Source organism: Sciurus vulgaris (genome assembly GCF_902686455.1).
Source record: "Sciurus vulgaris genome assembly, chromosome: 9".
Taxonomy (NCBI): Eukaryota; Metazoa; Chordata; class Mammalia; order Rodentia; family Sciuridae; genus Sciurus; species Sciurus vulgaris.
In genome coordinates this window covers 30,264,802-30,545,831 of record NC_136469.1, presented here as the reverse complement: position 1 = coordinate 30,545,831, position 281,030 = coordinate 30,264,802, and the positions used below count along the sequence as shown (strand labels likewise).

Genomic DNA, 281,030 nt, shown 5'->3' with positions numbered 1-281,030 from the left:
CCAGCCTGCGGAACTATTGGAAGGTGCGGGAACCTTTAGAAAATGAGACTTCGTAGAAAAACTTAAAGCATTGACAGTCTTGGGGGAATTTTGGAACCCCAGCCCCCTCCTGTCTCTCTCATTCCCAGATGCCCTGAAGTGAACAATCCCCACCCACACCTGCCACACCTGTGCCACCACAGACCCAGAGCAACAGGCCAACCAACCATGAACTGAACCTGTGAAACTGTGAACCAAAATTAACCTTTTCCCTTAGACATTGTTTATCTCGGTTATTTGCTATAGTAACAGAAAACGAACTCTTGTTCCTTTTCTTTGGCCTGACCTAGCACAGGTGCTCAGTGTGGAAGGCAACAGTGTTCCTAAGAAACCTGTTATGCGGAAATTCACCAGCATCCTTGATCCTGAGATAAAAGCTAATACCTTCACAGAATTTACACGTTACCACATAAACTCATTGTGTTAGCCAGATTTTCATAACTAGGATAAAACACCTGAGAAAAACAACTTAGAGGACTGATTTATGTTGGCTCACAATTTCAGAGGTTTCAGTTCATGGTTGGCTTTCTCCATTAACTTGGACCTGAGGCAGGACAGAATATTATGGTGGAAGGGCTTAATGAAGGAAAGTTGCTCACCTCATATCAGCCAGGAAGCAGAGAAAGAAAGAGAGAATGGGACCGGGGATAAAGAATACCCTGCTAGGCACGTCCCTGGTAATCTTGTTCCTCGTTCTTCCAGTGAGGCCCCACTGTATACAGTTTCCACCACCTCCCGATAATGACATCAAATATGAATTCCTCAGTATATTAATCCACTGATGAGGCCAAAGCCCTCATAATCCAATTATATCCTCAAATTTCGCCTCTGGACATTGGGGATCAGGCCTTCAACACATGAGTTTTTAGGGGACACTTCCTATCCAAATCATACACTCACTTAATCCTCTCAGTTGTCCTGTTAGTATTTCTATCTCTCTTTCACAATCAAATTGAGGCCCAGGGAGGCTGTGCCCCTGACCCAAAGTCAATAGTCAATAGGTGAAAGGATAGAGGCATAACCCCCCACCCCCAAGTTGGGCTTGCAAATCCCATGTATCACCACTCTGCAAACTGCCTCCCAGGTGGGCAACAAAGGAACAAACACCTGAGCTAGTGGCCAGAGTCCTGTCCTCTGCTTCCCAATGTCCACCATCCTTTGGAATTGTCCCGCTTGAGACTGAAGCTCACCATCTTTACATACTGAACCAGGCAGGGCCACACAAGTCTACCTTTAATATCTCACAGGACAGTCACAACCGGCTGAAGTTGTGAAAGCAAGCCTGAACAAAAACTCAGGGAGAAACGAGAGGCTGCAGCAAGCTCTAGCTCTGAGGAAGTGCCTTGCCACCTTGTTCCTGGGCTGTCACCATATGGAAGCATTGTATTCCCTCCACCAGAGGAAAGGGGCACAAAAATTGCCTTACCTCCACATTGAAGACTGGGGAGGCCATGAGAAGAAGACTTTGCCTGTGCTGTGCTCCACTCTGGCTCCTGCCAAGGACCAACCTCTTCCCTCACATAATGCTGGGAAAACTCACAGGGAGGTGGCCTTACCCCAGGCTCACAACAGAAGCCCCACATGATAATACCACACAAAGGACCTGGCGTCACCCCAAGATCTACAGAAAGAGGAGAGGATGCTCCTTATATCCTCTCTGCAATGGAGGGGGCAGTCTGTGGTCCTGAGAAATATTGTTTCGTCCCCACATAACTTGTCAAAATTGACTTGGCTTTTTATTTTATTTTATTATTATTATTATTTTTTAATGTGCCAGTGATGGAATCCAAGTCCTTGTCGTCACTGGACAAGCCCTCGACCCCTGATCTACACCACAGGCCCCACTTAAGCGCCTTCCTCTCTCCATTGGGCACTTGCTCACTGCTGTATTCAGAACGACATTCCCTGAAAGAGGGGGAAAGGAAGCACAAGGAACTGAATTTGCAAAGGAGTTCAAAGGAACGTCGGCTCCTGTTTCCTGGGTTCGCTGTGAGGTGAATGGCCTCAGTGGACTCTAGGTGTTTTTCAATGAGCCCAAAACACTTAGAAAGGGAAACTGACAATGACACCGGCAGGGAAAGCGAACACCTGGCTTCCAGGAAGCGGCTGTGAGCCCACTTGCTTTATTTTATCAGGTCCAAGCTGTGGAAAACATTAGGGTTGTTGGAGGCCCTAACTTCCAGTTTCCGCCTGTCCCAAGGACAGTTAACCCAACGTTAGAGTGTGTCAGAAAATGATTTCCAACGCAGTGACCCATTGGTGCTGGCGAAAGGCTGCACACCGTGCCGAAGAGAAAACATGATTTTTGCTCTTGGGAAAACCTGCAGCGTGCTTGCTTTCTTTCTTTCTTTCTTTCTTTCTTTCTTTCTTTCTTTCTTTCTTTCTTTCTTTCTTTCTTTCTTTCTTCCTTCCTTCCTTCCTTCCTTCCTTCCTTCCTTCCTTCCTTCCTTCCTTCCTTCCTTCCTTTCTTTCTCTCTCTCTCTCTCTCTTTCTTTCATGGGGAGGAGGGGCGGGTACCAGGGATTGAACTCAGGGTCACTTGGCCACTGAGCCACATCCCCAGCCCTATTTTATATTTTATTTAGAGACAGGGTCTCACTGAGTTCCTTAGCACCTCACTTTTGCTGAGGCTGGCTTTGAACTTGTGATCCTCCTGCCTCAGCTTCCTGAGTCACTGGGATTATAGGTGTGTGCCACCACACCGGGCGCAGTATGGTGTCTTAACCACCACCTGATGAGCAACGAGGGCAAAATTTTTTTTTTTTTTTTTTGGGGGGTGGGTTCTCCCTGAGTGGAAACCTACTTCTGGGTGTGAAGTAACCACAAGTCATGGGTTATGTGTCCAATATAAACTACTCTTCTTACCAATTCTGTTTAAAATGGCAACTTACTACTGTGACTATGATAGTATGCTAGGGTCAAGCTCTTCAAAAGGCAAATGAGAGATTCCCAAATGTTATTACATAGACATATTTAAACATTAAAAGTTCAATTTACCTACAGTTCATAGATTAGGCTGTTATGAAGGTAATTTAGTCGAGATATGGCATCTTCCTGCAGATTCAAGAACAATGTGCAGAAGATGAAGGCTCATTGAAACTCATATTCTGCATAATTAAAATGCACTAATAAATAATTTTAAAAATGAAGGCTACTGATTTTTTGAGTTAAGGGTCAGGAAAGAAATTTAGTGATTCAATTTGTCTCATAGACGAGGGGACAAAAAAGGTTTATTGAAAAGTTGGGGAAAAACTCATCAAGTTCCAGGAAGGGACACTTTTTAGCCCTGTGGCTAATTCACAGCTGACCTTAAGCAACCCGGGCTGTACACAGAGCCTCAGCTTATTGCTGGTGGTTGACCCTAATTGCCTGCCACAGGGAATTTTCATCATTTTTCTGTCTCCTTAATCCCTGTCAGGCTCATGTAGAGTTGGAGAGATCTCATATTTTTTGCAATATTTAGAAAAATCTTGCTTTCTGCTTTCTGATCATCAAGTGAGCTGCTTCCCTCAGCTACACTCTTCCACCATGATGATCAGCCTCATCTCAAGCCCTGAGGAATGGAGCCGGCTATCTAGAGACTGAGACCTCTGAAACCGGAACTGAGCTGTTGAGAGAATAACTAACTTGCTCAAGACTACATGAACGGAAAAGGTTGGAGATAGGATTTGAACTCACGACTGATTCCCAGCTTCTAGAAGAAAGAGGGACCCAGTTCTCAGAGAGGGGATTATCACCTAGGAATTCATGACCAGATTCTGAAGTCTGGAGGACCAGCATCAGCTGCAGAAGCTGCCACCACGGCTGAGATATGACAGGGTCCTGCTGCTTTCATACCATTTCCAAAAATATTGAGGTTCGTTTGGCATATTGTCCTGTCAGTGAGATTGCCAGATTTAGAAAAAAAAAAAAAAATTACCCAGGTCAATCCGAACCTTAGACAAATAGTAGTTTTTCAGTATCACACACAGAACAGATATCCAAGGTTGCAGGAGGTGGGGGAATTTTTGCTCTCTACATTTTCTGATTTGTAATCTGAAGAATGTTAAGATGTATAGAATGATTATAGGTGTTCTGCCAAAAAAAAAGAAGTTCTGTGGATGAATCAGTTTGAGACTCCAATTAAACAAAACCACGTGGTTTCGTGTGTGTGTGCATGTGTGAATATGTGCTTAAACTGCAGGATATTCAGAGTCTTGTTCTGTCACGATCTTGTCAATATCCAAGGGCAGACCCTTTGGGAAGATAGCAATTCAGTGCTTTCCAAAATGATGAGACCCTGAAGCTATCAAGGAACCCAGTCTGGGAAGCGGTATATATGGATCTGTTTTCCTCATGAATGTTTTTTACAAAACAATTACTTGATCACAATTTTCTGCAACCTCAGCCTGTTGGTACCTATACTATTACCAATGTTTTTAATAAAAGTAAGGAATTCATTTAAAAAAATGCTCAGGCTGGCTGGTTGCATTGAACATGGTGATCACACTCCAGCCAGTGATGGCGGGGGCGGTATTTAGTATTCACAGCGTCAGTTCTTACTTGCTTACCTGCTCTCTCTTGCTGTTTACATTTTTTTGAAGTATTCTTTGTTGTTGATGGATCTTTATTTATATGTGGTGCTGAGGATCCAACCCAGTGCCTCACACATTAAGCAAGTGCTCTACCACTGAGCAACAACACCAGCCCTACATTTGTTTTTTTGCTAATTAAATTTCTCTTAACCTTCCATCTGTCTTCATTTTGGACTTTCTACTAAGCTGAGAACCAGGAGGCCTGGATTTGAAGCTTAATTCTGTCATCATGGAGCAGTGTGAACTTGGGGTTGTCATTTAAACCCTTTGGCACTTCATTTTCTCCTTTGCAATATAGATTTCATGAACCAAGGAATTTTTAATTCGAAGAGATCAGAGATGCTTTTTAGTACAGCCAAAACATTTTCTGGCTGTCTCTCTCTTTTCTGAAGATGAAAAAATTGAAGATCAGAGAACTGAAAAGAATTGCCCCAAACCTTCTCTTCCAAGGTTGATAATACAAATGGAGTTATAAGCAAAGGATATTATAACAACTTATGTAATACTCTGAATTCAGAGTTGCCTTTGGCAAAATATTCAGGTAGACAAAGCCTGTTTTCTTACCTTGCTTTCAGCTTTCCACTCATCTCTAAATACCATTCAAATTTGCAGCCATTGTTTGCCAGAAGGGATTGGAAATGCAATCATAGCATGTCGAACGTGGCTTTTGACAATATACTTAAGGACAGCTGTATTTGTATCCCTCAGGAAATACACCACAAGAAGTTGTGTTTGCTAAGCAACTTTCAGCAGTCTGAATGTTGCATGCTGGTAGCTTCTCAGCCTTAGCCTTTTACTGCCACAGTACAATCTTAAACATTAAAAAAGATTAGTGCATAATACAATGGCGCCTGGAGAAAAATGAGCAAGATGTTAGCAGTTTAGAAGATAGTCTCTGGATATGATAATCATTCTCTGTTCTTCCTAAAAGCTCAATGATTTTTCAGAACCTTAATTCAAAACAATATGAATTTAGAAAGTACATTTCAATGAACTGTGATTAGTTTTCAAGTACTTTCACTTCAATTTCAGCTCCTAAATGTCAATCTAAATTCTTAAAGGAGACCTATAGAAACACACCTTGGTTCAGGCCTGAAAAAGAAACTCCTTTTTTTTTTTTTTGGCAGGGGGTAGATGGGGAGTACCCGGGATTGAACTCAGGGGCACTCGACCACTGAGCCACATCCCAGTCCTATTTTGTATTTTATTTAGAGACAGGGTCTCACCGAGTTGCTTAACGCCTTGCTTTTGCTGAGATTGGCTTTGAACTCCTGATCCTCCTGCCTCAGGCTCCCAAGGCACTGGGATTACAGGAATGCACCACCAAGCCTAGTGAAAAAGAAACACTTAATGCCAGGGAATCACATTAGACTTTGGATCAATAGCATTAGAATTACTGGGAAATGTCTTTGATATAAACATTTTCCAGGCCTTAGCACTAGATAATTGGAGTCAATTGAAGTGGAATGGGCCTAGGCATCTGTGTTATTTTGGAGTTCCAAATGTTTGTCCATATCTACTGGTGGGGTGTATTGACCATTGAGGGGTATTTAATTATTTCAGGCCTATAATGGAGAGTTGACAGAAAATTATTTGTGAAAGTCAAAATCCTGGCAGAGAAGACAGCATATTCAGATTGGGCAATTTGAAGAAATTAATAAACAGAAAAGTTACAAATTCATGGGTAGGGTATAGGGAAACCTACAGGGGATAGTGTAGTATCCCAAGCTAGCAATAGTAGGGACCCACCACTATGGAGACCTAGAGGGTCCAAGAAAAGGAGAGGTCATTGGAAGGAATGGGGGTAGCTATATGGAAAAATCCACCAGAGACTTAGGACCTTGGAAAAGGAGATAGTCATTATACATCAATACATCATTCACAGCAGCCAAGAGGCAGAACAATACAAATGTCCATCATTTGGATTAATGAAATGTAGTATACAATAGAGTATCATTCAGCCTTAAAATGGATGAAATTCTGATACATGCTATAACATGAACAAACCCTGAAAATACTAGGCTAAGTGAAATTCCACAGACACGGAAGAACTAGCGTATGCTTCTCCTTTTGTGAGGTACACAGAATAGGCAAATTCAGGGACAGGGAAAGTAGAATTAGGTTACTAGGAGACAGAGAGGGGTATTGAGGCATGATGGTTTAATGAGTACAGACTTCTGTCCGGGATGGTAAAAGGTTTTGGAAATTGACAGGAATGATGGTTGATGACATCGTGAATATACTAATCACTGAATTAAGCACCCGGAAGTGGTTAAGATGGTAGATGGTATGTATGTTTTATCACCCCCTCCACACACAAATGCAGATAAAGGGGACAAAGGAAGTAGCCAACCTATCGTATATTCTTTAGGGAGTAATCTGAGGGATTACAACCCAGTTTCTTCATCCTCACCCCTATTTCTCAACCAGAGTCTCAAATTGATTGGACCCAATTAGAAAGCAAGGGATTCTTTGTATGCAATTCAGGAGGCCAGCCATCCAGGACACAAAGCAGGGTGGTGGTATTAGTCAGCAACCTCCAGAGGAGCAGAACAAATAGAAGATAGATAGACAGACAGACAGATAGATAATACTATATATAAAAACAAAGATATAGCTCTCTTGATATTTACGTAAAAGAGGATTTATTAGATCTGGCTCACACAGAAGCGGAATAGTCCCACAATGGCCATCTGCAGGATAGAGAGCTGAGAAGCCAGGAGCTACTCAACCCAAGTAACTGGAAGCTTCAGATCAAGAGAGACCAATGATACCAGCCCACACCCGATGCTGAAACCCCGGAAACTCCCTGGAGAATTGCTGGTGCAAATCTACATTTCAAAGGCTGAAGAATCTGGAGTCTGATGTCTGAGGGTAATGGTGCCAACAAAAAACGCACCTGCTTAAGAAGAGACAAGCGTGTCCACCTGCCAACTTCCCGCTCCCACCTTTCTGGCTCCATCTGGGCCTCCAGTCTATTGGACAGTGCTGCCTACATTCAGGGCAGGTCCTCCCCACTCAGTTGACTGATGCACATGCCAATGGTCTCACAGACTCACAGACTCACCTGGAAGTGTGCTTTACCAATTTTTGAGGCATCTCAATATCTAGCTATGTTTCTAACCAAGATTAACCATCATGGTGGAGAAGATAGCAAAAGATTTGAAGGGATGGCGTGGGTCTTGTGTCCTATCATCTCCTCTCTAGAGGAAACCCTGAACCTACGATCTTATTGTCAAACAGTGCTGGCATATAGCTGGGTGGGGTGGCTTGGGAGGCTGAGGTAGGAGGATTGCAGATTGCAAGACAGCCTCAGCAACTGAGTGAGGCCCTAAGCAATTCAGTAAGACCCTATCTCTAAATAAAATACACAATAGGGCTGGAGATGTGGCTGAGTTAAGTGCCCTTGGCTTCAATTCCTGGTACAAAAGAAAAAAGAATAAAAAGTGCTGGTATAAGAAAAGCTGGTGGCAGGTGTTTTTTCCTTACCAAGAAACAGCAGTACACAACCAGTAACCACTGCAGTATATTTTCCAGTTAATCCAGAAAGTATTTTTTTTTTTTTTTTGTTAAGTGCATGATGTTCATTTATTTACATCTTTTCATCTAAAACCTCGCTTCCAGGAATCTGCCTTAAGGATAAGAACCAGAGAAGTAGACTAAAAATGCATACTAGGATGTTCATTGAAACAAAATTTCTATTCACAAAAAAACAACTAAATGTCCAGTATGTGTAATATGATATTGAGAAAGCAGAGTATGAACTGAATATATGGTAGAATGTCATCTGTGCAAAAGAAGGGCAAAAAGTACACTAAATTAATAGAGCTGTTATCTTTGAATGATTTTTTTCCAAGATTTCCTACTTTTCAAAATTTCTTTCTTGAACATGATTTACTTAGATAATCAAGAAAAACCAACAAATGCTTTTCAAAACTTCATGTTCACCTCCCATGATAAATATTCCCAACATAGAGACCTGCAGAGTCTGCTCTGCCATTCTGTATAAAGGCATTGATTTACCTGCTGGCTGCCTATTAATTTGAAGGGAAGCAGGGAGGAGAAGGGCAGGCACCTCCCCTGAAGTAGACAGCGTGTGTGGCTGAGGGTGCAGCTTCCTTTGATGGAATATTGCTAAACGACGAAATTCTATCTCCCACAAGAAATTATTTCTGCTGGCTGTGCAAACGTCAGGCTGGAGCCTGCCCTGGGAGAGGCGGCTGCATTACTAAGTATTTGTAAAATCAGCAGAGCCTATGCATGAACGGTCACAGTGGCTGATTTTACAAGCTACTCACGACGGGCGTCTGCACATAGAGAACCGTAGCTCAGAGCGCATTTAACCTATTGTGATTCCTCCTCATTTCATGTTTTGCCATTTTGAAAGGGTGTCGTTTTACCCAAGGGAGAATGCTCTTTGTGTAAAATGGCTTCATAGACATATAAAAGTACAATATGGTAGCCCAACTTTGGTACAATCTTGCTTATCTTTTCTACCTTGTTTTTAACCACTTCTCATTCTGTACTTCTCACACTCTGGAACAATGGCCTGTCCCCTCAGCAATGCCAGGTGTGTGGGGAAATGTGTTTCCAGAAGGAACTGAGTTCTGGTTTGGAAGCTCTTCACCCCCACCCCACCACAGACATTTAGTCCAGTTTTCCCCAAGGTTTCAGGAGTCCTCTCCAGAAAAGGGACTCCATTCATGGGTCAAAGGCCCTGCTGGGTCTGCTTGGTGCTGGACCTCTATAAGACTGCCTATTAGTGACAATGGCCAGGTCAGTATTTGGTGGCCCAGAGGCACCTGTCTCCTGCTGGCTTGACATTAGTCACTTCACACAGTTCGCAGATAGGAAGAGATTTTAACCCACAACAGACTGTAAATCCTTCAAATAATTCTTGGTGAAATCCCAAACTTTATTCCATTTCCTGAAGAATCCTTTGCTGTTCATTTCATCCTTCAGATTATCTTCTGGAGTGGTAATGTTTTAACTAGAGAAATTAATTTTGGCATCGGAAAAGTCAACATATCATTACAAAAAGATATGAGAGTGCTTTAAGTTTTTTTTTAATTATAACATAAAGGAATGAACCATTGAGAATAGGCATTCTCAGTCAATTAGGGTATGTACAGCAAAAAACCCTGGAAGTCTTTTCGAGATACTGCTTGGGCCACATCCCTAAAGATTCTAACCTTGCAGGTCTTGGGTGGGGACTGGACATCTGTGTATTGAGAATGCCTCACTGCAGAGTAATTGCATTAGAAAAATTATCAGAAGAAATGAGGCAGTTCTGATAGCATTTTTTCTTTTTTTTAAATTTATTTTTATTGTAAACAAATGGGATACATGTTGTTTCTGTTTGTACGTGGAGTAACAGCATACCATTTGCATATTCATACATTTACATAGGGTAATGATGTTTGATTCATTCTGTTATTTTTTCCTTCCCCCCACCCCTCCCACCCCTCTTTTCCCTCTATACAGTCCCTCTTTCCTCCATTCTTGCCCCCCTCCCACCCCCTATTATGTGTCATTATCTGCTTATCAGTGAGATCATTCATCCTTTGGATTTTTGAAATTGGCTTATCTCACTTAGCATGATATTCTCCAATTTCATATATTTGCCTGCAAATGCCATAATTTTATTATTCTTTATAGCTGAGTAATATTCCATTGTGTGTGTGTGTGTGTGTGTGTGTGTGTGTGTGTGTGTGTGTATCTCACAGTTTCTTTATCCAGTCATCAATTGAAGGGCATCTAGATTGGTTCCACAGTCTGGCTATTGTGAACTGAGCAGCTAAGAAAATTGATGTGGCTGTATTTCTGTAGTATGCTGATTTTAAGTCCTTTGGGTATAGGCCGAGGAGTGGGATAGCTGGGTCAAATGGTGGGTACATTCCAAGTTTTCTAAGGAATCTCCACATTGCTTTCCAGAGTAGCTGCACTAATTTTCAGCCCCACCAGCAATGTATGAGTGCAATTCTGATAGCATTTTTTCTTTTATACTTGGTCACTGCTACAGTTTGGATCCTAAATCTCCCCCAAAGCCCATGTGTTAAAGGCTTGGTCCCTCACCTCTGCTATTTGCTTGGTGCTATTAGGAGGCCACAGAACTTTTAAGAGGTGGGGCCTACTGTGAGGAGGTTAGGTCACTGGGGACATGCTCTCAAACAGTATATTTGGGCCTCTGGTACTAATGAGGTAAAAGAGGTCTCTTCCACTACCTAGTCCCTACAATGAGGTGATGCCACCAGTCTGAGAACTGTGGACTGAAATCTCTGGAACCAGGAGCCAAAATGAATCTTTCCTCTTTTTAAATTGATTATCTCAGGTATTTCATCACAGTGACAGAAAGATGACTAAAACAGTTGCATTTAAATAATAGTTCTGTTCCAGACTACAGACATTATGATTTGAATGAGGGCTGGGAATGTAGTTCAGTGGTAGAATGCTCACCTAGGAAGCATGGATGAGGCGCTGGGTTCAGTTCCCAGCACTGAAGACAAGGAAAAAAAAAAAATATTTGGATGAGATCCAAAAAGATAGCCACCTTCACATAAAGCAGAATTTTCCTCCTCTGTTAAGTGTCTTTCATATATAAGCAGCACATTTTCCCCATGATTTTCCAAGTTGTGACTGAGAGCTTTCTGATCTCCAGCCAGAGTGAGAGAGAATTCACATTTCTTAATGACTGGCATGGCATTATTTCTAGAGAGAAATTAAATGTGAGCCTGAATAACTTGGCCAAGTGCACAAAAGACAAAGGCAGACATATCTGAAGATGCCCAGAGTGGCCGAAGCGTGGTTGTATTTGACTCTAAATATAATGCATCTATTCAGAGGAAGGGGAACACTTTTTTTAAATCAGTATTGAGCTGAAACTTACTTCTTTGATTTTTCTTCAGTCTGACATAGAAGTATCACACCATCAAAGTTATCAAAATGCCATCGGACAAGGCCAGAGAGGTTGGCAAGACTGCCTCTGTTTTTTATGCAAGTGATCAAAGTTAAGAAAAAGAATTGTTAAACCACCATGTCAGGTAGTAAAAGTTCACACCAAGAAAAGTGTTACAATTGAAGACTCATTTCTATATTAACTTAAAAATACAGAGCAGTAATTGTATGTTACTATTACTTCATGTCCACTTATTCCATCATCTGTTTTGAGCCCTTAGAAAAGGTCTTAATAGTGCCCGCTGCGAAGGAGGGGACACAGATTCATTTTCAAGCGGCGATGCTTTCAAAAACAATGACGCTTTGTGAGCGCTCTCCAAATACAAAGTGATCCATACAGAAGATGTCAGGGATTTATACTCCCTGTAAAAAAGAGATATTACCAACTTGAATGAGCCCTTCAACCTTTCTCAGGTGGTTTGGATTTTTGATCCGCTATCTCATCAGGGTGGGTTAGAAGGACAGGTTTCCAAATAATATCCCGGATTGAAATAATAGTAATAGCTGATAAGACATTCCCTTGAAGATGAGGCTCAGTGAGATCAATTCGTGCACAGAGCACCCTGCAGCTCAGATTCTGAGCCCCCCCCCCCCCCCCCCCCCCCCCCCCGGCGCCGCCGCAAAGCCCACCGCTGTCACCTGGACATGTGTAGAAGAACTCTTTGCAGCATCTGCCCCAGATCTTCCCAGAGGAAGGATTGCTGCGTGGCAGAATGATCACATCATTCACACTTGAACTCAATGCGATGAGCACATTTGTTTGTCCTCATTAAGCTCAGTGTTGCAGGCGCTAACTGACGTGCGGAGGCAGCGTGCTGGGGCAAGGCCAGGAGCCAGGAGCTGGTAGAGTGCCTGGCTCTGTTCAGTCCTCCCCCAGAGAGGTGCACAGTCTTGGGAACCCAGCTGCTTCTCTGAGATCCTGGGTAACTGCATTACAAGAGGCATTAAGGTAGAGGTTTCCCAGCTGTGATTTCTAAAAGCCCTCCAGGACTCCAGGAAAAGCCCCAGGCCACCTCAGGAGAAAGTCCAAATAGGGACCAAGACTTACAGTCTCTTGTTACCATTTCAAACAAGGCTTCTCTGATCCGATACTTTATATATACCCAATTCTAAGTAAGACTGATTTTAAAGGTGTAAAAACCACAAGACTAGCTAACCTTCACATTTTTTTACTTAGAAAAGGGCGAAGGGAAGTGGCTGATCATTTTTCTACCTCAGGGTCAAGCACAGTAGTGGTTCCAGGCATGGACTTGCCCTGAGCTATGTGACTTGGGGCCAGTTTCTTAACTTGGTGCCTCAGTTTCCTCATCTGTAACATGAGAGTAGTAACCATACTGATACCAAAGGTTGTCATGAGAATTAGGCAAATTAAAAGATAAGAAACGCTTAAAACAGCATCTGCACATCAACAAGGGTTCCTTATCACTATTGACCCAAGTTAGCAGTGAGCTTTGGACTGAGCATCATCAATAAAACCACCGAAGTAGACACAGAAGAGCTCCCTGGTTCTGTATAAAGGTGCTTGGGAGCATAATTGGATTTGCTGAAAGTGCCTTTTTCGACATGTGAGTTTCTGATTCACATTTGGGAAGAAAAGCAGAACAGAAGGTGATAAATTCCTTTATGGGAGAGCTTGGCAGGAAAGGCAGATGTAACTGTAAAGTTAATTGGTGACTGGGAGGTGGAACTCCAGGGCAAAGGAGGCTGACGACATGAGCACGTTCCCTTCTCCCTCCCTGGTTCACGGTGATTAATTCATTAGGGATTCTGAAAGACCATTCTTGGGTGGTTGCTGGTCCTGTCTTTGCCCAGACAGGGATGATGTCAGCATGTAGTTTATGGAGTTCTGCAGGCCTCTGGAGGATTCCAGGAGCGTATAGAGCTGTCTCCAGGCTGCTTGCCAGCCCTTTCAAAGCTGAATCCCACTAGAATCTTGTGTATTCCAACTTTCTTGTCTCTGTCATGACTTTTTGTTGTTCTCTGTATAAGTACCAGGGTGTAAGACGCAACCCCCAAAATTCCTTAAGCAAGGGTCATTTTTCTAGCCCTCCTGGTCTGCATCTCTGAGAATTCTGCTCCATTTCTCACACTTTTCTTGCAAGGGCTATGGAAAGAGATAACACACAGGGAATATGCTGAGTTTAAGATGCAGGACTTACGCTTGTAAGAGATACCATTTTTTGTGTATCACTAAGAATGAAACAGATACCTGCTAATTAAACTGGAACACAAGCTTTTTTTTTTCTTTATAATCAGTTTTAAAATGCTCCTTCAGATTCAGACATAGATTTTTTTAAATTGCACATCACCCTTATGTATACATAAAAAGGAAAAAAAAAATCTAAGGGCAGGGTATTCCTAAAACTTTTAAATACGTGGAGTCTGTGTCTTCTTAGTCACTTTTAAACCCAATCTGCTTTTTTAAATATATTTTTTAGATGTTGATAGAGCTTTATTTTATTCATTTGTTTATATGCAGTGCTGAGAATCAAACCCAGTGCCTCACACATGCTAGGCAAGCGCTCTACCACTGAGCCGCAACCCTAGCCTCCCAATCTGTCTTTTAACCCAAACAATATCTGTGTCTCTTCATATGATGCCATCCTTGGTGTCCTCAGCCAGAGGACAATTCAGTCAGAGAAGAAGAAAAGGAAGCACATGCTCTGGATGGAAAAGATCCCACTCAGCATGCAGCCTTCTTACCCACTGTCCCCAGCTCCTCCTTTCCCTCCCTATAAAAGCCTAAAAAGCAAGGCTGACTTCCTGAAGATGAAGCTTTGAGAACAATAGCCCCTTCATCTTCTCAGGTTGCTGGCTCTTGAGTAACACTGATCTCCCTCCTCCAACACGTCTCTCCAAGTATTGGCTTGTAAGTGGTGAGTTGCCAGACTTGGGTCTGGAAACAGATACACTGTCAGAAAACATCGTAAGTGACCTGGGAACTCACATAGACAACCAGGCCCACATCTCAGTGAAATAGCTCTGACAGGTTTGGCCTTGTGCCAACAATGGCAGCTTCTTTGTGACTGCCAGTAGGCCAGCAGCAACTGTAAGATGCGCCCCAATTGGAGGACCTTCTAAGCATCTGAAAAATGTTCAATGGCTTGCATTTCTAATCCTAGTGACTTGGGAGACTGAGGCAGACCAGCCTGGGCAAATTAGTGAGACCCTGACTCAAGATAAAAAATAAAAAGGGCACGATGTGGCTCAGTGGTAGTGTCTCTGGGTTCAATCTCCAGTACTATATACACACAAAAAATGCTCACCTTTGAAATTGGTAATCAAGGTTTATACTTGTTACTTTAAGAATTCCCAGAAACTGTTTTAAGAGTTATTGAAAAACTCTCACTCATTCTATGAATGAGAAGGTACACAGTTAATTTTGGCCTTTTCCAATAACTTGATCATTCTTCCAAGTAGCGCATGCAGGAAAATCAAGAGTCCAGAGGCAAGAGTCAGCCTGCAAAGGGGACAGCTGTTTCCATGATGCGTTTTATATTCTCCCCAAGCTTCTTTCTCCTAAATAAGAGTTATTTATTTGTGTGATGGTTGTTATTCCCTTTAAAATACAAATCCCCTTAAAAAGGTCACTCGATGTTCCTCCTTCTTGATTGATGACTTCTCCCTTTGAGAGTGGATTTTACCAGAGATTTATTTAAAGGAGCCAACCTTTTAAACAGAAAAATCTCAGTCTGTTTCAACAGCATAAAACTTAGATTACAAAAGACCATATATTATGTGATTCCATTTCTATGAAATGTTCAGAATAGTCGAATTTGTAAAGACAGAAAGTAGATTAGTGGTTGCCAGGGGCTGTCAGGGGAGCCGGGTATGTGGAAATGCAGACAACTATTAATGGGCCCAAGGTTTCTCTTGAAGAGACAAAGCTATTCTAAAAATTAGATTGTGGTGATGGTTGCGCAACCCTGTGAATATACTGAAAACACAATTGTACACTTTTAATGGTGACTTGTACATTATGTGAATTACATCTCAACAAAGGCACTTTAAAAATATTTAGAATGTGTCATGTGTGTATTAAATAACCTAAACAGAAATTCTTTAACACTTATCCCAGTGATATTTGTTTAATCAAAACCTAGCGAGAATTATTTTGTTCAAGCGACTCAACAGATTCAACAAGCAAAATGCTAGGGGTTGTGACCGATTTGATCCCTCCCTTGAGGAACCTACCATCAAGGAGGAGCAGGGAAGAGAGACTCAGGACAGAGGAAACGTTCTGAGAGGCTCTGATGATGCTTCTTGGTGAACTTAGGATTCGTCTCAGTCTTGAAGGCATCAGACCTCATAGGTATGGGGAGGTGGGAGCAGGGACAGAAGTAGATAACTTTCAAGCTGACAATGGCTTTCATGGAAAGAGATCCCAGTTCAAGTGAGTTTATGGGTCTGGCCTCAGAGAGCTGCTTCAGGCAGAGTTTAAGAGTTGGTGAGTCACACAGTGGGAGCGGGAGGAAGCCAGCCAGGGAAGGCCGTGAGAATGAGAGATGATTGTCAGCAGAAGCAGACTACGAAGGGAGGGGAAAGGACCAGGACCCTTGAGCAGGGTTACTCAGCTGGTTGCTAGTACTTATCATGAATTCAAATCTAGTTCCCTCAACTCTGGGCTCAGCTCTCACTCCCCTGGAATGAAGATGCAAGTTCTCCCATGTCGCCCAAGCTGGCTGCCAGTGGTCTCGCGCCACCACAGCCTGGCTCCTAAGAATAAAAACAGCTAGAAAAAACGAGAGACAAAAGTAAAGAGACAGAGAAGGGGAACTCCCCACTAGTCCTTTCCTTGGTTTTCACCTTAGAATCAGATATTCTCATGTTTCATTACCATCAATTCCCGTCTGTGCAAAGGAAAAGCCATCAAGGAAGGAACCCGACCTTTCATCCCTGTTCTCAAGGGGCGCTGCTTACCAGGCTCCGCCCACCCGGAATCTTGATTGCAATTGGCCGTTGAGTCGATGAAGGACAGCTTCCTTTCTTTAACAAAGCCTCTAGGGTTTTTTGAAATCCTCGTGTTGTTTTTTTTTTTTTTTAATACAGGAGATCCAACCCAGGAACGCTTAACCACCGAGTCACATCCCTAGCCCCTTTTTATATTTTATTTAGAGACAGGAGTTGCTGAGGCTGGCTTTGAAGTCACTATCCTCCTGCCTCAGCCTCCAGAGTCGCTGGGATTACAGGCGTCAGACAATCTTCAACAATATAGTAAACCAAATAGTTAACCTAATCAAAATGCATATGTCTATGCCTGTAAAATAAATGAGGAGTTCTGGTATTAACCTTTGACTCCCCTCACTGAGGATTTAATGTGATTCTTAACTGGATTTCACCGAGATTGCAGTGCCTGTATTGACCTCTCAGGATTTTCTTTGCTTGCCCTTGATGATTCCATTAAGAATCCTCCACTATGCCTCGTGCTGTTCTGCACCGTGCTTGCTGTCATCAAAATGGTTATTTCCCTGCATGAAGGCTTTTCATTAATTTTCTTTCTCCATCTGCAGTTGCCCAAAGTGCTCTCTTGAAGATCAGAACCTTCATCAACTGTGTTTCTGCCATGGGTCAGATGCTATGAGTGGGTTCAGAAGGCAAGCGGGTCCTCTGTCCATGCCCAGGCTGCCAGGGCCTGTAGCCGCCACCTGTAACCCAGGAAATTCTCTCTCTATTGGTTCTCTGCTCTGTGCTGAGCTATCCAGGCAAGCTCTCAGGGCAAGAGGATGTTTATAATGTCTGGTTTTAGTACTCCTATAAAACAAACAAAAACAAAACACCTCCTATCCTTCCCAAACATCATGGTTGATGTAATCACTTCGGTTTTACTAGTCAACCTTCTTTTTATGTTTGCAGTGTTGGGAATTGAATCCAGGGTCTCCAGCATGCTAGATAAACCCTCTACTTTTTTGGGGGGGGGGGTGGGGTGGGGGCAGGTACAGGGTTTAACTACTGAACTACATCCCCAGGCCTTTTAAAATATTTGACTTAGAGACAGGGTCTTGATGACTTGCTTAAAGCTTTGCCGATGGGGTTGGCTTTGAACTCGAGATCCTCCTGCTTCAGCTTCCCAAGCCTCTGGGATTACAGGTGTGCACCACCATGTCCTCCTATTCAACCCTTTCATATGGAGAACCTATTCAATTTTAAATCTTAGTTTGGGTATGTATGCTCTCATGGGCCAGTAACATTGCATTTACCAAGTCCAAGAGGTTGGGAGGACCTGCTTCTCTCTCAGTCCAGCTCTCCTTTGCCCTGATTCTGTATTTGAGCTGTTTCCTTCCTTGACCAAGTTGACACATGCTAACTAAATGCTGTAGGCAAAAACATATGTATACATTATGTATGGATTATAATTCAAACAATAAATATTACTGTCTATCTCTGCCATCATGGTCAATTTGCACACTTATTTTTTTTTTTACAGAAAATATAGGAAGGCTGGGGAGATAGCTCAGTTGGTAGAGTGCTTGCCTTGTAAGCACAAGGCCCTAGGTTCGATCCCCAGCAAAAAAAAAAAAAAAAAAAAAGGAATATTCTGAAATTAACCTTCCAGTTCTATAATGTTGCTTGCTGAACGCTCTTTTTCTTTCAAAACATTTGAAACATTTAATAACTAATTTGCACTATGTGATTTTAAAACTGACTACCAAAATGACAAAATGGAAAGATGGAAGGAATTCAGACCATATATTCAGACCATATTTTCCGCGGACAGTTTCACCCAGGGCCTCCCACTTGCTGGGCAAGTGCTCTGCCGCTGAACTACGCCCCCAGCCCTCAAGCTAGATATTTTTTTTAAATGTGTTTCTCATGAACCAGGAATGATCCCAAACTCTTAAGAGAATCCCAGATGTTTGAACATCTTATCTAAACCAGTTTCATGATGATGAAACCCTTTTGTCACTTATTTGATCACATGAAGTGACTTCTTTATTGCTACTGCTAATTGACCAAGAGCAGCCTTGCCCAACACCATTATTGACATTTTCTCTTCTCATAAACAGCAGCGGAGGAGCACTCTGAATTCTTAAGGATGTTCTTGCTCTAATGACTCTTCTCTGACAATCCCCACCAGCACCTGCACTTCTGAAGAGGGGTTTGGTAAGGAGGGTGAATAGGTGGGTACATGAGCTTCAGGGGGAGGTCTGGAGAAGCATTTAAAACCACGAGAATAGATGAAGTGCCCTAGGTAGAGGACGTTGTGAAAGAAGAGAGGAGAGCGCTGGAAAACTCCATCACTTAAGAACCGTGTTGTGCAGGAGAGGCCAGCAAAGAAGCCCGAGGAGGTGCTGCTGAAGAAGCAGGAAGGAAACTAGGGGGAGCTGGCAGGCAAGTCCCCGGGAGGTGAAGATGCTCACACCTTTTCAGAGCAGAAGCTTGAATGGAGTTGTAGAAGTCAAAGCCAAATAGAAGCTTGGTTTTAAATGTTCTTTGGCAGGCATGGTGGCACATGCCTATAATCCCAGTGGCTTGGGAGGCTGAGGCAGGAAGATCAGAAGTTCAAAGTCAGCCTCAGCAGCAAGGCCCTAAGCAACTCAATGAGACCCTCTTTCAAAAAAAAAAAAAATTTTTTTTTTTTTTTAAAGAGCTTGGGATTTGGCTCAGGGGTCAAGTGCCCCTGGGTTCAATCAATCCTCAGTACCAAAAAAAAAAAAAAAAAAAAAAAAAAAAAAAAGTTCTGTTTAGTCCAACTGTGTATAAAAGTTAGTTTACAAGTAAAATCCCCCTGATTGCCAAGCATGGTGGCATATGCCTTTAATCCCAGCAACTCATGAGGCCAGCCTGAGCAATTCAGTACTACCCCGTCTCGAAATAAAATATGAAGGAGGTTGCAGCTATAGCTTGGTGGTAAAGTGCTTGAATAAGGCCCTGGGTTCAACCCCAGCACCACAAAATAAATAAATAAATGAATCCCACTGACAGCACAAGTCTCAAAATCCCAAAGTTAAGCAAAATGTCTAATATTCTGTAAGATTCTTCATTCCTGGAAGAAAGATAATAAAAGAATTCATGCAGAACTTGTAACATAAAGGATTTGGCAGCACATATAGTAAATTTCAGTAAACAGATCAAAGAACGGGTTTTTGTACTAGTGGGTGGATTTATTTACCATTAAATATTTCTGCACAAAATGTATGTACACTATAAGTGCATCTATATTTGAACTGTGTGTGTGGGAGGAAGCAATCAAAATGAAGGAGTATTTTTAGAGTTATATTTGCATGTTTTTAAAAAGAAAATCATGATTATATTGTGGCACTATTATTTTTTTTTAAATGAATTGTTATGGTTTGGATCTTAAATGTCTCAAAGACCATGCTTGATTGCCAGTCTGTGGCACTATTGGGAGGTAGTAGAACCTTTAGAGGTGGGGACTGATTGAAGGAAATTAAGTCACTGGGGGGAATATTGGGACCCCCGCACCTTCTTTCTCGTCTCTTTGCTACCTAGCTGCTTTGAGGTAGGATACTTTGTTCCACCTAGGTTCCTTGTCCTGTTGTTCTACCTCACTCCAGGCCTGAAAACAACAGAGCCAACCAACCATGAACTAAAACCTCTGAAACCATGAGCCAAAGTCCATCTTTCCTCCTTATAAGTTGTCAGATATTTTGTCCCAGTAATAGAAACCTAACACATGAATGAAAGGAAAAATTTATTTCATGTGACATGGAAAGAAAGGAACTCCAGTTTTTGTAGTTTCTGCTCAACAGGTGTACATTGAGAAATCCCCAGAGCAGATGGGCCATAAATGTCCTCAGGTCACATGATGAATCAGCATGGGAAGAACAATAATGGGTCCCTCACTATCTTGCATAATTTTTTCGGGGGTGGGTAGTCCTGGGGGTCCCAGGGGTGCCTAACCACTGAACCACATTTCCAGGCCTTTTTAATTTTTTTTTTTTTTTTTTTTTTTTTTTTGAGACGGGTCTTGCTAAATTACTTTGAGCCTCCCTAACTTACTGAGACTGGCCTTGAATTTGCAATCCTCCTGCCTCAGCCTCCCAAATTGCTGGAATTACCAGCTTTCATCACCACATCTGGCTCTTGTGTAATTCTTTTTGCACTGTTTCAAAATAAGCAATCCTAGTAACTCCAAAATCTATTCCTTACCTCATTTCCTAACTGCTTCCTCACGAAAATGTCAGAGTTGGCCATCAGAGGACTATCACATTTTCTACATAATTTTTCTGTTTGAATTTTACAGGTAAACTTGATTCTGTGGGTCTCTGGGCAGCTGTCCAAGCCCCACCTGAACTAGCTGAGGAAAGACATTAAGGGGCAGTGACCTTAATGTTATCAGCTAAATCTCTGATATTTAATTACAGACAATTCCTTATTTATGATAGTTTGATGTAATGATTTTCAGCTTTAGAATGGTGTGAAAGTGATGTACCCATTCAGAGGAAACCATATTTGAAATTTTGAATTTTGTTCTTTTTGATACTTTCTGCAGGTGCTGGGCAGAAGCAGGAAGCTAAAGCTATGTGATCAGCAGGGGAAACACCCATGTTCCGCAGCGTGCTCTGTTGCTAAACTGCAATGTTTGGTAGGTTAGGCAGGTTAGGTTATTAAATGCAGTTTTTACATAAGGCTTTTCCAAATTAATGATAGGTTTACAGGGACACGACCTCATTGCCAGTTGAAGGGCATCTGTATTGACCCCCCACCACCACCCCTACCCCTCCCATCCCCCAATCCCACCAGCCCAGAGAGAGAATGTGACTTGTTCCTGAGGTCAGAGGTGGGCCTGGAGGAAGGAAGAGAGGGGTGAAGAGAAAGTGGACAGGCCACAATGGAGAGTCACTGGCCTCTTGGTGTTGGCAAGAGTGGTCTTAGCCTGGTGCTCATGGAGGGCTCTCTTAAGATCAGTTCTTAATAAGCATTTATTGAATGTTTGGGGTGATCGCTGTGTTTGTTGCTGGGCAGAGTCTTAAAGGAGCTCAATACAATAATCAACTGTGAAAGAAAGAGCAATATCCTACCAGGGATTGAACCCAGGGGTGCTTAACCACTGAGCCACATCCCCAGACACCACCCCACCCACCCCAATGCCATATATATATATATATATATATATATATATATATATATATATTTTTTTTTTTTTTTTTTTTTTTTTTTTTAGTACTGGGAATTCAACTCTTAACCACTGTGCCACGTTCCCAGCCCTTTTTTGTATTTTATTTAGAAACAGGGTCTCAATGAGTTGGTTAGGGCCTCACTAATTCGCTGAGGATGGCTTTGAACTTGTAATCCTCCTGCCTCATCCTCCCTAGCTGCTGGGATTAGACGTCTGTCACCATGCCCAGCCCTATTTTGATTTCTAATTTGAACTATAGGGTCTGTGCTGCTCTGCTATATGTCCAGTTATATGTCCTTTAGAAATGCAAATCACTCTGAGAAAAAGTAATAAACATTGCCATAGCTCTTGTAGAATTTAGAAAACTCAGACCATGCTTCTCTGAGCCCCATCTAACACCTTTGGCACTCTGTACCCACTCAATTAGAGGAAACTGACAAGAGGAGAGGCCCAGGGCTTTCAGATTCAAACGAGTCTCAAGATCCCTTTCAGTGCTCCAAGATAAAAACTATTCTTAGAATTGCAGATGAGCAAAATCTGCCTCTTTCAAACCTAAAAAACTGTTTAGGACAAAAATCTTTCTTTTTGGCTATATTCAAATTATTATTTCTTATCCTTTCTCATTATTATTTGTTTTATTTCAGAACCAGCTACTTCTTACAGTGACAGTCACTTATGTTTGAAAGAATATAATCTAAGATCAACCAGGAGGGATGTTATTTGAAAGGATGGTCATTTGCTTGCATTAAAACAAGACATATTTTCAAATGTCATGTTCAAAATGGGTGTAGACATCTTTAAGGAACTAGTCCATTATGACATTCTGCATTCCCTTTCAGAATAAGTTGATTTTAAAACTCATTCTCCTTTTCCACGCCATTTCTCAATGCTGCCTTTGCACAAAAGATTCTCAGAATGATGGCAAGAAGAAACACATTTTGAATTTAGACAAGATCTTCAAGAAAGAGTAGTGTAAAGTAAAGGTGGCATAGTCTAGGGAGAGCTAGATCAAGTCTTTCCAATCCTCATTTTCTTCTTCCATGAAATGGAAGATAGTAAGAGTTCCCACCTCCTGGAGTTATTATGAGGTGTGCAATTGATGGCAGATATTATTATGAGAGTGCTACACTTGAAGCTTAGATAGTGATGTGTTTGGGGGGTTTGAACCCCAGTTGGGACCCTAGAGATAATCCAAATCTTAGGGTCCTGAGATTCAGTGACAAATTCACCATTCAGTGTTCTAGCTTCCAAGGCATGAAACAAGTTCAAAGTTGGTGGGGAAAAAATAAATCTTTCAGAAGTCTTTTTAAAGAGAACATTCACTTAGTCATTCAGCAAATATTTATTGAAACCTAGTGTGTACCAAGTATTGTCCTACGTGCTGGGAAGTGAGTTAAACAGTGTCAACTCTTGAACTTAGAACGAGTGGAAGGAGATCATGATGAATCAAATAGCCACAGATACTACAACCTAGAATAAAAGCTATAAAGAAGCTATAAGAAAAGCTGACTTTTTCTTAATCTTAGAGAATAAAACAGATGTCAAAAAATCTTATACTTGGGAAATGAGATTTTGTCATTTCTCAGTCTCAACCTATTTTGTAATTGGTAGTTCCAACGTTAGTACTTGGACTCACTTGTGTGGAGTTCTTTAAAGTAAAACTGTACCAAATACACGCTGAATTTTCAAATTGGATTAAAACTTGGAATTGTTAGAATAGCAAACCTATAAGGATCTGAGGCTACAGTGTCACATCATGGCATGCTCTCATCTCCAGGGGCTGGAATCCCTGCACAGGAAGTCTGGGGTGCAGCTGGGCCTGGAGGTCTAAGGACAACAAGTCAAAGGACAAAGGCAGCCGAGGAGTCCTGAGCCAGGAAAGTCTGGGTCAGAGTCATGACACAAGAAGGACTAGAGGACTAGGTCATGGTCTCCAGAAGGCAAATCTCCAAGGGGGCCACTTTTACAAGTTGTGGTTTGTAGTCAAAGAATGTATCCAGAAGGCTTTGTCCTGTATGCTCACCACAAAGCAGTAATTTTCAAACTGTAGGTCAGAATTTGCAACTTTTTAAAACACCAGTGTTGGTCATAATATAAATATTTTGGAAAATATTTATAGAATTTATAATTCAAGATGGGGTTTTTAAGAGCTTTTATAAAAGTGGTGCATGAAGTTAGTTGCTTAGACAACTGTGTCAAAATCAAAGAAAAGGTCTAGAGCTGTGGCTCAGTGGTAGAGCGCTTGCCTGGCACGTGTGAGGCCCTGGATTCAATTCTCAGCACCACATATAAATAAATGAATAAAATAAAGGTCCATCAACATATGAAAAATATATATTTTTTAAAAATCAAAGGAAAGGTCAGGCACGGTGGTGCACGCCTATAATCCCAGTGACTGGGGAGGCTGAGACAGGAGGATTGCAAGTTCAAAGTCAGCCTCTGCAATTTAGTGAGGCCCTAAGCAACTCAAGTGAGACCCTATCTCGTAATAAAATCCAAAATAAAGCTGGGGATGTGGCCCAGTGGTTGAGTGCCCCTGAGTTTAATCCCTAGTACCAAAAAAAAAACAAAAAACAAAAAAAAAAAAAATCAAAGGAAATACTGCAAACTCAGCTTTAATTCTTGCGTGATTATGAAATCTAAGAATTATCCAAGTATTTTTGCTTTTCTTTCTTTCCATTTCTTCTATTTAACCTTCATCTGTTTTATTTAATTTTGGTTTCTCTATTGAAGTTAATGTGAGCAAAGTTTGGAAGAAAGGCTTAAAATATTATAAACATTTTAGATTTAGAGCTGAAACATTCCTTAGGGATTATCAGTCTAATGTTTTCTTTCTTTTTCTTTTTTTCAGGCTGTGGATTGAACCTAGGACTTTGTGCCTGTTAGGCAAGTCCTCTTTCACTGAGCTGCAGCTGTAGCCTTAGTCTGATATTTCCCAAATGTTGTTTATTAAAACAATAACATCACTATTTTGTTATAAGCTTGTCTTTTACCTGATTTTTAAAAAGTTGATTGTTTTTTTAAAAACAACTAAATGCCCAATTTGCTTCTAAGCAGTAATATTCTGCGATATTCAGAAACATCACAGGTTTTAATGGACTTAGTAAAACATAACTGAAAACAACTGCCCATGTGCCACTGAAAGTAATTTCGTGTACTACCAGTGGCATGGGTGACACACTTGGATAAACACTAATCACATGCATTTTTTTTCCTTTTGTATTTGGATTAAACCCAGGGGCACTCAACCACTGAGCCACATCCCCAGCACCCACTTTTTTTAGAGACAGGACCTCGCTGAGTTGCTTTGAACTTGCAGTCCTCCTGCCTCAGTCTCTGGAGCCGCTGGGATTACAGGTTTGCCCCACCTCTCCCAAATTACCCTCAGTTTGCTGATGAAGACACTGAAACCCAGTGGAAGTCATTTGCCGTGTCTCTGTATGATTGAAACTCCAGTAAAGGACTTGATGTATTAAAGAGTTTTGTAATTAAAAGCCATCTATGTTGGCTGGGGATATACTCAGTGGTAGAATGTGTGCTTAGCATGCACAGGCCCTTCGTTCAACCCTAACAGCCAAAAAATAGTAACAAGAGCTAGAGCAAGAGATAAGAGATAGAGAGAGGGGGCGGCGAAGGGGGAGAGAAGTGAAAAGAAAAAAATCTAGGTAATTAATTATACCAACTTTTCATTTTCGGGCTTCCAAGTTTCCTGTGTAGTCCCCAAGATCCAAGAGAGTAGGCCAAATAAGAATTGGCCTTGGTGAAAGAGAAAACACTACATGTATGTAGTCCTTCCAAAAATATATTGAGGTTGGTCTAAGCACAAAGAACTAGCTTTGGCAATTTTTTTCTCTCATAAAGCAACCTGAATAACCACGTGTGCTCACCCAAAAGTTGAGAGACATTTACCTTGTTGGTTATGCTGTTTTCGGAGCGTGTTCATACTGACCTGATTAAGGTCAGCAACACTGGCCTCTTCCTGACCCTGCAGGCCTTGTGCATTGAAACCCGAGTGTTAGTTCCTGTTTGCACCATTGTACCTTGTTAGAGAAGGTATTTCTATTCTCTGGGGACTGAACAATAAGCTACTGTATGTTTGGTCTCTAGAGTTCATTTCTTCATGTTTTCATTAGCTTTATTCATAAGATTCTATTAGAGTCAATTGTTAAATAGCTGGAAACATCCCCAACAAAGGACAAAAAGGTTCTTCAATAAAACAAGAACGGCCCATCCCCTGCCCAGGCTTGAAGGACCATAAATTAGTGTAATAAATTGCAGAATATAAGCAAGTAACTTTTCTTCTTACTCTCCTAGGGACCTGGGGTTTGTTAAGTCTGTCTGAAACTAGGTCAGCAACATAGTTAAAACAACAACAACAACAACAACAAAAAACCTACTAAATATGAGTCAAAGTTTACTGTTTTGAAACTCTATAACCCATCTAAATCATCGTTCAATGTGTTCATTTTGATGGATTCAGATTACCTTGCATAACCTGGAATAATTTTTGTTAAAAGTGTTAATAATAAATGACTCATTTGAGATGTTCCTGTTGAAAAAAGTCCTCTTTCCACTTGTGGAGTTCATGATTAGAATATTCTTCAGTTTGTCATTTGACACAATTTCATTGTGGGACCCCATTTCCTTCATGCTTTGAAAATCCTAGAATCCCTTTCTCTGTTTTTCAAAGAAAACATTCAAATATAAATCTGTTTTAATTCATTATTAGTAAAAGCTCATTAGCCCCAAAGTGCCAAATTTTAGAATACATCTGGTCATGTAATTTGCAGCCAAGAACACAAAAGCACATACATCACTTAACATCTATTAAGAATTAAGTACTCGGCAGGGGGTAGTCACTAACAAAGACTAAAGCCCATACAGTTCTCCAACCACATGGGAAATCTGGCCATATACATTGGAGCAAGCACCAATCTTTTTGAATTGTACAATTTTAAATAAAGCAACACAGAGGAAATTATAATAGGTTGAAGAAAGGGGGCATTTTGGGGTAATTATGATGTATTGAAAACACATGCTAGATACTTTCCTCGATACTGACAAATGGGATCAAACCATATTCTCTCAGAGTTCTGCATTGTTTCTCTCTTTTTTTTATATATATATTTTTTTTAGTTGTCGATGGATCTTTTTTTTTAATATGTGGTGCTGAGGATGGAACCCAGGGCCTCACACATGCTAGGCAAGTGCTCTACCACTGAGCCACAGCCCAGCCCTAGCATTGTGTCTTAATCCTACTAACAGTCTGAAAACACATAGGTAAGGAGGAGGTAGAGAAGGGAATGTTGTAAAAGATATTTGTTTTACAGCACCATGTGGGGGCCGTTATCTTGTTTTGAATTAAGCGCTCCCTGAAAGACAGCTGCTTATTGATTCTTCTTCTCTTTTCTTTCTTTTCTTTTTTTTTTTTTTTTTGTTCCAGGGATTGAACCCAGGAGTGCTTAACCACTAAGCTACATCCCCAGTCTGATTTATTTTTTACTTCTTTTATTTTTTAGGATTGAACTCACGCGAACTCAACCACTCAACCATACCCCCAGCCCTTTTTTGTATTTTATTTAGAGACAGGGTCTCACTGGGTTGTTTAGGGCCTCACTAAATTGCTGAGGCTGACCTTGAACTCACAATCCTCCTGCATGTGCCACTGCACCTGGCTGCTCATTGATTTTTACACACCTGCCCTCTCCCTGCCCTCTGTAATGTTTGCCCATTCTCCCAAAATGGCTACAGTAGCTTTTGCTATTCTTTAAATTCTTTAAAAAAAATGGCCGACCATCTCTCTAAGGTATTGGAAGAGCATTCCCAGAACAGTTGCAAGTTCCTCTATTACACATCAATGCCCTGCTCACTCGATAAACGTCAGGACAATTTCCCAACTACTTATTTGCTTTTAGCATTTCCCCTGCAAACTCAGAGAGCAACTGCCATTTCCTCTGTACCCTTAACATTAGACTGGAGTGTGCAAAACAATGAATGATAGAAGGAAAGGACTTCTTTCCTTCTTTTTGTCAAAGAACGGTTTTAGGAACCGTGGGACCCTCTAGGCAACCTTGTCCCTGCCTGCCCTGCAGCCCTGCAGAATTCAGTCTTGCTGTGGATGAGGACACACCTACCAGGCTATGCCAGCCCTCGTCGCTTGCATTTAAAAACCAGACGGAAGGATGAGACCTCTGACTTACAACCAAGAGTCATGTTCTGACAGTGCCTTTGTGAATTACACAATTTTAAATAAAGCAACATGGGGACACTGCAATGGAGGGAAGAAAAGGGTGGTTTTTTGGCAATGCAATGTATTGAAAACACATGCCAAATATTTTCCTCAATGCTTGGAATCAAATACTTCTCTCAATGCCTGGGATGAACGCTCTGCTTATCCTTCTGGTCTCTTGGGCTGGACTGTTTTTCATCTGTTCTTGGGCCCCTCTTGGACCCCATGCTTACTTTTGCCTAGTCAGGACCTTGAGTTTTCAGTAGCTGCTCTGCCCGCTCAGAGGCCACACTTTGCCATTTCTTCTAAGTCAGTGGATATGTCCAAGTTTTCTATTGGCTAATACCTTCCTCTCCCTCCTCCACTGCTGGTCTCTTTCATGTGCTACTAACCTGAGTTAGCCTGGGACATTGGGTCCTGATTCTCTCTGCCCTCCCCTCCACTCTCTGCAATCTTGCACTGACTCCTGCTCAGTTCCCAAATCCATGAATTAAGGAATTCAAAGGTAGATTCAAAGTCTGGATCAGAATGAGAAAAGAAGAGTCTAATTCTGTGGAAAATGTATTTAGGTTATCGATATCCTTGAAAGAAATCATTTACTTAGAGGAATTGATAGTTCATGCTAATGGGTATTTCTTTGTATTGTATTAGGGAAAGGAAGTATTTAGAACCTTTAATCTAAGGGGAGAAATCAGAAAGGGTGGCGGAGGCCAGAAAACACATTTAGAAGGTTTGGAAAATGAGATCAACAAGAAAGATGAGGCTGTAGGGTATTTATTTGTGAGAAGAAATTAATTTGCAGTGCATAACCTCCGTTAAGAAAGGGATACCACGATTTGAGCACTGGATTGGGTTGCTCTTTCATTTCCTGTGTTCTGTAAATATTACGAAGGTACAAAAAATATTAAAGAGCGCATCTTGCTTCTAGCACTTCCTGAGGATAGAAGAGGTGATGACGTAAAAAAGCATATTATGGAGATAAGGAAGAGCTCCTTGCGAGTTGCCAGACCGGTATTTCCCAACACCCTCTGTCCTCCGTGTCCTCAGCACGGCCCAGCTCACCGTGTCTAAGGAATAAACCACCAAACCGGTCCGACTCTGGGGCCCAAGCTCTACCTTGAAGAACAGACTCCAAAAACAAAAGGAAAAAAGTCCCTTCTACACACTCGTCCACAGCAGCGGTACTCAGATTGTGACAACGTGTTTTAGGGTCAGGCGGTCCCAGGACCCGCCCCCTCCTCCAAGCTCCTCCCCTTCCTCGTCCCCGGGGCGGGGCCGGGCGGCCACGTCGGTGCAGGACAGGCCAGCTCCCCATCCTCACCCGCAACCAGGAATGAATGCATCCAACAAAAACTGGGGTGTGGAAACTGTGGGGAAGCCCCATTTCCCTACAGGGAGAGGAGAATGAAGCAGATTCACCAAAAGAAGCATAAAAAATGGACGGGCTGGGGCTGGGGCTGGGGCTGGGGCTGGGGCTGGGGCTGGGCTCAGCAGTGGAGCACTCGCCTGGCACGGGTGAGGCACTGAGTTTGATCCTCAGCACCACGTACAAGCAAATAAATAAAATAAATGTACTGTGTCCATCTACAACTAAAATACATATTTTAAAAAATGAACAGGTTGCCAGTTTTCTGGTTCTTTCTAGACTCTCGCCTGCTTTTCTACCCTTTGACTGCATGGCATACCCCCCATCTTTAGAATCAATCACACTTTTCAACTTAAAGCAACTTGAAATACTTTTCATTGCTTACAACTGAGTCTTAACTAAGAGGCAAAATTGGAAGCAACTCAAATATCCCCAATAATAAAATGATTAAGTAAATTATTGCATGTCAGCATGATTTCATTATTTTTTTATTTTTTATTTTTTATGTACCAGGGGCGAACCCAGAAGCACTTAACAACAGCTACATCCCCAGCACTCTTCCCCACCTTTCTTTCTTTCCTTTTCTTTTTCTTTCTTTCTTTCTTTCTTTCTTCCTTTCTTTCTTTCTTTCTTTCTTTCTTTCTTTCTTTCTTTCTTTCTTTCTTTCTTTCTTTCTTTCTTTCTTTCTTTCTTTCTTTCTTTCTTTCTTAATATGGAAGCAGGGTCTAACTAAGTTGCTTAGAGCCTAGCTAAGTTGCTGAGGCTGACTTTGAACGCGAGACCCTCCTGCCTCAGCCTCCCGAGTAGCTAGGATTACGGGCATATGCCACTGTTCCTGGCATGATTAAATATCTTAAAGGCCAAGTTTCAAATTGTTTACATGAAAAAATATATACCATCAAGCTATATGAACATATTGTTTGCATACTGCTAAATTGTAGATATAGTCAACAAGGACTGTAAGGGTATACAAGGTAAATAGTTACTGAGTATATGAAAATTTTCAAAACATTATTTATACTTTTTTTTTTTGGTGCTAGAGATCAAACCCAGGACAAAACATGTTCCATGTCACTGAACCACATCCCTTACTCCCCAAGATTATCTTTAAAATGAAATTTAGACCACCGGGGTTTTGAAGTGGGTATTTAATATACCACTTTAAATCTTTCCCAGAATGTTCTTTATTCTGATAAAGATATTCCCTACCAGACCTTCCTCAAAATATAGATGTCATCCTTGAATCCTTTTCTTCCACTCTCCATATGTAATCCAACAGCAAGTTCAAATCAGTCAGTTTCACTCAGATCTTTGTTAATAACTGAGTCCAGATGCCATTTTCTCTCACCTAGACTGCCATATGTCTCTGAACCAGTTTCTCCAGTTTCTCTCAGCTTTCTTTTACTCCGTTCTCTGCATAACAGCAAGAATGGTTTTAAAATAATGCCCAGAATTGTGACTTCTCCCTACAATTTTCCAATACAAGAAATCTGAGCTTTTTGGAGATTAAAGTGATTATAGTTCTGAGGTAAGAATTGTAAAAGATTAGACTGGAACATCTTGTCATATCAGATAACAGTGAAGGAGTTCAATACTACTGAGGTTATCTCAAAAGGACTCTGGAGGCAACTCAAAGAGATTCCTATTGGCCCAAAAAAGAATCATTTAAGTGTTATTTAAAAATTGCATGAGATCGAAACAGATCAAAATGTTTAAATCCATGCATTAATAATGATGTCCTTTAAAATAAAAAGTTTTGAATGGTAGTATTAATGCCAAAGAATCATATATTTTTTAAACCTTATTAGTGATAGTAGCGAGATTTAGGATACAATATCAATATCCAAAGTTTGGTCAGTTTGACTTTCTCATACACCAGCAATCAAATAGAAATTTAAAATGCAATGCCATCAATATTAGCACCAAGAAATGAAAACAAACAAAAACCCTGGGGCATATATTTGATAAAATATATTCAAGATCTATAAGAAGAAAATGACAAAACTCTGATGAAAGAAATCAAAGCTATAAGCTAGACCTGGTGTCCTGGGTCTGCAGTTCCAGCTACTCAGGAGGCTGAGGCCAGAAGACCCCTTAAATTGACAAGTTTGTAAACTAACCTGGACAAGAGAGTAAGATTCCTTCTCAAAACAGAAGATGGAGAATGAAAGAAGAAATCAAAGATATAAACAAGTGGATAGATATTCCATACTCATGGATAGAAAGACTCACTGTCAAGATTGTCAATTTTTCCTAAATTGATCTGTAAATTCAATGCAATTCTAATCAAAATCCCACCTAGTTATTTTATGGATATCACAAACTGATCATAAAGTTTACATGTAAAGGATCCTAAGAAGTTCACTTCTTGTTCTGAAAATTGGTAAGTAAAGGGAAAAAGTGAAGCATCAATAGAAGTAAACCAAATCAGATGAAAACTTTTCAATGGTTTCAAATTATACTTTGGGGTGAGTGCTGTAGATTGAACCTAGGGACACAGTTCTCTGAGTTACACTCCCAGGTTTTTAAAAATTTTAAATTTTGAGACAGGGTCTGGCTGAAGGGCAAGGCTGCCCTCGAATTTGCAATCCTCCCACCTCAGCCTCCATGGCTGGGATTATAGGCATGTTCCAGAACCCCTGGTTTAAATTACACTTTAAATAAGAGCCAGACACCTTTTCAGGACCTGTAAGGCCATACTCCATCTGACATCTTGCAACCATAGTCGTCTTATTTCATGCCATTTTAACCCCCTGCTTATGATGTCCCAGCTATATAAGTTGTCAAATAGTCTGTGCCTTTTCTTGTTCTAGGCTGGCCCTCTTCACACTTCAGATCTCCACTTAACTTTTCAAAGGGATCTTCTCTGACCATTTTAGCAGGAAATCCTATTTGTTTCTTTCTGAAACTTACCAAAAACGTATTTATTTTGTTTACTTGTTTTTGCTGATTTCTCCCAGTATACTCTAATTTCCAAGAGGAAAAAATGCTTTGCTTATGCGGAGGATCTGGTACTCACAGGCACTCAGTAACTGTGGAAAAAGTGAATGACGTCATCCCTCAAGTGGAGACTAGAAGGTTAAAAAAGAGGCGAAATTCAAATCAGCAAGGGTGTTTGTGAGACCTCTGAAAGGGCAGATGTACTAAGCTCTGTGTATATGACAGTGTCAGGAGAGAACCGGAAAGGAAGAGAAAGGTGATTTCCAGGAAGAAGGTCACTGTGGAACTGAAGAAACAGCTGTGATTACCTTAGGCTTTAGGAAATTTTCATGGAGCATCTTGGTCCATTCCTGCTGCTATAACAAAATACCACAAGCTGGATAACTTATATATACAGAAATGTCATCCCCATAGTTCTGGAGGCTGAGGAGTCTAAGATCAAGGTGCAGCAGATTCAGTGTCTGGTGAGGGCTGCTTTCTGCTTCCAAGATGTTGCCTCATTGCTGCTTCATCAGCGGGGAATGAACACTGTGTTTATTAAAGCACTAATTCCATCCAGAAGGATGCGACCCTCATGGTCAAATTGCCTCCTGAAGGTCTCACCTGTCAATCCTGTTGCATTGGTAATCAACTTTCAATATGAATTTTGGGAGGGACACAAACATCCAAATCATAGTATGGAATGTCAAGTTTAAAAAAATTGTAAATACCGCTTAATAATGAAATTTGTAGTTTCTGGACCATAGGCCTTTTTACTATCAGGAGACAGTAAATAAATCACCAACACTTTTCATCATGTGCTTGGTTATGGCATCAGGCCAGATAATTCTAACATTTATTATTGTGTCTGATCTTCGATGTGTCTTGATGTGGGCTTATGTTTATGTACAGAAGCTCACCTTGGTTATATTTTGTGCTTTGGAAGGTTTAACAAATGACCGAATGCATGTTGCCTTCTTCATGATAGGACATTCTAAATGGTCTGTCACATTTACTATTCCGTTTCTCCCCCTTTCTTTCTTTTGTTCCTCATTCTCCATCTCTTTTTGGGTTTTTTGAGGGTGGCAGTTGTAGTTTCTGAAAATTAAGACCAGGCTAACTGAAATCCTTCATAAAGATGCTAGAAAGCTCACTGGATTCCCAAGAGCGTATGACTTCCCCCCCCCCCCCCCCCCCCCGTCTATGTCTTAATTAATCAAAGAGTATAAACATATTGTAGAAAATCTGGAAAAACCAAGAAAAGATATAGGAAATTATGTATAATGAATCCTCATCTCCCCAGCTTTATAAACCTATGTTTTTCTCAGATGCTCGAGATTTCCTATTTGTAATCTCAGTGTACACACAAGTTTTTAGCCCAAGTTTTTCCTTCATGCTAATACAGACAGCAGATAAGAAACAGCAGGTAAAATAATTTATGATAGACATAAATACTGGTAAGTATAAAAGAGTAGTGTAGAGTGAATAATCAGGGAAGGTCTCCCAGGGGGCTCATTTGAGATGAGATCTGCTTGACAAGAAAGAGGCAGCCCTGGTGAAGGTCTGGGCTACAGCATTTGTCACACATCAGACAAGTACAAGGACCCAGGATGGAAATGACTTTGTTTGAGAAACAGAAAAGTAGCCAGATAAGCAGGGCCTGGCAGGGGTGGGAAAGAGAGTGGGAATACTGTGTGACCTCATGGGACACAGTTAGATTTCCTTGTGATCTGAGGGCAATGTGAAGCTACTGCCTGACCTAGATTTTTAAGAGTACTCTGGGGGATGGGGTTGGGGTTCAGTGGTAGAGCCCACGTGAGTTACTGGGTTCATTCCCCAGCACCAGATTAAGTAAATAAATAAATAAATAAATAAATAAAAGTATTGTGTTCATCTGCAACTAAAAATATTTTTAAAGAAAGGGTGCTCAGTCACCAAAGGTACAGAAATAATTTCTGCATGTGTATAGACACAAATACTAAGGAGTGAATCCCCACTGAAATCTATTTAAATATTCTTTACCGTGTGTTAGGAATGCTCTTGTAATTACAAGAAGTGTGTGGGGCTTCTAGTAGGACCATACCTAAAAATTCTGGGAAAGGTCTGTGGGTCAGACATAGGAAATGCATCCTTCCTTTGACCCATTAACATCCACAGGTGATATTACAGTGACACAAGTCCAACCTGGGCCACTTGCTCACCTGCTGCTAGAGATGAGTGTGGGCCTTCATGACCTAAAGTCCCATAGGAGTCACACAAAATTGGAAAGAAATTCTTCAAAGGGAAACGATATTGTTATTAAGACAAGATGGTAAGTATGCTGTGCAGAGGAGGAAAACCACCTAAAACAACAGAGGGAATGTAGAACTTTATATTTAGCTGAGTGTGGTGGCGCACACCTGTATTCCCAGCTACTTGGGAGGCTTAGGTAGGAGGATTGCAAGTTCAAGGTCTGCCTGGGCAATTTAGCAAGATGATGTCTCAAAATAAAATAAAAAGGCCTTGGGATATAGCTCAGTGGTAGAGGGCCCCTGGGTTCAAGCCCCAGTACTACTAACAAAGCAAAGCAGAACAACAACAGGATATGAATGTGTATGTGTGTGTGTTTTATACTGCCTTCCTTTTTGGGGTTTGATTTGGCTTAGGATTTTGGTGGGGGTTATATTCTATCACATGTATGTTTCTATGATTCAAAGTTTTTATGTTTATTTGTTTTGGGGTTTTTTTTGTTGTTGTTGTTCCAAATGACCACTTGCTGAGTTCTATGCTTTACTGAACCAACTCTTAGTTATTATATAACTTGATTCTTTTCCATCTTTTATACTCATAAATTATTTTCTATGACTTCCCTACCGCAAATGGCTTTTTCCATATTTTTTATTCTTTTCATCCCCAGAAAAGTGACCCCTTGATAAAAGGGTATAAGGTATGTTTTTCTTCTTTATGTATTTTTATTGCTTTCTACAAGACTGTTTACATATAAAATGCCCTCCAAAACGCATAAGTTTATCAATTTCTCTGTACTCCGTATGTTATCATCAAAACTTCTACATTTTGCCAAACTTAGTAAGTAAAAATGTATCTTTGTAGGGGCTGGGGAGAAAGCTCAGTTGGTAGAGTGCTTGCCTTGCAAGCAGAAGGCCCTGGGTTCGATCTCCAGCACCAAAAAAAGAGAATGTATCTTTGCTTTATTACGTTTTTATTTTTATTTTTTTGGTACTGGGGATTGAACTCAGGGAACTTGACCACTGAACCACATCCCTAGCCCTATTTTTTGTATTTTATTTAGAGACAGAGTCTTCCTGAGTTGCTTAGCACCTTGCTTTTTTTTGACGTTGGCTTTAAACTCACGATCGTCCTGTCCCAGTTTCTGGAGCTGCTGGGATTACAGGTGTGTGCCACCACACCTGGCTCTTTGCTTTATTTTTTGCTTTTTAAAACCACAACTGAAGGAAACAATTCTTATTTAAAACTAATTGTAGTAGCTCTGGTATGCATGTGTGTGTGCCCTTTGCTCATACATCTCTGAGGTCTTACTATGTTTTTCTATTTGAACTTTGAAGAGTTATTAGTCCCTTCTCTTAAGTGACTATTTCCTAGTTTACTCTTTGCTTTTTTAATTTTCAAAATTACATCATTCCTATGTTGTTATAACCTTACAAATACATAATTTTCCCAGAAAATATTTAATGCTATTTTCTTTTAGCTTATCTAAATCTGAGTTTTTTTCTTTTCTTCTTCCTCCCCCGCACCTTTTTCCTCCTCCTCCTTCTTCTTCATGTTCTAATTTTATAATTTACACTGTGATGATATGAATTGTTTTTTTGGTTTTTTTCCCAGTTGCTGGCTCTTCATTCCATTGTACTTTATGGAATGACGTTTCCTTCCAAATTGATTTGTGATGTGATTTTACAGTGTTGGGGACGGAACCCAGCACTTCATGAATGGTAAGCATCTGTCCGACTCTATACCCCAGCTCCTGGGCTATGACTTCCCACAGGTTTTGTATACATACTAGAATCCAGTCATAGGCTATTATGTTTTGCTGAGAAGTTTGACAACTTGATTCACATAGCAGTGTCACAACGTTTTAATTAGTATTGCTTTAGAATAAGTTTTAGTGTCTGATAGAGCTAGCTCCCTACCTTATTTTTCTTTGGAATGTCTATGTTTATTTTCATTTGCTCCTCCTTCCAGAGGAAGATTGGGATAACTTCCAGGTTTTAAAAAATCCTTTTGAACTGTTGACTGGAACTGCATACACTTCATGGGAGGAAACTTCTGGAAAATATTCAAGTGCTAGGATCAGAGGTTCTTGCCATCAAGTAGATCAGCTTCTGGTATCATGTTTTCCTCTTTCCAGTTCACCGTTTATCTTTTTGAAATTCATTTGCATGAGGAAGAAACTTGCTGTTCATAGAGCTAATATTTAGAATCTGTATTTTAGGAGACATTCTGTTGTGGCTCATCTCAGAAATGAAGGTAGAACTTAATATATTTTTAACATTTTCTTTGTAGCAAAATATGATTGTATACATTACAAAATAAGTGACTTTTTTGGTGGGGGGGGGTTGAAATTCCTACACTTTTGGTCGTTCACTTTTAGCCTCAGTATTTGTATCTATGTTTTATCACTTGGGGAAAAAATGACCTAGCCAAAACTTCAGAATGGGAATTTCTTTTGTTTATGAGATGTTTATGAAATTTATTTGAAAATGTGAGGGCCACATGCCACCTAGTTGTCAGCTAACTATCTGATTCACTTAACCATGTATTTATTATTATGGAAAGTAGGATCTGAAATTTTTACTTCCTAATCTTCAGTTTTCGACTGCAAGTCCCAAGTTCTAAGAACAGAGTTCCCTGGAGTTGTGCAATGTGTAACCAGCATGTCCATGTGCTGCAGGGGCAATGACAGACTGCTGAAATTGAAGACAGATCTATATATTTCCAGTCTTCCAAGGTCACAGTGAAGGTTGAATTATACCTTGAAAATATTAGGCACTTTCCTGGATACCTCCTGGTCAATGTGTACTTTTACTGGGATGTAAGGAATAATAATGATAACTTTACACTACTTCTACTTACATTTATCTCATTTAATCTTCCCTATACCTGTCTGCTGTGAAGGACAGATGTTATTACAACTTTTATATTGTATTAGAGATAAAGTAAATGACACACTGTGTAACTTTACTGACAGGTAAGTGGTAGAACTGTGCCTTTGGACCCCACAATTCTCCTGCCTCATCCTCATTGAACTCCCTGAATGTCCCTAGTCTGTGGTAGACCAACTCTTTTTTTTTTTTTTTTTTTTTTGTACCAAGACTTGAATTTAGGAACACTTAACCCCTGAGACAAATCCCCAGAATGTTTTTTATATTTTATTTAGAGATGGGGTCTTACTGAGTTGCTTACGTCCTCACTAAGTTGCTGAGACTGGCTTTGAACTCTCGATCCTCCTGCCTCAGCCTCCCAAGTTGCTGGGATTCCAGGTGTGCACCACCAAGTTTGGCTAGACCCAACTCTTTAAGAAACGTTGCCCAATGCTTGGAATCTTGTGAAGTGTGTTTGTATATGTGTGTATTTATCAATTTCCAGTAGGCCATAGCTCCCAATTCCTAAATTCAAGTTTTGACTCTTGTATGAGCTGGGATTTGGGGAAAATCATTTTACTTTTGTTTTGTCATCTTTCTTTACCACTCACACATCGCAATTGATGAAGAGATAAAAACAGCTTAAAATATACACCCAGCCCAGATTTGAGGACTAAAGGAAGTCACAAAAGGTCAGCCAGAGGAGTAGGTATGGAAGCAGGAAAGGGCAGAACTACCACTCCACCTTTTGGGTGATGAAAAAGATGTCCTGATTGTAAAAATCTGCGTTGGCTTTGTTTTACTTTAAGCACCACATAACTTTCCTACCATGTCTGCATTTCAACTATCTATAACTTAGAGATCCTTAGAAGAGTACAGTGTGTGCATTTGCATGTGTGTGTGCTTGCCTTGTGTGTGTGTGTGTGTGTGTGTGTGTGATTTGAAGGGGTCCCAGAGTTCTGTCCTCTTTTACAACTCCCGGAGATGATAGTGTGTCTCGTATGACGAAATCAGACATGCATGGGCTTTCTGAAGGCTTCAAGAGTTGCTAATTCCCGTAACCATTTATATTCAACCTGGACTATTTCACCTTCATTTTTATTGAGATGCTTTCCCAGTTTTTACATAGTTAGCTAAAACTAGACCTTTATTGTTGTCTCAATCAATGTTATTTAAATTCCTACTTAATTGTCACACTCTCTAAATTGTTTCTTTTTTCTTCTTTGGCAGGTAAATATTTTCTCTCCTGAAAAATCTTGTGCTCAAGAGAGAAAATAGCTCTTGCTTGAAGTTCTTAGAATGAGGAGCAGGTTCTTTTCTTTTTATACCATACATTGCCTCCCGCTCCTTTAGTTAGCACTCAATAGCTTTTATTTATTTATTTACTTTGGGGTGCGGTGCTGGGGATTGAATCCCACTCGCTAAGCAGGCACTGGACCCCTGAGCTATATCCTCAATCCAAAAATAAAATGGATTCTAAAAAACATATTTTCTTGAATCACATTCATTTTTTCATTCATTGAACACATTCATTTATTCACCTGGCTTACAATAGCTCCTATTATATTATCCCGGAATGGAAGGCAGAGGCATAATAAAGCTCCACAGACTTTTTTTTTTTAATTAATGGATTTTACTTTTTAGAGCAGTTTAGGTTTACAGAAAAATGAGCAGAAAGTACAGAGAGTTCCCATATATATGCCCCTTCCCTTGCCAGCTTCCCTTATTATAACATCATGCATTAGTGGGACACATGTGTTACGCTGATGAAACAATACTGATATTTTATTACTAATGAGAGATCATAATTACATTAGGGTTCAATCTTAGGGTTGTATGTTCCATGGATTTTGATAATATTTTATGACATATATCTACTACTACAATGTGGTATGGAATAGTTTCACTACCTTAAAAACTCTGCAGGCACCCTCCCTCTCCTGCCAAATGCATGGCAACTATTGATCTTTTACTGTCTGTAGTTTTGTCTTTTCCAGAAGGTCATATAGTTAGAATCCTATATACTCTTTTCAAATTGGCTTCTTTCACTTAATGATATGATACTTTCTCCATGTATTTTTGTGGCTATAGACTTAAAAATTCATCAACAATATGTATTAAAACACCTACTATGTAATAGATATAGTGATAGGTGCTGGGTAGATGATACAAACAAGATTGGTATTTTTGATCTAAGCTTCAATATTCAGTATCCAGCAACAATGAATTTCTCAAGGCAATAAGCACTGTAACTGTTGAAGTTCCTTTCTTTCCCTGAGGAAATCACCTTACAAAATCAACCATGAGGAGGCCAATAGCATCCACCACTGATTTGTCACTTTCTAGACTAACCAGTTCTCTCTTCTTAGTGTGACAGGAATGAGCTCTCCTGGTGTACAATGCACATCCTGTTCTAATTCTTGACTGCAGACTTGAAGAAGCAAGAGAAAGGCAACCAGGTTATGGATGTAGATTAGTGGTAGATTGCATGCTTACCATGCCCAAGTTCTGGTTCTGTCCTCAGCTTGCTCGCGCGCGTGCGCAGACACACACACACACACACACACACACACACACACACACACACACACACACAAAGAAAAAGAAAGAAAGAAAGAAAGAAAGAGGAAGGCAAGTGACCCAAACGTGGTCTCTGTTATACTTCAAAAAAAATTTTTTTTGAGCCAAGAGCATATCTGGATCTTGCTTCCTAATAAATAACTAACACACCAATTCATTTTTACCTATCATCAGCAATAAACGTCTAAAATTGTAGTTAAATTTTCAGAAGGCAATTTATGAATCATCAATACTGTTGACACAAATAAACATATAAGGCTCGTTCAGGTCACTGGACGACTTTTCCCCTAAGAGAGTCAGGACATACATGCACCTGATTTCACAGGAGTAACACAAGAAATACAGTTGTAGGCTCTAAAGACGCTTATTCCATCTAAAATATTTCATGTTTTTAAGCTTTTTTTTCTTGTCCATTATTGTTCACTCTTAAGATAGAGCTACAGAGATGGCTCTCCATTATAGTTAATGGCAAATTTTAAGTTTCCAGTGAATGTGGGGCATAATTTACCCGAATATAAAGAGCAAGAATTAAAGCTTTTATACGGGGACTACTTAAGCCATCTGAACTCTGATTGTGTTTATCTTCTGATAAGACAATAATGTTAAAAATAGAATACAATTTAATTTAATTATACAAACAAAGCAGTGCATAAATCTAGAGTTAGAAACAATACTACTAGAACATGTAAATGTAAGTTACTCCGGGTTTCATTGTTTTTCCCCTTAAATCACTGAGGCTTTCTGTACTATACATGCATTTACGGTCATAAGAACAAAACTGGCTTAGAAAATAGACTACATCGGATGATATCATGATGCCTGAAGAAATGAATTGAATAAATTAAATCTCTGATTAATACACGAACACAATGGAAATACTGAGATCCCTACTCATTGCTGAATACTTTCATAGATTTTATTTTAAAGTCTTAGGCCTACAAAAGAGGACTGTCAAAATGGTTATTAAATCACAAAGAATGTGAACGCCCACAAACAGACAATTCTTTTCATCCAAGCTGCAAGAAAGAAATCTATAACTGAAAGATAAGAAAATGTGGAAAAAGGGCTATATATATTTAATTTTGTATCAAGAATGTGCATCTGTTTATGACAAAAAAATTCTACACCAAGGATAAAAAGAGGAATGATGATTTCAGTTATTCAGGATGATCATTATTGGTATAAAAAAGCTCATTTTAACCTGAGAAATATTTAAGATAATAGCCCCCTGCTTTGTGGTCTGTCTTCGCATGTAGGATGCAGCTGAAATTCTTTGTCTTGAAGACAATTCTTATTCTTTTTAAATACAAACCGGTTAAATACTTTTTTTCTCCATAAGTCTTCTATCCTTAGATGTCTCATTAATCGCTACTGCTGTTTTCATTGCACCTTTTAATGAGGGAAATAATATATGGAAAGAGCAGAACATTGTGGTCAAATGAAAGTGTGCCTGTGACTTGCCTAGTTGAGGTGCTGCAGGGGACACAGGATGAGTGAGTTCTTGCATTCAGGCAGTTTCAAAAAGAGCCAGTGCTACTTGGAGCCATATTGGAACTTAAGGCTCAAGAAAAAAGAAGGTTAAAATAAAAAGAGAGAAAAGAAAAGAAAATCCTGCCTTTATTTAAAACTTTGATATTTTGTTCATGAATGTGTTTTCATTAATTTTGATTTTAAAAAATTTATTTAAAATACTATATTATATAAAATCAGAAAATGGAGTTATTCAAAAGGTATCGAATATGGTACATTCTGCAAGATACATTTTTAGAAGGTGGGGGAATGTTCTAGATGTAAAGCAACTACAGACATAACAACATTCAATGAGTGAAACTTAGTTGGATACTGATTTGAAAATATTTGATTTGGCACTCACTCCCCAACCCCTTTTTGTTTTGGTGACAGGGTCTCACTATGTTGCCCATGCTGCCCTGAACTCCTGGGCTTACGCGATCCTCCTGCCTCTACCCCCAGAGTAGCTCAGATTACAGGTACGTGTTACTGTCACCACACAAAGATACCCCCTTAAAGTTTGCATCTTCCCCTGGTCCCAGCCGTGGTAATAACAGGAATAGTATGAACCTCAGGTCAAACTTCTGTGGGGTAAAAGGAGGGAGACCATGGTCTTACTGGGGGAGAGTGATGAATGAAGTTTCCAGTAGAAGCCTTAAAGAGTAAATGGGATCTCCATCTGAGACAGGTGAAGGGAGAAGGATGCCCATGTGCAAAGGAGGCATCTCAACACCTCAAGCAGAAAGCACAACTCTGACAAGGGCATTGGCAGTGCAGGATTGAGGACTCAGAAATGGGATGTGCACAGGTGGTCATGGGAGGAAACACTGAGAAGAGAGATGTAGACCCCTTTGTGATCTCCCTTTATGGTTAATTCAGGAGGCAAGGGGGAACCCCTGAAAAACCTTTTAATTTTTCTTTTTGGTTTTAAATTAATGCTTTCTTAAGTTCTTTTCAAAATTTTCATAGAAAGTAGTTTAAAACTTAAAAGGCTTGGTGAAAAGACTAGAGAGGCTGAGGCAGGAGGATTGAGTTTGAGGCCAGTATTGGTAACTTAGTGACACTGTGTCTCAAAACGAAAAATAAAAGGAACCAGGGATGTAGTTCAGTGTCTTAGCACCCCTAGGTTTAATCCCTAGTACCAAAAGAAAAAAGAATAAAACTTAAAAGTTATTGTTTTTAGTTTTTAAGATATATGCTTCTATATGTTGATGAGATATATGCAGATGAGAATGGAGGAGAATATTTTAACATATTTTGAAGCACTTAGGGGTAAAGTGTCATGTTTTCTGTAATTTATATTTAAATAGTATAGGTAAAATTCAAATAATTAAATAAAGCAATCCAGAAACACTTTAACAATGGTTGAATCTATATGGAAGGTATATGGGTATTTATAAAAGTCATGTTCAACTTGTTTATATGTTTGAACTTTTTTACAATGTAAAAAGGAAGGAAACAAGAACAGGAAATTAAAAATTGGGACTGTCATGGAAAATCTGGGTTATAATCAATCATCAAGTCTTTTTCCTACTTGCTTTTACCTTCTCATTGATATTTTCTTTATAGACAAACTTATTACTTTACATCTGATTTAGAACAAGCATAAATCTTAAGTGTAAAAATCTGGATCTTCACCTCATATCATATACAAAAATTAATTTAAATTTGATCATAGGCCTATGTGTGAGAGCCAAAGTATAATTTTTTTTTGGGGGGGGTACTGGGGATCAAACCCAGTGACTTGCATCTGCTAAGCAACTGCTTTATCATGGAGCTACATCTCCAGCTCTGAAAGTATAAAATTTTTCAGGGAGAATGTCTTAGAAACTGCTTTTGGCAAAGGTTTCTCAAACACACACACACACACACACACACACACACACACACACACACACAAGCATGAACTATAACAAGAAAGTCAGTAAATTGAACTTCATAAAATTAAAATGCAAATTAAAACCACAATGAGATACCACTATGCATCTGACAGAATGGATGCTCTTAAAAAGGCATCCACAACAAGTATTGGCCAAGAAGCAAAGCAAGTGGAACTCTCTTGTACTGCTAGTGAGACTGTAAAATCATACTTTGAAAAACAGTTGAACTAGTTTCTTAGAAAATTATACTTACCAGATAAACCAGCCATTCAATCTTTAGGTATTTACCCAAGAGAAACTGAAGTAAATGTCCAAACAAAAACTTATCCGCAAATGTTCACAGTAGCTTTATTTGTAATAGTCCCAAACTGGAAACAACCCAAATATCTGTCAACAGATGAATAGATACATACAGTGTGGTATGTCCACACAATAGAACTCAGCAATGAAAAAAAGAACAAATTATTGACGCAGGAGGGGAAAAGAACCTTCAAAATAATTATACTATGAGAAAGAAGCCAGACATAGGTTTGTCTGATTTTTTTTCCTTATAGAAGTGTTTAACTTATACCTCTATGCTTTGGAGGTTAGGTCTAAGAGTTGATTTACTTTTGGCAAGAAAATAAATTCTTCATAAGTCATGCTTTGTACTTCATATCACATCACATAAGGAAGTCAATAGACTGTTCACTGTGTGATGCTAAATTTGATCATTTGGTTTAGGTAGTAATTGCCAGATCGCTCCTCTTTGAACATATCTACTTGTTTCTTTTACAATTACCAAGTAATCTGTGGGCTATACATCAGCTACAAGTGAATATCTGGTTCACCATCCTCTTCATGGTTTTAGCGAGCATCCGTTGATAATTCTTTTCTAAATTTATTATTTTGTGAGTTTTTTTAAACAACTTTTTTGGGGGGTGGTTTACTGGAGATTGAACCCAGGGGTGCCTAACCACTAAGCCCTTTTTGTATTTTATTTAGAGGTAGAGTCTGAGTTGCTTAGGGCCTCACTGAGTTGCTGAGGCTGGCTTTGAACTTGCTATCCTCCTGTCTCAGCCTCCTGAGCTGCTGGGGATTACAGGAGTTCACCATTGCGCCTGACAAAAGCATTCATTTTTTAATTCTGAATTTTTTTTCTCAATGAATTAGCTCTTTTCTTCTTAGTTAACTGAGGCCAAACAGTTTTCTTTTCTTTTTTCTCTGAAAAGGTTTTGAATGGGACACATTTGATTTCCTTGACAAATTCACGTTCATCCTTCATGGCCCTACTCAATGAACCGCTCTTCTCAAACCCTAGTTTCCTTCTATTTCCTAACTACAGAGTTGTTTTGAACCATATTGCAAACATCCTGGGTTTTTTTTTTTTTTTTATTATTCACACATTCATCCAAACACATTTATTGTCTCCATACCATGTTTTAGGCATGGTTCAAGGCATGGGGATATGGTGGTAAATAAATCAGATGAAGTCACTGGCCTACATGCTAGTCGTTTGTGGGGGGCTACTATAAGTAAATTAATGTAAATATAATAGCATTTCAAGTAGAAATATACTGTGAAGAAAAAGAAAGCAGCTGAGGAGAAAATGGTAACTAAGGGCATGTGCTGTTTTAGAAAGGGAGCCAGGAACATTGTACAACTGACAGCCGTCAGTACCCTGCACACACCCCCAGGCACTCTGGGATGTACAAACTAGCCTTACTGGGAGCACTGTCTGTCTGTGGCCTCAGGGCTTCTTTCCAGCTATTCATGGAACATCCCCCAGCAAGGTTAAATAGAAGTTGAAAGACAGCTATCCCAGCTTCCCTGCCTTCTTGGTTGGGACAACGTTAATGTGTGTTTTGTAAGTCTCTCAGAGGTTCCCTGTGAGATGGAGCTCCCTTTGTGTTCAGTGGTAAGCAGGTAGTGAAATATGTCTATTGGGTCCTTCCCTTTGTTGTCACACTTCTCTACACTTCTATCAGTTCTTCCTGGTATCACTTTCATAATGTGCAAATATACCACTTGTGCTCAAAATCTTAATTTTATAGGAACACAGTCTAAGTCAATAGATCCAAAGAAGGAGACTCTCAGAATGAGATTCTAGAATTGGATCATCTGCTGATCAGCAAAGACCAATGGCTACAAAATTCCGTTACTGTTGGTAAATGGGGCAGTACCTCTCTGGCATATTGGAACATCACTACTACTAAGAATCTCACCTGTGGTAAATCAGAATAGTATTCAGGTAGAAAAAAGTACATTGGCCAAGAGTAGCTCCTGAACTGAAAGCTATGGGAAACAATGGCCATTAAGAGACTCATGGAGCTGGTTTGTTATTGTTAACTGCTAGAGAAGCCATGAAGAAAGAAAATAACAGGCTCAGGGCAGGAAGCCATTAACACAGAGCCTGGGTCAATGGCCAGAAATCTCCCATGACATCATTAAAAAGGAGTTTCATCTCCTTTACAGAGTAGACTCAGCTGAAAAATAAGACCCCAAATATGATGGTAAGTACAACAGAACTAAAGAGCAGCTTGAATTCACAGCCCAACAGGTTTCTTTTGCTGCAGTCAGTGACCTGGTTAGGAAGGAGAGCAGCCCCGAGACCTCTGACAGGAATATTTGGGTGGATGGGCTTGAAAACGTTAAATCCTCATAATACTCTGAGTCAGAACATTCTAGAATCTTCCCCCTTGTCAGGGGAACAAGATTCCTATTGCTTAGAGATTGCAAAGGCCTCACCTAGGGCAGATGCCTTGCAAGATGATGCTTGTCTGTGTTTCCCTGTCTATCTCCACTGCTTCTAGACCAATAATTACAAGTCTTATTATGAGCCAAGCAGGGAAATACTGTTACATGAAGAAAGGAATTATTCACCCAAAGCACTGCAGAACCTGGCAAGTATGTACCAACAGGAACTAGGAAATGTGCCTGGAGGCAGATCTTAAAGGTGCTGGATCAGGGAGGGCAGAATATAAGGTTCAATAGGGGACAGTATATTTATACAAGTGTAGTACTTAGTAACTCAGGACTTAATATCCTGGTAGAATGCTAGAACTATCTTATGCATGACAGGAACAGTTCCTTGAAATCTGAAAATAAGGAGATGGAGATGCTGGAACTTCTTAGAAGAGAGATGAAGAAGGGGTCAAAAAATACAAAGAGGTTAGATGAAGGAATACATTTACTAGCGGATGAGAGAACCCATCCGCTAACTATGTTCCCTTGGAGGGCACAGAGGACATTCCCTTCATTAAAGATATAAGATGTGCTAGGACATTCTGAGAAGTGCAGAATCACTTGTCCTCTAGATTCAGATGAGTGGTGAGAGATGCCCAGAGTCAATGGGAATAACAGGATTCTAGAGGCCAGGTTGGTGTCACTAGACCACCAGAGGGGGCAATTATGGGTACAGGCTTCAGCCTGAATAAATCTTAGGGACCTCATATTCAGAAGGGAAAAGGTGAGTCCCAGAGTCACGAATCATTTAGGTTTGTAAAACATGCAAAATGTAATTGTTATTCTCCAGGCACATAAATTACAGTTTTTTGAATGCACTTAACATTGGAAAAATAATTTCCTTTTTTTTTTTTTGCAGTGCTGAGTATCGAACCCAGGGCCTTGTACTTACAAGGCAAGCACTCTGCTGACGGAGCTATCTCCCCAGCCCCTGAAAAAATAATTTAAAGAAATAGAACCTACCTATGATTCCTCACTGGTTGTGACTCGGTAGAGTAGTGGAAGGAACATGGGTATTGGGCTTGGCATCAGGCACATCCAATTCAAGTCACTTATTGGCTGTAGTAAGTTTAGGGATAGTACTGAGTCTCTGAAGTTTCTCACTAGTAAAATGGCTTTGGTAATATCTATCCAGCAGGGTAGAGTATAGAGTAAATGATAATTTACCTGAGTCTTCTAGTCAGTGCCAGCTACATATCAAGTATTTATGAAATAATAGTTGCTATTCTATAACTTCGTCCATGTTTCTCCTTTTTTTCCTTTTAGAAAATTTCCATCTTCCTCATTAGACTTTTTATTAAGTTACTTCCTGCAGGCAAAGTATTATGTGGGTAGACTGTGCCTTAATTAAAAAATTTTTTTTTAAAGTGAGATTTCAAAATGCCATTATCTCGTTTGACCCTCAATGTCAATCCTTACTTCTTGGCACAGGTTGGAACATGGAAGGAGACCAGTCTTAGTAAATGAATGAATATAATAGCTAAGCGTTATGGGCTTAACTTTGTTCCCCTAAAATTTTTGAGTTGAAGTTCTAACTCCCAATAGCTCAGAATCTTAGAAGAGGTGATAAAATTAAAAGTAGGCTGTTAGGGTGGAGCCCTAATCCGAAAAGACTTTGTAAGAAGAGGAAGTGGCACCAGGGATACACACATGCAAAGGAAAACAGAGATGGCGGCCAAGGACAGAGACCTCAGGAGAAACCAACCTGCTAGCACCTTGATCTTGAAGTTCTAGTCTCCAGAACTGTGAGAAAATAAATTTCTGTATTGAAGCCACCCAGCCTGTGGTATTTGTCATGGCAATCCTAGAAAACTAATACAGTAGGGCAAGTATAATTATTACCAGGTTTTCAATGTGGGAAACAGTCTTAGGGGTAAGACTTATGCAGTTATACTAATAGGTAACAGGTAGAATTGGCACTTGAATCTAGGTGCCAAATTCTGGTTCTTTTCACTACCGTCTGCTTCTTTTTAAGTTGTGCTACCTTAAGATATATCAGTCTGTACAAACTTAATTTTTACATTAGATTCTTATCTTCATCAAGATAATAAAAGGGCTTGTAAAGAAAATTGAGAGCCACCTGCCCTTTCCCCCATCTAATATGGCTTCCTTAGAGACAACCACTTTCAATTCTCATGGTTCTTTCCCCTTTGTATTTGCATCTCAATGACATGCCTGGACACATAATTTTTTATATCAGGACATTATCTATTAATTTCCTACTCTTAAAAGATGAGTGTCTAATAGTTGTTGTAAGACATGTACTCTTTTTTTTGTTTTAATATCCTTGTATCACACACTATCAATGATACTTTTTTCTTCCATATTGTTTTAGTTTTCTTCTTTTACCTTTCTTATTAGGGTCTCCTCAAGTATCATGTGACCCTTGGCTGTTCATTTGCATTTAAGAGAAGCCTGTTCTCTGCCTTACCCTGCATATTCGGTGGCAGCTGGTGACTTGGATTTCTGGAGTTCTCTGGAGTTCTACAGCAGGAATTGGCTTGTTATTGCTGCTTGTTGAACAGAAGTGTAGGTCATGGCTTCTTTTTCTCTAAGTCAGTTATTTTTTTATCCATCTTCTTTTGTCTTCTAGAATTTCCTGACCCGTCTGCTCTGCTCTCTTTGCCTCTCCTGTTCTCTTTGTAATCTCTGTACCTTTTAAATTCCTCCACTGTTATCTTAGGGGTTTTTGGGAGGAAGTAGAAATGAACACAGGTTTCTAATCAGGAGTCTACAATTCTAATTTTGACTTCTCTTGAATTTTTGTTATTAGTCCAAAAATAATCGTTACTATCAGCTCATGCAAATGAATAAAAATATCCCCAGGTAACTATTTTTCCAATTACTTCTGTCAACGTCTCTTTTACTCTGGAAACCTCGTCTTGTACTATTAGCATTAGAGCCATATAATAGTTCACACTCAAGTATCACTTATGTAACTCTTTTTTGTGCTTAGAGAAAGATGAGAAGGATGTTCATGGCATCAGTTTGGTGACAATCCTGTTAAACACGAACATACCAAATCAAGGATGTTCCACTGGGGAAGGACAGGTGTGGAGAGTCAGATCCTGGGCAGGATGAGGGGAATTTCTATATGGACGATGGCTTGGTGAGTAGTGACCGAGCTGGATCAGGGAGAGGAGAGGATCTGTGTAGAGGAGCAGCCTGCCATTGTGTGCCAGGCCCCAAGCAAGGTGAAGAGGGCATCCATACTGTGGGTTTCCTGGGGTGGTACCTCAGAGCCCAGGATGGGCAAAAGGGATATGAACAGGTGGGAATGGCCTGGTGCAAGGGCAGAGAACACACAGGCCTGAGGAGGGCAGTGGGAGCAAAGCAAGTTTGGTCACATACTAAGGGATTGATCAAATAAATAAATAAATAAATAAATAAATAAATAAATAAATAAATGTATTACAGACAATGGGAACCAGGAGTCATAAATATGGAAAGAGAAAAAACTAATAAACCCTGTAGCGTTGGATTGCAGTTAGAAGTTATCAGTGTGACCTCATGGATTGCAATGTGTCAGTATCCGTATGACGTCAATATCAGAACTGATTGATTTAATTGTGTGTGCGTGTGTTCCCTAGCTCTGCTGAGAACCTATGAGCTGTGAACTCAAAATACAACCAGCAGATATATTCATATCATGGCTTCTGAATACTATTTTCCACTTAAAGGAACCAGGGTTTTTTGACCAGGTGTCAGATTTAGCAAAAACAAAACAAAACAAAAAACAAAAAACAAACAAACAAAAAAACCCACACAAAAAAAACAGCAAGTAGGAAATTATTGCATGAAAATTTATCTATATTAAACATTTATTCATGATTCATTTGTAATTCAATTTAAATTACTATCCTGTTTTATTTGGCAACTGTTCCTTGGAGAAATGACTGATTCTAACACTAGGGCAAGTATAAGATGAGCCTGAAACAATTGCTATGGGAAAGAAAGTAAATATTCAAAGGATATTGGGACAAAATGGTACAGAAGCCACTTTAAAGGGGCTTGCTCTAGCCAAATAGGGGCCGACTTAAGCATCAAATCAAATAATAACAGTAACATTATAACCCATTGAACAAAATAAGAAACCATGCAGATAAAAATAAGAAAATGAAAGTTTTGTGAGACATATTTATCTACATCTGAAGTATCTCTTCGCTAAGTACTTACTAATTCCAAAATGAACAAACAAACAAAGTCACTGCATTTTGGAGTTACTTCATTATGGGGAAGCCTGACAGACACCATTTTAATGGAGGGGCTCTAGTGAGCACCATCAGTAACAGGAGTCAGCTGATGTGACACAATGTCACTTTGGTGATATTCCTGCCGAATACAAAGACAATGAAACTGAGGGATGCTCCACAAAATAACTAGTTATAATCCTCCAAAGCCAAGGACTAGGGATAAGTTTCAGATAGAAGGATGTTAAAGATTTGTGACAATTAAAAGTAACAGTCTGAAGTAGATCCTTTATTTTTGCTGTAACTGATATTATTGAATCAATTGATGAAATGTGATAGGGTTTCAGGATTAGATTGTATTAATTATCAATGTTAATCTCTTGATTTTGATGGTTGTATTGTGAAACGTAGGGGAATATTCTACTCATACCCCCTTAGGTTCTTGGTGATGATGGGGGTGATACTAGCTTGGCAACCTACTCTCAAGTGGTTCATATAAAGTTATTTGTATCAGATTTGGGACTTGGTTGTAAGTTTCAGATTATTTAAAAATGGATGGGGCTGGGATTGTGGCTCAGTGGTAGAGCGCTTGCCTAGCACATGTGAGGCACTGGGTTCGATTCTCAGCACCACATAAAAATAAATAAACAAATAAAGGTTAAAAAAGAAAGAATGCTTTAAAAAATGGATAAAAATAATTCTTGCTTTTGGTTTTAAAAGGAAAGGAATATTCAATTATTCTTATACATAGGTCTAAAAAAAAGCTTACAATGTCACTAATGAAATGTGTTTTGTGATGATGATAATATAAGAGACTAAAAGCCAACCATCTGGAGAGCACATATTCATTTATTAAAAATTGCTTCTGAAATTAAATAAAGTCTAAATTTCCATGCTCGCGCGCGCGAGAAACAGAGAGAGAGAGAGAGAGAGAGAGAGAGAGAGAGAGAGAGAGAGAGAGAGAGAGAATCCTATATATTTCTGTTATGTATGTGCAAAGTATTGGAAGAAAACTGTTATTTAGAACAAAAACCAATAGTAGCTATTCCTGGGGTTTAAACAATGACATTTCATTTCTAGGGAAGATGGGTCTTTTGATTAAAGAAAACATATGTCAGAAACTGGTAATTTTCTATTCCACATCTATTCTTCCTGTTTTCCTCATTAACAGAAATTTGACTCACTTTGGGCAATAATGCCCAAATAAAATATTTCTCAGTCTCTCTTAGAGCTGGGCCTGGCCTCAACACACCACTGTATCCATGAGACCTCACCTCAACAGAAATATTCTGAAAGTGTTGGGAAAGAATTAATGTGGTCATGACTCCAGGAGATCAGCAGTATTTGTGACTTGTTAGAAAAAAGGCTTGATAATAAAAGTTAACATGACACAGATGGCAGTAAGGATGGCAAAGGAAGAGCAATTGCCTGGGTACCTGATGACATCAACTTTGGACTCCCTCCCAGCTGGCTTTTTATTAGAGTGACCAGTTGGATTTTCTGTTATTTGCAATTCTATACGTTATTAAAAAGTCTGATGGGCTCATTTTGCAAAATGTGGGAGGCCCAGGAGAGTTGAATTGTTTGCTTAATAAAGTGAAAGGAATCCTGTGTTTAAGATGACTGATCTGGAGCGAAGAGGATGTGGGGTTTAGAGTAGCAAATGCAGGGTGCTCAGGAGACATAATGAAAGACATAATCAATCAGTGAGAAATTCCAAGGTTGTACGATTTAGGAGAATTGTATAATATAACTTTATAATTTGCTCATGTTGCTAATTGAAGTCAGCAACAAAGGAATCTGAATTCCTTTTATCATGTGATTCACTATCTTAACATCTTTTGCTTTTAGCATTGTAGGTAGGGGAGAAATCACAAACTGATTATTTCATGGGAGGACTAGATATTAAGCCTGAAAGTGACATACATTACTTCTGCCCATGTTCTATTGGCCAGACTTAGAACTAATAGCAAGGTTCCAGCATAACAGCAAGGGATGCTGGGAAATGTAGTCTACCTTAGTGGCCTGAAAGTGCGTTAAGAATGAATGCGGGGTGTCTTCTACCTATTTTGAATTGTTTTTTAAAGATTAAATAAAATAACATTGATAAATGTCATGTTCTTTCCTTCCTTTGAAATCAGCTAAATACAGAAATGGTGTAATGGTAAACTAATGGTGGCAGGTGTTGGTGGTGGGTTACAGTGGCAAATGGCTTCTTTAAAAGGACTTGGGTAAAGGAAATAGTGTGCAGATTCATGTAGAGCTAAACAGAGGCTCTGGTGGCCCAAAAGGTAAGTAGAGAGTAAGACAACTATGAACTTAGGCAGTGCTCTTGAAAGAATTTCTTTCCAATCAGGACAAATTCAAAAGAGTGGAAAGAGGTAATAAGGGTTTTGGCTGGAAGAAAGAGCAAGATCTTGGCAGGCCGGGGGTGGGGCAGTGGAATGTTGGGCAGAGAAGGAAGGAAAGTAGTGTTTAAAAAAACAAAAACAAAAACAAAAAATAGGTTCCCTCTCGAAAATAGGGGAATGCTCAGTATATTTCTGTCTCATCTCAACTACTAAAGTACATTTAAGTTACGTCAAAGATGAGTTAAAAAAAAACTGCTTGGGAGGCTGAGGCAGGAGGATCACAAGTTCAAAGAGCCTCAGTTAAAAAAAAAAAAAAAAAAAAAAAGGGCTAGGGATGTCTCTTAGTGGTGAAGCTCCACTGGGTTCAATCCCTGGTACCATAAACAAAACAAAACAAAACAAAGAGTTAAAAAACTACTGAAGTAGGTAATCTTTCCCTAAAAGTACAAAATTCTTAATAGACATGAAATACATTTAAAAAATATGTGATAATCACTTCTAAAAAGTATTGGAGAGTTCAGTTTTAGTTTCTCCAAAAGTATCTAATTTAAATATAATTGAAGAATGCTACGTGAACCTTAGTTGGATCCAGGTTTGGGATGGGTGCAAATCATTAAAAATATTTTGGTACAGGGAAATTTAAATATGAACTGAATTTAGATAGAGTTTTGTTGCTTTTCTTAGGAATGAGTAAAGGTTAGGGTTAGATACAGATATATCCTTTTTCTTAGTACTTCCTGCTGAAGTACCTGGAGAATTGAAGTATCATGATATCTGTAACTTAGTTTCAAACAGTCCAGAAAAGTGTAGAAAACAAATACAGCAAACTGTTAACAATAACTGAATCTAAATGGAATGTGCATAAACATACATTGCACTGCCCTTGCAATATTTTTGTTATTTTAAAAAATTGCCCCAATAAAAATTTGAAAAATAATAAATAGGATTAAGAGTCTCTAGTACATTATTTGTGTATCAAGAGAATAAAAGCAGTAACCATTTATCTAAATAACACATTATCAGACAATGTAAATCAAATGATTTCACATGGTGGTGGCTGGGGTCAACTATGGGGCCAAGCACATATTAAGTGTTAGACTGTGAGCTCAGAGATGCAAGGGACACGGTCTGTGTTTTCCTTTCACTACAATATATCCAGCCAAGTGCTCTAGGAAGTAACTGAAACATGTCATTTTGTTGATTGAAGGGTGAGATGAATGTAAATATTCTATGCTTATGATGTTCTAACTCCTTTACGTTTTGTATATCTCATTGTCTTTTGGAAGTTAGAACAAAAATATTTGTATAACTGGTAACTGACAACTCTTTATTGTTAATTCAGTGACAATTTTGAATTTCAAGTCAAACATTTTAAAGCCTTAAGTTACATCTAAGCCTACTTTAAAATTTTCATAAAGTGCTCGGCATGCCTGTAATCTCAACCACTCAGGAGGCTGAGGCAGGAGGATGGCAGATATGAGACCAACCTTAGCAACTTGGCGAGACCCTGTCTCAAAAATAAAAAGTGTTGGGGATATAGTTTAGATGTAGAGCCCTTTTGGTTTCAACCACCCCTACCACAAAACAAAACAAAAACAACCACCCCAAATGAACAAAAACCAAACCAAACCAAACAACAAAAAAAGTTATTTTAAGCCTGTTTTAGTCAATGTTTATTTCAAAAACAGCCAGATTTTATTATGTAAATTACTTCATGATTATTTGTGACAAAAATCAAGTGGCTTGTATCCTGAAGGAGACTTCTTCCAAGCTTTAGGATTAAATGATTGACAATTACAAGTGGCTCAAAGTTATTATTTTTATTTTCTCTCAAAATCAGTAGTCATCTATCATTGATTTTCAGAATTAATTTTTTTTTTGGTGGGGGGGGGCACCACAGGGGCAGTCCCATCACGCTGTAGCTTTCTAGATTGATTTGCTCTTTTATCTCAAAATGTCACTAAATGCTGACATCTGGCTGGCCATGGTGATATACTTCTATAGTTCCAGCTATTTGGGAGACTGAGGCAAGAGAACTGCTTCAGCCTAGGAGTTTGAGGTCAGTCTAGGCAACATAACACGACTCCATTCCTTAAAAAAAAAAAGAAAGAAAGAAGGAAAATCCGAATATCCTCTAACATTTTTGATAGCTTCATGAAATTATTAGTCTGATCACTACATTCAAGGGCTTTTTCTGAAACATTTGACAATACCTACTGTGCTCTTTTGTGAAACCCTTCACAGGTATCGGGAAGTATAGTGCTACTTTGAAGAGATAATGGGGCTAGTGACAATGGCTAGAAGGAAGGAGAGGGTAGAGAATCCCTAATTTTTCAAAATAAGTTTTCTTCCATCTAATCCCTTTTTAGCACTATTATTCATATTACTCTTAAATGGTTTATTTCTTTTTATGTCAATCTTAAGCTGATCCTAAAGCTGTTAGGCTTAAAACCAAGTAACCTTAGTCAATCGAGAATAAGAGGAGTGCCGTGCGGACCATGCGATGCTCTACAGACCCCGGGAAATCCTTTACCTATTCCTCCAGCAGGCTGAGGCAGTGTGACAGAATGGTAAGTGTGCTGTACTTGAAGACTTAGGGTGGAGTCCAGGCTTCCTATTTACTTGCTTTCCTGACTCTGGGTAAGACACATAACTTCTCTGGTTCTCAGCTTCTCTAGTTTTAGAACACTGGCTCTAAACAAAGAACTGAGAGATAAGAAAATGATAACCAAATATAGTAGGTTGTGAAACATTGCCAGACAGTGACATGAATGGTATACATGTGATATTAATGAGTGAAATTTTTTTAAAAAATCCATGTATTGTAGCAGGAACTTTAGGAGGAAAGAAAAAGCCATTGTGACTTTTATGAAATCAATGAACCCAGGAAATGAAAAAAGTCTGTGGTGGGGAAACAATTTCTTACTTGGTTGACTGTGAGAAAAATACAAAGCAACAAAGACAACAAAGTTCAGTTACACAGCTTCAAGAGAATAAAAATTGCTTTTATATATTCAAGGGCAACTAAAATACAACAAAAATGAAAATTACCCTGAGGGATTCCAGTAATAGTTTAATAGTTGGAAGACAGCATTATTCTGGAAGATAAAGAAAAAAAAAAAAAAAAAAAGTAGGTCCTAAAGACCTACTTTTAAGAAGTTTATAATCACACTCATAAAAGATAATGTAAACTATATTATTCTTATTTTGGAAATAACTTGTCCCAAACTCATTTTGTGGCATTACTTTACTTGAATTTTATTATTTCATTGTGGACTGCCAAAAGAAAATGGAAATTTGGGCATCTTAGAGACTGGGCATTAAAAAGTAATTATACATTTCATAAAAGAGGAATCCAAATGGCTAGTGATATATGAAAAGGTCCTCAACACCATCAGTAATTGGGGAAATTCAAGTTAAAACCACAATGTGATACTATTCCACACCCACCAGGCTGACAAAACTGAAAAGGCCTGACAATACCAAGTGTTAATGAGGTGTGAAGCAATGGAACTCTTACATGGCTAGACTTAGTGTATCACTTTGGAAGACAATGTGCCATTATTCATTCAAGTTTATGATACACACTCCCAAATATAGGTTATACAGAAACTGATACAGATGTGACAAAATACATAAATATATGAGCAATGTTCACCACAGCATTTCTAACAGCCTTAAATTGAACAACTCAGATGTCCATCAACAATAGAATGTCTAAACAAACTGTCACATATTGCTACAATGTAACAGTGACATGTAGCAACTAAAATGACCAAGTTACAACTGTATGAACAACATATGGATTAGAACAATGTTGAACAAATGTAGCAAGTGTAACAGATTACATACTACATTGTTCTATTTACATAAAGTTCCAAAGAAAGGACAAAAGTAAACCATATATTGCTTAGGGATGTATGCCTGTGATAAAACAATAAAGAAAAGCAAAGAAAATGATTATCACAAAAGTTAGAATAATGGTTATCTCTAGGAGGGAGGAAGAGTTGTGTTCAGAAGGTTATGGGGTGCTGGGGTGCTGGCAATATTTCATTTTTGACCCAATCGATTGCTTACATGGTGCCTTCTCTTAATTGCCTTATGCATTTAAAGTATATTTCACAATAAAATGCTGAAAGTAATTCATATATTTTCCAGAAAGAAAAAGAAATTTCTAGATGATTTAGCTCATGCAGTCTTTGACAATAGAAACCACTCATATGGGATAATAAAACACTGATTAGTTTCTCATAAGAGTTCACTTTCAAGAGTAGGAGGTATGAACCCTATACAAATATCCTTTTGTTATATTTTAACATAGTATGCAGATCTTTATCATAAATTGATGAACCAGGGAAAGAACTTAAAAAAAGATATCTTTTTTCTCCTCTGGCTTAACAGGCAATATAAGGAAATAAAGAGATGCAGAGCAAGTTGGAAATGGATGAACTTCCTCCTCTCCGGTGGCCAGTTCCAGCTGTTTCCTTCTCTTTTCAGGCTGGGGGATGAGGTGGGTGGTTCTTGCCCAGTAAGGTTAGCACAGTTGCTGCTTTATAACCAGATGGCTCAGGGGGCTCCTGACTGCCATTCTGTCCCTCAGTACTAAGGTTTGAAGGTAGAACTACTGACTGGGCAAATAGACAAGGCCTTTGAAAAACCCATGTGGTGCACACTTTTCTGGAAGTGTTGTCTATTGGGTTGTAAAGCTCTGATGTTTATACGCTTTTCATTCAAAGCTCACAAAGCTTAAACCATGAGGTGTTCAGTTTCACAAAATTCCCTTGTATCTGTGTATTTTACTCCTTTAATTTCTATCATTCCACTGCTATAAGAGAGGAAGAGGAGCAAAAGCAAGAGATATTTATTTTGCAACCCAATGAGGTCATCATATATTTATCTGATTCCCTGTGAGTCTTATTTGGAAAGACATAGCAGGTGACTGGGTCATGTAAAGATAGTCAAATGCAGGGTAATTAAGGCTGGATATTTAACCTGACTCTTGGGCAGTAGGGTCAGGTGCAACTTTTGAGTCTTTCCTCACATTTGTGGCAACCTCCTCCTCCCCACCTTTGTGCCCAGAATCTTAATGAAAATGAGCCCTCCTCCCCGGATTGGACTGGGTGGGAGGGGGAGTGAGGGGTGGGGAGTGGGATGGGGGTAGAGGAGGGTAGGAATGGGAAAGACAGTAGGATGAACTGGATATACCTTTGTTATGTTCATATATGAATAAATGAACAGTGAAAATCCACATCATGTACAAGAATGGTAAGTTATACTCCATGTATGTATGATAGGTCAAAATATATCCTACTGTCATGTATAACTAATAAGAACAAATTTTTAAAAATGAGCCCTCCTTCCCATGTTTTCCAGCAGAATTTTAATAAAAATGAGCGCTTGGGCTCTGCATGCTGGTGAGCTGCTGTAATCCCAGTGGCTAGGAAGGCTAAGGCAGGAGAACTGCAAGTTCAGTTAGCCTCAGCAATTAAGGGAGACCCTAAGCAACTTAGCAAGGCCCTGTCTCAAAAAAAAAAAAAAAAAAAAAAAAAAAAAATATATATATATATATATATAAAGGGCTGGGTATGTGGCTCAGTGGTTAAGAGCCCCTGGATTCAATCCCTAATACCAAAAACAAAACAAAACAAAACAACAAAACCAAGTCCTTCGATTTATCCTTTTAGAAGCTTCCTGGATTCACTGTTTGCATATGATGGTGGCAGTAGTGGCAGAAACTCTGGGCACCCTAAATTTATAGTACACTTGCTCTTGCCCCGGCCAGTTAGAAAGACTTGTAACATACATCACCGCTGCTTCTAGAGAAGGTAGGGTGTGCCAGGGTTCAGCAGAGCAGTGGAATATGTTTCCTTTCATTATTACTGATGCTTTAATTTCCTTCTCAATCTACTCAGCAGGACAGGTTCAAGAGAGTTCTGAGAATTCTGGTTCTTTTATCTTAAATTTTCTTTTCCTTGGGAACTACACTTTAAATTTCCCGAGTTTTGAATTGACTTTACTGCCCAGCATAATATCTGTAGGATAAGTTGCATTATAGTAGTAATATCTGTATCACAAGGAAATTGCCTTTGACTCCGACCTGAAACGCAGGGCAAAATTTCTTAATGACGGTAAGGGACACTGATCAACAACCAAACCAGCTTTCCAAAAGTTCCTAACCGGAAGCAAGAATGATTCTTGAAATAGAGGCACTACTAAATTCTCCCCTTGAAAAAAGTACAAAATCCCTCAACAATCCGCAGAACCTTTCAATCCTCCCTTCACCCGCCCCGACAATTCGCCTCCTTTTCCACTGAAGACTCTGGTTGTGACACTGTACTCAAGCCGCACCCCACGCCCGTTTCCTTTTGTGGCTGGAGTAGCGAGGGGGGCGGGAGGGAAGGCGAGGAAAGGACGTATTACAGTTCTCATCTTTACAATGCACTGCAGTTTACAAACCGCTTGCACTTGCATCGTTTCCTCTGAGCTCTACGAGTGCCACTCGAGAGAGGCATTCATTCATTCATTCATTAAACATTTGCTCGGTCCGACCACTCGTTATCCGGTGCTAGGTCTCACCCCACGCTACGGGAAGGGTGGGGCGCTCGCTCCCTCGAGCAGGTGCAAGGATCCGGCTGCAGGACAACTTCTCGACCAGTTCGGTTTTTCCAGGGACCGTCTGGGCCAAATGCCTCACCTTCGGGTGCTGCGCGCCGGAGTCTGGTCGCGCGGCCTGGGCCTCCTCTTTGCTCCCAAAGGAGCAGTCCCCACCTGCCCTGGAGGAAACCGCTACAGAGCAGGCTCTCCCCGCCGCCCTCGGGTCAGGGGAAAGATCAGGCAGCAGCTTAGGCTCCACTGGGCTCCTCCCCTTCCTCTCCTCAGTTCTGACGCGGTCGTAGAGGCGGTGGCGGCCGCGGCGGCGGCAGCAGCGAGTCCCGCGGCCCGGGGCGCACCCACCCGCTCGCGGATCCTCGACTTCCTCTTCCCTCGAAGCGTCATCAGAGCGCGCCAGAGTCGCCCAGGGCTGGGTGGTAGGAGGTGGGGGGGAAAAAAAAAGGCCAGCGGTGGAAGCCTCAGAGCGGAAAGAAAAGGGCGGGGGAAGGAGAGCGGTTGCTAGGTGACTTGCGTCATCAGCAGGCGCCGCTCTCCTCCCGCCCCTCTCTCTGGAGTGAGGCGAGAGCCCCGCACAGAGCGAGCGAGACAGCGAGCTGAGCTCCGGGCGCTACCGCCACCGCCGCCGAGAGAGTGAGAGCGAGGGAGCATCCAAGAGACCCAGCCCCCGTGCACTGGCCACCGCCGAGACCTCCGCCCCAACCTGGGCCAGCGGGAGCCGCGGCCGCCCTTCTCTCCCCCCCTCACCTACCCGGCCGGCAGCGGCGGCTGCACACGCCGGAGCGGGAGCCAGAGCCAGAGCCGGAGCCGGAGCCGGAGCCGGAGCCGGCGGCTAGGGGGCAGGGAGGCGGCCACCGCGGGCCGGGACTGACTGAGTAGCTGCTCCGCGGTGAGAGGACGCTGAGGAGGGGCTGGAATTTCTGCCTCGTCCCGGGGCGTGGGGCGAAGGACCCCCAAGGTGTAGGGAGGGGGGTCCCAGCCGCAGCGACACATGCGGGAGCCGGGAGCGGGGGCGGCGCCGAGCGGAGCCGGCCGGGTCCCCTGCTTCGCCGCCGCCTCGGCCACCCTCCCGGGGCCGTAGCATCTCGCCCGGGAGTGTATGAGCCGGGGCCCCAAGCTCGGCAGCCACCCCCCGCCCGGGGGGGCGGGGACCCCAATGTGAAGCGGCGGCTGGGGTGGCGGGGAGAGCAGGACCCGCGCCGCGGTCCCTTCCTTACCGTCCCCCCTCCCCTCAGCCCCCTCGGGGGGTCTTCTCCCTTGGCCAGTCGCCGGCCCCCCGGCTCCTCGGCAGGACTCCGGGAGTTCTTAGAGCCCCCTCCCCCGCCCCAGCCCCGAGGGCGGCGGGGCCGGGGGGGACCCGGGGGGCCGGCCGCAGCCTCCGCCCAGAGGAAACTTTACAAAAACAAAATCGTGACTGTCCCGGGACAAGTGGCCCTGGACGGGCAGAAGCCACAGCCTGAAGAGACCCAGGAAGAGGAAAAGAGGAGGTGAGCGGGGCCGCCGCCTCCTCTTCCCCGGCAGCGCGGAAGAGACCCGGGTGGCCGCCTGGTTGAGCGACACTAGCACCACTTCTTCCTCAGTTGCGCGACGGAGCCTTCCGCAGCTGCTGCCTCAGTCCGAAGGAGGAAGGGAACCAACCCACTTTCTCAGCGCCGGCTCCTCTCTAAAGCGTGAGTGGCCCGGGGAGAGGGAAATGAGGGCTAGAAAGCGGGAGCATGCTGGCAAGCGCTTGGTTCTGGAGTTTCGCTGATGTTTTCCAGGAGTGCTGGGAGTGTATAGATGACAAGGTTTAAGGACTTTTATTTCTCGGCAGGGAGAGGATAAATGTCGTTCAGTGTTTGGTAACCTTTTAACTTGCAGGAGTTGTGCAAGTATACAGGTTGCTCTTAGAGGAGTTCTTATCTCCAGAGTGGATACTTGCACCTTTCTGGCCAGTAATTGGCAAAAGGAAATTGAGGAAGCCCGAGCCTTATGTGCACACAAAGGACATCTCTGTAATATACCTTTTCCTGGTAGACTGGCTGTGATACAGCAGCGCTGCATTTTTTGTTTCTGGGGAATGCTTATGAATTTCCCAGTGGGAACCACTTATTGAATGGACCCCTGAAAGTAAAATTTCTTGCCTTTCCTTTAGCCTTCACGAAAGGAAGACTGATTATCATTTTAGTACCTTTTGGTACAGGAGGTTGTTTCCTTCTCATTTCCTGAGTCCAATTCCTGTGTGCAAGGACACTGTAACAAATTTCTCTTGCTAAGAAAATTCAGAGTTCTTATGAATCACACCTTACTTGGGGGAGAGCACCTACTGCATTAACTATTTCATAGCAGTTGTATTTTCCCCTTTGCCCAAATGCTAAAAAAAAAAAAAGAAAGAACGAACTTGGGAGAATGACTTTATCCTTACTTCTCTATCAATTTAGGAGAAACTTTTGATACTTGATTCTTTCCAGAATGTCTTTTTCTTTCTATTATTTTAAAACTGAAGTATGTAGAACCTGTGAGTTGTATTTTGGTTATCTTCTCAGAGTGTCAAATAAGAGATGCATAAAATAATTAACATTTCATATGTTTATGTGGACCTTAAAAGTTAAACCTGGAGTGGAATTTTATTTTGTATGGCACAGGCAATACTAAACTAAGACTAAGAATTCTGGTCCATCTGCTCAACTAACTGTGGACTTGCTCTCTGGAGCCACTGCTTGAGGTGCTTTGTAGGAATGAATGAATGTAAATCTGGGGTTACCTATCCTAATTTCTCCATTTGGGATCGTGATTAAATTGATTTAAAACTTTCTCAAACTTAATATTTCAATCCTATATTTTTTTCTCTTTTGAAGTAATGAGTTCTGCAAGGTTATTAGCTTCTTTATTATGTGATTATTCATTTACTTATCTCAAAGCTGTCTCCTATAAAATTCCAAGACACATTCAGAGTTTGTGTTTTTAGAAATGCTAGAAGACTGGGTTTTTTATCTTTTCCTGGTTTTAAAGATTTTGATTATTCCTTTTACTATCATCTTTCTCAACTCTGTTTCAGGATAATTTCTTCCATTTCTTTGACCACTTTGTCCTCCTTTGGAACTTCATCAGTTTTGTTTTTCTTAAGATGCCTTGTTCTTCTTATGCTTTTTGTAAGGAACCTTAAATTCTTTTATGTTAAATGGGAACTGACATGAAAATATTGAATGGTGGGTGTAAGGTTAGATTTAGAATCAAACAAATATTTTCGGATCTGTTACCTTATTTTGTGACCTTGAGAAAGTTCTGTATTCAGTTTTCCATAATGATGATGAAGAGAAATGTAGTCTTGTATAGGATGATTTTTGGGAAGGAGGGGAAAATGAGCCCCAAACTGCTTACTAATGGTAGCACCTACTTTTATTGCTTTGACTTTAGATTGGTTAAAAATTATAAGCTTTTATTGTATATCTGGATAAAATTGACGAAGTATTAGGGTGTTCCTGACTTTGAGGTGCTTTTACTTATGAGTGACAGAGGCAATCAAATACAAATTACACAAACTGAAGGAATATGGGAATGGACAATATTAATTAAGACCACTATATGCCAGATACCATGTATAGTACTTTATATCCGCGAATGAATTTGTAGTTTTCATGAAGGAAATGTTGGTTTTGGACTACACAAAACTAATTGGCGTGTCTGAATCAAATCTGGGAGGGTCTCTTTCAGGAAGAAATGTGCATGTGGAGACAAGATAAGACTTTTGGAATTGGAATGTATAAGGGACAGATCTAGGTATTAAGGACGTGAGCTTGGTGGCAGTACCTACAGAGGGAGGTTGTTGAATAGGGTTAAGATGAATTTGTTTGTGTAAGTGCATGGTTACAATGCAAAGAAGCAATTGAGGACAGTGTTCCTGAGAGAGTAGTTTCAGATGGTTGGGGAGAGATTACATTTTAGGCCAAAGGTAGTGTGCCTGGATTAGGATTTTGTTTTGCTAGGAAACCAACGTTTTTATATCGTGGTTATGAAAGTGCTATGCAGAAGGAGTGAAAAAGATGTAACCAGTGTTTCAGTATGGTGTTAGTGATTTGTCATAAGAAAGAATTTGGAAACAGGGCAGTAGACTTTGTTTTGGATGTTACATTTTGGGTTAAGAGTTGGATACTAAGATAATTTCAAGACAGCAAAATAGTTTACCAGATGATATGCCAACAATATGGAGTTTGGAGTCATTTTCAAAGCATTTAGGTTTCTGAGAGTGCTAATGGAAAGTGAAGAACTGAAAAATGGGTGTTTTTGTTTGTGGGGTTGTGGGAGGATCTGTGTTAGAATAAGCAAAGACATAGTAAGAACTGAGAATGGCTGTTCCTGAAAGAGACGTTTTTAAAAGTAGTTGAAAAGAGGAGCAGTCTTTAAATACATGGTTACCAGTTTAGTCCAAAGTATATGATTCTGTATTTTTGAAACAGGTACAAGTTTTTAGTAGATTTTGTAGGTCCCTTGAGATTATGTTCAGAAGAATACATAGGATATCATGGTTAAGGAACTTATAAAAGAAAGGACAGATTTGTTTATTCAAATTCGTGTTTTGAAAGTTTGCCCTGCATTATTATTATTAAGTTTGGTCTTACTACCATGAAATGGGGCTAAAAATAGCTGACATAGACCGCTGCTTCCCTTGCTTGCAGTTGGTGTGTGTCTTTGTGTCCCATACAATGGAGGGGATATCCCTGTGTTGGCACAGCAAGTGCTGAAAAAAATTTTTTTAGCCTTTTTATAAAAAACAAACAACTTGGCACTTAAAAATAATTAGACTTCTTTGTGGCTAACATTTGGTGTTGACTTTACCAAAGATTAAGCTCATGAGTAGAAATATATATGCAAACTTTCTTGTGTTCCTTAGTTTTGAATTCAGCACCTTCCAAGAGCTTCTTGGGCTTCTTAAGAGTATCTGTTGGCAGAAACCTCTTGAGAAGAGGTATTTATTTGTACAGGGAGATATGGTGAAAATGATTCTAGGATAAGAGTGTAGGGGTTGAAATATATGCAATATCCTCCTCTCTCTATTCTCCACTTTCCACAGCATTACAGATGCAGATGAAACAGATGAGGTGGATTTTATCTATCTATCTATCTATCTATCTATCTATCTATCTATCTGTCTATCTATCTATCTATCTATCTATCTATCTATTTATCTATCTTTCTCTCTCTCTCTTCCTCTTCCTCCCTCCCTCCCTCCCTTTCATGTGGTGTTCTGGTGGTGGGGGTAGAGGTAGGGGTGAATTCAGGATCTTGCACATTCTAGGCAAGTGCTCTGCCACTGAACCACCACCCTAGACCTTTTTAAAATTTTGTTTGGAGACAGGGTCTTTTTAAGTTGCTCAGGCACTCAGTTTTCAAACCTGAGATCATCCTTCTTTAGCCTCCCCAGTAACTGGGTTTACAGGTGTGGGCCACTACACCCTGTAAAAGACAGCCTTTCATGATTAACATAATTTACTAATAAATACAGGGTGCTTTTATTAATAAAGATGAGACTCTGATAATAGAGTGATAGTTTCCATATACTTTGCTTGTTAATTTTGAGATTAATATGAGATGATTTAGAGACCTTGAAGGGTCTGGTCTTAGCACCAGATGACCCCAAAGTCTATGTGTAGGAGAGCATCGGCCTGTGTCATTGTAGTTTTAAAGATGGTTCTTGGAGAAGTCGTGTAGAAGAAGGGTTGGCGAACTTTTTCTTTGCAAAGGGCCAGTTATATTTTAAGTTTTATGGGTCATTCATTCTCTGTCACAATTTTCAGCTCTGCTCTTGGAGTGAGGAAGCAGCCATAGACAATATGGAAGTCAATGTGTGATTTTGCTCCGATGAAATCTTGTACATAAAAACAAGAAGTAAATTGGATTTGGCCTGTAAGGTTGTACTTTACAGACCCTGGTATACATGACTTCCAAATTTACCAATGTAAGGTATGAGCTTTACACTGCAGAGCTGGGACTGGGCTATTTTAGGGGATCTCTATTTTCTAGATGAGATATCCTCCTGGATGTCTTATTCTGCATAGTGTCTTACTGTTCAAAGTATGTTTGTCTTCCTAATGATGAAAACTATGGATTAAGGGGCACGCGTGATGCCATCTATAAAGGAATGCAGCTAAAAAGTAGGGTCCTTCTGCATTTTATTCAAAGATGCCATAATTGGCCTGTTATGATATACGGGTTTTGTATCATGGCCAAAGGTATCTGTGAAGAAGCTTATGGGCATGCTTTTGAAAGGTTCTGAAAATAAATTGTAAAGCATTTACTTTGAATATAAAATTAAAAGCATTTATGGTTGGGTTGAATCAGATAAAATATTAGTCAAATTATAAGAACATTAAGGTTTAAAACTTCTATCTCTTAAAGTCTTAATCTCTTGAATGAGTAATTCACTGTGTGAAATTATTGGCTCCAGTTATTTTTGCTTTGTTAATTTCAAGTAGTATTATGTCTTAACAAGTCACTTAAATCATTTAAATGTGTACTTTAAACAGCTTTGCTTATATTCTTAAGGATGAATGTATTTTAAATATATTATGTAGAAAGGACAATTCACTTTAATTTTTACATTATAGCTAATATAAAAACATTTGTTTCATATGTCAACAAATACCTGTATTGGATGATGGCATATTTTCTCTGGCTTCATAAATCTTATCTTAGGAGTCCTCTTTTTATTGCAGGGAAGGAGACTACTATTGCAATAGAGATTTCTTTTTAGTTAGTTTAAAAATCTGTTTTTACTTTACAGTAGTGTAGTCATCCCTTTGTATCTGTGGGGAATTGATTCCAGGACCCCTGTGGATACCAAAATCTGAGGATACCTAAATCCCTTATAAAGAATTGGTGTTTGTGTATAACTATAAACATCCTTCTGTATACTTTTTATTTTATTTTATTTTTTGGTACCAGGGATGGAAGCCAGGGATGCTTAACCACTGAGCCACATCCTCAGCCCTTTTCATTTTTTATTTTGAGACAGGGTCTCATTAAGTTACTTAGGCCCTTGCTAAGATGCTGAGACTGCTTTGAATTCGTGATCCTCCTGCTTCAATCTCCTGAGCCACCTTCTTCTGTATACTTTAAATCATCTTTGGATTACTCATAGTACTCAATACAAATGCTATGTAAATCATTGTTTTACTGTATTGTGCAGGGAATAAGAAGAAAAAAGATCTGGACACCTTCAGTACATATGCACTTTTTTCCCCCAGATATTTTTCATTTGCGTGTAGTCATATCAGCAGATGTGGAACTCACAGATAGGGAGGGCCACTGTATTTCTATAGGCATACTTAGAACTTCAATTTCTCTTCTTTCCTTTAAAAATATATATTTTCTGACAATTTTAGTATACCTTTTGTGTAGTCACTGTAAAGTTGGCTTCCTATTCTTTTGGTGAAAATTATTATCTTGTTCTTCTAAAAATCTTTTAAATTTTTGTCTTTTCAAGTGATTTTATCATTTTCTCAAGCCTATGGTTGGTCAGCAACTTAAAAAACACAAGGTGTTCATCTGTTATCTGCAAATATTCCAAATTGAAATACTCTATTCGGTGATACTTTCAGTATACCAGGGGAAAATGGATGGTGTATTATCCACCCCCACCTCCCACAGCAGAATTGTTATTATTAATAGATGAGTAAAGTTGCTTTCAAATAATGAACTCTTGATATTAAATTCTTCTATTTTGAGTCCTTTTTTTCCCCATAAAGTAAAAACTAATCTTATACCTTAATGTACTTTTAGGTTTTATTACTTTCTGATGATACCCATTGATACCTTCATACCTTTCACATAATGTTTAAATGGAGTGTTATTTCCTAAATGTATATGATATACAATTGGATATATATTTTCTAGTAATTACATTTTTACACACAAATATATTAAAATTTCATCCTGTTACACCTTCAGATTTGTGAAATATTTGAGGGAACATCTGCAGTTTCCACTGGGTATTTCACTTGAATCTTTGAATTGCAACGTAATGTAAAACAAATTTTTCTAGAATGTTTCTTTAAAAGTTTTGAGCAACATATGATTTCTCTATAATAGTAAGTTAATACAAGAATGTATGAAAATCCATGGAGGTAGTTGAAAAAGAAAAATAAACAAAAATGCACAGGAGACCTTATTGTTTGAATATCTTATCTTTTGTTCTTTCCCCATCAGACCTGAGGGACAGCTAGTGGATCAGTCAGATATTGTGCAGTTTCTGTTGCTATGCTGTGTCGCCTCTGCCCTTTCCAACTGAAATACAGCTACTGGAAATCTGGGTGGCTCTTGAAAGGAGGTAGCACTTTTTCCCTCTGTATTGTGTGTGTGTATGTTTCTGTATCTAGTGTATTTTGCTAGATGCTTTCCTCTGTATGACTGGAATTTAGGAAATATGAAAAGAGTGCAAAATATTTGTAATGTTGCTAGACTTTTCTCTGAGAAGATCGCCATAGAATATGATACTTACTATATTTTCTTCTGGCTCTTTCATTTCAGTGTCTTGAATGAATTCATTAACATATAATGACAGTATCATACATGAAGTCTCAAGGCAAATTATGGGCTTACTTTTGAAAGAATGCATGTAGTTTATCAGTCTTTTAAGCTGGCGTGTTTTTATGGCCATACCTTTGTATCATGTATTAGTCAGCTTAGCATCACTGTGACCAAAATACCAGACAAGGACAAATTAGAGGAAGAAAAGTTTATTTTGGCTCATGGTTTCGGTGGTCTGCCGACTCCATTACTTTGGGCTGGAGGTGAGGCAGAGCACCATACGTGGAAGAACATGGCAGAGGAAAATGCTCACCTCACGGCCACCAGGAAAAGAGAGTGGGGGGAAGTAACTGCAGGGAGGATGCACCCTTCTGGAGCACACCCCCTGTGACCTATGTCCTTCAGCCATGCCCTGCATGTCTACAGTTACCACCCAGTTAGCCCATGCAAACTGGGATGGACTCGTTAGGTTATAGCTCTCATAATCCAATGACTGTACCTCTGAGCATTCCTGTGTTAACACAGGAACTTTCAGGCAACACCTCGTATCCAAACTTTAACACATGGCATCCTGTAGGAGTTGCTTCACCAAAAATAGTACTCATAACTACCCAGTGGTTGAAAAACACGTGTACCTGGAGTCACCAACAGGTTGCTAATTCATGTCTCGTTTACCTTTATAAAATACATTCATGTTTTCAAGGCAAAAGACAAGCTACTGACCCTATAATTAACATTTTTGTTAAAAGTCTTAAAAACTAGAGTATTGACAGAACTGTTGTTGTCTTCATAGAAAGGAGACACCGATTTGAACAAAACTGAACTTTGAATTCATTTCCAAAGACCTCAGTTATGCAGGGACCAGGAAGGAGTCATTTTTAATAATTAGAGATTATTTTTGATAGTGACTGCGGTTTAAATTGCCCATTTGGAAATATCAGAATATAATTCAGCTTTCAGCTCTTCTAATTGTCCATCTCTTTAACCTTTGAAAATAAAAAACTTAAAAAAACATAAAATCAAATAGAATTTTTAGCTGTGTCATTTGTTTTTCAAATTAGGATTGACAATTTTTATTTAGGTGATCATTGTTTAACTATTTAATTTTCGTTTTCTTTTTCCATAAAATGATTAGTTTTTTTTTTAAATATCCCTGTTTTTGCTTAGTTTTTTTTTTTTTTTTTCCCTTAAAACCTGGTACAATGTTTTATATTCCAAGACAAAGAATAAATGCTTCTTGATTGTTTCTGTATTTGGACAGTATTTCTGTTTTGAGAACAGTTCGGCTATACCTTCATAGTTTGTTTTATTTAATAGAACTATAGATTTTAAAAATAAGTATTTTAAAATCCATAGGCAAGAAAAAAATGATTGAAATAATTTGTTAGAATTGAAATTGAAATATATTTGTTAGAATATATTTGTTAGAATTGATTATCTTTGTTAACTTTTTTTAAAAGGAGATTAACTTCTTTTAAAGCAAGTTGGTGGAAATGCAGAAACTAGGTTGGTTTATCGGCTAGTGAATCTCTGATTAGGTGGTTAATTTAATGAATATTCTAGTTTTTAAAAAATTTTAATATTTTATATATATTTTATTTGTCACAATTATAGGTAGGTGTCTAAGAATCTTTCCATTTCAGAAATTAAAAAAAAAGGATTTTATAATTATGAATAGATTACTTAATAGAAAAAGAGAAGAGCCATATGCTTGACTTCCTTTTGTTTATTTATTATGTATGTAATATCAGAAAGTTATATAGCTAAATATTTGGGTCATTGGTTTTCTTTTGCTTGTTTGGTGGTCTCTTAACTATACTGTGAATTTGCTGATAAAATAAGTGGGGGGATTTTTTTTTTTTTTGTACCACGGATTGAACTCAAGGGACTCTTGATCACTGAGCCACATCCCCAGCCCTATTTTGTATTTTATTTAGAGACATGGTCTCACTGAGTTGCTTAGCACCTCACTTTTGCTGAGACTGGCTTTGAAGTCAAAATCCTCCTGGCTTAGCCTCCTGAGCTGCTGGGATTACAGGTGTGCACCACTGCACCCAGCCTTTGGGGGAATCTTTTTTATCCTGTATTACCAAGGTAGAGTCCCCCCCCCCCCCCCCATTAGAGAAATATAAAATTTTACTATATAGAAATTTTGAGTAGGAAATATAAAATTTCAAATTTGTTATAAAGGTCATCCAGTAGGAGGGGAGAGATGGAATGGTACAGGGGAAGGGAGAGACTGTCAGAGCAAAGAAGGGAAGGATGAAGAAGCTGATAACCAGGGAGAATGGCTCCTGAAGTTTTGAGGTCAGTCTTAGTCAGAGGTCACACCCTGTTATTTCTTTAGGTTGTGGACATGGGGTGTTACCACTTGTTATCTACTACCCTTTGAAATGTTGATTATACGATTGATTCTTGTTCATAACTTTTCAACATCTGGATTCTTTAAAACATTGAACTTTGTATGGGATAATCACTGTATCCTAGGGTGGGAAAATTTCCTCTGTTCTTGATGGGAGAAGGGATGAACAAGGGGTTTTTGATTTATAGTGGAGTTTCTCTTTTGTTTTGTTGGCCTTATTTCCCTAGCTTTGCCTTAGAGGGATGTTTCTAATTCTGTTATGGGACATGGTAGCTGAAAGGCAAGCTTTAGAGTTGATAGACCCAGGTTCCACCTCTGCTGCTTTGTGACCTTGGACAAGTTATTTATTTGTGTGTGTTTCCTATAAAACTGGGAGGATAATAATAGTACCTACCTCCCTCAAAGGGTAATTAAGAGGATTGAGTGAGATAATGCAGGTAAGCCTTTAGCACAATAACTGGCTTAGCGCTTAGTAAATAGTAGCTGCTGCAATGATAATAAAGAAATATTGTAGTAGTAAGTTACTGTTATTTCTGCAAGGTTGCTGATTTTCTTTTTTTTAAGCTGAAGGCATTTTGTGATCTTTGCTCCTGAATGTGTCTGTATTTTGAATACTGCCCTAATTCAGCTGAAGATATTTACTGAACAGTTACTATGCTAGGCATTGATCTGAGTGAACAGAACATAAAAATACCTGCTTGTCTTAAACTTAACACTCTGGTTGACAGAGACAATACAAAAACAAGTCAAAACAGATGTTCTATCACTTAGCTGATGAAATTTGGTTGTTGGACTTTGTATGTTGAAGCTGCTTTTAATCAACTATACTAGTCTACACTTTAAATCTTTTTATCTTTGTTTCTGTTGCTATGTTTTAGTGTGTTTGGTGGCAGGAGTCTTATAGTCTCCACCACTTCCTTGACTTTTTACATTGATTAGCTCAATACTTTCCTTTAGTCCACAAAACTTATGTTCCATTGTACCCAGAAAGGATACTTCTCCCAAGCTTCTCACCTTTGACTCATCCTTTTTTTTTTTTTTTTTTTTTTTTTTAAGTATATATCTAAAGAGGGGATATTCTAAAAACTTTTCAAGGTGTATTCCCTGACTAATCTAGCTGTATACTTTTCCCATTTTGTGTTTCCTTCCCTCTGAGTATTAACAACAGATATTTATCTTTCTTAATCTCCTTAAAATACATTTAACTTAAATTAGGAACCTTTTTAGATTGGGAATCACTTTGCTATTCTGAGGCTGAGTTTCCTCATTTGAAGAGAAAAAAAAAAAAAAAAAACCTGTCTCCCAGGGATGTTGTGAGATTTCAAAGAGATAATGCATGAAAAGGTTCTGTAGCCAGACCCTTAACAGATAGTAGTTCCCTTTTCTTTGAGCCACTTTAGTGCCACGCAGTCAGTGCTTAAAGAATGCTTGTTAATTTATCCTGAGTTGAGTTTGGGAGATTTTAAATTTCACTTCCACTCTATGAATAGTTTTAGTTTTTACTTTGAGATAAGATTTGAATATTACTTTTGAAATATCACATGTTAAATGCTAAGATATTAGAATTGGCGTAACAATGCTTAGGAGCAGGAACTCAAGCCACCATTATGTGGATTAAAATACAGATTACCATAATTTACTGGTTCTGTGACCTTTAGCAAGCATTTTTTCTGTCTCAGTTTATCTTTAAGATGGGGGAAATAATATCTACTGTGTTAGGATTAAATGAAATGAAAAATGAGAAGCACAGAACAGTGCCTGGTACATAATAATCTATAACTATCCCCAGGTGACTATTGCAGGGCGGAGGAGAAAGGGAGGGATACTACTGGTAGTGAGTAGAGATCAGGTATAAACAATGAATAGAACAATACCCCAAACAAAGAATTATCTCATCCAAAATTTCAGTAGTGCCAAGATTGTGAAACCCTGTTGTTTGCAGTTAACTCTGTTTCTCATTTGGATATCTTCTTATTGTATAAGGTACTTCATCAGTTAGATTCTGTATGAATGCTGATTATTTTCTTTAAAAAATTTTTTTAGTTGTAGGTGAACATAATACCTTTAATTAATTAATTAATTAATTTTTATGTGCTGTTGAGGCTCGAACTTAGTTCCTCAAATGTGCTAGGCAAGTACTGTACCACTGAACCACAACCCTAGCTCATGAATGCTAAATTATTGATAATGATAAGTCATAGACATGGATAGGCCATATAACTTTTTTTTGGTGGGGGCGGGTACTGGGGATTGAACTCAGGGGCATGCAACCCCAGCCCTATTTTGTATTTTATTTAGAGACACACTGAGTTGCTTAGTGCCTCTCTTTAGCTGAGGCTGGCTTTGAACTCTCCATCCTCCTGCCTCAGACTCCAGGGCTGCTGAGATTATAGGCGTGTGCCAGTATGCCTGGCTGGATAGGCCATATTTTACATTGATTCTTAAAGACACCTGTATAGGAAAATGAATAGATGTCATTTTTTTTAATAGCTTATACTGCAGTTTCTTTAAAAGTAATTTTCAAAGACCTTAACCTTTTATAGAAACTGGGAAAGGGTTCCACATGGATTTTACTAATCAAATTCCTTTGTGTGTGTGTTTGTGTATGTGTACGTATGTGATACTGGGGATTGAACTCAGGGCTTATGCATGATAGGCAATCAGTCTACTATTGAGCTATATCTCCATTCCTAATTTAATTTTTTAATTGGCAAACTATTCTTGTAAAAAGTATATCAAGAATAGAGGACTGTGAGATGTGAATGTTAGGGTGTGTATTTGTAGAGTTAAAGGTACACTGAAAGGAAAAGCAGAGAGGAAGGTTAATGGGATCATGTATTGGGGGAACTTTGGATCATTTCTGATCTCTTTCTCTTCCCATGTGTTTTATTACCTACCAAGTCGAGGACTTTTTTTTTACTTAGGAACTTGTTTTTCTGTCTACTATTTTCTTTTTTTTCTCACTGCTAAATTGAACTTTGTTATTCCCTGTCCATTTCAGGAGTCTCTTAATTGATTTCCTTGCTTCTCTCCTTTCTCTGCATTTCCAGAAGTATTGACTCTTTGCTGGTAGCCTTTCTAGATCCAGTGTACTAGTCAAACCTCCTTCCACTATTCCTGTTTTCTAGGAGAGAGTTGAGCCCTAATGCCCTAAGCTATAATTGGACTTAACTAAAATTTCTCCTCTACATGGTATTATGTGGGTAATCGGGGAATCAGTCATTCATATGATTTTCTGTCTTTGGTGGTTCACATGATTTCCTTCATTTGTATCCAAACACTGTTTTCTCCTTGCAGATATAGCACATATAGATTTTATATTAATGTGTATATATGTCTGTATATACTGTCATCCTTCAATATCTGTGGGAGATTAGTTCCACTGGATACCAAAGTCTGTAGATGCTCAAGTCCTTCATATAAAATGGAGCAGTATTTGCATATAACTCATATATACTCTTCTGAATACTTTCAGATATCTCTAGATTACTTATAGCTAATATAATGTAAATGTTATATAAATAATGGTTATACAATATTGTTCAGGAGTGATAAGAAGAAAAAGTTTGTACATGTTCAGAGAAGCACCTTTTTTTTTTTTTTGCTGGTACTGGGAATTGAACCTAGGGGTGTACTTCACCACTGGGCCATCCGCATCCATTTTTTAAATTTTATTTTGAGAGAAGGTCTTGCTAAGTTCCCAGGGTGACCTTGCACTTGTGATCCTTCTGCCTCAGCCTTGAGTTACTGGGATTACAAGCTTGTGCCAAAACCCTTGACCTTTTTTAGAATATTTTTGTTCTGTACTTGGTTGAAACTGAGGATTAGAACCTGTAGATGTGGAACCCACTGATTTGGAGGGCCAAGTATATTGTTCACATATATTTGTCTGTTCACCTTACTCTTTCTTCTGCCTAGAATTTCCTTTTTCTTTCCTCTGGGAAGCATTTAACTCTTAATACCCTACTTAAATATCATCTCCTCAAGGTAGTGTATTTTGGTGATTAAGTGCTATTTTTCCTGTAGTTACTCAGCAGTATCTCTGATTTTTATTATGCCTAACATCATTATTGGTATATTTCTCTTTTACTGGTCTAGTTCTTTGAGGGAAAGGTCATGTCTTATTCATCCTTTTAGCAAATACCTCTTTCCCAAAATGGCTAACATTCCCACCTCATAGCAGGCACACGGTATGTGAACTAATAAATGGAAGAAAACAAAACAGAAGCTTTTATAATAAACTCTATAGCAGGGGACATTATCTCGTCATCTTTGTTTCTAGGTGCTTACAATAGTGTCCATAGGTGTTCCCCAAATATTTACTGAATGACTTGGAAGTAAATTTCAGTAGTTGATAGTTCTCATGTAAACTCTTTTCCTAGATTTCTAGAAAATATATTCTAGGAGTAACAGCCTAGATATTTTGGTACATCTGTTGTTTTAAGTTGACCTGCTTTTTCTTGTTTTAGTAGTGAGATTTGTGATCCAATAAATATGTCCTGAAAGATGATTTTGGCTGATTTTTTTTTCACGGGCACATGCTGGTATTTTCTTGGAAAGATGAATGTGTAGTATCATTCTTACATCATTAGGAGCTGTGTTAGTCAGCTTTTCATTGCTGTGATCAAAATACCTTACAAGAACAACTTAGAAGAGGAAAAGTTTATTTTAGTCTCACTGTTTTCAGAGGTTTAGTCCTTAGTCGACTGGCTCCATTGCTCTGGGCCAGAGATGGGGCAGCACATCGTGATGGAAGGGTGTGCCACTCAGTTCATGGCAACCAGGAAGCAGAGCGCAGGGAGCCAGGGACAAACTATAATCCCCGAGGCATGCCCCCAGTGGTCCAGTATCCAGCAGGTCCCACCTGCCTACAGTTACAACCCAGTAATCTATTCAAATCGTTAATCCAAAAAATGGATTAATTCACTAATTAGGTTACCACTCTCATGATCTAATCACTTCATCCTTTGTATTAACCCAGGAGCTTTTGGGGAACAGCTCATATCCAGACTATTACAGGAGCTATCCTTAAGTAAAAATGTTTGCTGACTTGGTGTTCATTATGTAAAAAAAAAAGAAAGAAAAAAAATCTTTTTTTCTTCTTTCCCATATTTTGTATAGAACTGTTCCCTACTCAGTTGGTTTCCTTGTAGATGTCTTGCATTTAGTAAATGGTTTTGACATCAGTGCGCTATTATTTTTACATGTTCATGAGGAGATTGAGTGATTGGAACTAAGGAGCGAATGTAGGGGTGCTCTACCCTAAGCTATGTCCACAGCCCGCCTCATTTTTTGAGAGAGGTTTTCACTAAATTGTGGAGGTTGGCCTTGAATTTGTAAACCTCTTGCCTTAGCCTTCTGAGTAGCTGGGATTACAGGTGTGTGTCATCACCCCTGGCTCATGAAGAGATTTAAAATAATTTTCATCATTTTGTATCTTAAAAAGATCTAAGTGCTGGGTATGGTGGCACATGTCTGTAATCCCAGCAGTGTGGGAGGCTGAAGTAGGAGGATCTGGAGTTCAAAGCCAGTCTGAGCAAAAGCAAGACCTTGTCTCTAAATAAAATACAAAATTGGGCTGGGGATGTGGCTCAGTGACTGAGTGCCCCTGAGTTCAATCCCCAATACTCCAAAAAAAAAAAAAAAAAAAAAAAAAAAAATTAAAAAATAAAAAAAGATCTAAGCCTGGTTATTAGCTTTGAAAAAAAAATGTTTTGTTCTGTAAAAGTTGTTTCTTTCTTCCTGGTTGTATTTTAAATACTATATTCATAAACTATTGTGGTATACTTTTGATTTTTTCTCATAGGCTCTTTAGACACCCCCTGACATTATCTACCACTGGTAACTTTTCTTACAAGTGAATGTTAATGATGCACAGTTTTAGAAACAAATTGTATCAACATTTGAGTTCTTAATATGTGGAAGACACTGTTCTATGTCCTGTGTATGTATTAATTTATTCACTCCTCACAATAGTTCTGTGAGGTGTTAAATATCCCTGTGTTATAGTTGAAGGTTTGGCAAAAAGAAGTTAAACACGTTCAAGGCTCCACCTTTAGTTCATAGTGCAACTGGGATTATATCCTGGCAGTCTGTCTCTAGAGCCTTAATCACTGTTCCATACTATCTTTGTCAGTTTATTTTTTATACATTATTTGTAGAACCATGCCAGGCACATGATAGGAACTATAGAAGTGCTGACTATTTTCAGCAACATTTAATTATGTATTCTATAAGATTGGCAGAGCATGTAATATTATTTTTTATTTATTAATTTATTCTTGCTATTAATTAGGCTCTACACTTTATTTATATTTCTACTTTTAAAAAGATAGCTGAGTTCACTGATGAGATTGTCCAGTATCATGTAGTTCTCCTAGCTTTCAAAATTAGCTTTCTCACTTCCCATCCAACTTTATTTCCATTCCCTTAGAAATGTAGATAAGAACTAAAGCAGGTAGCCTGTCTTTCCCTTCCCTTCCCTTCCCTCCCCTCCCCTCCCCTCCCCTCCCCTCCCCTCCCCTCCCCTCCCCTCCCCTCCCCTCCCCTCCCCTCTTTGTCTGTCATTGGTTTAGAAAGGCAGAAACAAACATACTAAGTTCATACTATTGTTTGTATATCCAATTGGTGGAAGAAATACGATCTTAAAAGTTATAAAGTCCTCAGGCTGGGACATAGCTCAGTTGGTAGAGTGCTTGCCTCACATGCACAAGGTCCTGGGTTCAATCCCCGCCCGCCCCCCGCCCCCCCCCAAGTTATAAAGTCTATTTTTATAATCTGTAAAGTTTTGAGAGTAGCATTACTTTACTGTGCTGACTTGGGAAGTTGAATTAATCATTTATAATAATGTGAAGTATCGGAAATTGTTTTAATGATAAATATTAGTAGTGTTTAAAAGAAATAATGTAAACCGCGTTTGCTCAACTCTAAGAAGTCAGCTGTATTAGTTTTCCTTTGTTGCATAGAAAATGACAGCAGATTTAGCTTGTTTATCTTGCAGTTTCTTTTAGATTCTGGGCATGGTTTAGCTGGGTCCTTCTTCAGAGTCTCACCAGACTGAACTTGAGGTGTCAGCTGGGGCTGTTGTCTCTTCTGATGATCTGGGTTCTCTTCAAGGCTCACTGGCCATTGGCAGAATCTGGTTCCTTCTGGTTGTAGTACTTGTGTCCTTGTTTTGTTTGTAGCTGTCAGACAGTGACCATTCTGAGCTCCCATTTTTGCCATGTGGCCCTCAGTGGTGTAGAAATCAGTAAGTTAAGGTGATACAAACTATCATGACCAAATTTGTTTGTGCATGGGAATGGCGACTGGTTTGTGATGTCACAGGGCAGACGGCTGGTGACAAGCACTATTGCCTGCTTATTTTCAGCTAACTTTTTTGAGATATAATTTATATACAATAAACTTCATCTGTTTAAAATGTATGATTTGATGAGTTTTGACAGTTGCTTGTACCTGTGAAACTGCTTCTGCAGTTGAGATATTTTATCACCCTCAAAGGACTCCCTATGCCTCTTCCCAGTTCGTTCCTCCCTGAGTCCCTGGCAATCACTCATCTTCTTTTTTTGTAACTATAAATTAGCTTGCATTTTTCTGGTATTTAAGCCATGAGGAAAAAAGAAAAGATGGAGACAGGCTATTCTTTATTTTTGTGTTTTCCTCAGATCTCTTGTTCTTGGAGAAAGTTTTTTAGGCTTTCTTTCAGTGTGTGGGTAAATACTTCTTAAGGCTTTTTGAACACAATTCTGGGGTGTTCTTGACTCATGTATGCTTGTGTACCTACCTCACCCATTTTTCTCCTTACTGTCAAGGACTATAAACAGGTAATTTTCAATAAGAAATTCTAAACTCATCAAAATACTTTCAAAGTGTTAACTGTTTGAGACTGAAAATCACCACAGCCCCTGACAAATCGCAGAATGTACTCATCTTAGTTTTTCTTGTTATGAACTCATATTGCAGTGTAAATTTTGGGAAACACACGAAAGATGTCCCTCTTAGACACTTCTTATTGTTGTTAATGCTAGTTTTGTGCTGCTTAGTGTGTACAGTGTTTTCCAGGGCATGAAATACTGTGGGAAATCTTCCTGGAACATAAGAAGAAGGGAACAAAGGTCTCAAGTAAAGTTCTAAAAAGCCCTTTTTACTACCATCCAAAACAACATTGTCCAGTAGAAATGGAATGCAGGCCATATAGCTAAATTTAAATTTCCTAGTAGCCATGTTAAAATAAAAAAGAAACAGGTGACTTTGCTTTTAATATATTTTATTTAATAAGATATATCCAAATATCATTTCAGTGTGAAATCAGTATGTAAAATATGAAAACTTATTGAGATATTTAAAAATTTTATTTTAATACCAAATCCTTGAAATTTTGTTTATTTTATACTTACAGAACATCGCAATTTGAATATAGTCATATTGCAAATACTCAGTTACCAACAGCTACCATATTGGACAGTGCAGATATAGATTATGAACTATCTTTTGTTTTGTTAAAGACAAAAGCATGTTAATTCCACAGGAAAATTGACTGACTAATGTTTGACTCTTAGTTTAGGGTGTGTCTCAGGATGTGTCTATGGTTGAGATACAAAGTTTATTTTTTTGGTACTGGGGATTAAACTCAGAGGCGCTTAACCAGTGAGCCACATCCCCAGACCTTTTTATATTTTATTTAGAGACAGGGTCTCCTAAGTTGCTCAGGGCTTTGCGAAGTTGCTGAGGCAGGCTTTGAACTAGGATACTCCTGCCTCAGCCTACTGAGCTGCTGGGATTACAGGCATGTGCCACCATGCCTGATAAGGTTTTTGATTTTATAAAGGTGAATACATTTTTATTATACAAGTAATGTCATTGTTGAAGAGTTGGGAAAGTTTGTGAAAGAGACTACAAATTGTCCTTGCTTCCTCAATTCCAAGTAACCAATGGTAGACATTGGTGAATTTTCTCTTTGTAAATGTTTCATTAAATCAAAGACAAAACATTCCTTTTTTTGTCTTAATTCCTTCCTCTTCATATTCAGACATTTATTAAGTGTTGTTAGCAGTCTTTTACCTCTTTGCTTATTGAATTTATGTGTTCTTTTTTCCCAGGCTGTATCATCCAACAAGACTCTGTGAATGAGGTTCCCTGGATCACAGCAATTTGAGTGGTGTTTCCTAGCAATAGAAAACATGATGATATTTTTTTACTCATTATTAAACCAGTGTAGTTGCTTGCTAATAACTTTTTTCTCTCTATAATCTTTTATATATCCCTTAACTATTTTTGTTATTGAAATCTACCTCACATAACTGAAAATTTATCCTTCCAAAGTGTACAATTTTATGGTTTTAGTGTATGCACAAAGTTGTGCAGTTATCACCACTAATTCCAGAACATTTCATTACCCCAGAAAGAAACCCATTGCTCATCAGTAGGTCACTCCCCCCTTCCCCACCCCCACCAGCTTCTGGAATCAATAAGCTACTTGGTATCTATATAGACTTTCCTATTCTGGAGATTTCATATAAATGGAATCATAGAATATATGGTCTTTTGTGTTTGGTTCCTTTCACATACTATGTTTTTAAGGTTCTTTAATGTTACAGCAGATATTAATATGTATTAGTTTGTTTCTTTTACTATAAAGAAATACCTATGTCAGAGTACTTTTTAAGGAAAAGAGAATTATTTAGTTCATAGTTCTGAAAGCTCGAGGGCATGGCTCTGGCATCAGCGTGGCTGTGGTGAAGACTTTAAGATGGATGGCATCACAGCGGCAGGAACACATGTGAGGATCTTCCAACCCCTGCCTTTTAAAGGTTCCATACCACTTCTCAATCCTGCCATCCTGCTATCTTTTTTTGGGGGGGTGGGTACCAGGGATTGAACAGGGGCACTCAACCAGTGAACCACTTCCCCAACTCTATTTTGTGTTTTATTTAGAGACAGGGTCTCACTGAGTTGCTTAGTGCCTCACTTTTGCTGAGTCTGGTTTTGAACTCGTAATCCTCCTGCCTCAACCTCCTGAGCCACTGGGATTATAGGCATGCATCACCATGCCTGGCACTATCCTTCCATCTTGGTGCTCAGCTTCCCAGCTTGTGAAACCTTGGATGACAAACTCAAACCATATCCAAACCATAGCACAGCACTTCATTCTTTTTCAGGGCCGAGTAGTATTCCTTTGTATGGAGATATACCAAATTTTCTTTATATATTCATCACTTGATGGACTTTTAGGTTGTTTCCTCCACTTTTTGGCTATTATGAACAATTCCCAGCTTTTGAAATCACCTTAATTCTCTAAGAACATTACTTTTTTCATATCATCTTCCATTTTTATCAAAACTTTCAGTGGTTCCCTATTATCAATATAACATAATAGTTTATATTTGAAGTTTGAAAATGTAGCCTCCAGTTACTTTGCTATCCACTCTTTTATTTTTTAAATATTTTTTAGTTGTCAATGGACCTTTAGTTTATGTGATTTTGAGAATCAAACCCAGTACTTCACTCATTCTAGGCAAGTGCTTTGCCACTGAGCTACACTCCAGTCCACTCCTACCCACTCTTATTTTCCACTGTATTGTTCTATATTGTTTATAAAGTGTGTGCTACATAGAAATTATGGAGTATGTGGACAATATTGATAAATTTGTCAATTAATTTCATATGATCTAAAATTTTTAAAGTGAAGTTTTACATTGATAAACCAAGGACCTTATAGTCTGAAGAATTTGAGAAAGGCAGGTGTGAGAACAGAGTAAAAGAGAAACATAGTAAAATAAAATTTTTTCTGCATTTGTTTAAAATGTCAGAGAAATATGATTTTCATCTAATGAAAAATACAAATAAAAAATAAAAAGCTAAATTATTTGAATCTGTCTTTGGTACACAGGCACTCATTTAAATAATTCATTTTCTAGTAGTTTGCTTTTATTGAAGTTTCAGTTTTTTTCCTTTTTTTCTTTTTTACATGTCTGAGATAGTAAAAATGAAATATCGACATATGTACTTCCAAAATATTTCCAGAATGTCTTACACGCAAACACACACACACACACACACACACACACACACACACACACACACACACAGTATAGCACCACTTAATGTTGGTGGACCCCCATCCCTCTTAAGTGACATGTGCCATTATAGTGATATTTTATTACATATTACAGAAAAGAGAACATAGTATACTTTTTAGTTTCCTATTTCACTGTATGTCTTAGAGATCTTTTAATATTAGCACATGTTAAGACTTTCTCTTTTTTTCCACATAAATACATTATTTATTCCATGGTGATGGATATGCCATTGTTTTTGAAACTAGGCCACTATTTTTTTGATACTGATTATTGAACCCAGGGTGCTTAACAACCGAGCCCCCCCCCCCCCCCCGCCTTTTTTAAAAATATTCTGTTTAGAGACAGGGTCTCACTAAGTAGCTGAAGCTGCCTCCTGAGCCGCTGAGATTACGAGCTAGTCCCCTATTGATGGGCATTTTAGGTTGTTTCCAGTCCTGCTCTAATATAGTATTGCAGTGAACATATTTGCACATACATGATTTCATATGTATGCCACTATTTCTGCAGGATAATTTCCCAAAAGTGAAATTGGTAGGTCAAAAGACCAGATTTACTGGGTACAGTGGTGCACACCGGTAGTCTCAGCTACTTCAGTGGCTGAGGCAAGAGGATTCCTGAGTCTAAAAGTTTGAGACTTGCTGAGGCTGGCTTTGAACTTGCAACCTCCTTCCTCAGTCTCCCAAGCCCCTGGGATTACAGGTTTGTGTTACCACACCCAGCCGAGGAGTGTTTTTCTTAAAGACTGTATTTAGTAAAGTCTGCTTTATCTTCATTTTCCCTCCTGATAATGTTAAGCAACACTGTTCTGAGAACTCAGTTTAAATCACAGCTCAGTTGCCTAAACTGGGGTGCAACTTACAAGTCTTGGAGCCACCTGAGGAGGAGGTTCTGCGGTTCTGGGCCTCCTGTGCTGTTTTATAGCAGTAACAAATGGATCATTGTTGACCTCTGTCACATTCTTCACTGTCCTGTAGGGTGGAATTGGTGTTTTAAATGGGACAACCCACTGAGTGGTGGTCCTAGCTTTGCTAGTCTCCCTCTTCCATCGTGGTGACGTTGTGTGACAGTTGTATATAATTTACTGATTTAAAAATAATTCCAGCCTTCATCAAGGGAGTAGTGCTGCTTCCAATTGTGAACTACTATCATACAAATTTTGGCAGGAATTATATAAGATTATTTGTGATTTTTGTTGACTTTCCTTATCCCTTCCTTCTTTTAGCAGGAAGCAATAATCGTTTTAAGTCTACTTAACCTCAGTATCTACTCTAAAACATGTGATTTTGGTTATTATCACCACAATGTCTGGTTCAATAGTAGTTTTTTTCACAGATAACTAATTATTTAATATCATATAAAAATAAGACTATTCTAATGCACCAGCCTTGTTTTATTTAATTGGTAGTTTTACTTTTTTTCCAGACTCATAAAAATAGCAAAAGTAGTATGAAGAGTAAATTCCCATATACCCATCACCAGGTTCCCCAAATGTTAGCATCTTATACAATGACAGTAGAGTTACCAAAACCAGGAAATTGATATGGATGTAATACAGTTAACTCCAGGCTTTTTTCAGATTTCTCCAGCTGTCTCACTAATGTCCTTTTCTCTGGGGCAAGGTAACATCACTCATATCTTGCATTTTAGTGTGTCTCCTTAGTTTCCTTTAATCTGAAACAATTTCACAGCTTTCCTTTGTGTTTCATGACTATTACACTTTTGAAGACTATTGGTCAATAATTTTGTAACATATCCCTCTTTAGGTTTGCATGGGTTTCCACGTGAGTCAATTAATGGTCAATATTTTTGGCTAAGAATACTTCAGAAATGATATTGTGAATCTCATTAGGAAGTACATGACACTTATCTGTCCAGTTCTTCGTGTTATTAACCTTGTTCCTTTGGTTATTAGGTTTGTCTACTGTAGTTGCTTTCTAGCTCTGTAATTAGTAAGCATCCTGTGGGAAGGCTCTTTGTGACAAAGTTAATTATCTTATTCTCATATTTTTACCTCCTAATTTTAAATTTCATTGATAATTCTTACCTGTAATGAATACTGTTGTGTTTTTTTGCTTGGTGATTTTCTGTTTTGATTATTTTTTTTCTGCATGTATTGGTTGGCGTTCTCCTGTAAGGAAGAATTTTCTATTAGTAGGTACACATTTAATTTTTTATGGGTATCAAAATAAACTCACAATTTTTAAATATTTACATCAGATGGATTTGGATTCATATTCTATGAATTTTATCCGTTAATTTTTGTTTTGGTGCCCTATCCTCAGTTTGACTTTTGGAAGCCTCTTGACGGAGGCTCTTGGTCATTTTGCCATGTCTCCATTATTTCTTGAGTGCTCTCTTTCTAGCAACCCAAGACGTTTCAAACTCCTCTTGTACTTTCTCTGCCCTGGCTTTGAAATCAGCCATTTTACCAAGGAATACTGGTTTATTTTATTGGAGATTGAAGGTGTGTCATGTTCCCCACTCCATCCCCCCAGTATTTGTATCTAAGCATCTCTTAAAAATATTTCTGTAGCTGGCAGTGGTAGCCTATACCTGTCATCCCAGCAAGTATGGAGGCTGAGGCAGGAAGATTACAAATTCAAGAGCAACTTGGTGAGACCCTGTTTAAAACTGAAAAGAGCTGGGGATGTAGAACTGAAAAGAAAAGGAAAAAGGGTTTGTCTTAAAACCTCTTTAGATGATCTGGACAGATCCTGTGGAACAGAAATTGGTTTGTAGCCAGTAATTCTTGTTGTGGTGGGCTGTTTATTTCCCAGCATGTTCATTTTGCACCAGTTAATCCTGGAGGAGTTTTTCACAAGTTACATTGGTGTCCTATATGTTGATATTTTTGATATTGATATTTTTCTTTGGTTTTGTTATATATTTGATAATTTAAAAAGCTTTTCTAAAAGCTTCCTTCTAACATTACATGTATTAAAATGTTTATATTCTTCAGTTATTTAGTGTAGTGTTCTTTATTTTTTTCTTAAGAAAAATCTTAATTTTGTCTTAGATGCTCTCAGTTCACTCACATGTGGGAGGTGGGTTGTCCATCTATCCAGAATACATTTTTGTGTAGACTATACACTATCTACAAAAGATTTTAATCCTGTTCTGCCTATTTAGTTTCTAAAGCATGCATTTGCTCTTAATATGCCTTACATTCTAATATCCCAAGTGTAACATACCTTAGATCTCTGTCTCAAACTGCAGCTTCCAGTTTGCAGTTTCTAACAGGTTGAAAAAGAGAAAAATCGTGGAGCATTGTTTCTAACCCAATCGGTTCCTAGTTTGTCTTCACAAAGTTGATTTATACAGTCCATTAATTTATCTTGATTTTTATCTGCAAAATATCTTTATCTGTGGTTCTCAAAAGTATGATCCTGTACCACTAAGTAGCATTAAACTTATAATTTTTTTTAACATGGCTCTTTTAAAGCTAAAAAAAAGTACAAATTTTTCAAATTTTGAATCTAGTGATTTTTGTTATTGTTAGGTTTTCCGTATGAGAGGCAGTTGTTAACAACTGACTTAAATGAAGTTTCTTTCACTTTTTGTAAAGTATATTTTTGTAGTATTTCTCATAATTTTTAAACAAAATTTCTGTAATTCAATTTTTTTTTTTTGCCATCTCTATGGAAATTTCCCCTTCCATTCTTCCCTCCTTCTCTTCCTAAAATCCTAGCCATTTTATAGCTGACCAGAGTTATAAGCCCAGATCTGCAAAAAAATCATCTAAAGATGTTTGTTGGGCATCGAATATTTAATTCTAACATCAGATAACTAATTTTGTTGCTTTTCTTTTCTTTTGATTATAGAGTATAAGCTTATAAAATTATATTTGTTGAAGATATTGCTTAATATTGTCCACTTTATTATTACAGAATTTTTTCACACAAGAAACAGCTGTTAATTTGCTGTGTCACAGCTAATTGTAATTGTCATTCATTGTAAAATTTGAGACATCCCTCTTCCAGTCTCTCTGCTTTATTGTTCTGGAGGTCATTTTAGTTTCTGCATCTCTACTTGGATGGGTATAATGCCCTCTTTAATTTTAAAGATGTGTCTATTCTTCCTTTTTTTTTTTTGTCCGTTCATTTTAAAAGTACAAAAAATCCTCAAAAGAAGTTTAAAAATATTTCAGTTTAGTTACCAATTGTGATTTCCGTAGGCATCACTGCAACTTGTATTATTTGTAACAAAAAAATTTTCTAGTAAATGCATTGCACTGTTACATTGAGAGTTGAAAAAAATTCATTCCAACTGAGTTGGTTAATGGTTACTGACAAGATCAGTCTTATTTTTATGTGTGATACTAGAAATTACAATAGTCTGACATCTGCAATAAAATGTGTACTGCAGTGGTTACAGTTAAAATATAGTACTATCAAAACTTTTTTAAATAGACATTTTACACACTTAAGCTTTTAAATTTAGATGTGATAATTAAACAAAAAGTTCAGTTCCTCAAAACCCAGGAATAATCTCATTTAATGGCTCTTGGTTCTTTCATGAATAAGCAATAATGTTTTACCTAGATCTATAGACGTCTCATCAGGTTTATAACGAATCTTTAGATTAGAAAATTCAATTTCATTTGACATGGACTGTGGAAAGATTATTAATAGAACTCAAATGTTTAAAATTCTGAGTTAGATAAGAATAGTTTTTTGTTGTCTGCCTCAATTCTTCTGTGGTTTTAAAGCTAGAAATGTGTATATCTCAACTAGTTATAACACCAACCTTTTTTCTTTTACTACTTTGCTGTTACTATTTGAGCAAGCTAGGCAGTAACTTCTACATGTTTCTAATTCCCACAGAAATATGCAAATGCTATTTCTAGACTTTACTACCTTCTCAGTTATGACCTGTGAATATACGGAGATAGATGTCTAACAACTTGTTTTAAAAATCAGAAGAATTAAGTTAAGTTCTCCTGGATTCAATCATCAGTACCTCCCCCCCCAAAAAAAAAATTCAGAAGAATAAGTTCATCAATAAAGAAGAAGATAAATTTCTTTTGAGAGAATATGTCACTAGTTTGTTTCTAAAGTGCATTTTGTGGAAGTAGTAGCTAGACAAAGTTCCTTGAAAGGGTTGAAAAAACACTTTATACTTTAATACGGATCTGTTGAAGATTCACAGTGCACAAATGCACATTAATATGTTACAGGTTCTGAGACATCTTGCATTAAAGAAACTTGGGAAAGCTTGTTCTGCATTTCACAAACTTCTTGGACAATGAATTGTTTTTGTTCAAACTTGGCTATCATGAGAAATGCTGCCCTCTAGAGGCATAAATTCAATTGTTCTTAAATTTGAGTACCAAAATGCTGTCTGTGTAGAAGTTGTGAGGATTAATATTAAGTACATGGTAACAAAATAACCAAATAGGAAAATATTAATTCTCTAATTTTAAGAAATTTTGGGAAGACAGCAGTATATAAATACCCACACTTAAAATTAGACTTGTTGTGTTTGTGGCTACTGATGCTCTTTTGAATAGATTTTATAGAAATTGTATGGAAAATTATGGACATGTAATATTGCATCTCTGAACTCCATTAGTGCTTCTTGCTGGCAGAGAAACAAACAAAAAAAGACAATTTCAGTGGAAGTATCTCCTGCCCACAGACAGCAGCAATTCTACTGCTTTTCATAAGTACTGGCTCTGCCCTAAAAGTATCTTATACTACTTTGTCAAATTAAGGGTCTTCTGGACCCCTTGGTAGAGAATACTGGAGAAGGAAAAGGGAAGGTGGTTACATGGTCACAGGGATTGATCACTGTTCTTTGAAGATGTGTTAACAATCTTGCTTAATACAGTTACTATTCAAGGAAAACTCAGTTTCTTTTATACCCCTTTCCTCAGTCTTCACTGGCTCCAGACCTATAATTGGAGCTGTATTATATCATGCTATACCAATGGATAGTCAAACTGGGAAGAAAAAGATTATATATAATTAAAAAAAGATTTTTGCTGTTGTATCAGGAAAATGTGTAGAGGTTGTTTCTGGCAATGAGTGGGGGGAGGGGAAGAGAGAGATAAAGTGAGAGAGAAGTATGCTTTTGCATTTGCAACTTTATTTATTTTTTCCTTTTTGGGGTGCTGGGGTGGAACCTAGGGCCACATACAATGCTAGGCTAACACTCTATTGCTGAGCTACGTTTCCAGAATGCTTTTGTGTTTGGGTGAATGTACTAATATGGTATGATTACCAAAGAGTGAATTTTGTGTTCTAGCTCAAGTAGCCAGGAATGGTTCCAGATGTTTGCTTCTTTTATCTCACTATTGGCTTATACTAAATGAGATTGAATACCTAAAACCTCATGGTGTAATTTAAAGGAAAAAGTCCAAAGATCAAGGGAAGTAGGATAGATGGAGTGTATTTATCTTTGTGACTGTTAATCCACCTTCCTTTTTCCTGCTCCAGTATTTTTATACCAAGGAATCCAAAAGACACTTCATTTGCCAAGGTAGTGAGAAATACTTTGAGGGAAGAGCCAGCACTTATGAAAATCAGTAGGCTTGTTGCTGTATGTGATTAGGAGGAGATTCTTGCATTGAAATTGTCTTGTTTTATTTGATTCAGGAAGGGATGGAGGGATTCTAGGGTGACTGTAACTACTATATGCAAAATGGGCATCATTTCCATAAGGTAGCATGATAGCCATGATGATCAGAGGTGCACTAACCTGAGTCTTTCATTTAACTGTGGTTAAATGATTTTGGGATCCCTACATCTAAAATAGTTGAGAACCCCATTTTATTTTTATATAAATAAAAAAAAGTTTGGGTCTCCCAAGTGAAGACTTGCCTTAAACTACAGTAAGAATGAGTTTGCAATCTTTTGTACCATTCTTAGATCTGAGTCACAGTTGTAGAATCTGTTAAATTCTTTATGTACCCCCTCTGCCCCTCCATTTTTCATTCCTGTCCCTCTTTGCAGTTCAGTAATAGGTTATAGAAAGAAAGAAAAAAAAAAAAAAAAAAAAAAACAGGAAGGGGAACATCACTTGACGATGTTGATAAGAAGCTGTGTGCAATAACTGATGAGACTGATTCTCATTTTCCTATGAAGAACGCACATGTGGTTTTGTTTGTACAAATCTTGGTTATAATGTGTCATGCTTGAGAATCTTATTTGGAGCTTGAAGTTCAAGACTCGGTCTGTATTTATGTCTGCTCATTTCAAATAGCCTGTCAGTTTGTGGAATCTGTATGTTAGGGTTTCAGTAGAAGTCAGGACTCAGTTTCCTGCATTACTTGGACCTAGGACCAGGCATGTGTTCTAGATTAGATGCATCTGTGTGAAACATAAATTCAGAAGAGAGAAATAAAAAGTAACAGCTCTTGCCTGAAATTGCTTCCAAGTGTGGATGTGGGGTGTTGAGGCATTGAACTTTTTAGAGGTTAGCAGTGGCAGAGCCAGTGAGACTTAATTGTCCTTGGCTCAGCCCTCAATTGATCTCAAAAGTGGGATCAATTCAGTGTAGTGAGTGAGGTATTTTTCCTTATTGCCTACACCCAAGCTGATTCTTTAGCTTTTTTTTTTTTTTTTTTTTTGGTTCTGTGCATTGAACCCAGGGGCGCTTAATCACTGAGCCACATCCCCAGCCCTTTTTTGTATTTTATTTAGAAACAGGATCTCTCTGAGTTGCTAAGTGCCTTGCCAAGTTGCTGAGGTTGGCTTTGAACTCGTAATCCTCCTGCCTTAGCCTCCTGAGTCTCTGGAATTTCAGGTGTGCGCCACTGCACCTGGATGATTCTTTAGCTTTTTGAGGAGAGTTTTTGAATCATCTAATATATTTAATAAAATATTCATTAATCGAAACCACCTGAAATGGGTTCTGTTGTTTGCAGCTTAGAACCCTGATCAATTTACAAATTTTGCAGATTTTTTCATTCAAAAGTATTTTATTTTTCTAATATGGTCTAAAATTTATTTAGTACTTAGTACTCAAGTTTTTTCCTTCTTAGAAGTCTACATTTCTTTGTCACCATTTTTTCCTTAGCTAGAACTCCATTTTGTCTTTCTTTTGAATTGCTTTCCTGTTCTTCATTGATCAGTTTGAGCTCCACTCTGTTGTGAAACCTTTCTTATACCATCTCTGCAGCCTGATGGATTCCAGCAGTACTTGTTTAGGTATTAAGTGCTAGTGTTTTTTTTCTCTCTGTGGGCATCTTAGCTCTCATACTAAATGATAAGCTCCTGGTGAACTGGTACCATCCCTCTGTCCTTTACATTGTCCTGCAGCATGTTTTGCACCTATTCACGTTCAAGGTTCAGTTGAGATTCACAATGATGCCAGGCTGAATCAGCTGAGATAATCAACTAGTTAGACTTGCTTTAGCTTGGTGTTACTGAAAAAATTAGTGGGCCATAAGACCCAATTTCCTCCTTCTTCAAGGAGTTTGAGACTTGCCTCTCAGTTTTCATCAGTAGGTAGTTATATTTTCTGAATTACTATCTTCATTATGTTTTTGTTTTTTTTTCCCTTTGACAAAACCTTATTTCTCTCCTACGTTTTTAGTTCCTTCCATTGTACCCTGTGGAATTGCTGATCATCTTCAGCAAGATTACTGTTTTTAGTGTCTTTTAGATTTTTATATAATAATGAAATGATTAAAAAAGAAAAAGAGCACATTCATGTAACAGGCACCTTTGTACTCAACCACAAGGTCAAGCAGATGTGTTTGCCTCGTTTGCTTTTTGCTTTTCTTTTAAAGTTTTCCTTGCCTTACACTTTCCTTCCTCCTTCAGAGGTAGGTCATCCCTCTGTTATTTTATAAGACATTTATTTAAAACATGACCTGAAAAGTTTTTATTTTATATTGTTTTCTAGATGTATTTATTTTGACACTGTAGGTTTAGTTCATCCCTTATAACTGCTGTCTACTTTTCCATGTTGAGTGAAGATCAGCTTCATGATGATAGATAATTAGGTTTTATCTTTTGACAAATAATATTGAAATGCTTGTCCATAAGTACTTAGGCAGTGTGTAATTTGAACTAGGGTAGACATCTGAAGATAGAATTGGTGGATCACAGGGTCTATGTGCTACTTTATCTTTTTCAGGTATTGCTAAGTCTGATCTAACATGGAGGATACTACTTGGTTCCCACCAGCATGTTTACCTGCATCTTTATCAATATTCAATTTTATGTGGCTGTTAATTTTTGCCTGTTTGGAAGATGAGAAATGAAATTTCATTGACTTTGTTTTTGTTACTTTGGGTTCTAGTAAAGTTGAACATCTTTACATGGTTTTTGGTCATTCTGGTTTACTATTCTGAGAATCTTTTCTTTGTGTTCTCTACTGTTTTTCTTTCTTTCTTTTTTTTTTTTTTTTCCCTGTTGGATTTTGACTTGTGTTGATGTGTAGCAGTTCTTATAGTCTGGATATTAATGATTTTGGAAATAGGCATTGCAAATATTTTTTTAAATCTGTGTGTTGCTCCTTAAGAGATTTAGATTTAATGTTTATTTGTAGAATATTTTGTACCATAGTCTTAATTTGTCTACTTTGATGTAATTACCATGTTATGTTAATTATAGCAGTTTTAATATATTTTGGTAGCTAATAAGGTGAATCCTCTCTCGTAATGAACTTTTAGGTCAGCTTGTCAAATTTCACTTCTTTCCCCAAAGAAAATTTAGCAAAAACAAATCCATGTCCTATTGGTATTGTGATTGGAATCTTACTGAATTTAGTGGGGATAAATATCATCTTCATACTCAATAATTATCATCTATTTTTCTATTTAGGTATGTCTTTCATTATAATTGTATACTTCAAAGTCTTTTTTATATTTACTTTTGTTTCTATTACAAATAGTGAATTTTTATGAAAATGGGATTTGTAACCGGTGATTACAAACCAATTATGAGAACAAATTGCTGTTTGTGTATTGATTTCATATCCAGCAACCTTGCTGAACTCTGAATTCTAATGATAGATTCTTTTCGATGTCCTATGTAGATAATCATGTAATCAGTAAATAATGTTTGTTTTTGTTGCTCCCCAAGCCTGTGCCTTTTTATTTTCCTCATGTCATTGACTTGTCTGGGACTCCTTTACTAAAATCAGTGTTTTCCTGGATCTTGGCTATATGCACATGTTAGTGTGAGAAGGAGGAAAGGTGATCTGAATTTTAAGGGCTAAAATTCTCATATCCAGTCCCTGCATGAGCTAAAGGCTAAATATGAAGGTTCTTACTAGCAACCCATTGTAGGGTAGAAACATTACCAATTTGCAATTTTACTGTTTTTTGTTTTTGTTTTTTTTCCCCTGTGTTACTGCTACTGATACTTAAAGGTTTCTCTTTCACAGTAGCTGAAAGATTCATTTAAAAGAATGATTTTGACATCTTTTCTGAATGAAGCTTCTGTGGGAATGCTTTTTAGGTCCTCTCATCTGGTATATTGTTGATATACTGGAAGTGTGGTCATTTATATGTTTTTTAAAATTGAAATCTTATTACATGAAGGAGACCCTTCATATCCTGAACCCTTCTTGCCCTGAGTTGATGTCTTAGAATTTTCTATAACTTAGTGGTGTAAGAAAGCAACCATGTGTGTCTTAAAACTTCATTTTTTAAAAAATCAGCAGTAGTAGTATCATCATATCCTATCTTGTAGATTATTATAAGAATTAAATAAGTTACTACATATAAAATATTCAGAACAGTGTTAGTTATTCGTCTCCACCTCTTGTTAGCTGTTTTCTACTGGCTTTCTGATAGATTTTGCTTTATTCTTGGAAGACAGCAGCATGTTGGTCATAATATCCTTGTACATTCCAGATCCTACAATAATTCTCAATAATGTCAGCATTTATAGGGATGACGCGCCGACATCCCTAGTCTTATTTCCTTGATCTCTCCAAATCCAGATTTTCTCCTTCAGTCTATCCTGTTAACTCTCACGGGAGTTTAGAGTGTTAATAACTGTTCTACCTAGTAAGTCATTAATACAAATACCTTGTATCCTTCAAGTTTGCTTATTCCCATTGTACTTTCAGTATTTAGGCCTCTTCCAATCATCAGCTTTCTCTATATTTTTTAATCTCTTGTTTACTGAGAGTTTTGTCTACTTCTTATCCATATAGCAATCTCTCATTTGTATATATTTGTCCCACTTGACTGTCAAAAAAAATTCCTTTTCTGAATTAACTCAATTATCTGATTCCTTTACTCCTATAATACCTGAATGCTGCAAAGTCACCCAAAACAAGGGAGATATATGTATGTATATTTATAAATTCATGGTCATCACCTACAATTGGATGCTAATATTACTTGGAAGTCAGTTGTATTACTTGTCAGCTGATTCCCTCATTTTCTCTGTGACTGTTTGAATCATTCACTTTGTTTGGACCTCCAGCATGCCCTTTTCTGTGTGCAGAAGACTTTTCCTATTTCTTCCCCGTGAAAATGGTGATAACCAGTGGTACTCCTTAGTTGCCCACTACCTGTCGTACTTTTTCCTACATCTTGTTAAAAATAGAGGTCGTATTGCTTTCTATTAAAGTCTCTTTCCCCCTCCCCCTTGGGTGTGTTATACTGTTGATTGCTCCTTTTTTTTTTTTTTTTTTTGTTTGTTCAGCATTTATACTCATCAGTATTTAAGCATTCTCCATTCCCACTATTAAAAAAAACAAAACAATAAGCCTTTCATGGTATTACTTTTTGTACTCTTTACTAGCCAGATGGTTGGAAACATTATTCATTTCCTTTTTTTACCTTTGACTTACCTCTTCAATTATTTAATTCTATCAGAATATTATTATTTTGCTAATGATACCAGTGACTTCTGTGTCAGTAACATTAAGTGGATATTTTTAGACTTGTTCTTATTTTTGCCTCTCTTATTAGTGTGCTAGGGCTACCATAAAATACCACAGACTGGGTGGCTAAAAAACCAAACATTTATTTTCTTGTAATTCTGGAGTCTGGAAGTCCAAGATCAGGGTATTGGTACATGTAGTTTCTTTTGAGGCCTCTCCTTGGTTTGCAGGAGGTGGTGACTGCCTTCTTTTTGTCTTCTCGCCTGGTCTTTCTGAGTGGGCCCCTATGTGTCTAGATATCCTTTTATAAGGACACAGATCAGACTGGATAATGACCTAGGTGATGAATTTATTCACCTCTTTAAAGGCCCCGTTTTCAGATACAGTCATGTTCTGAGGTACTGGGGATTAGGGCTTCAACATGTGCATTTAGGGGGTGCACAGTTAGACACATAAAAACCTCTTAGCAGATTTTAGCATTGTTGAAAACCCTTACTTCGCACTTTTGGTTTTTATTCTGCCTCTCTGATCTATTATTCTTCAGTCTTTTTTTTTTTTTTTAAAACCAGTTTCTCTTGTGCTTAGTCATTAAAAATAGAAATTTCTTGAGTCATGTTCTTAGTCTTCTTGCTTTTGTTCTTTGTTTTCTCTCCCGAGGCATTCTCACCACTTTGATTTCCAGTTCTGAAGGAATTACATATATTATGACTCCACTTGGCTATCCCAGAGGTAACTCAACCAAAATTAATCCAAATTCCCATCCATGGGATTTGACCCTTAGTCCCATTCTCAGCCTTATCTCATGCTGTCCTTTTTACCCTTTGCTGTAGTTACCCTGGCCTCTTAGTCCAAATGTAATGTGTTTTTTGCTCTAGAGCATTTGTTTTTGTTATTTCCTGGGTGGTGATACTCCTTACCCTTCATTTAAAATACTACCCAATTTTTAATACATGCCAAAGATATAAACATTAGTCATACAAATTGAAAGTATAAGATAATCACTAAAAACAGCCAGAAAGGCTAAAATTAAAAGGGCGGGCAACAACAAATTTTCCACGCAGATACCTAGAACTCTCATAAATTGCTGGTGTGAGTATGAGTATAAAATGGTAAATTGCTGGTGTGAGTATAAAATGGTTAAAGCCTCTCTGGAAAACCTCTGGCATTTTCTTAAGCATATATCTACCTTTGGATCCAGACTTTCTATTCCTAGGTGTTTTCCCAGGAGAAATGTAAACATGTTCACAAAAAGCTTTTTAAAAGAATGTTTATAGTACGTTTATTCATAATAGCTAACAACTGGAAGCAACCCAAATGTCTAGTAGTAGGCTAATGGATAAAAATTTTTTGGTGTCACACTGTGGAATGCTACTTAGTAATAAAAAGGAGCTACTGATGTACACAAAATGACAGATGAATTTCACAGACAGACTCAGCAAAAGAAGCAGAACACAGTGCTGTATGACTCCATTTATATTAAGCTCTAGAACAGACAAAGCTAGTCTATGATTAAAAAAATAAAAATAGCGAGCAGTTATTGCCTTTTTGGTTGTGGAGAATGCTAATGTTCAACTGGAAAGGGGCATAAAGGAGTTTCCTGAAATGATGGAAATGTTCAGTATCTGACAGGTGTGGGTTACATGGGTTTCTCTATTTAAGTTGTACAGTTAAGAGGTGTGTATTTTAGGGTATACAGGTTTTATCTTAAAATTATAAGAATAATTGAATCGGGTAGCAGGAAATGGGTGAAATAGATTAAACAAAAATTGCAAAATGGTCAGTGGTTGCTGAAGTTGTGCTATGGGTACCTAGGCATTTATTCTGTTTGTGTTTGAAATTTTCCACATGAAAAGATTTTTTAAATCAGCAAAGTTGTTAAGGCACATAAATAGCACCTATGTTCTTATCATCAGCTTAATAAAAAACCCTTCCTTGTGTAATTCTCTTTTCTCATGGACCATACTCCTTTTTCCCTATTCACCACAATCCTGAATCTCTCTTCACTTTAAATCTCTGAGTCCAGAGGTAACTTCCATGACTTTCTTGACTCCAAATACTCACTAGGTTTAAGTGCCGTTGGTATGACCTTTCTTAGTCTTCATCACAATCATGACTTGCTTGTTTAGCCACTTAATATCAATTGCTTTGATAGACTGAGTTTTCAGAGGGCAGAGTATGACTAGTCTTGCTGTCTTGATGCCTGTACTAATGCATTTATTGAATGATTGTGTTGGTGTAGTTTTCCCAATTAAAGATAATAAAAAATGAAGAGTGATTCTATTATTGTTGACTTTTATTTTTGTGTATGTTAAAAAGGTTTTGGATTTCTGATTTTATTGGTATCAGATACAAAAAAGGAGCATTAATACTGTTCATTAGGTCTGGGAAATGTGTCTGAAAGACCTGTCAATTTGTTCCCAGTGCTCTTGAGCTTTCTTATGTTGCTTCATTTTTAGAAGTCATTTGATTAAAGGACCCTTTTCGTACTTACAAAGATTATTTGAAAAAGAAAAAAATTCTTTTTCTCATGTATTTTCTTGTCTTTCTCCTTTGCCTATAAGTTTTGGTGTTTATCAGGAAAATTATCTTTAAGGGCTTGTTTTTCAAGTTTTTTGTACTAATGGACAAAAAAAAAGTTGAAAATTTAAAACTAATATTTGGAACCATTATTTTATGTATTAATTGACTTCTCTGAATAATACTTGCTTAGAAAATGATAAACTTAAATTAGTGGTACATAATAGATGTATAGTTATACTGAGATATGAAATGTTAATCACATTTGAAAATCTAGCATTCATTTTTTTTTTTTTTTATAGTACTGGGGTTTGAACCCAGGGTTCCTCTCATATTAGGCAAATACACTGAGTTACATCCCTTGCCTGCATGTGCTTTTGAGGTACTTGAATTCCCAACAGCTGTATGTATTCTGAAGTTTTTGAAAATAGGAGTTTTTTTTTAAGTTAGTTACTTTCAGGCATGCTTTTTCTGAGAAACAGGCCTGAGCACCATATACCTCTTCTTATAACTTTTTAACGACTGCCCATTATCTAGAATGAAGTCCTGATTTAGAGCAACACAAACAAGGCCCTTCATGAACTGACAGACATTTCCTAATAATTTTGTATGTATGATATGTTGTTAGATTAGTTAACAATCTCTGAACTTACCATGTGTGGTGTTTGATCCATCTGTCTGTATATATACCATTCAGTTCACCTAACCCTTTATTTAGCTTCAAGAGTCTCTTCATGGAAGGTTTTAAAATCCTGTCCTCAACTAATTATATCCTTCAGACTATTTTATTTTGTCGTTAACAGTGCAATAAACTGCATCACAGCAATTTTTCTAGATGTCCATTTTACTTCTTAAATTGAGTTGCTTGAGGGCAGGGGTAGTATATTAAGGTTTGCAGTATCTTCATGCCTTGTTCACTGTAGTTGATTGATTAGTGCTGATTGTATAAATGAACATTCATGCTTCTCATTTTGAGAATATGAACTAAAGGGTTGTTTCTTCAGTTACTTAATAGAAAATGGCACAGATTTCTACACAGATTGACTCATATAAAAACAGAAAAGAATAATTAAAATAAAAGTAACTTTATGAACATTTTTCTGTAGTTGGAATATGTTATTAAATTAGAATAGAAGGTTAAATTTTTGAATGATAATGTTTTAGTTGTTAAAGTAAATTGCAAGCAGGACAACTTTTAAGTTCATATTGCAAAAACGGGAAAATTGCAAAGTTAGAGTCTATGAGGTCTCTGATGTTTCATAGGCTAACAAAAGGTTGCTTTATCAGCAGCGTTAATGAACGAATTGCTTTATTGGCTGAGGCATACTGGTAGCTTTGTCAATCCAAAGAGCTAAGAGTTCTTACTTCGATTCATGATTATGTTAGAGTAGTGAAGTGAAAGCAGTTGACCTTCTCTTAAACAGAAAATAGAAAGTTTTCACAAATGGATTAAAGCATCGTATGGGATGCAGTGAAGAACTAAATTACTACCAAATCGCTTAAAAATTTATGAATTTCATATCTTTTTGTGTATCAGTTTTTCACATAGTAGGTTTTTCCTCCTTGCGAATCTATTAATTGGTATTTAAAATAATAACCTTATTAGGACAGTTTTGTAAAGTAAGGTCAATGTGATTGATAAAACTGAAATATTAGGATTGGCAAGCTTTCAGTTCTCCAAATGGTGTAGATATTAAGAGAAGTAGGAGATATAGAAATTATTAAACTACAGAAGGTGTAATTTTCCAAATAATTTTCTATTTAAGTAAATGAAATGCATTTTGCTTATTAGAATCATTTTGGAAGTGCTGATTTGTGTCTGTTAATTTACATCAGAGATTAAAGTAGAGGGAATCACTGGGGACCTGCATCTAAATTGAAATTCTTCAAAATGATAATTTTTAAATACCAGGAATTATAGAGCTAAGAGCTATATACTAAGAATTATATACCAACAATATGTTTACAATTTTAAACAAATTTTAGTCGTAGATGGACACAATGCCTTTATTTTATTCATTAATTATTACATGGTGCTGAGGATCAAACCCAGTGCCTCATATGTGCTTAGGCAAGCGCTCTACCATTGATCTACAACCCCAGCCTATGTTTGTAATTTTTAAGTGATGAAAGTATTAAACATAATAAAATACAAGGAAGATTTATATGATGTTCGTTTATTTGTGTAGCCCAGATTATCAGATATTAACTTTGTGCTGTCATTCTTTCATGACACTTTTAAATAAATTAAAAAGTGTGAGATTAATATTAATCTCATTCTTTTGCCTGTCTTCTCGAAGGTAATTACTATGCTGAGGGTATTCTAACTTTTTTATACTTTAATGCACACATTTCTATAGAAAGATAGATAGTATTGATTTGACTTTAAAATGTAAATAAATAGTATTTTGTTTACATACTTCTGTAATTTGATCTTCTCACTCCATTTCAAGATTTGATATTGATATTTGTATGTGCTTAAGGTTTGTTTACTTTAACTTCTGTATCATTTGTTTCATTATTTAAGTTTGAATACTTAGTTAAGGTGGTGTTACCTGATTTTTCTTTTGTAGAGGTGTCGTTTTTCTCACTGTAATGAATTATTAATCAGTGTAGAAGTGCCTTGAGATTAAACAAATACTGTTTCTTAACAACCTTTCACCCAGTTATTTTAATATTCATTGTTGATTTTTGCCTGAATCATTGATTACATTGATGCTTGCAAAATGTTGCTTTTCTAGGTTCTGTTACTCTTTCCACATTTATTAGCTAGCATTCTTCTGTAAAGGAGAGTTTCTATTATGCCTTCTTCATTACCACTGTGGGCTCTTGGATTTTTCTTTTATTTAGTGGGTCAGGCTCCATTTTTCTTATTTATTTTTTGGATGCTCAAATTGCTAATATTTACCCAGTGGGAGCTCATTCAGTCTGATTTCTATGTCTCCTTGACATGTTCCATCAATTTTAGAGTACTTATTTGCTTTCTGGTAAACACAATGTTCTCTCCTGGCCTGATGCTTTTCCTACCACAGACCTGGTATATTGGCTCTTTCATCCATCGAAGATCCCTCTTCTCCTTAGTGAGGAACAGCATTCGCAAGCAACATCATGGGCATGGATGAGTCCTGTATTACTGTGTATCCTGGCTAATTAGTAGTTCTTTCCATTGGACAGAGCAAGGAAATATACTTTAAAAAGCTGATAATATTTATAATTCTAATCTGGCATCACAGGGTTCTTCTATTGTTTTCCTGCTTAATATTTATATCTCTTTTCCCATAGTGAGGATTCTGGTTACCAGTAACATCATAAGTTTGTTCATTTCCTCTGATATAGTAATTGAATGACTACACCAACACCGCTGCCAACGATAAGTACAATAAGTAAAAAAAGTTTGTTTATGGAACTCTGACTACATATCTTTGCTAAGCATTTTATGCTCCTAAGTTGCTTCAATTATAATTTTTATGTTACCAGTTTGATAAATAGGTATTTTCATTTGTGTTCAGTTTTAGTGCCCCCATTGATGTGCTTAAAATTTTTTGAGTGTAGTAAAACAGTGACACAGTTAAAAGTCAAAACTCTATAATTGGGCAAACTGAAGGGTGTATGTGTTCATTTATTCACTGTCCTTTCTTCTTTTCAGGGTGCTGGGGATTGAACCCAGGGCTTCCGACATGCTAGGCAAGGGTTTGTATCACTGAGCTTCATCCCCAGCTCCTTCCTGGGTTTTCCCTTTATAAAAATAATCATATTTTGTATGTGCATGCATTTATGTTTGTACATATTATTCAGTTATACTTTTGTACAGACTGGAACATAACTACATGCACATATTCTTTTGCACCTTTTATAATATATCTTGGTATATTTATACTAGTGCATAGTAGTATTCTGCATTCTATTTTTAGCCCTATAAGGAAGTGTTACAGTTCATCAGACCAGTGTTTAAAATATTTTTTTGGATAGGTAAGTAGCTTCTGATAATTTTTATGTTACGAAAAAATGTCAAATAAAATTGTGTACATATTTTCTCACATCATTAGAGCTATGTCTTTAGAGCAAAGTACTAGAAGTGGAATTGTGTTCAAGGTTAAATGAACTTATAGTTTCACAGATAAGTATGTATTGCTGATTTCCCTTCTATAGGAATTGCATTATTTTGCATTCCTACTTGGAATTAAGTGAATGCCTATTTCTCCACAGACTTTCCAACAAGGTGTGTGGTCAGTCTTTTGTATTTTTGCCAATGCAAGAGATAAATTCCCAGTGAAATTTTAAATTTGCATTTCTTTCTGAATGAACCTGAGCATCAACTTATTCAGCTCTAGAAAAACATTTCTTAGCATTTTTATTTGAATTATGTTGTTCATCTCTAAATGTCTATTACAGATACTCACTTCCTTTTGGAGTACTACTTTACAATGTTTTCTGGATTGTATGTGTGTGGATTTTCATTAGCTGAAGTGTTTTGACTTAGAATTTCTGTGTTCTTACAATAGCTCGTTTTTATTCGAGTGACTTGTGATTTCTGATCATTACCTGGCTCAGTATTATAGTTGTATATAGATAGGGGCAAGGGATTTGCTTGGTTCAGAGTTTCTTGTTCAGGAACTGTTCCTTTTGTTGGTAAAGTGAAGTGTAAGTTCCTTAATATTCAGGGCTTTTGGCGGGGGTTGGGGGGGGAGCAGAAAAGTGTGAAAGGGACAGGGAATTTTTGAAATTTTTTTTTTTTTGGCAGAACACTTAATTTCTACCTTTTGCTGCTTCCTCTTCTTCCTCCTTCTCCTTTTTTTTGGGGGGGGGGTACTGGGAATTGAACTCAAGGACACTTGACCACTGAGCTACATTCCCAGCCCTATTTTGTATTTTATTTAGAGATAGGGTCTCACTGAGTCACTTAGCTACATGCTTTTGTTGAGGCTGTCTTTGGACTCGCCATCCTCCTGCCTCAGCCTCCTGAGCTGCTGGGATTATAGGCATGTGTCATTGACCTGGCCCACCTCCTTTTTTTAAGAGGAGAAAGTTTATTTGGGGGCCCATGGTTTCAGAGGCCTCAGTTTACAGACTGCTGGCTCCATTTCTTGGGGCTCAAGATAAGGCAGAACAAGCATCATGGTTGAAGAGTGTGGTGGAGGGAAGCAGCTCATGTGATGATCAGGAAGTAGAAAGAGAGACTTCACTCCCAGATACTAAATATATATCCCAAAGGCACACACAATGATCTACCTCCTCCAGTCACACCCTACCACCTTCATTTACCATTCAGTGAATCCTGTCAGGGGATTGATTCACTGAATGGGTTAAGGTTCTCATGACCCAATCATTTTCTCCTCTAAACCTTTTTGCATTGTCTCCCTCATGAACTTTTGGGGGCCACCTCACTTCCAAACCATAACATTCTACCCCTGGCCCCCAAAAGCTCATGACTGTCTCACAATGCAAAATATATTTTGTCCATTTCCAAGAGTTCCTATAGTCTCAACATTCTAAGACTGCCTCAAAGTTCAAGTCCAGTGTCTCTTGTGAGGCTCAGGGCAAGCTCGTATTGTGAGCTTCTGTAAAAATCAGAAGCGAATGTTTACAGTGTAAACATTTCCATTCAGAAAAATAGGGGCATAGAAAGAAGGGATGGCACCAAAGCAAGACTGAAATCTAGCTGGGCAAACAAGTCCTGTAGCTCTGTGTTCGGCATTTGGGGCACATGGCATCGTGATGTTCTCTCCAAAGGTCTTGTGTGGCTCTGCTGCTGTGGCTTTGTTGGTGGTAGCCCAAGTCACCTTTCTGTTGGCTTGTCTGTCTCTGCTCAATTCCTGCAGCTTTCCTAGGATGATGTCCCATGTTGCTGGCATTTCTAAATCTCGGGGCGGGGGTGGGGAGGCGGTCACCACTGATGCTTTGGCTTCCTCCTCATATTTCCACAATTTGCCCACTCAGCAGGTGCCCACTCTTACCATGCTGCACTTTGCCTGGCCTACCAGACCTTCCTTTGAAATCTTGGTGGAAGCCTCCATGACCCTCTAACTCCTGCATTCCTGCAGCCCAGCGCCACAGTTGATGTCAAGGTCCGCCACCATCTTGAGCAGTAGCCAAGCCACCAGGAACCTTGACTGCAGCAGCCTCTGAGTGCCTGGGTGTCTGAGCATGTTGAAAAATGTTCTAGGCCCCCTTGTGCAAGAAGAGTGCCTCACTAGTCTCAAGAGAATTTTTACTTTTGAGTCAGAGATGGATAGGATCTTGCCAATTCTTTAGATGCCCTCAGGCCATCTTTCTTATAGTCTCTGGGCAAAGTCTTTAGCTTTTCTTCAGTGGCAGTAATGTCTTTAACAGTTGCATCCCATTTTACTCCTGCCTTTCAAGACCAAGTTTATCAAATCTTTCTGCTCTGCTTTCTGCTCCTGATTATCACAGTATATGTGACTAAAAGTCGCCAGCAATATCTATGCCACTGCCTGAATGCTGAGCAGTTTAGAAGTTTCTTTTGCCAGATTAAGAAGTCTGTCACTTTTAAAATCTGCTTCACAGAAGGTGAAGACATGGGCAAAATGCAGACAACTTCTCAGCCAGAACATAACATGAATGGCCTTTAGTGCAGTTGGCAATAGTGTCCTCCTTTTCCTCTAAACCCTTGTGAGCCCTGTTTTCACTATCCACAGTCCTTTTGGCATTCTGGTCTTCTGAGCTCCTACCAGAATCAGCCATTAAGCTCTACTTACTACAATCAAAAGCATTTTCAGTTTGCACTGCTAAACATCTCAAAATTCCTCCTCCAAATTCCAAAAAGCTCCAAGAGCTTTTGAGCCACATGGTCACAGAAATGACCTCACTTCTCAGTATCAATTTCTATTTTAGTCAGCTTTTTGGCTGCTGTGACTGAAAGACCTGGCAAGAATAATTTTAAGGAGGAAGAATTTATTTGAGGGCTCAGAGTTCAGGGATCTCAGACGATAGCCAGCCAGCTCCATTTTTCAAAGTGAGGCAGAACATCATGGTGGAAGAGTGTGGCAGAGGGAAGCAGCTCACGGGATGTTCAGGAAGCAGAGAGCTTTGGCTTATTTCTTTTGCTTGCTTCTGAGTTTCTAAGGAATGCCTCATCCAAATTATCCCACTGTTTATCGGAAGTATTGCTTTATGAGGACTGCTATCTTTAATTCTGCACACTTAAGGTTCTCTTTTTGTGTTCTTCAGTGGTCAGTAATGTTATCTGTTGTCTTAAACACCTGTTCTGGGTATTTTCCTACTGAGTGTCAGACTTTCACTTTCTGGGGATTATTTTCTTTGCATTTCTTTTTAGGCTTCATTTTCCTTTTCTTTCCTGTGTAGTCTCTGTTTGATTTTTTTTTTAATACTTGATCTACGGAATTTTATTTCCTTCTCCAACTTGTGTCTAACTCGGAATCTGTATCTGTAGTGACCTGTTGGTTACACTATAGTTTATAGATGGTTTTATTTGCTGTCTTTGTTGAGGCTACCTTTTTTTGGTGAGGCGGGTGTGTAGAAAGATTCAAATTTACATGGGGCTACTATTGTCCAATAGGAATCCAGAATGCAGTCATTTGATTTTTAACTTTGTTTTACCCTTTTTAACAGAGACATTTAAGGTTTTGATGACAGTTACTACTTTTTTCTTATGTTTTTTGTCTGTTGTTTAGAATAAAATTTTCTTTATGTTTTATGAGGTTATATTGTCATGTTTAGAGTAATAAAATATACCTCGAAAATCTTAATCTGGAATGGAATGATACATAAATGGTTCCTTTTTCATATATGAAAAAGGATCATGTTTAGTTGAGTGTCATAAAATAGATCTTTTTCAGACCTATAGTGTGATTTAATAAATGGATTAAACAGTAAACCTCTTTTGATGGTTCTCAGTGATAATGAGTGGTGCAAGGCATCTAAATTGAGGTTGTGTTTTTAATGTAGCATTGCTTATAGAGAAAGGGTCTTCATTTCTAGCTTTGCTCTGAAATTGTGTTTGATGGGCTAGTTGTGGCAGGGAATTCCCAGTGTAACATAATATATTCCAGTCTAAATCCCATTCCACTCTAAGGAAAAGAACAGAAGAATCAGAGCATGATATACTTGAAGTGCATATATACAAATTTCTCATTTACACCTGGGTACTTGGGTTAAGTAAGTTCAGTTGTTTGCTATGATGTTATGCTTTTTAAAAATAACTGTATTTTAGAAAGAGGCATTTTCCATGAGAAAGTAGTTGATAGAGGAATTATAGGAGTAGAGATTTAGAACTCTTAAGACTACAGAACTGTCCAGTCAAGATTTGTTTTCTGTGTCATATTCTCAAATATTTACATTTGGTCAACTTTCCAGTTGTATCATAGGATTATCTAATGGGAAAGTTTGGAATCTGCTGTGTATTTCTCTTAAAGACAATCTTACCATGGTAAGGTTATATTGATATGTGTTTTTTCTTCTTTAGGCATAAAGTTTGTTAGAATCAGATCCGGCACCTCAGGAAGTATGTATATCTAGATTTTCCTCATTTGTAAAGTTATTCTTAAAGGTAAAATAGAAGAAAGAGATCTTGGTAAACAAAACTTATAAAATGAACATTAAAAATGAATGAAACAAGTTAAAAAGATCACTTATTTCAGTTATGAAGGAAGGCACTGTAATTGTTTAGCAGTTATCATAAATGTCCACTCGTTATCATATTTAATATCTCAAAGATCAAACACTATTTTCAATTCCCAATATAAGAGCTGATATTTTGACAGATTCTGTTAAAAATATTAGAACTTTGGTCTTCATGTTGGCTATTTTAGTTGTGTGCTCTTTGTTGCAGGTTTGATGGAGGTATGGGTGGAAAGGTGCCATGTGGTGGTGTAGAGAGTTATATTTATAACTTTTACCTTTTTTTTTTTTAATGTGGTTGTGGTTTGTTTTGATATAGGCACTAAACTGGAATGTTGTGAGAAGTATTGTCCCAAGGTATTTTGGCTTTTCATATGCCTCTGTGGATACCTTCTCCATTTCTCAGTGTCTAGGATACCTTCCCAGAAGTTAATCCAGAGTCTGCTTATCAGGGGCAAGACTTAATTTATATGTCAGCTTGTAGTACCTAAAACACCTTCCTTGTCTTGAGGGATATAATCAGCACAACTTTGTCTTTCTTTCTCTGCATCTTTAGAATTTTGATTTTTTAAATTGTTCCTATTATGCTTAATTTAACCAGAATCCATGTTTTATTTTTTCCATTTGTTTAGTTAGGCTTTCTTCTTTTCTTTACGTTAATCTGGTATCATGAGGAAGTTTGCATCTGAGCATTTTGTATTTAAAAAAATTGACCTTTGTGAGTAGATTTATTTCATGTGTATCTTTATTTTTTATTTTGTATATTCTATATTTATTATAAGAAAAAATCCTCTACAGAGCTGTAGTAATGCAAAATCAAGTCCAGAAAGAGTTCAGATAATTAAACAGTGAAAAGGAAATTGAACACACACACTCATGTATACACACACAACAAGAGTTTCTTTTTGACATATCTAAAAAGAGAAACAGATTCTAATCCATTAAATTGGAACAAACTTCTGAGAGAAGAAACATGATAAAGAGCTTCTACAAATTAACAAAAATTAGAAAATGGGTTATGAATAAAGACAACTCAAAGAATACATATGAATCCTTTTATTATATGTAGGTATGCACAAAGAAGTATGAATATGTTAATTGTAGCATTATTTTGCAGAAAAAGTTCAAAGCAGTATGACTGCCCAACAGTAGGAAATGGCTTAGTAAATTGTACATCCGTACTTCAGAATATGAATACACTGATTAAAAAGAATAAGGTTTTTGTGTTGTGTTTGTTTTGTGTTGGCAAAATCTCCATATAATATTATTAATGAAAATGTAGGGTGGTCTGTAAAGTGTGGTCTCATTCACTCAACAGTGTAGCTCTATTGTTAATGGTATTCTTGAAACCATTTCATGTATTGTATAAGATAAGGAATTTCACTTAATTTTTTACTATTACTAATAATCAAAAGTTTTTTGTAAGAGAATAAAGACAAATATAGAATAAAAGAAACCAAGAAAAATCTTTTAATTATCAAATTAGTTGGAATCATGAGTATCTATATCCATCTATCTTTCCTAGTTTTATCTACCAGAAGTGTTTAAAAGTGTGAACAATCTCAGTAGTAACAATTATACTCAGTATCCATATTTTGATCTTTAAGTACTCTTCTCCAATGAAAGGATCCAAGATTTATGGAAAAATAGATAATTTAGTTCTTGGGGCCACACAGGAAGCAAGAAAACAAAGAGGTGCTCAAAAATACATGGGTTACAGTATAAGAACCAACCCAAAAGAATTCCCACTGGTCAAATCTGGAATAACCTGAGCATCTGTAAGGAATGAATACAATTGATAAACGAATTGAAAAAACAGTTCATGATTCCAGAATGACAAAAAGAAAAACAAAAGGAAAGCCCTTCTCTGTAGAATTGAGTAGTGTAAAACTAAGAGAGTATTATAAACTCCAAAGAAAGAGCCAGAAACATCAATGGATGCCAAAACCTTTGGGTGAAAAACCACTTGGAACAAGACATATATACACACTAATTATCATCCCACTAATCTTTTGCTATTACAAAGGGGAAAAATGCCTTTATAATAGAGTCTATAAGGTTGCTACTTGGAACAAGTCATTAGATCTTACAGTGGTAAAACCTGATACCATATTCTTCTTGTGATGTAATGTAGAATGAAGTGACCTTTGCAGTGTTCTTTCCCAGTATGTTTATCCTGAATTCATTTAGACTCTCAAACTTATCTCGTTTCTGGGAAATACAGGGAATTGTCAAATCATACTCTGGGAAACAATGAGACAAGTCTAGGATGTGTAAGAATACTGACTAGAGTCCTCAGTGTATCAATGTCTTAATAAAAACAAATGTTTGTGTAGGACTATTCTAGGATGGGAGAGACCAAAGAGATGTAAAATCCAAATGTGAGGCATACATTTTGATTTGCTCTTGGTTTTATCTGATTTGCAAGGCTAAAAGAAAAAGATATCTTAGAGGATAGTTGAGAAAACTTGAATACATTACATTTAAAATACAACTTAACAATTGATACCAGGTTATCTTTCTTTTCCTTCCTTCCTTCCTTAGTTTCTTTTGATTGTCTTACCAAACTGTTTATTACATTTATTAATAGGCTGTTTTAAAAGATATGTTTCACTACTTATGTAGCCTGTGATAAAATCAGCGTATATAAAACATATTTGTTATTTACATCTCTAAGCAGCAAGTCTCAGTTCATGAAAGATTATGTGTAACTGTCTTCTAAAGTAGCTTGCTTAAAAGGACTTCCACCACCACCAGTACCACATTGTAGTGTATTTAATAGGTATATAATCAGATTTACTACTTCTTTATTATTTATTAGATTACTGCTTTTAAGCCTTATTTTAGACCTTTAATTTGAGAATAGGAATCATCAGGTTAACTTCATTAATGTAAGGTTGTTATCTTAGGGAGCATTCTATTCCTTTAATTTTTTTTCCAACTTAAAGTACGTGTTCAGCAGCAACAACAACAGAAACAAACCCAATTGTCATGTCTTCAAAGATAAAATGATAACAAACATTTAATGATAAACACATAATGATGCTCAGTAACGCTAGTCATTAGAGAAGTAGAAATCAAAACCACAATGAGATACCACTTGGCTATTGTAAAATACGTGGAAAGTAACAAATGTTGGTGAGTATGTAGAGAAAATTGGAACTTTCATGCCTGACTGATGGGAATGTAGAAAAAGTATAACTGCTATGGAAAATAGTTCGCCATTTTAATGACCACATCATTTTAGATGTGTTCCTAAAATAATTGAAAGCAGAAATCAAACCAGTGTTCATAGCAGCATTACTCACAATGATCAAAAGGTGAGAATAACCCAAATGTCTGTAAACAAATGAAAATATAAATAAATGTGGTATATATCAACAGTGGGATATTATTCAGCCATACAAAGAAATGGAATTGTGTATCCTACACAGATGAATTTTGAAAACATTATGTTAAGTGAAATAAGCTACATATAAAAGAACAAATGTAGGTGTATAGTACTTATATTTTGAGTATTCATACTCTAGGTGTTTATGTGAGGTACCTAGAGTAGGCAAATTCATAAAGCCAGAGAATAGAGTTTACCAGGGGTGGGGAAGGGAATGGGAAGTTATTGCTTAATGGTATGAAGTTTCTTTTTAGAATGTTGAAAAAGTTCTGGAAATGGATGTGGTGATGGTTGTGCAACATTGTGCTTTTATTCAATGCCACTGTATCGTACACCTAAAAATGGTTAAAATGATACATTCTATGCTATATATTTTAGCAAAGTGCTTTTTCAAAGTACTGTTTTTTTAATGTTATTGTGAAAAATCTTTCCAATGTACTAGAAAAAATTTTCTTCACTGATTCCTTGCTTTCTCTTTGAATTTGTATTAAATCTTATGTGCCAGGTGGTGCATTCCTGTAATCCCAGTGGCTTGGGAGACTGAGGCAGGAGGATCGCAAGTTCAAAGCCAACTTTGGCAACTTAGAGAGGCCTTAAGGACTGAGGCCCTGTCTCAAAATTAAAAGAAAGAGAAAAAAAAAAAAAAAGGTCTGGGGATGTGGCTCAGTGGTTAAGTACCCCTGGGTTCAATCTCTGATGACCCTCACAACCCTCCAAAACCAAAAAAACCCAAGTCTTGTTCATTTGGAAATGTTACAACTACATAAATGAAAATAATATTAGGAATGATTTTTATGTGAATATTTTGGTGTAATAGAGGAGAAATCTTATGTAGTCATTCTTTCTATTTCATGTTAAGTTACACGAAGTTAGATATTTGAATTTGTAGATTTAATAAGAAAAACTTTGTCCTTTTGCTGCTATAGAAACAAATCAAATTTGAAAAGTTTCCTTGTTTCTTGAGTTGTAGCCATAGTAAAAGAAGAGATCAACAAGACAAGTTATATAACACTGTAGGTGCTTATTGACCTGATCAAATTTAAGAACACCCTAACTAAGTAAAATTACAAGCAAAACTGGGCAATGCTGTGATGATATTTCAAATATTCAGATTATAGATATGTAGTGGTTGAGTGTCAGGGGGGTTTATTTTATTTTCTTATTTTAATTTTTTCTAGTTTCATATCTCTCAAGCACTTTAATTGTATCTTTTTAGATCATAACTGCAGTTGCATTGAGGCATTTTCATTTAGTTTTATAAGGGTTACAGTGCATATGATATTTCAAATATGTATTCAGAGAGGATAAAGGGGAATAGCAAACATCACTGGTGACAGAGATGATAAGTTTGGTGACTGCTAATATTCTTCCAAATAGCCTTTTTTTTTTTATCTATCTTTTTTCAATATTGATTGTATACCTTTTATTTGGAATTTAGAGTTCCATTGTTAAGAACTATGAAGAGACTGAGATTTTGCACTTTTTTTGCAAGCTTAATAAATTTCTCAGCCACAGTTACATGGATGCTGGCAGAAGACATGGGCCTCCTGAGTTGAAAATGAAGGATAATTTATTATTTCTAGCAAGTAATAATAGTGACTAAAAAGTACATATTAGCTATTTGGGGGCCAGGTTCCTGTGCCCCAGTTCCCATATAGCACTGTGAGTAGAGCCATAGGACACATTGTACATTGTGTAACAGGAGAGGAATCCTCAGCTGGAGAACCTGAATGGATTATAAAAGAGGTAAGAATGCTGTTCTTTGCCTTGGAGAGAGGCTGTCTGTTCTTCCAAGGTTGTTTACTAGGAAAATATACTAAGAAAGATAGTGCAGAGCACAAGGCAGTGAAGTTTCTTATTCCAAAGAGGTACAGAAACTTTGGAGTCCATAGAGAATTGTCTCCTAATGATATTTTCTACTCATTTCTACATTGTCTTGTCTTCTGGCAGAATTCCCCATGAGTATGCCCTTCTCATTTGTCTCTTACAGAAGATAGTGAAGTATCCAAATTGTTTGCCACCTTTTAAAATCAGGTTTTTGCTTTTTTATTGTTGAGAGTTCTTACTTGATTTTGGATAAAGTATCTTGTCAGATGTGGATTGCAAATATAGTTTTTTCAGTCTGTGACCTGTCTTTTCACCTTCATAAGTCTCTTACAAAGCTAAAGTTTCTAATTTTAATGAAGCTGTCAATTTTTTTCTCTTAAGAATTGTTTTACAAGCTTCGATTTACTGCATGTTATAGATTTTTTTCCTTTGTTTTCTTATAGATATTTTATTTTTGTTTTACATTTAGATCTGTGATCTACCTTACATTACTGTTTATGTAAGTTACGAGGTAGAGTTCAAATTCATTATTTTTGCTTATGGATATCCAGTTGTTTTAACAATGTTTCTTGAAAAGACTATCATCCCTCATTGAATTATCTTCGCACTTTGTCAAAAATCCATTTCTCCTGTTTGTAAGTATCTATTCCTGGATTATAATTCTGCTTATTGAACTACTGTCTGTCGTTTTACTTAATATAGCTCCATAGTCATTACTGAAATTAGTCTTAATCTCCCTAATATTTTTTCTTTTCATGAATTGTTTTGGATATTCTAGTTCCTTTGCTTTTCCATGTAAATTTTAAAATCAGCTTGTAGATAATTAAAAAATAGTTGGTAGTTGTTCCTTTGTATCCACAGGCCCTCATCCATGTATATAACCAATTGCATATCAAAAATATTTTTGAAGAAAAGTTAATCTGTACTGAATTATATACAAAATTTTTTCATATCATTATTCCCTAAACAATAACAGTATAATAATACATTGTATTGGGCATTAAAAGTAATGGAAAGCTATTGGTGCCACAAATACTGTACCACTTACATGGAAGAGTTGAGTATCTGTGAATTTTGATATCCATTGGGGTTGCACTTGGAACCAAACCCCTCTAATCCTTGTTTACAGAGAGTTGACTGTATTCTGCAGAGTTTTTCATTGTGTTTTATTCTACATATAAATCAGAAGAGAACTGATATTGTAACAATAGAGAGCCTTTGTGAATCTATTTCTCCATTTTTGGGGTCTTTGATTACTTTCCTTAGTTTAATAGTTTTCAGCTTACAGATCCTACACATATTTTATAGATTTATACATAAGTATTTCTTTTTGATCTGTTGTAAATGCTACTGCATTTAAATTTTTCTCCACATTTTTTGAGGGCATTATAGTTGTACATATTGATGGGATTTGTTGTTACATATTTGTGCATGCACACATAAAAATTTTTGATGTGCTAACTCATTGCTAGTATATAAAAATAAGATGAATTTTGTTTATTGATATTCTATCTCATAACCTATCAAAAATATATATTAGTTCTAGGAATTTTTTTCTTTTGGATTTTCTTTGTAGGTAATTGTGACTTGGAATAAAGACATTTTTTAATTTCTTCATTTCCAATTTGTATGCCTTTCATTCATTTTCTTTTCTAATTGCACTTGTGAGGGTTTTCTGATATAATACTGACTAGTGGTGAGAAGAAAACATGCTTGTTTTGTTCCTGATCTTTGATTAGTCTTTTTATTATTAAAAATGTTAACTATAGGTTTATTTAGATGCCTTTTATCAGATTAATAAAGTTACCTCTTATTCCTACTTTGCCAAGTGTTTTTAACCAGGAATGGATGTTAGATTTTGTCTAATGCCTCTTCTGCAGCTTGAAATGTGGTTTTTCTTATTTAGATTGTTAATACAGTCTATTACATTGTTTGATTTTCAAATATTGAACCAGCTGTGTATTCCTGTGATAAACCATACTTGGTTATGAGCTATTTATTATTAGTTTTCTATATTGTTGAATTATATTTGCTTATATTTTGTTGAGGGTTTTTGAGTATGTTCATGAGGGATATTGTCAGTTGTTTACTTATAATATCATTGTCTCTGCTATTTTGAGTTAAGAACTATTCTCTTTTTTATTTTGGGGAAGAAAATGTTTAATTGATATTTTTTCCTGAATGTTTTGTAGCATTTGCTGTGAAACCTTCAGAGCATATTTCCTTTTTGAAATGTTCTTTTTTTTTTTTTTTTTTGTTATATAAATTAACCCATTTATTATAGGTCAGGGATGTCTCAAACTCCTACTGGTCTTTCAATTCCTTCAGCCTTCTGATTGCAGACTTGACTGTAACAGCAGAAGTGGTATTGTAGGTCCAGGCACCACCAGCCACTGTTTTCATGCAGGAACCACAGTGCCAGATTCCCACAGCTCGTCTCTTCATCTTGGTTTTGCCACAGAAGGAGCAAGTGTACTTGGCGTGTTGGCTGATTTCAATTTTCTTCACCATTTTCCGGAGGGAGGCACCGTAGCGGGTCCCATATTTACCCACGATTCCGACCTTCTTGGTGCGTTTAGCCATGTCGCTGCGAAGCAGGCCGGAGCGGGGAGAGCTGAAATGTTCTTAATTACAAATTTGTTTTCATATATGTATATATGTGTATATATATATGTATAAAATAGGATAATTTATATATACACATATATATGACAATTCAGATTATATGTCTTTTCTTGAGTGAGTGTTAGCAGTTTGTATCTTTCAGGATGAAATGAGTCACTTCATCTATTTGTAGTCATAAAGTATTCCTTAATTAATGTTTCTAAGGTCTTCATCGATATTCCTGCTTTCAGTCCTTATGTTGGCAATTTGTCTTATTTTACTCTTTTGTTTTATGAGTTGGTGGTTAGTCTGACTAGAAGGTTTTCTGTCAATTTTATTGAACTTCCCAAGAACTAGCTTTTTTGTATTTATTCTTTTTTATTTTTTTGCTTTTAGTTCCATTTTAATCCCTTGATTTTTACCTCTTTGTTATTGCCTTCCTGCTGTTTGTTTTGAGTTTGTGTTAATCTTATCTAGTTTCTTAAAGTGGGCACTTATTGCTTTGATGCTGTTTTTCTTTTCGTTTTCTAACATAAGCATTTAATACTACTAATTTCCCTCTAAGCACTGCTGAGACTGCATCAGAAATATTTTGGTATGTTGTAATTGTTTTTCAGTTAGTTCAAAATATTTTTTAATTTCCCTTGACACGTTTTTGATTTATGGGTTGTTTAGATGTGTTGTTGAATTCCTATATTTTTTATTTTTCAGCTTTCTGTTACTCATTTTTAGCTTATTTCCATTGTAAGCAGATAATATAGTTTGTATTTCATTTCTTTTAAATGAGTTAAGACTTATTTAGGTGAGTGTTTTATGTATACTTGAAGAGAATTTCCATTCTGTGGTTGGAATAATTTGATTTTGAATGGAAAGAGAAAATGTTTTAGTCTTCTTATAAGACTAGACCTTAAATCCTCATCGCTTTGTAGCTACTGGGGTAATTTCTAAGGATACTGGGATTTAGAATGCAGTCAACCATTGCTTAATGACGGGATGTATTCTGAGACATGCAGTAGTAGATGGTTTCATTGTTGTGCAAATGTGATAGTGTGTACTTATACAAACCTAGATGTTAGAGGTCAATCATTTGATTTGGCCTTTTGGAACAAACACAAAACACACAAGGAGCTACTGAGAGGGCAGCACAGGAAGCTTCATTTACCAACATTACCACAAACCTGATTAACATGTTGGGCTATACCACTAAGGCTGCTACAGTGTCATTAGGCAGCAGGAATTTCTTACCTCCAATAATCTTAAGGGACCACCTTTATACATGTGATTTGTTCTTGACTAAAACATTGTAGTGCAGTGTATAGTTGTCTTTTACTAACTTATATTGTTTCAAATAAATTTCTGTAGGCTCCCCAGCCCCCTGCCATGTTTGTTAAATAGTAGTGATAGATTTGATTTTGTAGAACTCTTCTGTTCTTTAGAATAGTATGCATTAAAATTTGTAGTACAGGATTTAAGAGTGAATATGTTTACTCTTTTCTCAGTTATTTTAATAGTCTTGTTTTTTTGTCAAGTTAATTTGAATATTCTAACCTTGGAGATTATGTGAGGTATTAGGACTCCATAAAGATTTGATTTGTTACAGAATCTGTTAATTGCAGATATCAAGGTGGGTAGCAGTTTATGTTTCTAGATAAAGCTTATTTTTAGAATTCGTCTAGTAGTTTTATTGCAATAAAGCAAGTGATTGGGGTTTTCAGTGACTTAAGGAATATGAATGTGGCAGAAGATGTAAGTCACAGACTTCATAAGAAGTACTTTTGAAAATTTGTAATTGATAAGAACTGTGAGGAATTTAGATATAGTTTTAAGGTTTGTGAAAATGTCAAAGAAAACAGTGAGGGCATAACTCCATAAATATAATTATGTAGAAATGCAGATAAAGTATATTGAACTTTTTTTTTTCGGTACTGTTCAGACAATTGGAACAAATCAGATATTTTAAAAATGTACCATGAGTTTTACTTTTTAATTTGCTGGTAGTGTCTATGAGAATGTCATCAGAAAGTTGAGGAATTCCTTTCAAATCGAGGTACTGTGTAAGCATTCCTTTGCGGTTCTGTAGCAATCAAGCCAGATGCTTGAGGATAATACTGGAGCTGTGCCTTCTTTGTTAAAGAGATAGAAATGCTGCATGTGATTTTTTTTAAGTGAAAATTTACATCTTTTACAAAAATTTGTTATGGCATAAGTTTTTAAAAGACATTTGAAGAATATAAGATAGTAAAATTCAATTCTTAAAGTAAACCATTGGTTTTTTGTTCCGTGTTGATTTGTGAAATATTGTTAATTAGACTACTTCAAATGGGTGATGAGTAATTTGAGGAACAGTTTTTAATTATTGTCCCAGGTAATTCAAGATCCGAAGTCCATGTAACTGTATTAGGCCCCTCTTGTGGAATACATTCCAAGTGTCCCTCAGTGGATACTTGAAAGCTCAGGTAGTACTGAACTCTCTCTATATTGTTTTTTTTCCCCTATAAAGTTAAGAATTTTACCTTTTTACACAAAGAAGCATTTTGTGACTTTTCTGTAGTATATCTGAATTGTCAGAAAGAACTACTATTCTTGCATTTTGCTTCCATTATTAAGTAAAATTAAGTGTTATTTGGACACAAAGCACTGGGATACCCGTTCTTTGATGGTCTATCTGATAACTGACATGGCTAGTTAGTGATCAGTGGACAGGAGTGTACACAGGATAGATACTCTGAAGAAAGGGATGATTCATATCTCAGGAAGAATGGAGTTTGAGATTTCATCACACCCCTCAGTGACTTGCAATTTAAAAATTACAAATTGTTCATTTCTGGAGTTTTCCATTAAATATTTTTAGTGGTTGACCTTGGATAACTGGAACGCTGAAAAGTGAAACAGAGGGTAAGGGTGGGAGAGACTACGGTACTTAGAATCTTGACTAGTTGGACTCTCTGCCTTTTTATATTCTTTACCATTGTAACTTCAAAAAACTTAAAATTGAAAACAACAGAAAAAAGCAGTCTCTTAAGAAAATAAATTATGAGCAACATTTAAAGATGCTAGATTTTAAATATTTTTATTATTTTAATTTTAAGTAATTTAACATAAAAATTGTACGTGTTTATGAGGTACCATGTAATATTTTGACACACACATATATATATATTGTGTAATGTTCAAATTAGGTAAGCATATCTGCCTCCTCATTTACCATTTCTTTGTAGGTAAAAGCATTCAAAAGTCTTCTCTTTTAGCTTTTTTTAAAAAAGTAACAGTACATTTTATTTTTAACTTTACCCTTCTATGCAATAGCATATCAGAACTTATTTTTACTAACTATAACTTAATACCTGTTAAAGATTCTAGTTTTTAAATAGTATTTATGTGATTATAATTCACAAACAGTCTTCATTAGATTAATTGCCTAATGAACACGGTGCAGTCATTGAAATTACTGTGGTTCTTTTGTTTTCAGGGAAGATTGTTTTGCTTACATCCTTTTAGTCTTCTCTGGTATCTTCATTATAACTAGAATCATAAAATTAGGTAATTTCTGATAATAAACCCATATCTGATTCTGTGGGCTATTTAGATTTGGGATGGGACCTGTTGTCTTGACTTCATTTGGTTACTATTGGCTTCAAAGTGGACTTTTGACCATGAATCACAATCCTAGTCCTTCTATTATTTGTCTTTTTTTTCTCTTGTAAAGAAATGCATCCTCTGGGGGAAGTTTCCTTCATATTCATTACGTTGGCTCTTCTCTTTTAGGAAGATAAGACAAACTTCTCAGAAAGAAGGAATTTCCCTTTTTTGTTCTAGGGATTCTCTTATATTAACACTTGTTCAATGATTGTCCATGTTGGTCATTTTATCTTATTTGTGGTGAAAATAAATCTTTTATAAACTCGAGAACCTTAAAGATGCATGTTTTGTGCTTGAATGGGGTGTGGAGTTAGACTGATTAAAAAAAAATTAGTTTGGTGACAGTTTTTCTTTTGTCCCCTGTGTCTCAAGACTAACTGGATTGCTGACCATCTTTATGCAGAAACTTTTACAATTTCTGGCTGTTGCATGTTAGGATAGGAGCTCCCTACCAGGCCAGATTCGTATAGATAATAGAACCGAAGACTCAGGAAAGTTCTTGTAAAGTTTTGATGAGTTCTACTAAATGAAGTTTGACCTTATTAAGGGGTACTTATCTGAGTGGAAACCTAAATTTCCCAATCTCTGGGAATTATTCAGGGAAATGACCTTTCAGGGCCTTAGGCCATCCTCTTCTTCCTGAATTTTGTTGTAGACTCCACAGAAACAGCAAAAAATATCCAACAGCTCAAGACACACAGTTTGTTGTGAGTAATAAGTCACGTATCCTTATTCAGATCTAATAAAAGATTAATCAAATTATCTAATTTAGGCAGAAGAAGTTGGTTAGATTAAAAAGAAACAGTGATTAGGTAAGTATAATGAAAAGGTAGATAAAAATAAATGGAACTTTTTATATTTTTAATAAAGGTACCATTGTAAATATCAACAAGAAATTTTATGTATGTAAGAAGACTTATTTGCAAGGCTTTTTTTTTTTTTAATAGAGAGTGTAGAACATTTTCCTTGAAAAGGTATGGTTTAAAAAATCTAGGCTTTTCTTCATTTTTTTTTTTTTTGATTAGTCAAAGAACTTTATTAACCTTTGTTTCAAGCATTATTACCAGGCTTTTTCAGCTTAATTAGCTGCACAGAATAATTTGGGTATAAATGAAATCTGAAAAGAGCTGCAATGTCCAAGGGGCTTGGGCTTAAAAATATTAGAGAACTGTATTTTATAGGATTCATAAACAAAACAGTTTTAAAAAGCATTTGTAGTATAAAATAGCAGCTCCCAGGAACTTCTTCAAGTTTTATCTTCTTCCAAAGTCGATTCAATCAGTTTGCCTCATTCTTAGAAGTCTCCTTAAAATCCTACACAAGATCTGAAGCAACCACCTGCCTCCCCACCCCTACCCCAAATCATCTCCCTACCCCTTGGCAGCAAGTGGTGCTTTTCCATTCATAAATTGGACAGTGCTTCAGCTGGTCTCCTTAAACCAGTCAGACTGTCTGCACCAAGCTGGTTTAAGATGCTGGGTAGCATTTCTGACAGCTGCTTATCTTAGCATGGCCTGTATGTAGTATGAAGGTGCTTGCTGCCAGAGATGCCTGAAATTGAAGGTTGTTAAAGTGGATGCCTGTTCCTTGGTTTGTAAACATATTCATCTCTTTTATAACAGAGGTGATACTGTTTACCCCTAACTTCTTTTAGGAGAACTGAAGTTGTTTTTTAATCCTCTGCTGTAGCTGTTCTATGAACCACCTTCCTTCTGCAGGCAGTTCCTTTCCAACCAACGTGTATGTGTGCCAGCATTTTGGCGAGTTCTTTAATCTTGTCAGAGCCAAAATGGGGACCACGTGGTGTACCAGGGTTGATACTCAGGGATGTGTTAGGCACTCACCTAAGATTATGCTCACATGTAGGGACTTAAGATGGGACTTAAGATGGCAGGTAAAGGGAGACCAGAAGCAACCAAAAATTCTAAGATTTTCTGAACAATAGATCTAGTAAGTTTGCTTTAAAGTTTTTATGAGTGCCTGGCTTGTCTGTTTGCTTCTGAAAACAGTGTACAAGCTAGCTATTAATGATTTAAAAATACTTGTGCAAAATTACATATTTGTAAATTTATCTTGAGTTTGTTTAGGACAAGCATTAGCAAAATATATACAGTTTTCTGTACTGTTACAGGTTGAACATCTCCAGTTGGAAAATCTGAAATCTGAAATGTTAGAATATTTGGATTTTGGATTTTGGGGTTAGGGATGTTCACGTGGTAAAGTCTATGTAGATATTCCACAATTTGAAAACCTTGAAATCTGAAATGCTTTTGGTCCCAAGCATTTCAGACAGTGGGCAACTCAACCAGTGATAGAGAATCATAAGGAATCCTTTGCTGGTAAAATTTAAATTTACATTGAAACTGGTTTTAAACTTATTAGTACAAAATGATCAGCCATATTTAAATTATCTTTGTGTACTCAATAGAAATAAATTGGAATACTGTTAAGAAATTTCAGATTTTCAAATTAATGAGTTACATATTATTAGTATGATGGCCTAAAGTTATTGAGAAGTAATTTTTGATCTGTTTTTTTTAATTTTAAAAACATTGAAGTATTATTTACGTATAGAAAAGCATAGGTGAACTTTTCTATGTTGATGTACTTTTACAAAGTGAACACACTTTTTTAACCCCAACCCAGATCAAGATATCAACTCCTCAGAAGTCTCCCTGTGTCCTGTCCCAGTCAATAATTCCTTCACAAGAAAGGTAATTAATTACTTTTCTGACTTCATAAACAGAAGTAAATTTGGTTTGTTTTTGAATTATGTATGAATAGATCAGACAGTATGTGGGTTTTTAAAGTTTATTTTTACACTGGCTTCTTTGACATTGAGTTTTTGACATGTATCGTGTTTTGTTGCATTTTCATTGTAGTTCAGGATTTCATTGTATGAATACACTGCGGTTTTTTTCTCCATCCTAATGCTGATGGATGTTTGGATTATATACGGTTTTGGGTTCTTGCAGATAAGGCTGATGTGATAATTCTTGAACATATCTTTTTGTGAACATGTCTAACTGGGAGTGGTATTGCTTAGTCTTTGGAAATGTATATTTTCAGCTTTAGTGGATACTTCCAAACAGTTTTCTCTGTTTGATCTATTTTATATTTCTGCTTTAGTTTATGAGAATGCAGGTTGCTGCATATTGTTCCTACAGTTGTTATTCTGAGGTTTTTAGATTAAAAAAAATCGTGGGTGATAGTACATATCATTGTGAGATTATAATCTGTATTTTCCTAATGATCACTGATATTTAGCACTTTTTCTCTTCTGTTTTTGAAGTGCTGTTTGATCTTTAGGGATCTTAATAATGTTTGTGTTTTTGTTCTTTTCTTTATCTTGGTAGAAAGGATTGAACCCAGGACCTTGTGCTAATTAAGCACCTCACCTTTAAGCTACATCCCCAGCCCTTGGGTCTTTTTCTTGTTGATTTGAAATTGTTCTAATGCATTTTGGATGAGTTCTTTGTTGGACATGTATATTGCTGATATTTTATCTACTCTGTAGCTTATACATATATAAATATATATATGTATTTTTTTTTAGTTGTCAATTGACCTTTATTTTATTTATTTATATGTGGTGCTGAGAATTGAACTCAGTGCTTCACACATGCTAGGCAAGTGTTCTACCACTGAGCTACAACCCCAGCCCCTGAAGCTTGTTATTTTTATTTTTTTAAAAAAGACACTTCTTAATTGTAATGAAATCCAGTTTGTTTTTCTGTGTTAAGAAATCCTTGCCCAACTCAGAGTTGTAACAGTGTTTTCTTGTCATCATTTAACAGCTTTAAAATGTTATGTTTAGCTCTCTAATATACCTTTTTCTTTCCCCTTTGTCCATTGTCTGTGGATGGATATTAATTTGATAGATTTTGTTTTTAGCAGAAGTAGTCATAGGAAATCTATCAGGCTTACTCATAAGAAAACATTTTTATATGTGGGATTGCAGTTTCTAGTATGGCAACATTTTCTATTAGTTAAGATAGATGATTTTTATTCCAGTGATTCTTTCAAAGGAGATTTTAAACAGATTTTTTTCCTGACTCTGAAAGAGGCAGTTTTATTTCATAACATTATGTTCTGCCTTATTTGCTATGTTTTGTTTTTGAGGAGACATAATGGTGGTTTAAAAACATTGGGATGTGGAGTCAAATGCAACTGCTGTATTTAAGCAGATGACATAGTCTATGAGGCATGAAGTGTTTAGAAAAAAGTATGCTCAGTTCAGAGTAAAGTGTTTGGCAAACACTAAGGACTCCGTGGATATTTTGTAGTACCTTTATTCTTGAATTTTTGAGCTTGAAACTTGATAGAAAGGATTTATATTCAAAGTTTATTATGAAATTATTTACAGCTAACTTTTATAATAGTAAAATTCACTTGCCGGTTTACGTGTTTCTTTTTATTACGGATAAAATACTTTATTATTGGATTTTAAAATTCTTCCTCATGTTAATTTTTTAATAAAAACAATGAGTTTGTAAAATATTTTATCATTTCATTGGTTCTGCTTTATAAGCCTTATAGTTACATTGTGTAGGTGTTACTTAAAAGATTGTAGTTAGGTACCAGAATAATGTGACAGTGTATATTCATTGTCAGAAAGAATTGAACTTATGACTGCCATTCACAGAAGTTGTTAGTATACTGTTGCCTTGCTCTATTAATTATTCATGTCTTATTTGTGATAGAGCTCATTCTTTCTGTGTTCTACAAATGCTGCCAATGTCTTGATAATTTATTAGCTCTTCCATATATTACATATAAAATTTAAATTATTTTTAAGATTATGAAAAATTTTTGTATAAAAATTTTATTATATCCTAAAGATTCAGCATATGCTTTGGGTTTTAAAGTGCTATACATAAAGAAATAACCCTTAAATGGAATTCTTGGGTAGATTTTAGAGTAGGTATAACTCTAAAGTTGAAAAATTATTTCTCATTTATTTATTTTTTTTTATTTAGGGAATTTCTACCATCAGCAAGATTTTTAAAAGACTGTCTAAGTAGTTGGTAAGTATTGAACTCAGTGTTAAATACTTTGAATTTTAGTTACATTTGTGCATGCAATAATAGGACATTTATAATAACCAATGTTAAATTATAATTATAAATTATATTTCTTTTAATTTTTAACTGGGTTCTAGAATTTTTTTCTCTTTATACTTTATGAATAAAATGGGATTTTCCCTACTTGAGATTTTGTAGTATTTCTCTATTAGTTGCCAAAACTTGTGTGGATTTCTTCTTTTGCCATCCATTGATTTCTCCATATATTAGGTCCTGTATACTGCAGCATTCCAACCATTACTTGTGGTCAGGTCTTATGTTGTTTCCTATCCAGATTATCCTAATTTCTTTGTTCCAGGATTAAAATATGAAAAATTTTGTGGTGCCTATAATAAAGAATCTCATAAATTTAGGATTTTATTAGATGAAGCTTTTACTTTTTAATTTTTTCGTAAAGATTGGTTAGTCTCAGAATGTTTTATTTTAACTAAAAATGTTTTAGATTTATGTGCTTTGATTATATAGACATAACCATTGTTAATCTTGATAGATTTTTAAGTGATTAAATATATTTCAAAGATAGAGGAAAGTGCTGAGAATTGGATAATCTGTGTCATAATACAGTTTGTGTTTTTTTTTTTTTTTTTTTAATACAGTCAAAAGATTTTTAGAGATAAATAGGTTTATTTAACTGAAGGAGATTTCATGTGTACATGAAGAAATATTTAATAAGTGAGATTTCTTTTATTATACCTTTTAATGTGTTTGAAATAATACATATTTGACCAAATGCTGTTTCTAAAACCATAGTAATCATTGTGGATGCTTAACTATTCAACAATTATACTATTATGTTTACTATGTATTTATAAGATAGGTGTAACATTTTTAAGAACAAATGATGTTGTTAAAAGTGTTAAGCAGATTTCTACTACTTTAAATGTAGTAACTGATTTCTGGGCATATATTAAGTATAAAAGTAACTTACGGTCAATTTTTCCTGTTGATGCACATATTTGAGTGAGAGGGAACCAATTTCTTTTGAATTATACATACTTATGACTCACATTTCATCTTTGCAACTTTATTTTGAATGCCTTTTTTGAGATACAGTTCACATGCTAGAAAATTCTTTCTTGAGTTTACAGTTCAGTGATAGTTTCATATATTCAGACTTGTACAGTCTACTATATAAGGTTAGGATGTTTTCCTCACTCTTGTTATGCCCTTATACCTCACACCTCCCAGCTCTAGGTAACACTCAGTAGACTTTCTGTTTTTATGAACACTTTAGCACCATAAAATATTTATCCTTGTGTCTGACTCCTTTCACTTAGCAAAATATTTTCAGGTTGTAGCATGTGTCAGTATTTTATTCACTTTTATGACTGAATAATATTCCATTATATATACACCACATTTTGTTTATCCATTCATCAGTTGATATATTGGCTATTAGGAATGCTTCTATGAATATTATTGTGTAAGTTTTTGTATGGATATATTTTTATTTGTGAACATATATTAAGGGAGGCTTTATTTAAAAAAATGCAGCAGCTACAATGTGAAAAAAACAAAGCAAAATCAGTTGTTGCATACTGTAAAGGAGATGTCATTTGTAGGTTGAATCCAGATATACTTATAGAACTGTACAAAACCAATCCAAATAGCCCTTTGATACATATAAATGGGTTGGATTTTTCCAAGTAATGTAGTGTTTTTATTGTGTGTGTGTATGTAACTCTTTGAGGATCTGTCAAAATGACTGTTTTATTTTATACTCCTACCAAGTATGTGTGAAGGTTCTAGTTCCTCCACATCCTCAAAGGCAACTATATTTTAGTCATCCTGGTTGGTGGAAAGTAGTATCTCTGAGTTTCAGTTTTCATTTCTATGATTGATGATAGGTATCATTTCATATACTTTTGAACTATTAGTTTGTCTTCTTGGGAGAAATATATGTTCAAATCTTTTGCCCAGTTAAAACTGGGTTGTCTTTTTAATGTTGAATTATAAATGTTCTTTATATGTTCTAGGTTCTAAACCCTTACCGGATATATGATTTGCAAATATTATTGTATGGATTATCTCTTTACTTTCTTGATGGTGTCATGAAGTCCAGAAGTTTTAAAAAGTTTGATTAAGTTCAGTTTATCTGTTTTTTTTTCTTTCATTGCTTGTACATTTGGTGTCATATTACAGATTTATTTTAAATAAATATTCATTGATAGTCTAGGACTATGACAAGAGTTTAATTATCACAGGGCTATAAAAAAGCATTGGCATTTCCTGTGTTTGACAACCAAAGCCCAAAGGAAGCAATTATTCTTGCATTTGTGCTTCAGTTCCTCAACTAATTATTTTCAACAAAATCTTATGTTTGATTCCATGTGTTACAGTGAAAATATTATTTTTGTGTGATTTGTTTATGAATATTAGTGTTGTGAATTCATGTTTAGTTTTTTGGATTGGAGAAAGGAAGGGCCTTCTTTAATAATTTATCACATCAATTATAGCATATTTGATTTCATACCTTAATAAATCATTGCCTTTTAAATTAAGATTCTTTTTATTTTTTCTGTGACCAGAGAATAGGATTTTAGTTTTATTGATTTTAATTTTGTGCAGATTATGTATAGGAAAAAGTATTTCAAATTTTTGTAATTCCAGATATGGAATAAGTAAAAATTTCCTCTGAATTATTAAGTACATATGTTCTTATTTTTTGGTGCTGGTGATTGAACCTAGCGTTACTTAACCACTGAGTCACATCCCCTTTTTATTTTTTTATTTTAAGATAGGGTTTTGCTAAGGTGCTCAAGGCCTTGTTAAGTTGCTGAGGCTGGCATTGAAACATGGGATCCTCCTGCCTCAGCCTTGGAGATGTTTGGATTGGTGTGCACCATTGTGCCCAGCTTAAGTACATATCTTTAAAATTTTTATAAGACCAGTTTAATTTCTTATTCTGATTATCATGTGACTTCTGCTCTTGAATGAGAAATGAACCACATGAAATTTGTGTTTGCTTCTTTTTTGACTAAGTACATTTCTTACCTTGCATGTGGATTGGGTGGCAAAAAACTGGTTTGAGGTACCAGAAGACAGAACATGGGACTGACCAAACTAAAGTTTAACTAAACTTTAGGAGAGAAACCCTGAAAGCAAGATAATGTCAGAAGAAGTGAGCCATACATTCGAGTATAAATTCTACCCAGTTATGTGGGATGAGGTAGCACCCAAGGTTTTAGGCCATTAAAAAAAAAAAAGGCAGAAAGTAGAATGCAGAAGAACTAAGCAAAATCAGTTGTTGCACTCTACAAGGGAAGCATAGTTTGCCATATGAAATCAAAACCAAAACCCAATGGCCCTTTGAAAGAATTTAACAAAATTTGGAGTTGCTGTTATTTACAATGTCTTTTCTACCAAAAGTTACTAGACATTAAAAAGAAAGTAGAAATTTGACCCACTTTCAGATAAGGAGAAATTTATTGGTAGAAACTAAACCTGGCTAGATGTTGGATTTAGTAGGCAAAGAGTTTAAAGTAACACTAAGTGTAATCATAAGAAGTCCTGTGTTCAAAGGATTAAAGAAAAGTAGTTTTAATGAAAAACAGGGAATCTCACCAGATACTATAAAGAAGAAGCAAAAGAGAACTTTCAGGGTGAGAAAATTAGTATCTTTCTGAATATTTCTATTCGTGTCCTTTCTACATTTACATATACAAACTGTTCTAGGTTAAATAGGATGTAAGTTTTAGATTAGACATCCTGACTCTTCACTGATAAATACTAAACGTGTATTTATGACATAGTATTTTTTTCACATGTGACCATAATACCATTTTTACACCTATGAAAATTAGCCTTAATTTGACAAAATCTAATATAAAGGTCCATTTTCAATTTTTCCTATTTATTTCCAAAAGTCTTTTATAATCCAAACCTCCAAACTCTGCCCTTTCTGCCCAATCCAAGACCCCATCAGGATTACTAATTGCATTTGATTATCAGGGTTTTCTAATCCCACTTAATTTGAAACATTCCCTCGCCTTTATTTTGTATTTTTTGAAGAGTCAGGCAGTAGCTTTGTAGAAAATCCTACATTGGTGCTTTTTAAAAAAATTTCCTTGTGATCAATTCAGATTAAATATTTTTTGAACAAGATTACATTGCAGGTGATAATGTTTTGTTTTCATTGTATCACATTAGGATTCAGATACTACCAATTTGGCTCATTATTTTTTATTATTTATTTTATTGGCTTATTTTTGATGTTAAGTTTGATCATTTGTTTTAGATAATGATAGATTTCTTTGTAGTAAAGATTCTTTGTGTAACCTGAGGGTGACACTTTGATACTATGTGAATATAATTTTCCTGCCAAATTTTCACCTAACATCTTTAGCATCTATTGACAGTTCTTGCCGAAATCATTTATTACACTGAGCATTAATGTTTATTTAAAAACACTAATTGAAAAAATGCTCATGTGGTACTTCAAATTTTAAAGTGTTATATAGACATTACCAGTATATTAACTTGTGCTGTTATTTATTTATTTATTTTTTTTGAGAACTTTTCCTCCTTTTTCTTGTAAATGTATTGTCAGTGCTCTCCAGAAAAGAGTACCTGGAAGACACCTATAGTTGGACAATTTGGATTTATTGCTGTTTGCACCAAAGGTGAATACATTCAGTGGGAAATGGTAGGGTGTCTCAGTAAGATGATGTTCAAAAGGACTTAAAGAATTTTAGTTTTGGTCAGTGATTTTGGTGATGGTCCAAGGTAGCAGGGTTTGAGTACTGTCAGAAAGTAGGAATAATTTTATGATTTCATATCTCAATAAATCTTATATAAAGGAGAGCTGAGTACAGTGAGACTAAAGCATCAATTATTAAAGAAGCAGCAGTTAAACTCGCTGATTGTTTTGTATTGTGACTTGCCATTTGAAGATTGGCTACTTACTAGTTTAATTCACAGTTATATATAGGACATTCTTATTTTTGCTTTGGGGGTTTTTGACTTTTCCGAGCCCATTTGTTACAGAAATTAACAATCTTATTCTTATGTAATTAAAGCCTAATAATGAAATAGAATAAGTTCAGGATAGTATAACAATATAAATTTTTTTTTGATATAACTATGTCAACAATTAAGCATATACTTTGCTTTTAAAAAGTAGGAAATCATCACCATAGCCTTTTTTTTGATACCTTAAGGTTTAAGGTTTTAAAATTATGAATTTTAATTATTATACAGTGAAGCCATTGAGAAGAGTTTACAGTTTAAACATCTCTGACTTTTTAGAAACACACGTTAGTGTCCTCAGCTATTTTCTCCCTAAATCCCTCCATCCCCCATACCTATTAAAACTTTATTATTCTTCATTTTACAGATGGAAGAAGGTATCTCCCTCCCCCACCATACCTTTTATAGTCCATGAGCAGCCAGTAGAGGTTGTTAAAGCATTGCTTTCTGTAGTTTGTAGTACAACGAAAATTGATGCATTTTTATAATAGCGATTATGTTTTTCCAAACTGTGCTTTCTACCATGCTCCATCCCCTCTGGTTTATAATTATGAATATTAGGGTAGTTGGCCTGCATTATGACTCCTCATTGATCACCAATGTGAATGAATTAACTACTGTCTATAAAAGGAGACTGGGGGATGGATTACTGAGTTTTCTTTTAGTGTGTTTTGACTATCATCGCTAATTTGAATATAGTACTGTAATATAGTAGTCCCTGCTTACCAGTGGGGATACATTTTAAGACTCATTCCTTACCCACCTGCCATGGATGCCTGAAATTTTAGGTAGTACTGATCTCTATATATGTTTTTCTATACATAGGTGTTAGTTTTCCATTGCTATGACAATTAATACCTGAGATAAATCATTTTAAAAAGAGAAAAAGGTTTATTTTTTGCTTACAGTTTGAGAGGTTTCAGTCCATGGTCACTTGGCTCCATTGTTTTTGGACCGTGGTGAGGCAGAACGTCATGGTGGGGAACCATTTCCCCTTTGGTGGCCAGGAAGCAAAAAGAGGGAAGAGGCTAGTGTCCCATTTACTCCTCCGTGAACACCCTCGACGACTTCACTTTCTTCCATTAGGTTCCAGCTTCTTAAGTTTCCACCACCTCCCAGTAGTGCCACAGGCTGAGAACCACACCTCCAACATGGGCCTTTGGGGTACACTCCAGATCCACTCTATAGCAACGAACATACCTATAATAAAATTTAATTTACAAATTAAGTACAGTAAGATATTGGCAATAACTTACTATAGATTGTAGCAACCTCAGCATATACTTTACTTGTTCCTTATAAATTTGAGAGCTTTCACCTTTTCAATTGAAGGAGGCACTTTTTTGCTTCTCTTTGGCATATCTGATTTGCCATCATTAATACTCTTGCATTTTGTTTCCCTTATTAAGTAAAATAAGGGTAACTTGGCCACAAGCTCTGGGATACTGATACCTTGACCACTGATCTGTGACCAAGGTGATTATAAGTCACCTTGTCAGTTAGTATATATAGTGTGGATGTGCTGAACAAATGAATGATTCACTTCCTGGATGGAAGAGGGCAGGACAGAGATTTCATCATGATAGAACATCATTCCATGTAAAATTTATGCATTGTTTATTTCTGGAATTTTCCATCTAGTATTTTCATAATGTGGTTGACCCAGGGATAACTGAAGCCTTGGAAAGCAAAACTGAAGATACGGAGGAAATATTGTACTTTTAATTGCCCCAAAGAGGTGCATAATTACACATTATTTTTCTAAGGCAGGAACTAGTGTGAAATGGACTCTTTTTACTGAACTACCCTGATTGGAAAAGTGGAAGTTTTAATGGTTTCAAAAATTTGATGGTATTCATGTCATCCTTACTGTTTGATTATGTTTGTTCTAGCAGTAATGATCGATTGAATGCTGATTTAGGTATTACAGTCATACTGTAGTTTTAATCGGAACTAGCTATACTGTTTTTGACTAGCAACTTATGTAAAACCACTCTCCTAGTCAGGGCTTCTCACCCCCTCATTTGGGGCCATTTCACTACTTTGGAGTGAACGTACAGAGAGGAAGTCATTGGACCATAATTTTCACTAGTTGATATCAATTGGGCAGTATTGTAATTGTAGCTATTTAGTTGTGTTAGGGTTGTATTTGTTTATTTATTTTTGGTACTGGGGATTGAACTCAGGGGCACTCAACCACTGGAGCCACATTCCCAGCCCTATTTTATATTTTATTTAGAGACAGGGTCTTACTGCTTTACTTAATGCCTCAGTTTTATTGAGTCTGGCTTTGAACTTGTGGTTCTCCTGCCTCAGCCTCCCTAGCCACTGGGATTACAGGTTGTTTTGGTTTTGTTTTCAGATATTCCACAAAGGGGGAAGATTGAATTGCTTATCTGGCATAGTAAACTGAGTACAGCTGGGTTGGTTCATCCTTAACAAGCTCCACTTCCTCCTCCCTACTCTATTTTTTTTTTTTTTTTTTTGGCCTAGCTTCTTGTCATATCCATACTTCAGGTATTCTTCCCAGTTATAAATAAGTTCACTCTGTGTCTCCCCACATTCCTGGTATTGAGGACTGAACTCAGGACCTTGAGCATGCTAGGCAAATGTTCTATCAGTGAGCTATATTCCCCCAACACTTAGAAGTTCACTCTTAATAGAGCTGTTTTAGAATGGAATTCCCTGTGTGTCACACTATTTGATTCTCTGAAAGTAGAGATGGGATTGTGGTAGCAATGCAGCATGGTATGATTATGTTCTCATTTTTATTTAAGTAAATGGTTGTATATGACATGACTTGCCTAATATAATATTGCTTACTGAGAAGAGTCTGTCTCACCTGGAGTTTAGATGTGTTTACTTCTTAATAGTGTCTCTGCTATATGCTGGATCATGGACAGCTGAGCCATTCTTTTTAGTCACCTAAGTGATTACATATCTTCTACCTCTTGAGAGTTCAGAATGTCAAAATTTGGCAAGTGAAATTTTTAATTAGATTGTCTTTTAGAGGGTGAAAATAGATATGCCAGTAAAGTTTATTTTTGACCCCCTTGTCAACTTGCTTAGAAATAAGAATATTTAAAATATCAAATTGTAAGTTTCCTGAACTTTTGGTCTCTTTTTTTTATAGGCATGGAGAGGATAGGGGTGGAGGAAAAAATCCACTAGAACGGAGTACTATTTAATTTCTTTATCTTTTATCTGGGAATCCTAGAATCTACAGTATTGTTGTCTAACAGTTTTTATCTTTTAAGTGTATTTTAGATTTTTTACTTCATTTATCTCCAGATTGTTTATTAGGAGTCTCCAGAATAATAGGTTTCAGATTTTAATTTTTCTGCCTCATATTCATCTTCTAAGTTTTTAATTTAAAAATGTTGAGATGTAATTAACACATAATTTGATGACTTACATATGTGCTCATGAAACCATCATTAAATTCAAAGTAATAAATGTGTAAATCACCCCTGAAAACCTTTTTGTAACTTTGTAATGTTGCCTCTTCCCCCTTCCCAGGCAACCTTAACTTGCTTTCTGTCACTGTAAATTTTTTTTTCTAGAAAGTTATGTAAGTAGAATCAGATAATGTGTCTCTTTCTTTGTCTGCCTTATTTCCTCCAGCTTAATAAATCTGAGGTTCATCAATATTTTTTGCATGAACTATTAATACTTTATTTCTTTTTGTTGAGGATTAGTATTCTTTTTTTTTTTTTAAAGATATATCACTTTTATTTTAACCTGTTTTCATTTACCTGTTGCTACATGGGGTTGTTTACAGTTTTTGGCTATTGTGGATAAAGAGGCTGCAAATATTAGCATGTATGTGGACATGTGTTTTCATTTCTCCTAAGTGGAATGATAGAGTAATATAGTAGGTGTATGTTTGCCTTTATAAGAAACCAACAAACTTTTCCAAAGTGGTTGTGTTACTTTACATTCCTGCTAGCAGTGTGTGAGCATTCCAGTCACTCAGCATCCTCAGAACATTTGTTATGATCAGTCATTTAATTTCACATGTTTTAGTGGTTGGGTAATGGCATCCTATTGTGGCATTATTCTCATTTTCCTAATAAATAAAGATGTTGTACATCTCTACCTATGTGTATTTGCTATTCCTGTGTCTTCTTTTGTTGAAGCATTTTCTCAAGTATTTTTCTTAAAATTGTTTTGGGTTGTCACTGAGGTGTGAGCGTACTTTATATATTCTAGATATAAGCCCTTTAGATAACTGTTTGCAAGCTTTTCCAAGTTTGTGGCTTGCCTTTTCATTTTTTTCAACCAGTGTCTTTTGAAGTTTGGAAGTCTTTTAGAGTTTTCATGAAGTCCAGTTTATACTCTTTCTTTTATATTTTGTGCTTTTAGTATTATATTTTGGTAGACTGAATAGTGTCCCCTGAAAGATGTCCACATCCTAATTTCTAAAAGCTGTGTATTTTACCTTACATGGGTGAAGGAGCTCTGCATACATGATTAAATTAAGGACTTGGGATGGGGTGGTTATCCTGCATTATCCAAGCAAGCCTGGTGTAATCAGAGTCTTCATAAGTAAGTAAAAAGGTGAAGGCAGAGAAGAGATGGAAGACTGATGCAGAGGTTGGAATGATGTGCTTTTGAAGGGGAAGTAAGGGACCAAGAAATAAGGAATTCAGATCGCTTTCTGAGTCCTAGACAAGGCAAAAAAACAGATGAACTTTGAGCCTCTGGAAAGAATACTGGTCTGCCGACACCTTGATTTTTGTCTCAGTGAAACTGTTTTTTTTTTTTTTTTTTGCGGTGCTGGGGATGGGTTTTGAGGAACATGAAAGAGAAAGCCTAGATTGTTGGTAGAAAAACAGATGTTAAAGATTTTGCTGGTGAGCCCTCAGAAGAGAGAGGGGCACAGTAGGGAAAAACCATATCATTTTAGAGAATATTGAAATCATCAAAAAACACTGTTGGAAGAAACAAGGGTGTTAAAGACTCTGATGATGAGGACCCAGAAGAAAGTAAGAAGCATGGTCAAGAAATTTTGTATTTTCTTAGAGAATACCCAAATTCTTATTAATAGAATGTTTGTGGGAGTGTGAATGTTAAAGTTGTGGCCACTGTTGAGGGCCACACCTGGCCTGCATATATTTATTCTTAAAATTCTTAAAATTCTTTATCACTAAAGGCTTTTTGCAGCTTTCTTTTATATAAATTAATATGTAAGAAAGTAATTTGCCTTAAAATTCTGGATTTCCTTTTTCATTTAAAAATTTTGATTTTATAACTAAAATGGTTATTTGCAAAAACATATACATTGGTTTCATTTAGATATGCATATTATTGAAGAAAATTATTTTGGAAGTAGAGGTGCACTGTTAGAATAATTTTAAATGGTGACTTTTTAATGGGTGATATTAGTGGATGCAACTTTTTTCTTCTGGATTCTGGATTTTGTTTGCTTGGTTTTGGGAAGAAGATATGTAAAAGTAATGATAACTATTTTGAATCATCATTAAGTTGAAATTCAGTGTTGAAATTTAAAGTAAAATTTAATGCTATTTAGTGTGGACTTCCTAAATATTATAGTTCCCTCTTCTGTCTTTTCTGAGCTACTGCACCACATTAGTTTTTTCAGATTTTTTTCAGCAAGTGTTTCAAAATTACTAGTAGACTTAAATTCTTGTTTGTTTCTCTGGAATTAGAATTCCTGTATCTGTTAATTATAATATTTCTGATGAGGTTAGAATTTGGAAAATTGATTATCAAAAGTTATTTGTAGGAAATATGGGAGATTGGACTACAAGATAAGTGACAGAGTGAACAACCACACAGACAGTTGCACAATGTCAGATACCTAACATGATTTACCAACGTCAGTGGCATAGGGGGATTAAGGACCAACTGATTGCTTTTAAGGAAGATTTAAGATACATAGTAACCTTATGCAAAGAGGGCTTCTTTGGATTCTTTTTAGATCAAGTTAAGTAGAAAAGACATTTTTGAGACATTGTGGAAAAGAATATTGACTTACTAGTTAAGATCGTGAAAGTACAGTTAATTTGATGAGTGTATATAGTGATTTTGTGAGTATGAAAGGCACTGGCCAAGTTAATGATCCATAATGATGTATAAGGAATTTAGTTTAAAATACCTTAAAAAAGAATAAAAGATAAAGCAGTATTGGTACTGTCTTGAGTAAGTATTGATCATAGGTGATAGGTATTTATATAAACAAGGGTTCATTGTACTCTTCTATTTGCATGTATTTGAAATTTTTCATTTAAAAATTTTAAATTTCCATTTACTGACACACGTTTTTGCTGGCATTACTCTCTTAATATTTACAAAATGTTCTTAAAATTAAAAAAAATTACATTTCTGTTAGGGAAACGAGACTTCCTAGTCATTTCATCCTTCCTCCTATATTTTTTCTCCTTGGCAGTAGGCACCATCTATTTTAGTAAATATTTGTTTCATTTGTTATGTATTTTCTCCCATGGAATATAAGTTCAGTGAACCTAAGAGAGTTTTTTTGGTCTCTCTTGCATGTTGCTGTATCTTCATTACTCACCCCTGCTTAGCACATGGGAGATACTTAAATATTTGAATAATGAATGAATGAATGAATGAATGGGAATTATAAGTCTAGAACATTGAGGACTCGGGGTTTGGCTCAAGAAGACCAAGAAGAGCCTCTTTGGAAATTAAATTTTATGGGACTTAAAAGGGGAAAATGTAGGCTAATACATAATAATTCAGAGGACAAGATAACATCTGTCCTATTTTTTTTAAACTATACAGTCTTAATATATCAAGCACCCAACATATTCTTAGCAACAGCAATTACTATAGTAATTATTATAGTGCACTTTCCCTAATTGTATTTCATATATATAATTTTTCTTTGTTTTGTTTTTGGAGATAGGATCTTCCTATATTTTCCTGGCTGACCTCCAACTTCTAGGCTCTAGTGATTCTCTGACTTTAGTCCTTCTGAGACTTTAGGTGTACACCACCACACCTGGTGCTTGCGTATATTCTTAAATGTGTGTATGTACTGTGTGCTTTCTCCTTAGTGTATTTATCACTGAAGACAACCTTTTTTTGGAGATGTATTCACTTAAAGTTTATTTCTTCTCTGGAAAAAAATTACTTAAGACTAATGGTTATATTGGCAAGAAGAGTTCACAAACTTATAATTTCTTTTAATATAAAACATCACCTCACATTTTCCTTTTTCCTTACAATGGATTTTCATTCTTCAGTGGGTAAGTAAGTGAGCTTTTTTTTTTTTTTTAAATATTACTCTATGGAAATCAGAATTTTTGGTTATCTACTACTTTAAAAAAAAAAGATGTTAGCAGTTTTGTGAAACACATCTGACAATAATTGGGCTCATGTATTTAAAATGACAGTGAAAATTCAGAAACATTTTATATTTGATATCCTAAAATGAGTATGTCATTTTTATAACTGAAACTGTAAGCCTTGATTTAAGAAAAAATGTGTGCAAACATTTCTAGTGTATCTCAATTTGTTTTGGTCTCAGGACACATTTAAATTCTTTCAAAACTTCTGAAGACCCCAAGGAGCTTTTTAAAATCATGGGTCATATCTCTTATTATTTACCCTATTTGTAAAATAAAACTAAAATGTTTAAAATGTATTCATTTATTAGATTCATTGAAAAATAACAGCTAATTTCATGTTAATACAATTAACATGTCTTTTGGGGGAAAATAGCCACCTTTTCCTGAAACAAACAAAAAAATTAATGAAAAGAATGGCATTCTTTTTCATTTCTGCAAATGAATTTAAAGTTTAGCTTAGTGAAAGACATTTGGATTCTCATTTACTTCTGTGTTCAAAGAGGTAGAATATTACTTGTCAGGTAGTCTGAGTAAAACTTCACTGTATGTATACTTCTAAAATAGTAAAAAACTAAGAGATATCTCAGTATTATAAAAATAGTTTTGATCTCATAGATTCCATATAAGAGTCTCAAGAACCCTCAGGTTTCATATTTTTGAGAACTGTTGGAGTCTTTTCTCACTGGGGAGACAATAATGTGTCACTGTATGTGACAGTATATGGTTATTTTTAAATGAAAGAATAATTGTTTTCTAAAAATACAATAGTATCAGCCAGATAAGGTTTTACAAGTTTTTGACATTTAGAATTACTTGCAGTTAAGGGAGGAAGTAACTTTAAAATGCCATTGTTTATTGAAGAAATAGCATGATACTTAATTATCATTAATGAACAAATATTAATGCCTCTCCTTTTATACATATCTATGGCTAAATTTAAATATTAACTACTTTTTTGGTAAACAATATCATGCTGCTTTTTGGATAACTTTTAAAGGTTTATGTTTGTTGGTTTGCTTTCTGTCTATATAGAGAATCAATAGTACATTAAATTAGCTGACATGGAAGGAAAATGATAAATAATGAAAATAGCTGTTATTGCTTACAATCTAATTTGGTTAGAAGTAATCTAAGAGCCAAGGAATATTGGTGGGGGTGGTAAGGAAGATGAAGCATTGCAAGTCAAGGTATTTCAGAAGCATTCTGTACTTCTGGATATTTTATTTTATCTCATGGTTTTGTTCAGAAACAGTAGTGATGCTGAGGAACTAGTAAAATAACTTATTTTCATTAAGAGGAGTATGCATTAACCAATGTTTAATTGATACTTGTCTGTTAATACTAGACAATGATTTATTTATGGACTTTTGTTAATTATAAAATTCATAAAAATCTCACGCTATTATAGGCATGTTGTACATTCATTGGAAATACAAATTGTGTCAGATTTTAATATCTGGTACCTTATTTTACATTAGCATGATGTGTTAATTTTTTCATTACCTCTTTCAACTTCCCCATCTCACACATTTGCTAAAGGAGTGCATCAGCAGCAATAGGACCTTTTCCCCTAATGTGTCTGACATGTATCTGAGATTATGTAGAGCAGAGCTATGGCTAGATTTTAGAAGTTCTTTTGTTAAATCATATAAGAAACTTAAACTGATAGTATTTCATGTTTTCCATATAATGTGCTCTTTCGATGAATAGCTTGTGTAGCAACAGCACAGGAAAGGCAGACTTCTTGGCAATACCAGCTCAATTGCATCTGCAGATGAGGATTTAAAATTCTGTGCAGCAGACAGTACCTCTAGCAGGCGAGTAAAAGGTTACTGCATTATTTTGCTTGTTTGTTTCCATAGCCTTTATCTACAAAAGGTCTTTTTTTTTTTTTTATCAGTATGAAGTACATGCCTATTTTTAGATATTTTGGAAGAATTTATTTAAGTATAATATGAATATCAAAAGCGCAGTGCAAGGTGAAGGCAGAGGCAATACTGGCTCTTCTTGCTTTAAAACAGGGGAGAAACTGAGTATGAGACACACACAAATGAGGAAGCTTTCAATGCCACAAAGAATATGAAGTTTTAAAATATACATTTTAATTGGAGATGTTTTATTACATTTTCTTCACCATCTTCCCCCAAAAAGGTGTTGTTAATAAGAATTGGCAAGTCACTGGTCTGTAACTGTTCATTAAGTTATGATTATTTGAAATGGTGAAGTATTTGTAGTAATGTCATATTCTTGTTGTGGATTATAATTACATGGTGTAAATTATATTGGGAAAGGTAGAATGCTTAAATATAAAAGATATTAGAAAATGACTAGCATTCTTAATACTGTGTCTTATGTTTTTGAATGGTTTGTGGTATTAAAAAAAATCTAATGAAATGCAAATAACCAAATGGGAGAAGATTCAGTATCAAAACGGATTCTCGATGGCTTTTTTTTTTAACTTATTTTCAATACCTATCTAAATAACCACATGTCTTTCTTCTTATTAAAACTTTTAACATTTATAGGGACTTTCTTGGATTATCTTGCTGGGTTTTTTTTTTATTATTATCTGCACTGATATTTTTGCTATAGAATTTTATTGCTCATTACTTCTCAAGTCTAAGCACAGTATTCAGAAGGAGTTTTTTTACCCTGCATCTTACTCAACCACCTTCCTGTTCTCTCCCACCTACCCTCAAAGATTAGCTACTTTGTGTTAGCTACTACCTGAATTTTGTTTGCTAAGAAGATATTTAGGCCTATGTTTCTGTTTCTTACTCAATTTTATATTGAATAATAAGATTGAAAACAATTCTGTAAATTAATCTATAGTATAAAAATAAAATCAGTTGATTTTTCTTACTGTGAATATTTGGCAGGCTTCTTGAATTGTAGTCATAAAAGGTCAGCAGTTCTGATTGGTAAGTTAAAGAATCCGTCCAGTAATTTACTCCCTGTTGTTTCTCAAAGCAATGCTGCAGCAGTTCTTTTCCAGATATTGAGCGGTTCTTGTGTGGGGACAGCAAGGGGTGGGGCTCATTCCTGTTGGTTGTTGAAATAGTATGCATTTACAGAGGGAACAGGTTGGATAGGCTGAGCCGAAGGAGTAGGCAAACAGATCTAAACTGATGGAAGACAGAGTGGTTAGTATAATTTTAGGATGTCTTATCTTGAGTTTGTTCCTTTGTTAAGTACTTGGGCTTTAATATAAAACAGTTTGAAATATTAAAGCACCTTACCTTCTTTCTGAAGAGTAGCCAGGAGACTTCTGTTTCTAATATCCAGTTTTTCTTGGCGATGAGTTTGTGGCTGGTATTATCTGTGGGGAAGCTGTTGTTTTATTCTTTTTTAGCAGTGTTTCTTTCAGCCGGAGAGCTGCAGAATGAGGCAGTTAGCCAATTTTGACTATATACGGGACATTACCAGTTCTGATTTTTTAAGTAAAATTCTCATCTAATGAGCAAGTCAATGTGTGGCTGTGGCTGCAGCATTATTTCTTCTTTAATGAAGAGGTTGAGCCGTTCGACCTGCTGCTCCGATCTGTTCTCTTGTAGCCATACATCAGACCAGTTGCAGAGATTATCCATCGAATGTCCCAGACAACCAAAGGTAACTACATAGATTTATTTCAAATAAAAATATACAATTAAAATGGCTGCATTATAACTAAGGCCAAATGATTAAAAAGAAAAGACCAATTAAAGATGTTCTTAGCAGTTTTCTTGACCTTGCAGTAGCTATCCAATATCATTTTGTCATCATCAGATTGTGTAGCAATGGAAATGCACTGCAGTAATTGATTTTGTAATAGGATCAGGTGATTTACTAGCTGCACTGACAACCACTTGCTTGCTTGCTCTGAGCTGTGGAGCACTCTAATGGATGTTGTGATTGCAGCCTAGAGTTGATGTGAGACTGCTGGCCACTTAAAGCAGCAGCAGCATTTATTTTTAAAATCAGAAAAGTTAAGTTTTTGTCTCTCATTTTTTTGTTTTTTTGCTTTGCTTTAAGTTTTGGGTAACTAATAATTTCATAATTAATTTGAGTGCCCTCATGAAATTTTAGAAATTATATTTCACTCATCAATTCATAAAAAGTTCATTGGTATGATTAGCCTTGAATAGAATAAAACTTAGTCTCTCCGTTCCCTATTTCTAGCTTAGCATCAACATATGTATCAACATACTCTGGTATTGATTATGAGAGCACGTGTCTAAAATATAAGAATTTATATTAACTATCCTGGGTTAAGTGAAGTAGAATATCCTTGCCATTTATAAATTTCATCAGTTTCAAACTCTAAGTATAATTACGGTAAATGCCTGATCTAGCGAGTTGTGCCAGAAATTATTTTGTATCCTTTTTTTTTGGTCTTTTGCTCTCAGTGATTTCATGGATACAACAACATTAAGAAATCTGAGCTAAAAGATACTGATGAATAACTAGTAGCTATTTAAAGTAATGTTTAAGGATATAGAAAATTAAAAACTATATAGGATAATGTAATATCAAAATTATAAATTTTACAGTGATTATATTTTAATTTTTTGTTTTTATCTTCTGTGCTTTTAAAACAACTTATTGATCACAAATGTAGAAGTATAGTACTAATTGTGTCTGTAGAATAAAATTGCTGTGGTAGAAAGAAGTAAGACTCAGGTGCTAAGACCTTGCCTACAGTAAGCTGTATTAGGGAAGCAAATATCATCTCTTCCCCTTCCTCCTTCCTGCATAACACCTCTGTTTCTTTGACTAGTATATATTAAAAATGTTTTGTACAGAACCAGATGCATACAAATACAGACTTCTCTGTCATTTCCTATTTATGTTCTTGCCATAGACACTTTTTCCTAACCATAGGCAAAAACACAATAATTAAAGTTAATTATTTGCCATAATAGAACCAAGCATAGCATTGCCATTATATTAGAATCAAACCACCATGTGAAAAGGAGGGTGTCTTTCCTTTTATGATATAATCAAATACTTGGCCTTAATATTTCTTGAAAGATTCGTTTCATACTTTTTCCTGAATTCAGATACTTAAAAAGTTAATTGCAAAAGATGGTAATTTAAAACTAGATTTGTTATCATTTACTATTTAGTAGGCAACTTTTTGTCCCCCTCCACAATACCCTAAAAACAAAACTTCTGTGACCACTGATAACAGGAACATAAGAATGTTAGTATCATTTGAGATTTGATCAAGGGTACATTTCCTTTATGTGAAAGTGATAGACTATTCACAAATTACTCACTGATATGAGTTTTGCTGGAGTGGAGTGGCTGGATCTACCTGAAGGTTTTTTTTTTTTTTTTTTTTTTTTTTTTTTTTTTTTTTTTGCCATGGATTGAGCTAATAGGAAGAGAGACAGAAAATACCAGTGTATGTTGATTACTTTTTTAAAAAAGAATGATTATAAAAGATGATGCTATGATCACTCTCTAATTAGACAGTATTTTGTGTAAGGTAACTGAGTAGTATGCTTTGTGAGTTCTGCCCCAGTGGAGCTGCCTTTTCTGAAGAGCCATGAATTAAGCATTTAAAGCCTGGATTTAATCAGGCTGTGCCACTAAATTGCTTAATGATCTTATCAAATTACGAATGAACATTTTAAGGTCTCTTAAACAAACTCTTAAAATGACCATTAGGAAGAAATCAGTTTACCCTTACCAGTGTGAGGTAGTTAAAATAATTGACGTGGAAGGTATAGAAGTTGAAATTAAGTGGAAAGCTGAAATTTCTTAAAGAATCAGGTTATAGGTGATGTTGATGTCTCCTTCTTATCTTTCATATCTTTTTGGGGGTGGCAAGGATGCATATTTTATCTTTTTCTTTTCTCCTGTGCTGGGGATTGAACCCAGGGCCTTGAACATTTAGACAAGTGCTGTACCCTTGAGGCCTTGAGGCATACCCCAAGTCATGTTTTACCTTTTTGATATTAAGTAGTCTCTAAATAGAATAGTTATCCTAGAAATTGTCTTAATGATTAAAAGAACAGACCAGGGATTAAGTTCTGGCATTGGTGCTTATTCATATGACAGTGTTCTAAAGACAATTTTATTAAAGAGTTCATTCAGTACCTAGCATGTTTTTAAGTAATCATTTTTCTAAAAAAAAAAATAGGCCATTATTATCAAAGCTCTGTCTGTGTGTGTATTAGACAAGCTATGTGTAATTCCCTTTTTTGCTGAGCCAGAGTTTTGTGGGTTGGTTGAATTAGGTGCTTCCTAATTCAGTGATGATCTTGTAATAATAATTATAGCATCTTTATTGACCCCTTACTTTGAACCAGGTGCTCTGCTAAGCGTTTCTGTGTTAATTATCTCTTTCATGAAAAGGTATCCTTAATTATTATTTATAAATATAAGAACATTGAGACTCAGAGAAGGTTTTGCTAGGGAATAGCAGAACCAGTGTTAAAACTTTCGCTTTAAAAGACTTTTTGTTCCCAAAATTGTGGGTAGGATGCTGTACATGGATGTGCTTTTTCAAGTGTTTGCACTTTCAGTTAAACTGTGACTGAGGAAATGAAGCAAAATGCTGGTCTGAAGACATATCGTTAGCTAATTTTTGTATTTTGAATAAGAGATATGTTTACTTCTTACTCAGCAGTAATTTATCTGTTAATAGTTACTCATGTAAATGAAGCATGCTTTTTTTCTGGAGTAGTTTTTCTCAAAGTATAGTTCATGAATCACTTGCATCTGTATCACTCAGGATGATGGTTAAATGTACAAATTTACTTCAGGATCCATGGACAGAATCACTGGAATGGTATCCCAGGTTCTTCATTTTAATTAAGCTTCCCCATGGCTCTTATGTATACCCGTTTGAGAATAACTGGTATTGATAATTCGTTCTTGGCTTATTTATATACATGTTGTCTGTCAGCTTTTCTTTCCTTAAGAATTGGTTTACAAACAAAGGATAATTTTTAATAATTCTTCATATTGTTAAAAATAAGTAGTCACATGAATGAATGAGCAATCTCATATACTAATGATTAAATGTCAGTTGGTTCTTCTGAGGTAGTGATTTTAGGAATATGTGTATGTAGTATTAAAAGTGTCCATAAACCTTGAGTCAGTAACCCTACCTTTAGGGATGTATCCTAAGGAAATAATCAGAGATTCACAGAAAGATTGAGACCCAGTGATGGTCACACCAGTATCAATTATAATGGTGAAAACTGGAAACAATTTAATTTCAAACCTCAGAGAAACAGTGAAGTTATTTATTGTATTCATTTGTTTGGACTACTATCCAGCCTTAAATCACCATATTGGGAAGATTATTACAACATAAGAAAATGCTCATGATGTTTGTAAAAATTTCTTCAAAAGAAGAATGTAAAGTTGTGGTAATACTATATGCTTTCAGTACATACAGAGTTAGGTTAAACCATATGAAATTGTCATTTTTGTAGGTGAGGAGTGGTTGAACATCAGCATTTTTATTATAAAAATATGGCACCAGTTTTAAAAGATTGTATTAACATTGTAGAGGAAGAGACTGAAAGGCTATAGAGCAAATTTATGAAGTGATATGTCTGTATGGTGAGAGTATAGATAACTTAAAATTCTTCCTGTCTTTATTTTCATATTTTCTAAGTCTTAGATTTGACCTTGGTAATAGGGCAAAATAAGTATAAGTATTGGCTTTTAATTTCAGTTCATCATTGGTTAACCCTAGCTTTGGGGCCTGTAGTGAGGTAGTATATCATGGCAGTGGAGCACATGGGTGGAGCAGAGCTCTCTCCTCATGGCAGGCAATGAGAGGAGGGGCCAAGGTCCCAATAGCTCCTTGAGTGCACTTTCCAATGACCTAACTTCCTTTCTCTAGGCCCTCCCTACTGAAGATTCCACAGCTCCCAACAGCACAACAGGCTGGCATCCAAGCCCAGCTACTTGGGAGGCGAAGGCAGAAGGATCGTAAAATCAAGGCTAGTCTGGAAAACTTAGCAAGAACTTATGAAACTTAAAAGGTCTGGGGATGTAGCTTGGTGGTAAAACGTTTACTCTGGGTTCAAACCCCAGTCTCACCAAAAGGGGCGGGGGGGGGGGGGCGGGGAGAAAGGCCTTGAAATGAGGTATTTGGTAAAAACCTAAACCCACTTCTTATTATGATCTGAGGGAAATCTCATAATAGTTTCAATGTCTCCTCAACTCTAAAGTGAAGTTAATAATCTAATCAATGTTTTAGGTGAAGTTTAAAACAGATAATAAATATAAAGCACCAAATACCTGGTATATGTTAGATTTGTCCAGACCATGGTAGATATTACTCTTAAACCATATTTTTAAAATTAAAATACTAAAACCTACTAAGGTGGGGGGAAATACCTTCCTTTCAGATAACCTTGGTAATTTTTAAACTAACTGTGACATATAAATTACTAATTTAAGTCTTCTCGATGTTATGAATTAAATTACAACTGAGATTTAAAACAACACAGTATAAAAGGGAGTTTTTTTGGCTTAAAGTGACTGTCCAACTGATTCTTGCATATACTTGGTAGTCGTTAAGAACCCATTGATTAAAAGAAAAACCAAAAGAATACAAAACAAAACCTTTTATTTAGTGTTTTTCTTTTCTTTTACCGTGTGTTTTCCATTGCAGATTTAAATCTGGTCAAAATTTGGTGTAGGTAAAGGTATTGTTATGGTTTGGGTGTTAAATGCTCCCTCAGTGACCCAAATGCTAAAGGCTGCTTGACAGCCTGTGGTGCTGTTGGAAGGTGATGGACCCTTCAGTAGGTGGGGCCTAGAGAAAGGAAGTTAAGTTATTGGAAAATGCACTCAAGAGTGATTAAGTAGCCAAGTTTCTAGAAAAGGTCTAGGGGTAGACAAAATCAGAATAACCCATCGTATTAGTTTTGGAAATGGTAGTAATTGATTTTTTTTCTCTAACAGGAGAGAAGGAAGGAGGGATAAAGAAACAAGCTTTGAGATTGACATGTCTGAAATTGTGAAGTACATACTTCTGAAAGCTTTAGTTATCTTAATAAAATATTCATTTAGTAGTATTCTTACATCTTATTCTATGTAAGACTGTAGTTTTGATACTTATTTTCTGTTTCATCAGTGTAAATTGTTCTTGATCAGTGTTTATATTCTTTTTACTTCAATATGATGGATATATTTGCCACTTCTGTGTTTAAATTTTTACATAGAACAGACAAGTTTTATTGTGAAAGTTTTGGGGAACAAATCATATAAATTTGTATGAAGAAAAACAGTTTCAGAGCTGTTTCTGACCTTTCAGTAATTCCCCAAGCCAGAATTTGATTCAGAATGTTAGAGTAATGAACATGAATTGCCAAAGAGGATTGAAAGTGATATGAATGGTTAAGGTCCAAATGACGTTCTGAATAAAGCAGATAGGATGTAATTTGGGGCAGGGAAATGGGTATGGAATGCTTAGATTACATCTGTATACTAAATTGGTATACTTGTTTTGTTTCAGGATATTTTCTTCCCTTTTCTGTGAACACCATCTATGTTGTTCCTCCCATTTTTAAAGTGGTTAAACTTGTTCTGATATTTCTAAAGTGGTGTTTTGATATTTCAGGATGCATCTGTTTAGAGCATTATAAAAAGTGCTTTAAAATACCTTAATGTAGGGACTGGGTTTGTGGCTCTGTAGTAGAGCATTTGCCTAGCATGCTTGAGGCCCTGGGTTTGATCCTCAGCACCACATAAAAATAAAATAAAGGTACTGTGTCCATCTACAACTAAAACAACAACAAAAATGCCTTAATGTAGAACAAAATTTCAGGTACAGAGTTTAATAATTTAATTTTTAATAACTTACAACCATAATTAAATTTTGATTAGGGCTTCACATTCTCCGTTTTAGAATCATCTTAGATACATGTTGCAAACAGAGATTTAGAGTTACTTTAGGTAGAAGGGATTGAAGGGAGGGGAGGAGATATGGGAATAGGAAGGACAGTAGAATGAATCAGACATTATTACCCTGTATACATATATAACTATAGGACCGGTGGGATTCTACATCATGTAAACCAGAAGAATGAGAAATTGTACTCCATTATATATGATATATCAAAGTGCATTCTACTGTCATGTATTACTAATTAGAACAAATTTAAAAAAATTTTTTAAATTTAAAAATAAATACTGAAGCCAGTTTTTATTGTTCAATTTAGTTAAGAAATGTATTCTCTGTGACCAGGGTAAGTATGTGTTACTTTTCTTAATAATTTGAGATTTTCATAAAGAAAATGACTATGCTATAAATTAAAAAGATTGCTCTTACAGGAAAAACCTGACCTGCTGTGGTGTCACATGCCTGTAATGCCAGCAGTTTGGGAGGGTAAGGCATGAGATTTCAAGCTTGAGACCAGCCTGGGCAATTTAGCAAGATCCTCTCTGAAATTAAAATAAAAAGGGCCAGGTGTGGTGGCGTGTGCCTATAATCCCAGTGGCTCAGGAAGCTGAATTAGGAAGCTTGCAAGTTCAAAGCCAGCCTCAGCAAATTAGCAAGGCCCTAAGCAACTCAGGGAGACCCTGTCTGTAAATCTAAAAATACAAAAAAGGCCTGGGGATGTGGTTCAGTGGTTAAGCACCCCTGAGTTCAATCCCTGGTACCAAAAAAAAAAAAAAAAAAAAAAAAGATAAAGAAAAAGGCTGAGGGGTTTGGCTCAGTGGTAGAGTGCCTGGGTTCAATTAGTATTGCTAAATAAATAGTTTTTAAAAAAAAAAAAAAAAAAAAGGAAAGACCTGTTTTTATTCTAATGGTTGTTATCCTCTTTGTGGCATTATTATAACATTAAACATTAAAGAAACAGATTCAATATTATTTTTAAAAATACATAGTATGTACCAGAATTTAAACTTAATTTGGTGTAACTGATCACATACAATATTACAATATCTATTTTTACATGTTATTGTATAGTTTTGTTCTTAACTCCAGCCCCTTTTATTAGTGTTTCTTAAGACAAAAATAGATAATAATTTAGATTGACTGGAAATAATTTTTAAGTGTGTAGCAGCAATAAAGCTTAATCTCTTAATGTGGATTTGATTTACCTCATTACACGGCAATTACTAATGAAGTAAAACTTGATCTGAAAAAAGCAGGTGATGACTCTGGACTTCTTTGAATACTGTAATGCAGACCACTCAGTTACAAAGCAATGTATATGCCTCTGAAAAACCCCCAGATTCTGAAAAATCAGTCCCTAAAAATAGGGACAAACCACTCAAGCCTGTGCAACCTTGTACTCTGTGTTCTAATAAACTCAGTAAGCATTCTAATAGAAATATTAATACATTTAAACCTTTGCAACCAACATCAGTTAGTTCTAAGTCCTGGAATTTATATTTTCTTCTTTGACATTCATTTCTACTTAGGATCAGTTTGTCAGAATTCATAAATGGATTCAGAATGTAGTCTTTCATTCCACCACCCCTTTAAAAAATAAATATGAGGAAAACATTTTCACAGCTTCTTTATCTCTACCTGCAGCCTCATCAGGTGGTTTAATAATGTTGAAAGCCTAGTGGTTTGAAGCTATTAACCAGTCCCCAGTTGTCCCTTCTGTAGAATTTCAGCTTATTTCTTAAGATCATCATATATTGATAAGTCTCTGAGTGAGAAAGCTTGTCTGATGGCTTTAAAACATCCCTGTGCTAGGAAAAATTGTGGGTCAGAGTGACTTTTACATTATACTGACCTCATCTCTAGTGATGCACAAATGAACTAATTCACTCTAAAGAAATATGTCTTGCAGGGAATAGACTGTATTCTCTCCCAGTCCCATTGTTTTGTGGTTGACTCTTCACATATTGAACTATACTTGTGTATTTTCTTGTTTATTCTTTCCTTCTATGTTATTATTTTCAAGCATCCCTCCCATGTGATGGAGGAAGTGATGGTTGGTGGAATTGGTTTACCAGCACTAGTCATTCCTTACATTTACTTGTATAGCTTTGTGTTTTATAGGCTGTATGGGTTATCTCTTTTTTTTTGTTGTTAGTATTATTGTGTATTTCTTGTTTCTTTTTTGTAGTGCTAGAGATCATACCTATTGCTTCCACACATGCCAGGCAAGCACTTTCTACTGAGCTCCATCACAGTCCAGCTTACTGTGTATTTCAAATAGTGTAGGTATTCATTTAGGTATTATCATTTCCACCTAGTAAAAGAAAGGGCTTTGCAGTTATGCAAACTTGTAACTAAATCAAATTTATATTACAGTTTTGTTTTAGTGAGTGTTATACTGATTATCTGGTACACTTTTTTTTTTTTTTAAGCTTTCCCCCCTATTCTTATTGGTGCATTATAATTGTATGTAATGGTGAGATTCCTTGTTGCATATTTGTACATGCACATAGTATAATAATGTAATTTGGTCAGATCCATATGACAAGATGATCATAACCTTGATACAGCATAAATATGTGTTCCATTTTATGTGTAATCATTTCTTAGTATTCCTTCTTTCCTTCCCTTCCTCCCTTTTCCTAGTCCCTTTCCTCTACTGATCTCCCTTCATGATAGGATTCTTTTGAAACTAAGAGGCAATTTATACTCTTCTTTTTTAGCCATTATGGTGTGTGCAGTTGATTCACTTCCTCACCATGTCTTTTCACAATACTTTTAGGATCATTTGAGTTCTGACCAAGAAACAAAAGCAAAATCATCCCATTCCCTAGTGAATTAGAATGAAAACTGGTAATAAAATAAGGTATAACTCCAAGAGGAGACATTGGAGGAGAACCAAGATGAGTCTGTAAGGATCACACATGAAATGGCACCCATATTTATGCTGTATCAAGGTTAAGATCATCTTGTCATATCAAGCTGAAAATGTCACCACTACTTGGATAGTTGAGAACATTTAATGGGATTGTGAACTTCCTTTAGTTACAAAGATGCTATAGTACTGGTTTTGGTTGGTTTGGTAATAAATGTGTGATACATTTAGAGAAAAAAAGAAAATTTATATAAAACAGTATAGTGATTGGACCACAATGCATGTTCAGTCAATAAATGTTTCTTCCTTTTTTAATGATGAAAGTGAATTGTTCAAAGTGAACTGTAAGTCACAGGTCAGATTCACTGACTACCATATTCCTGTCTTCAGTTGTATATGGAAAAAAAAAATGAAACCAAACTTGACTATAGGTTCAGAAATGGAACAATAAAGATATATGCATAAACTCATGAATGCACACATGCATGCAGAGTCTCTTACTGATTTAAGGTTAGTTGATAAGTTTCATTTGTTCATATTCTTTCTACTTAGATATTGATGATGATGATGTAAAAGATTGGTAGGGAATCTCTCCGCTTGATGGAAATTCTTGTTCTCATTAGACTACTGCCACTTTAGGGTGAAGAATGCTGTACTTAAGATTGTGTCAGCAGTTTAATTCATACCTGTTTGCAGTTTTCCAGTAGACTATAAGAAAAGCTTTCCTAGTTTAGTTATAACACTCAGACATTGACAAATTCATTGTTTGCTTTTTAAAAAACATGACCTGGTATTCATATACACTTACATAGTTATCTTACTTTTTAATGAAATAAAAAATGTTGTATTTATATAGTAAAAGCGATAGTTTAGCACTTTATGGTTTGAATTTGATTAGCTTTTTTGATAGAAGAAATTCCAAAAATCCCAGTGGTTGGGCAGCTGTGGCTTGCTTCCTAGTGTGCAAGTGAATTACTGTGTTGAACACTGGTAGTGGAACAGTGGAATGAAGAATTGTATAGAAGTAGACAAACTGACTTCAAGGTATGTGTTGAATTCCCAAATTTGTTGAGTTTGTCAAACTGTTATATAGCTACAGGAGCCATGAGTGTGAATATTCTACTAGTTTCTGTTAGAATTATTAAGACAGATATACTTGGTCAGATTCTCTCTCCCTCTCTACTTTATTTTGATGTGAAACTTATTTTGACAACTTGTAATGAAAATGGTCATCAAAAGAAGTCCAAATGGCACTGGCCCTATTGGCTGATGTTGCTGAAGTTGTTCTTATTTCATTGGCAGATCTTATCTATAATGTTTTGATTTTTTTAAGAGTAAAATGTTTTATTTCTACAAAAAATTTGTACCTTCTATATTAAGATAATACAGTCTTATAACTACCACATCCCTCAAACATAGGAATTTCCAGCTGTCCCAGACACTCCTTCAAGTGCCCTGCTTCAATCATAATCCTTTCCTCCAAGTAACTTCAGGTTATTCTTAAAGTAATAATTAATTTCCTGTGTTTATGATTTTATAAGCTAAGTAAGTCCTTCTGGATACTGCATATTAGTTTTTAATCTTGACCTTTGGTTTTTTTTTCTTCTTCTTTTATTTTTTTGGTATTGGGAATTGAACCTAGGAGTGCTTAACCACTGGACCACATCTCTAACCCTTTATAATTTTTTTTTTTTGAGACAGGGTCTTGCTAAGTTTCTGAGGCTGGCCTCGGACTTGCGATCCTCCTACCTTAGCCACCTAAGTCACAGGGATTATAGGCAGATGTTTGCTACTCCTGGCAGTTTTGAGCATTTTTAAAGAGTTTTTATTTCTTTTAAGTCTCTCTTAATTTATGGGTGGTATATTTCCCTCCTTTTCTTTTTCTTAATATTTATGTCTGACATAGCTTTTCATAGTCTAGATTTGGCTGCACACTCATAATGCTGTTCAACATATGAAGTTTATCAGTCCTCTTTATTTCTGGCAAATTGGCAGCTGGTTCCAGAGGATTTATTAGACTTGGTTGGATCACTTTATCTAAGGGGTGATGGCTTATTTTGTAGGAATCACCTAGTGTCAAGTTTCCCTCCATTTGTGATTTTAGCAGCTATTGATACTTAGTGCCTCCATCCATTAATTTATTGGAGGTTGCAAAATGATGGTGTGCTCTCATTTCTTTTTTGTCTAACTGGAATAATTTTATAAAGAAATGTTTCCCCTTGTTTGCCATTTTATTCCTTAGTAGTATATAGCTCATTTAGAAAAGGTAGTGATGCTACATTACTCTATCATGCACCAGTTGAGATTAGACTAATTGATAGCTGAAACCCTACAAATTTTCAGAGTTGATTAAATAACTATAATTTAAAAAATTTTAGATTGGAGAAATAAAAACTTGCTAAATATATCATGAGTATAGATTTTTCCCCAATAATATCCAACAGCGGTACTCAAATGCTCATCAGAGGTAAAGCTTATAAATGATTCTTTACCATTGGAACTTTTGTACAGTAGTAAACTATACAGCAGTGAGAATGAAAATCAGCCAGTTAAAAAGAACAATGTAGGTCAATTTTATATACACAGTGAAACCAACAATAAAACCAACAATAAAAGACCTCCAGACAGACAAACAACCAAACCCAGACCCTACAGTATCAACTGTATTGTTCTATTTGTACGTGGTTCAAAAACAGGCAAAACTAACCTCTGGTGTTGAAACTCAACTGTGGCGGTCATCATTGTGTGTGTGTGTGTGTGTGCTGGGGGGCAGACAAATGACAAGGGCTAGTTCCTAGGAGTTGCTGGAGGAGGTTCTAGAATAGCAATAATGTTCTATTCTTTGATCTGGGTACAGTTACTTTCCATGTGTCTATTACATTCCAATAAAAAAGTAAAAAAGTGAACAGGATGGTTTCCAGATTTTTGTTGAGGGGTATCTTGGCTGTCCACAGAATTACTTAAGAACCTCTTATTAAAAATGGACTTTGAGATTCAGTGGTGAGGCCCAGATTATTGCATTTTAATGTTTCCCACCTATAATGATTTCAACATGGTCCATGAAACATTATTTTGTGAATAAGACTTCTGATAAAAAAGCATTTCTTTGAAATTATGACTAATATGGCAATCAGTATTTATTTTTAATTATTACATTTTTTTTAATTTTTACAGACTGCATTTTGATTCATTGTACACAAATGGGGTACAACTTTTCATTTCTATGGTCGTACACAATGTAGATTCACACCATTCGTGTAATCATACATATACATATAGTAATACTGCCTGTTTCATTCTATCTTTCTGTCCCCCACCCCCTCCCACCCCATCTGGAAGAGTCAGTATTTATTAAACTTAATAAGATGATGTGTATTACATGAAACATTCAAAATACAGAATAATTCAATAGCTTAGAACTCTATTTTGTAATTAATTCTTATTCAAAAGTATCAGATTCTTAGGTCCTTTTAACTTTTGTCACTAAACAGGAAGTACCCTGCTTTCCACCCCCCTTTTTAAAGCTCAGTGGAGAAGTAAAATCTTGTTCTGTTTCTCAACACTGTGCTGGGGTTGCTTGGTATTTTGCTTTTAGAAGAAAGCTTAAGGAATTTCAGATTTGTATCACAACTAAATTGCAGACCACTACGTATCATAGGTCTGTAGGGTCAAACCTCAAATATTAAAGCTGACAATATTAAGGATCTAGAGTATTAAAAGTTAGTTATTAGGCAAATTGTGCAACATTGTCAACATCAAATGAATGTCATGCACTCAAAATTGATTTCTTTTCTGAATTTTTAAAAAAAGCTAATATTCATTGACTTCACAGGTCACTGATGCTGACATCAATTGACTGTGACTAAGAAACACCTAAGAGTCTCATTTAAAAAATGCAGATTTTGATTAGATAGATCAGAAGTGGGACCCAGGATTCTGTATTTCTAACAAACTTTCAGTGGATGCCAGTAACTGCTGGTTGAAGACCAGAATTTGAATGGCATGTTTCTCCCCACTGCCTTCTCCCCACTGCCATTACTGCTGAAATAATCTGTTTGGTGCATAGATATGACAGTGTCAGCTCCCTGATTGTATAACCCCTTGTGATTTTTAGTCTCAAGTTCATCTTCTTTAGCAGAACATACAAAGATTTTCAGAAGTTGTATTCTACCTGTCTTGAGGCTTATCTCATTCTATCAGTTTCATTTCCAGCAATTCTATACCCCACAATTCAAGTCCACCAGACGCAGACCTCCCACATATTCTAAGTCTCAATTATTCATGTTTATATTTTTTCTACTCCGTCCCAACTTTCCACAAGCTGTCCCTTGCACAGAGCTCTATGTAGTGATAAAATCCTTAGTGACTTTAGTTTTTTTTTCCTTCCACATTTTTTTTTTATTGATGCATTATAGTTGTACATATTTGTAGGATTTGTTGTTACAGAGATAGTAGGTTAAAGTAGTAATGTGGTGGTAGTGTTCAACTAGCTGAAGCAAACTTGATTTTTCTCTGAAGCAATGTAAATTCAACCTAATGCTCAAAGGTTTTCTATAGATAAAACTCTTAAGGAACAATATAGCTTGAGAGACATGAATAAAAAAGAAAAAGAGGTTCAGAGCTGTGGTAAATAGAATAAAAGATCTAGTGTGCATCTAATTTGAGGTCCAAAAAGAGAAGAGTGGGGAAGAGTCAATATTTCAACAGATAATTACTATATGCATTTCCTAGAACTGTTATATGCCAGTTATCAGATCCAGAAAGCTCCATCGATTTCAATCAGGATACATAAAAATAAGTACACAGTCAGGCACAACATATTGTAGCTATAGAATAGTCAGGTTAAAGAAAATATTTTAAAGAGAACAAGAGAGTAAAGGTGGTTAACCTAAAGAGGAACTGCAATTAGGTATTTTCTGAATTTTGACTGGCAGTAGTGGAAGCCAGTGACAGTGGAATAGGAACTTCAGTTTGCTAAGAAAAACTGTCAGCCACATTTTTATACCCAGTGAAGCTATCCTTCAAGAGAGGAGGCAAAAAAAGAAAAGAAAAAAAAAAATCCTATTTGAGGGGAAACAAAGTTGTGATAATTATATATTATTTCTAGGATAATTCATGCTTGCTTTTATCCTAACAGTTTGGACAACTGGCAGACCCCTTAAGTAACTGCTGCTGCCCATATCCTGCTAGATTACCAGAGCCAAAGAATGATAGCATCTGTGTAAATGACAGGAATTCTCTACTTTGTTAAGCACTTCCCTTTGTATTGGGTAAATCTTCTATTAACTTTTCAGTAGTTTATATTCTAATGAATTAAGAAATGTCACCATATGTAGTACATGCTATAGGTTTCTGGTAAAAATTTTCTCTGTATATTAATAAAAAATTGTATCATTCAAAAATTTTAAGTATTACCCTCTATTGTAAAGGACAGCTACTTATTTTGAAAAGTTAGCTTAAATTTTTAACTTTGTTAACTTTAAAATTAACTTAAAACAGAAGTCTCGAAAGAGGTAGCAATAGTTTTTGGATCTTCCCTAATCACTACCTACAAACAAGCAACAAGACACCAAAACTGAAAACCCACTGGCAACAATTACACATGAGAGTATTTGTTCCCAGAGCCCCAAAATACAAGTAGACAAGTCCTGCTTGGTGTCAGTGTCTTAGCAAGAAAAAGCAAAGGGAAACCGTGGGGATCAGACTTGACAATAGGAGAACTCCCCAAAACTGGCTGCTTGGCAGTTGAAACTGGTAGGTCTTTTGCCTGCTTCAATAATGTACAAATGTAATGGGCCCTCAGCAGGAATCATAGGGGCAAGAATATGCTAGTGTATGTGAACTATCAAGGCTGACCTGCCAGGGCCCTCTTCCATAACAGAGCCTTATGGTAAGGAGATGCTGAGAGTGGAAAAACAGAACCCAAGAGGAAGGGTCAGATGAAAGTTGGGGAGAATAGAGTCAAGAAATCTGAGAAAGCAAGTTGCCAGGCTTATTTTTAATACTGTGTACAGAAGAATAAGGAGCTTCATAAAATAACACTTTACGTTAATAGACCCACTGCATCCAGAGCCAGAAAGCCTCAAGATGTAATGTATGCTGAGACCACATCTGGAAGCTGTTTAGTTTTAGTGCTTTACTTCCACAGGAGCAGTCTTTGAAAAAGTCAAAAAGGATGATGAGGAGTTTGAAGTCATGTCATGGGAGAAATGATTTAATTAAGCTGGGTGGTTGTGCTTGAAAAATAAGCTACATAATATTAGGATTAAGTTTCAGTTGTGTAGAAGCCAGAGAAATAGAAACCTCAAGTAGGAAGATTTTGCCTTAGTAAAGGAAGAACTTTGTAAATATAAAATTGATCAAAAACTATAATATACTGCTCATATAGTGGAGGCTGCTGATTACTAAAGGTATTTATGTAGAGGTTCCATTCTCATCAGAAGAACAAGCATTTATGAACTGCTGCTGTGTCTCAAGTGCCAAAGTATTTGACGTATATTAAATCAGCTAAATTTGAAGTAAATTATTCATATGGTATGCTCATGACCTAGTTAAGAGAACTTGGGAGTCTGCGACCTGGCTTCCAATTCATTCCTGCAATTTTGATTTTTTAAATGTTTTTGTTGTGCTTTTTTGCTGTGTTGGGGATTTCATTCACGGCCTTGCCGTGTTGCGTGAGTGCTCTACCAGCTAGAGCTAGATTCCCCAGCCCTCACTTTTGCCATTTATTAGCTGTTGTGACCTTGGGCAAGGCACCTAAATCTCCAGAATCAATTCTAAAGCTATAAAATAAGGGGACTAGATGAAAATACCTCTGAAGGCTTCCAATTGAAGAGTGTATTTGTCTTTGTATGCCTCCTAACTCTCCTGATTTCCTAGAGTAGCAGTTTTCAGACTGTTAGACTGAGAACCCCCCCCCCCCCAAAGTATTATGTGAGTTCTATCTATTGATCATTATTGTACTAGAAATTAAAATTGAGTAAATTTTTAAAAAGTATGCATGATACCATTAATCACCAGAGCAGCAGCACCTTCACAAGGTATATAGCTGATAGACACTTGGGAGAGAATAAGAATGGATAAGCCAGTACTATTTTGGTGTTATGAAAATAGGTTTGACCTCTCAGACCTTCTGGAAAATCTCAGCAACTCCTACAGATCCCCAGTCCACACTTTAAGAATCACTGACCCTGTTCCTAATCTTTGAAAGATTGAAGAACAGTTTTCTTATCACCTAAAAAGAGTTGAAGCTATATTCTTTCTTATGTTTTTGGTTTGGAAGATAACTATTGTGCTGTGTTAAGAGCACTTTGTAACTAGAAAGCAAGAGTGATTAGAGTATGCATGTGAGTTTTTGGGTGGGGTGCTGGTACAAATTACCAAGACTCTTTAGTCCTAAAGTGAATGAGTTTAGGGCAAACCTCGTTCGGTTTCTTTTACTTTCCTGAAGGGAGCCTAAAGTCTTTTTATTTTATTTATTTATTTTTTGAGTTTGGCCATGGGCCAGATCCACTGTTCATAACCCTAATCTTTAAAGGCAATGTTTAAAGACCTGAGAAAGAGTGGCCCCTATTTTAAACGGGGGCTTTTCTGTGAAAGGGGTAATCAGAGTGGTGTCCTGTAACTGTCACTTGTGCCTTTTGTTTTCTCTTGCTCTATTTCAAATACTCATTTACTCCATGCTGGACTGGGAGACAGCTTAGTGGAATGGTTCAGAAATATTTGAGTTTCAGCCATAGGTCTGAACCTTACTAACTGTAAATCTTTAGGCAGGTGACCTTCATCTGACCTTGTTTACTGTTTTGTGAACTGTAAATAATGATCTCAGAGTTCTGGATTAAATGAATATGCAGTAGGTAGCATAGTGCTGGGGTGGGCGCTCTGTAAATGGTTGCTGATTAAATGAATGCAGTGGAAGCATCTTTGCTAATTTGAATATAAAACCAGCTTCATACCTGTAAGGTTTTCTGCTCATATTTTGGTTTCTATAACTTGAATAGCTGAGTTGTTATTATAGAAAAATGAAAGCATATTTTGTGGCTTTCTTCTTCTTATAATTATTTTGAGTTAGTACTCAGATTTTGTCTAGGCAAGAGGAATAACCTCAGAATGAAGGAAACCTAGCCAGAAATTTGAAGATATAAGAAATAGCTTTTTCAACAAATCTGAAAAATCAGTGGTGTTGGAGAGCATTGACCACCATTATTGTCTTCCTATTTATTCAAATGACTGAGTTTAGTGGGAAAATTCATCAGCAGCCCTCATTGTGATAAGGAATTCGAGTTGTGACCAACCCACAATGCTTCCTCTTAGTTTTAGGATGAGTACACAACACAGCATTGTTTGTACTGAGATTGAGGGTATTTTGAAGTTTGAGAGTGTTTTACAACTACTGCCTTGTTAGGTTTGTCCAGAAATACTGTTCTGTAACCTGAAAAATCTAAAAAATTTCTTGTGTGAAAGATTACAGATCATTACATAAGGGATCTAGTTTAGTGGTTTTAATCATTTATGACAGTGTTGCTTTATTTCTGCACAAATAGAGAAGATCTTTATAAGAAAATTTTAATGTTTCTCCCATTTGAAAGATAATAGTGTTCAGTCTATACTTAAAATGAAAAAAAAAAAAACAGTTTTAAGTGGACTCTAATATTTCTGGGTGTTAGATCTAATGTTCAGATGGTTTGTTTGGATTTTTCTGGCAGAGTCAGTACCATAGTATTGACATATGAGGACATCACTGGGTAGAGATGGAACCATACTAGAATGAAATTCATTTTGCTTAGTTTCTACTGTAATTATATAACTTTAAGAAATTTTCTCATCCATATACCTTACAAGGGTCTAGAAAGGGTGGATATTTTTTCTCATAATTTAAAAAATGAGTATCTTTAAGGTCACTATGCTCTTACATATTTTGGATGTGGGCTTATATCTTTGGTCAATATTGTATCCCTAGTGCTTGGCACTTGATGAAGTTTAAGTATTTCAATTCAAATATGTGTTTTCTGAAACCATGCTGTGTGCATTGCAGTTGAGCAGTGTCTTCCTCAATATGTCTGCTCTGCCTTCTTGCCAAGATTTGAATAGGAAGATGGAATGATTGTTTCTGAGGGTCTAATGGTGAAATAGTGATTTTTCTGGCATATTCATCTAAATGAGGTAATTGTTTTGCTTCAGAGAGCAAGAAGAAAAATCCATGCAGGAGCTTTTGAAATGAAGAAGAGATAAAGTAAAAGCAGCATGGATTTACCTGAGTTCTAATTGTATGCTTAACTAAATGAAATTGCCCAGAAACCTGTAGTCATTGGTTCTTTAGCTAATGGCTTCAAGGTGTTTTTTCTAGTGCAGTTGCTTACATGGTCCTTTCATATTCTTCAGTCAAAATTTGCTCTACCTGCTAGGGAACATTTCGCCGTGAATTGTGTGCTGATTCTTCAATACCAGGAACTGTGGATTTGGGGAAAACTGTCACCATACCTGGTGAAGTGGAAAAATCACTATTCTGGGTTTTTGTCCTGTTTTTCTGATATGAGCTTGTCTGCTATTAGAGTAGGGAAATTCCTACTAATGAGGCCAGAGCAAAGAAGCAAAGCCTTTTCAACCTGTAACAGGCTCATAGTGGGAGAATCAAAGACGGCAGAGGAATTTTTGTATTAACTTCAATTAACATATATTTTTTAAATTGAGAAGAATGCACAGATGAGTTTTGAAAAACACGTACATATATGTAACCAGCACCTCAATCAAGACATAGAATATGTCTTTCACTCTAAAAATTTCCCTCTCATGCCTAGTTTCATTCATTCCCTACTACACTAAGACAACTAGTATTCTGATTTCTGTGATTGTTAGATTAGTTTTGTGGGTTTTTAAACATATAAGTGGAATCTTGCAGTGCTATTATTTTTGACATCCATGTTGTTCATGTATCAGGAATTCATTTCTAAATTTCTATTCTATGAAATACTAAAATTTTATTTGTCCATTCTTCTCTTAATGAGTATTTGAGTTGCTTTTAGTTTGGCCATCCTGAATAAAGCTGCTTGTACCAGCCAATTCGTGGACATTCTCCTGGGTAAATACATAGAAATGTACATGCTAGTTCATAGGGTAAGTGTGTTTTTGTAAGAAACTGCCAAATGGTTTCCTATGGTGTTGGTACTGTTCACCTTGCTCCCCCAAACCAGAGTTTAAGAGTTTTAGTTGCTTCCTGTTTTCACCAACATTTGGTGGTATTTGGTTTTAATTTTAGCAGTTCTTATTGATGGAAGGTAGCATTGCCTTGTGCTTTGAATTTGCATCTCTCTGATGGCATTGCTGTTGAACACCTTTTTATGTGTTTATCAAGCCTTCTTAAAATCTTTTTAATCAACTGTTAGTCTTCTACCTACCTTTTCACTCAAATAAAATTTGAATGACCAATTACCCTGAAGTCATGGTGACAGCAATATTCTGCCTGAGATCTGGAGGAGATCTATTTGTTCAGTCATCGGATTTTTTTCTAGTAGAGTTCAGTTTTGAACTAGCACAAACAAATAAATATCCATAGCAACTTAAGACAGACATTTACATTTTCATGTTGTAAAAATTTTTGCTTCTTAGTTTATAGTCTGTGAGAAAGGATAGCGAGTTTTTTTTTTTTTTTTTTTTTAGGCTGTGGAAAAGTTAACCCCTGAATTTTATGTGTTATTTGTTAGTTAATATATTTATAAACTAGAACAAGTTCTGGGGTATATGGACAGTAATAATGTGATATGCACAGTTGAGTATCACTTCCTGAATGTGGAAAGTGCCTAGTATTTATTATCTTTGTGTATGCATGGATATAGCCCTGCATTTTAAAGTGCAGCATTATAATATATTTTTGATATGTGGGGTCAGATAACATCAGAAAGAAGGGGAAAAGCAAACTTGGTTTTAATGTTCTTCATGGAGTTTTAAGGTAAGACATTTGCAATATCAAATGTTTACTTTTGTAGCTTTCTACTTCTTGTATTGTATGTGAAAAAGAAAATTCATATATTTTAATTAAGTCTGTTCTTTATGTGTTAGCTTATCCCTTCGTCAACCTGGTAGTTAATGCATTACTTTCTTTTACTATGTTCCCTGACTTTCTCCTGAATAACATGATTTGCTGGCTTTTTAATAAGGGGAATGAAGAGATCCTTTATTTAATACCTGTGCTGGTCAAGTTTAGTAGTTCTGTGACAAAAGAGTAGAAGGCCAAGGAAGGGGCTTACTTTGCCAGTAGGGTTAGTAAAGGATGGGCAGAGGAATATGTCAAGGAGGCAAAGGACCCAAAGATCATTTAAAGATACAGACATATGAGAGCATATACCACATTGGGATAATACAACTACATAAGTTTTGTTGAGTAACGTACAACTGTGGACAAACTGGTGTGTTCAGATAGAGGCTGAGAATAGATTGGGAATCACTTGTGTAGTGTGTTTTGGAGTTTAGGTTTTCTTCAGAAGTTCCCTAATCACTCATTTGCTACTTCTCTCTGCTCCTCCTTCTCCCTCCTTCCCCCTTTAACTGTTTAATATTTTGCTTTCATTTCAGCAAAGAGCTCAGCATGTGAGAAGTTGGAAACCACTCTTGGTGTTGACATTTCATGTTCTGACCATTGTATAGAGTGACAGGAGAAGGAAGAAAGATGCTATTTAAATAGTTCAGGCAAGAGACAGATCTATTAGGGATGCTATTTAAATAGTTCAGGCAAGAGACAGAGCATATCTACTTAATTAAACATTACTAGTGAAGTGGGATTGGTTTTAGATATCCTCAAGGTAGACTTAGCAGAAGTCAGTGATGATATGAGTGGTTTCTTAGTTTTTAATCTTAAAAATTAAAAAAAAAAAAACATATTTACTTCTTCAATGTAAATTCCCCTTTTCCCCTGTCTTTCAGTATTGGGGATTGAACCCATATCTTTGCACCTGCTAGGCAAACACTGTACCACTGAGCTAGTCCCCAGCTCTCAGTTTACAAATGTACTTGTTGTCTATCCTTATTTCTTGCTGCCCCAGTAATTCTGGGTCAAACACAAGATAAGCAAATCATGCAAATTTTATTTCCAACTGAAATGAGACCATTTCTGTATGAGCTTATTCTTGATGTTGGTTAAATTTAAAAAAAAAAAAAAAAAGATCACTCATATGTATGGGAAGTTTGGAACTGCAGCATAATGTTTGTGTTTTCCTATTAATTGCAGTATATTCTTTTCTTCACAGAAATCTAGAACTTGTAAAAACTCATCTTAAAATGTATGACACTGCCGCTCTTCTATTTTCTTAAGTCAAACATTCATAATTAGAACATTTGAAAAAGGATCATCCCTTGCCCAGTTATACACACTGTTCAGCTTTGTTCTACAGTTTCTCTAGGTGGTTTTTATCTAATAGGAATCTTCACTCTGAAACCCAAGCAGCAGTAGAAACATTCAAGATTTCCTTTGTGACATAACATTTTTCAAAAGCTCATTTTTTTAAATCTAAGAATCGTATCCCCTGAAGTAAGAGCAACCATCCTTACCTTACAGAGACTGAAAAATAAGTCCCAAGAAGGTAGTTTTTTCATCTGTTCATTATCTTCTAAGTGTTTGACAGAATCTTGCCTACTATTTTCTTAAATAGGACCTTTTCAGCTTCATTACCCTGTTCAAAACTTTTTTTTAGCCTAGCCACTGGATTTCTTTGGGGGGGTAGATGTTCTTGAGTGAAATGAGATTTGTTTAATGAAGTTTACTTTTTTTGAAGTATCTCTCAGAAATTCTTAAAAATTTTCCTAATGGGAGGGGGTGGGGGAAGGAAAGAGTAGAATGTAACAGAAAGTATTACCCTACGAATATGTGTGATTACATGAATGGTGTGAATCTACATTGTGTACAACCATAAAAATGAAAACTTGTACCCCATTTGTATACAATGAATCAAAGTCTGTAAAAATAAAAATTTAAATTAAAAAAAATTGCAGTGGCAGAGAAGCAAGGGCTATATTCAAAGCATAAAGTGCACCACTGTTGTATTTCCACATCTTGAAAACAGGAATTATTTGCCTGTTTTAAAAAAAAATTTTTTTTTTTTTTGCCCCAGGAATTTACCAGTCCCTCTACACAGATACCTTCTGTGTCAGTATGGGTACTCCAGGAAACAGATGTCAAAACAAAATTTAATGTGCAGGGATCCCCTGCCCTCTCTTCCTTCTAGGGTTGCCTGTTGGAGTAGTCACAGTCTGATACTTTCACGATGCTCATAAGTTTGCTGGGAGGAGCCCAGAGGCAGCATGGCCAGCTGTGACTATTGCCATGAATTCCAAGGTACAATAGCAAGAGACTGTCGAGCCGTGGTGTTCCTTATAGCAGGTGATGTCAAAGGGATATCTGAGCTGAGCACTTACTGTGGCCACCACACCCTTCTTATCCCACTCAGACCTCAATGCTATTTTCTGCATGTGGGCATCTTTCTTACCCTGCCCATATTTAACATCCTACCCCACCCCGATGGATGTTCTTATTCTGTTCTGCCTGGGACCTACTGGGCTTCTCCACTGTGTGGATCACTCCTTATTCTTCTCAGCCTCAGCTGCCAACCACTTACTTTCTGCCCCACCACATAGGCTCTGTTCACTCTGTGTAAATTGACTCCCCAATTTTGGACCACCGTTCTGTCTCACACACATTTTTCTAATTTGCTTGCCATTACCTAATTGGCTTTGGGACTAACTTGTGGGAGAGGAGGAGGAAAAGACATTCAAGTTTCTTACATCTTAGAATATGGTTCCATTCACTGAAATAGAGAAAATAGGAGTACCTGAGAACAAATTTGGGACTTCAGAGGTGTGTGTGTAGGTTGTGGGGGTAAAAGTTTGGGTGTCCCAACCAGAGTATCTTCAAGAAAGTGATAGACTCAGCAGAGGAGTCTAACTGGAGATCATAGAAGTGAGTGATAATCTTCTGTGTGATCGTTGAAATCCTGGGTTTCAAAGAAACTGCAGGGAAGGAAGAAGCTAGCAGTGAAGAGCAATAGGGCTGACTGCCTGAGGGAGATGGTGTGGATAATGCCAAGAGAATCTAAGAAACTGGAGAGTTGTAAAGAAGAAGGGAGTGAGTGTCCCATAGTGTAAAAACTACAAAAACAGTGAAAGAGCCACTGGATTTAACCACCAGCTTAAAATTGAGTTATAATGAAATAAGTCTAGATTTTTTTTTTTTTGGTACCAGGGATTGAACCCAGAGGCACTCAATCACATCCCTAGCCCTTTTCATGGTCTACTTTGAGACAGGGTCTTACTTATTTTCTTAGAGCCTCACTAAGTTGCTTAGGCTAGCCTTGAACTTGGATCCTCCAGCCTCTGCCTCCCGAGCTGCTGGGGTTACAAGCATGCACCACCGTGCCTGGCACCTAATTGTTTTTAATAGCCTGTGCTAAAAACAAGAAACTTGATAAAGTAGAAAAGTTATTTTTGTGACTTAGTAGATTATTTATAAATAAATGGTAAGGTATTAGGATTTATACCCTAATTCATTTCAGAAGTACCATAGGTGACTTGTTTAATGCAGAGTACTACTTTTCCCCTCACTGCAGTGCTGGTGATGGAACCCAGGGCCTGGCATGTACTTGGTAAGCAAGTGCTCTACTGCTGATGACATCCTCAGCTTCTGGATTACAACTTTTTAAAAAATGTGTTTTAAATAATTGATATTGTGTTCATGATGTGGCTTTAAGTTCTTCCATGAGGAAGACATGCTCAGTGCATTGCTGGCTTAATAAGTATTAAGTAATTATTTACTCATGAAGCAAATGTTTTGAGTCTCTACTGAGTTGGACATTTTTTTGTGGGTGTTAAAGATAGCAGTGGCAAAAATGAAAGTCCCTTTCCTGAAGGAGCTTAAATTCTAGCTGGGGAAGGCAGATAATAATATAAACAAATGGGTGGATAGATAGTAGGTACTTATTAAACCACAGGTCCTGTTTTAGTGCTTTTATATACTTAGAACTATGGGGAAAAGTAAAGCAGGGCGAGGGGAGAAGGGAATGTGGTGGCGGAGGTGTGGTTCTAAGTGCATGATTAGGGAACGTGGCATTGATGAGGGGACCTCTGAGCAGAGTTAGGTAATGGAAAGAACCGTGCAGATTCTTGGGGGTGGGGGAAGGTGTTCAGACAGGACAATTTAGAGCATGTGCTCTGAGGTTGCAACATACTTTGCTCTTAGAAAATAACAAGGACAGAAAGGGTGGAGCAAAGTGAGAAGGAGAAAGTAGAAGATAAGAGCTGAGAGTGGTGGGACATGTGTAGGTTATAGAGGGTCCACAGGCTACTGACGACATTGGCTTTTTCTTGGTGAATTTGAGCAGTGGAGTGATAAGATATGACTTACTGTAAATCTGTTTCAGGTACTTAACTGCTTATTAGCTTGACCATAATAATCAATCAATAAATTACTAATTCGGGGTATAGAAAGTTCAAAATGAAGAGGGATGATAGAAAGTGGCACTCCTACTTAGTAGGAAGTCTCTTTCAGGAGTCAGTAAAAATCCTAAATTGCTTGAGTTATGTAACCCCAAACTTCGAGTTATTCTTCCAGATGATAGTAGAGTTTGGCTTATTTTTCTTATCGGCTGTGTTCTAAAGATTCTTAACTGCCTCTGTAGTTCAAATCTAATACATCATACCTGCTGTGTGACTTCTGAAAGTGCTGATATTGCACTGTCATTTGGATGCCTTGGTAAGTTACTTAAATCCTTGTTTCATTAGTGTAAACAGTATTCCTGAATGTCTGCTATGATTTCAGAGTTAGCCTTTGCCTTGGAAGTTTTCTTGAGGTTCATAACCCTAGTTCAACTGAAGATAAGCTCTCAGAGCTTCATGTTTGCTCACATACTATGCTCACATTTATTCCTTAAGCATCCTAAAATAAGCAGTTCATATGTTGAGAGGGAAACATCTTCCAAAAAGCAAGGCTTGTGAGAAACTAGTTGCAAAGTTAGTGAGAAGCTGTTTTAACACACACACACACACACACACACACACACACACACACACACACACACGGATGCTAGGTCTGAAGTGTCACTAAATCAACAAGGGGTAGTGAACAAGGGATAGTAGCTATAAGTTACCCTGCATTTCTTTAGGACTTCTGAAAAGTCATGGAGTAGGTCTTGTTTCTCTGTTTATCCTTGTTTTTAAATTTTATTGAAGCACAAAATTGGTATAATACTTCTCTTTTATCTGGAATGAAGCCGACCATAAGCATCTTGTTTTAGGCATTTTGAAGTCAGGACCTCTTTGGATTTCCCAATACTGTGAAAGACACTGCCAAAAGATGTTTTTCTCTTTACTTACTGAAGGAGAAATAATGTCCCTTTCCCTTTTCTTTTTCTACTGATTGCATATGTAAAGTTCAACTTTATTTTATTTGAGCTATCTGAACTTTTTATTTCAAAAATTTAGTGATGGATATCTATATTGGAGCTTTTAATTCTCTGATCATTTGTCCTTTGTTAGATTAGCAGAACCGTAACAGTAGTGATGCTTTTCTTCATAGCTGTCTCAGAGTGCTGTGTGAATCTGGCATTGCAAGCAGTGCTCCATCTGGGGGATTTAGATGAAGTATTACGATCCACCCCAGTTATCCACAAATTTGCAGATTTGCCTGCTTAGTAATATTTATTTATAACACTCAAGTCAGTGTTTGTAGCACTTTCACTGTCGTTTATGGACATGTACATGGTAGAAAATATGAGTCACCTGACATGCATATTTCCAGCAAGGAAAGAGGTCACAGGATGCTGCTCTGCCTCCTTGTTTTAGCTCTCATACCATAAACAGTGTCCTTTCCGTGGTCTGTACTGGTACATTTTCTCTACTTTTGTGCTTTTTGATGGTGATTGTGCTCCTTAAAATGACTCCCAGGCTTACTGCTGAAATACTGCTTAATGTTTCTAAGCTCAAGCAGGCAGTGATGTGTACCATATGGGGAAAATAATGTGTGTTAGGTAAACTTCATTTAGTCTTAAGTTATAATGCCATTTACTGTGAGTTCAATGTTAATGAGTCTGTAATGTATATTAAATAAGATGTCTTTAATCACAAACACACATAAAAAAGGTTATGCATTGATTGGTTGATGAAAATGTGACCAGAGGCTTGTGGGACCTGTATTTTTCTCTAGAAGGAATGGTTCAGTTTTTGCTGATTTAGTGATTGCAGCAACTTCATAGAACAAAATTACCGTGAATAATGAGAATTAACTGTATTTAATTAAGCATGGTGTTTTGTAGAGTCTTGAGGTATAGGAAACATCTTGTAATTCCCTCCCTGTGAAACTATTATTTTTGGTATCTTTAAATATTTGTATGTAACTGTGTAATGTAAAATCTAATTTTCCTGGATGTTCTGGTCAGAAATGGTTAAATTACATTGGTTAATATTTAAAGAGAGGCTGGGGATATAGTTCAGTAGTGGAACACCTAGCATACACGAGACCAAAGCCCTGGGCTTAATCCCCAGTTTACCATCTGCTCCTCCCCAAGAAAGTAAAGAAACATTTCTTACATTTAAAGACATTTTTTTTTGGGTAGTGCTGGAGGTTGAGTAAAGAGACATTAAAGAAGGCAGTATCAATGTTAGAGAATAGTGTTCTTTTAGGATTTTTATCATGTTGTTTTCCTAGATTGAGGTACACGAAAGAAGATTCAGTGTCAGGTTCTTGTGTGTGTGTGTTGCTTGAAGCTAGTTGTAGCTAACTAGCTTGAGAGATTCACTTGAGCTCTTCCAGTCTCATTTGCCTCGAGTGTGAAGTTTCAATTTAAAAATTCTATGTTTTTTTTTTTATCAGTATTATTCCTGAACTTGAGTTATTTCCATTCTCATCATATCCAATTGCCAAAGAAATAGTACAATTTAATGTCAAAATGGGTTTGCCATCAGATTTTATTTTACTGAACTCAAGTTGTCTCATTAGTTATTGATAAAAACATAAGTTATGTATTTGGTATACTCAATATTAGGTACTTCTGTTGGTAAGAAGAACTGAAAGAACAACCTTGATTTTTTGTTGAATTTTAGGGTATAGGATTCTGTTTATTGATATTTGTGTTTTTTATGTTCTAAATCACACAAAGTTTTCTCTAAAAACAAGATCATCATTAGAGTTTTAAAAGAAAAAAAAAACCACTTGCACTTTGGACAAAACTATTAGCTTTATCAAAGTTTCGAGTTTTAGATCATGAGTGCTTAACTATTTTTTAATGTGTCTAATGTGTTGACATTATTTTAGGTAACCTTGAACATGTCCATAGAAATACCAACGAAGGATGAAGTTTAGGAATGAATATAATGAAAAGATGCTATGTCAAATTTTAGAACCCCTGTTAAAAAGATATAAAAATAATCATGATATGGTTAAAAGTAATAGTTAAAGCATCTATACTACTACTGCCTAAAAAGCAACTTCTTTTGAAGTATTATTGTCTAGTCTTCATATAGTTTTAAAAAATCATACTGTGATTATTTAATTACCTGATTTTTTTTCCCCCTTAGCATTACATAATTTAAACATCCATGTTTTCACAGATTTTTATGAATGTCATGTTTAGGGATTATACTGTGTCCCATCTCATGGATTCTTTTGTTTTGAACATCTGAGTTTTTATTTATATTCTTTATATTTATTTTTTTCTCTATTTTTTTCTTTTGCAGATAGAGCTGCAGTAAGCATCCTTTGTATAATTCTTTTTTTTTTTTTTTTTTTTTTTTCTGTTTTAGGATTACTACATTAGGATAGATTGCCAGAAGTGGAGTTACTGGGTCAGAGGGTATGAACTTAAGACTTTTTTCCTTTTTTTTTTTTTTTTTTTTTTTTTAAATAAAGTTTTTTGTTTATTTGTTACCCAGTTGATTGAATTCATTGTGAAAAATGAAAATCATAAAGATCAAATTTGTTGACTGTCAGAACCCTGAGACAAGATTCTGTGACCAGAGAAGTTTGGGAAATTCCTAGGTTACAAAGCTTTTCGACTTGATTTACCTCTGCATTTTCTGAACTTGACTGAGCACTGAATAGTTTTTTGTGATGTACTTCATAACATTTTGTGGAGGTTTTACACAGGCTATGATTCGTGAACTACTGATCTAAAATTTAAAATCATTCTTTTTGGTTAAATTATATTTTATTAGTCAAAACAAATTATAAAGCTTCGAGCTAAGAATTATTAAAAAGAAAAATGTTAAAATAATCTGGTTGCTATATGATTTGGGGAGGTCTCATAACTTTTATAATTTGAACTTTCTGTATGCCTTGGGGGCATCAAGTACTTTTTACAATCTTTAATGGTATTTAGCATATAGATACACATAGCATGAACTTGGAAGATAATATGAATATAAAAACTTAATTTTTCCTCCCATTTTTCCTTGCAGAATGTGAAAACCTTTTCATCTTCTGATAGTCTAGCCAAGGTTCAAGAAGTAGCAAGCTGGCTTTTGGAAATGAATCAGGAACTGCTCTCTGTGGGCAGCAAAAGACGACGAACTGGAGGCTCTCTGAGAGGTAACCCTTCTTCAAGCCAGGCAGATGAGGAACAGATGAACCGGGTGGTAGAGGAGGAACAGCAGCAGCAGCAGCAGCAGCAGCAGCAGCAGCAGCAGCAGCAGCAGCAGCAGCAACAACAACTAAGACAACAAGAGGAGGAGCACACTGCAAGGAATGGCGAAGTTGTTGGAGCAGAACCTAGACCTGGAGACCAGAATGACTCCCAGCAAGGACAAGTGGAAGAAAACAATAATCGATTTATTTCAGTAGATGAGGACTCCTCAGGAAATCAAGAGGAACAAGAGGAAGATGAAGAACACGCTGGTGAACAAGAGGAGGAGGATGAAGAGGAGGAGGAAATGGACCAGGAGAGTGATGATTTTGATCAGTCTGATGACAGTAGCAGAGAAGATGAACATACACATAGTAACAGTGTCACAAACTCCAGTAGTATTGTGGACCTGCCCATTCACCAACTCTCCTCCCCATTCTATACAAAGACAACAAAAGTGAGTATGATTAATGTTAACCTGAAACACTTTACAACTCTATTTTAATCGAAGTGAAATTTTTGTCGTTTTTGTATTGCAAATTAATCTTCAAAATGTAATAATAAAATGATTTAATTTTTGTTTTACAGAAGTCATTAGAAAGTATTACAAATAGAAATGCTAATAATGGGACAATCTTACCACAAATGGGGGAATGGTGATTCGTTCTGTCACTATGAAAAATTATTAACATCAAATTTTCTTCTAAAATTTTCCCCAGCACAGGGATTAGCAGATTGTGTGGGGTGTAGAAAGTTGGGGTGAAATATAACTTTTCTAAATTAAGTAATGAAGAAGTGTTTTTTTTTTGTTTGTTTGTTTGTTTGTTTGTTTTTTAAATAAAAGACATCTGGATGGTATGGGCTGTGTATCCACAAGTGTTATGCTAAGGCATGTTACTGGAAGTTGCCTCAAATTAGTTATTTATTTATTTATTTTTAATTAACATTGGAAAATTAGGTAGCTTTTGCATTGCTATGACAAAATACCTGACAAGAACTAATTAGAGGAGGAAAAATTTATTTGGGGTCATGGTTTCAGAAGTCTCTTGTACGTAGGTGACCAACTCCATTGCTCTCGGCCCAAGTTGAGGCAGCACATCTTGGTGGAGGAGTCCAGAGCTGGAAAGCTGCTGAGCTCATGGGGAAGTCAGGAAGCCCAGAGAGAGGAGGGAGAGGGAAGTGTCCCCACCCGTAGGGTGCTTGCCTCCAGTGACCCATCTCCTCCAGAAATACCCCACCTGACTACAGTTACCACTCAGTCAGTTCATTCAAACTAAGATGGTCTGATTAGGTTACAGCTCTTATAAATCCAGTCATTTCACCTCTGAATATTCCTGCATTAACAAGAGCTTTGGAGGATACCTTGTATCCAAACCATAACAAATAGAAATCATAAATGCCTATGTATAATGGACATCTCAGATTTAGTTTGAAATGGAACATTTTACTTTGAATAATAGCTTACTCATTTTGCAAAATCATAATGTCTGTAGTAGTTCATCTTCTTAATCCTGTTTGTCTATTTATAAATTTCAGTGAATCAGTGATGTAGATGATAAACAATATACAAACATATAACATCACTTCCTTTGACCTAATTTGACCTGGAATGAGGTATCTCACACACTTGGATTAAAACTGGAATTGCTAAATCATTTTTGTTTCAGCTTGTAAAACTTAAGGTCTTTTTAAAGCACATTTGTCCCTAACTTCCATGGCCTATCCACAAGTTGGATTTTATTTAGCTGGTAATCTTCTAAGAAGAAAGTGATATCAAGTAGCAGTTTCATCCACTTTACCATCCATGTCTCAAGAAGTTGAATAGTAGCTTTTATCTCAGCCAGGTGGCTCTGCCACTAAAAACTACAGCTCTGCTTTGTTAGTAAGGCTCAGGTCTTACCTACTGCTATTCCCCCAGCTTCGGCCACCTGTTCTTCCTCCTCTTTCTCATCCTCCTCCTCTTTTGCCTCCTTCACCACCGCCTCTCTCACCTCCTCCTCCTCCTCCTCCTCCTCCTCCTCCTCCTCTTCTAATCTGTTTATCTATTTTATTTCCATTAGAAAAATATTATCTACATAAAATTTTGGTTCACTTTCTTCTCTTTTACCTCTGCCATTTAAGTTCGACTGTTTTGCCCAAGTAAAAGAAGAATCACATATCCAATTTGAGAGCTGAATATTTCCTATCATTAAGTTAAAAGGATTTAATGTTTGCTCTTTATTATTTTTCAGGAACAATAACTCAACTTTCCTACATATTTTTTTCCTTGTACTTTTATTTACTTGAGTGACTGTAATGAGTATCTCCTCTCCCACATTCAGCAATATGAGTGTACCTAAGTGTAATTTGTATCATCAGTAATTGGATTCATTATCTAATATTCAATTCATGTCAGATTCCTCTATGATATGGTGTTTCCATGATAACTTGAGATATTTTAGTCACACGTACACTTTCCAGCATCCCTTGTGAAAATCACGATATTAACTTAAAGACACAATGAGACCAACACTGTGCCTACTTACAGACATACTGTATACTGTTGTGAGAGGTCTTTGGACAGCTACTGCTTCAGTCTCAACCCAGCCTTCTTGGGTAAATCAGCAACCTGGTAAGCAGAAAAATTACTCTTGAAATAGTTTGTAGATTGCATTGACAGTATTGAAATAATTTATGTCAGCCCTCCAAATAGTTGCTTTGAGTGCTTTTGTGAAATCACAGTCTGTAGCTTTAAGAATTTCACCCACGTTTTTAAGAGCTTGTTTAGCTTCTGCTGCTACCCATCCTGGTATAAACTGTCTGCTCAAAGAGTCCATGTTTATCTATCCAGAGATGTAAATGGTCCTGTTGACTAACAGTGCTTGCCTGTGGTCTCTGGGCCTTTCACAGTGCTGATCACCTTTTTGATCAGGGCTGATGTGGCTAGTTCTTCTTTCTCATGCCCCTCCTGGAGAAGAAACCCTTAAACCACACCTGCCCACTTCTTATCCAACGACTGACCAGCGTCAGGCAGGCTGCGGGAAGGTCCAGCCATGAGCAAGCTCATTGGGTCGCTTACTGGTCTTCTGCCACTCCCTCAAGTTTAACTATATCAAAAGAGGAAGCTTATATCTCCCTTTTTCTGAAAATTCAGTCAGAGGAATGAGTGTTTTGTACTTAAGATGCAATGTGTTTTCTTATTTAAGAAAGAAGTTTTATCAAAATTAAGCCCTGATGGACAATATGAAGTATTGCAGATTTGTTATACTTTAAATTTAAAAAAAAAAAAAAAAAAAAAAAAAAAAGGCTAGCTAAGCAAAACGTCTTTTTTTTTTTTCCCAAAAGGAAAAGCTACCATAACATTCTATGGAAAAACTTCCAGTACACAGATTTGACAGAGGCTTTGTCCTTTCTTTACTTTAAGGATGAAGCCATAAACAGAACTTCAGGTATATCTAATACAGTCATACCGTTACCTCTTAAGTACACCCAGTTTATGGAATGTTTTCCTCCTTGTGATTCTGAGTCACACACATAAAATTACTGTGTTGTACCTACAAATGACAGCAGGGATGGATGTGTACATTTGTTCATGTAAACATGTGTATATATGTATATTCTTATACCTTGGATATATTGTTTATCGTGAAGTCATTTGTCTTCATAAATATGACATAAAGACTGTAAAGCTGTTGAATCGCCAATACAGCAATACCCTTCTACAGAGTAGAATTTCAGAGACCAAAATTGGTCTAAATGTTTTTCTTTTTGTCCATTCATGAAAGTCTTTAAGTTCATTTCCAGACTGTTTCTTCAACATTTAAAAAAGTCACCTATTACTGCATTGCTTTAGAAGAAAATGTCAGTCATCCATGTACCTAATTTTAAAAATATAGTAAATAGGGAGAAACTCTCACTAGTTCAAGTACTTTATTTGGGAAGGTCTTTAAATTGCTTCTAACACTTAAGCATAACAGATCGCAAACAGAGAGGTCGACAGCTTCTACCGCCGGCCCCTTTATAGACATTACCTTAGATCACAGTTTCATTCAGTTCTTATTAAACATTGACTTTTGAGTAGAGGCTCTAAGATCATTTTTAAAAGACCTATTTTAAAACGTTAATATAGAATTAACCTTTTATGGTTTTATTCAGCATGCTTTTTAAATTTTATATTTTGTCAGTCTCCTAAACAAACCCCAGGTATGGCTAGGTTTATTTATACATCATTCCTGAATGTTTAATGTTTGCATATGATATTAGTAAGAAAAACAACTTTTAGTTTCTTCCTTGCCTTGATTTATTCTTTGAATGTTGAAAACTGTCAGAACCCTGAGGGCAATCCCTCTTCCCTCCATCACTACATATTGTTTTTATGGGAACCTATGACAAACATTATTTGAAATATTAGAGTGTTAGAAATTTCATAGTGTAGTGTCCTAATATTAAGTCAGGGATAGTGGTGGTCAGGAATTGCTGTTTGTTAAGCTCATGGTGTGCAAGATCCCACAACTGAGTAAACTGAGGTTGCAGAGAGGCCAAGTGATTCACCCCAAATCACACCTTAACTGGCAGCTTTTATTGCTGATGTGTCCAATTTCAAAAACATCCCTTTTCCTTTCCATGTATTATGCTGCCCCCTATGGTAGAATTTTTCAAATAGTACTAAAGAAGATTTTCAACAGAGCTATAAATCGAAGGTTCTAGACTCTGAAATAGCACAGCTTTCTAATATGTCACATTTCTAATATTCACAATTACTCTTTAGAAAGTAGAAAGAACTCACTTAAGTATTTTGTGGTGTTTAACGAAGCATTATGGAAGATATGGGACCCTGAGGCTAAAGTTGTAACAGGAAGAAATGAAAGTATAAAAAAAAATTCGAGACAGGATTACACAGGTCACTCTCTAGGGGCCATCAGCAGTGCTTCTTAACCAGGGATTGGTTGTGTACTGACAGTTTCTCTTAATTTGACTAGTTTTCCTGTAAATTCTAGAGTCAGCTTGCTTCTCCACGTATGAATGGTATCTTTTCAGTTTTAACTCTGTTAACAATGTTATTGTATTTAAAAAAAATTCTTGCTTTCTGAGGAGATGTTTGGCTCATTTGACATGCTTTTCGCAAAGTATCAACTTATTTTCTTTGTTTTTCATGTTTTACTAATATGAAAAGCACACAAGATTATCATAAGCCAAGTCTTGTATCTGCCTGATCTTTTCATGAAAAGAAGCATATTTGAGAACTAATTCCTGATGCTTTCATATTTGTCTTGGTGCCTTGCATCTGTGACTTCATTCCTTACCTAAATTTTATTATTTATTTTCCTGTAGCCTGACTGTTACATTCTTCTTGGTAACTAAGCAGTTTCTTTTTCCTGTTTTAATACATATGTATATTTTATATATATATATATATATATTAAAAGAAATAGTGTGTTGAGTGTACTGGAATCTTTCTTGTCTTTAGGTTTTAAATATTAGAGGAATTAGGCATAGGTATCAGGGGATCAAAATAGCAGTTTTGTTCTGGGTCACCATCCAACCACCCCCTAGAATCAGAACTGCTAGGAAATTTCACTGGATGATGTGGCTAACATCTGAAACCTAACAGAGTTCTAAGTTCCACTCTGTTGTGGAGCTCTAGAGAACGATAACCTCCTCTGAAATTCTCTGGCATAATCTACTTGGAAGATAGGATGTAGGTTTAGAGATGCTCAGAGGGTAAAGAGTACTGTTTAAAGTGGTCATCTTGATTATATCCACTAGTAAACATGGCCCGAGAATAGCCATGTCTCCTGCTTTCGTGAAGGAAAGCTAGAAACATCAGCTCTGTCTAGTTTAATTGAATTTTAAACCTTTGTGAGAATGGTGGAAATGAGGAAGGAGCTCAGTGGATGAGTTTCTCCCTAACATAGTAGAGTGGTAACTCTTAAGATCTGAGCTTGAATTCTCATTATGCCACTTATTACATGACCATATGTATATAATCTCATTGAACCCATTTCTTTCTCTGTAAAATAAGATTATAATGTCTTCTTCTCAGAGTTTTTATAAGGATTAAGTGAAATGAAATATGCAAAACAAGCAGTGTTGCAACTGGGAATCACAGGTAGTTTATAAATACAAGCCTGTGACCCCATTTTGTTTACTTGTACTGTGCCTCACCCATGACCCCTCAAAATATACTTCATTCTCAACGGCAAATAATAATCTGTATTTTTTCATGACCTTTAGAGTTTAGTCATCATATCACCCTCTAGTGGAAAAATGATATAAATGAAAAAATAAGTATTTTTTAAAAAGATATACAGGAGAATTGGGAGCATACTGTAATTTATTTATTTCTGTAAAAATAAAAATATGACATAAGTTTCCAAGCAGATGCCATTCACAGGTCTTCCCAGTTGATAGATATGTACCAGTCCTTTAATTAAAATATAAATCAGTTTCTCCAAACTTGTAATTTTTTAGTTCAAACTTTTGTACATTTAAATGCTTTCTAAATCTTAAATTTGGATACCAAAATGAATTTTAGCTTATAATAAATTTCTATTAAATTTCTGTTAGTGCAATTTTTTAAAAATAGCATTATTTTAAAATAATAGCTCTAAGTGTTAGTCATGTTTAAATCTGTAACTGATCCACTGTAAGTAATTAAATATTATTTTGATTATGAGTTTTCATTTTAAACTGAAGAATACTCTTCCCACAGAATGGAGGATTTAAAAACTTTATGTACTTTTTACAGATGATAAACTTCTCTGAAGTATCCCCAAAATGTTTCTGAAGCAGATGGGTTCCTCTGTGTAGTTATAATGACCTGATGTTTTTTTAATGCTGTTTTTAGGTGGTAGGGAAGTTGGGATGACGGAAAAGGAAAAAGGTGTGTATCATGATAGGTTCCAGTTTTGCTTTGGTAGATAACTCAAAACTTATGTCTCGAGCTCCCATGTTCACTCTGGCTTTATTTCTGCACTTCTGTCCATTGGATAGCATCTCCTGTGTGGTCCACTGAAAACTGAAACCATTTTTTTTTTCTTCTCATGTTTTCTTATCTTTGTTAATGTACCAGTCTTCTGGTTACTTGATGGAAAAATGGCTTGACTTTTTCTTATCATCTTAAATACTCCTTTTCTTTTACTCCAGGCACTTGTAAGATAAAAATTGAAGGGTCAGGTTTTAAAATGTTAGAGCATCTTTCCTTAAATTTCTACTTGTACTTGGCTGTAATGCCATGTTTTTGACAATGAGCTGGCAATATGAATGTTTGAATTAATTTCTTTAAAAATGCATTTTTAGTTCTATATTAATTGGTAACTTCAATGTAAACATATAGCTAGATCCATATGTAGACATTTTTTTAAGTCCTCCAAAATTTTACCATAGTTGTTTTCCATCCAATTTTATCTTGGTGCCTCTCCATTTGCTTTGAATGGCATCCCATCCCCCACATCCTATCAGCTAGCAGAACCTTTAAAACCCAGCTGAAATTCCATCTACATTGACCCCTTGTTATCACCCAGAATTTATAGTTTCAATTAGATTTCACTCCTGGTGTTACATTTGGTTTGGACAGATGCCCTAAAAGTCCTGAGTTTTGCATAATTCATCCCTCTTTCCCCCAGCTCCTACCAACCACTGATCTTTTTACTCTTTTTATTTTTTTAAACCTTAAAGTGTTCCTTTTCTTAGAATGTCATATGGTTGCAATCATACAGTGTGTAACCTTTTCAGACTGGCTTCTTTCACTTAGTCAAATGCATTTAAGTTTCCTGCATGTCTTTTCATGATTTGATAGCTCATTTCCTATTAGTCCTGAGTCAGTTTTCCTTTATCTTGATGTACCACAGTTTGTCTGCTCACATGCTGAAGGACATCTTGGTTGCTTTAAGTTTTGTCAGTCTTGAACAAAATTGCTGTGAATATCCATGTACAGACTTTTGTGGAACTATCCATTGATATTTGTGGGAATATCCATACACAGACTTTTAAGTTTTCAACTTAAGTTTTCAACAATGACAAGGAGTGCAGTTACTGGGTTGTATGGTGACAGAATGTTTTGTAAGAAACTGCCAAACTGTCTTCCAGTGATTATATCATTTTATGTTCCCACCAGCAGTGGATCAGAATTCTTGTTGCTCCACATCCTCACTAGTGTTTGGTGGCATCAGTTTTGAATTTCAGCTGTTCTAATAGGTCTGTGTTATCATGTTGTTTTCATTTGTGGTTTCCTAGTGGCGTGTGAGGGTAAACATCTTTTGGTATATTTATCATCTATTTATCTTCTTTGGCAAAGGGTCTGTTCAGGTTTTGCCTATTTTTTAATCAGTTTTTTTTCCCACTGTTGAGTTTTAATAATTTTTTTGTGTATTTTGGATGAATTATTAGATAGATGTATCTTTTGCAAATATTTTGTCCTAGTTCATGACTTGTTTTCTCATTCTCTTGATGGTGTTTCACAAAGCCATATATCCAAGGTCATCTAGGTTTTTGCCTATGTTATCTTCTAGGAGATTTATAGTTTTTCCTCTTGACATTTAGGCCTGTGATCCATTTTGAGTTCATTTTTGTAAGGGTATAAGGTCTGGGTTCTGTTGTTGTTGTCTTATTTTGTTTTGTTTCCACGTGGATGTCCAGTTGTTCCAGACAATGGTGTGGAAAACTGTCCTTTCTTCATTGTATTGCCTTTGTTCTTTTCTCAAACATCAGTTGACTACATTTATGTTGATCTCTTTGGGCTTTTTATTCTGTTCCATTTTTTCTAATGCCACACTGTCATGATTACTGTAGCTTTTATAGTAAGTCTAGAATTTGAATGGTGTCCGTCTTTCAAATTAGTTCTTCACTATTGTATTGACTTCTGGGTCTTTTGCCTTTCCATATAAACTTCAGGAATATTATTCTTGTTCCTACCTCTATAGGAACATGGACTATATCTCAATTTATGTAATTCTTCTTTGGAATCTTTTACCAGAATTTTATAGTTTCTGTTATATATGTCATGTACATATTTTCTTTATACTTGAATATTTCATTTTTGCGGGTATTAGCGTAAACAGTACTGTATTTCTCATTTCACGTTCTACTTAGGAAAGCAAATTCACTTTTGTATCTTAACCTCATATCCTACAACCTTTCTATAATTGCTTTTTTGGTGGGGATGGATATCGGTGATTGAACTCAGAGACATTCAACCTCTGAGTCACAGCCCCAGCTCTATTTTGTATTTTATTTAGAGGCAGAGTCTCTATATAAGGCTTAGTGTGCCTTGCTTTTGCTGAGGCTGGCTTTGAACTTGCGATCCTCCTGCCTTAGCCTCCTGAGCTGCTGGGATTACAGGCATGTGCCATCATGCCCAGCTATAATTGCTTATTTTTGACTTCTGGTTTTTTATATAGAGGATTATGTTTTCTGTAAATAGAATATTATTTATCAATTATCTTTCCTTCTTGTTTTATCTTACTATATTAGCTGGGACTTCTAATATGATGTTCAAAAGCAGTGGTGATAGGGGACAGTCTTGCCTTCTTCCTGATCTTAATTCCTCATAAAGTATGATTTTAATTGTAATTATTATATATATAGTCTTTAGCAAATTGAGGAAGCTTTCTTCTATTCCTAGTTTACTGAGAGCCTGTCTTGCCTTTTATTTTTTTAAATATAATGTTATATGTGTGACAGATAAAAATAATTTAAAACCCTCTTGTATTCTTCATTTTTCTTCTGTATTACCCTCTACCTCAGCAACATGACTTTACTGAGCATTAGAGGAATTCAGAGCATCTTTCTACCTTTGTTTAAGCTTTTTCTCTTTTAAATGTCTTCCTTACCCTATAGCCTCTGACTTATTTTCTGTCCTTAAGATCTATTTCATATCTCACTTGCTTTAACAATTTTTTCACAGAACTCTGAACAAAATTCTGTACCTTCATTAGCTCTTTGTAACCTATTGAGCAGTTAGTTACAGTGTGCCTTGTTTAACAGCAGAAAGATGTTCTGAGAAATGGAGGATCTTCTGCAATATGATTTCTACAGTTTTAACTTGGAATATTAACTGAGGTTTTAGCAAATGAATAACAAAGACGGCAGTAAAATTTACAATTTGCTTTTGTATCAGTTCCCCCTTCTTCCAAAATTCCCCGGATACAAACAATAAATATAAATATGTATAAATATACTTCTAAAACCTATAACAAGTCCATATGAAATTAGTGTTTCACCAACTTTAAACAGTAGTATTAATTTCAAAGTCATTTCAGCAGTGATTGCAGCCCTAGAACCTTAGTGAGACTCTTTTCTGTTCATGGGTTCACCTTTTACTTTTACTCTTGTCTTAAAATCTCATTTTTATCTTCGACTTCTCTTCTGCAGGCACATTTTCATGTGTTTAAAATGTGTTTGGTTGCTATAATTAATCTCATGTATAAATTGAATATACTAAGGAAATGATCAAGCTGGATGAATTATAGACAGACTATAGAGAAGAAAATGGTGTTTAAGGAATTTAGTATTTAAGTACTTAACTTGTAGAGGTGACACTATTCTTTTAGTTTTATTCTTTCTTTGGCACTTGCATTCAGTACTGCTTAATTCTTAGTTGAATTGCTATTTTTTTCATTTAGTATTGGGATTTTTTATGAGAAAATATTTTAGAATTTTTTTACCTGAATATTCTAAATATGAACGGTAATTCAAAAGGAAGCACAATAATATGAAACCACTGATGATACAAACTATTTAGGTTTGTCTAGAAGTCATATTGATATATTTAATATACTTAGTAAATTAGAGAAAATATTGTTTTATTATGAAATATATATAGGCATATAATTACCTAAGAATTTCTCTCTTTCTTTACTGAACACTAGAGGGCCATATAGTACCTTATTGCTATTGACAGCGCTGCTTTTCATGTATTTAAATGTATTTAATATGTGCTTGTTTCTCTTTTACTTTGTGTTTGTGTTGTACCTTTTGGAGTTAATATTTAGAATAGTTATGTGCTTTTTTCACATAATATGTCAGATACCTTGGGTTTTTGATTTTGCTCTTTTAGTAAGCAACTAGCATATTTTCATTTTACCGTTTAATAAAAAAAGTGATGAAAGCAAATCTTGGGGTAAATATACACACGTGTTCAGACTTCCTGTGCTCGGGACTGTGAGTATTCTTCATAACATTTTCTCAAGGACTGAGCGGCACCCACCTGAAGTCTCAACAACACAGGAGGCTGAGGCAGGAGGATTGCATGATTAAGGCTAATCTCAGCAACTTAGCGAGACTCTGTCTCAAAAAATAATTAAAAAGAAAGGGGCCTGGGGTTGTGACTCAGTGATAGAGCGCTTGCCTAGCATGTGTGCAGCACTAGATTTAATTCTCAGCACCATATGTAAATAAATAAATTAAATAAAGGTTCATTAACAACTAGAAAAATATATAAAAAACAGAAAGGGACTAGGAGATAGCTCATTGGTAAAGTGCCCTTGGGTTTAATTCCCAGTACCCCCCCCCAAAAAAAAAAAAAATTGAGGGTTGCAGGGAGGGAGAGAAAGGAAGGAAAGAAGAATTTCCTCAAGGATCTGTGTGTAAATGATGCATAAAAGCAAATGGCCTCCCATTGTTAGGCAGGTGCTCTGGGCTTTCTAAACATACATGTGAGAAAATAATGATCTCTCCACAAGAGTTTTTCTTGTTCAAATTTCCTCATGTGTTAGCATAAAAGGCAATATTATAGGGTATAACTACCCAATTATTCTAAATAGGGAATATATGAATAGCTGATATAATCTTCCTCAATTTGCTTTGGTTTTTTGGGCTAAAGAAATGAAAAGTATAACCTTCAGGCCCTAAATAAGTAGTGAATATGTGGAGAAGGCCATGAACAGCCAATAAGGCTGCTCTGGCTCTTGTAAACTGCCCAGACATGCCCTCCCTAAAGGATGTTAAATAATCAGTTAAAAGAATACAAAGAAAAGCATGGGGCTGGGCTCCATAAAACCGAGAGAGCTGCTCTCCACCCATGGACTACTCTTTTGATAGCTTCTTGAGAGAACATTCAAAATCTAAAGTAGACCCTGGCTAAATTTTTCTTTCTTCCTTCAGTTTACTTGAGAGCGCATTTCTTATTATCAATTTCTATATTATGTTTTTTGGGAAAAATAAGAACATTTCTCATTAGTTATGTTTCTACTCCCTTTTTGTGAAGTAAGATTAGTCTGGTGAACTCAGAGGAAACTTCCTGTGCTTACACACAGGAAAACATGAAAAGGATCATGTGAAAGGAGGAACAGTGATACATTTAAAGACCTAACCTCCTGTTTTGAATTTCTTCTCATTTTATTTGTCAATTTTGATAAATTACTTCTTTAAATTAGTTAACTAAGGAAGTGATAAAACTTTGATCTTTAGTTCTAAGTTTGAGACCTGTCCTCTTGAATGTTGATGACTTCTTTTCAATTTACGGTTATTGCTATGATAAACAGTATTTTTTTAAATGAAAAAGTTATGTTTCATATACCTTAGTTGTATGTTTATTACTTTTCTATATCATTACCATTGTCTGTAGCTATATTTATTACTGTAGTTAGGCAAAATAACTTGAGCTTAGGTAATAAAATTTTGAGCTTGAATTCTGATCTTTTTCCTCAGGTAATGAAATGAGTTATTGATAACATAATCTAATTGGTGAATGTTAAGCTCTTTATTGATTGATTATACTGGGGATTGAACCCACTCTACCACTAAGCTATATTCCCCATCCCTTTTTATTTTTTATTTTGAGACAGGATCTCAGTAAATTGCCCAGGCTACCTTCTCACTTTTGAGTCTCCTGACTTCCTGGAATCACAGACCTGTATCATCATGCCCAACTCAATGTTCAACTCTTAAATTGTTAGGAATGTAAAACTTGTAAAAAGTGGGATTAATATCTGGATATATTGAGAAACACCTGTACTGCCCTTTTATGAACTCTTTCAGATGCTGTTGACGAATGGAAGACATCAAAATATTGTCTTTTTAACAGTTTTTTTTACATGTAAATTTTACCTCGTTAAAATTTGGTTCACTTTTAACAATATTATTGAGCTTTCAAAGAATTGCCATTATTCTTCTAAAAAGGTGCCATGATATAATATGAGTTTTTGTAGGGTTGAGAAAGGATGATGTTGGGGACATATTGCTATGTTTAATATGTTCATTGTAAGAGGCATGTACTTTTAAAAGGTTAATAGGGAGGGCACAAGTGCAGAGAATTAAGGGTATGTGGTATTTTGTAAAGATCAGAGATCACTTTAATTTGCCCCAAAATCAAAAGGTTGGGAGAACTACTCTTATGAGTAGTAGTAGTAGTAGTAGAGATGTTTCTAGAACACCATACTCTTGTATTGTAACTACTTTCTTTTTTTTTTTTTTTTTTGCAAACTGCAAGAGGCTTTTATTCCAGCACACTGGGACCCAACTCGTGAATCACGCAGGAGTCGAGGAGTCGAGTCCCTAGCAGAAAATCTTACAAGTTTATAAAGGCAGAAACCACACATCGGGAGGGGTCGCACATGGAAGGGAAAAGGGGAACAAAGCTGCCGGGAACTTCCAAAGGGGGTCTGGGTTTGCTAAGATACAACATGTTTCACAATGTTTTACAACAGGGCATAGATTCTGGTCAACAGTTTCTGGTAACCTTATGTCCTATATATCTTAACTGTCTGAGCAGTATCTTGCTCAATTTACCCTTTTACTCTCTGTTTGGGGCTGTTTCCTGGAATAGCTTTAAGGGCTTTGTTTCCATCACTGGGAGGGAGACCTTAGGGAGTTGAGATAAAACAGACAGCTTAAAAACATGTCCATTCTTTCATTCCCCCATTTTCTTTTTGGTAAGTTCTAATCATGGAACTTCTGTCTCTATATACTCTTCTCCAAAGCTATTTCCTTGGCGGAGGGACTGGTATTGTTGCCTGAGCATTAGTACATGTACAGCACTTACTCTCTCCCTGATGAAGGTGACTAGGCGATTTAGGATGCAGGGCCCAAAAGTGAGGAGTAAAAGCAGTATAACAAGGGGACCCATCAGGGTGGACATGAGGGTTGGGACTACTTATTGGCGGGAGGTGCGTCAATAGGAGCAGGAACACGGTGGATGCGGAGCTTGAGGGGGTTGTCCAATTTTTCCACTTTCCACGTTGGGTCTGGTGGTGGTGCAGGCTTGACATGCGAAGCGTGAATCCAGGCGGCAATGCCATCGACTTTTACTCCAAGGTCGACTCCGCGGATGAGGGGGTGGCCATCAGATCCCGGACGAGTCCCCAAATGTAAGACCCCCGAAAAGGAGACCCTAACTCTGTCCCACAGATCAACGGCAACCCCAATCAACCACAGGAGGCGTCCCTTGATGCAAACCGCAAGAGGCTTTTATTCCAGCGCTCTGGGACCCAACTTGTGACTCACGCAGGAGTCGAGGAGTCGAGTCGTAACTGCTTTCCATCAGTGGTTCTTTGACTGCATTGAAATGATTTTCAAGCAGAAAAATTCCCTTTTCCATATCACAGTTTATGTGAGGCACAAACACTAATAAAGTACAAAAAATCAAAACACCTGAAAGAGGCTATGGACCAGAGAGGTAATATAAATGAATGAAGTGAACTAAACATAAGACCCAAGGAGCCAAAGCTTCTCTTTACGGTGAGGAGCTGAAATGATAATCTTGATATTACTGTGATTTTTAAATTTTGTCAGTAACTAGTATTCCAGATTTTTAGATGATATTTCTCAAAATTTTTTTATGCTTTTTTACAAAAGCATTTCTGTGGGTTTGTTTGACCTGTGGACCATCATGTATGGAAAGAGTGGACTATTTATCACTCCCTGAAAAATCAAAGTAGTTTGCATTCCATACTGATCCATAAATGACAAGTGGGTAGAAATGCAGCATATACATAACACACTGAATACCTTAGTGAGTGAGGTAGGGACTTTTTCTTATGAATTCAGTATATTAGTTTTAGGTGTTAAATTGCCAAATAGATCTTTTTAAAAAGAAATCTATATCCCAACTTCCACAAGGAATTTGAGATGGCCTACATGTACAAGTAACACATATCATAAAATGATAAAACTATGTGAAAATTAGCACCAGGGAAAATAGTAGAGTACAAAGACAAGGCCATGAGAATGAAAGATAGGAATGAGTTATGATGAGTTGGGGTAAGCTGGTAGTAGGATACAGATTGGCCACTTGTAAGAGCCCACCCCAGTATTCTTCAAAATATGAGCCTGGACCATTTGCATCAGAAACATGTGAAGGGCTAATTTAAAATGCAGGTTGTTAGATTACACTCCAAATCTTTCTAACCATAGGTGGGAATGTATACGACATGATTCTCATGTAGATTAAAGTTTGCAAAACGTTGGCTAATAATTTGGTGGCTACTTCTTTGTGATAAAATTAAGAGGACAATATGCTGAGTTCTCTGAGAGAGGAGTAAATATGTCACACACATACACACTTTGAAGCCCACATACAAACACATACCTGCTTCCCAATGTTGTATTTGAAGTATTTTTCACATCTGCCCCCATAAGTGAGTGATTCAGTAGTTCATATCATTGATAGCATTGATAACAAATGTACTCATGCTTATGAACAGTGGTAGTTAGTGTGATCTCTGAAGCGACCCTGGGGTTTTCAAGTACCAGCTCTCTCACTCAATGACACTTTGACCTGGGGCAAACTGTTAACTTATAGAGTTAACTTAGGAATAGTGGTAGTACCTACCACATAGTGTTATTGAGAGATTCAGTGAGATAATTTTGCAAAGTACTCAGGAAAATGACTGGCAGGTAATAAGTACTTAATAAAAGTTAGCTATTTCATAAGGTTAATTATTGCAGTGTTATAAGATAATGCTAAAACTAGTTTAACTATCTAGTTCAGTCTGGATGATAAACTGTGGAAAATATTTTTAGTTTTGAGGATACTCTCCTAGGTATGGGTTGAAACTATTCCACTGACTTGTCCATATTATTATGACTTTTAGCATAGAGTTCAGCTATTTGATATTGTAAGTTTTGTTAGCAGTGTGAAGCACTCTTGTTGACTGACAGGTGTTTTCCCATAATGGATTGTTAATGCTGAACCTAGAAGGAATTTGTAAAAGACTAAAAGAAAACTTCAGTAATCTTGGGGCTCTGAGTCACTACATGAAAATGTTCAGAAGAGATGAAAATGCAGGTTCTGTTCTGTGATGATAATTGGTATCCTTGAGCTGAATGGCGGAACTAAAATAAATGGAGGGAATAGATCTTCTTTGGCACAGCTGTAGAAATCCTTGAATTACTGCTTGATACTACAGAAAATATCTAAGTTTCTCACAGTGAAGAAAGAGATGATTATAAACAAATGAAACAGTTTCAGGAAGGTCGAAACGGTCTCCATTTAGGATGTATTGTTGTAGAGAGCACTCTTCGTAAACTGTTGCATAGTTACTGACTGTATCTGACATAGAATATTAACTTGATTCCTCCTAATGGTCAATATTGTTGTCAGGGTTGCATTTTGCCTGTAAACTGTAACCTCTCATTATAGGAAATATAAGCAGAGGAGTGATGTTTGTTTTCATGGATCACTAGAAAAAAAAGTGTATACATTTTTTTTGTACTTTTTTTTCCCCTAGAAAAAAGCCTGCTTTATTCAACTATGTCTTGTCCTTCTGTCATGTGGTCTCTTGCTGATGTAGATTTTAAAGGTAGCTTTCTGCTTTAGAAATAGCAGTTGCATTGCAGGCAGGACATGATGGTGAGCGCCTATAATCCCAGCAGCTCAGGAGACTGAGGCAGGAGGATGGAGAGTTCAAATCCAGCCTCAGCAACTGAGCAAGGCCCTAAGCAAGTGAGCGAGACACTGTCTCAAAATAAAAAAATAGAAAGGGCTGGGATGTGGCTCAATGGTTAAGTGCCCTTATGTTCAATTGCTGGTACAAAAAAAAGAAGAAGAAAAGAAATAAGAGTTGCTTTCAGGAGATGCGCTACTTTCAAAGTGAGAATGCTTTAATTTTTTGTGTTCTGGTCTGTCTTAAATGGTAGTTTCTGACTATTAAAATCTGATGCAAATGGGGACTATGAGTATGACGAAGTTCCTGGTAAATTTGAGAAGTACCAGGAGTTACTCATTTGCTACAGATGTTGGTTCTATTTGTCTACATTATAAATTTAATTTTCTAGAATGAATTGTTTGTACTAACCAATATGATTTCATCTGTCTTAGAGTTCCATGAGTGAGAATTTTAAATATGCTCACATACATCTGTACTGCTTATTAAAGTTTTAGTTTGAAGTTTATTTCTCATCATGTCATTCTCTTAACTTGGTATAGAAAAGAAGATTAAAACTGTAAGACAGTTATTCTATATCAGTTAGATATCACTAATTTTTCTTTGTGTGTGTGGTACTGGGGATTAAACCCAGAGACTTTCTTCCTCTGAACCATACCCTACCTCTTTTTATTTTATTTTGAGACAGGGGTCTTGCTAAGTTACCCAGACTGGCCTTGAACTTGCTAGGATGGATATTAATTATCTTTTATTTCATCTTTTTTAGATTTTTTTTTTTGCCGCTTTACTCCAGAAGGGAATAGAACAGCGGTTACAAATTGGTGTTTCATATGGTATTTGTTTTAACACATTAAAATTTTTTGCCAACATTTAGAAGTGGAAATTTCATATATAAAAATATTGATTTTTTTTTTTTTTCCACTGTCTCTTGAAACTATGAAATATCTGCCCTTACTAGGCCCATGTGATTACATGACAAATCCATTGCTCCTTTTGAGTGGACTTTCCAGGTCTTTAACCTGACCCATTTTCTCTCTTTTATTTTATTGCCTGATCCTCTATAGTCATTTTAGTTTGTGTGAAATAAAGACAAAAATGCACATCATTGGGTGTCTGGGGTTGTAGCTCAGTAGTAGAGCACTTGCCTGGCACGTGTGATACACTGAGTTCAATCCTCAGCACCACGTAAAAATAAATAAATAAAATAAAGGTATTGTGTCCATCTACAACAACACACACACACACACACACACACATTTGTATGAAAGGATAAATCTAAAAAGAAAAGCAATTGTAGGAGATTTTCAAATGAGTTAATTTTTAAATTTTTTTCTCTGTCTTATATCAGGCTGGTTTGAATGTAAATTCATGCCGAAGTACTCTGTAATATATTTTGAAGTTTTGATTTGAAATTAGCCAGAGATGTGCTAAATGCATCATTTCCAGTGGATGTTATCAAGATTGGAAATTATCACCAAAACTTTTGCCACCCTTAAAATAGCTACTCACCTTTTCAAGAGGATCATTTGTCCTTCCCATTTATTGTTAAATTTTGAAGTAACACTCCACTAGAATCATAGGTATTATATTACAGCAAACCAATGTTCTTGAAGCTCCTTGTTTTACAAGATGTTTCAGTTATCTGTCTCCACCTAACAAATCACCTCACGGCTTTGTGGCTTGTAACAAACAAAAATTATTTATTAATGCTCATTGTTCCTGTAGATTAGTACTGTAAGTGCTCACTTGGGCATTGCTAATTCAGAGTTGCAGTCAGATTGTTTCTGGAGGTGAAATAGCAGGAGTCTAGAACAGGTGAGGGGTGACCAAGAATCTTTTCTAGTCATGTAGTCTCAGAATTGACTGTTCCATATGTCTTCTTTTTACTGGGGTTAGTTTGTGCTTCTTCACTGCATAGTGGCTCCAGGCAGGGGTACTAACTACTTCAACAGCACATCAGGGCTGCCACACATTCCAGCAAGGTGGAGGCTGAATCCCCGCCCTACCCAGCCCCACTGGGGTTAGAACCCAGGGTCACTCCACTAGTGAGCTACATCTCCCCAGCACCTGCATTTTTTGAGACAGGGTCTTGCTGAGTTGCTGCACTGACCCTCTCTTTCTTCAGCCTCCAGAGTCACTGAATCTCTTTTTTAGGACTTAGCATGGAAATTCAAATGTCACTTTTACCATCACTAGTAGTTGAAAAAATCACAAAAGTCTAACCATTTCTTAAGACCTCTACCTCTCAGTGGAAGGAGTGTCATAGTCACATTGTAAGAAGAGCAGGCAAGATGGAAGACAGTTTTGTGACCATCTTTGAGAATACACTTTGCTATAGGCTGTTATAATATTTTTGTTTTTATTTCTGTTTTTTCTCCCCATTTGGACTTCATAAAAATTAGGCATCTTAAGGCAGATTCTATATATAATATACAAATGTCTTCTGCAGTGCTTTCAATTATCTACAGCTTAGCTATCTGGCAAATTTACATATCCAAAACAGAAACAAGTCTCCACACAACTAGTTAGGAAATTTCACAGCTTCCTTTTTACGAGGTTAGTACCGAACATTCTCTAGAACAGATATTCTGTTGCAAAGAATGAGTTTAGGAATTAGACCTACTGGAATTAAAGTCTCAATGCAATTGCCTGGCAGCTGTGTTACCTTGGACAAAATTTTAAACCTTTGTGAGCCTTGGTTGGTCTATTTAAGATAATGATACTTGTCTCGTGATGATGATTAAGTGAAATTGAACACAACTACTGGGAACTCTGCAAGTGTTTAAAACTCCCTCTTATCATTGTCCCAATCTGAAATGAGACAAGTATTTTCTAAGCCTTTTGCAGCTGCATGCTTCCTTTATATCTCCTGTTAATCCCTGATAGTCTCTTGGTATCCCTAGACAACTTCTTTTTCATCCCCAAATCTTTCTATTTCAGGCATTCTCCAGAATTACAGGAATTGAGTTTTTGTTTGTTATTTTTAATCTTTCTTGAACCAGTTAGTGTTTTATTTACTGGAGAGAATGAAGACTTAAACTTCAGCTTATAACATTAATGTTGATGTTTATCAATGTATTTTGTATATAATTTCAACAGTGTCAGAGGCCAGTGGTATCACCTGTCAGCCCATCCAGGAATGAAGCCTTAAATGTCTATTTTCTATACCTTTATTCTAAAAGTATTTTCTGTATTTAAAGTAATCCTATACTTAAATTCTATGAGGTACTTTTAATGAATATTAATAAATCTTATGTGCTTTCATGGTATTTTGGTGAAAATTACATAAATTGTACTATGTCTTGCTCAAAATAATTGGTTTGTATTTATAATCGCATCAGAAACTCAACAGTGTAGGAAACGGTTATCTCCTTTACCATGTTTCTTAAATTGTCAGTGCTGTCAGTTTACATTTTAATAAATTTAGATTTATATTTTTCATAGGAAAAATCCTTATAATGTGTTGAATGTCAATTTGGTGAGCTTCCTGAATTATAGCTTAGTTTTAGTTTAATTTTTTTAAAGCTGTACCACAAAATCCCCTGTATTACTTACTTTTAACTTATTGATAAATCTTAAAAGAGGTACTACTATTATGTCCTTATTTATGACTTACTGACCTGTAATCATCTTTAGAATTTTTACAGGGGATATGAATAATTAATAAGTAATATTTACTTGTTTGTATCAGAGATTGAACCCAGAGCCACATTCCCAGCCCTTTTTAAATCTTTTAAAAAATGTTGAGACAATGTCTTGTTACGTTGATTAGGGCCTCACTAATTTGCTGAGACTGACTTGCAATCCCCCTACCTAAGCCTCCTGAGCCACTGGAATTTCAGGCGTGTGCCACCACACAAGGCAATAAGTAATATTTACTTTAACTGAAAGATTAATGAACTATTTCTTTGTTTTGGCTTGTTCATAAAAGTAATTTAAATGATGAACCTTAAAAAACTAATATTAAAGAAGTTTTTATCTTACACTTACATTTTGAGAATTGTGAAAAATTAAGTTGCTTTAGACCACTTACTCCATCATCATGAGAGGTTTTTGCATGTCTAAAATACCATTAATTACTATGTCATTTTTGCCATAGTTGTCTTAAAGGTATAACTATAATAATCAACAGCTAAATTCTTGTTGAGCAGCTGTGTAAGGCCAGTTTAGCAACTGGGGTAACCCAAGGCAGACTGTAAGAATTAAAGTTAATCATGAGGTGAATTATGTTATAGTCATTGAAGACTTCATGCTAGGAATGTCTGAAATACTTACAAAATTTAATCTGATAGTTAAATTTTTGTTTTATCTGAAATATTTCCTTAAATGCCTAATGAAAGAATGAGAAAAAGTATCATTTTAAAGTTAACAGCTAAAGTTCTTATCCATAAATATAGGAATAAAATCTGAAGCTTGCTTATTAAAAAAAAATCAAATATACTTTGTCACTGTTTATATTACTGTGGTAAGTGGGAGAGAAAATAAAAACATACAAATTACTATAGTATAATGTGGAATTAGAAAAGCTCTTGATCATGTTTTTAAATTATCATGCCTATAAATTTCTTCCACTAATTTTTTTCTCAGTATACAACACAAACACATCTATTGATAACACATGCATGATGCCTCTTTTTAGAAGATATACACAAATGAATCAAAGCATTGGATTTTATTTGAATGAAGTTTGTAAGACCAACTGTACTATTCACTAAACTGTAATAAAGAAATGATCATCAAGTTGACAACACATTACAAGAAGACTGTGTACATTCCTGATACTATTAGAGCCTAATATACTCTTGAAACTGTAAGGAACTTTTAGTCATCCAGCCCAGGCTCCTCATTGTAGAAATCTGAAGTCTGAGATGAGGGACTTGCCTAAGGTTTCCAGTTAGTGGTAGAGCAGGAACTAGAATTTAAAATGCACCCCGTATTCTTTGTGCGTTGGTGAGTTTACCTGGGTTATAAACTCCAGGTAATTGGGCTGGAAGTTGGTTGCTGACTGAAACAATAGTTTAGTCAAAGGATAATTCGGTTGTAAGTTAGTTAATAAATATCCAAGTAAATATATAAGTAGTTATTGGTTTTTTTAAATCTTAGAGGTTTTGGTGTGTTATGGATTGGTTTTTTGTCAGCTTTAAGCTGGTCATTTTTTAACTTGAGTTGATTTTCTCTATTTTATTTTAATTTATAACTGATTTGCAGCTAGTTACTTAGAAATAATTGGGCATCTCCAGACATTGTAAATGTCGAGTAATCAGATCTTGTGTGTACACTGGACAGTTGGAATACTTGATGTATCCTGGTGGTCTAACATTTTTATTTTGAAAATGTTGCATATACATTTATGTACATATACATAGAATGCTTGTATTTTGCGAAGCATATATGTATATGCTGTTTCAGAACCAAGCTTATTTCTCTTAAGTAGTTAGGGGCTGCCCTTGGTTTCCAGATAAAATCAGCAGAAAAGCAAAATAATATATTGTGATCCTTTAAATGTTTATATAAATGTGATATCTCAATAACATCATAATTGAAAGTTATAATGTTTATTATTGAGTACTTTGAACATGTAAAGATCTTTAGAAGTTTTTTAGGAATCATTTTTAAATGATCTTAATTTTTATAAAATGTTTTGTTCACTTGATTTATGCTTGTTATGACTGTTAAAAATTTAAAGACAATAACATACAGTTAAATTTTTCTTTCACAAAAACCTAATTAATTGTATTTATTTCTCTGCAGTTGAAGTAATGGTATATTGCTTGTTGGATTTCATCTACAGGTATTGCTAGCACAAGCTTGATGGGTCATTTATCATTAAGCAGAGAACTTAATTTCTTGATTTATGATTGTTTTCCTTTTGTTGCTGCATTTTCATGCATGAATTGCAAGGTGCTGGGAAAGACTGAAAACTGGTTCAGCACAGAAAAGTAATCTTATTCTATATCTCTAAATAATTGAGAATGCTTGCTAATACCATGTTCTCTATTAGAAGAATATGATTCTGATTTATTTTCATTTAATAGTAGTGTAATTTTTTATCATCTGAAATACTCTGTTTCTATGAAAGTCTTGATGCTTCAATTCACAGAATCAATGAAGAACACTGAGGTAAGGGGACTTATGTGAGTATTCTCCCTGTCAAAGGTTTTGAGGTGAGACTCTGAAAACTATTGATATAAAATCATTTGTTCCTCCAGCTGGCTGTGATGGCACATGACTGTAGTTCTAGCTACTCTGCTGGCTGAGGTGGGAGGATCATTGAGCCGAGTCTGGGTTAGCTAACAAGACCCTGTCTCAAAAACAAAACAAATATCATTTGTGCTTGAGGGTAAACTTAGGTCTTCCAAGTTATTTGTTCTAACGATTCAAGAATAATTTCTGAAAAATGGAAAAATGTTTTCGCATCCCTCATGCTGTGGCCTTTGGTTGGGAGCAGTTGAATTCTAGCCTTCTGTGTAATACTGAATGAAAGACTGAATGAAAGAAGAAGAAAACAACCGTGGAAGTCTAGAATAAATTGCCAAAACAGCGTTTTTGTTGTTAAAAGAGAAATGGAGCCAGGCATATTGCACACCTGTAATCCCAGCGACTTGGAAGGCTGAGGCAGAAGAATCAATGCCAGCCTCAGCAACTTTGCAAGAAAAAAAAATTTTTTTTAAAAGACTGGGGATGTGACTCAGTAGTTCAGTCTGGTTCAGTTGGGTTCAATTCCTGATACCAAAACAAAACAAAACAAAACAAACAAAAGAATTAGAGTAAGTGAATCTGTGATCTGAATACCATACATATGATACTTTGTTATATGTAACATTCATATATAGTAGTTTTTTGCCTATGCAAACTTTTAGAAGACAGATCAGAAAGTGATGCACGGGCAAAATAAATTACCTTATATAGAGACATTCTCAGAAACAGAGCTTCCTAGTTTTGAACTCTTCTTGAATGGTATTGTTGAGCTGGCATCTTAAAATGCCAAGATACCACATTTAAGATATTATAGCTTCATTTCTTAGTTGAAATTATTGAAAGAATTAATAGAAATATTTCTGAAAGTGATAGATATTGTTTTAAAATATACTCCAAAGTTATTTTGGATGGATTTTAGAATCCCTGCTTTCTTTCCTAGTTATTTTAGAAATCGATATGTAATTGACAAAGCTCCATGTGATTTTTTTTTTCTGATTTCAGAAATTGAACCCAGGTGCACTTAGCAACTGAACTACATCCCCAGCCCTTTTATTTTATTTTATTTTATTTTTTTGAGACAGAGTCTTACTGTGTTGCTGAGGGCCTCACTAAATTGCTGAGGCTGGCTTTGAACTTGGGTTCTTCTTGCCTCAGCCTCCCGAGTTGCTGGGATTATATGTGCACCGCCATGCTTGGCTCTGTGATTTTTGATCCTAATAATAGTAGCAGTAGTAATCATGATAAAGGACTTACTAGATGTGAGGCATTATACTGTATGCCTGCACTAACTCATATAATCCTTGCACGTGGTCATGAGGTAGATACTGTGTAGGTAAAATTGAGGCACAAAGGGATTAATTTAAGGTTGTTTCTGGTAGAGCCAGGGTTTACACTAAGGCAGTTTGACTCCAGAGTCCATGCTCACACCTGCTACTGCTGCTTTATTATTTGTGATATCATCTTAAAAAGAGCTTGTCTGTTTTTAAGAGTCTGGAAGTAAAGCAGGAGTTAATAGTGGTGATTATAATTAAGAGTATCTTAAATATTTTTAAAAGTAGAATTGAGACTAAGGCTGTCTTTTCTTAGACCCATGGGACTATCTGCATTGTAAAGTATTAGCAGTTGGGGCTCTCATATATATCATTTATGATTTTCCCCATCGACTAGGGTCTTCTATATTTAAATTCTTAAAGTTTTGTTGTTTTGCACATGCCCATACATTACTTTAGAAGTACTGTTACTTGAAGTTCTCCAAAAAATATGAGACTTGTATATACATTTGAAAGTTAGTAGTCACTTTGCTCAATCACTAAAAAATGGCTTTTAAAAATGATGTACTCCATATCGTATAAATATGTCAAAATACACTCTACTGTCTTGTATAACTAAAAAGAACAAATAGAAAATAAATAAATAAATAAAGATGCAGAATTCCATTTAGTGTTGTTTGCTGCAGTGCAGTGCTCTCTACTGACCAGTTGAGGGCAGCTATTTACCAATTAAAAAAGTTGAATTAGAATGCCACCACTTTGTGCTCACCGAAACCTGATATCTAGTATAAAAGTCTTCATTTTTACTCTTGCTTTGTTTCCATTATCATCATAAATAGTTTCCTGAAAATGGGATCTCTAGTTTTACTTAATAGTAATTTTCACCCCTAAGACAGGGGAATGGAAACCATTGAAGTTCGTTTTAATTTTCCCAAACTTTTTTTCTCCCTTAGAATTGGACTCCAAAGATAATAGTGAGCTGGGTTATCTTTAAAGTATATGCCTGTAAATACATATAACTTCAAAGTTCTTTGAGAGATTTAAAAAATAATAGTAAAAATTTATAATTTTCAGTTTGCTATCTATCTTCAGTGGATTAAGTGAACGATAAGTCAGAGCTGATCTGTTTTATTAGTTTTTCTACAAAAATGAATATTAAACTTATGGAATGTAGTGGCATTTTTTTTTTTTTTCTAATTGGCCTTTCACATAGTTTATGTCTTTATGATTGAGAAAAAGGAGTTTGGGAGGAGATGAATGAATTGATTTAAAAGATTATAACTAATAGGATTTTTTGAGAATAAAAAAAATCTCAGTTTACATGAAACTATGTTGTAATACTAACAAAGCAGATGGTGATAGTAACCAGGAGGAGGATTATTCCTTGGGAACTACTTTTAACAAAGGGGATTTTAAAATGAGAAACAAGGTTATATTATTACCAAAAAAAAAAAAATAGTTTTATGTTAGGAAATGAAGTGAACATCAGAGGAGATGCTGACGCTAGAATGAGGCTGTTCTGAGAAGTAGCAATAGTCTGGTAGGACCGTAGACTCACTTGTCTTGAATATCAGTCTTGTTTTTCCCCCTACCTTATCAATTTGTAGATTTCCATTCCTTCATATTATCTCTTTCTCTCCCAACCCTGGACCTCTGTTGGGATTGTGTGTGTGTGTGTGATGATTATATTAGCAGTCATTTACTTCTAAAATTTAAGACACTTTGTAGTTGTGGTTAAATACCTATAATATACAATTTAATATTTTAGCCATGTTTAAGTGTACAGTTCAGTGACATTAAATTCATTCATAATATTGTATGACTGTTACCACTTTTCATCTCCAGAACTTTCTCATTTCCTTCACTGAAATTCTGTACTACTTATACACTGACTCCCATGTTCCCCTTCCCCCTGGCCCTGGCAACCACTCTCTGCTTCCTTTGTATGAGTGTGCTATTCTAAGAACCTCGTGTAAGTGGAGTCACACAATATGCATCCTCTTTTTGACTTACTTTACTTATTATAATGTCTTCAAGGTTCATCCATATTGTAACATGGTCAGAGTTTCCTTTTTAAAAGCTATATATATATTCCATCGTATGTATATATTGTACTTTGTTTATCCATTCATCAGTTGATATTTGGAGAGGTTGCTTCCACCATTCAGTTTTTGTGAAAAATGCTGCTTTCAGCAGGGATGTACAGATATCTATTCAAGTTCATGTTTGAAATTCTTTTGGATATATGTCCAGAAATGGAGATGCTGGATAATTTTGTATTTAATTTTTTGAGGAGCTTTCATATCATTTCCATGGCAGCTGCATCATTTTACAGTTCCACCAGTGATGTATAAAGGTTCCAATTTCTCACTTCCTAGCCAGCAGTTTTTTTTCTTCTTTATAAAAATAATATGCATTCTAGTAGATTCAATGTGATAGCTCATTGTGTTTTTGATTTGCATTTTCTTAATAGTGATGGTGAGCATCTTTCCATGTGCCTGTTGGCCATGCATACGTATGTCTTCTTTGGGGGAAATTTACTTTTGTGTAACTAAAATTATCAACTTTGCCAGTGACTTTGCATTTTTAACTATATTTTAAATTGTGATATAAGAGAGAGTCTTCTGTAACAGCATGGCATCAGGGTAGGACTGGGATTATTTCTTGTGTATGAGTATCTTCCCAGAAGCCCACTTTATATTCAGTAAGATAGAGCTCTCCAAAGGAAAGAAAGAAATCACCCATTTCTTCTAGTCTCCTTTGTAATTCTTTCCCCATCATATTCTAACCTCCCACAATAAAGTTCCATTAAAGGAAGAGGAGAGATAAGTGAGATGACGGGCTATTGGAAGCAAAAAAATAGAAGGAGAGAACGACTAATTCACTGAACATTGTGAACAGATAGTTCACATTTATCGTCTACTACCTATTAGGACTTACATATTCCTATGTTGAGCTTTTTTTCATATCTTTTTAACAATCTAGTTCATAGACTTGAATATAGAAGGAAGTATAAGGATTAATTAATACATAAGTGGCTAATTTAGGAAAGTGTTTGAGATAATATGGGAATGATTAATTTGGGCTCTTTTGAGGAGTTGTCTTCTCCAAACTTTGTTACAGTCATTGGGGAGCCATTGAAAGTCTTGAGGAATAGTTGTGTGTGTGTGTGTGTGTGTTGTTTTTGTTTTTTTTTTTTTTTAACCACATTTCTTCTTCTGTGTTTTAGGAAGATTTAGCTGCCCATGTTATGTTGCAGAAATTAGGCACTATGGATTTTCAGTGGATTAGCTACTTACTATCCATTTTACTATAGAGTCACATACTGCATGGTATTTCAGTGAGTGATAAAATGCCCCCTGTATGGAGGTAGTCCCAAAACTTATCACCTAGTGACATCACAGCTGTCTTAGTTTGTATTAGTACACCCTATGGTGTTCACCCAATGATGGAATCACGTAACAGCACATTTCTTAGTGCATATCCCTGTTGTTAAGTGGCATATGACTGTGATTACTTGCCATCATAGTTTGCTTTATAAATAATCTTTTAATATATCTGTAATAAACCATGGGACTATTTTACTTTCAAGTAAAATCAATGAGTTTTTCAAAATCATAGAGATTGAAATGAAATTGACCAAATGTCTGTAGGAAGATTAATCTGGAGCATTATTAATAGTTAGAGCTAGAGTGTTTTTACAGTTAGTGAGTGTAAGATAAAGAATGGCATGTAGCAAAAGAACATGCCCGAGATGAACACTTGAAAATAGTGCTCACTGCAGTATATCAAAGATAGAACACACTTATGTGTTATATTTTTTAGCATGCATAATCTCCTCCTTAAATTTGAAACACAATTCAAAGCATTCCTTAAGTATTAATGCTGATATTTGGATAAGGAAGACTCGATAAGATATCCAAGAGAGGATGCAATGTGGGGTTTGTTTTGTTTTATTGTTTTTATAAAAAAATAACTACTTAAATTCTCTAGGAAACACCTAGGTAGTTGGAGAAATATTAAAAGGGGCTCCACAGCACAGCCCTGCTTTTGGTTGTATTCATGTTACTGACTTTGTATGGGAGGTTCACCAGCTGTTTGACTGGCAGGAGCAGGAGCTTTCACTTCAGTAGTTTATAATTCCTGGCTATTCTAGGATAGTTTGCACTTCACCAAGCCTCAGACAGGTCAGGACATTTGGTAGGAGAAGGTTGAAAGACAAAAGCAGCAGGCCTTGGGTTCTCAGCCTTTTAAAACTACTATTAAATATATATATATATATATATTTTTTTTTTTTTTTAATTTGGTGGTTAGAGTTTTTAGTAATGTGCCTGTATTACATGTAGAGAGTATTCATCAACCAAGAGGAGTTTTAAAATGTCAAAACCGGGAAAAGCTACTCTAAACCATGGCTTGGTTCCTGTTGATCTTAAAAGTGCAAAAGAGCCTCTACCACATCAAACTGTGATGAAGATCTTTAGCATTAGCATCATTGCCCAAGGCCTCCCCTTTTGTCGAAGACGGGTAAGTCTTACATGTTTGAAAAATATGAATGTTTATTTAAATGACGTACTTCTGCTTCCTTTATGAAGAAATGCTTCAAATTTCAATTGATGTTTATAACTAAAATGAACAATGTATTGTATAACCAGTGAAAACATATAAACGATAGTTTTATAATCTTATAAAGAACCTTATAAGAATCTTATAAAGAAGACAGGATTACCTAATCTACCTTTTTGTCATTTATTTTTCATGAGATTATTATCTTGTAAACTTACTTGAAATTGGTAATGTGAAACGAAAAGTTTTGAAAAATGTTAACAAATATTAAAAACCTCAGATTTGTGACTTTTATTTTGCATGAAAAGCAAAACACTGGTGCTATTCTTTTTATACCTGGGAAATTTAGTATTTAGCTCAATTAAAGAGCATTCCAGGGCCTTAGGTTTCTTTGGCCCTTTAAAATGGATTATTTTTAAATTGCTGATTCTTATGTTGAAAGTAACTTATAGAGACGTTACTTTTTGCTGTTATATGAAAAAATAGCATGCTGTTGTGTAGCAGTTATGTTATGGTATACACACAGACCACACTGAACTAACAAACGTGTATAATTGAGTTATGATCTAGTGGATATTTTTCAGAGGGGCATACTTCTCCCCCCTACACTACACTTTGAAATGTTAAAATTTGTTGGTATATTTTGAGTTAGTTGGTATTCAGTTATTATACTAGATATCTACTCAGATTTCAGTTATTTATTAGGGATTTACCAGGTCTAAATATTTTAGATCTAAAATACATCTGTGTTCCTTAACATACACACAAAACATCTCTCCTTGGAATTAAGTGTGTGTGTGTGTGTGTGTGTGTGTGTGTGTGTGTGTGTGTGTGTGTAAAGCTGTTAGTATCCTGACTCCCCTCCATCCCTGTTTTTAAATATTAAAGGGGAAACACTTGTAAACAAGTAGAATAATCCATAACACTGGAAAAATATTTTTCCTCCTTGTAAAGAGACTCTTCTATGTAGTGTGACTTAAATAATCTTTGTAAAAATACATTTTCTAATTAGCTTAGTTCTTTTTGAGTGGTTTCTATTTCAACTCCAACAAGTAGCAGCCATGTTGGAAAACATTTTGAGTGAAATTATAATGTAATATAATTTAAATATTGAAAATAGAATATGAATAATACTTTCACCCCTCTTGTTTCTTTTCTTCTTTACTTCAGAAAGTGCTGTTTTTATTTTGTTGTCTTTTACCTCGTCAGTTTTATAGCTTTGCTGAATGAGGTCACTGCTCTGATTTAAGCATTTTATACATAGTCCTCTAACAGCTTTAATGCCATTTTTTAATACTTCTGTGAAAGAAAATACCAATACAAATAAATTTAAAATGTGAGGAATTAAGATATTAACAGTCAATTTTGATCTATTTTGTTGAATATTTCTAATAAAATTAAGTACAATATGTGGGAAATTATTATGTCTGCCTTTGTCTTCTACCTCAGTCTACCTCTTTTTTCTTTGCTTGTAATAGACAGTACCTGTAAAGGGCATAGGGGGAGATTCTATAAGAAAAATTAATAGAGAACTGCAGGACTCTCTCTGAGGGTTTCCTAGGGTCACTATTCAATTTGGCTTTTCTAGGTTACTGTGTTACATTGAATTATATCTTGCTGTTGTAATAACAGCATAGAACTAAATATGAAAATAAAATTCCTCCTAAAAAGTTTCTAAAAAGTTTTAAAAGATATTTAAAAAGCAAAATTAAAATGTTTAATATTTGCCTGCCTGCCAATAGTTTCCTATTGCATAACTCATTGACACTACCAGAAGTATTAGAGGGATTATGAAACTATATCCTCACTCCTTTTTACAACTGGTTAATTTAGTTAGTTTTAAGTTGATTTACATTTTCTGTTACATAATTTACTAACTTTCCCTTGGTAAAGTTTATGATATGCATTTTTAAAATATTTTTCTATATCAGAGATTTAAAAAAGACTTTTGATGTGATACATAATTAATCTTATTTGTGTTTAACATTAGATATATTTAGCTTCTTTCAAGCAGATTACTATGCATTTTGACAACAAAGTACACAAAGCAGATTGCCTATATTTTGAAGCCTACTTTTTTCTTACAAGTAGTGAGCTGAATGGAATGTATAGTTAGTACTTATAAGACTGTATGTAGTCTTGTTCTAATTTGAAAAACATGGTATTATCTCTCTATCCATCATAAGTTCTGAGGCAGTTAGTATTTGCATAGTCAGTTAATGTTTTACGTGCACATGCAATAATAGTTTGAATATTGTGGAAAAGCCTTAAAATTAGTAGTCATAACTACAACTTCAACCTCTTCAAATTTTTCAGGAAATTTGTTTACTTTGACTATTAAGTGTAATACTGGTAGTTTAATTTATTATTATATATATTTTTCTGGCTATTATCTGAAATATATAAACATTGATTTTAATACTAACAACAGTAAATAAAGAGCAATATAGCTAGTAACTGGTCACCCTTAAAATGTTTTTTAGTGTTGAGGTACTCATAATTTATTTGTATTTGCTAAGATTTATCATAATACCAGATGGAGTACTTGTTTAAAAAGTTAAGTATCACCACTATTTTTACTATCAGAAAAAGTTGGGATTGAAACTTGTAACTTAAAAAATCTGATCATCCTTTAGAGGAAGAAACATTTTATATAATCCAAAAAATATTTGGAAAGTTATTTTATTTTTCCCTTGAAATTGTTACACCTTTAATTATGATAATACTATATTTCTTAAATCCTAATGTGCATCATTTTTCACATTTGAAACTTGGCTGAATTAAGGATGCATCTTGATGGAAATTTGTATTTTCTGACTTTTTTTTCTTTGTAGTACAGAGAATTGATGATGTATTTTATGAATCTACATCATGTACAACCATAGAAACGAAATGATGTACCCCATTTGTGTATAATGAATCAAAATGCAGTCCGTAAAAAATTTAAAAATAAATAAATAATTTAAAATAATATGTTGACAGAAAAATTACTTAATGCTTAAATCTTGTTTTTTTTTTTTTTTTCCCCCCACTCATTTTGTTTTAGTTTAGAGTACTTTTAAGCTTTTAGAATGTTTTAGTTATTCTTCAATGTTTGTGTTTTGGTAGAGAGTTCCCATGACATTCAATTGTTGATTTATTGTAGGACTTTATAACATACCTGGTTGACTATATTAGACTGTAGAGAGATCATTGTTTTTAGAGTGCCTCATATATTTTTGGGTTTGTGTAGCATGGGCATCAGCAACATGGAAGACTAAGAAAATGGGGTAGAGCTCTGGTGGGAAGAGTAGGGTATGGATGTAGGACAAGGACTTGTGTATCTGAAACCCAGGAACTCAGGTGGTAGTGAAATATGTAACTGGGATTTCTGGAAGTTTCAAACAGTTTTATAGTGATTACAGCTATAAAAAGTTCTATCAAGTTGCAACCACATAGCTCAAGTAGCTATAGACTATTCTTAAACAAATGGGCATGACTGTGTTTGATGAAATTTGACTTAGAAAAATAGTGAAAATAGGTTTTTTACTATTACATTGGTACTCCAGTAAATCTTGGGCCTTTGGCTTATGTATGAGTTTCTGCATCTGGCAAAGTTTTAAAATAGGATTGCTGGAGCTTTTAAGCCATTCATTCTTTTAAAAAAATCTTCATCCCCTCCTCAGATTCTTTAGTAGTGATGTGATAAAGAATTTTATCTGTGTGTGTTTAATCACTGGAATCTTAACATGGTGCTTTTTATTATTTCTTTTTTAAATGTATAGTATTAGTTTAATAATTCTATAAATGATTGCTATTATTTCAAGAGAACCTACTATATATTCTAGGCATTTTTTCAGCCTTTTTAAAATTGACTCATTTGATTTTTGGTACTAGGGATTAAACCCAGGGGCACTTAACCACTAAGCCACATCCCCAGCCCTTTTTATAGTTTTTTTTGAGATAGGGTCTTGCTAAGTTTCTTAGGGCCTCGGCCAGTTGCTGAGACTGGCTTTGAACTCGACAATCCTCCTGCCTCAGCCTCTTGAGCTGCTGGGATTAAAGGCTTGTACACTGCTCCTGGCCTCATTTGATTCTTCAGTGCTTTCAGTGTTTGTTAGTACTGTAAGTTAAGTGTTCTCTGTACTTACTCAGTAGATGAGAAAACTGAAGTTTAAACAAGTTAACTGCCATTTTTTATGGTAAATAGTAAAAGTGGTATTTAATCTCAGGACTAATACTGCAGGTACTAGCCATTCTTTCTACTGTTTTGTGGCCTATTTACATTTTTTTCATATGATCTCAATACTTTTCCACTACTAATAATATATTATTTTAGAGGGTAGGCCTATGAATCCCCTGTTGTCGTTATTTCTATGGGGAAATAATGTCCAAGTTTCAAACAATGTACCTGCAAATAATGTTTGATCACACAACCCATTTATAAATTTAGAATTTGTTGTGTGATTTCTTTCAAGTTATTTCTTTATAAAGTTGTCCTACACATTATGGCTATAATTTTAGCCATTTAAAAATTAGATATATTCAGACCTTATGCTTGCATATGATACATCTTTCTATAAGCTGAGGGATGATACCTTAGGGCTTGTGTTTGGCAGAAAATAACTGAAAACAGGGTGTCTTGACAGATCACCCTTAAATGGCATCGTCCCAGTACCATTCTCATTCACATTTTCAGTTAGTGCTTTTGACAGTAATGGCAAAAACAACATAGCACCTCTCTTAGCCATTCTACATTGGATGGAGGTTTTTCTTCATTGTTGAGTATTGATAGCAGGTAAATTTCAATTTCCTCATTGAGACATAATTAATGTATTATTTTATATGAAAAATCTTTTGTACATAATTTTAATCTGTTTTGCTCCTTTAGTAGACTACTGACTTTTCAGCAAAGGTCTGCCAGAATTATTAAACAACTGTATTGACTTGTTTCAGAAAGTAATGTTTCTAATTATTTATTTTATAATAAAATTTTAATTTATATGAAGATTTTATATATACCCCAAAAAATGAACCTTCATAAGCTCTATTGATAAAAATAAATTTAGAAGTTATTACCCTTCCAAATGACTTTATAGTAAATTTTTTTTCCCTTCAGTATTTAATCTTTTACTTCTTTCTATAAAAATAGGACATGCTTAATATATAAAACCAAAAAATATTTTTATTTGTAGTTTCCAAAATGACTAGTAATTCCACCACTAGGAAATAACTGCAAAAGTAATTTTAAGTATTTTAATGATTTTTTAAATTAAATTGACACTTTAATCCATCTTTAATATACTGTTAGTGTTTCCCCATGACTATAGGTATTTAGAAGTGTACAATCTGTCATATGAATGTACCTTAATTTTCCTGGTGGTGTTGATTTGAATATTGAGCTGCTCGGAACATTTTTATGTATAAATCTTTAATATCACTATGCACAGATTTCTAGAAGTGGAATTGTTGGGTCAAGGGATGGGAATCCCTTTGGATTCCTGATAAGTATTGCTAAATTCTTTTCCAGAAAAAATATTATTCCATTCGAAAACACACATACACATGAGGACCTTCTAATGTTAAAACACAAAACATATTTTAAGCAAATTGATTCCTACCATAGCAAAATTTTGTGGAGTCACTTGAATACTGTATCATTATACTTCATGTTTATTCTAGGTTTTCCATCAAATGAATTATTTTCATTTTAGAAAGTAACTATGTTACTCTTTCCTTACACTTAAGTCTTCATGAGGTAGATGTATAAGTAGATGAAAAAATTATCTGTTTATGGTGATTTTCATTTTCATTCTTATAGAAAATAATATTTGCCATAGACTTGTCACCTATATTATTTTCAACTATGAATTTCTTCTCTCATGGTTTTAAAGCTGAGATGTATATTTTTATCTAAATAAAATGACCCTCATGTATTATTTTATAATTGATTATTGATTCTGCATATTATTTTTCCTTTTTAGTCTTCTTATACCTTGTCTCAATTTTTGTCACATTATAGATTGTACTTGTACGTTTCTGAATTTTAGTGAGATAAGTTTACAGTACAAACAGCAGCTTTTCCCAGAGTATATTGCTATTAATAATCTCAACTGTAAGAGTACTTATCATGCTAGCAGGCGCAGCTGCCAGAAATACTTGCCTCTTTCTTATTTAGCACTATTACTTGGTCTGACATTTCTGTCATAGCTTTGTCAATTAGCCACAGTCCAGGTTAACCTTTTTAATTTTTAAAAATTCTAGTCTAGCCATCATTAATCTTCATTTAAAGTGAGTTTTAGCAAGTTTGCTCTTCTAAAATGTCTTATGCCTAAAAGGGATTGCATGAAACTCAACATCTATTTCATGGAATGCTTAGCCAAGTAAAAATATGTGGATATGTAAACATATAGAAATATAAGACTTTTGTAAGCTAGTATCATGCTCCTCTTCCCTATACTAGTGTATTTAGAGTCTACCAGTTACATTCATGCCTCTGGCTCTGCACGTCCTTCCCATGTCTTCACAGTTGGTACAGCCTGCCTCTCTGCTGAAACCTTCCTCCTGACTCTGACTTCAGCCAGGGTTGTCCTCAACCGTTGTGGTGAAATAGACTGTACTTGTTGCCTGTATCTATGGCGCTTAGGCATATTTGGACTCCTCAGTGTTGTTATATGACAACTTCGTATAGATATTTTTGTATGCTCAGGTTATAAACCCTTTGAATTCAGAAGTTATCTTTAATATCTCTTTGTGCTCTCAAGTGATATGCAGGAGAACATACAAATATTTGTATAACTCATTCATTGAAGTATCTGTTAAAACTTGGAAAATTCTTTAAGGGGTTTTTGTACTATAAGAATATGGCATGTTTTTGTTTACTAAATGTTTTTAAATGACTGTGCAGCTGTGATTTTGAATATTTCATTTTCTAAATTTAACTAAACTCAGATACAGTTTGACACTTAATTTTAAAAGTAATTACTACTTACCAATTTGGGAAATGAGGGAGAAACATACTATGGTATAGTCATTTAGGAGATATTTTTGAGAATCTACAGTGGCTAGAAAAATGTCATCAAATACTGAAAAAGAAAAAAATTACAGCACTTTGAAGAGAAGGAAGAATAAAGTGGTGGTAGGAACAGATCCAGAAAGTGATTTGAGTATGCTATCTGATCTTTTTTTATTTTATAATATAATTTTATTTTTTATTTTTTGGTAGCAGGAATTGAACCCAGAGTGACTTAACCACCGAGCCACATCCCCAGCCCTTTTTATTTTTCACTTTGAGATAGGGTCTTGCTAAGTTGCTGAGGCTGACTTTGAACTTGTGATCCTCCTGCCTCAGCCTCCTGAGCCACTGGAATTACAGACATTGCACCACTGTACCCAGCCATTTTATAATTTTTGAAAAAACAAAAATGTTTCTTCCTAAGCTCCTGTTTCACAGATATATATCCCACTGGAATGTGGAAGATATGGACATTTACAAAGTATTATGGGAGGAGAAGAGGGCACCCAGGTCTCAATGTGTAAATGGTTTAGGAAAGGCTTCTCTGTAACTTTGATTCAAAGCAAGATGTTTGGTAACCAGATCCTCATAGGAGTGTTAGAGGGAATATATATCATTGCCATATCTTGCTTTTCACAGTTATTATATTGCTGCAAACTATTCACTTGTATCTTGTCATTGATTTGTTATATTAATGTCAGCCAAAAAATATTGAGTGCCTGGAATAGAATTGAGAATTTTTCTAGAACCTGTGTACTTAACCAAACTCGAGAGACAAAAGTCATGTCCTCATGGAGCTTAGATTCTAGTTTAAGGAGACAGAAAATACTCTTGCTATTGCGGATGTTTTGATGACACTAAGTTAACAGAATAGAGTCCAATTTGGTTTGTAGGGGAGGCACTACTATCAGTACTTTCCATCTTTGAAATAGCCCTTATGAATCAGGTTGTATTATATTATTCCTATTTTACGGATAAGGAATCTGCAACATAGGAAGGATTAATAACTGGTCCCACAGCCAGTAAGTGATGTGGCTTATCTGGAATAAGTGACATACTTATTTGGAATAAAGACTTATTGAGTAAACAGATGGTTTCTAGATGTTTTAAGGGTTAACTTTTGCCATGTAGTCCTGGGATTTAAGTATGTATTCTCATTTCCTCCCACAGTTTATTATAATCTCAGTACCTAATTACAGATAACCATGCTTTCTAGGCATTTTTTGTTTTAGTATTGAGTGTGCTTCCGTTATCCAATATGAACACAAAGCAAATTAGCACATGATCTGTAGATCTACGACTATGCTGGGAAACAACTTCTATGACTTACTGTCCCTTTTGTTAATAGATAACAATTTGTATAAATGGTTCAGTAATTGTTTTGTTTTGTTTTTGAGGTACTGAAGGTTGAACCCAGGGCCTTACACCTGCTAGGCAGGTACTGAACTACATCCCCAGTCCACAGATGGTTTAGTATTTTTAATATCATAGGAATTCTATTTAAATTTGTAGCTTATGTTTTACAGAAAGTAACTGCATATTAAGACTTATAGTATGTAAGACAGATGAAAAATACGCTAAAAATAACCCTGGAACCAAGCTCCTGGCAAAGTACACAACTGTAATAAATCCACAGTCCCTTGTCCACAGACCAGAAATCTAACAAACTGTGAAAACTAAAAGTTTTAGAATAAAAGTAGCAAAACCTAACTAATACTGAGACAGTCTCTTTATTTATCTGAATATTTGTATATTTTGCTGCAGAAATATTAGTTTATAATATACTGGAATATATTAGCTTCCCAAAATTTCTGAATTTAACAATACAGTTGCTTCAGAATTGTGAAATTAACTTCATAGACCTTTGAGCTTTACAACTGTCTTCCACATATAAAAATAATTTTGAAATATCAAAGTAGTCTGTTTAATCTTAAATCTCTGTGTACATGCACATTTAATGCCTTAACACATATAAATGTGTACTTAAATTTTATTAACCTACATATGGGCAACGCCATGTAACATAATTTTAAATGTTATTTTTCATTGACGAAGATCCTGCAGATTTATACTTTGAACGAGGAAAGAAAATCCCAACCACATTTTAAAATTCTTCCAGTATTTCCATGAGACGTGAGTGCCACTAAATTAATTTTTATCAACTAATACATATTAGGCATGCTGCCTCTCTGGGCTGCTGCTATTACAAAGATGAATAAGGCAGGGTACCTTCCCTTCAGGAGGTCAGAGATGTCTTCCTGTCTTGGAGAGACCTGTCTCATTGCCCTCTTTCCATGGTCATATATCAAAACCAGAGAATCATGGGTTCATTCATTCATGCATTCAACAAATAAGCCAGGCACAGTCTAGGCACTTATATACATTAGTGGACAAAACAGGAAAAAATAATCCTACCTTATATGTAACAACATATTAGTGACCCTGAGAAGTCTGCCTAGACCTGAGGCAGCACGTTCAGTTTGTACCAGCATATAGTATGTCACCAAGTCTCTTTATTAAACTGTACACCTTTATTTCTAAATTAGTTGGTGATAATTTGTTACAGTTTCTTCAAAAGTATATGTAGATAACTACTTATATGTACATAGATACACTTTACCTGATTTGGTAGGATTATGTTGGTAACCTTATTGAAATGTATAATCTGCTAGTTTTCAAACAATGCTGGATCTAGTATCTGGCACAGAATATTATTTTGATGTTCTAAAAGAATATATATGATTCCATCTTACTCTTTTTTTTCATGATCTTCTAAGAAAACTTTCTTCCACAATCTTTAATACCCTGTCAGGCACACCTTAGTGATTTTTTTTTTTTTTTCTTTTCGGGGGGGCTGGGGGAATTGTTCCTTGGTCAGAATTGTAGTTCTTGCCAGGTTCAGTGGCCCACATCCATAATTCCAGTGACTCAGGAGGGTGAGACAGGAGGATTTCAAGTTTGAGGTCAGCCTCAGCAACTTAGTGAGGCCCTCAAAATAAAAAGTATAAAGAGCTAGCAAGGACTCATAGGACTACCATTTGTAGTAAAGCCCATGGTTTTGTAAATGTTAGGAGTTACAGTTCAGTTACCTCCTTTCACAGCTACCTGTTGATACAGCACATCTCTTTATTTATATAGTGTTTTATTCCTAAAATGTAAAAGATAGCATAATTCATATGAGGTTTCAAAGTAAATTTGATGCTAGTTTAATAAGTTGTCTCTTGTGACTACGGTAATGTTTCTCAATGAAAGCATCTATATATGTATGAACTATGGAAATTTAAGTAGAGAGGGAAAACATTCAGCAGTGTTTCTTGAACATTAATACTGTTTTTATAATTATGTTTTCCTTATATGGATACTTTTTGGAGCTACTGAACAACAAAACGGCAGACTTTTCTCATCAGGACAGTGGTCATTTCTCAAGCCTGCACATCCTATTGCATTGCATTATTTGCATTTTGTTTTTATTTGAAGGATAAACTATTTCAAAGTAGCCATTTGTAGTAGCAAATGGAAATGTAGGTAATGCCTGAGAGCATTGCATGGATTCACCATACATCTGAGATAACTGAGGTAAATAGTTGAAACATGATTTATAGTGGAATTTCATATATTCATTCTTTAGATATTTACTTACCACTAAATCAAGACTTTGAAATTGAACCTCCTTCCTTAAATAAATCTAGGCATAAAGAAATCAAGACAGATATTGGCATATATTGATCCCAGAAGCACATAGTTAGCTAATGTTTTTGTTTTTCATTATTTTATGATATCCTCATTTGGATTATAATGAAATCTGTTTTGAGAGGGGAAAGTATGGTAATTTTGGATGAAATTCTCTTTAATTTTATTTTCTCCTTTACTAATCTTGCACATGAAAATTAAAAGTTGTTAATTATTCCTATATTTAATTGCATTTTTCATGTGTAGGTGTTTCAAAATAGTTCATGTGTGAACCATTGAAGCTTAAACAGCTTTTCAGTAATCCACAGAAATCTCAGCATTATTATTTAGGTTTTAAAATGCCATTGTTACTACTAGTATGAACATGTAGGGGCAGTATAGTACTGTTTCTGTAAATCTTGTCTGAATTTGTGGCTTTTTAAAATCTCTGTTACTGTTAAAGTTTGCTCTTCTCTGAGAAAATATCTTTTTAAAGGACAGTTGGTACTACTTCAGTAAGTTAAATTCAGGTACTCATGTGACAAAACTCATGGCTTTGGTTTCTATTTGAAATCAAGGAATATGTTGTTAGTTAAAAGAAAAAATGCATTTTTATAGTCAGACAATAAAAATGAGAATAAATGAATTCATGAAAATATTCAAAATACTAAGATTTGAGCAGTTTTGCTCTTATTCTGTTTCAGCCTTTCAAAATGAATGCCTAGAGAAATTTTTTTAGTGGGTCATAATTCCTCCACATGACAAGTGAATGAAACAGATTACTAAACAGTCTTAAGATTCTTTAATTGGTAAATACTATTTTTTATATCAAAACAGTTAAAGTTATTACAGATTTTAATACGAAATTTGGTAGCATTTCCCCCTTGACTCACACTTAAAAGAAAACTGAACAGTTATCTCTTCATCTATTAATTTGCTGTGATCAACACCTCCTACAATCCAAGTGCTACTTTAGGTATTTGCAGTACAAAAAGAAACAAAATAGACCCAAAAGCTCACCCTTGTGGAGTTTATATTAGACAAGCAGAGTACCTAAGAGCATGGATGATAGAGCTCTTTAGATTCGGTTATAGGTTTCTTGTTCTACAACTTACTTAAGCCTCATCTGTAAAATGGAGCTAATAAAAGTGGTACTTACTTCTTAGGGTTGTAGAGGCAAAATGAAATAACCTTTAGTGAGTATGATTATGTAATAATTCACTCTGATGGAGCCCACATAAGACTTTTTGGTATGTTGGTAGAATTTATAATTAATTTTCTTGATATAATAGTACTTTTTACTTTTACTCTGGGTATTTTAAAAATTTTCTCACTTTTAGTTTCTTCAGATTATGAAAGAAAATGCATGACACCAAATTCGAATACTCAGTTTTCTTAACCAGCTTTCTTAGTGACTGTTAATCTCTAAATGGAAAGATACTACACATGAAAAGTTAATGTGTTTTAGTTTTACTTATGTAGATTCATTCAATGTGGCTATCATGTATGTAAAAAATGAACTCCATTATGTCTTCCTAAATGAAGAAAATGATATGTGACATATTGGTATTTTGTTTGGAGATTCTCATATGTTCAGAATAGAAATGTGTTGGCTTCAAAGGCCATTAAATTAGAATTTTTAAAAGTGCTGTATAAAGGGCTGGGGAATGGCTCAGTGGTAGAGCGCTTGTCTAGTACATGTGAGGCACTGGGTTCGATCCTCAGCACCCCATATAAATAAATGAATAAAATTAAAGTCTGTAACATCTAAATATATATATATATAAATTTTTAAAAGGGCTGTATAATAATTAAAACTTAATAATTATAATAATTAAAAAATTTATTGATTTGCATCTTACATTAGCTGCTATGATGTCTACTAATTCCATTATATTTTTAAGTTCTGACACCTTTTCTTTCTCTTATTAACCCCCAAAATTTGGTCATTAAGAAATGGAACATACTTGTTAACATCTTTGGAAATTGTCTTGACAAAATGGCATTCATTACTATATAAGAATTGAGACTTAAGACATTTAAAGAACTGATCCACAGATTTTAACAAAAGTACTTAGAAATTTAGACCTTTTTTGGTACCCTGTGCTCTCTTGGTTCTATTTTTCAGTCATGTGGAAACCCCGTGCTTAACCCTCGGTATGTGAACCCCTTCCCCCTACAGATGCCCCTCAAACAGAGGTTCTCCCCCACTCTGTTTAATAGCTTATCAGTGATGTTCAGCGGCACTGCTTCCTTGAGGGGGAGAGTTGCTCTGCTGTTTTCATATAGCTTTGTTATCATGCAGTATTTTTCAGCTGCTCATGCTCATTACCATACAGCTGGTATGTAGAGAGGAGAAGGAAGCAGGCAGAAGTTGTACTGGCTACAAGAATAAGAAGCTCTCTTGCAGATGGGGTGCTGGCAGATGGGGCATGTGTTTGAACAGGTTTTACTAATAACAGAGTACATTAAAAATCATTCTGAGAAAGTCGAAGGTCAGTGCCATGAATTCAGAGCATGAGCGGTTGTTCAGCTTTTTGCAGACCTTTTTAGAATATTCATTTACTCTAATACAAAAAAATTATAAATGACAAGCCACAACCTACTCCAAAAATATGTGATGAATTTTTTTCTTTTTCTTTTTAACGTAACTTACAAAACATTAATACTGTTGGCTAGTGTCTTTCATCAATTTGCACTGTCATGACCTTTTAATAAAAAAGTCTATATGATTTGAGAAAATATAATAATATTCTTCAGTTTAAATATATAATATTAGCATATTTATTAGAAGATGAAACCAAAGATTCAAAAAGCTATGTGTATAGTGTTGACCCTGTTGAAGATTAAGTTGAGATATGTTCTATCGGTGCTCAAAGTTAGAGTGAATGATATGCCCAGAAATGTTATCTGTTGTTACTGTTATTCCTTGCTGATTTTTCATACTCACAAAACCTAAGCGAGATATAATTGAAATAACTGTGAATAATTTTTTTTAAAAAAGCGTTTCAGTGGGCTCTTAGTTCTTTTGACCCTTTTTTTTATTTAGCTTTGTCCTGAATGTCCCTTAAGTATTCACTCCTTTACATCTTTGTTTCCACCTAGCTAGTCCAGGCCACCATTATCTCTTGCCTGGTCTAGTGGAATAGCTTCCGTACATGTCGTCTCTCCATATCCAGTTTCACTTTCTTTCAGTTTTCAATATTAAATTCAGAATAATTTTTCAAGAAATATCTGATTACATCTTTTCCTTGACTAACATTCAGTGTTAGATTTTCATTGCTCATCTATAAAGATTGAGATATTTGGAGGCCTTTCATATTCTAGCCCTTACCTACTGTAGGCCTCATCTTGCACCTGCCGTAGTGCGCCCCACCCACCCCCAGCCTACTTCTCCTTTGGGAGAAAAGATGTCTCTGACTCTGAGACTGGGTTCAAACTTTTACATTATGCAGTATTTTAATATTTGGTTGTACTTACACAGTTGCACTGTAGCTTTATTTTGTTTTCATTGTCTTTGTTCCTCCTATAGTATAAACTCCAGCCCTGAAACTGAGAACATATTTAGTTTAGCTAATATATAATAGTCAACCAAATAAACATTATGTTGAATGAATTAGTGTCTATAGGAGATTGAAATAACCATATAAATCTATATTGGTTGTAATTAGGAATAAAGATAGAGATAGCTGGGACAGTAAAATACAGGATAGACTCACAGAGATATTCATATAGTAACACTAATGTGTTCTGCCAGGAAGTGATAACCCCATGTGGTTTATTATAGATAGATTGACTCTTAGAAAAAGGTCTTAGGAAATTAAGAAACAGGGCCAAAGCGATTACTACCTTACCTACTTTGTATGTCCCTATGTGGAAACTCCTGTGAGTATGTGTGTGCTACTTAGTTGATAAGTGACGCAGTTTTAGTCTGTATGAAATTAAAATGTTTCAAGTCACACAGAAGTATAGACCTTTTCAAGTGTACTTGGGTTGGAGTAATCAACAAAGAACATTTAAAAGCAGTTTCTTCAGTAAGTGTTATGATATATAATTTCTGTCAGTTTCCTGTAGGGTTCAGATCATTTTGGTTAAAAAAAAAAACAAAAAAAAACCTGTAGCTTCTTTGAAAAAAAGCATTTCAGAGGAAATCTTTTGGGCTATTCTGTTCCTAGTTTTCATTGTTTCATTTTTTAGAAAAATAAAGCGAGGGACCATGAAGGAGCGAGGGTAGAAGGTGAAAATTCTCAGAGTTGGGAAGAAGCAGCAGACCCCATGAGTTGCTATGAGCACATTTCACTGAACTTTCTTCCACTCTGCCCACTCTCTGCCCACTGATACCTACCACCATTAATACGTCAAAGATCACAGGAGCAATTCTGAGCCAAGGAGGCATCGGCAGTAGTGTAACAACTCTTTGTCAGGTTGCTTTTGGTAAATCATCAGAAGCAAGGGTGTCAGAGCACACATTAGTTGCCTGGTTTGTCTCTTTTCTGTGACTGCAGTGGTGGTAGAACAGATTTCATCTGCACATCACACATTTGCATACTGAAATAACTCAGAAAATGTCATAGACTTTTTAAACCGCCACTATCTCTTGCCTTGTATGTGAAGAACCCTATTTTGTTTTCTATAAACTGGAAGACCACGATCTGACCATGTTCAACTGCCTTACTTAATAGTTGTATGACCTTGAAGAAGTTAATTCTCTATGCTTCTTTTCTCATCTCAAAAATAGGTATAATAAAGTACCTCCTTCACAAGGTTGTTACACAGCTTCTGTGAGTCAAAGCAAGTGAAGCACTGCAGGGTACCTGACTAACGTTACAGAAAGTGCTATTTCCTATAGAATTCATTTTCCTAAGAAAACATCCTTTTTAAAAAACAGTTGCTTATTCCAAGTTGAATTAAGTTTATGGCATCTTTGACAGAGAGCACTGAAGGAGCACCAGACAGTTTAAAATCGAGTGTTTCTTTTTCCTTTTCTTCTGGTTTCAAACATTACCATGTGCATTTCCTGAAAAGACTTCTCTTATTCTTTCTAGCATGATGTATTGTCATATGAATAATTCCATTTATTAATTACCCAGTTTGTAATTTTTTATTAACTTTTCTTTCCTCTTGAATGCTCAATTTTGTATTCTTTTTGCTTAATGCCTATTTTTTAGTAACAGACCTAAATAAAAATAATAATAATATTTGAATCACTGCTTAGTCCCTCCCCCTTTCTTTATTGTTTAGAAAGTAGAGCACCCTTGTATCACTCAGAGAATTCATTTAAACTGATAATATTAATGATGGAATTTGGGGTTAAAAGGTTACCACTATAAATTGTTCTCACAATGATTACCTTTTCCTATGCTACCTGTGTATAAACACATATAGTATGTGTCATAAAATTAAAATTTTTGAAATAAAAAGTTTGGTGGGGATAAGTTACATATTGGGATAACAAAATCTGTTTCTTAAAATTGTTAATAAAAATCAGATGAATAAAAATATCTTAGGAAATATCATTTAATTTTAATCTTTGCTGCTCATGTTGTGATCAAAATAATTAACATGTCTTCATTTATCATCCCCTGAAAAATATTCAAAGTTTATCTTAAAGTGCATTTTGTCTCTTGATAGAATAATTTTAAAAGGATGGCTTCAAGTGAAGAAGGCAGTGATCTTTATCTTAAGGGCTAAAAAGCCCCCTGATTTTATGATGGACTAAAGTTTGACATCTTTTTGCTAGTTTTGAATTTGTATTCCTGGTAGATTTTAACTATTTCTCATAGGTTTTTTTTTTGTTATTGTTTTTTTTTTTTTTTTTTTTTTTTTTTGCTGTGAAATTCTGAACACAGACTCATAAAGTTTATTTCAAAAAAATTTTTAAGATTTAGTTTGTAAAAGTAAATTGCCATATAGCAGCTCTCAAATAGTTCAGCTGCATGCCCTCGTACAAATCCGGAGCTTCTTTTAAAGTTGTGATGCAGGTTTGTTTACTAGTGATTGTTGTCATTACATGCCATGCCTTCACGTGGCTTTCAGGAGACTCATGATACCCATCCTACAGAAAGAACTTTTGAGAGTCCTGTATCAAATGAGACAAACTTTTCAAAGTTAATTTTTAGACATTTAGAGGCCTCAAGTATTTGTTGATAAATGTTTTTAGAATTATGTGCCAAAATAGTTTTTATTTTAATGAAGATGATGAATTTATACAATTTGTACATAAAACAGTTCTATTACAGAAATTTTGTGAAGATACCAAAGTGCTTCTAACCATTAGTCTTATGTGGTTTACTACAAATAAAACACTATTATATGTCAAACACCTTTTTAATAGTTATTTTGAAACTATTTCCAAGATAGGCAAAACTACATCAAACCTGCTTATGACCCATCTATTGCTTCTTTGTATTCAAATTTTATTTATTGAATCTTCATTCTTTTGGGATCTGAAAAGATAGGGGTTCCATGTAAGCATTATGTTAGTCATATAATTATTGAGTTTTTCATAGCAAAGAATGTAGTTGTCAAATTATATATACAGTAATTGCTTTAAGATGTAAATTCATGTTTCTAAAATGAATATGTAGAATCTTCATTTTCAAACATAGTAAGGGCATGATTACTGGGTTTTTTTTTCCTACTCACTTGACAGCTATCTCAGACACTTGAACACTTAAAGAGCAAATGAGAATTTGATAAAAGATCACTGTGTACATTTTCTGAAGCAAGAACTCAGTGTTACTTTTGTTTCTTACCAGTCTAGCTCTAGTACAGAGCAAATGTTCAATGGATGGTTTTGAGTAAGTGAAATAAGTTTGAATCTACAAACTCTGATTCATAAATCAAGTTCTAAAAGATTGGTTAAAGTTTTCCTTGTTATTTGGAATTCTTTTGGAAAATTAATAAGATGCCTAAGATGATAAGAACTGCCTTTATTTTTCAAGGTTTAAGAAGTTTGAGTCTGGACTTGATGTATTTTCATCCACATGTTGGTAATGGAACATAGGTATCAAAATTTGTGAGCCCACTAATAGAAGATTACAGAATATTTTAGATTAAGGAAATCTGGATGACTGCATGGTTGTACCTAAGGGTAGTATTAAACTTCACTTGAAAGCTTTTTCCCCACCTTTAAGATTCTGTGATTACTTTCTGGGTTCTTTTATGGTCATAGAGAAACATTTTATAAAGTGTCTTTTCAACTCCAATAACTAAGGGTAACCACATCTTTCACTGTAGTAGATATTTGCTACAATAAAGTTGGCAGATACATAGATAGTCTGTAGAGATTGAGCCCAGTCTCTCTTTCTCAAAAAGAGTAAATTATCAAATGGAAAAAAAAAAACACAGAAAGTGGAAGAGCAAGAAAATAGAGAAATGATATGGTAGATACTTCTTCATTCTCTTAGAATTGAGTTCCTAGATATAAAGAGCTTAGGATGATGTGTGGCACATGGTACATGGAAATTAAGGGTTACTCGCTGTTCGAGTTCTCTTCCTCTTCTAATTTTAGGGGACTTTCGGAGGTCAGGTTTGAGAGGTAGTTTTGAGATTGGAAGTAATGAAGGAAATGAAACAGTCACTGCTATTTGGAAGATTGAAAGGAGGTCAAATACTTTTGCATATTCTTTTCTCTGCATGTATTTTCAGCAAGTGAGAATTGCTTTGGAGTATTCTTCAACTTTGTGTACATTTTGAGAATATTAAAAATAATATGGGCAAAGATTATGCAGAGAAATTGTGTCATGTTAAATTACTCCCATTTAGATATCTTCTGATTACTTCACATTGCACTTCCAAACTTTTGACCACGATCTGCAAGACCCTGTGTGACCTGGCCTGTGTTTACCTATCCGACTTCATCTTTTACCTGTCACTTCACCCCAGCCAGACTAATGTAATCATTTTCGCTGAAAAGTTGCCACCTGGGAAATGCCATTAAAAATTAGCCATACTTTTCTACTACCCTAACTACTCACTACTTTTACAGCACCGTGTTTCTTCTTTCTCTTAGAACTTACATTATGAAAAATTACTTTTTTAGTTTACCTACTATATCTCCCCCTTTCTGGAATGTAAACTATATGAGGGTATAGAAGTCATCTCCATTGTTCACCACACTATACCAAGTAACTGGGAAAGTTGCCAATACCTAATCGCTCAAATGTTAAATTTGTTTATGGATAAGTTATTAAAGAAACTCTTATTAATCCATGTAGATGACCACTGTTAACATTTTTATATATTTATTTAGGCTTTTCTCTCCCACCCAAAGGACTATTATTGAATCTCATATACTTTATAGTTTACTATAGCCCTTGTAGTTCTGAATGTGATGAAGGTGTTTTCTACAACTTAAAAAAAAGCTCTGTAAGAAAGTCTGTTTTTTAGAATGAGACTTTGAGTCTTGGTGCTGTAGGGCAGAGATATGGGGAGAGAGGGTGAAAGTGGAACAAGATGAAAATTTTCCAAGCAAGTCATACATTTTTAATAGCAGAGGTCAAATTGTTGGTGAGAATCAATGAATCATGTCCCCACCTACTTTCCTGAGTTACATTTTTTACTCTTTTTCAAATTTTTCTGAGGGTGTAAGGTTTTAATGAATGTTTAAGAATTTCTCTGCACCATTCCACTGTATTCTAGAAAGCAGCTTGCTTGTATGTATGATTTTTGGTACGAGTGCCTATTGAAACAGAAAGACCTTTTATTAATGAATGTTTGTAACCAAAATAAAATGTCAACAGTCTTTATACCCACACAGTAAAGTTCTCTTTGTACAGAAAGATACATAGAGCTCTAAAATGGAAAGATGAGTCATGATAAGAGGCACTTTTGAAGAAACCATTACTAATAAGTTAAAGAACAATGATGTCTCACACAAATGTTTTAGATGTAAATGTAAAATGTTTAAATTGGGAGATAGAGCACCACATAGGTTATTCTGCAAGGAACCTTGTAAGACCAGTGACTATTAGAAGTATTATAGACATTATTACTTCTAGAAGTTGATAATAGTGGTATTTCCACATACATCTCAGGTCCACAGATGGTAATTTCTTTCTTCCTTTTCAGTGTCTACAAAACTTTCATCTTTTCAACTCAGAATATATCTTTTATGAAATATTCAGACTTTTTAAGTAATTTCTCCATTTTCTGACCTATTCCACCCAATTTGATGATTGGTATTTAGTCTAATATTGTTCTTTATTAATTTCTTGTGCTTGCTGCTGAAGTTTAAGTATCTTGGGAGGAAAGGTATTGCAGTGTTTTTGTTTGTCTTCATTGTGTTTTGTGCAGGTTGGGAAATAGCATATGATTTTTTTTTAAAGCAATCTGATTTATTAGCTCAACAAATAGAAATTAGTTGATCTTGGGGACCAGAGACCAGAGTTCTGAGCACAGTTGACTATTTAATCCTGAGAAGGCATTTCATTTTCTACTTCTCCTTTGTCATGTGTTAATAACAGCTACTATCTATTTGTTCATACAGTGCATTCATTATGCCCTTGGTGACCTAGGGCAGGTGGAAAATGTTGATAGTATCACCATTATCAACTTCAAATAAGAGAAAACTGGAACTCATAAAGTCCAGTAGCTGACTGAGGGGTTACATTCTTAATAATGGAAAAGCTAGTGTTTAAACTTAAGTTTCTCTGATTACAAAGCTTATGTACTTCCCATACACAAAGAAGAATTAGATTAGATGGTTTTCAGGCTCACTCCATGGCTTATGGCTTCCTGCTATAAATGTTTTTTGTTGATTCAGTAGGTACCACTTTTTTCCCTCGCCTTTATTCTTTTTTCAAAACTTTTGTCACAACTAATAGCTACTAAATTAATTCCAGAATTTCAAAAAGCCCCTGAAATGAATACAATATCAATTTGCAGGCCTAAGAAAAATTTTTCTCAAGTCAGGTAGATATATTTGAACATCACAGACAACTCCAGTAAATATGGAATTGGGTAAAGTAGAAGAATGAGTAGGGTTCTTGGCCTTACATTGAAGGAAGGTTGATTTCATTCTCTATCCATGTTAATTCTTTCCTGGGTAATATTTGTTATTTTATGTTTATTGAAAGCCTTTTTGTGTTTTCCCATGATATTTTCCTTATTTTACTGAAAGTATTACCATAAAAAATTCACAACAAAATTTTAGAGGAAAGTTTTGCTGATGAATTCAGGATACTTATAGTTTATTTTGGATTTGAAGCATAAGATATAAAGATTAAATGCCTCCCAGATATATCAGGGTAACGTGCTCACTTTGTTGTCAAATTATTGTGCTGCTAATGGATCCCTATAAAAAAAAGCAATGTAAAGAATGTTGACAGCGCTATAGAAATATATATTTTTAGTAGAGCAAATTAAAAAACCCATCTTTATTATTTACTTCTGTGTCTGTAGTTCAGTAGAACTCTTAACTTGCATTATTGTGTGCAAATTCTGTATGTATATTTATATATTTGTAAATACATTGGTGCATATGTTTTACTCTTTGAATAACATTGTATTTGAATTTGTGTGAAATCATCAGGGGCTGCATCTTTGCAAAGAGAGTTTTAAATAGCTTAAAATTTAAGAAAAAAGAATTATTTTTACAATTTTACTTACCTTAAAATTTTTTTAAAAAATAGCCTGAGCTATGATATATTGATTTGTACTTTGATTTACTGAGGTTAGAATTTATTGTATTATAAACATCCTCCCCCCAAAGTAAATTTATTTTAAGCAAAGCTAAATTATGTATAGCACTTTTGGTGTTTGGGGTTTATTTTCTTATGAATTAGTATTACAATACTTGTTTACCTAGGTGGCAATATCGAACTAGGTGTGGTTCATTTTGCTTCATTTTATACTTTTAATATTTTTATTAACTAATTTCATTTGGAGTTTTGAGAGTCAGATGTGTGTATACATTACCCTGTTCTGTGTCTTAATTGACTATAAATTTAATAGAGGAAAAAAATGTCTCAAATTATATACTATCCTGTGTCTGATACATAATAGGAGCTGGCTAAATCTTATTGAATGAAAAATGTAGGAAATACTGATCAATGTTGTCACCCTACTTACATTATTGAAAATGTAGATGCTGACCATGGGTACTATTTTAATTAATAATACCTGTAAAAGAACAGGTTTATTAACTTGCCAATTTTAGTTAGGAGCCTTTTAATGAGAACTTACGTCCCACAAAGTTAATGACAGTGGAGTTAGTGGAGTTTCACAAAGTTTGTTTCAGCCTCAACATGCTTGACATTCCTTTCTTTGATGTTGAAATTTTGAACTGTCTCTAATCTAAATTCTGTGCTTAGGGCAAGACAGCTAACTGTGGTAGGTGGTTTCCTATTCCTTTTCAGAGTAAAGAGTGTTGTCATGATGATGATAAAATCACTGACATAGGAATATAAACACATTCTCTTACTATTATAAAATGGAAATGTATTTTAAATGTCAGCAAGTTAATGAAAAGCACCAAGAGTATTCATAATATCAGCAACTAATTATAACAATTGGTAAACTTCTTACTACTGATTATTTTAATCTTATGTATGTTTAAATATATGTACTTGTTAATGTATATTACACTTATTAAATAATGCTGTGGTTGCTATTGTTTGCTTGTATAGCCAATTATTAAAAACTTTTTGTTTTACATCATTTTTCTGAATGCTATACAAGTAAAATTGAGCAAGATGTGAACCTTCAAGGAGTATTATAGGAGATAAAAATGTGTAAAAATAATAACAATGAGCTATGATAAGTGCAGTACTAAGCTATGTATGTATAAGATGAAAATAATAAACTCTGAGAGTCAAGGAAAAAGAAAGTACTCTATTAATTACTTCCTTTGCGTTGACACTTTTTTTGCATACTTGAGTTACATGAGTCACTGAAGACTTTCTATTTTTCTATTTATGTGTAGATTATTTTTGTCTCTGTTCATAACAACTTGCCTTCTAAGAAACTTAGTTATCCCAACCATTTGCTCAGAAAGAGCCATTTCTCATGTATTAATTCAAGGGTTCATTGTTTTAATGTCCTTATCCCCAAGAGACTTGAATTCTGGGGCAGTACATTTGCATATCTTTGCTTTTGCGCTATTTTTCCCCTCAGGTTACCACTATCATCCATTCTTCCTAACCTAGCTCAATGAAATTGTGATGAAATAAACATTGGGTCTGAATTGGCAGATGGACTGTATTCTAGGACCTTGTCATGTGTCATTTCCCTTGCTAATGGATTTTCAATAATGTTTATCAGTCAATGCAAGAAATCATTTTTTCTATAGAATGGGAAAAATTATTACCTAGCTGAAATTATGTGAAAATTTAGTTCATTGTAATGAAATATATTTAATTCTTTGACACATATAAGTATTTTCTTAGCTAAAATGGTTGACTAGCCAAACTTTTCAGTGAACTGACATAATGTTTTTAGCATAAGATATAAAATACTTCTTAAGTACTTATATAATATATGGGCTGATGTAAGGTTAAACATTCCTGTTTACCACTGGGGTAATAAAGATATAGACAGCAACACAAAGGGTTTTTTGTATCATATTACTAAAAAATCTGAATAAAGTTTTAAACATCTAGATGTTTGCCAAGGCTGCCAGAAATAGGGATTTGAGAATGATTTCATTTGCATTTTCATGTAAGATTCTGATGGCAGTATATTTTTCATTGACAGTACTCAAGAAAATGTTGAAAATAATTTTTATTCTACTACTTTGAAATCCAATTAGAAGCTTAATTGACTAGCTTTGTTTGGCAAATTCTTCGTTCACATTTAAATTAAAATCGTGAACAAAATATAAAGAGAATTGTTTAAATATGTGGGAAAATAATGCTTTTATTAGTAGTTAAAAGCATATACATTTCTCACTTAAAGAATAAACATATTAATAAAAATCATTCCCAATTGGGAAACTTGGTAGATGGAAGATATAAAAACTTCTCAATGTGTAGTTTTTTTGTACATATCATTTTAAATTTTGACCCATGTAAATGTTTTAACCTATTCAATAAGAACATAAATATGTATACCTACATATAAGCAAACTTTCATGGAGAACAGATTTTCCTGCGTCTTCATAGACATAAGTAGAAGCCATGTAATCACAAGAACATTCCTTTGAAGATACAAAATCAAGAGAGATTTTCTTTTTAGATATCGTAGGTTTTGAGACTATATTCCTTACTTTATTAAAGTTGGTGTCTGTTCCTAACTGGTAGACTTTGAAATGATTAGTTCAACTGGAGATAGAACATGATTTCATTTGAGTCAAAGTGTTTACTGTTAGATCAGTGGAGTTCTATAGTCTTATGACAAGTTACCATGGACAAATTCTAGAGGAAATTTCACTGGTGTTCATTGTATACTTTTCTTCAGGTAGGCCTGGACAGGAGGTCCAGAAAATTCATCAATCATCTTCTTCCTTTTTTCCTTTCCTAAATCATGAATGTTCTAAAGCCTCTAATAAAAAGGGTTTATGAGTCTATTCCTAACAATTAGGCTATTTTTTTTTTTTTTTTTTGCTTTGAGAAAGAGATTTCAATTAAAAAATGATTTCCTTTTGAAGTGAGCTAATTGTTTATTTAGAAAACTAACTTCTGAGTATGTGTACATATTGTTTCTGAGGGAAAGAATTAATTTAAGAGCCAGTGCATTTTTTGAAAGATAGTAGTAGGATACAATTTCCAAGAGAAGATCTAAGTGTACATCTTCATAAAGTTTTATATTCTTTGTTTTAGTAATAGAGGTAAACATTTAGTTTTTAAATCATGATACAATTTTATTCAGTATTTGGAATCATTTTAATAAGGAAAGTAATTTACTATCATAGCAGAGTATTAAAGTTTATTAAGTCCAAATAGTTTATTCTTTTTTTCTGAAGAAACTTTCTAAGTACTTTAAATAACTACAGGCACACAGGTTACTTGTAATGAAGAACACTAATGGGAAGGGTAGGAGTTAATTAACTAGACCCTTAATAATGGCCCTTTCTAGTCCAAAGAATCTTATAATTGCCTCCGAAGCTAGTTGTGTTGCAAGTTGCAAGATGAAATATCTAGATTGTAGTAGTCATTCTAAGAAAGATGTTGCCTTCAGGCAAACTTTGGTACTTTTATTATTATGTAAAATGCCTTTTTAATGATAAACAATACACAGAGTCAGAATAATTTTAGGGAGAAGTTGAGTGTCTCCTCTTTGCTCAAGATTAAATTAGTAAATGTGAAGCCTCTCCAATGAACACAGCTTTTGCTCCCTTTGAAGAAAGTAGCCTTTCAGACAAACTTTATATACTTAGGTAGTACTAATTTGTCTTAAAAAGATATTCTCATGATTATTGAGAACTGGTAAAGTGTGTGATAATTTTCTTGAAAATTCTCTTTTAAAAAAAAAGGAAATGGGAAAGCCTAGGGAATATTTTCATGAAATCTTAATAGAAGAGACTTGCAACTTGAAATGGAACTTATATTACATAATTTCTGCAAATGCTGTGTGCACCAAACTGGTTTACCTTATTGTCAGTTCTCCCAAAGAATATTTAATTTTTCCCCTTGGGATTGCCCATTTTGTACCCATCCAAGCTCCTTGAAAAATCTGATCAGTCTGTGCCAGGACTACAGTAGAATGACAGTTAATGAAAATAGCCTGCCTTGCCTCTGCTGGGGCAGGGGTGGTGGGGGGAGCTGTATGAAAATATATTTCATTTTCAAAATGTTTCTGGTAGGACTTATTTATGGAAATGTTGCTTGTTATTTAAAACTCTTCAAAAATGCAGGTTTCACAAAATACAAAAAATAATCTCCTGAAAGTTTGAAAGGGGAGAGGGGGCTGTCGTGTGGGGGCGGTCTCTGTGCTGCCCACATCCTCCCTCTGTTCGGTGCGTTGTGTGCTTACGGGTTCCCTGGAGCGGATCACCATATAATTGATGTGCAGTCTGCATTGCTGAATCCTGGACTGCACCATTCTGTGTTCAAGGGAAGATGTAATCTGATCCCTCTGCTGCTGAGGGAGGAATCTGTTCAGTCAAGGCTTTGACAGGGCATAGTCTCCTCCAATAATCTTCTCCGTTCTCTCTCATTATTCCCTCGAGTTCTTCTCAGTCAAGCTGCATGTATGTATGTGTGTCCCGAGAAGCGGTTTGATACTGAGCTGCATTTGCCTTTACTGTGGAGTTTTGTTGCCGGTTCTGCTCCCTAATCTTCCTTTTCTGACGTGCCTGAGCATGTCCACATTAGAATCTGTGACATACCTACCTGAAAAAGGTTTATATTGTCAGAGACTGCCAAGCAGCCGGACACACGGGGGCACAGAATCACTGAAGGGGAAAAATACAGAAAATATGGGTTTCTACGGCACATTAAAAATGATTTTTTACAAAGTAAGTAATCTGTTTTCTTCCTGTGCTGTGTGATTGTGTGTGTGTGTGCCTGCCTGAGAAGGAAAATCTGTATCATCAGAGATGGCTGCAGTATCCTCTAATTTTGGTGGGTGGCTGGATGTCTGGTATTCTGTTTTATTTCATGAATGTAAGCGAATAATGGAAAGACAACGTGAGCTGGGAGAAGCTTCGTATTTAAAATAAAATGTATATTTGAATCTGAGAGATTTTCACTAAAAATACATTCAGACTTTAGAAATGTGGCTCCGTTAAATGCTGACCTGGAAATACTCTATCCTTAGTTGGTTTTTAGTGAACCTTTTGCCTTCAATTTTTTCTATACATTATATACATATTTTTTATTTTTTCATTAGGTGACTCAATGTATAGAATCACTAGACTATTTGGGATTTATATTTAAAGAGATCATATTTACTTTCTGTTCCCCTCAAAAAATTGCAGAATTAATTTTTGGTTCTAAAGTCAGTATTTTCTGTAAACAGTACAATATTTAAGAGACTTATGGTCACTGAGAAGGTGCTTTATTTTATAAAATAATTTTAAAAAATTATTCCTCAGTGATTCCTTTATACATATTTTTGGGGCATTTTTATTCTCTGAAGAATTTCTAAGATGGAAATAAAGTTTGCTTTTAGTGGCAAATGGCATTTGCACCAATGTATTTACAAGATATCCTGGGAAGTTCTGAAACCAGTATTGCAAACTTAATTAGAATGAATATTAGAGTTTCTCACAGTATTTATGAAGATAATCTGTGAAAGTTATCAAAAAACTTGATTTTTAAGGTAATCTGTACTGACCGACCTTCCCGATTATGGATTCATTTGCAAATATATGTGTGTGCGTGTGTGTGTGTGTGTGTGTGTGTGTATACATATATCTATAAATTATATGCATGGAAACAAGTGGCTACTTATATGTTATAGCTTTTATATTACTTGTTTACTTTTTAATACAATTATTTAGAAAAAGAAAATAATGGATTTTGAGAGAAATCCCTTTAAAGCAATGTAATGAGTAAGAAACTTCTGAAGGGAAGAAACCAGACCAATTCTATTTTTTTTCCAGGAGGTATTTCATGAACTAAGGTATAAATTGTGGATAAGCTGGTTGTACCCTTACCTCTTGCCCCCAATATATCATCCTGTATTGATTAGAAGACTTTCTTCATGATGATAAAACAAAATCTTTATTATCTGGTGTGACTCAGAAAGATTTTTAGAGTCTCTTTGGTTCTCTTTCGTATTTATACTGTATCATGCTGAGTTATGGTGTTCCTATGAGGCAATAGGCAGGAAACTAAGGCTACTGCAAAATAAGGGTTTTTACCTACTATCAAAATTAGTCCAGTTACGCATCACTCTAGGCCCCCCCAACAACTTGTAGTAATACAGTAATTAATGAGTGGATGCAAATCTGAAAGAAGTTCTCAAATTAGAAAAAAGTTGAATCTTATTGAATCTTATTTTCTAGTTCTAAAATAAACATATGGTCATATGACCCCAGTTAACCGATAGTAAAGTATAAAAAATATTTCAGTATTGACATTGACAAAATGCAATCCTAAATAGTTTAATGGCATAATGAAACACCTAAAAATGTAAATGTTGGGTGTATGTTATAAAAAGCATAATTTATCCTCCTCAAAGCTTTTTGTTGTTGTTTCAAGTTAGCATATTTGTCCCGACTGTCAGTAGAGCTCTACTCTGTATATATAGCAATCAATGACTTTTTTCTTCAGCTTCAATATGTCATCTCCATATTTTTCTGATTGTGGAGTTACTTTTTTACTGACCTTATTACCCACATAAATTACTTTATGCTTTATTATGATCTGTATTTAAGATTATTTTATTTCTAGTGCTTTCTTTACCTTTTTATAATGATATAGGTGTTTAAAATTCAGTTTTCATTTTCATTTCTGGTTTTGAAATTTTGAATTTTGTTTGTTATTTCTTAATAAATGTTTTTAAGGAAAAATGAAGCTCAGTGAGGAAGACATGTTAAATGTAGTTCTTTTCTGTATGTATTATCATGAGATTTCCCCCCTTATATTGGTTACCTAACTGAAAAACATGGAAAGTATTACTCCCAAAGACTACATATGATGAATGTCATTTTTTAAATCACCATACACTATTCTCTGGACAAAAATATCAGGGGGGGGATGTATCTTTCTAGTTTGTAAGTGTAAAACAAAATAGAACAAATAGAAGAAACTGTGAAACACTTATTTTCTGTATTAATTGACTGCCTAATTTCCATTATAGGCATATGAAAATTTTAAGAAGTTTTTAATATTAACATGCTAACTCAATACTTGATAGTTGCAGATGTGATTTTTTTTTTTTAATGTATCTTATTTGTTTTACCTTATAGATGAAAAGAAAGTTGGACCATGGTTCCGAGGTCCGCTCCTTTTCTTTGGGAAAGAAACCATGCAAAGTCTCAGAATATACAAGGTAATATTAAATATAGTAATTGATTCTCTTGTGGTTCTCATAATTTTTAGAGTTGATGCTTCTGAAAGTATCTCTTTCAGTTTATTCTCATAGAATAATAATATTAACAGTTCTGACTTTTTAACATACTTGAAAGTTACTAAAAATTGGGAAATAAATCATTTTAAATAGGAGGAAGAACTACCACCATAGTTTATATTTTGTTATTAATACATTAAAGTAAGATGTGAGTAGAAGTTCTCTTGTGAGCAAAATTTTAAACTCACAATTTTTAAGGAATTCTGAAATGTAAATGATAAAATATGAATATGAGCAAATGTATCTTGTTACTATAGCAACAGCTGTTCTAAGAAGGATATTTATATTCACAAAATTGGAGATAAATTTATTAGCAATGAACTAACCCTCCCAGTTACTGAATCTTACTTCATGAAATTAATGTGTTAGAAATTCCCTTTTATTAGCTTGGTAGGTCTTATGTTTTAACACATACATTTCTACACCAGTAGAATAGTTTCCATAACAACTAAATACAATTGTAGTCTTGTTTCCTGCTTCAGTCCATCATTTTTGGATTTTGCATCAGTATACAACTTTTCCCACTCTCACGCTAATTAAGCCAACTTAAGCACAATATCTATTATCCAGCCAATTAAAAATGGCTTTGGATGTCACTTGGAATGCTGTATTTTTAAAATTTAAATGACAAAAGTATCTTAAGAGCTCTTTTTTGTCTTTTTCTTTTTTTCTTTTTTTTTTTTTGGTATAACTGTCACTTCAAATAACTGATTGGAAGATAGCAACCCCAAGAATTTCTTGGTTATAACACAGTTCCTTCTTTTTTCTCAAAGTATTTTGACTTAGAGTTATTTTTGTTCTGTAAGATGCAATGAAAGTAACATTACCCAGATACAAGGCTTTTTAAAAATTGAACTTATTACAGATTTTCTCTCTCTCTCTCTTTTAATCTTTAGAGAAACAATTTATTCTTATTTCATTCAGTTATGGAAAATATTTCTTTCAAATGCTCTTTTATAAAATTTCATAATAATTAGAATAATTTTACATATAAAATACTAGAGAGATGATACAAAGGGTAAAAATAAAACTGTCTCTTAGTTATTCAGGAGCTTCATTTCTGTGTGATTTTTCTTACGTTGACTGTCCCCCTCCCTCTGACTCCTAGCCTTTTGACAATTTTACTGTGTTTTGGCACTTCCACCAGAGGGTGTGGAGGGATAGAGAGACAAGTAAAACTGTTCACTTCATTTTGCTTCTAACGTTGATAAAGTATTTCTTGAATGAGAAAGTTGAATTGAACGTTAAGCTAATTGTAAATGCTCTTTTATAAATGCATAGATTCCAGTAAGCCATATCATTTTGGTCTTCTATTAGTATGGCTGATACTAGGACAAAGGTATTAAATTGTTCAGTTGTTTCCAAGGCAGCTTATCAAAAATGAGTGTTGAATTTTATCATAGAACACATAAAGTTTATCTTTAATTGTTCACTTTTTTATTGAGAAAGCAACTGCCTCTTGAAAAAAATTTGCTAACAGAATTAGACCCAATGGCATATTTCGTATTTATTTCCATGTCTGTTTTTGGAGATTTTTGTCAGTTACTAATGTATATATTTGATGTTTTGTGGTATTTTTTACAGATAATAAGATGAAACTCATTTTCCTTTTTTCTTTTTTTTTTTTTGTCTTGGAAAATTTAAGTTATAAGCACATCCTATTTTATTTTGGAGACAAAACTGAATTTACCTTTGAATTCGAAAGAAAGGATAGATTTGATTGAATATTAGAGGTTAACTTAAATGTGTGTTAAAAGATTTAAAGAGGGCAGGTATGAAGATTTTTCTGTAAAATATAGCAATTCAAATATATTTCTTATCAAAAAATGAGATACAGGGGCTGGGGAGATAGCTCAGTTGGCAAGCACAAGGCGCTGGGTTCAATTCCCAGCACCACTTAAAAAAAAAAGAGAGAGAGGAAAACATTGCAGAAGTTGTGTCATTAGTAATTTATCAGAGCTTGATACACAACCAATGTATATGTTCTTTGGATTTAAAACACTATTACAACTCAAGAAATTAAGGATCATTCTATAAATATAATTTTGTTAACTAAACTTTCCTCTCCTTTTTTTTTATAATATCTCTAAAATAGAAATGCTGAATATTTACTTTGAGTTTAAATAATTTAATTGAATACAGAAATTAAAAATACAGTTTAATATATTAACAATATACTTATGTTCTTCCTGCTAATAGTCATTTTTAGAAGTGTTAGATAGTTTTAGAGCTGGGTCAACTGGTTTTAACCGCTTTCATTTTACTAGTTGCAGAATTTAATTTCAGATTTGTTTGGTTTTTTATTTGTCTCAAAGTTTAAATTATTGGATTATTGGATAAGAATGTTTCAATGATTTCATTTTATTTAATTTTGCCTGTAAGTTCTTGACACCTAATTTGAATAACTCCATGTCTAATCAAGTCTGATTCTTATCAACTATCTAGACTAAGCTTTATAAATAACAATTAAGAATTAGATAGCAATAGCTTAATAGTATAAATAATTATGAAGGCATCTAGGCAAACTTAAGGAATTGTGTGACTAGTGATATCCAAAACATTTGAATATTTTGTTTATACACTGGAGTTTTTAAAAGCAATCATAGTTCCATACATCTTTTTATAAAGAAAATTTTAACTTTATGTCACTGAAGACTAGCCTTAGAAGAGCAGCCTTATGAAATATTTGATTGATTTGATTGATTGATTGTGCCTGGGTATTAAACCCAGAGCCCCATGCATACTAAGCTCATGTTCTACCTCAGAGAACACCCCCAGACCTAAGGAAATATTTTACCATTATATGTATGTATCTGTGACTTGCAGTTTTGCCATAGAGATTCTGTCATTTGGTTGCAGTTAGCATTGCTGGGATAATAACAGGTGGTTATGTAGGAGGGAGGAAACTTACTCCAAGAATAGCAAAATGGGTTTTGTGTATTCATGTTCTCTGGGAATAAGCAAATAAAAGGAATAATTGGACTGATGTTTGAAATATGCCCAGGCCATCATTCTTATTATTAATTAAGAATTCATTATTTTCAAGAAATACGTATCTTTGCTTTCACTCTTTTTATGTGTGTGTGTGTGTGTGTGTGTGTGTGTGTGTGTGTGTGTGTATATATATTTTTTTTTTTTTTTTGCCCCCCTGTAGTACCACTGGGCTTGTGCCATGTTCAGCAACACCAACAACTTTTGGGGACCTGAGAGCAGCCAATGGCCAAGGGCAACAACGACGTCGGATTACATCTGTCCAACCACCTACAGGCCTCCAGGAATGGCTAAAAATGTTTCAGGTGACATATGTACACACACTACTTGAAATGCTTTACTTAACTGCTATAAAAAATAAGGGGTTGTTCATCCATAAAAAAGAATTAAGTTACATGTAACTCCATAAAAGAGCCTCAGAAACATACTAAGTAAAGGAAACTGGACACAAAGGGCCACATGTTGATTCTGTTGATTCTGTTTATATGAAATATCCAGAATAGGCAAACGCATGGAGGCAGAAAGTAGATCAGTGGTGACCAGGCAGTGAGGGGAGGGGATGGTGGAGACAACCTGGTAACAGGTGCAGGGCTTCTTTGGGTGATGGAAGTGTTGTGGAACTGCAAAGTAGTGATGGTTACACGTCAAGGTGGATGTGCTGGGAACCACCAAGTGTGCATTTTGAAACTGTGAATCTTATGTGACATATATCTCAATAAAATGCTATAAAAATAAGGGAGCTCATTTTAAGTTCTAAGTGTAGTAATTAAGAAAGTCTAATGCTTATTTTCTGGTGTACATGTGCATTTTTATTGATTGCTAAGCAGTAAGACCATTTTTTTTTTTTCTTATTTAGGTTTGGTTTTGGGTTGTTGAATGTACTCTTAATTTTTAAACCGTGTTGCTTATATATTAGGCACTTTAAATTAATTTAAGAACTCCAGTAGTCATTGGACATAACTTATCTGTCACTACAACCCCAGTAGAGTTGATGGATGCATCTTCTTATCAATGACCTGTTTGTATATGGCTCTCAGCATGCTGAAATTCCAAATAATATCTTTTACTAGTATTTAAATTCTTTGAATATTTACTGGGCCAATTGGTTACAACCAAACCTTGAATGTTGTGAATTTTATAACTTAAGATAGTGATATTAAATTGATTTACCTCTTCTTCCTGTGAGATAATACATATGAATCAAGTGTTTTGCAAAATAGTTGGCATGGATTAAGCACTTAATTATTCTTTGCAAACAATAAATAGAAATGATGTGAAGATCTGATATTTTCTACCATGCTAATGTGAAAATGAATATATTTTACTACCTCTGGCTGCTTGAATTGTTGGGTACATAATGAATGCATAAGGAAATAATAGTTGGAAAACATATTTCATTTGACTTCATTTTACTTCATTTGGTATTTCAGACTTTTAAGCTGTCCTCTTATGTAAATCCTACTATTTCAAATACCTAGGCAAAAACAAAATAAATGTCTCTCTCTTTTTTTTTTTTTTTGTCTAGGCATGGAAAACTCACTTGAAGCAATGTTGCTTTAAGTGGATTTTAAAATTGATGTTTTACCCTCCAGGCGATTTCAGATACACTAGGATAACCCATTTGAGGAGAGGTGGTAACTCCAAGTTTAGAGCCCTGATATTCAACAGTGTTCACCTTCTCCCCTAGTTGAGACAACAATGTCTGAAGACACTTACTTTTGGTTGTTACAACTGAGAGGGTAGATGGGCCACTACTGGCATCTAGGGATAAAGTGCCCCTAGGTTCAATCCCTAGTACTAAAGAAAAAACAACAAAAATCTGAAAAAACAAGTTATGAACCCACTGCAATTACACAGTGCCTTTGTATTTTTTTTAAGTTTTCCTAGTCATTTGTTGACGAAACTTACCATTTCTGCAAAAATTATTCCTACCCGTGCCCTCCCCCTACATTGTTTTACCTCAGGTTCAGTTTTTTTAAATTTTTATTTTTTCCCATGGCCTCAGAATTCTAAGTATTTTATTTGTCCCATTCTTGTAAGGGAAATTTACCTATCAATAAGAGGTGCAAATAAAACTCAAGACATTTATATATTCTTAAAGGAATATTTAAAGATTCCTATTATCTCTGATTAAGCCAGGAGACAAGCGTGTGGGTGTGCATTGCTGTGCTTGTAGGCACATGTCAGTTTGCAGCACAGTACTGGGGAGGAATGCAGAGCTGATTTCTCACAGTTTTGTCCTGGGGATTGAACTGAGGGATGCTTCACTGTTAAGCTACATCCCCAGTCCTTTTGAGTTTTACATTTTCAGGCTGAGTTTTATATTTTAGTTGCGAAAGTTCTCACTAAGTTGCCAAGGCTGGCCTTAAACTTTCAATCCTCTTGCCTCAGCCTCCTCAGTTGCTAGGATTATAGGTGCACCCCACTGCATCCTGCCTGATTCATATAATTTTTCAAGAATATACTAACATGATTGAAAATTACACAATTAGGTCTTGTCATCATTATAGACAGCTTCTGATTGTATGTGAAAACGTTTATTTCTTCTCAGAAGGTTATTTAGAGTAATATTTGTTTTCATGTGATAAGACCCATTTTTTTCCCAGTGTTTTAAAGTACCAAAATATTCTTTGCAAACCAGTTAGAATATTTGCCAATTTTAAGGGAACTCTAATACTGATCTGTAGTTAGGGGCATTTATGCTTTATTTTGCAGTAAGAGTATTTTAGTGAGTCCTTCATAGAATGTTTGTTCAGTTACCTTATGCTTTCCTTTATCAAAGCTCCAAATGTTACCACTTGCTATATTTCATCAAATCTGAGACTCCATAGATCCCAATTTCAGAAACATTAATTGTAAAAATCAAAACCAAAAACTGTTTCTTAGAATCAATGAGACTCAATAAACTAAAGACGGTTTGCCAGCTTTTGGTCCTGCAAAATCTTTTGATCGTTTTTTCATATGAGAAGCAGGTACAGTGAAGAAAACCTGTTTTTAATTAACATGGAATTATCCCTGAAGATATAGAACCGTAATTTTTTCAGATAAATATTCTTTAGCAAACAAATATATAGCAATAAAAGAACAATTTGACAGGTAGATCGGAACCTTAATCTTCTGAGTACCGTGTGTGTCTTATGACACATCCAGAGCTTCATTGTCATAGATTGCCCCCGTTTTTAGGGCTGGTGCCAAAGAAACTAGAAATGAATCACTTACCTAAAGTCTTACAATGCATTAGTGCCTAACTCATAAGCAGATATAATTTCATAGTAAAGTGGGAAAGTCATGAATTGACCTATTTGGTACAGTTGAGGGATAATTAAACTGGCATGATTTCTACAGATATGCTGTGGGGGCATTTAATGATGACTTTTCTGTTGCATAACAAGCAAAATGGGAGATCTTGTCCCCTTACTGTCCTCCTATTGCTCCTAAGGTAGTGATACAGCATTGTTTTGGTCCAGCTCCATCTAGTCTGACAAAGTACTCTGTACTCAATTTATAAATTGAATGAGAACAATGATACACCATTTTGGATAAAAGGAAATTAAAACAGAATGCTACTACAAAATAGAAGTGCAAATTAAAGACAAAAAAATTTATAAAAACAAATTTTGTACCATTTGAATTTTCAGTAGTCATGGATTCTACTTTTTTGTGCAACCAAATTGATGCTTCAGATTGTTAATTTTGAGGGAGAGAGTTGATCTTTTTTTGTTTGTTTATGTCCTTTGGGTGTTAATATATGGTTTCTCACTTGAAATGTTTAGACTAGGTAAAGGCACTAATAGCAAGAACATTCTTTTTTGGTAACATTTATGTTCCGAGGCATCCTGAAAGAAGCATGTATGACCTAGATGGAAAGCTCTTAGTTCCAATTTTGGCTTTGCCTCTTAATAAGTGGGTAATTTTACTGATGTTATGTAACCACTCTTCCCTTTATATTCATAGTCCATAAAACAAATACAACACTATGAATTTGTCAAAAGGAGGAAAACATGTAGGTATATTTAAAGCTATCCTTGGAAATATAATGGAGACCATTAATGTTAGCTCTCTCCACTGGTCAAGATACAGCCTTTGTGGGCCTCCGTCTCCATGGTCTTAAAAGGGGCTGTCAAAAATACTAACTTCACATATTATCATGAAGATCAAAGAAATTACATGGAAGAACTTTAATGTTGTACTAATGTGCTTAGTTTCACAGTATTTTAATCAAAGCATATTTGCATTAAACCTGTAAATGTCTTTTGAAAAGATGTTACCCTCAAAATAATAAAATGAGAAAATATAAAATACTTCTGTTTTGATATTTAAATTGGAGTCAAATCTACTAAATTGAAGGATTTAATCAAGTTTCATGCTAACATAGAAACTGTACATATCTTCTGACTTATTTTATAAATCTTGTTTGCTTATCAACAAAAGATTAAAACCTACAGGATAGTACCCAAAAAGGCTAAGTTCATTATTACTTTGAAACTGTATTAATTATAATATGAGAAACCTTGTTAAACCTTATGTGGATGAGTTGAAGAAAATTGTGTACTTGGCCAGAGAAGACTAAGGGAGAATTTTATATGTCTTTAATATTTGAAAGACTTTTGCATAAAAGTACAAAGAGACTGATTCTTGGTTTCTTCAGAAAATAAAACCTGTATTATGTTCTCTGGGTCAGATTTTGATGTTAAGTAGAACTTAAAAATTAGAACTATTCCCACAGTGGAATGGTGGAAGCATTACAGAAGTGAGTTATTTCCCACATGCAATTCAGGCACAGTATTACCCACAGTCGTACAATATTGGACCTGACTGGGGCATTGAGGATCACCTAGACCAGAGGTTCCCAGTGTTGGTTTATGAATCACCTACACCAACACTGGATGAGTTGCTTGTTTAGAAAAATAAAATATCCTCAACTATATCTTGACCACTGAATCAGATCCTCAGATGGTAGGTTGTGGGACTATGTGATTCCTGTACACTGTGGTCAGTTTGGGGAGACTGGAGTCTCTGAGTCTCCATCTACTTCCACAGTGAGTTTACACAGTGAGGCTCCTGGGTACATTTCACTGCCCCTTCTTCTCTTCTGTTACTACCTATGTGCTCCAGTTCCTGAAATAAAATGACACTTTCATGGGGAAATTTTCAAATTTGCATTTGCAGTTTTGCCCACAAAATAAATTTGCTTCTCTTGATCCTTTCTAAATCTGAAATGTTTTTCCTATCCCCTTTAATATGCTCCCTTTTTGGTCATGAAAGACCAAAAGAGGTGAATTTTTTTCCTTTTCTAGGAGGACCACTTTTTAGACAAAAGCAAAGATAAAAAGTATCAGTTATTCAACAGTTTGCAGATAAACTAAGGCCCGAAGAAGTTAAATTGTAACCTGTTAGTGACAGTGTTGCCTAAGTTTAGTTTCCTAATCCTAAGTAAAATGTTCTTTCCACTATTCCTCATTAAAAGGTTGTTGTAGGTTTTGTTCTTTTTGTATTAATATGGTCATTAACTGCAATGTTTTCAAGTTAGTACATACTTCCCTTGCTGTTCAATCATGTACAGAATTTGAAACTAGCTTTGGAACCAGACAGCAAGCAAGTTCTAGTGTTAACCATCAAATATAAAGAAAAGAAGCACTCTATAGAGAGTTTTGAGATAGCATTGGTATAGTACTCCCTTGCTCTTTGGGGATTCATTCATCTATTCTACAAATATTTACTGAATGCCTATTTTGCACTCACCCCTACTTTAGGTCTGGGTTACAACAGTGAATAAAACAGACAAAAATTGCCTTTTCATGGGACTTATGTTCTTATCAGGAGGACTTGTTGAACTGGTTTCAGATTTTAAACAGTTGCCCAGGGAGGGCAGCGAGGGAGGGAAGATGGGAAGAAGGCAAGCAGGCCACCTTGTAGGTATCTGGAGTAGAACGTGACAGGGAATAGCAAGTGAAAAGGCTTCCGAAGCAGAGCATGCCTGGAGTGTTTGAGGCCTAGAAAGAATGTGTGGACAGAAAAGGGTAAATAAGAGGGAAAGGAGTAGGAAATTAGAACCTCGTGGGCCAACCAAGGACTTTGGTTTTTATTTAACTGCAGTGGGAAGCCAGTAGAAGGTTTTAAGCAGCGAAGTGACTTTAGCAATATCACTGAGTACCAATAGAAGAAGGAGGGCAAAGGTAGGAAGCCAGGAGTCCAGTCAGGGGGTGTACGACAATCCAGGCGAGAGGTACTAGTGGCTTAGACCATGTAATAATGATCAGATGAAGGTCATGCTTTGATGTGTGAGGCCACAGAATTCATTTCGGTCGGATCCATCTGTTGGTGAGAGAGAGGAGTCGGGGATGACTCTAATTTTTGACCTGAGCGAGTTGTAGAACAGAATTGTGTTTTACTGAAACGAGCACGACTATGGAAGTGGAGATTTAGAGAAAGATGGAGGAGCAAATCTCACTTACTATATAGTTATAGCTTATGTTCCTAATCCTTGTCCGTGATATACTTTTTAATAAAATAGCTCAAAGTAACATCTACTGAATGTGTATGTAATTTAAATTGAGACAGAATTTTAATTTCATTTGACTCTTGTTAAATCAAATATTCTTTCAAATCAAAATTAAAATATTATTCAAAATGCTGTTTGGAGTCTTAGAGACATTTTGCTATCCAGGCATAATTTTTTTTTCATGGACTTTCTCTTAAATATATAGAAATTTCTGACACAGTTTCAAACATTTACCTAAGAACTGAATTATTTATCATCTATTCTGGTTTATTTTTCCATTCTACACCTTATCTGTTACAAGATTTGATAAAAGATATTTCTCTCCTACATACTTTGTATTGATACTGGTTTTTGTTCTTTTTAAAAAATCATCAGTAATTCGTTAACTGAAAAAATACATTGAATATGTATGATTTATTACCTGAAATTAGATATTATATAGTATTTATTAATGCAATCCATACCTGTATAGCATGTAAAGTAGTAAATACATTGAAAGTTTTTTCACTTTTTAGTGTAGAAATTTACATGGAATATCTTGGTTGTTAAATCAAAATTTAACCACGAACACATCCAAAAATATTTTTAAAGTAGGCGTTCATATAGATGAAGATTAAGAAGTTTATTCTAAAATTATTCTGCTATCGAATACCTTCATTAAAGCCACATTTTAATTAAGTCAGCATACTTATCCATCACCCCAGCTCGGCATGTCCTTATAGTAGCAGTATCTACAAACCTCTATGATGTAGATGGAGAGGGAAAACACATTATGAAAAACCACTTCAAATCCTGTGAGGGATGTAAATCAATAAGTTAGTGAGTTTATACTATGGATGCTAAGTAGTCATAGATGATTAGAGAGTCATCAGATTGTCGAATAGGTAAGTTTTGAGTCAGGGCTTAAGATTATATGAGGGAAACCAACGTATATTGACCATGTGTGTGCATACACATGTATGTGGTGTTTTACATTTTTATGTGTAAATTCTCATTCCAACCAAAAAGTATGTAAGGTGAATACTTGATGAATGTTCCAAATATATATGTCGAAATAAAAAAGAAAAAATAAAGACAAAATTTATCAGAGCCTGTGGTTCCTTATATTAGGTGGTAAAATGGAATATATTATAGAAATAACTAAATACTATTGAAATTTTTCATAGTATTACCATAATCTGTACTTAATGATAGGAAAGAAGAGATGAGGTTCATTGTAAATTCTCAAAGGGTAAATACTTTTAAAAATGCCTTAGGAAAAATAAAATAAAATAAAATAAAATAAATAAATAAAAATGCCTTAGGAAATATTCTGAGTAAGGCTTCTTGTATGCTTAAGATATCTCAGTTTTTAGCTATTATGTATTTCAAATGCAACAAAATCCAAGCTTCCTTTTTTGAGCAGGAAATGGAGTATAAAATTGTAGATCTTTCTAGTTCCAAACCTCACTTATTATTCTCTATTCACCCCATTCTGAAATGGACGTAATAATTTGCAGAGCTACTTACACAGGCATAGACTTACAGAAACAAAGGCCCAACCAAAGGTGTTTTTTCACTTATGTATTTTGAGATTATTTAAATGTTTTCCATGATTATTGTGAAATTTCAACATTTTAAATTATTTACATGGTTTTTAAGTTTTTCTATACGAATACTGGCTTTCTGTGCGGGTGCTCCTCACTGGGGGGAATTTTTTTTTCCACAAATAATCTCCTGTTGTCCTTCTTTGAGTATAATTATATATTTTTGTTTTTCTATAGCGTAGCATTTTACTTCTTATACTCTTGATCTTTGCTTATATTTTGATTTTAATACTAAATTAGCTTCTGTTTTCTATTATTTGCTATTTTTATCTGAAATTATTTTCATAAGACAAATCAAAACCCTTTTATTTGTGAAAAAGACTTTTCAGATATGCCAGATATCCAGTTACTAATTTTTCTCTAAATGATGCTGTTAGTCTCCTCTTAGGTGAGTGTCTTAGGAAAACCATCAAATGTTATGATGCCCATTTGAAAGAATATAGAGAAAGGAAAATCAAAATTCCCTATTTACTCAGTTACCCAAATTGATGTTTCTGGAATAAAGTTTTGGCATGTCAATGGTATCATAGTTGTAGATGAACAAATAACTGTCATAATAATGTAATACAAAAAAATATTTTCTCATGACTGTTTTAAAGCTTTGACAATATAAAAAATAGTAAACTTGAGACTGAATCATATATATCACATCAGTGAATTCTGGAGAAAATGTCATAGAAGCAGCCACTTTGTAACATACATTGCTTACCTCATTTAAGTATGGTTGTGTGTGGATGTGTGTTTTTCCTTTACGAGTTTCTAACTTGGACCATCTGTTGAAATAATAAAAATTTCTAATTCCTCTTTGAGAAATAATAAAAATTTCTAATTCCTCTTTGATAGAGCTGGAGTGGACCAGAGAAACTGCTTGCTTTAGATGAACTCATTGATAGTTGTGAACCAACACAAGTGAAACATATGATGCAAGTGATAGAACCCCAGTTTCAAAGAGACTTTATCTCCTTGCTCCCTAAAGAGGTAAGGATGATCAGTTACAATGATCAGTGGGTGCTATTTAATATGTCACTCAGCAGCTGCCACCTTTAAATATTGAAATACTAATCGAGGTATTGCATTTTCAGTTTAATTTCTTAATTTGTGGTTAAGAGGGCCATCAGTTGGTAAACTGCCATGACTTAATAATGTAATTATCAAATTAAAGTATGCTTATGAACTAAGTTACTTCTTTCTACAACTTGATTAAGTCAGATGTGTGAGAATAATCATTGAGTTTCATTCATTTGATTATTTCTTTACCAAGATATTTTTCCTGTTATCTGAAGCCTAACCTTTAGTTTTCTTGGTATGTTCATTATTTATAGTGTGGATTTTTCTAAAGTTCTGATTTTATTAAAACAACAATACTTTTTCTTATTTTATCATTTATCTATCTTAAGTCCCTTCAAGACCAATAGTTTTATAATGCTATTGATTTGTGGCTCTCTGTACTTAGATTATATAATTATTTTTAAATATATAGAATTCCACATATATATCTTTTTCTACTACTCATCCTCCTCTCTGCCTCTATTGCTCATACACAGACACACAGACACACACAGAGACACACACACACACACACACACACACACACACACATACTTCCCATACCAATTACATTCTTTTTTTTTTATTTGCAGTGCTGGGAATTCAACCCAGGGCCTTGTGCTTGCAAGGCAAGCACTCTACCAACTGAACTATATCCCCAACCCCAATTACATTCTTAATAGCACTTTCTGGAATTATTTGTGCCGATTTCTTTTTTGGTTTTTAGGGTAAACTGACATTTGGTCATAGATTGATTATGGTCATATGGGCACTCTCAACTGAATAGGGTATAGCAGATATAGTGCTTGTTATTGATATAGATTTCATAATTTCATCTTTGTCAGCAAACAAATAATATAACATTAAATAATTGATGTCCCCATGATTTATATTTGCACAAATCATCATGCCATTAATTATATGTCCACCCGGAAGACAATTTAAAATGCTAATAAACCATTGTAGATTATCCTGAAACTTCAAATTTGAACAGAAAAGAAGTTGATTTCTCTTTCAGATAATCATTCTAAAATACCCTAATGATATTAAAGAGTGACAATTATAATTTCACATTGCATATGAATAAAATAATGTTATATTTAACATATGAAACTAAGCATATCTTCAGGTAAAAGCAAAATTGATACAACATCAATTTCCTCAAATGTGTTTTCTTTGGAGTTTTTTTTTTAAATGACATTGTCCCAGAAAATAATTTTTAATATTGGTAGTTCTTTCTAAACTGAATCCTCTGAATAGATTTGGCTTATAAAAGTGACTTAGATCTTTCTGCATCTAGAAAGGCATTAATAATAGGAGACACTTTCATAAGTATTTGACTGGAAGTAAGTTTATTCACCTTTGATAAATTTTTTTCTGGTTTCTTTTGATATCCTCCTTACTTTTGAGGGTAGCATTTTTGTTAAAATGCAGTTTTTGGAGTCTAGTTTGTTCCCTTATCTCTGAGAATGGAGAGGGTTTTTGTTTGTTTTGCTTTGCTTTATTTTCATTTCTATAGTAACTTCTTAATACACAGAAATGTTATTTAAACTCAGTAGAATTTGAAAGTATTTTAAAGAGTCCAAGAACTTAGCACAAATTGTCAATATCAAGGGTAAATCCAGTAAAGATTCTCTTGGCTTAAGTGTTCTTCTAAAGGTTGCCTGAGAAAAAAGAAGTGAAGCTAGATAGGAGAATAAGAGAGAACCCTAGCTTATGTCCTTTTGTTTTCAACTACCAGAATATTTCCTAGTTTGAAAAACACATTATTTCATACATAAAAATAATTCCATAGATCTGTCCTCAAGAAAATTACCTTTATCTTACACAGAGAATCTGCATTATCATTATTTAAAACATTACCTTTGTGTCAGGAGATGGACTTATAGTATTTTTTTATAATTATTTAAGAAGATCTCAAAGCTATTTACCAACATTTACTTATTAATCTGAAAAACCTTGACAAAAATGGCACTAGTGTCATCAGAGAAGCTTGTGTTAAGTAGCAGTCTCTTTATTTTATGAGTAAATAACCAAAGGAATCATAGTGACATAGTAGATAATCTAGAACAAAACCTGATATTCTTGATGTAGGATTGGACAACATTTTCTTTGTTCTCTTAATTTTTTTTTCCTTGACTAGTTCAGTACACTGAAATATAGCAAGCCTGGGAAAGTATTAGCCACCTGATAAGTATAAAATTGTGGTCTGTGTCCCCTAATAAGGATCCTATCTTAGTCAGTTCTAGCTACTGTAGAAAGTACTACAGATTGGTCATCTTACAAACAGAAATTTATTTCTGACAGTACTGAAGGCTAGGAAGTCCAAGATCAGGGAACCTGCATGGTTGAGTTCTGGTGAGGGCCCTCTTCCAGGTTGTAGATTTCTGTCTTCTCATCGTATCTTCATACGGTGTAGCTGAAAGAGAGTAAGAGAGTTCTCTGGGTCCATTTTCTAGAGTACTCATTTCATTCCTGAGGATTGCATTGTCATGACATCCAAAAAGGCCCCACTTCCTAAAACCATCACATTGGCAATTAGGATTTCAACATGAATTTGAGGGGACACAAATGTTCAGACCCATTTCAGAGCCCTATATGACAAAACCTTGCTTCCTTTGAAGAATTGGTACACTTTCCATAATACACAGTTAGAATCTTATAACTAATAGCTGTTCCCTCTTTACTTGGCAGTTTAATTCAAAACCCACATAAGACATTGTTGCTAGCATATTCGTGATCTAGTTTTTCCCTAGTTTAAACTTCTTTGCTGATTTATGTTTTTCCTGGCTTTTTGTTCATAGTTTTTTGTTTTGCCTTGAGTATTTTATGTATTAGCTATATGTTTCAATGGAACTAGTATGTAAATTGACAAACATTTAAAAAGTATAAGTTCAAGTAGAGTTGGAGCCTCTGATACTTTAAAAGACAGCATTGTCAGTTACCTATACACTAGCACTTCAGTTTTCTTTAGCACTTGAGGGTTGCTTTGCATTTTTCAAGTACATGCAGACACTGGACTTGATGAAAAGAAGGAAATTTTTCCTTTTGATTTGGAGAGGTACTTTTGAAACCTCAACTGTTCTTGATTTCTTGTTTCCTCATTCCTAGCCTTTAAGATGACTCAAATGTTTCTATAAATTACCTGATTTCTACTTCAGTCCAATAACTAAAGCAAAGAATAGACTTTTTCATGTGAACCATTATCATATCTTAGGCATTAATCAGCATCTCTTTTGTACAAGTATCTTTGTGCTGGACAATCTCTATATTGAACTGCAGTTTCACATAGATAAATAATACAGTAACATCACGTTACTGTTACAGTGAAATTAAGAAAACTTACCTAGGCTTTGATTGATGGGTAATTTCAGAATTAAGTGGCTTATAGAGTACCCATTAAAGAAATAAAATGTTGAGAGATGTATACTTGTATACATAGGTTATTGAATATAATCATGATCTTTAAATGACTGCGTATGTGTAAGTAAGAATGGTCTTCTGATAGACAAAATCAATTAATTCAAGAAAAGTGTTTCACTTTCATTCATCAATAGTAGCATTAAGCTGAGTACTGGCTAGTTGGAGTGCTTTGTATGTAGAATGTACTTAATAAGTATGTGATTAGAAGTGAATTTCACATATACAAAATCATTGGGAAGCATTGGTTTAAATCACGTAATTCTCATTTAGTTTTGAAAAATAATTCAAATTGTACTTTTACTTTCTATGTAATCTTTGGCACTTTAAGTGGTAGTTTGACTTAATTTCTTGCCATTTAGTTTATGAAAACTAGACTTTGGATAAATTTTCATTCTAATATCACAATATAAATTTGTGTGTTATATGTGAGGCTACTTGAATATGCATGGTCAGAGATTATCACTCCACTCCACTTCTTTTCCTTCCTTTTTCTTTACTTGAAGTGACTTCACACAATGAAAAAAAAAAAACAAAAAACGATGGTCTGCAAGTATTATAAACAAAATTTTAAATCAATAGTATTCCAAAGAACTAGCTCAAGTATACAACTCTATGGGGCCCATCAAGAAAATCCCCATAAGCAATATAAAGTAATCAGAACCCAATTACTTTTGTATGTCTGTGGAGTGACTTAATAATTGTCTTATTTTGTCATTTATAGTCAAGCGTGTAAATGTTTTAGAAGTTTATCATTGTGATAAATACTTTGATGTGACGAAGAATCACTAATGTGATAACTGCCTATCAGGAATTATCTAAAATCATGTAGAAATCTCATTTCTTACCAGACTATCAGAAAGGCCCTTAGGTTCTGTCTTCAGTGAACTTACATTGTAGTGGGGAGAGAACATGAGTATAAATAATCAAGTAAAAATTACTATGGTGAGGTTCACAGGGAGAAGGCAAGAACAGAGACAGGTTTAATCATCATTGTATAAAGAGATAAACAGTGCAGTGAAGTTCATAAAAGCCAAGAGATGCTTTTGTTTCTAATCTAGTTTATATTTGTTAAAATTGAAGGTACTGTTGATCATAATCTTATAATGTAGAATTACATTACACTTACATCTAAGTGTTTTATCCTGTGGAGAATAACTAACCTTTAGTTCTATGATTTTTTGAAAAATGTGGGTATACTTTATGCTTTTCTTCCATTCTATAGCTGGCACTTTATGTGCTTTCATTCCTGGAACCCAAAGACCTGCTACAAGCAGCTCAGACGTGTCGCTACTGGAGAATTTTGGCTGAAGACAACCTTCTCTGGAGAGAGAAATGCAGAGAAGAGGGTAAGGTTCAAAATTATGCAGAGAATATGCTTATGCTCTGCAAAAGCAAAGAGGGCTGGGGATATAGCTCAGTGGGTAGACTGCTTGCCTTGCATGCACAAAGCCCTGGGTTCAATCCCCAGCATCATGGAGGGGCGGAGCAGAAGAGCTGTGAAAAAGCAAAGAAATGCTGAGAACAAGTAGACAAAAACAAGTTTCTGTGCAGCTATAATAAAGTGGTGGATAAATGAACAAAGGGAACTTTGGTAGCCTGTGGGTCTTCATTTACTTTTGCTTATTTGAGTTCAAAGTGAAAGAAACAAGATAACGATGATTTAAAGGCAATCTAAAAATTATATTATCAGTTAAATACCCAGCATTGAGAATTTTATTCTTGAACACCTCCTGTGAGCTAGACATTCTTAAATGCTGAGGATATAGAAGTATCTTGCCTTTTTTTTTCTTATCTTGGAGCTTATATTCTTAGAACCTGTTTAAAATAAGAAAATCTGTTTTAGTAGAAGAGTGGGCATCATCCACATTAAAGGGAATATTTTTCCCCAGCAGCCTTCTAGAAAATGAATCATTTTGACAAAAATATGTAAAAATATCATTTGCCTCTGAGAAGCAAAATTTTTGTGAGAGACTCATAGAAGTAACGGGTACCTGTATGGGAGACTCCCTGACTGTGTAGTCAGGGGAGCATTGATGGTTAGTCCAGGTAACAATGCTTTGAGTTCTAATCCTGATTCTACTAGAACCTTGTCTGGGTCTTGGATTAATCAATGAAACCATTCTCTTCATGTGTCCACATATATTAAGGTAGTATCAGTCAACCATACCTCACCTCTCAGTCATGTTTTAAGTTTTACCCCATTGTGTACAGTGAATCAAAATGCAGTCTGTAAAAATAAATTTTTTTAAAAATTGCATAGATGGGCACAGTGGCACATACCTGTATTCCCGGTGGCTCAGGAGGCTGAGGCAGGAGGATTGAGAGTTCAAAACCAGCCTCAGCAACAGCGAGGTACTAAGGAGTGCAGTGAGACCCTGTCTCTAAATAAAATACAAAATAGGGCTGGGGATGTGGCTCAGTGGTTGAGTGCCCCTGAGTTCAATCCCTAGTACTCCCCAAATATAAATGAATAAATTGCATAATGTATACATAATAAAATGTGTCACTTTAACCTTTTTTCAGTGTACAGTTTAATGCTCTTAAGTATATTGGCATTTGTGTGCAGCAGTCACTATCCATCTCTGGAGCTGCTTCATCTTGCCTAGCTGAATCTTGGTACCCATTGAACATTAACGCCTATTCCTCCTTTCCTGGCACCTGACAAACACTTTGTCTTTACAAATCTGATTAGTTTAGGTACCTTAGGTAAAAAGCATACAATATTTGTCCTTTTGTAATTGCCTTATTTCATATGATATAATATCTTTGAGGTTCACTGATGTGTCAGAATTTCCTTCTTTTTTAAGGTTGAATAATAGCCCATGTGTGTGTATGCCCCATCATTTGTCCATTCATCTGTCAATGGACACTTGCATTGCTTCCACCTTTTGGCTCTTCTATTCAAGTCTGTGCTTTTAATTATTTTGGGTTTATACCCATTAGTAGAATTACTAAATCATATGTTACTTGTATGTTTAATTTTTTAAAGCAACTGTCATATTATTTTCCAGAGCAATTGCACCATTTTATATTCACACAAGCAGTGCACAAGCATTCCAGTTTATACACATCCTCACCAACTTTTGCTAAAATCATTCTGAGAAAAAAATGAAATACTGAATACAAAAATATGCCAGATAGAACACAAACTCTACATTATTGTTGCATACCTTAATAACAGTTAGGAACTGGACAGTGTCCTGCATTTCTCTTATTTTGAGCATAGAGGAAATTGAGATATTGTAATATGTGAACTTTGTGTTATTGATAAAGAATTATCCTCTTGGAATTCTTTGATACTTTAGGGATTGATGAACCATTGCACATCAAGAGAAGAAAAGTAATAAAACCAGGTTTCATACACAGTCCATGGAAAAGTGCATACATCAGACAGCACAGAATTGATACAAACTGGAGGCGAGGAGAACTCAAATCTCCTAAGGTAACTGGACTCTTCCACAGAAACTGCTACTCTGTAGTGGAATACCTAATGTATTGTTTTACTTCTTGGTGAGCAATACAGCTTCACACATATCTTCTGTGGAAAGAAAACTGTTTTAAAATAACTGGAAGTATAATTGACCATATTCCTTTATTGCTAATTTCTCTAATCTGACAATTTACTTACTTAAAAGATGTTTGTTAAAATTAGATGAATTGTCTTTCTGTCTTATGTAAATGAAAATTTCTGAATATCACTTTGAATTTTATTGTGTCATACATTCTTCCTCAGAATTTGCCAGCCCCCTATGACCATGCTCCAAACATGATTTTTTTAAGGAGCTGGATTTTGATTTTTGGTGGCTTTTCCATGTTGTATTTTTATAAATTGAAGCATAATTCTGATTTTCTGTATATTTCTATATAACTTTGTGTTTTAAATATGTAAGAACGATAAAAATGTTAAAATTCTTAGATATATTTTTATAATGGAAAAAAAAAAACAATTTGGGGAGATTCTGTCATATTAACGTGTACACCATAGTAGGTTTCTTTGCTTTAATTTGAAAAAGCTGATGACTATTACTATTGTCTTTCTAGTTAGTAGGTGCTGTCTTTTGTTCTTGTGTATTAAAGTTGCAAAAATAAGATGTATTTTTTTGTTGTTTAAACAGGTAAAATAGATGATTATAAAATGTGTTTGTGTTGGAACCATCTTTATAAGGTCTTGACTCAGTATTTTAATAGTAGAGGTTTCAATTATACAAATAATAGAATATGAAAATACTAAAATGTTTAATGATTGATTCATTATTTAGGAAGGTTTTAATTTTAGAACTAGATAATGTTATTGTTCCCATTTATGGCTTCATTTGTCTTTTCACCAGTATTTTAAAGAACATAATATGATGGTGTATTTCTGATTTGTACATCTATTTGATAGGTGCTGAAAGGACACGATGATCATGTGATCACATGCTTACAGTTTTGTGGTAACCGAATAGTTAGTGGTTCTGACGACAACACTTTAAAAGTTTGGTCAGCAGTTACAGGCAAAGTAAGTTTACTTTTTTCTACACCTCATAAATTCACCATTGTGTTTATATTTTCACAAGGGTCAACCAGTAAAACAAGGATCCTATTTTGATCCTAACTTAGCCCCCCATAATTATGAAAGTCTCCCCAGCATAATGATAGTGATGTTTCCCATGACAGGGATATCATTATTTTTCTTCATTTAAATAGTTTGTCTATTTTTCTGACTGGTATTTTAAGATTTTTCAGATGTGTTTTATCTTTTTCTTAGCTCCATTTTTCCCACCTTTCCCATCAAGTTTTACTTCATAACATTTTAGTGTCTTTCAAGAGCATGATTGAGGGATAATTTGTTTTTCCTTGTAAACTGTTTTGTTCATAAGTTGCCTATAATTTAGAAGTTAAGTTTATCTTGCTCATCCAAGGTTATCTCAGCCCCTTGTGATGCGGGAGTTAAGCAGAATAGGTATTTAAATATGGGTTTGGAGAAAAAGCCCAAGCAATAGCTTAACTTCATGTAATATTATACCTTAATGATTCTCTAGTGAATATTTATTGTTATCATCTAAAGGAGAATATTTTCATGAATTAAGTAATTGGCCACCTAAAAAGTAACAGAAGAGAGAGTGAAAAAAAATCCATGTTTTGCAAAATGTCTTTTACCATATTGCTTCTTGGACAAGAATCTTATAAATATTCCAAGTCAGATGTTAAAATTTTTTAAAGCAGCTTCATATTTCCATGGTGTAATATTAGTTTTGGATTTATTTCAGGGTTCTGATGTCTGTCTTTACTTGTCTAGAAGTAGCTTGGCTAGCTCATAACTACTGCCTTGGGGCATATTCAGATAAAATGTGGTATGTAGCCACACCCAATGCTGTTGGCTTTCTTTCATTGAATCTATTCCCATGGAAGAAACCAAGTTGCAATTTTAGTATTATTTCATCAAGGAGGCCAGGCTGGAGCTATCACACTTTGCTTTCATCTCATATGTTTGCTTCCTGTTACATCATATGTTTTATATTGTATGATTCTTATCATATGTTTCATATCATGGTTGCTTTCTACATATTTGTTTCTCAGTTGGTGTGTGCATATTTAAGTATGTAATTCTATTGAATAAATAAAGCAATAATTACTAGTGAGGTCATATTGTATGATGAGTTAAATATATTTCTGATGGCTTTATCAAATTGATAAATAATACAGATTTTAAGGAGCTATTATAATAGCATTTAAATTGCTTCCTTTTCCCCCCAAATTAACCACCGTAAGTGTTTTTCCAGTGTCTGAGAACGTTAGTGGGACATACAGGTGGAGTATGGTCATCACAGATGAGAGACAATATCATCATTAGTGGATCCACAGATCGAACTCTCAAAGTGTGGAATGCGGAGACTGGGGAATGTATACACACCCTGTATGGGCACACTTCCACTGTGCGCTGCATGCATCTCCACGAGAAGAGGTAAAGGGACAATCCAGCGTGGTTGGAACTTTTTCCTCTGTCACTTGGGAATTTGCTACCTTTCTGTGTAGTGATACCAAGATTGTGATAATGAGCTCAATTGATACCAATGATTGTGATAATGTGATAAATTAGACTTTGAGAAAGCCATAACATCTTGACTTAAAACCTGGAGTTCATTGTTCAAATTCCTCCTTCATTGGATAGCATCATGGGCTTCCTCCTTGAGACTCTACTCCCTAATCCCTCTTCTTATTCTTTGATGATTCATCATCTTCAAACAAAAATTGTTTTCTCTTTGGATATTCATATTTTGCAGATGGAACAAATTCAGTCTCTTAGCTTTCAGTTTAAATCTCTGAATCTTTTTAATTGTCCACTCACCTTAACCTCACTCCATTATCTCCTAAATCAAGACAAAATCTGAGGCCTGTGGGTTATTCTCTCATTTCCCGTCATCAGAATGCAGCCATAGTTTTCACATGTGGTCCTCCCCTCTTTTCTGCAGCTTACAGGGAGCTTTCCTATAATCCCAGTAGCATCATTGTGCTCTTCTTATGTCTTTGGGAGCCTATGATTGCTACCGAGTAAAGGAGCAAATCCTCAACGCAGTCTTCATAATGCGTTCAGCCAACTGCTTCCCTTTTCCTCCTTGGCTCTTGCTCTCTTTTCTCCTTTTTCCTGCAACACCTCCTGTTGACATGTCTTATATTCCTGTGAAGCAAATGTGTTTTTTAATTTATTTTTTAATTGGTGCATCATAGTTATACAAAAAAGTGGAATTCATTGTGATGTATTTATACATGCACATAACATAGTTTGGTCAGTTCATTTCTTGGTTCTTCCTCTTTCCCCTGCCCCTCTATGCCCTTCCACTACTCCACTGTTCTCCCTTCCATTTTCATGAGATCTCCTTTCTTTTCTTTTTAATTCCTTATTTCTCTCTAGCTTTGGCATGTGTGAGAAAGAACTTTTGACCCTTTACTTTCTGAGTCTGACTTATTTCATTCACCATGATCTTCTCCAGTTCTGTCCTTTTACCAGTAAATGACATAATTCCATTCTTTATGGCTGAGTAAACTGCTTTGTGTATGTATACTGCATTTTCTTTGACCAGTCATCATTTGAAGGACATTTGAATTGTGCTGCTGAAAATATTTGTATGCACCTATCATTATAGTATGCTGACTTTAGCTCTTTTGGATAAATATCAAGAAGTGGTCTAGCTGGGTCATATGGTGGGTCTATTCCTAGTCTTTTGAGGAATCTCTATAATGCTTCTACAGGGGAAATTGCAAGCAAATGTATTTTCTGAAACTGTGTGCATATGTGTTTTCTACTTCATTTGCCAAAAAACAAAACAAAAAAATCTTTTGAAGGGTCATTAAAGTGAATTCATTGCAGTCTTCACTAGTATTTCCCCCCCAGTGCTGGGGATTGAACCCAGGGCCTTGCACATGCTAGGCAAGTACTAAAAACCATTGAGCTACATCCCTAGCCCTAATCCACTGCAGTCTTTACCTTCTGTTCTATCCATAGCATCTTCTTTCCTAAGAACCATTACAGTAAGTAGACTTGGCCCTAGATTTGAATATATTTTGGGCTTTCCCACGTCCCATTCCAATCAGTAACTCAATACCGTGTTTCTGCATCAAGGTTATACACAGGATTTCTCGTGAAAACAGGTGTTCCTGCTAAAAAAAAGAAAAGAGCTTAAAAAACACTGACTTCATCTGTCATGTTTTCTGATGTTACTAAAATTTTTTAAAATTTTTCTTCTGTTTATCCCTCTACAGAGTCGTTAGCGGTTCTCGAGATGCCACCCTTAGGGTTTGGGATATTGAGACAGGCCAGTGTTTACATGTCTTGATGGGTCATGTAGCAGCAGTCCGCTGCGTGCAGTATGATGGCAGGAGGGTTGTTAGTGGAGCGTATGATTTTATGGTGAAGGTGTGGGATCCAGAGACTGAGACCTGTCTACACACGTTGCAGGGGCATACAAATAGAGTCTATTCATTACAGGTAAGAGATCTTATCTCCCCGTCCTTTAGATGCTGTACTGATGAGTCATAAGATTGTTTTACTTAGATAATCACTGTCAAATTGCTGATCCAATACAGTCCAAAAAAGGTGAATCTAATTAATCTGCCATTTACATGTACTTCAAAATTGGCATGAAGAAACCACAAATTTAAAACTAATTCAAATGTTTTAATGGTTTCCATTTCTGTGCTCCATTCTCCCTCTAAAATACAAATGTTTGTCGTGGAACTTGATACTTTGGGGCTCTAAGTTTTGCTGTATTAATTAATAAGTAGTCTCATAGGAGAGTAACCTGGAGTTTAATAAACTCCTTAGCAGAGGATTAATTTGGGCAAAAACTGTCCCTTTGCCTTGATAGTTAAAAGTTGATGGACCATGTAATTGTGATTACATTCCCATTCAAAGTAGAAGGGGAGCCTGCCTGTATAAAGCTACTCCACTGTCCCAGGGCCACTGATTGCAGTCATAAAGAAGTAACTTTGACTAACCTGATTTTTTTGTTTGTTTACATTTGAACCTGACATCCATGAATAGGTTGTCAAATTTTAAGATCACTAACTTGACTAATAGTTTTAGTTCCTGAAAGGCAGCATTTTCAATTACAAGTATTTTCAATTGCTTAAAAAATTTATTTACCAGTCACCACCTGTTAATGATAAGCAAATTAGTACATAATCCCAGTGCTGACATTGCTGTTCTGTTCTTAAGATATTCGTTTCTTAACTGATTAGGATACTGTCTCCATCATGAAATACTGATATATGGTAAAGATGTTTGTTAAAATTAGAAAAGATGATGATTTGTATGCTTTGTGATATGCTCAGGACCTGGTGTAGCTAGGAAGCTGGAGAAGAAATGCTGTATAGCTTGCTGTTGTTATCAAAATGCCAACTCTTCTAATTCCAGATATAATTATATTTTGGCATATTTCCTAATTAGTTTTAGGTTCTTGTAAATGAAACTTTTATTTTACATGCAGTTTTTAATGGAACTTACTTTTGACCATCATGCAAGTTACCTCTAACTCTTTTCATGATTCAGGTACTGATCAGCACCCTCTTTATTATAAGCCATGTCATTAGTTGCAACTTCCTATGGGGAAGTAAAATGCAGAAGGCAGTCCTCATTGAATCATCTGTGGTATATAGCTACTAGGTGGGACTTGATGATCTGAAAATAATGTTGTTCATTTTAGGCATTTTGTGTCCTTTGTAAGTTGTTCCTGCATCTCCTTTGAAGCTACTGGGCATAAAATATGAGCATTTCTGATAGAAGTGTCTCAGAACATGCCATGTATCCTTTCTTGATGACGTGCACTTCACCGTAGCCACTTGGTCCTAGTGCCCTGTTTTGTTCCTGGCCTTGCATGTTGCCTAGGCTGTCCCCTCCTCCCCTACCAGGATTAAGGTCAATAATTGATAGGAAGCATATCCATATGTCTGCTGCTCCTAATAAGCTGTGTCTGTTGTAGTTTGATGGCATCCATGTGGTGAGTGGATCTCTTGATACATCGATCCGAGTTTGGGATGTGGAGACAGGGAACTGCATTCACACATTAACAGGGCACCAGTCGTTAACAAGTGGAATGGAACTCAAAGACAATATTCTTGTCTCTGGGAATGCAGATTCTACAGTTAAAATCTGGGATATCAAAACAGGACAGTGTTTACAAACATTGCAAGGTAAGTATTGGCTACACACCTTTAATTGTGTTCATTAAAAGGTGATTGCTACTCATGCAGAAATGCTTACTTCAGATATGTTTATGAGCGTGTTCACTCTCACACAACTAGGCAACCTTGAAAAGATGTTTTAAATTGTTTTACTATAAAATGGTTTAATTACTTCATACATGTTCACTTGACTCAACCTAACCTTAAAGAACAGTAAGAAAGAAAGATCTTGGCTATTTCATAGAAGCAACATACTTGTTTTATTTTTTGAGTGATCATTTTATTTTGAATTTAAACATCTTTGATAGAAAATTGCTTTGACTTCCACTTAGCCACTTGCTAAACTGGAATGGAATGGAATAATAGTTCCCATTGAGATGGAGAGATACATTTGAGAATTGTTAATATCAGATGAGCGAGCAATGCTAACTTATTCATGATGAATGTGTGTGTGTGTGTGTGTGTGCGCGCGCGCATGCACGTTCGTTGGCTGGCTAGTTTTACCTCTTCCTCAGAGGTTGGTCATAGCGTCTATTCAGCTTTCACCTTTGGTCAGTTCCGAGTAGTGATGAATCTGTTAGACTCACTTGTCCCTCAGCAGAACATACGAAGCTGCAGTGTCTACATCATTGCCAGCGAATGCTCATGTTCATGCAGCCAGAAAATAAAATGTGTGCCTGGTAGCTAACCAGGCTTCCTGGAAGACAGACTCTTGAAAGTTAATGTTTCAGTTACAAATAGCTACCAGATTTTCTTACATCCATGCAGATCCTAAAATACTCAAAACAAGGTTTCTAAATATGTAACATTTTCAATGTTGCATTTATTGTATATTCTAATGTAGAAGCCTACAAATTACAATGTAACTAACCCATAACCTTGATTTCTAACCAGCAATCAAATTCCTTTGGTTTTGTCTAGGTCCCAACAAGCATCAGAGTGCTGTGACCTGTTTACAGTTCAACAAGAACTTTGTAATTACCAGCTCAGATGATGGAACTGTAAAACTATGGGACTTGAAAACGGGTGAATTTATTCGAAACCTAGTCACATTGGAGAGTGGGGGGAGTGGGGGAGTTGTGTGGCGGATCAGAGCCTCCAACACAAAGCTGGTGTGTGCAGTCGGGAGTCGGAACGGGACTGAAGAAACCAAGCTGCTGGTGCTGGACTTCGATGTGGACATGAAGTGAAGAGCAGAGAGGATGAATTTTGTGTAGACGATATACTCCCTTCCCTTACCCCCTGCGCAAAAAAAAACAAAAATCAAAAAAACAAAAACAAAACAAAAAAGAAAAAGAAAAAAAGAAAGAACGAGAGAAAAGAAAAAGAAAAAAACAGAAAAAAAGAAAAAAGAGAAAATGAAAAAAAAAAAAAAAATCCCTTGTACTCAGTGGTGCAGGATGTTGGCTTGGGGCAACAGATTGAAAAGACCTACAGACTAGGAAGGAAAAGAGGAAGAGAAGACAAACCATAACTGACAAGAGAGGCGTCTGCTGTCTCATCACATAAAAGGCTTCACTTCTGACTGAGGGCAGCTTTGCAAAATGAGACTTTCTAAAAACCAGGTGCAATTATTTCTTTATTTTCTTCTCCAGTGGTCGTTGGGCAGTGTTAATGCTGAAACATCGTTACTGATTCTGCTCGCTTGTTCTTTTGCCACTGTCACCTAGAAAGGAGCTGCAATAATATCAAAACAAGTACTGGTTGACTTTCTAATCAGAGAGCATCTACAACAACCACAACAAAAGATTCTCCAGTGGAAAAGCTAGGAAAAAAAGAAAAAAATTACTGTGAATTGTTTTTGTACAGTTATCATGAGAAGTTTTTTTTTTTTTATTTTATTTTATTTTATTTTTATTTTTATTTTTTTTTGCCAACCATTGCCAATGTCAATCAATCACAGTATTAGCCTCTGTTAATCTATTTACTGTTGCTTCCATATTCACTCTTCAATGCATATGTTGCTCAAAGGTGGCAAGTTGTCCTGGGTTCTGTGAGTCCTGAGATGGATTTAATTCTTGATGCTGGTGCTAGAAGTAGGTCTTCAAATATGGGATTGTTGTCCCACCCCTGTACTGTACTCCCAGTGGCCAAACTTATTTATGCTGCTAAATGAAAGAAAGAAAAAAAGCAAATTATTTTTTTTTATTTTTTTTCTGCTGTGACGTTTTAGTCCCAGACTGAATTCCAAATTTGCTCTAGTTTGGTTACAGAAAAAAGACTTTTTGCCACTGAAACTTGAACCATCTGTGCCTCTAAGAGGCTGAGAATGGAAGAGTTTCAGATAATAAAGAGTGAAGTTTGCCTGCAAGTAAAGAATCGAGAGTGTGTGCAAAGCTTATTTTCTTTTATCTGGGCAAAATTAAAACACATTCCTTGGAACAGAGCTGTTACCGCCTGTTCTGCGGAGAAACTTTTCTTTTTGAGGGCTGTGGTGAATGGATGAACGTACATGAGAAAACTGACAGAATATTTTAAAAATTGAAATAAAGTTGCTGGTCAGTCTTAGTGTTTTACAGTATTTGGGAAAACAACTGTTACAGTTTTATTGCTCTGAGTAACTGACAAAAAAGGAACGATTCAGTCTCTAGTGAAGGCGTCACATGCAAACCCGCGGGGAGTGACGAGTCAGAAGGTTCGCCTCATTCTCCAGGAGCCACGACTCAAGCTGAACTGTGAAAGTGGTTTAACACTGTATCCTAGGTGGGCTTTTTTCCTCCTCCTGTTTATTTTTGTTGTTGTTGTTGTTTTATTTATAGTCTGATTTTAAAACAATCAGATTCAAGTTGGTTAATTTTAGTTATGTAACAACCTGACATGATGGAGGAAAACAACCTTTAAAGGGATTGTGTCTTTGATTTGATTCACTTAGAAATTTTATTTTCTTATAACTTAAGTGCAATAAAATGTGTTTTTTCATGTTAGTATGCCTGATTCTTCCACCAAGGTAATACTATTTTATAAATATTTAGGCTCTGTCTGATATTTAGAACAGCACAATCTTGGTTTCTTCTCATTGCCTATATTGTGACACAGAAATCATTACTTCAAGCCTGTTTTAAGTAGCTGAAGTAAGGGTAAGGTACTACAAATGAAATCTGATTTATCTCCCTCAGCTATACAGGGGGACACTCCACTGCGCTTCTCTCTGTGGTATATGAATATGGTTCCCTCCGAGTCACAAAGCTTTTCTGATAGTTACAACTAGATGCTGTATAAATAATAAGTTCATTTGAAAACTACCCTCGCATTTTGTGCTTACCAGGTACTTGCTATGCATGCTCTCCCTCAAGTTCCCAATAGCCCTAAGAAGAAGGTACTATGACCTGCATTTTAAAGAGGAGCCCAAAACCCTGCAGTTTTGCGGCTCAGTCCCGTTAGGTGATTTGTTAGTCGTGTAACCAGCAGAACACCAGGAGTCACACCATGTTCATAAGGACTGAATGCCTGATGTCCTCTAAAAAATTTTCCAAACTAAAGTAAGGTTTGAGGGTCATGTCATTTTTATGATACTTTCAGTTATTGAAACTATGTAGCTCTAAGCATATTTAGTACCTCAAATTTTCAGGAGATACTCAATATACATGCACAATAATCTCAACTATCCAGGCCATAGACAAAAATCTCAACATTGATAAAAATGAACTCTCATTAGAATGTGTTTCTCACAATCATAAAGTCTGCCTCACTCACCCAACGATACTAAACAGCACATCTGGTAGGGGGACCCAAGACTCTGCATTTGAACAAGCTCACCGGGAGCATTAGGAACACTGCACTTGGAATACAGCCTTAGGTACCTGTGTCCTGGTGCTTTTGGTGTATTGGGCCTCAGCAGATTGCAAACACAAGAACAGAAGGGAGAAGGGATGATACAACAGAAGATTGGAAAACAACTTGATCAAAAGCAAGGCGGAAGTCATGGTGGTGGGGCAGGGGGCTGCCCTGCTGCTGCAGGGAAAACCAGGCTCAGCCCCGAGCCATGGTTGCTGTTCCCCTTGATGAATTGGCAGAAGCTTTAATTCTATTTGATGGTCCTTGAAACTGCTTGATTTTTCATAATACCATATAAACGAGGCTTAACTCTAATATAATTGAAAAATCTATTTTTTAAACATTATAGAAAACAATGAGTTGACAGACTTCATAGACAAATAGGCCTGAGTTCAAGTAGGCCCAGTTCTAATACTGTCCTGTTCCTGGGATTTTCATCAGGTTTCTCACCTTGTCATGTAAGATGGAAAAGATCCCCGCCTCAAGGTTAATGTGCAGATTAAATGAGATGTTATAAAGCATGCTAGCACTTAAAACTGATGGCATTTAAAACTCTGCAAATGGTAGCAACTATTAAATAGACCCAGAGGGAGAATCGTGGAATGTTTGTGACTCATTCAGGTATAAAAAATAGCATATACATAGATATATATACACATGTAGGTACATGTGGCATTTATATGTATTATGTATATAAAACTATATGTACCATACATCTATAGCAGTTTACATTCTTTTAAGTGAATCACATAGAGTCTTATTAAGTCTTATGGAAACTTTGTGAGAGAGACTGGTACCAAGCACCTAACAGTGATATGGTATATACTCTGATATTCAATAATGTTTTAGGAATACATGAATAATCTGTATTATAGTGAATTTGTTCCTAAACCTTATTCTAAAGAAATTTAAGTATTATAATTTTAGTAAAAGAATGAAAGGTCATTAAGGCAACTCCATATTGTGGCTTCCATGAAGAAATTTACTTCCTTATGTAGCTATACGTTTTAAAATCTTCATAATAGAATACAGATAGTCCCCACACTTAAGTGTTAAAAGTTCCCAAAGACCAAGCATTGCCTGAAACTAAAGACCAAGCATTGCCTGAAACTAAAGCTAAATTGGTACACAAAAGTAACCCATAAAGGTCCATAGCAGGTGCTCAGTGAATACTGTTTAACAGCAAAGGGAGTGTGCTTACCTTATTGTTGAAATTGTTCATAATCTTGACACTTTGAAAACCCCTTACTGAGATTCATTTGCTACAGCTGTTTCATTTATTTGTAACAGCTAGTATCCTCCAAGTGATTACTATTTCAACCTATTTAATTTCAAAAAAATAATTGACTTTTGTTTTTATTTATTTATTTATAGATTGAGCCCAGGAGTGCTCTACCCCTGAGCTACAGCTACAGCCCCTTTTACTTTTTATTTTGAGACAAACTTGCGATCCTCCTGCTTCAGCCTCCCAAGTGACTGGGATTACAAGCAGGTGCCACCTTGCCTGGCAGTAACTGACATTTAATTATTTGTATTTAGTATTTTAAGCCATTTTCTCTATCCCTTTCAAGCTAGTCAGTTAAAAAGTCTTGTGTTTCTCCTAATTGATTTGAGATTGTGATCAAACAACATAAAAGACCTCCATATTCCTCTTCTCCCTGAAGTGAATGGGGGTCAAGGGTGGCTTCCCAGATCCTGCTTTGCTCTGCTTCTGTAGACCCTTCTCCTGGAGGCACATTATGAGACCCTGTCTCTGCCCGTGTAACTCCTGTGTGAAAACCAGAAGTACCCAGCCTGCCTCTTTGCAGAGGGGAATAGATTCACATTCCTTTTCCTTTTTTTCCCCCGATTGATCCCCTCTGGGTGGTGGAAAATTTCTGACCACTCCCCTCAATCAACAGCTCCCCCCCAGACAAAGTTTTATTCACTTGCTTTCTCTTAGTCATCCCTTACCCCCAGTGAAAGTCAGGGTTGCAACCCGTACTCCCTCGGGTTCATCAGTCAATGAAGGATCCAACCCTGTCATCCTGCAGCAGCTGGAGGAGAACCCCCTGCGTGGAGAGCCATTTCTGTAATCCTACTCACAGTAGCAGGGGCTCAGTGCTGCTGATGGACAAATGGATCTGAATGAATGTTTCTGTCACAGATGGTTTCAAAGTTCCTGCCTTGCTGGATTCTGAGGATTGTGTGTGTGTTCATATGCTTCCAGATTCAAGAATATATTAGAAACTAGGACTACGTCTTTTGTTCTCAGTGAGTTATAATCACAACATCATTTCCTATGCCTTTCTTTTCTTCACGCCTCAAAAAAAAAAAAAAAAAAAAAAAAAGGAATGGGCTGTATAAGGGGAGCCGGTGGCAGGAGGGGACTTTGCAGTGCTTTTCCATGGTAGACCAGTGGCCCCTGTGTATGCAGAGGGCTTTGTGTGTGTGTTCACACAATGTTCCTGGAATCCCATATGAAGCAACCATATGGCAATTTGAAAAACTGGTGTGCAATTTTTTGATTTTGGCATTTTCTACTGCCCAGGAGACAGATATAAAGTTAGATCTAAAGTGGCTGCACCCAGTCCCTTTCTTGGGAACGCCTAGTTGTTGCTTTGAATTGCAAACAAACAGCATGGTCTGGCACTGTTGCCTAGCCAACATGTCTCATTATCCATTCCATTAATACTGGTGATGCCCAAATGAGTGAGGTTCTTGCCAGCTTGGTCCCTCTGCCACCTTCTCTCTTTAGGTGGATGAAGCAAAAAAATATCAAAAGGTAATTTCAAAGGTTCTTCGGGGAAAGGAAAAGCACCAAGAGCTGAAAGGACTCCCAATGTACCTTTTCCCCAAAGCGTGAAGTATAAATAAATTCTAGATCTAGTTCCTAGGAAGACTCTTATTGCTGAGACGAAAGCTTGGCAACTTCCCAATTTGCAATTGAGTATAAAAATAGCAGAGTTTCTATTTCAGATGATCTGATTCTCCCCAGGATTCCTGAGGACAAGGAACCACTGAGTGGACATTTTGATGTTTCTTTCTTTCCTTTGGAATATCTGGTGGCAAAACCTGTGCAAGCTGCTTATCTTAGGGTTTGGTTTTGCCTCAGCAGTCGTGCTCTGCAAAGAAGTTATTTTGGAATCACTTGCATATCAAGGTTCAAATATAATAGACTGCAAGAAAAAAAAATGTATTGCCAATTTCCCCTTGACCCAAGATGTTCATAGATTATGAAAGAGACATCATTAAACCATGCCTCAAGATAAGGTTACACACCAGACTTCCACCTTAGATTGCTGCAGCCCATTAAGACTTCCTCAAACCCCTTATACCTTACTAAATGTAATCAGACAGAGAGCAAGCCTTTCAATTTGAAGATGCTCTGCACTCCCATAAAGGAAGTTTGAATAGCTTAAATACATCCAGGAAGGACATAATATGGAGTAAAGATAGAAGGTGGATCAAGGTTTGGGGGACCTGAAGCTTACAAACTTAAAACCCACAAAATTAGATCCAAAGTGAACACTTTGAATAACAAAGATCATAAATTACTGAAGCCTTGGAAATGCAGGTTCTTTTGAGATTTCATTAGGCAAAATGACCAGATTTGCTTACTAGAAATACTTCAGATTGTAGCCTTCTCAGCGCTTTCCCTGAGGAAAGCTTGGCTTCCTCAGTTTCAGTCCCATCGCCTATAAACAGGGTGATATGTTAAGAGGACCACATGAGACAATGTATGGTAGGCACTTCTCATAGCACCCAGGACCTAAAGGATTGTAGTCATTACCATAATAGTCAGAGCTAGCTGTCATCCTGTACTTGGTAATACTTAGGATCATTCTAAGCATTTTAAATTATTACTCATTTAATCTCAGCTGTCCAAAGATGCACTACTATTACATATGATCCCATTTTACTGATAAGGAAAATGAGGCAGAGATGTCAAGAACTGGCTCAAGAACACAGAAGAGGGGAAGAAGGAGAAGGAGAACTGAGAGAAATTGGGATTCAAACCTGGGCATTGAGTCTCCAGAGTCCGAGCTCGAAACCACTATTACGTGTTGATTCACAACTGCCTGCAAATAAGGGGACATTTAGTGTCCCATAGGTCATCCCAGAATATGTTGGAGTCCTCAGTCTCAGGCTTTCAACCTGGAAGCCACAGAAACAAGCAAGGGCCTGATTTTCAACGGGGGAGACCTGAAGAACCCGTATGTGGCCAATTCCTGGTATGGTTTGGCTGTGAACCTCCTGTCACTCTTCGCAGTTGTAAAAACGAGAGTGAGCTGCCTAAGAGAGAAATATTTACTCCAAGAGATCTCCTAATAGTAAGAATATAGGATAACTGGGCAAAATAGTGTATTATTAAAAGAATGTGTTTCCAGATCATTCAGAGGGAGAAAAAGCTATTTTTACAGAAGGTAAATTCTTTAGTTATGTAAAAAAAATTTTAAATAAATTAACCATCAATACGCTTGTGTCTCAAAGTCAACCAGATGAATGAAGGAGCAGAAAGCTTCTGCAGTTTATTATATTAAGTAATTATGAATATGTAAATACTGACCAATGATTTTGAAAATGTATGGGGGGGAGGGGAGCAGAATGGAAGGAAAGTTTTAATTTCTCACCTACCATAATTAGAAGTTATCAAATAAAAAACTAAGGTATGAGAGATTATCATATAGAGATCAAAAATAGATACCAGAAGAGCTGGCTGAAAGGATTTTAAAAATATTTTCTCCAATGACTGGAGTAAAAGGAAGGGGACATCACACTTTAATATACTTTGGTTTGGGGAAATTACTTTGCTCAAAATATATTATTTAAAGCAAAGTCAAGGAAGTCAATAAGGCAGACTTCAGAAATAGTGACGTTTCTTCAGCCACACTAGTCAGGCTCCAGCAAGGCACCCACCCAGCTAGTCATGTGTTATCTGTTCTTGTGTCACAAAGAGGGGCCTAGGCATGCTTGCCGAGGAGTTTTGTAGCAAAGCAGAGATTGAGATGGAAGCCATGTGGGAACAAATTACCTCAGTTCTCTAGTCTCTGGCACAATAATAATCCTAACCTGCTGTAGTTCAGACCTGGAATGTCACCCAAAGCCCCATGAATGTTTGTGCTTTAGCTTGGCCCTATTGTAAGGTGATGGGACTTTTAGGAGGTGGGCCTAGCAGAAGGAAGTTGGGTCAGAGTCATTGGGGGCATGCTTTTGAAGAGGATTAGTGGGACCCCAACCTCTTCCTGTCTCTCTCTTTTCCCCTCTCATGAGATGAGGGCTTCTTCCACCATATACTCCTGCCATGATGCTCTGCCTCATCACAGGCCCAAAAGCAATGGACTAATCAACCATGGACTGAAACCAGAGTCAAATTATACCTTTCCTTCTTATAAGTTGCTTATCTCAGGTATTTTGTCACAGTGACAGTCGACCAACACAGAAATCTCCCAAGTGGCTGGGATGACAGGTTTTATGGAGCCTCAAGGTCATAGCCTCCTTCTCCCTTCCCCAGACTGTTTTGCCATCACCTCTTTCTTAACACTGGAGTTTATTTCAAAATTCTCCCACCTGGTATTTTAGGTGTTTCCTCTACTTGGAAATACTTCTCAGCAAAAGGAAAATGACTCAGCTTTTTGGAAAGTGAAGTTTAGGGTCGATCTTTTGGAGCTTTGTTTTTCTCTTAAAATTCTAGATCAAAAATTCAAAAAGGCCAGAGCAGGGCTACTAGAAGAGTAGAAACCACCAGCTGGAAGGACTTGGGTGGGCCTGTGTCGGGTTCTGCTACCTGAACTCCTTGGGCAAGTGTGCAATTCCCCCTAGTCCAAAGTCCCCTTTGTTCCTGGGGAGTGCACAGTGTGAATTAGTCTGGGTGGACAGGGTTTGCTGTCACCCAGGACTACTCCTGACCCCACCTGAAACAATCATAAGTATCAACCATGAAATCTTCATCTACCCCAGTTGTTCTCCTCGAAGGTTCTAGAACCAGTCTCAGCCGCAGGTCTCAGGACCTGGCTTGGGATGCTCACTGCTGTCAGTGAACTCTCTCTGTCAGGCTAACTCCTAAGGTCTAAATGACAGACAGATGGCTGCCACCTGATCCCTTTGGACACATTCTAGGTTGCCAAAAAGCCCTGAAACCACAGGCATTCCATGTCTCTGTGGTTTGTGGCTTTCAGTCCCTTTGCCATGGGCTCTCCCTTTGTGTAGGTTTCACTGTGGCTTCTGCTTGGTGACCCAGACTCTTATCCAGCAAGATTCCTTCAGGTTTCAAAATAACTACAGAGGCTTTTTTTGTTGTTGTTGTTTTAGGCTTTTTTGTCGTGCTGTAGATGGAACCCAGGGCCTCACACACGTAGGGAAGAGCTTCACCACTGACCTATGCCCCAGCCTGAAATTTTTCGTCTTTTAAGAACACTTACCATCGCTTGTCAACTGAAATTCTAACACTGACTATGGAAGTGGCAGTTTCCTACCTTTCATTTTTTACTGTTTCCCATGTTTTCTTTCATTGGTGCATCATAATCACACATAATGGTGGGATTCGTCCTTACAGTACATGCACATGATAGAGCATTCTAATTTGATCAATATAGCTCCCAGTATTTTTCCTTTCCAACTTCTTAATTTTCATCAGTGACGATTCATAAATGTATCCTCAACGATAATTTAAGTATGTATGAACAGATCAGGCCTCCAGTCAATTGCTACCTCCAGTAAAAAAAAAAAAAAGAAGCCCAGGATTTGATTTAACTAAATAACTAGGTTTCATAATCAGGGCTCCATGAAAGAATCTCTTCAGTGTTGATTTGCTGCTTCTGGACCTTGGCCCAAGTACCCACACACATGTGCCTTGTTGGAAAAGAAATCCCAAGAACACTATGATATTTCCTCTTGTCTGAGAATTCATGTCTCCTACTTTGCTGAGTATAATTCTTTAAAAGTCATAGATTGATTGATTCTGGTACTGCTTTCCCAAAGTTCCCCACCCCACTTCAAACACACACACACACACGCCCTCCATCTGCAGGGCCCCAACCTACACACATACCACTTTTTCTATTTCCGCTCAGCTAAGGAGTCTTTGCAATGGGGAAAATAAATTAGAACTAAATTAGACTGAGATTCAGAGTCCTGGAAGCGTGACTACCGATGAACACTTCTGGTTGTTTTATGTCTCCACTGCCTAGGGGGTGGCCTCCCACATCAGGAACCCACCACACGGTTAATCAGTGCACAGGAGGGAAATCAGGAGAGAGATCCAAATCTGCTTGGAGAGATAGACTCTTCCCCCAAATTGTGTCCACCTCCAACGGGGAAAAAAAATCACTTACCTCCAGAACATTCTCAAACTGTTAGAAATATCTTCATTCTTTTCCCTTGCTTGTACTGGAGAAATCCAAATTAGAAAAAAAAAAAAAAATCCTATTTAAGATAATCAACAGAGGAGAACAACAGACCAACTTGGGCTAATATCAGTAGCAGGGAAGACCAATTAACAAATTCATGAATTGTGCTGTTTACACTTCTATTCCTAAGGTTAATTATGCGATCAAGTAATAGCTTTTGCCTTGATTGGAGGGCCCTTAGGAAATAAAAGTGTGTTTCCTCTTTACAAGTATGTTTGCATTTCAGTCCTGCGGTGGAGCACAGGAAGTGGGCTCAGCACGCACCTCCACGCACACAGCCATCAACGCAAAGCCCTTCATTCAACAGCCTCCAGCCTCCGTGAGTCAGCAGAAGCATAAATCACGCGTGGTAACGCCCCCCAACACATTCATCTCTCTCTGGACCATTTGTAGTGTCCATTCTTTCTAGATGTTGTAGACTTTTCCCCTTGTTTCCTATTGGGAACCACCAGTAAAATTAGTTCCCTGGCCCTAAAATATATGGACAGGAAAAAAAAAATCACCCATATCTCAGGGGGTACACTCAGTGAGGTTGTTTGTCCCAGAACCCAGAACTTGTTAACAATGAATGCTCACATTTTGTGAAAGATTATTCCATGCCAAGGAACTTCATGGGAATTAATTCATGTTGTTTTCATAATAAGCCTGTGTGGTGGATGTTATTATCATACTCTCTCCTTTACAGGTGAGGAAGTTATGGCAGGTAAATTGCCCAGGTTCAGAGCAGCCAGCTAAGCCAGGGTTTGAACCCAGTGTGGCTCCAGCAGCTACTCGTTTAACCATGGTATACTGTGGCTTCTCTCTTCAGGACCCAGGCTTCGGCATACAGTGTTAGGGAAGAGTATTTTTAAAAAATGGAGAAGGAACACCGAAAAGGTACATTGTGCCGTTTGTAATCTTCAAGTGATTTGCAAAAGTTACCTATTTTGCCTGCAGTCACTTTTGAGTTGTTAAGCCCAAAGTAATCTGACAGGAAATTGCTTTCTTTGAGGTTTGCTGAATGCATTATGGAGATACGACCAGAACCTTCCCCGTGTTGGCTCACCCATGCCTTGCCGGGAGATCTGGGCTGGCACACATCAGGCACTCAGTGAGTGCTTGCTGAGGCTGGTTCTCCTCATGACCACATGCCTGGCTGGACACAAATCTTGACCGATGACGTGGATAAATCAAGAGATCATTTGTTGACTTTAATGAAGACTCACCACAGAATATTCTGGATGGAGATGAATATATCAAATTCATTTCATATCCTTCTTTTTACAAGAGTGTCAACTGGAAATGACATGCGGTCATTGTGTGCTCAAGGCTTTGGAGTCAAAGTTAAATCCAATTCAGACTCTGCCCTTGACGGCTAGGTGGCCTCCCTTTAATCACTTAGTCTCTTTGCACCTCAGTGGCCTCTGTGTAAAGGAATATCTATGTCAGTTTTTGAAGAAGATGAAATCAGATAATCGAGGTAAAGGACCTGGTTCCCAACTACTCAAAGTGTGGTCCATGGACCAGCTGCTGTGCTGGTCCTCACCTGAGAGTTCCTCAGAAATGCAGAGACAGAACCTGTAGTTTATCCTCCAGGTTGTTCCTTCAAATGGTCCTTCATCTCAAATATGGAAGTTCAAGAAGTCATGTTAACTGAAACACATCATGACCATGAGTTGTAACTATAGAAACAGATTTCTGCCATCAGTGACCTCAGCATCACCATTAGGAGTTTATAAAGTGTTAAAGCAAAGAAATCTTGGAAATGAGCCACAAGGTCTAGGTTGGACCCTCTCTCCTGCCTTCATTGACCCTCAGTTTCTAAATTGTCAGGGATGAAGGGGAAAATAGGTGAAGAAAGTAACTGAGCCTTTTGGGGGGAAACTGTTGGGAAAACCAAAGTCAGGGGGAAGAACAACCATGAACTTTACAGCTTTTGCTTTGAACAATGATGGAAGCTATACCTAAACTAGGAAAGGCTTTTTGGTTTTCTTGCAGCACAATCCAAGTCTCCTGCCAGATCAAGGCTTTTGAGTGTACAGTTATTGCTCCAAAGTGATTCACAGGCTTGAAAGAGCCACTCTCTTCTAGGAGTCTGCTTAGAATGCAGAGGGCTTGAAGATTAGTGCTGGGAGTAAGAGCATTTGACTGCCTAAGTGTTCAATCTCCCAGGTACTTAGATATTTCGCAGCGAGAACCCATGTTCATTAAACTGTAAGCAAATTAGAGTTCAAGCCAAAGATATAAAGGAAGACATAATTAGTGTACGGCAGCCATCCGCCACGTCGGACTTCTCGTAGGTGAGAAGTCCTATATCTCAGCATTAGTTTCCTGCACAAAAGGAAATCACACAGCTGCTTTCTGCAGGCTGCCGATGCTGTGCTCTATTGCACTCGATTTACAATGAAATGAAGCAGAAGTCCGCAAGACTGCATTAAAGCTTTAATTTTCCTTTTGGGTTTTACCTCCAGTTTATCTATTTAGAAGAATCCAGAACGGTTTGATAAATAGAGCATTTTGCTAGCCAATAAATAACAAAGCTACTTTTACCAAGTGGATGTTCAAGTGCTGTTGCACATGACAGAAACTTCCTGGGTGTTCCGAGTGTAGGAGGGCACGCCATTCTTCAGCAAAATTGATTTGGAGGTGAAACATCGCTCGCTGTCCCCCAAATCCAGCAGCCAGGAAGTCATGTGGTTTTCAGTGACTTTTTTTTTTTTTTTTTTCCTTTTCGATACCGGGAATTGAACTCAGGTACACTTAACAACTGAGTCACATCCCAACCCTTTTTTAAATATTTTATTTAGAGACAGGATCTAGCTGAGTTGCTTAGGGACTTGCTAAGTTGCTGAGGCTGGACTCGAATTCTCAATCCTCCTTCCTCAGCCTCCCCAACCACTGGGATTACAGGCATGCGCCACAGTGTCCGGCTTCTTAGTGACTTTTGGCCCACTGGTGTCTGCCTTATTACTGGACCTGGGTTCCAGAAAAAACCTTTACGACTCAAAGGAACTGAGCTTCTAGAGAAGGATGAATCCCATTAGACATATTTCAGACAGACTGCAGCCACAGGAGGGGATTTGTAAGGAATGACAGTCCCTTCCTCCCCAACCCCGGAAACTTTATTTGTAGGCAGCTGAACCAGAAATTCCAAAGGAGCCAAGTTTGAGTTTTGAAAACTACCACAAACCTGGTTCCACACTCCCCCCACTCCATTCCAGGCTTCCTGAGTTAAAAGTTGTAGTGAACTTGGAAGGATCTTGGGGAAGGAAGGCCCTCCCTTGGATCTGGATCTGAAAGGCAGTGGTAGAGTCACCAAGGTAGGATTCCAATTCCTTTGCTCTGCAGAGCGAGTGAGGGTTCTCTGTGTCTAGACTGGAAAAGAATCTTCAGAAGCAACAACCAGAGACCTGAGAGAGGAGTAGTGACGTGGAGCTTCCTGGAGGGGCTGCGCCCAGAATTTGCAAGAGGACTGGGGAGCCAGGGCGCCCAGGGTAGACTCGCCTCCAGCAGCCCCGGGGTCTGACTTTGGAGAGGGAGGCTGCAGCTGGCTGGGCCCTGTTTTGCGAGACTGGAAATACCACAATCAATAATAACAGGCACCTCTTGGCAAGCCAATTTTCGATGCTCCAACGGGCCTGAGAAATGAATGAGTTTAATTGGGGTGTTGCCAGTGAGCAAGCAGAGGCTTAAGTGCATTTACCTAAAGTCACTCAAACAGATGGTGGTGGACATTGGAGCCTGGTCGCCACCCAGAAAAGTAAAGCTGGCCCTCCTCTTTGTGCAGTTCCAGAAAGATGTGGAGGCTGGGAAATGGGTAAGGTGCAAGGGGGAACACAGGAAGTGGCTTCTGAGGGAGGGAATAGAGGGCCCAGAAAAATGGAGCATGTGGGGATTTGGGAAAGCAGGGGAGGAATTAAGAGAAAGAAGCTTCCCAGGATGGAGGGAGGAGGCGTGCTAGGGAACGGAGGAAGCTCACGGTCCCCACAAGCCCTGGTCAGTGAGGAGTGAGGCTCTGCACACCCACTCCCCACCTTGAGGCAAGAGCCTTCAAAACCCTCCTGGAGCCTCGTGAGTGGGTATCACAGCGTCAACAGAACGTGGAGAGACATGGCAAAGTCTGCTCCAAGGCCATCTGTAAACTGGGAATTCTTCCATCATAGAACCTGGGGCCGGGGTGGCCACTGGCCTGGGGTCAGCGCCTCAGCTTGGGCCCAAGACCCTTCCCACGGATTTCTCCTCCCCAGAGGACAGTGGAGGACGGTGCCCAGAGCTATGCTGTCAAAGCGGTAGGAGCAATCCTGGTGCCAGGCTCTGTGCACATGCCTCCACGTTCCAAAGAGGGGGCTGGGAATGAAAGGCAAGGGGGTCACCCTAAGGGAAAGCCTAATGCCGGAGCTGGTCACACAACTACCTGCCACCTGGGCCTCTCCGCTGAAACGCACCACAAAGTATACTTTGTCTTATAAAATGTACACGTGAATGTAAACACTCTTCCCACTACTTAGGGATACCCGGCACCGAAACTTTGAAATCAGCTGTTGGAAAAGTGATTCGGAGGCAGGGCAGGGTATAAAATAAAGAAATAGAGGAAACTAAAAGAAAAGTCCTTTCTCCTGACTCTATAAAATCGTTATTCATTTATTTTTGTACTGGGGATTATACTCAGGGGACTCTACCACTGAGCTACATCCTCAGTTCTTTTTTATTTTGATTTTGGAGACAGGGTCTTACTAGGTTGGTGAGACTGCCTTGAACTTGTGATCCTTCTGCCTCAACCTCCTGAGTCACTATGATCATAGGGGTGAACCAACGGGCCTGGCTAGAAGAATCGCTTAGAAAATCCACAGCAGCAATACTCCTGCTGCTCTGCCTGGAACGGAAATAGCTAGAACACAGGCCCATTTCCTGGGCTTGGTCCATCAGTGCCTAGCCTCATCATTCACCAGCATCTCTGAAAGGCCCTTTGTGTGACAGATGAGGATGTCAATTTGTTGTCCTAAGCTGATGCATAGTTTTGTAAAAGAAACCAGTTCTTACAGGTTGATGACCAGGGATGCGGATTAAATGAAACAGAACCAGAAGAATAGAGGCAGGGAACCCAAGGGTCGCCATGGGCTGCAGAGATGGAAACAGGACAGCAGAGGCCTTGGACATAAAGATACCAAATGTTCTGATATTCAAGGACTGTCCCGATTCCTTACTATTCTTTTCAATAAAGATGTATTGGCTTTTCTGCCCTAATGTCATATACACATTGCTAAAAAAAAAAAAAATGGCATGCTAAAAAATAATATGGCTTTGGGGAAAAATTGAGTCAGAGCAGTCCATAAACATCTGTGGAACTTGGTAACCAAAGCACTAGCAGAAAACAATTGCAACCCTAATAAAATATGAGCCTGGTTACGTCTCTCCTGGCATTGCCACTGGGCACCGCCTGCACTAATTCTTGGCAGGCTTTAAGCCCATCTCCAGAGTCCTCACCTCCTCCATCTAAATGTGGGTCCCAGCACCCATCCAATTCCTCCAGAGAGAAGTTCCAGAAAAATCAAAACCCTGACTCAGGGTGTAGGCTTCTAGATTAATGTCATTAACTTCGGGGGACATATAATCAAGCTTCCAGATCTAATTCTAGTTTATAAGAAATATTGAAGATAGATGAGCATCTTAAATGGCACCATGAAGAGACAATTAGTCAAATCCAGGGTAAACCTGCTCTGAACAACCCAACTGTAAAAATGCTTTTTAAAAAATAAACACTCAGGGAAAATTAAGCCCTGGCTTGTAATCGGTGATATTCAGGAATTAGTGCTCATTTCGTGGGGTGTGATGGTGAGTGATATTATATTTATGTTTTAAAAATCTTAATCTGTTGGAGATGAAAATAAAAAAATGAGGTAGACATGACTGAAAATGCTAGCTGCTGTTAGACCTAAGGAATATGTACTTAAGATTTTTTTATCCTTTGTGTATAATTTAAATTTTTTTGTAATTAAAAAACAGGATCTTATCTTGCATTCCCAGAAAGTAAGGAAGGACCAAACCAACAACAACAACAACAATGACACTAAACAAACAAATGAACATAAATCCCCGTGATTGTCAACTGAAAGAGTTCCCCATGGACCAAACCGTACAATTTGAGCCCCAAACAACAAACCAGATGGTATTAGTTTATCACTAAAAGTATAAAGTAAGCATCCATAAGTCCATTCTGATGTAAATAAATGATCAAATGAGGAGAAGAACAAATCCTCCACATGGAGTAATTTATGTAGATGCTCTTCCTTCAAGAAGGTTGTGTTTGTCAGCTTTCCATCACTATAATGAAACACCTGAGACAACTTATTAAGAGAAAAGGTTAGCTGGATGTGCTAGTGCACTCCTGTAATCCCAACAACTCAGGAGGCTGAGACAGTAGGATTGTGAGTTTCAGGCCAACCTCAACAACTTAGTGAGACTATCACAAAAGAAAAAATAAAAAGGCCTGGGGATGTGGCTCAGTGGTAAAGCATCCGTGGGTTTAATCCTCAGTACCGAGAGAGAGAGGGGTGGGAGGTGGGGGGGGGTGTTCCTTTTGGCTTGTGGTTTTGGAAGCTCCAGTTCATAATCCATTGGCTCTATTGCTTTGGGCCTGTGGTGAGGCAGCACATCACGGTAATTCGAAGTGGCAGAGTAAAATCATTCACCTCATGAGTCAGGTAGCAAAGAGAGAAAGGGAAAAAACTAGGTTTCCCTGTCCCCTTTAATGCCCTAACTTCCTTTCATTAGGCCCCACCTCTTAAAGGGTCCTCCACCTCTCAACAGAACCACCCTGAGAGCCAAACCTTTTATCCATGGGCAACATTAAACATTCAAACTGTAGCAGAGGTGGAGCAGATTTCCCTACTCCTTAACCCTGGAATGCATGTAGGAACTTCCTTCCAGAGAGTCAAACATGGAGAAGGAGGGGAGAAGTCAGAAACCTCACAAGTGACGAAACGCGGGGCACACTACCCCAGGCCAGTGATCAAGGCCCACCTCCAGAGGCATGAGTCATGTCGACAGTATGTGCCCTTGACAGGTGACCCAAAGGGCATTTTGCCTCTGTTATCTTCTCCCCAAATCTGATAACCACAGCCGAATCATGAGAAGAACATCAGACAGATCCCAGTAGAGGGATCCTACAAAATACCTGACCAGTCCTCCATAAAACTGCCCAACTCATCAAAATCAAAGGAAGTCTGAGAAACTGTCACATCCAAGAGGTGCCCAAGGAGACATACCAACTGAAGGGGATGGGTCCTTGGATGGGATTCTGGGGTAGAAAAAGACATTAGATTTAAAAAAAAAAAAAAAAAAAAAAAAAAAACTGAATAAAACTCGAACTTAATTAATCATAATGTATCATTTTTGGGTCATTAATTGTGACAAATGCACTATACTAATGTCAGCTGTTACTAATAGCAGACGTTGGATGTGGGAACTCTATTATTCTGACAATTTTTATGTACATCTAAATTTATGGAAAAATTTACTTTAAATCTAAATCTGTTCTGAAAAATATTAAAAAAAAAAAAAAAAGGAGCAGACGTATTGGCAAAAAATTCATACCCCCCTCCCCACTGCATTATCTTTTGATTTAAAGAAATGTCTCAGAACACTAGGAGAGTCAAAGCAGTTTGGCTAGGGGCTGGTGGAGTGGGATGTGGCGAGCCCGGCAGGATGGAGCTAACTCACAGGCTCCCCATTTGTCCATTCCTGGCCCTTCCCACCCTTTGACCTCAGCAGGGCTAGAAACCCCATTTACTCCCATGTTCTTTTGCCCGTGACTTCCTTGTTTGTTGCTTTTTATTTTATTTTATTTTTGGTACTGGGGATTGAGCTCAGGGGCACTCAACCACTGAGCCACATCCCCAGTCCTATTTTGTGTTTTATTTAGAAACAGGATCTCACTGAGTTGCTTAGTGCCTTGCTGTTGCTGAGACTGGCTTTGAACTCGAGATCCTCCTGCCTCAGCCTCCTGAGCTGCTGGGATTACAGGCATGTGCCACTATGCCCAGCCGTTGCTTTGTTTTTTAATAACAACTTTATTGAGATAAAATTCACCTAACAAAAATGTTCTCCCTTTATACAAGTCCATTGTGTTTAACGTATACACGGAGCTGCATGACCATCACCACTGTTTACTTTGAGAACATTTTTATCACCCCAAAAGGAGTACTACACCTATTAGCAGTCACTCCATCTAACCTACACCTTGGTAACCACTACTGTTTTCTATCTCTATGGATTTGACTATAGCTATGGTTTCAAAACCTCCACCAAAACTCAAGTTGGATTTAATTCTCACTGTGCAATTTTAAGAGGTAGGGGAAGGCAGGACCTTTAAGAAGCAATGGGGCATGAGGGTACTGCTTCCATGAGTGGATTAATTCATTCATGGATTAATGGATTAGCAGATTAATCACATCAGCGGCTTTGTTATTAAAGCCACGTCTCCTGGCTTGCTTACTCTGATACTCTCTGCCGTGTCATGACCCAACAGGAAGGCCCTAGATGTCAAGTTGATGTCACCACTATGCTCTTGGATCTCCTGAAGGATGAGCTAAATGAACTTCTTTTCATTACAAATTCCCCAGTCTATGGTATTCAGTTACAGCAACAGAAAATAAATTAAGACTACTATTCTCTATATTTCATATCCGTGGACTCCTAAAGTATGTGATCTTTTGTGAATTCTTTCACTTAGCTTATTTTTAAAGGTCTACTCATGGTATAAAATATATCAGATTCTGTTCCGTTTAATATGGCTGAATAGTATTCCATTGCATGTATATACCACATTTTATTTATTCATTCATTCATTGATGGACATGTAAATTGTTTCCATTTGAGAGCTATAATAAATAACACTGCTATGAACACTCATGTACAAGTTTTGTGTATTTCCACCTTTTTAGATATACATCTATGAATGAAATTGTGGGTCATTATTTTTTTCAAAATACTTTTAGTTGTAGATGGACACAATATCTTTGCTTTATTTATTCATGTTTATGTGGTGTTGAGGATCAAACTCGGTGTCTCACACGTGCTAGGCAAGCGCTGTACCACTGAGCCACAACCCCAGTTCCATGGGTCATTATTTGACTTTAAATTTTTTTTTGTTTTTTTATTGGTGCATTGTAATTATTTATAATAGTGGAATTCATTATGCTACATTTGCACATGCATATAATTTGTAAATTAACATGTAAGTTTTTGAGTTAACATTTAATTTTTTGAAGAACTGCCAATCTGTTTTCCAAAGTGCCTGCACCATTTTCTAATCCTACCAGGAATTCTAATTTCTAATTTTTCCACATCTTCACCAGTAGCTGTTATTATTTGTCTTTTTTATTTTAGTCATCCTAGTGGGTGTGAAGTCAGGTATTTCATTGTGATTTGATTTGCATTTTCCTAAAGATTACTGACCAGCTTTTCACATGCTTATTGGATTTTTGTCTTTTTTTTTTTTTTTTTTTTTTTTTTTACTGGGGATTGAACTCAGGGGTGCTTCATCACTGAGCTACATCCTCAGCCCTTTTCATTTTTATTTTGAGACAGAGTCTTTCCAAGTTGTTGAGGCTGGTCTTGAACTTGTGATCCTGCTGCTTCAGCCTTCCAAGTCTCTGGGAGTACAGGCCTATGCTACCTTACTTGGCTTATTTGTCTTTTTTATAGGAACATCTGTTCAAATTCTTTGCCCATTTTAAAACTAAATTGTTTTTATTGTTGAGCTACAGGAGTTGCTCCAAAAACAAGTCCTTTGTCAGTTATAATTTGCAAATATTTCCCCCCATTTTGTGGGTGGTCTTTCACTTTTTTAGTGCAGTCTTTTGAAGCAGAAACATTTTAAAGTTTTTAATTTAGACAAGGTCCAATTTACCTTTTCCATCTCTCCCCCCACCTTCTTTCTTTCCTCCCTCCATTCCCTCTTTCCTTCCTTTTTATTTTTATCTTTTGTTCTTTTGCTTTCACATCTGAGAAACCATTGTTTAACCCAGGCCATGAAGATTTGCTCTTATGTTTTTATTTAAGATTTCTGTAGTTAGTTCTTACATGACCTACAATCCATTTTGAGATAATTGTTGTGTATGGTGTGAGGTAGGGATCCCGCTTCATTCTTTGCTTGTGGATATGCAGCTGTCTCAGTGTCATTTGTTAAAAGGATCATTCTTGTTTGGATTGAACTACCTTTTTGGTCTTATTGACAACCAACTGTCTATAAATGTAAGAACTTTTTTCTACTTCCTTATTTTTTAATAGTCATTTTTTTCTTATTACAAAAGAGATATTTGTCCATTGCAGAAGTTTTGGAATATATGACAAACAACAAAGAAGACTATTATAAAATGCTATTATCTCCAGAGGAAAACCAAGTTTTTGAAGCTATCATTTTGAATTATTTTTTTCTTGAACATAATAAAATCTGGGATGGGTTTGGAGGTGCTCTGACAATTCGCATATCTTAAAAGCTCCAAAGGTGATCCTCATGTGTAGCTGTCGTTAAGGACCACACTGGCTGCACTGCTCTGGAGATGAGGACTGTGCAGGTGTGGTAGGGTGTAGGTGGATGCAGGCCAGCGTCCCAACAGCTGGATTAGCAGCAGGCTGGTCAGGGCACACGGAGTGCAGAATGATCTCCCTCCTGCCCACCCCACCCCCCGTCATTAACAGAGAAGCACGCCCGCCTTGATCCCATCCCTCTCTCTGTGTCACCACCCCTTCTGTTTCATTTTTTTCCCTACTGTTCTCCCTTTTCTAAATCTCAACTTCACAGTCCTCCAAGAGCAGGCTTGACGGGCTCAGTGATTCATGATTCATTACTGTGCAGCAAGGTGGAGTCCTCTTGATCTAGATCGCTGGGAACAACCACATAATTTATCTTGAGACCCTCTGGAGAGTGGAAGTGAAGACCAATGATTTGGTTGGAGTAACAGAGACAAACTGGCACTGACCTAGGCAGATGGGGATGGATGGTCACCCACTGATGGGTTACTGATGTTCCTTAGGTTTATTCCAGCATTTTCCTAAGTGTGCCCTGTGGGAAATTCCACAGAGTAAATCCTTCTCTTCCCACCTCTCTCTTGGTAGTTTACCAGGTGCATTTGCTTATCAAAGGTGCCGAGAGGAAATCTGAGTGCTTTGTTGAACATTTTCACACTTGACGGCTGTGTCTTTTCCTTATGTGTTTAGCAGATTCCTTTCCCACATGATTCCTTCCAAGGACCCCCAGCTCTGGCCAATGAGGGCATCCCCTCCCCTTGGATGAAATGATTAGTTCAGGGATAGTCACATGGTAGAGTGTGGGACAATGAGAGCATTAATCTGAGAATTTGCAAAAATGCTACGGACCCTTTTCTCTTTCCTTCTCTTGGAGAAGTAAGGTAAAAATGTAATCACTATAGCCATAAAGTAAAATGAGCCTAGAAGGGCCATCAGCCTCCCGGAGGGCAGAAATCCTCTGCACCCGGCTCCATCTAAAGGGGATCATGAAGGAGAAACGGCTCCAGCAGGTCTCATTCTAGCAGGGATTATTGATGGCCACTGTCCTTGTCAATTGCCAACTCAGAGATTATTCAAAAGAAAAAACAGAGGGAGAGATAAATCACTTCCGCAGAAAGAAACCAGGTCCTCAGTGACATCCTTCAACGAGGGGTTGGTGGCTCAACTGAACCTAGCCCTGCCTTTGGGTGATCAGTCCATTAAATACGTTTTGTTTCTAAACCTGGTTGATTTGTGTTCTCTTTCACTTGCAGGAAAAACAAAAAACAAAACAAAACAAAACAAAAAACCCAAAACAAACCAACACAGTTTCCAGAAAAGCTGATTCTGTCTCAGTTTTCTAGAGTAGAGACCAGGGCCCTGGGGTCAGGGGCAAGTGTCACGTGGCACAAATGCTAGTGACGGTGGATGAACACTTAGGAGAGGGCCGTGGTCACAGCCGGCTGTATGAACTTGCCAGTGTTTTACTTGACAATAAAGCACAATTTTTTCCTGCGTCCCCAAATACACTTCCGTGATGTGATTTAGAACCTCCGCATGGTTTTCTGTTGTATTTATTATCCACTTTTACTTTGGCAACCTCCTTTTTTTGGTTCTTTCTAAAGTCATATTAGTGATGCTTGGATGAACATGTGGTACATAAATAATTACAGACATGGCTGACTACTGCCTATGACTAGTTCACAGAAGTGAATCGCTGGCTCGAGGGGGAGGACATGGTCTGAAAGCTTCACCCAGCCATTGCCAAGTGGCCCTCCAGGCACGATGCGTCAGCTCACACCCTGAGATGCGCCCGGGGCCATTGCGACATCTCTGCCAATGGACAGCAAACGGGAGGCTCATTGTTTTATATGCTGTTCCTTCATTATTAATCGGCTGTCATGGACTTTTATAGGTCATTTCCAGACAGTCTAAGAATCTAAGGAAGGCCTACAAAGAAAGCTGATGAACAAATCCATGGAGTAACCACAGCCCCAAAGCCCCCGCACTCCAAAGCTCGCACCGCGGGAAGAGCCCTGGGCAACTGGCCCAGGCGAGGCAGGCAGGAGGCAGGGAACAGCAGCTTCCTGAGCCTGGAACACAGGGGGGCAGAAAGGGGACAAGCAGGGTCCATCCGCATCAGCCGGAACCCTCCTTTATGTTTGAATGAGGTCCTCACTGCTCGGCCACTGCCACTGATTTTTAAAATGGACATGTTTCTTTCTCTTCCTCTCTCCCTGCTCCTCCCTAATCTCTCCCCGTCCCTAATCTCAGGGGAAGCAGGATGACCTTTCTACCCTGTCCTAGGCAGAGTTATCTGTCCTACGCACACCACCACAGGAACAAGTAATCCAGACTTTGGGGACGGCACCAGAAGACCTCAGAATGACCATCTCGCAAATGAACAAGTGAATCACAACTCCAGCAGAGACCACGTGGAAGGTAGCCTTTGAGTCACCTCTTGTTTTTAAACTTTGTTTTAATTAGTTATACATGACAGTAGAATGCACTTCGATACATAATATATAATGGAGTATAATTTATCTTTCTTCTGGTTACACATGGTGTAGAATCCCTGGTCATATAGTTATAAATGTACATGGGGTAATAAGGTTTGATTCGTTCTACTTTCCTTCCTACCCCCAAACCCCTCTCTTTCCCTTCACTTCCCTCTACCTAGTCTAAAGTAACTCTATTCTTCCCTAGTTCCCCTGTCCCCATTGGGAATTAGCAACCATGTGTCAGAGAAAACATTTAGCTTTTGGTTTTTTGGAATTGGCTTATTTCATTTAGCATGATAGTCTCCAGTTCCATCCATTTACCAGCAAATGTCATAATTTCATTCTTCTTTCAGGCTAATATTCTATTTTTTTTAATCCATTCATCAGTTGAAGAGCACCTAGGTTGGTTCCATAGTTTGGCTATTGTGAATTGAGCTACTATAAACATTGATGTGGCTGCATCACTGTAATATGCTGATTTAAGTCCTTTGGGTATAAACTGAGGAGTGGGATAGCTGGGTCAAATGGTGGTTCCATTCCTAGTTTTCTGAGGGATCTCCACACTGCTTTCCATAATGGTTGCACCAATTTGCATTCCCGTCAGTAATGTAGGAGTGTACCGTTTTCCCCACATCCTTGCTAACATTTAATGTTGTTTGCATTCTTGATAATTGCCATTCTGACTGGGGTAAGATGAAATCTTAGAGTAGTTTTGACTTGCAGCTCTCTAATTGCTAGAGATGTTGAACATTTTTTCCTACATTTGCTGATCGAGTGTCTTTCTTCTTTTGTGAAGTGTCTGTTCAGTTCCTTAGCCCATTTATTGATTGGTTTTACTTTTTTTTTTTTTTTTTGGTGTTAAGTGTTTTGAGTTCTTTATATATCCTGGAGATGTGCTCTATCTGATGTGAGTGTGGTAAAGATTTTCTCCCACTCTGTAGGCTCTCTCTTCACATAATTGATTGTTTCCTTTGTTGAGAAGAAGCTTTTTAGTTTGAACCCATCCCATTTATTGATTCTTGATTGTACTTCTTGTGCTTCAGGAGTCTTGTTAAGGAAGTCAGGCCCCAGGCCCACATGGTGAGGATTTGGGCCTACTTTTTCTTCTATTAGGTACAGTAACCTCTATAAAAGCCCCTGTTCCTGCTGAGGGGCAGAGTCATAGCCTTTGGGACAGGAGTCCCCTGTATTTCTCCTTTGTTAGCAAAGAATAAACCTTCTTTTTCCTTTTCTCAAAACCGTGTCCTCGTTATTGGATTGGCATGGGGGACGAGGACTGAGCTTTCGGCAACACTTACACTGTGAGACAAGGACTGGAAGGGAGAATAAGGGAAGAGAGAAACTCAGTCCTTTACAGAGGAAGGAACCCCGTTCAGGGTTTGTTCAACAAAGTCCTTAAACCTAGTCCCTCACCCCCAGGGTCTTCACTTCACACCAAAGGCTGGAAGCAGATGAGGGCCTGTGGACTGAGGCAAAGGGGCCATGGGCAGTGGAAGGCACGGCCTCCTGGGAGGCCTCAGAGGGGAGGCCCTCCATCCTCTGCCCTGCTGCCCCTCAACTTGAACTTGGGGCCTTCCTCCTTTTGTCCCTCTTGGGTTAAAGGTCAGTTTTCATTTCCAAAATAAAATTATTACCTCCTTTTCATCTCTGGTCTGAGCAATGGATCCGGGGACCCTGCCAACACCCGTTTTCTCTGGACTTCTCTACCCTGGTCTACAGAGTCACCCTGTGTCACTGTTTGCCTGAGGGTTTGGGCTCTCCCTGCAACACGCCCTAAAAGCCCTGGGATTTATATAGATGTTAAGGACACATTTTCTGACTACAAAATATACAAGAAAAGAATCAATAAAAATTGCACAAAATTCCACCTCCAGAGATAACTGCCTATCAACACGACACTCTCCATATTTGGTGGTTTCCTTGGCATAGATAAATATGTAATCTCTTCACAATGTGATTCTAAAGGAACCTTCCTCTCGACTCCTCCCCCCTCCCTGTCCTGGACTCATTTGCTCCACATAAAATGTGTGCCGCAGACTAATGAGCTTATTGGAAAAAGGGAGAAAAACAGATCGCTTTAGAAATTCTCAGTGCTAAACATGAAGGAAATTACTACCTTAACATGCATTTCAAAGGGTTTCTTTTGTACAAATATGACCTGTCAGAAGGCCCCTACTTCCTAAGCTTTCAGGAGGTTATTGTAAAAGAGATTCTTTCTTTCTTTAACAATCATAAATGGAAAATAAGATTCGGGTTGGGGAGTCCCAGGGGCTGAGCAATTGATGGGATAATGAGACACAAACAGAAGCAGACAGGGAGGGAGCTGAGCAGAGGGTCTCTCCTTGTTGGAAGCAAGCTGGGAGGTTTCCAGACAGGCTCAGGAGGCCTGCACCAGAACAGCCACGGGGTCCAGGTGCCATACTTGTTCTGGAAATTTCTTTGACACTGCCTGCTGTGCCCGCCTCCCCCATGGGGGCCCCAGGGGTAACAGCTGCTGAAGAACTGCTGTAGACCAGGGTGCCCCACTTCCTGACCCCATTTGCCAGTAGGTATTTCCTTAGTAGGAAGAGCTCCACCCTCTGAAGCCCAGGAATGGCAGCCGGCTCCTCAAACTTGATTAGATTCCTTTACAAAGAATAATAAGGTTGTTATAAAAACACCGGGGTTCTTACTCAGCCACTTAACCCATCCTCCAGCTCTCATGGGGGATACTTTAGAGTTTTCCAGTGTGGTCCCCACCCAGCAGCAGGGGTTTGTCCGGAAATGCAGATTGTGGTGTCTCCTCAGACCTGCTGAATCAGGAAGTCGGAAAATGCTGGGTAGGCCCTGCTGCCTGCCATTCTAACTCATGGGGAGGTTTGCTGACTGCTGCTGGGGTGGTGGGGACACACACAGGGGGACACACAGGCGCTCACACATTCACACGCACTTGCACACACATGCACACCCACTGGGGGTGACTGAGGAGGCCAAAGGCGTCCTAATGCAGACTCATTTGGGGAAGACTTGGACAAGGACTGCTGAGTAACCTCTGTCCCAAGGATCCACGTGCACATCCTGAGTCCAGTGGCAAGAACAAGGGCAGTCTTTTTTTGAGGTGGGGGGAGAGGTGTACCAGGGATTGAACTCAGGGACACTCAACCGCTGAGCCTCATCCCCAGCCCTATTTTGTATTTTATTTAGAGACAGGGTCTCACTGAGTTGCTTAGTGCGTCACCTTTGCTGAGGCTGGCTTTGAACTCACGATCCTCCAGCCTCGGCCTCCTGAGCGGCTGGGATTACACCACGCTCAGCTGCAAGTGCAGTCTTAATAGACTTGTCTTTATAAAACCCGCCTGCCTCTGAGCCCTTGCTCCCTCTTCCCCTTCTCCCTCATCCCCCCCTGCATGCTCCTCCTTTAAAAAAGTCTCTTTTTTGCCCCGGGATATTCCCTTAATGACTAAAACGGGCCTCCTTTCAGGGGTCTGCCCTCACTCCCTCCCACAAAGTCGGCCCTGCTCCCTCCGTGGGAACACTTCCTCTTCTGAACCAGCACAGCATTTTGTACAACTCATGTTCGAAGCCCTGGGGGCCTCAGGAGAGCGAGATCCAGAGTCCAAGCTATTACATTTTGCACACACCCCCCGACCCCCCAGAGTGCCAATCATCAGAACGTCAAGTTTTACAGAAGACAGAAAAGTTGGTGGCACACAACAGCAATCCAGCGACTGGGGAAACTGAGGCAGGTAAAGGTTGAGGCCAGCCTTAGCCCTTGAGCAAGACCCTGTCTCAAAATTTTAAAGAGGCCTGGGATGTGGCTCAGTAGTGGAGCAACCCTGGATTCAATTCTTGGTACCAGAAAAGAAAGGGGAGACCCGGGAGAGAAACAACTTATTCATGAGCTGTCCAGGTGTGCAGGTGGGAGAACAAGTCTCAAATCCTCCTCTGCAGAGGCGGGTTCCGGGGTGATTATGGGCTAAGGCTGCGGAAGGATGATTGGAGGGCAGGGAGGACTGGGTGATCGTTGCATGTGAAATCAAGCTTGCTCCGTAGTTACCATCAAGCCCTGCACCTCAGTTATCAGCGCTGCTAAAATCGGTGGCTTTTAAAGTCAACCAAAGCAAGATACTAAGAGCGGGTGAACTGGAACGTCCAGAGGGTTTATTCAGGTTTCCCCTTGGTATTGAAGGCACCTTTGCCACCCCCATCAGGGCCTGCCACAGGAGAACCTCGTGAGCACCCCAATACAGGGGCAGAAGGTCAGAACTCAGGGAGGGGCCAGGCCTGTGGCTCCTGGTGGAGAGCTTGCCTCGAACCCACAAGGGCCTGGCTTCAAAATGGCTGCAGAAGACTGGAGGGAAGGAGAAGGGAAAGCCAGGCCCGTTTCAGTCATTAAGGGAAATAAATCAGCAAGTAAACGGTGACATGATCAACCAAGGCAGATTGGCCCCCTGGTTTCCGGTTTCAAGATGGATTATCACATTAATGTTACCCTTAATTGAGATGAACCCATCTCTTCCCAGCGAGCATTCAATAAAACGCCCCTGAGGAACACAGCGTGGGAGCAAAGTCTCCACGGAGATGGGATGGCAGAAGGTAGGGCCACCCGCACAAAGCCGCTCTCTAAGGCTCCATCTCCCAGGCTCAGAGACGCTCTTGCTGTCGTCCTTTTTGCTTCAGGTGCCGTTGCCCCTTGTGTGGTGAACAGTGAGCTCTTTGATTTCCACCCTTCGACCAACCCTAAGCAGCAAGGTCCCTCCTGATTTCCAGCCTTCTCTGACAACTTCGCCCTTCACTTCAGGACCGTCGTTGTTCGAAGGCCACCTCTGGATCCCCGGAATCTGGAAAGATCTTTCTTGTTCCAGCCTCTGTCTCACCCTCCTGCTTTGCGTTGACCTCGTTCCATAACAGAACATTCAAAGCGTCTTACGCAGACGATTTGTGAGAGGCCACCTCAGCTGATTCCTGGTGCCTCAATGGTCCCGGTCCTTCCTGGCCCAGTCCATCTGCAGCGGCCATTGATGCAGGACCAGTGAAAATAGCACAAAATGTAGTTATTGCCCCAACAGATTAAGGAAGAGGCCGGGCCAACTGCGGTTGCAGATCCCCCTGTACCTAGATGGGAGCAGAGCCCTGGGTGATCTTGGGAGCAGCAGTGTTGGGAGCTGGACCCCTGCCCTGGGTGGGACCGCTGCCCTGGCATTTGCTATCTGTATGGCACTGACTCGTCCCTTCCTCTCCCCGGGGCTCACTGTCCCTTACTTATAAAATTCCTCCTTTATAGGGTTGTTGTGAGAGTGGAGTGAGAAAAATCAAAGCAGGTACTTGACAGTGTCAGGCACACAGTAAATGCTCAATAAAATGCAGGCATTAGCTACTAATTATACTGACAGTAGTAGACTTCCAATGTGCTGATCAGCCAGTCAAACTGACACTCCGCCTGGGGTCCAGGGCTACTCCTGTCATTGTTCATGTCCTTTGCTGCCAGTCCCCACTCCCTAACCTGCTCCTGTCACACAGAGCTGAAGCCCAGAACACAGCTAAGCAGCTGGGATCATCCCACTGTGCTCCTCCCTGTCCGTTTGTTGGGGCTGATCTCCTCATAGGATAGCCTGCCACAACTTAAGGACAGGAACTGTCTTTGAGTCCTATGTCCTCACTCTCAATAAGTCTTTGCTGAATGAAAGAAAGAATGAATGAATGAAAAATGACCTTTGTCCTGGCTCTCTAACTCCTTGCTGGGTGGACCCTTGCTCTGGCTGTCACATGATCCCTTGGGCTGCTGGTCCCCCTGGGAGAGAGGCTTCCTTCTCTCCCTGTCTCAGTTTTCCACCTGGACCCCTCAGGCCCCTCCCTTCCAGGAAGAGCAGAGCCCAAGCTGAGGCTCAGTAATGACAGAGGATCGATATGCTTCCTGTGCTACTGAAAAACCTCCAATAATGGGATAAATCTGCGCCATTTAGGGCTGTAACCCCGAGCCTGTCTTTCCCAAATCTAACTTCACACAGAAGTGAAAACTTTTATATAAACATCCTTTGATTTCAAACATTATCAATCAATATGCATTTAAGAGCCTGAGATATGTGGCTAGCATTTTACTATTTGCTGAGGGTGAGAAAGAAGGATTTATTATTCTGAATGTAAAGTAGTTTTCCTTAAAAAATTATAAAACACAGCATCCGTTGCCGCTGTTTGTGTTGCTAGTGACCCCGGTTCCCTCAGGCATGCAGACTTCATCTCTGGGAAGGGAGGCAGGGTGGGGGTGTCAGAGGGTGTCAGAGTGGGAGGTGTAATAACTTACTCATTGTTGGTGACATTTTCCTAGCAACTCAAGTCAATAAACGTGATACAGCATTTTGGTAAGAAATAGGTACATAGGTACAAATTGATGCAACAAACTCTAAATTTAGACTTGTGATCAACTCATGTTTAACTCTGGTTTTCTTTTTCACTTTAAGAAAAATATTTACCCCTTTCCACATTGGTTGGTCCAAGTTCCAGGCCCTTGGACTTCCCACAGTGTTACTGATGCATGGAACAGAGGTGCTGCCAAGCTACCTCCCAGGGTGGCCGGGAGGGGCGCAGAGGGGGACTCGGACCCAGGGCCTCCTGGGCGTTGTGTAGTGAGGCCTTGCAGAGATCGGAATGGAGTTCAGGAAATGGAAGGATCCAGTCCAACTCCCCCGGGGGCTGGGTTCTCACTGCCTTTCTTGGAGGAGTTTGTTGGTCCCCACCCTCTCGGAGACTCAGCCCCCAAGTGCTTTGCTTCTATTACTCCTGTCATTTCTATCCCTGCACCTCGTCGATTTTGTGTCTTCTGTTTATAGATACCTTGGGTTCTCTTATGGCCTTCTTGGCTCCTGTACATGATGTGCAGTTGAATTTTTCTGTTTCTAATTTCACTAATCAATCCATGAATTCTCTCACTTCCCCCTCAGTTCAATCCCAAGAGAGAATCAGGTTTCTTGGGTTGTTCACCATTATCTCAGTGTAGGCTACATCGGCTCCTTGTCAACTCAGAGGTCACTGGCTGGCCTACAGATTAGCTGTCCTCAGCCCAGTGCCCATTTGGACAGCTAGGGTAAGGGCAGAAGTCACACCAGGGAGAAGACAATATGGCCACCATGGGCATCCCCTGTGTTAGTTGGCTTTTCATTACTGTAACATAACAGGTATCTGAGATAGTCAGCTTATAGATAGAAAGGGTTTATTTTGGCTCACAGTTTTTGAGGTTCAGTCCATGGTTGGTTGACCCCATTGTTTTTGGGCCTGAGGTGAGGCAGAGCATCATGGCAGGAGCATGCGAGGGAGGAAACTACTTACTTCAGAACAGCTGGGGGTCAAAGAGTAAAAGGAAGAGGCTGGCATCCCCAGCCAGCCTGAATGAATGGGTCCAAGAATGGGTTCAAGGGTACGCCCCCAAAGACCTAACTTCCTCCCACTAAGCCCCACCTCTTAACATTCCACTACCTCCCAATAGCACCGCAGGCTGGGGGGTCAAGCCCTGAGCACATTCTTTTGGAATTCACGTGTCCAAATCTTACTAACTCTTAAGAATGGCATCATGATTCTCATAATAACTACACTTGGCCTTCTAGAAAAATTCTTGCAGCTCTTCTCCTTCTACCTGGACTGTAAACTCCATCAGAACAAGAAATGGGTCTTACTGCTCACAACTGTGCCCTCAGAATATAGCATAAATATTTGTTGGTTCTCAAAACTATTCAACAATCTTTTGAATGTTGAATGTCGTGGGAATGTTTTCTCTGCACTTTGCACAGCCCAATCCTCCTCAGTCAAGGCCCAATGGAAGAGATTAATTACCACGATGGCTCCATGATGCTAGTTAACATTCTCTGTAATTCCCAGGCTTCAGGGTATACATCAGTCACGTCGTTCCTACTTTTTACTGTTGTTGTTTATTTAATCGCTGTGGTAGGCAGTGGTCTTCTCTTGCAGCCCAAAGTCTTTTAAACAGCTACTCCATATTCTGATTTCCCCCCATGGTATACATCTCGAATTCCCGTCAAAGAATGTCTACATTTTCCAGCCTCTTGTGCTAGGGTGCAGATGGTGATTTATAGTCTGCCAGTCAGACACACTCATGCGGGACTTGGATTCAGGTCTGAGCTTCATGGGAAAAGAAGTAGGACATGGGCCATTCATTTTGCTGGCTTGGATGATGGCAGATGTGATGTGGCTAGGGAACCGGCCGTGGTGGTGATAGCTTTCTGATTCGGAGGTTCCTGTCTGGCAAAGACAACTTGTCTTTGGCAGGTTATTTTGGGGGACTCCTGGAAGCTCAGGCTAAGCCTGTTTCTTCCCAGTGATTTCGTAAGACATTTATAAACCTTAACCAATCCCCTTCTGATTAGCTACAGTGGATTATATTGTCCACAGCCGAGCACCTTGACCAACATCCGCATTTCTTCTCTCAGACTGAACTTCACAAAGGCAGGAATCATACCCTGTCTTTTATGTCTACCACTTAGAACAGGGTGTGGCACATGGTAGGTTCTCCATCAATGTTTATGGAAGATGTGGATTCCTGCATTCGACATCTGTGTTTGTTTAGGTGTATATGACTCTTCCAACTAGTTAATATTTTTAATACAAAACTGTTCTTTTGAGAAATCTAAAATAAATCTGCTTATACAGATCATCTTCCATACCAGCAACTGTTTTGGGCACTGTGTCCGTCAAGTTTAACTAGACCTCATTCTTCCCTCTGAGGGACAGGGGGCTTTGTCATCTTACTATTGAAATATGCTTTGTAGTGGGGCAGAAAGCAAGTGCAATGGCTTTTGGTCACCCCGAGATGAGGTTGGCGCGATCTCAGACTGCTGTCGTGGTATTTCCACAGTGCTCCTCGTTTAACCAGAGCAACTTTGGTGATTGGTACTGATGGGGAGAAAACAGCTTTAGCCACCTTAAAGAAACTCATTAGACAAATAATAGACTTGGAGCTTTAGAACATTTCCCTCGGAATGTGGCAGAATCTGATGTTCTGGGAATATCTTCCCAACACCATGGTGAGGCAGACCTGAAAGGCCTGACGTGGAAGGATCTGGGAATCCACCAGGTTCTCCAGTGTGTCCCGCCG

The 281,030-nt window shown here is 36.6% G+C and overlaps 2 protein-coding genes and 1 long non-coding RNA gene across 12 annotated transcripts; 1 reads left to right on the top strand and 2 right to left on the bottom strand.

The window, feature by feature from the left end:
• Positions 1–59,519: 59,519 nt before the first annotated feature.
• FBXW7 (F-box and WD repeat domain containing 7) lies at positions 59,520–250,721 on the top strand. 10 transcript variants are annotated; one of them, XM_079153433.1, is made up of 15 exons: positions 59,527–60,771; positions 118,062–118,129; positions 120,395–120,442; positions 164,316–164,365; positions 164,970–165,590; positions 222,428–222,510; positions 225,743–225,884; positions 234,511–234,645; positions 239,360–239,483; positions 241,443–241,579; positions 242,522–242,635; positions 243,900–244,081; positions 245,878–246,103; positions 247,596–247,806; positions 248,719–250,721. In XM_079153433.1, exons 5-15 carry the CDS (start codon positions 165,039–165,041, stop codon positions 248,985–248,987), a joined length of 2,175 nt encoding a protein of 724 aa, XP_079009559.1. In that variant the 5' UTR covers positions 59,527–60,771; positions 118,062–118,129; positions 120,395–120,442; positions 164,316–164,365; positions 164,970–165,038; the 3' UTR covers positions 248,988–250,721. The 10 variants fall into 10 exon arrangements, with proteins under 10 accessions (XP_079009557.1, XP_079009559.1, XP_079009560.1 ...); XM_079153434.1 differs by lacking the exon at positions 118,062–118,129; XM_079153435.1 differs by lacking the exons at positions 118,062–118,129; positions 164,316–164,365 and adding an exon at positions 132,514–132,705.
• Positions 111,433–111,785, bottom strand: LOC306669744 (large ribosomal subunit protein eL43). Its single transcript, XM_079153892.1, has one exon. The coding sequence runs from the start codon at positions 111,753–111,755 to the stop codon at positions 111,477–111,479; it is 279 nt and encodes a 92-aa protein (XP_079010018.1). The 5' UTR covers positions 111,756–111,785; the 3' UTR covers positions 111,433–111,476.
• On the bottom strand, positions 123,914–136,266 carry LOC306669448. Its single transcript, XR_013766118.1, has 2 exons — positions 135,671–136,266; positions 123,914–126,667 (listed from the first exon to the last, which is right to left on the bottom strand). It is a non-coding gene; the product is annotated as an uncharacterized lncRNA (long non-coding RNA).
• Positions 250,722–281,030: the final 30,309 nt, after the last annotated feature.

What these genes read in the sequence shown, in the direction of transcription:
- FBXW7 (XM_079153436.1), top strand. Translation starts at nt 165,039, where the DNA reads ATGAATCAGGAACTGCTCTCTGTGGGCAGCAAAAGACGACGAACTGGA. An exon ending in GAGAACTCAAATCTCCTAAG is followed by an intron (nt 241,580 to 242,521) that starts GTAACTGGACTC and finishes TCTATTTGATAG; the next exon opens with GTGCTGAAAGGACACGATGA. An exon ending in GGTCAGCAGTTACAGGCAAA is followed by an intron (nt 242,636 to 243,899) that starts GTAAGTTTACTT and finishes GTGTTTTTCCAG; the next exon opens with TGTCTGAGAACGTTAGTGGG.
- LOC306669744 (XM_079153892.1), bottom strand. Translation starts at nt 111,755, where the DNA reads ATGGCTAAACGCACCAAGAAGGTCGGAATCGTGGGTAAATATGGGACC.